The sequence below is a fragment of the Patella vulgata genome, chromosome 2, assembly GCF_932274485.2.
Source record: "Patella vulgata chromosome 2, xgPatVulg1.2, whole genome shotgun sequence".
Taxonomy (NCBI): domain Eukaryota; kingdom Metazoa; phylum Mollusca; class Gastropoda; family Patellidae; genus Patella; species Patella vulgata.
In genome coordinates this window covers 22391427-22672885 of record NC_065880.2, presented here as the reverse complement: position 1 = coordinate 22672885, position 281459 = coordinate 22391427, and the positions used below count along the sequence as shown (strand labels likewise).

Sequence of the window (281459 nt, the reverse complement as noted above, 5' to 3'; positions counted from 1 at the left end):
TTAGGGCGTTATTATTTTCCCTTCTGCTCTCAGTGTGATAGTGACTTCCTATGTAGTAGAAGAGTTTTAAATCATAATTGCACTTATTATTCGTTTCTGAAGGATTAGCTGTTTTAATATTTTTTTATTGAATCTATATGAAATTCACCGCCTTCATTAGCCCAGTCGGAACAGAACAGTAAGACTTTAAACCCCATGTCATATATGACAGAAAACTTAAACAACCATATGAAATAAAAACTTTTAAAATTATCAAGACTAAGGATGCTATTGCTATTATTTACATCATTACCATCTGTATTTGGTAAGTACAATATTTGTTATAATTTAATATAATCAACCACCAATAGTTCGTGTCCTATTTCAATAAAAATCAGATTATAAATTTGCATAGTTTGTTCCTAATTCAGGAAGTTCACCTGATCGGAATCTAATTCAATTAATCTCCTTAAACTTATGCTTAACACCGTAATGTTGTAAATAAGGTATTTATTGCCTGTTCGTATTCGTATTGATACATTTGCAAGATATGTTACATCCAAAGATCTAGTATGATTTGACATATAAATAATATTTTTTCCAACACTGTAGGTAAATCGAAACTTAAATAAAACTATAATCGTAAAAGGTTATTAACTCGAAAACAAAAAAAACCCCAATATACTTGATAAATCTGATTTAATAATTTATTGGAGTCTAAATCTAACAGATTCTGCTATTTTAAATTAAACCGGTGTGATTTTATTTTTTATAAAAGACCAGCGGAATGATGAACATCTGGAGACACCAATATCAGCAATAAATCCTGGCTTCTCTCAGACCGGTACTAACTTCCAGGATAATGACGAGGTTACATTTGATACTCTAGGTGATAATGGGTCTATTGGGGTTGCTTCTGAACATGGTGTTAATCTGATTTATGCAATACCAAACAAAAGTGGTAATATGGAAAATAATAACCGCTTTTTCGATGCTTACCACGTCTCTCCTGTTAAGCCAGAATCACGTGAAGTGCATCCAACAGCAGCTATCGCAACTAATCGGGATGGGGAGTCTGGGGCGGTATTTATAAAAATTCTAAGAGTTGGAACCAACTCTTAACTGTCAAAAATTACTCCTAACTTTGTAGATTTTCCTAAGACCTATTTATAAAACATTTTACTTTAAGAATTACTCCTAACTATGACACTCCTAACTTGTTAAAAGTACTCTTATCTTGGTTAACATGGCCGTCCGTGTACGCCGCCTAAGAGAGTTTAAAACAAGAAGAGATTTCTTAGTGGAGTACAACAATGACGAGTTGATAAGGAGATATCGAATGGACATGGGTGGGATTCTTTTTGTGACAGATTTAGTTCGGCATCTACTTACGAGTCTTACTAAACGAAATTTCTCAATCGACGCTGAGATGAAGATCGCCATTACGCTTCGTTTCCTAGCTACTGGTAAAATGCAACTGTGTAGTGGTGACGATTTCGGCGTCAGTCAACCTACAGTGAGTAGAGTGATTGCATGACATCAACACTGAGCTATAAATAACTTCAGGGAATCCCCGGATTTCCCATGGTTACATCGCTAAGAGTTTGGTTAGGACCCAAGTCTTACATTTAGTTAAAAGTAACTCTAAGACCCTTTATAAATATTTCTAAAGAGTAACTTTTAACTAAATGTTGTTTTAGAAAGTCTTAGAGTAAAAGTTATGAAAACTCTAAGAATTTTTATAAATACGGCCCCAGATCTATTGTACTGATTAATGTTTAAAATATAGTAAACGCAACCGTAAAATCACCGTGGGGTGGGTGGTGGACGACCGAATGGTGAGCACGTCCGCGATGTATCATAAGGTCTGTCATTTAGTCAACTGGCGTGGTTTCGATTCTCCGGTTGTATGTGACAAGTAGTACGGTCACCTGTCCAACCTCGTGGGTTTGCTTCGGGTCCATATGTTAGTCCCGAAATGTCCTGGTTTGTGTCGAGTGGACGTTAAACCCCATTTCTCTCTCTAAACAAACCGTGATTTGTCCCAACCGAATGACCATTGTCCCTAATTAGGTCCTCCGTCACGCAAACCCAGACAAGAGAAAACTACGTGGAAAATCCCGAGGAAATTTAACGGTCAACACCAGGCTAGAACAAAATGGGGTGTTTATAAATATTCAGCTAGTTTTATTTGTTACTATTATTTAAACTATGAATCCATTTACATGTATATATATTTGAAGATCCTTAAAAGATCATAAAAAGGGTACATTTTCTTTTAATACATTTCTTTTTAATTTAAGTTTTTTGGTGATTATATATAATGTGTAACAATGTATTAAAATGATAAAATTTGTTTTCACACCTTTCTTTTTAATTGAAATGTTGTTCTACTCTATAACGTAAATTTTATGAAGCGAAGAAATACGTCCAATGCCTTACAGCCTAAGAGTCTATAAGATTTGTAGCTATAACCAAATAAGGGTGACAACTCTTTTGTTATACAGTCATATAAAGACCTTCTACACGCTGAATGGGCTACATATATTCAATTGACGCATGAACTTGTCTATTTCGATAGAAACGTACCACGTCTTAAAACTGAAAAGGAATGCATGGCACAATGATCGTCAAATACATGAAGTGAAAGGTTTTAAAAACAGATTGACTGTCATAGGAACAACATATTAATAGCGATACCATAAACCCGAATTCCATTAATCTAGGATAATAGGATTAAAATTCCAGTATGGATTCAAATTTCAAATTAAGGATAGATGAGATCCATTACTCATAAAATTAAGGCTTATGTTGAATAATATATGATTATCGGAGTTATCCGTGAAGTTTCTATAGCATCATATAAAACGAGTAAGCAGAAGCACACACCATCAGACACATGGAACTTTATTTCAGAAACAGATATCTATTTGGTGGGGAAGCTTCTGGAAAATCGCTACTCATTCCAATTCATGAAAACGTCATGATTACTAGTTCGGAATATTTAGGAAAAGTTCAAAATTAATTAACATTTTATACAACAGTAGGTTATTTTAATATTGTGAAAGTTACAGCGTAAAAGCCAGCTATAGTTCTAGTCATTCTATTTTCATTCGTATATTAAAATATGTGCTTTTAGGGGCATGTTCGTCTATTTTAAAGTTCTAAAAAATTGAACCATACAACCTTTAAGAGTGTATGGATTCTTGATAATAGTATATGACGGTGATAATAATATGTATTTTATTGGTAAAATATAGAATATTAATTTAATCTTATTACTGCTCGTATACTAGGGGACACAACTCTGGAAAACGTAGTTGATGCTTGAAATAATCACACTACTATCTATAGATTCCATTGAGCAAGCCTTGCAAAAATCGAAACAGCAAAACCCTTTTCAATATTTGTATCAGGTGATTGTGACATATTGGGGTCTTTGTGGATATAGAGATTGTAAAAGATCATCACAGGAATTTTCAAACATGTTACAGACCAAGATTATGTCATGAATGTAACATTGAAGTCAATTGGAGGAAATATTTATGATTTAATAAATTTATTAGTTTGCAACAAAAGTTTTTTATGTTTCCAAAGGGTCGCTATCGCCGAACCATGAACACAAAATTTTGTAACCATTTTCCTAAGCCAGAGCTTTGTTTCTGACTTACACTATTTGTATTGTAAACTATGCGAACTCCTGCCATAGATATGGGTAGGTGACGATGATAGTTAGAGGCATTTTCCTTCCTTGTTTAATTGATAGAAGGTAGGTATGCATACGTCTGCTTACCCGAATGTGTTCTTATTATTTATATCAATATTATTGTCAGGTAAGAGAAACTACATAGATATATTCACACAATTGTATGACTTATTTAACAGGCGATATAATAATAAGATTTAACTGTTTACCAAACTTTATTATTCTTATTGTTTATATCAGCAACATCTCAAGGTTATACATTCTTTCAACCTTGTATGTGGACTATAGAGACACTCTTTTTTCTGTTATACAATGTTAACATGGACAGAATAGACAACTGTAAATGATCACTGATCATAAAAGAGCTAAACATGTAATTCAATTAAAAACAAGAATTAAAATTTAATATTAGTCAATTTAAATCAATATTGGTGTTGTTATCTTGCTTTGAAAATATGGGATCCTAATATCCAATATTTAAGACATAATGAACAATGTAAAATTAGTACATAAGTCGTTTATTCTATTCCGTCAGTCGCCATTTGCAATGAAAAAGAAAAAATTCACTACGCGACGACGCAGATGTAATTAGTAATGGCTTATTCACAAAGGACACAATGATAATATAAAACAACTTGTAGAATAGACCAAGCAGGCATGAACGACTGTCGTTCAATTGCGACTGTTTACGTATTGCACTAAACATAACCGATTAGAAATTACAATGCTTTCTAAAAAAAATGAATATAAATCACTTTATATACATCCATATATTACATTAATATGTGCTTTTACATGTTCGTGTTTTTTAGGGTTCCAAACAACCTTAAAAGCATGTATGAAAGTAATCATGCTAGTTAACATAATATTCATATTTATTTCGTTTGTTAATAGTCGAATGTATTTTTGATAGTAGGTAGACTGTTTGCTAATACTCGAAGTCTGTGATTATAATATGTTTTTTATTGGTAATTATGGACGAAATATAAACATGTACAATAAGATTGAACAAATGGTGAATATTATTTCCTTATCGTTTCTTTTTATAGTTAATACTAGAGTTAGTCACAAAACTGGAATAATCAACAGTATGTCTGTACGAGGAGGTTTTGTTTGGGTAATGCTGTTAATTTTACCAATGATATACGGTAAGTGTGTATATATTGTCCTTGATTAAAATATATTTATAATACGACACGATATTCAAATTGAATAATGTAATTAAAACTAAGGTTCTTAAACTGTAATATAAGAATTGATAAACGTACATAAGTAATCACTATCATAATTATACGTGTATATTTATATGTCATAAAACAGTAAATTTGTAACCGTAAAAAACAATTTAATTTAGGGCAGTTTAATATTTCTATGAAAAATCCTTTTTCAGGCGAAAGATGTGAATCTAAAGATGGTATAGTATTATTTTTTTCTGTCTCAATTCTATTTCGTCTCTCGAATTTGTATTTTGCTGGTTGAATTCATATGTGTATTGTTAAACAGTCCCTGTGTATTCCCTATCTAAACTTAAGAATACTGCAGAATGTTGAGTACAATAGTCTGTCTAAGACAGACGGAGTATGGAGTAAAAGGCAAAGTCGAGTAAATCGAAAGTTTACTTCTAAAATCGAGTATCGAGAAAATCGAAAGTTAACTACAAATATATTTATAAAATTGGAATGCTAAACAGGGATGTAGTATCAGATGTGTTAATTAGTGTGTACGATATTTGAGTTAAACTGTATGCTATGCCCTGCATGCAAATAATAATTCTGTTCTTCTTAATAATTCATTTTATTTTGCCGTAATATAGGTAAAGGCGACAGAAAATTACCCGTGTTTTTTTTTTTTTTTCAGCAATCAAAATTTGTGGTGATGAAGAGAAGACAGGATCCTTATTATATCTAGACATTAATATACAACCTAAAGATAATATTGATAACTGTTCCTGTTTACTACAGTTAATACAAACTGACCAAGACGCAACCACACAAGTTCAATTTGATTCTTTAAGAAGTTCAAATTGGTGTGAATATACCTTAACTATTACTAACCCACAAACAACAGGGAGATTTTACTGCGGAGTCAATACAGCCACACTTCCATATTATCTCAAATATAAAGAAACTCTTGATATACTACTAGAGAAAGAAATTCAGCCAACTTCCAATTTTACACGATGTGTTCGGATTAATTCAGGTAATAGAAAGTTTACTTCATCTGTCTATAATATATTCTCGCCTTTGGAAAGATAATTACTTAGTTTTCGAGATGGCGTCGTCTGAGAATCTGTCGGGAAGTGATTCCTTTCCAATAGCACCAAAGAATCATTATAAATGCTAAAATACTCCAAGACATACATGTGTCAGTCACACATTACAGTCTCGATCGTCTATTTCAAAATTAAATTACTTCTGTGCAAGTTATCCATATATTAACACAATGACAGAAACATGATAAATGCGTGTCTATAAGAGAACGGCAGATCTTTTCGCTTTATAACCCTTTATACAAGATTCTATTCCGTCTTACCAATTCAATAGACCGGTTGATACATAAAATAGGACTTTAAACCCAATTTCATTTCTATCTTATCTACTTAATTAGTGTGTAATTTTTACTTGGTTTTATCATTGAAGCCACTAATGTAAGTGTATCTTGCAACAAAATGATAGAGAGTTCCCCAGCCACTACAACTAGTAATACACCCAATAGCCTCTCAACTCAGCAACCAACAGGTACTACTTCATTCTCTTCCACAAAGGGTGAAGCTACTACGACAACAATCCAATCAACAACAACAACCCCAACTCCCACATCCTCGGCTACAAAATTTACGTCAGCAATATCACCTAGTTTCAAAACAGCTTTAACTACTGACTCCAGTACCACTACAAGTACTTCGGAAACTGCTAGAGAATCAACAACAACGCCAACTCCCATATCCTCGACTACGACTCTTACTTCAGCAATGCCACCTAGTTCCAAAACAAGTACCTCGCTTATGACTACTAACCCAGCTTTAACTACTGACTCCAGTACCACTGCAAGCACTTCGCAGACTGGTGGTGAATCAACAACATCCAGTGTTATGGCATCGGCCAGCGATTCATCAACATCAGTTGAAAAAATGACAAAAAATCCAAGTTCTTCTTATACAGGATCTGAAGAGACATCCACTGAAACAACAACTTTATACGTAGCTCCAGATGGTCTATCAGACACACAAGGTAATCACCCTCTTTCTTTTGACATTTCTTTAGAACTATGAGTTAGTGTGAATCTTAAGAATGGGAATATCACGAAATTCTCTGACAGATGTGCACGATCTGTAATACATGTATATCAAAACTAAACTTTCGGTATAAAATATTGACGAAACATTTTTCCTTAATATTCACCGAAACAAAATTAAGATATTCTACGAACGTATTATAAACAATATTTTTTGACTTGCAGTTCAATATATCATTATTGGGGTAGCGGCTGGAGTTGTTGTCATCATCATTATTGTCATTATAATTATTATATGGTAAGTACATAATTATGTTCATAGCCATTAGTAAACTTTTAACATATTTGTTTAATAATTAACCACTTAAAGGGTGAGGTCTTAAGAGCATTCAATTAAAAATTCAATCTTTATAATTTAAAGGAAATTCAATATACAAATACACACGATAATGACAGTCTATGAACCTTTAGCTCTTGTTGTATAGTGATTTTCAATCTGACTGTGCAAAACGAAGAGCCTAAGAAGGAAAAGGCGTTAGGATAGAAGGAAAAACGAATTTCGTTTGTGTACACATTGGTGTGTAGGTAATATTACCCTTGACAGTTTGAATTCGATTAAGAGCATTGACCAAAACACCGCTGTCTGGGCAAAATTTTCCTCAGAGCACACTGTATGACTGGTGTCCGTCTTCATTGGCCCGGTTGGTACAGAAAAGTAGGACGTTAAACCCTACTTCATTTATTGTTTCAATTTAAATACATGTTACGTATATTTTTATTTTCTAGCATACGAAAGAAGAAAAGAAAAAATAATCCACCTAACGTTCCCTTGGAACATATAAATCCTGGTTTTACAGACGATGAGTCTGATTATGGAAACAATACTATCCATAACAACAAAAATACCATTAATCAAACTTCCAGTGACGACAATGGTCACTATGCTGTTGTTCCTGATGTTTATGACAGTAGAATTGCTAAAGTTCAACCGCTTCCAAGAGATGATTCTGCTGAAGATAATCACGTGACTCATGATGATTCGGTTACCGACCATTATGCTCTGGCTGATATCGACACACCAAAGACGACTAAAGCCCAAAAGCTTCCAAAGGATGCCTCTGCTGGAGATAATCACGTGACGGATGATGATTCGGTTATCGATCATTATACTCTGGCTGATATCGACACACCAAAGACGACTAAACAACAAAACACTACAACTGGGGAGATGGAGCAACACAAATCTATACCAAGTAGCATGAACCCAAAACACAAGTCTAAACGACAACCAATTTTACCAGTTGATGTAAAGGACTTGTATGCTGTCGTTAACAAACCTATAAAGGAAGGGAACCATGAACCAGAACATAGTCAAGACAGTATTGATGTTTTGTACGCTGTACCAAATAAACCAAAGAAGCAACAGGTCGGCGATTCTAGTACAACAGAAACTAAAGATGACATAGAGAACAAAGCCACTACCGAGGATAACGAATCCGCACTAAATGAAAGTACGAATATACTTCAAGAGACATCAACTATGGATACAGACAACCCCTTGAATTCAGCAACAGACACACGTACTGTAGAATCAACGGCGTTATAACCAGAAGGAATGACACGACTATCAGAAACTCAGATTTACTAAATGTATACCTTCTTGACACATACAATTACGCAGTAGTGGTCTACTGCTTTTCGCGCGAAAGACTCGGTACGAGCACCGTAGCCCTGTAACAAAATATCCCTTGATATGAGACAAGTCACATCAGTTTCTGTTTTTAAGTCAAAATCAAGAATATCTATTCACCCGGGCTTTTATCTAAGTTTACCTTATTTTATCATTATTGTTACTTTACATATTGGACATTTTACTCAATACTGCCCAATACTTAATGTTTTGTATTTTATTCTCTCATTTTGTTATATGCACATTCATGTAATGCGCATCTTGACATAAAAGATGTGCTATATAATTATATCCTAATAATAACACCATAAAATTATAAAATATGCCAGTGAAAAAGTGATATAAAGACGAAAGTTTAACGCGTGTGTGTGATGGAGGATTGTGGATGTTAATAATTAGTAGTTGATTTCGCGCCAAACAATGTATTAGAAAGACTATCAATCTCATAGCCACCCTCTCCACACCTTAATATATTTATATATATCATTCATATGTATTTACGCGAATATATTTATTTTTAAGCGTTTCAGCGTATAGCTGAAAATAGTTGCCTGTTCGTCGGTAATGACACATGAATATTAATTAGATGTGGCATGCACGTGTGTGCTTGTCTATAAGTGTCATTCTGGCTTCTGTCGTCGACTTGATAACTTCAAGTATAACAGTATGTTTGTCATGTAATGGGTTGAATAGGTTCATAGGTTTATATTTGTCTTATAAAATTTTTATCTCCGTTTTTTTGTAACTAACAATATTTATATTAACAATTGTATATATGCATTTAGTATAATATCTATTAATAACTGTTATTATTATGTACCAATAATTCAATAAACATCTGATCCAGCGTTGCGACAGGCTTAATGCATATTATTTGTTATTTATTGTTTGGATTGTATATGGGCGAGAACAGACGTCTCCAGTATTTCACGCCAAGCTCGACTTCCAATTGCCAAGGATGGCGCATGTGATGCTGAGATGAAAAATCACGGTACATGGACAAAATATTAATGTTCGCAAAGACCCCTTGTCAAATTACACAACCCTCACATAGCATACGTATCCACATAAATAAAGATTAACGTCTCTTAGTCCCAAACTGATTGATATCCCTCCTGTGGTTTTGAGTTCGTAATTTAGAGGATTGAAATATGGTATTTGTATTATTTCTGAATGAAAAATTATGAGTTCCATATTAGTGACAATAAAATGAGAACTAATGATATTCCAAACATAAATAATTTTACAATACTAGTGCATCATTACCAATCATTTGAATTGATTTGATAATAAATGCCGGAACAGGCCATGAACCAAACTATGCAGTTTCGATTGTCATGTGACGTTGCTACCGTAATAATCTATGCTACATCTAGTCAAAACTTTAAACACAGATAACTTCGCTTAGAATAAAGTAATTTGAATGGAATTTTTCATTAATTATTTTTGAACTCTTATAGCAAGAATGACCAGCTCTTTATCTAAATCTAACATCTGGTACATCTTTAAAAGAAAACTATTTTGTGGGGGACTTAGCATTGCAAAGCCAACAAAATAACACGTGGAAATAAATCGCTATAAAGACCATATTGTCATACGATATGTCTACACTATTACAAGACGTGTGCTATGTGCATTTGCTTAATCATTAAATGGGGTGAAATTGGACACAATCGAAAACTGTGTGCTGAGCTTCAACAAGATTCACACACGTAACAGTCATTTCTATACACCTATCGTGACGGGAAATAGCGTGTGGCTGTATTCTTTTATTAAGAAATTCTATTCATATCATACATAAAACAGGTTTTACATGGTATAATAGAGTCACTATCATTCAACCTTAAATATAAATACATTAACCATTCTCGTCAGTCAGAGAATTGTCCATAACTTATCACCCGTGAATTAATTCATTTTAGAGTTAGAGGTTAAATGCTGATGGATTTCGGTCAGCAAGCTATGGCAATCGATAAAATTCCTGATATTCGATTTAAATCTTTGGTTGACTTTATTTATATTGAACGCTTGCTATAGATACTGGTAAGGGACGATAGCTACAGGTATTTTCCTTCCTGGTTTAATTTACTCTACATTATGTTATGGTGGTTTCAATAAATTAACCAGAGATGAATATGACTGTTTATCAAAATGTGTTCTTCTTATTGTTCATATTACCATTATCTTTAGGTGAGGTAAATTATATACAAATAAGTATTTCTCAGGCAATAATTTGGTTGTCGTTTACAAGGACAACATTGAGAAGAGAGATGACTAATAATTCCATTTATTAAAAGTGGACGTGGACATGTAGGTTTACTACTAGTTACTTGATTTAGTAACAATTTGGGTGAAAATATAACTTTACTGCTTTTGTTTAAAATGATTTGATCAATGGTTATGTATTATTTCAGTTGTTATGTCATTTAATATTTCTATGTTTTTGTTGTTATTTATAGGAAATAGGTGCAAAAATAATACAGGTAATTAAAACATTACAGTAATCATGTTAAAAATATACATGTACACACTAGGCCGATAAGTATGCTTTTCTTTTCAGATAATGATAAAAGTCACAATTTTTTTTATTGATCAATATACAAGCATATAAGGAGGTAAATAAGAGTCAATCAGATGAACAAGAAATTTTTGATTATCTCGTATTTAATGAGCGCATGAAATTAATGAATAATATTAAAGCGAGCATGGAATTAATGAATAATATTAATGAGAGCATGACATTAATGAGAACATAGAATTAATAAATAATATTAATGAGAGCATAAAATTAATAAATAATATTAATGAGTGCATAAACAATTATTGGAAGCATGATAGGTTGAGTGTTTACAAAGGTATGAATTGAAGATTTCACAAACTTTGGCATTCTCTGTCGACGATATACACAAGCCGTCGCCTCCAGTATGTGTTGGGTAAAATCTTTTGGTGCAACCTCCTTTTGGTCTGATTGCATTCCTTACACATACGGCCTTTATTACGAAGAGCCTTTTTGGATTAGCACTGTTTTGTCTATATCCCTGAGCATCTTAGGTGGGTCTCATTCTACGCCAATTGAATCCAAGCCTGCCGATTAAATGTTAAATAATCAGTGGAATAAACCATGAAAAATTTGATAAAAATGGATGTGACGATTAAATTAGTGAATGATATAGCAGAGACAATTATATACAGTTTATCATATAAATAAATTTAGTCCATATTATATCTTCTTATTTTTATTTTAGTACCTGTGATCAATATGTGTAGTAATGAAGTAGAGACAGGATCTGGAGTATATCTAGATATAAATCTAAGACCTAGGGATAATGTCAACAACTGTTCCTGTATACTACAGTTAATACAACCTGGTACAGAACCATCTTACGAAATTGACTTTTATCCTGTCAACCAAGACATCAAATGGTGTTTCTATATTTTAACTATAAGCGGTGGAAGAAAAGAAGGGACATATGATTGTACAAAGGTAGTACCATTACCAGCAGTGCCAATTGGATTACAGCCTGGAGAAACAATAGATATAATATTAGAGAAAGAAAATAGTCAGGGTAATCAAGATTTTACCAGATGTATTAATATTCGATCAGGTACAACATTTCACCTAGATTTCTTCGTAATACATATATTTAAGCTTTCATATTACATATGAAAGCTTATTGTTTCTGTTAAGATTATTATTGTTATTTTTTTTTTGTGTTTTGTCCACAAATCGGATTTCTCAGAAACTAACCATAGGATCGTTCTGAAACTTTTACCTATCCCCCCAAAAATGGGTGGTGGCTGTTGATTAAATATATTTTCAAAACGTTTTACGAATCCGAAATCACCGAATTTTACGAAGGAATGCATTTGACCTACAATGCTGTAACTCTGTGACTATTTGACCTATTTTACTAATTCTTTTTTCTTTGAGTATCTTGAAACATTTACTTCAAATCTGCAATTTCGGATTTTGGCATTTCGAAAATTCGTCGCTGTCATTTCGAACCGGAAGTTATTACCAATTTGACAACTTCTTTAATAGTTGTGCGATTTTCGTGAAATTTAGAATGTTAGTAGATCTTGCCAATGCGACTTCAATGATGTCCTTGGAAATTTTCTAAATTATCTCCCCTTGGTGAAATTAAGGATCAAAGTTTTCAAAAAAATCGACGAAATATAGGTCAGATTGCCTTGAAATTTTTTTTCTGTCGAGCAAACCGGAAGTGCCACCATCTCAAAATGTGAAAAGTCCATACGGCTTTTGCAATATTTTACTTAAAGACATAAGAGTTACATTTTCTGAATGCTCGAAGGAAAGCCTAAAAATCTATCGGTTTAGAATTTTGATTTAGGTCAACTGATGGACGCCATTTTGAAATGAAAATGAAAATTAGTGAAAAATCCACATTTATGGGCTTGAAAACATACACAATTGGTCGTGGCTTAGAGAATCTGTCTCCTATTACCGAAATTAATACATTTGAGGATAGCCTGGATCATGGTCGAATGTTTGGTATTTGAATATTTCAAAAATTCGAATTTCTCCTTTGATGTTTTCCGTGCCGACAAGGTTGTTTTCGAGTTTAGCTGGTTTTGATTTCGCGCATGCGCTACACAGGAACCAACGGTACCATGAGTACTAAATTCCGGCGAGCAACTTTTCACGTTGGTACCTAGGCACCCTGAAAATTTCAAGGTGATACCTGCATTCGTTCAAGTCGTTTGTTCTTGTCACCTGCCTTTCGTCGTTTTTTTTTTCCAAGTCAATTTACGGCTTCCATGAGGGGAAAAAAGTGGAATTTCGCCGTGACACCGGCACCGATTGTCCGAAAACCATGAAATTTGGACACAATACGCCCATTACCACCCCGGACTCTGTGCTTTACCCCCATTTTGATCCCATTAAAAAAAAAGAGTTTTAGCAAAAAAACGATTTTCGGAATTTAATATTGGTTTTAACCCTGTAATACCCAGACATGATATATTATTATAATCCCTATGAAATATTTTAATTATTTACTGCTATAATATGAATTATCACTTATTCCCCGTTAAATAAATATCAGTCACCTGGTGCCGCTGTACAACTTAAAGGACACTGGCCTCAAGTCAATTTACGGAGAGAGAGAGAGAGAGAAATGGGGTTTAACGTCCACTCAACACAAACTAGGTCATTTCGGGACCAACATATGGTTTAATTTTATTTCAATAATTCGCTTGCGCGTAGGGGTCTTTAGCAGTGGGAGGAAACCGGAGGACCCGGAGAAAACCCACAAGGTTGGACAGGCGACCCTACTCCTTGCGTCAATTTACGGCTTCCATGAGGGGAAAAAGTGGAATTTCGCCGTGACACCGGCACCGATTGTCCGAAAACCATGAAATTAGGACACAATACGCCCATTACCACCCCTGACTCTGTGCTTTACCCCCATTTTGATCACATTAAAAAGAAAAGAGTTTTAGCAAAAAAACAATTTTCGGAATTTAATATTGGTTTTAATTAATTTTGAAATTGGAAATGCAAAGAGATTTTATCGCCTCTTCCGTATGTGATAGGTATTGGTACTATACACATTATACTTAAAAGACAATTTTTTAAACTGACCGTAACGATGCATCGACACTAGAAACCGAAATCGCCTATTTTGACCTATTTTGACTGCTGGGGTATCTTTCCGTACGTGACAAGGAGTAGGTCGCCCGTCCAACCTGTGTATTTTTTCAGGATCACCCGGTTTCCCCCCACTGCTAGACCCCTACGCGCAAGCGAATTATTGAAATAAAATTGAACCATACGTTAGTCCCGAAATGACCTAGTTTGTGTCGAGTGGTCGATCAACCCCATTTCGCTCTCTCAATTTTAGCACTCCTAACTCTAAAACTAAATGCAAGGAACGGGCCTATTTACAGAGGTCACAATTTTAACCTACATGCACACCTACATGATATACATATTATTATAATCCCTATGGGATATTTTAATTATTTACTGTTATAATATGAATTATCACTTATTCCCCGTTAAATAAATATCGGTCACCGGGTGCAGCTGTACAACTTCAAGGACCTTGGCCTCAAGTGCATGGGACCAACTCTACATTTTCTGAAATGTCAATAAAAGCCCTGGAATGATTTCATTTAAAAAAAATAATCAGAAAGTAAATCTAGTTTTATTTATATGCTATTTGTTGCCAGAAAATATATTTTGTTACGAGTCTAATTCAAATTTAAAAATAAACAATGGGTCTGAGGCATATTTTATTGATATATAGAAATTAATGCAGTGTTCTCATTATGTGATAAAAGAGTGCCAGAAATGTCTCGAAATTCAGCCATTTGTGTATTTAGTATATCAAGTATATGTGTAGCTCTGATTTGTGTGATTTGTGTACACCCCGCTCCCCCCCCCCCTCCTCGTGTCACTATCATGTACATATCAATTCTGCTGCCAACCCACCCACGCGAACATGACTAAATTATGAAACATTGTCTAGTCGTTTGTATGTTACGACAAAACGAGGCCAGCGTGGCTCATTTGCTGCAGAACGGAAGGCCTTGCAAGGATTAGTGTCTAGTCGTTTGGATGGTACGAAAACCCGAGGTCAAAGTGGTTCCCCGTTGGCAGTGGTGAAGTATGGAAGGCCTAGCAAGGATCTGTGTCTAGTCGTTTCGATGGGACGAAAAACGCCCGTCCCCTCGTCCATGGTACAAGGATTAGTGCCTAGTCGCTTGGATGGTATGCAAAACAGAGGTCCCCGTTCTCTCCCTTTGTCTGTGGTTCTTGACCGAAGGCCCGACAACTAACTTTGCGTGCAGTTTTTTAGGTAGGACGAAAAATCGAAATCCTGTGTGCATATTGGCGTGCACGAAAAATAACCTTTTGCATTTGGAATTTTATGCACCCACCCCACCCTCGAACAACGCTTAACATAACATTTTGTTTTCACTACCTACATTGTAAAATTTGTTTGATTTCAGATGACTTAGCCCCGGTTTTTCACAGTGAAAGATTTTGATGAAACTTGACATGCATGTTTATAACCCAAAGATATGGTTCCTTTCGATATTTGCGCATAACTTCATGAATTATGGTCCCTGATTGTAAGAAAAATCACTTTATATTTCGCGTGTTCTCTATCTATCTCTCGGAAATGGAATATGGAAATACACAAGCTAGCTAGTGTATTACAGGTTGGTGGTGGTGGGGATGAGGTCTTCTATTTGCAATGATTTTTTGACTACAAAATATACGCTCTAACTCATTACTCAAACTACAGCAAAAAAAAAGCGGAACGGAAACCCGATTTTATATATTCTTACAATAGCAACGCACTTCGGGATTAACTTAGAAATGGTTCCACTACTGATGTCTTCCGCCTTACTCCTGCCACAGTAGTGGCTTGTCCTACGGAGTTCCTTTCCGCAAGTTTTTTTTAGTCAAATGACTACAAAAAGGTTACTGGCCTATGTATAGCTCCCTTAATTTACACATAAACTGACCTAAAACTGCACTGCACATATAATAAACCAATTCCCATTGAAATAAAGGTGAAGCCGTACCGCATAATTATATGATTTGATGAAACCCAACTGCTACCTGAAGTTTCTCGCCTATCGAAGTTATAATATCCGCCGGTGTCATGGCGGCTCGCACATCATAAGAATCATTGCTTTGAAAATGTAGAACGCATTAACACAAAGAAAAACTGATGGGTAACTAGTTTAGTGGTCCAGTCTTCACTATAATTTGTGATAGAATTACTTATTTAAAAAAAACTGAATGATGTAAAAATAAAAATGGTTGGAGTGCCCAAGTTTAGATTTGTCGTTGATTTCATAAAGATGTTAGGATATAGAACGTTAAATACTGTGTGATTCAACATGGCGGCCGAGGGGTTTAATATGATATAAGTACGAAATACATGTACATGTAGTACCAAATGGTTTATATGTATGAGAGTCAAGGTTTGGACTAAATGTCTTGGGGAAGTAGGGGGCGACTAGCATGTGCCTCTCTTTAGTGGACCGATGTGAGATTGCCCATTGTATTAACTGGACGGGTAGGCCTATTCACCTTCAGTTATGTGTCAATGTCAAATAAGCGGCTTCGTATCAACACGGTCGGCTCTGGGCCGGTTTAATTCTACGTATCTCTCGTAGCTGAGAGAAAAAAGATTTTTTAGCCCAGAGAATATCTTCCGTCAGAGTGGTTGTTGATTCATAGATTCTAATAACCCCTTTTGAAGTTTATATGAAAGCTTTGATATCTGCTATGCAGATCTAGTTATTATTTTATTATTATTACAGCATATTTATAGTGCACCCTTTCATATAACATGTTCAGAGGCACTTTACAAAGTGACAATGTAAATCATACATAAACAACAAGATTATGGGCATGTTAACGATTGTATACAGAGTCAGTTAAAAGCCTGATTAAATAAATGTGTTTTAAGTTGTTTTTTTAAAAGAATATAGAGATGTACAACATCTTAAACTAAATGGTAGATTATTCCATAAAACAGGTGCTTGATAACTAAAAGAGCGCTGACCATAAGAGACTAGTTGAACAGTTTTGGGCTTTAAAAGTAGTTTAAATAGTTCAAAGACATTTGGAATTCGAAATAAGAGTAGGCCGTAGAGTCGCTGTCTGGATAAAATTTCCCTCATGTCCATTTTCGTTATTAGCTGCAATATAATAGTATAGAGAGTGGTCACTCGTCAAACCATTTACCAATTTTTGTAGAAACGACTTGTTAATTTTAGTAACATGTTATTTGCAGGTACTGGCACTTCTTTTACTATAAATTGTTCATTACCCAACAATCAAACACCACCTATAGTACCCACAGCCTATGTATCACCAGTAACCACTAGAGATACCTATACTGCAATTACTTCCACCTCGAAATTAGGTGGCCGTAAGACCGACAATACACAGGAAACACATAGTAAGCAATTTTATGGCATCTTGTTGACAAACTTTTGATTATCACTGCTGCAATGTCCCGTATATGATACTCATGCACCGCCCCTACCACGTCCCCAAATTATGCTTCCGTTAAAGATTTTCTTTTTAAGATTGTATCTAATTATACAATGTTATAGTATCATTTTCTTTATCTGCCATTGTCTATTAGCTATTTGAACTCCCCAAATGCAATTTTTGTTACTCAACCCGGATATTGGGTAAAACCCCAGCAATGATCTAACATTATTTCTCCAATTCGTTTTCCAGATCCCCAATAAAAATAATTCAATAGATTTCATTTTCAAAACTTTCCGATCAATGTCATAAAAACTGGGTATGCGTAAAAGTGGCGAAATGTTGTGTTGAAAATATTTAGATAAAAAGCAATTTAGACTAAATTTTCTAGAATTATTGAAAAAGAAACTCCTTTATGTCGGCCAATATATGTCCCCCAACGACGCATTATGTAAGATTTAAATAAAGAGCTCACAGTTCTGTCTATAATAGTTTAAAAATAGATAATGAAAAATTGTTTCATTCTGGGCGAAGTTTTGACTGTTTGGAGAACAGCGGATTCTCGCTTGCTGTTATCCATATTAAATTAAAATACGATCTCGTTTCAATCCATTGAAAATCATGAGCATTTGATGACCTTGAGCGTTGATTATGGACTTGTCATGTTAATAAATGTCTAATTAATACGAAAACGTATACATTATGGTATGCTCAAATTGGCTGAAGCATTATTTATTGTGACTTTTCTATCCTAATTTGGGGGGTTGGATGGCTGAATGGTTAGCGTGCGCGCGCTGTATCATAAAGCCTGTCATTGAGTCGACTGGCGTGGTTTCGAATCCCCGGTTGTACGTGACAAGGAGTACGGTCGCCTGTCCAACCTCGTGGGGTTTCTCCGGGTCCTCCGGTTTCCTCCCACTGCTAAAGACCCCTACGCGCAAGTGAATTATTGAAATAAAATTAAAAACCATATGTTAGTCCCGAAATGACCTAGTTTGTGTCGAGTGGACGTTAAACCCCATTTCTCTCTCTCTCTTTCTATCTTAATTTACCCCGTTTCTATATAATTTATGTTTCTATCTGTAAATTGTTCAAATCCTTTGCTTGATAAGGACTAGGGAATAAGAAATAAATCTTTTAAGTAACATGTATTCCATATAAATGTGCCTTGTGTTATTTTCTATTTGTGGTTGGAGCTATAGTTGGTGGAGTAGTTGGTGCCATTGTCTTCATTGGTATAATTATAGTCATCGTTTTAGTTATATGGCAAGTATATTTTATGAAATATACATGTAATTGATCTTGGATTGTTTGCTAACAACCCGATTATGGGTGCTGAATGACGTCGAAACTACATTTACCAGCTTTATTAAGCTTCAAGTAATGAGATATGTCATGCAGAAAGACTGGGTAGATCTGTCTTCTATAACAATTGTTAAACGACTTTTTTGTGAATAAAAGGAAATATAAATCCCAATCCAGACCTAATATCATATATGAAGACATAATAAAATTACGTTTTCGACAAAATGACCCCTTTGACACTCCTTCCCTCATCCCCCACCCCCAAGGCGAGACTTGGATAGAGTGACAAAGTGTTACCGTTTGACGAGCCACTAACTAAGGGTGATTTATTCTCACATTATGCAGGCAATAGAAATTGCTGTATTCATGCTCGATTTCCTTCTGTTTTGTGTTTGTACATTTGTGTTGTGTTAAATTACACTCTGATATTATTTCATATTTCCTCCCTTGCCGCTATTACATTGACCCTCAAGACCCGGGGTATACTAACTTGACTTCAACATTAAAATGCCTTACGTAAGATATGCATAAAAAGCTGAGAGCTAAAATAGTTTTAAAAGATTATATACTGAAAACAGAATGTGTTGAAATTTCAATCAAATTACGTCATTCCGAGCGGAGTTATTGTTGTTAGAAGAAAGTGTACTCTCGATTGACACTACTACCGTTGTTACGATAAAGACAAATCTCGATTATCCATTTTTTTTATTAGATAATTTACTAGCAATCGTGTTTAAATCCGTTGAAAGTTAAAATCATCCGATGGTCTAGAGTGCTGATTATGAGCTTGGGGTGTGAATAAATGTCTAAGTAATGATTTATATAACCTTTGAGGCCAAACGAAAGATCTGTATTATGCGAATTTAGCTCTTACATACTGCATCTTTAACAATATGAGTTAATAATATGGTTACTTATAATTTGCGGTGCAAATAAATCGCCACGGAAACTGACTGTAGACTATGCGTGATCAAGTATGCGTCACACTGATCACACTTTCAGGTACATGAGGGTACTTTGCATTTTATTGCATGTTAATTTGATTATGTCATTATTGCCCGCAGTGTTGTTAAACGTATATTTTGTGGTTTAACATTTATGGGAATTGTGGCGTCTGGAGGTGTGGAAGATGACGATATACTAAATCATGAATGAAGACATTACCCTATAAGGCCAAACACTATTACAGTTTTTTGTTGTTGTTGTTTTGTTGGGTTTTTTTCCTTTTGTCGGGAGGCGGGGGGGGGGGGGCAAATGTAATGCAGTAGCCATTTGATTCCATATTTATATTTTATATAGCCTTCGTAAAGTAAGAAAAGAAAGGGGAGATCCAAGTGGACAAATATCTATGGTTAATTCTGGTTTTGTCCACGATTATGAGAATGTGGTAGGTGAACAGTTGGACAGCTCCCCTGTTAATGATCATCGGCTGTCAAACCACTATCGTGAGATATCTGATACTAGCCGTGTAGCTGTAGTTAAACCACTACCTAGGGTTGTCCAAACTGAGGGTACTTATAATAGTGTTGATGAACTACCTGTTTCAGACCACTACAATGAGGTTACTCTATCTCCAGGTGACATACCACAAAGAACACATAATGAACCGATAGACCATTACACCGTGGTTGATCTGTCAGCTGAAGATGGTGCTTCACGGATTGTAAATATTACCAAACCAAAACCACCTCCACCCGATCTTGCTACAAAACCAAAGACATCCCAAAAACCAAAATTTCCAGTGAACGTTAAGGTACTGTATGGTGTGGTGAACAAACCTAAGAAGACTAAAGAAGATTCATCAACCGATGGCAGTGCACCAAAACAAGTGGGAGATATATATGCGGTGGTCAACAAACCAAATAAAGAGGCGCAAGTCAAGAAACCAGATGTAGAATATGCGGTGGTCAATAAAAATAGATAGATAACTTACGTTGTTAACAGAACACAATTTTTGTGACACAATTACTAGTTTTGTTATAAAAACAGTTTACTAAACGTCATTTTGCTTGATAACGATACTAGGATACTTGTCGAAACGTGGTGCTTTTAGAATAAATCTGGTTCTCATTCGCTTAGTATCGCTTAAACATTATACTTATTTTGTTCGACATTCAAACCAGGTTGACATAACATTAGATATTATGAATATTATACCCTTGTTATCATGTACACTTTATTGCCTTTTAAAGTTTATCAAAACTCTAAAATTATATATTCCTCGGTGGATACTAACACTGTTGATGTCAAAGCTTACATTCACACTTTTATTAAACGCTATAATCTGTTTGGTTTGTATGGCAATCAGTTTTCTTCACTCTAACAAAGTCAGGATGATGTTATCACCAAGTCCAATATCAATACACCAGCTATATAAATAGCTTTAATTATATCTTTAATCTATAGTATTATTTGAAATCCCTTTCCGGGATGTCAGGGAGTCAAATGTATATCATAATATATGAATGAGCATTCAAGGAAATTAATTTGTAATGTGAAACGTCATATGACTTCAGGGCATGGTCAGCTTCCCATGGCACCCCGCGGATGCATTCGGATACAATATATTCAAAATTAATTATTAATCAAAAATATACATTCCAACGTTTATCATATTATTAACGATAAATACATGTAGCTATATTTTTTTTAAATCACATAGTATGTCCCGTAAATATAACATATGATTTGATCTGGGCTGAACAAAAAATTGAAAATTGACCACTTGCCTATAAGGTCATTGGATGGCCGAAGACCAAGTCCTAAACCAGTAATTTCAGTGGTCTGGTCCTGTATAAGCCGTGTAGTATAAGCTTATAACTGTGTTATTTATTTAATATTGATAATGTATTCTGTTATAAGTTGATATTTTCCATATTTTGTTCTATCCCGTTTTATTTATGTGCTCAGTTTATTCACATACATGCAGCTTTATGTACATACAATATATATGGTTAATTTTATGTAATGTTTTATATATCTTGATATTAAACTCCTATCTACGGAAAATAAAATGTTATATATTAGCTGTATTGGCATGCAATACCCACCAGCTACTGTAAAACGGAGGTTCCTATTCACTCTTCCTTTAAAGGTTGATAGTATCTATTTCGACCAACCATCTATCTATACAGGAATAGGAATATAAATCATACATGTTGCCAGAGGGGTCATTGGGGAACTAGATGCTCTTCATTGTTCTGCAACCCCGACAAATCATTATTGAGGCAGTGTGGGTATGTCAAAGTATGTATATGTGTAGGGTTGGAGTGTGGTGCGTGTGTTTGAAAGGGGTGGGGGCACTGCAGCAGTCATTTATATATTCTTCCATCATCTTCAGTCTTTACACTATCAAAAGGCGTAGTCGACAGAGCACCTACCTGCGTGTTGCACCTTAGTCTTTATATTTTGGTAGTACAGAATGAAAACAGTGAGCATACCTACATTCACATCTTGGACTTTTCGTGTGGGCTATACAACCCTGAATCTACAACGAAGTCGGGAGAGGGTAAATTACCGTTTTTAGTCATCATTTTAAAAATTTGTCTAAATAGTTCAGTTTACTAAGAGTGGCAGTTGGCCGAAATGTTTAACGCGTGCGCGTTGGATCATAAAGTCCAGTGGCGTGGTTTCGATTCGCCGCTTGTGCGTGAAAACGGGTAGGGTCGCCTGACCAACCTCGTGGGTTGTCCTCCGGTTTCTGTCTGCCCACAGCTAAAGACCACATGTTTGTCACGAAATGACCTAGTTTCTGGACGTTAAATCTCTCTCTCTCTCTCTCTCTCTCTCTCTCTCTCTCTCTCAATTAATTAAATATGCACAAACCTAATCTGTTCCAAAATATAGAAGTAAAGGGTTAAAACACATCTTTCTTCGATGTTTCAATTCAACAAAGTATTTGAAACCGGACTATGGTGTTCTTGTGATTTGGAACATAATACTTTAGTCAAAAGATGTAATAGGTAACTCCATCCTGCCCTGTGAATAAAAATGTCAATTTATAAATTCAACCTAGTATCTGTTTAATAAAAATGACAGAAAGGACTATAAATGCATTAAAACAATATGACATTGGATGTCACATGAAAAAGAACCATACAAAACAGACCTTTGTCTATAGCAGGTGGGTAGGATTCATTAACTGTCTGGCGTAATCACTTGCATGTCTTTGTGTGATTTATTGGTTTACACGTTTAAAATTCCACCGCTGGTTTTCCATAGAATTTACAGTTTAGTTTTAACGTAACCGCCAGAAGAGTCGCATCAACGGGGACTTAAGTTTTGTGAGCTTCAAGATGGCAGGGTTATATCTAGTTTGTTTTCTCATTACAAATTGTGTGCTGGTTGAAGTAGTGGGTAAGTGAATTAATATAATTAAGAATTTTATTTGAATCTGTATAACTATATTAAAATCGGATTGACAGTTTAACTATAGATCATTTAGGCTCGGACCTACGTGGCAAGGAATGGGCATCTCTAAAATTCGAGGCAAGTGAGGGGACACTTAAAGTAGCTAAGTCTCTAACTCATTATAATCCAAAGTCTTCGACATTGAAAACACGAATTATTTGTTAATTTAAATCAACATTAATGTTCTGATCTTACCAGGAAAAGATGGGCTTCTGGTATCCAATAATTAAGACAAAATAAACATCTTACCGTTGGTACACGAATCGTGAACCATGGGGCATTCAGCGCCATTTTTAACAAGGGACTCGAAGAAAGAGGCTAGATATATTCCACAAGTCATGTCAAACGGTGACGTCATATTTTTATCTGGAGAGCATGCGCAATAAATACTATCGGTATAGAGTGAAATAACCAGACGCTAGAGATTGCCATTGGATTGAGACTTCTGGCGTATTTCGCCGAACATAACTGATAAGATATTGCAGTAAAAACAGAAACGATTGAATGTAAATCAGTTTGTATACATTCACATTACATTATTATATACGTCGCGACCCATTTGTGTCAATTTCTAGATCCAAAATATTAGCGATAAGTCTCGTCGTCTATACAAATAATTTCGAAATTTAAGAAAAGATCAAAAGTGCTACAAATTTAAAGAAAGTATATTAGAATCCATGTTGTAATTTTTGCTGACTAAATCTTTGTAGGTTACGGATTAGGATTTAAATTAAGATAAGGGTCTCGTCAGCACATAGTCATCATCAGACTGATATATGCCTATCTGAATAAATGTCCTTCATATGTTTACGTGTACAATACTAGGAACAAGTTTACTTCGAATTCCAACTATCGTTTACGTGCACGTCATTGCACCGGGGTGGACGTCCCTTCAAACAACTGTGCACACTTCCCTTGGTAGTCCTGGAGGCGCGGTCCCTGTAATGTAAGTAACAGGGTTGAAAAACCTCGGAAGTTGTTTTCGGTTCATGCTGGAATCCGAAACGATGACCTCCTTGTGTCCACTGCCCTCACGGCGTTCAATATGACGGCCTGTTAAAACACGGTTTTACTATATTAAATATGCGCGCAAGGGTCTTTAACAGTGGGGGAGACTGGGGGACCCGGAGAAAACCCACGTAGTTGGACAGGCGGCCCTACTCCTTGTAACGTAAAGCCGGGGAATCGAAACCACGCCAGTTGACTCAATGACAGACATATGATACCGGGCGCATGGTATTTGGAAATGAGGATATGGGAATAAAGTTGAATGCTTAGGTGATTTTAGACATTTCAAATAGAATTATATGTTATAAATGTTACTCTTACTGACATAAAATCGCGATGGAAGCAAATTGGCTAGATTGCAAAGTAATATAAAAAAAAATCGGAAAACAAAAACTAAACGAAATAAGTATCTCATATTAATTAGACTGGGTCGCTGGGAGTCATCAACGAGTATATGCGACAATGTTTAATTACGAATTTTTCGATTCAAGTATGGAGATTAATGGAAGCAACCGTAATAGTAATCCAGAGTTTATGTCAAATACGAAAACATAACAAAAGACGGGCCCTAGCATAAACAATCTCATACCCTATTACTTGCAACTGTGACAGCAGAGATAATGTGGAATATAGATTGGCATAAATGTATACCAGCTAGGCACTAATTTATTTTTCTACCCATTATCATCAATATTTTGATTTAAAATATATGCTTCGTTTGTTGCTGTTGTGCTGTTGACATGATATATATTTCAAGGTAACTCTAAGGGTTCAGTAGAATATCTAAAAGCTCATTTTGCATGGAGGAGTAGTAAAATTATGCTATGTTTACCATCTGAATCTAAAAGCATGTCTGTTCTGTTGCACAGTTTGATAGAATAAAAATCTATTTAGTTTTCACTTAAAAACTGTTAAAATGTACATTGGTCCATTGAACACAGCTTCATTTGAAATACAAATTTATCAGTGCAATAGAAGCAAACGAGAAATAACAAAAGTGGATGTAAATACATGTAGAGGAATAAAATTAAAATATGTACATACCTGTCATACAGAAGCACGTTTTTTTCTGATTGGTGTTTCTGATTGCCTCTGCTGTCACAGTTAAATGTTTTAGAGTGTACTATAAAGATATATAGAGAGGCGTAAACTAAATATTTTGTCATTGTTGATCACCTGTATTATGTCAATCATAAAATCAAGTATTAGCGGGACATATTTGTCAATGGTTACTCCAATAAAATCAGGTCAAATCATAAATGTTAGAAAGGAAGGAGAAATGGTTTACGCATTCGTTTAAAATGTGTTACAGTATTCTCTTCAAGTTTTCTTGCACTCATTCCATGTCGGAAATGGGTTTAATTGAATTAATTAAATAAAGCAATGGATTTTTCATAACCACGGTATGTTAGGGTTTGGATAATCCTAATCAGTGACAGATCATGGCGATAGCAATAGAAGTAAATACTCCAGGCCCGGCCCCGAAAGTGTCCAGTGTCTTGGTGAAAATGACAAAAAAATATATTGTTATAATAATCAACACACATTACCCCCCCAAATCGTGGTATTGTTAGGTAGGGGAACAACAGATCCTATATGCAGAACAAATTCTGTTATCAACTCCCCGATGGGCGGGCGGCCAGAGGCCGGTTGATCTCAATAATTTGTCCTGTAAATAATTTGAGAGACCACTTAACCGCGCCCTGTAAATTCAAATATTCGCTATTTTTTACGAAGATTTTCATTCTTAATGTGACAGTTTACAAACTCCGAACATTAGCGCTTACAGTTCTATAAATACAGGATGCCTACTGTCTCAATGAATGTTAGTTTGAGGACTCCCGGCCCGGCGCTCCCATGATCCGTCACTGATCGTAATAAAGATTAGCTTGTGGTTATGGTAGGGTTATTGTAATCCTATAGCCTATGTGTATTCGTAAACACTGTAATTGCCCCATAATCTGTATTCATAAACACTGTTGGTACACCATACTATTCATTCGTAAACACTGTGGGTACAAACAACACTGTCTTAAATTAAAATCACAATATACCAATCTATTTCAATAAATGTTTCTTATTTAAAAGAGTGATATCTATTATAATGTGTCAGCGGCCATTCATGTATGAAGGGATATTCGTTCCGAAACTAAAATGTTTGGGTTGCTTCTTTACGGGCGTTAAATTTCGATGAGAATAAAGTCAATATAGCCATGATGATAATGTTTACATGCACATGTTGATGATAATGACATAGCAGTGACATAGCATTTTTGCATGTCATTGTCTTTATACCTTTTTAAGTCCTTTTCACAGATTTGAATGATTTATAACCCACGTTTTATTTTTATTCACAGGGCGTGATTGTGAACAGACGAATAATGAAGGTAAAAAGTTTTTTTTGGTAACCTAGCTACCACTGTTTAAACGACATGATATACACACGCTTTTAGATCAGTAACTGGACGCGCTTGACGACTTATTGATCTTGTTCTCTTGTTTCTTGTTTCTTGTTTACTCTTCTGGTGAAGACGTTCTTCAATTCAACTACGATCGTCGTGAACCTTGACATGCTAGAGTTTTAATATGACGTCGCAATTCCAAGATGGATGCGAAGACGTCTTGGCCGATTCCTGTTTCATAGTAAACTCGTCTTGTTATAGTAGTTACGGATGTGTATGTAGAATTTATAACGACAACTGTTATATATTATCTATTATATATGCACGGTCTACTCTTTATTTCAAGGGGTTTTTTTTTACTGCACGCCATACACATGTTTTTCGCCCCATCAGAACGACTGTACGTTGTCCTCTTTCAGGCCTTTTGTCCTGTACCACTTGTAAGGGGGGGGGGGATCACGCCGGAGATCCAGGTTAGCGAACCAAGGTCTTACTCTCTTAGCCACTGTGGCTCCGCCTGTAGATGAGATCTTTGTAAATGATCAAATGTGCTGACTGATCAGAAAATGGGTATGAAGTAGTATCAGAAAGATATTTATAGTTAGAAATCATAGTATTTAAAATGAAGTTTCCATTAACCTTTTTTTCCTAATTTTCGGACATGTAATTCGAAATACAAGTAGGTCGTAGCTCCACAATCCAGTCAAAATTTATATCGTAGTATACTGCATGGTGTATGTCTATATTTATTAGCTCGGTTGGTGCAGAAAAGTAGGACGTTTCACCCCATTTCATTAATTTACAAAACTTTGTAGACAATAGACAAACTCTTCATTTATTTGACTTGTTAAACGCAGTTTCTGAAACCCGTTGTATATCTATTCAGATTAAAACAACATATATATTAAACATACATAGTGCAAGAGCTAAATCTGCTTATTGCATTTTTTCCTTAGGCCTGGAATGTTAATTAGACATTTATTAACATGACAAGACCATAATCAACTCTCGATGTCATCTGATGCTTCCGATTTTCATTAAATTTGAATCCGATCTACCGTTCAACAGCCATTGATGATTAAACACAAAAATGAATAACCGAGACCTCTTTTATTTTCGTCGCAACGGCAACAATGACAATCGAGGCTACAAGTTTGTTTTTTTAATGGGTTTTTCTCGGTTAGAGTGAACCAATTTGACTGAACTTTTCAGAATATTCCCGTTACATTATCTACTATTTAACTTTTGTAGTGCGAACTGTCAGCTCTTTATCTAATCTTCCATAATGTATCTTTAAGGTACTATATATAGATATGGAAATTGTGTGTTAATACCTGGAAGTCGGCAGGTTTTGTTATGGATGTCCATTTTAACTGCGCGTTCACTTTTACATGCAATTATATTTATTTATTTTTGTTTGAAACTAAATGTAGTAAATGCATATTGGTATATACTCTAAAATTTGATTTTAGGTAATAGTACCCTAGATACCAAGTGTGAAAGACCAACGATAACACGGCCAGGACCTTCACAAAATACAACACTAGTATCAATTGCTCAAGGTATTAAACCAAGATCGGATACCACCCAATTACAACAAACAATGGTCCAAATAGAAACCCAACCAAATTCCATTAGTAAAGCAACACATACGAACTTTATTGTGTCGAATACACCCTCCCAGACCAATCCACTTTCTACGACAACTCCCCATATAATTTTACATGGATATCCGGAACCACCAACAACTATGCCGGATATTACCTCAGCTGTAACATTAAAACAGGGACCAACAACAACATCTACAGTACAGTCGGGTACCGTTTCATCCACAGTTCTAAAGCCGACAACAACACCAATTATGCCGAATACTACATTAAATGAAGAACAAAAACTCCAGTCGAGCACCGTTTCATCCACAGCTCTAACAACAACAACTATGCCGTATATTACATCAACCGTAACATTAAAACAGGGACCAAGAACAACATCTACATTACATCAAGAACCAAAGCCCCAGTCGAGCACCGTTTCATCCACAGCTCTAAAGCCGACAACAACAACAACTATGCCGGATACTACATTAAATGAAGAACAAAATCCCCAGTGGAACACCGTTTCGTCCACAGTTATAATGCCAATAACATCAACAACAATGCCGGATACAACATCAGTCGTAACATTAAAACAGGGACCAACAACAGCAACTACATTAAATGAAGGACCCAAAACCCAGTCGAGCACCAACCCATCCATAGTTAGAATCTCGACAACATCATCAACAATGTCGGATACAACATCAACCGTAATATTAACACCAGGACCAACATCTACATTACATCAAGAACCCAAAGCCAAGTCGAACACCTTCCCAACCACAGTTATAATGCCGACAACTAAGTCATTAACAACTGCTTCGGGCCTTGTGATCCCGTCTACACCTGCAGTAGAACTAAATACAGCTATTTCGCAAAATGAAGTGATAAATAAAACGGTACCCAGATCCCCCACGCCTGTAAAACCTGAGAATAAAAGTAATATAGTTCTCTTTAAACCAAATAATCCGTCAATTTTAACAAATACGATTAATAAGGGGGAGATGTCACCATCTCATAAACCGCCGGGAGTCATAACATATGATATGTCGTCCACGGCCATACCAGGTAATTGGTCATTTATATATGATCTTTGACAGTGTACGAAGCGTCTAATACGCCCCTAAGAATTTACGTCCGATCCACCTAGGAAGATATCGCTGACAAATGGTTCCGAGGAAAATGCTCACTGGCGTCACCACGGAGGGAGGGGGAGGGGGGCAATAGGTTATGGCAAGCTGACTCATAGTGTGGACGGGCATTAGGCGTTGACTCGCCAAGCGTTCCCTGTTAATCCCTTAAGCATTTACAATGAGCAGGTATTGGGTGTAAGACATGGCACATTATTTTAGCAGGAAACACAGCTAGTTTATTGTAGTAGTAACTTGGTAAAGGTGGTAATATTCCATATATTTTTTTTTTAATTTTTCAAAATTGCATATTTTTAAATACTATTTCAATTAATTTGATACCTTTTTTTTTAAATATTTTTTTTTTCAAATTTTATATTTTGTAATATTTTTTCAGATGTCATGCTGCTTAATTCTTTTCAAATTTCATATTTTTTAATTTAATGTGAGACCAATCAACTATTGTAAACTGCCAGAAGACATTTATGCTTCTACCTTTTATTGTAAAGACCAATACGTGTTTTATTTCAGTTGCAGCTATTATTGGTGGAGTTTTGGGGGTACTATTGTTGGGTTTAACCGCTGTATTATTGTTTATATTTATCAGGTTTGTAATCCTTTATAATAGTATACACTCTACTATATAAATTACATAGATCATAGAAAGATATGAATAAGATGTCTATTTCTATATATTTGATGAACGCCCAGTTCTTTCATCCGTGCACAAGCGCATAAATCAAGCTATTCGGTGTCATTTTACATGTCTAATAAAAAAAAAAAATACAAATTACCACAAACCGTATAATTCAATGAAAGAAAAACGGCATTGTGAAATGTTGGGTGGGTATTGAATTGCAACATACACCTGCAGGGCAAGTTTCGTCAACAAATTATCAAATTAAAAAAAATATATTATTCATGGCAAGGGGCGTATTGAATCGTCTCTGGTTATATATAATATAAATAAGTGATAAAATAGCTGAATTGCGATCGGTGATCATGCAACAATTACTTTTCATTTTCTTCAACTGCACTCTAAATTTAAAAAAAAAACAAAGCGAAGTAATTTACTTGAATTCATGACCGGGAACCTGTCCTGCATCGCAAAACGACTTCTATGGGTATCCCTATTCATCTTCTTGTTATTGGGTACAACGCTTTTTCGAGAAAGATCTTGAGGCTCTACCAGTTGAAGTACGATCAACATGAAACTTGACAGGCTTGTTCACTGATAATTGACTGGCCTCGATTGTTAACATGGACTCACAATTCCAAGACGGCTGCGATGACGTCATGGTTGGTTCCTGGTCAGTATAGTTCGCCCATAGTTTTTGTTTTCTTTTTATGGGGTTAAACTTTCGAATCCTGACTAGTAAACGGGCAAATACCTTGGATACTCAATAAATTCATTACCGTTTCCATATCATAACGTGGAACCGTTGTTTAGTCTTTATTCTAAAATAAATTCTCATAGACCCGAGTTTTCACTTTCTTTATTCTTTTGTTTTTGACAGAAAATGTCCTCGAAATAAAATTATAGAAGAAGCTGTTACAACCTATTCGTCTATAGATTCAACTACTAAAATAACCATACCCAGACCATCGTATACCAGACATCTCGATAATAATAGTACTTATCATCAGGAAATATCGCCTGTATCCTCATGTGAAAATTTAGTAAGGATGAACTCTTGGCGAAGAAGTGTTTAATGTTTCAATCTAGACTTCATCTGACTGTGTGTATGAAGACATCGTGTACAGTGTTGTCCTCTAGTGTTTTGTGACTGGTTAAAGCTATATTTCTCCTTCAAATCAACGATTAAAGCTATACTAATCATCAAGATCAGCGTTTAAAGTCATACTACTCTAAAAGACCGGCCCTACTAATCGCCGACAAGAGTTTTTCATATGTCAACAGCACCTAGTATTGCAAAACGTGATCGACAAGTAAAGATATGTTATAAATATTCACATTCTATACGTCAATTCCAAAAGGTTTTGGACCTTGCTTAAAACATCTTAACGAGTGTTTGTTGTAATCGCAATCAGTAAAGATAATGAACAGGATAAGTGTTGATTGTGGCACTGACATTGTGTAGTGAAATGTTAATTCCATTGTATATATAGTGCTTTAGAAATTACAATTGTTTTTATACGAAAAACCTAAAACTTATTGTAGATGTGTAAATAAAATACATAGCCTACATGTATTCCGTACATTCCAAGCTTTCATTAATTTAATTTGTAGCGACATAGTGTCATCCATAAAACAGGCTGACCATACACCTTAGTCTGTAAATGTCTGTCTAGTGTTACAATTATGTTTGCATTAAGCTACTGGACCGTCAATATATAAAACCTATAGAGAAACCAGTGCACCAGTCAAATGATTCCCTATTAGTCTGGAGGCTCAGCGCGGGAGGGTGTCCATCAAATGGGCACAAAACCAGACCCAACTTTTCTAGAGTAAAATTTTGCCTAGAATACGATGCCGAGTGGTAATCAGTCCGCCGATGGGGCGTTGTCGAGATATTCGGCGTCGAAGGTCAAATGGGTTCATTTGCACTGACAATTCATGCGCGGTCATTCTTGTATCATGAAAATAAGCTGAAAACGATCGAAAGTAATCATACTTTCAATAAAAATGTAAACTTGCTAAATTCACATTTGTTCTTTGTGACCCCAGAGGTCAAAAGGTCACATGTTCCGTTTTAGCACTAGGAAGATTTAAAGTAATAAATGTCAGCGTAAAATATAAAAACTAAAGCGAAACCTGTTCTAATTAATAATAGGAACATTTAAAATTTATCTTTAGGTGGTCTTAGCACCAAACTTTTACTTTGGAACGTCGAAAATGATCTTGCATAACAGAACCAAAACGCTTCGAAGCCTGTTTAAAAAATACGTAAAAACTGTTAAATCAAAATCTCTCCGAATTAGTTTTTCAATGAATGCTATACATAATGATACCGGTACTAGTTGTCTGAAAAAAACAATTGAATAGTTCCATGGCTGGACACCAGCCTGCAGGCCGCGTCACAAAGCCTGCCAAAATTTACCAATTTACCAATTTACCAATTTACCAATTTACTAACATTTACCAATACGACATATATATCCTGTGAACTACTATGTACAATGCATTCGTCGGTTTTATCTGCGTCCATCATAAATAATTCGCAAACTTTTAATCTCGTCGTCAAATACGTGTTTTCCCGTCACAGATTAACGTCGGTTTTCCTAGACAGGGATTCTCGGAAATCCACGCGGCCCGCAAGCTGGAGTCCAACACTGAAACTATTCAATTGTTTTTCAGATAACTAATATCAATATGTATAACAATCGTTGTGGAAAAAAATCGGAGGGATTTCTATTTGACAGTTTTTACGTATTTTTGAAACAGGTTTCAAAGTGTTTTGGTTCTGTTATGCAAGATCATTTTCGACGTTCCAAAGTAAAAGTTCGGTGCTAAGACCACCTAAAGATAAAATTTAAATGTTCCTATCATTAATTAGAACAGGTTTCGCTTTAGTTTTTATATTTTACGCTGACATTTTATTGCTTTAAATCTTCCTAGTGCAAAAACGGTAAATTTCACCTTTTGAGCTCAAGGGTCACTAAGACTAAAGGTGAATTTAGCAAGTTTACATTTTTATTGAACGTGTGATTACTTTCGATCATTTTCAGCTTCTTTTCATAATACAAGAATGACTGTGCATTCACTTTCAGTGCAAATGAACTCATTTGACCTTTGACCCCGAATATCTCGAAAACGCTCCAACGGCGGAATGATTACCACTCGGCATCGTATTCTACGCAAAATTTTACTCAAGAAAAGTTGGGTCTGGTTTTGTGCCCATTTGATGGACACCCCCCCCCCCAACCCCGCGCTGAGCCTCCGGTCTATATGAATTCGGATTGCAATAAATTACAGGATATTATTTTCAAGGCACCAATATCACGACGTAGCAACATACGTAGCAAGCATGGCTCTTATAGAAACGTTTTATACATATCTACCCTAAAACTGCCACGAGTTTACGGGTAAAGTTGTGTCAACTTGTAAATTTATTTCGTAATTCAAAACTTTATTTTTATCCGCAAACACACACCCTCCTTGTCGCTAGCCTTTCATAATAACATAACTGGCGATTCATGTTGAAAAGGCCTTTGTGTTCGAAAATCTCAGTGGCTTTGTTGTCGCGCGACTAAGAAACATTAAAAAAGAAAAGAACCTAATATAATGATTCTAAAATGTGATATACGTTTGAATAAGGAAATAAAAATACATTTTAAAGAGGCGGTATGAATTAGGGATATTGCAATTTAAAACTGTTTTCCGTCAAAATCTCAAGCCTAAGATGAAATGAATAGTCAACAGATCGACCTCCATTTAATCTGTCAACATTAGTACAGTTTTCACCATTATTAATACCGGGGGGGGGGGGCTAGTGGTCTAAATAGTGGCGTGGTTTCGATCCCACACTGGAACGTGACAATGAGTACGGTAGCTTATTTAGTCTCGTTGGCGTTTTCACATTTAAACACATGGCTAACCATATTGTATTTTAAAGTTTCCATTTAAATAGTTAAATACACTGTTAAAAATAAATGTAAAATTACAGTGAAATATATGTAATTCCTTTAACATAACGCTGTAAAAATACAACTGCATGTTTTTATACTATAAATTTACTGTATTAGTGCGGTAACATGGGGTTACTGTAAATAATTGGTAAATTAACCATAAAAGTGTAGTTTTACAAGTTAGAACTGTATTTTGTTACATGTAATCTGTATTGATACAGCTATGTAGGTTTAAAGTAGATGTATGTTGTACTTTGACTGCTCTTTATGGGTAATCTAACTGTTTAAACATGTTTCAATACAGGATGTGTGCACATTTTACAAGAAACGTGTAATTCTACATCTCTTTTGAATTTTAACATTGATAGACCTTTTAAGGCTTACTTTACACTACTGCTTCGAATTGTCCATTAGAACATTATTCAGACATGTCGAAATGGACAATAAGAAACGTGTTTATCGATATTGTGCATGGCCCCAATATTTTGGGGATTTTCTTTGGAACTATTTAAGAAACATTTTTACACCCATTTTAAAAAGCCCTTATTCTCACTATTCTCAATACATTTATACAGACCGTCCTCTTTTTCTTGCAAATTTTAAAATGCTCCAGTCTCGATTTGTTGGTAAATGAATTATGAAAGATATCGCCAATAAAATATGTGCGAAGATTTAAAAAAAAAATAGGAAATTAGTCTTATTGCGATGCTTTTTGCCGGTAATTTGTAATGTATTATAAGAAAAGATGTTTTCTTTGTACACAGAATACATTGCTCTTTCGCCTCACTAAAATATGTCATCGGCCTATTTCATCTACCTGTTAAAAGACTTGATTGAGCACGTCAATAAGTTATGGTCATATTTATACTAGCTTTATTATTGTTATTCACTTTAAAACAACGGCTAAGACTGTTAGCTCCTGTAATGTTCTCGCTGTTTTATTAACTGCTTATATGTCTCGCCCATACATTTCCCCATTAATTTATATTAGTCACTGAACCATGCAAGCCGCAAGCTATACTCAGCTATTGTTCGACTGCAGTGCACAGTGTAAGAAATGGGTGGATTTCTCTATATTTAATGACTGTGTATTTCTTTCTCGAGTCTTTGTTAATGTCATATTGGACGAGGTTATCAAAACACACAAGAAAAAACCCCACAATAATAGCAAAAACGCAAGATAGTTACAATTTTAAAATCTGAATTTATTAAAATGATTCACGGTTTGTGATTTACTAAAACTGAAACATGAATAGGCATCAAAACCATTAGGGGGCTGTATCATTTAAGCCCCAAAAATATGGGGCCGAAAAATGAACCTACCTAACTTTACTACAAAAAAGTAGTAGTATCTCGAAAATGAACGGCAAGTAGAGTCTGGACTTACAGTTTGAGTTTGAGCACCAGACATCCTGTATCAAAATCAAAATTGTGCGGTTTTCTGAAACTCTGAACTCCGGTTGCAAATTGCATCACCCCATCCCACACAATGGATTTCGGGCACTACATTTTGCGAGATATAATGATTTTCAAGTGTTTCCTTATATATCCATCAAATTTTTTTTTTTTCATCTTTTAGATAGTGCCCTCAAAATTTGATGATCAACCGAAGAAATTGCTTTGCCCAACAAAATGTTTTTTCTCTAATAATTAAATGCTCAGGTATAGCTTCCTCGGGTACAATTGGGAATATATGTCCAGTCCTGGTAATTTTACCTTTTGATTTGCCCATTACATTTAAATACACGTAAAAATTCAATTTTCAATTTACCCCATAGCCCTATTTTGTTATAGACGATAATGTTATTTTTATTATGATATATATATATATCTAAAAATGTCCGCAGTTCAAAAAAGAATATTATAAGGCTATGAATCAAACCTGAAATTTTAAAATCAGGGGCAATAATCCAGAAATTTATGGTCTGAAATGCGCAAATATCAAAAGGGACTGAGATCTTTGGGATATAAAGATATGTTTTAAGTTTTATCAGAATTGGATAAAAATTGTGACCTCTAGAGGGTCGACAACTTTCGTATTGCATAGTTTTACACAATTTGCGTACAAAGAGTGGCCATTTTGTTGGGCAGTTTCATTTCGATTTTCCCGAAATCCGAATTCAACCTTCATTATGGTGGAATGTTAAAATATTTAAACGGTTTTTAAAATCAGGGGCCATAATTCTGGAAGTTACTATCCGATATGCTCGAATATCGAAAGAAAACGAGATCTGTGGGTTATAAACATATATTTCAAGTTTCAACCAAATCGGATAAAAATTGTGACCTCTACAGTGTTCACAAGTAAAAACGTGATTTTTCGTACAATCAAGGGCCATAATCCATGAGGTTACAGTCCGATACATGCCAATATCGAAAGGAACCGAGATCTTAGGGTGATAAATTTCAAGTTTCGTTGAAATCGGATAACAATTATGACCTCTAGTGTGTTCACAAACAATTGTGGACGGACGAACGGACGGACAGGGGCGATGACAATATACGTCCACATGAAAATGTGGGCGTATAAAAAAGTACGATAAGTTCATTCCATATTGACTCGTCATCTGCCTTGTCGAACGATGCAATTGACAGCTTTCGGGGAGGGCGGGCGTGGGGGGGGGATTTAATTTCGGAACGGCAAATGAAATGCCCCTGTTGAGATAGTTTATTTAGTCAGCTCATGGTTTCTCACTCAACGTCGTGGAATTTAACTCCAGAATGTGATTCATTTTATTTGCGCAAACGCCTATCAATATATCCCTACTTTCGCACGAAGAAATTTTTAAAAAAATGAAATAACCAGGATATAACCATACCATTAACCTGTTTGTCAACCCTGTCGAATTTATACCAACACTACCGAATAACTTACTTACTATAGGACTCCTGCCACACATCACAGCACACCTAGATATATGATGTTTTAAGAGAACGAACAGCGTCTCACAGTTGACAATAGAAGACACGGGAGCTCTACAGTTTTAATCAGATATCGATCGCTAGAGTATAATGCTCGTCACATTTTAAATCTACCGTCATTTAAAGGGACAACTGGACTGTGTCGTGCTATGAAACTTGGATTTATTTAAAAGGAAATATTACGAATTTATTTACTTGTAATACAGAGAGAAAATAATATAGATATGTTGAAATTAACATATTTTCTAGCATATGTTATCTTGAGCTGTTTATCAGTCGAAGTTCGAGGTAAGTAATGATTTATACAATTATATGTATATGTAAATGTTCACATGTTTTGAAGACATTTGTTCCGTTTTTCCGTCATTGATGGTGTTATGAAAACTTTTATGATACAATCATTGCAACACGAGCTATACTTCATGTCAAATAGAACTCAAATATTTGCAAAAATGTAATGCTTAGAAACATTTAATTGCCTCTTGTCACTATTCGTGTGAGATTGGTTGTTTTTAATGTTTTTTCGCCTCATGATTATTCTTCCTGTTGAATTAAAGTTTTTGAAAATAACTTCAATTCTAAAAGTTTATTGTAGTATTACACTATTAAGTGTACTGTATAAAGTAAGTCATATTTTTAGGAGTGTGTTACTGTGATTGATGAGATATTTGCTCCACGTTGAAAAGAATATATTTTCAACACGTTCCCCATTTGTTTTGTCAGTTCGGGTCATATTGTTGTATTTTAATACTTATATAAGTTGACTGCGATGGCTCTACTAGTGGCATTAAGAAATGCGTAATTTTACTGTTTTATCAGTCAGTCTTTGGTATAACATTTTAGAAATCGCCATTTTCCCGTAATTACACGCAACCAATTAGTTTCAGCTTCTGAAATTCAATATCAAACTGGATTAGCCGAGAAAGTTCATCCCCAATTTCGGGCATGGTTCCCCCTGCCGGAGGGCTTGACAAGGACAGGTATCTAATCGTTCGCATGGGATGAAAACCGATCACATAAAACCGATCCCTTGACAGTTGGAATTCGATATAAGAGTAGGCCGTAGTGTCGCTGTCCGGTCAAAATATCTCTAATAGCACACTGTATGGCGTATGCCCGTCTTCATTAGCACATTTCGGAGCAGAACAGTAGGACGTTAAACTCCATTTCATTTCATTGGGTAGCATGTTAAAGATCCACTGACAGTTGGAATTCGAATTAAGAGTAGATTGCTATAATGGCAACATTTCCCGATAAACAACTCCATGGCGTATGCATTTCTTCATTAACCCGGTTGATGCAGAGTACTAAAAGGCAGTGATCCAAAAGATATACGACTATATTTAGCAAATGTTGTATTGCGATCGCCGAACGATATAGCTCCCATTTACTAATGAAATCTAAAACATATATAGTTTATATGTTGATTTTAATTATTTATAGATAAATATTCTTAACTCAACGTCAGAATCAGATATAAAGGGCGAGTCCCAGATATATCTTAGTAAATCAGATTAGTTAATTCTGAATAGAAAGATTCTTAGAAACATTCAAAATTTATCCTAGTCCCGTGTATTTATCTGAATATTTGTGGAACTTTTTCGTAAAAATACAAATTTGAATTACCTTATTATGTGGTTTCAAAACTACACTAACTTACCAGAGCCTATGTACCAATTTACCACAGTTCACATTGCACGATACAATTCCTTAATGTAGGCCGGGTTGCAGCAGATAAGTACATAGGAATTTAAACCCCATTCATTCATACAGATAATCCTCTATGTATGATTTAGATACAAATTATTGCATTGGGTTAATCTGGTGAGTTATTTCGATTAGTAACAAATGTAAACTTGACAAATCATATCAAACTTAATTAAGTTGACATTGTTATTTGTTACCCAAATCAAACTTAAGCCCAGGGCAAATCAAGCGATTACTCCCAATCAACGCAATATTGGGCTTTGAGATAAAATCTATTTGGACTATTTCTTCACTATTAACGTGCACCCTACGAATTGTGGGACTGCTCGGGAAAATCATAAAAATAACAGGTAGACTAAACCAAGAATTTATTATGTGCTTACTCGGAGGGTAAGATTACCAATAAAAGAGACAAAGAGAGAGTTATAAGGTTTAACGTCCACTCGACAACAAACTATTTCGGCACTAATATGGTACAATTTTATTTCGATAATTCGCTTGTGGATAGGAGTCTTTATTATCTTGGTTGGGGTACCGGAAAACCCGGAGAAAATCCACAAGTTTGGGCAGGCGACCCTATTGATTGTCACGCACAAGCTTGGTATCGAAACCACGGCACTTACACATAAGGAAAAGGCTTATCGGACAAGATGGTTATGTAGTTACAGCCCCCGTAACTGGAAGTATGTGTACGATTTTGAAGACAGGCTTTTTAACATTTCTTTAATTTCATTAAAATGTACTGTGACGGTATGGTTACATTTATGAAAGATTATTCAGTGTCATGCAACGATTAATAGCGGAGTTAATGCCCTTGTACAACAACACTGAGCACAAAAAAATGTAAGGATGCAATGACTTTCCGGATAAAATCAGTCCAATAAAATGACATCCATTATAATAGCTAAAATAACAATATAATTAATAAATAGCACCGTAAAGCACACATAACTAAAGGCTCCTTTCTCCTTTTATGCTTCATATATGGAGCCTTTCCCCTTTCATGTTAACGTTTAATTCAATTACGTGGAATGACTTTACATATTCTTTAGATGCAAATCATAGGTAAATTATCCTTCATACTACGTATATAGGTGAAATAGGGCGTGTCACAAATTGAAGTAAAAAGAAATATATTCAATTTGTGTAGTTCACGCCTATAGAGTGTGACGGTGATCTCATGTATATTCTAGTTCATCACACGATAAATAAACGGCTTCAAGAATCCATAACAGGGGGTTGGATGGCCGAATGGTTAGCACGGCACGTGCGCGCTGTATCATAAGGTCTGTCATTGAATCAACTGGCGTGGTTTCGATTCCCCGGTTGTACGTGACAAGGAGTAGGGTCGCCTGTCCAACCTCGTGGGTTTCCTCCGGTTTCCTCCCACTGCTAAAATTGAATCATGTGTAATAGTCCCGAAATGACATAGTTTGTGCCGAGTAGACGTTAAACCCCACATCTCTACCTGTCTCTCACTCTCTGTCCCTCTCATCATCCATTACTTTATATACATAGTTTTTGATTTAAATAAAATGTAGTTTATTTTATTTGATAAGTGATATAGTGCAGGTATATTTTTATAGTTTATATAGCTATCGTATAGATATGTTTATCTCTAAATATATGATATCAGTAAATAGCTTGTTTACTATGGTATACTTCCTCATCCCAAATTTAAACTTTGTCAAGGTTTTTTTTTTTACCTGTACACCGATGGACATCAGTTCATGTTACTAATGCCTCCCTCATACACCACTGACAGTCTGGCTGGAAAATCCTGAGGATTAAGAGAGAGAAATGTGTTTAACGTTCACGCGACACAAACTAGGTCGTTTTGGGACTAACACATGGTTCAGCTTTATGTCCATAATTCGATTGCGCGTAGGGATCTTTAGCCGTGGGAAGAAACCGGAGGAGGCAGGCGACTCTACTCGAAACCAAGCCACTTGACTCAATATCAGACCTTGTGATTTCACGGGTACGCCTTAAACCACTAGAACCCCCTCCCCTTCCCGAGGCTCGAACCCGGAACCTTCTGCTTAGTTAGCCAGGAACATATACACTGATCCACTGTGGCCCCAGAAGCTGTGTGGCTCCAGAAGCAAGTAGATAAGACATTATCAATTTCTTGTGGATATTCTGCGCAATATATTTATCATCCGATCCCAGAGTTATTACTATTATCTATAGAATCTTGTGAAGGGTCTAACCACCAATGTTGTCATTCGATAAGTTTGAAATGTATAGGCATCATTCATAGTACATTGTGACCAACTAGGCGAACTTAATATTGTATGCTTGACACTTAAATAATCTTGCGCGTATAATAAGGTATCCACGGGGGAACGTATTTTAGAAAACACTATATCATCTTTCACGTCAAACCTGCTGGCTTTTTTTTGGTGTCGTCATGCTCATGGTAAAGTATAATAAATAGAAATTTAACTCGGCTTATGTATGCCACAATACAGTGCATTCTTCTGATTTGTTCTAGTGATCAAATAACGTAGAATGAACGTCCTACTTTTCAGCACCTACCGGGATAATGAAGACAGGCATACCTATATACAGGGTGCTATGATGGAGTTTTGCATGTTCAGTAATTGAATTTAAACTGTCAAGGGTTGTTTTACGAGCGCGCCTATATGTGCCGCGGTATTTCGTCCCATCTGCAGACAGGCATACCTCTATACAGGATGCTATGATGGAGTTTTGTATGTTCAGTAATTGAATTCAAACTGTTAAGGGTTGTTTTACAAGCGCGCCTATGCGTACCTCGGTTTTTCGTCCCATCCGAACGACTTAACGCTGTCACTTGCCAGACCCCCAACAACACTGACATGGGAAAACCACAGCAGAAAAAAAAACACGGAACCTTCTCGGCTAACACCGGAAGCGAATCCGAGACCTCCTGTTTAGCGAGCCAGTGCCTTTCTAACGGAGCAACCTATTATGTAGACCCGTGCTCATCCCTTTCCTTCCATTCTCACCTGTCAAGGTTGACAAGGGAAGTGTTTCAAAGACGTACTGGTGATACAAAAACACAGAGATTCACCAGTGTACACATTTGCGTGCATGTTAAAGATCCCTTGACAGATGGAGCGTAGAGATATACTCTCCTAATACATTTATGTATCCAAATGTGTTGATCAGACAAACTCCACCCTTTCTCTTTCCTACTCATTAGCCATCAGTACCTTTGGATACTTATAAACTATAAATATTTTATCCTTACTGCACTCACTTATCAATAATAACCTTTTCCAACTAACCACACCAATTAATGTAGGGTAGATGTCATCTTCCCTAGTGGAGGTGAGATGCTTTTATATGAATGAGTTTCTAACGATTATTTCAATCATATGAAGTCCTCGCTATCACGATTTGCCACATGAGATTAAGATATACCTTTGATGTCTTGTAAATATAATTATGAAAGAGTTTTGTTGGTGTTATTTAAAGCTTTATATATATATAAACCATACTTCTATAAATAGGTACATTTTCATTAGGATTAGTAAATGTTTGACCGATGCATTAAAGGACAACGTTGACGTCCATCAATTTTACATATATGATAGAAATGGTTAAACAGATTCAAAAACGAAGTTTAACATAGAATACATCGTTCTTCGTATAATCGTCTTCAGAAGGATTACCAGTGTGCTGAAAAAATGTCTGTCTAGGTGTTACCCCTCTCTATCTCAACCGGCAACATTAACTGAATTCCTTTTTGCGTGACTTCCAGACTCTGCAAATGGTGGGTACAGAGCGCGCGACTAATAAAATAGCTATTATCGCAGATATTTTTCAGCAATGATTGTGGTCTATTTATCAGATTTTATAGATGTTGAGGGTATCGCACATCTGACAGTAATGAATTCTTTGTCTTACTTGCTAGGAATTATACGCCCATCCGAACCTCAAATTTTTAGGCAATCCCGACATTTCCACATTCATCGATTAAGGCCTAAATCGTATTACAAATTATACATTTTAGACTTCTTGGTGTGCGAAAAATGATAGATAATATTGTATTTATCCTATACTTTAAAGCTTACTATTCGAAAATAATCTGGATTACAATCTGGTTAGTGGTTACGGGTATCCTTAGACCCTTTGTAGTTGACCTGTTTGCCAGGCACGCCAAAAAGAAGCCCATATTGACTTATTATAAGTGTTTATTGTATTATTTTCAGGTGGGTCATGTGGAACTTATAATGGTAAGTTAATTACAATATTGAATACATCTTTTATTTATACTCTAATGATGACGAGTTTTCTATAAATATATAAAGTCATTGTAAGGATATTCTTGTTATGTTCAGTTGTAAACTTTGCAAATTGTGTGGCAATTCCACCCCTTGTTATGTTGAAAAAGCGTTTCTTCATCAACTTTTCAGCTAAATATCTTAAATTAATTGTATTGTAACTCTATTTTGAAAATAAAATATTGACTAGAAGAGGGGTAATTATTCCATTGATCTAATGATAGTTCGTCTAGTTATAGTACCACTCGACCACTCCACCCCCTGAGCTAGAAACTGTCACCATACCAGTAATAATGTGAAATATACTTAGATATGTAAAATCCACTTTCGTTAATATTCTGGCCAAACAATAAGTCATTATTTTACTAATGTTTGTTTTTGCAGCTGTACGCATGTGTCATGCAGAGACAAAAATCGGAACTACTATATATCTTGAATCAGATGTCCTCGCCACAGATAGAATAACACAATGTACCTGTACGGCTACTCTCATAAAATCAACCAGCGACGGGAACCAGCCAACTTTGACCATTTTCCCACCGTCTTCTTGGTCAACCTGTGATTATCGTCTGGATATGACTAGGCCTGGAATAAGTGGTGTATTCAATTGTTTAGGATCGACAAATTATGCCACACCATTTCAGTTACAAAATAATGGCGATGCAGTTAATATTGTGCTAGCTAAAGATATTGGCCCTGGAAACGAAATCAGCGAATGTAGTAGAATATTTCTACAAGCAAGTAAGTTAAAAGATTTTTTTAACGTGAATATTCATCTGATATGTTTGAATACCAAATATGGTAATGGTTAAATATACTGGAAACAGCAAGTTTAACGTAAGGTATTTTCAGACTATAATGGACGAAACCTACTTGCGTTGTAAAAATTCTGTCCCCTTGTCAATAAGTTTACCTCTAATTGAGTAGTAATGTTCAAACTTGTTATGGTATGCCCAGTATGTGACAGGGTCGGTTTATGATCCTGTCAGGTCCCCTGTTATGCGTTATGAATCCAAGAAATGTTTAACAATCCATTGTATACTTGTATATTAATTGAATCTATTTTCAAAGATAATTTTAGCACTTACGATTTTAATTCAACATTCACAAATTAAATAATCTTTTACTAAATCCCTGCAGACTCTTCGACTCTCAGAAACCCATGGGCTGCAAATCAAAAAGCGCATGCCTTGTCTGGGCTTCCTTTTCCGGGCTGCCTTTTCCGCTTCGGTTAAACAACTACCTCTCCCACCTTTTGAAACACAATAATTGGGGATCTAATTGGGGTATTATGTGCGTTATGGGAATGTATTGGCTGATGAGCAGTTTCTGCTTAGACCAAGCAGAGATAAGAACATTAATTAGCTGAGACTTACGAATATGGGGAGGGGGTAATAATTTGATTGTTATATGCTTTATAAAAATAATAAATGTACAAATTCAATGAGTGAAGTCTAGTTATTTGTGAGGGTCATCAGCCTCACCGTTGGCTTGTTTATATATACTTTTCAAAGTAGGGGGTATTGAAATGCAAATACCTATGCAGGATGTGATATGATAAATAGTCATGGACACTTGACATGCTTTGAGAGTATGTTCACAGATGAAGAACTTATCGCCCAAACCGAACCACTGATCGAGCTGCATGTCCGACACGCAATAGCGCCGTACACATGGGAGGGGTTCATTGTCAAATTTGACACTTCAAGGAAGGGTTGATGAAAACTGCCGCGTGTTGGGTTATCTATCCATGTTAGCATTCCTATCTGTTCTTGCATAATATTTACTGTTTAGCGTATCTTTGCTTTATGTTCATCGGGAGACGTGTTCGTCGACGTAAACGTCAACCGACAACACTGCAAGAATTGGGCGTGGCACTGCAAGGGGGGTGGGTCAGGTCCATTTTCACTTTTGACGGCGTATCTCTTTGCGAGTGAAATGAGGCCGTCAGATAAGCCGCCCATATGAACTATTTATGTTCATGTTTAGGCAATTGACCTCTAATAAAAACAGCAGTGCATTTCCGCAGTTTTGTATTGTTTCTGAATATCCCCTACTTTTTTTGAAGAGTATACATTATCTCCCCTATTCGCCAGAAAAGCTTTACACAATTATATTTCATGTTGGCTTAATTAGTTTCGACAAGGACATAAAATTGGCACAGTAAATTTAACCAAATCCACACTTCCAACTTTCCTGTAAATCAAAAGTTCATGTCATTTTTAGTGGGAGTTAATATATATAGACTATGATCGTTTTGTTTTTTATGTCTAAAATGGAAAATAGATATAATTATATTCGAGAATTTGCTGATAAGATCAAGAAGCTGTTATGGACAAGAAATACAGATAACAAATCATTAAATTGGAAGGGTATTTCTTCTTTGTTTACAAATATATTATGTAACATAAATATAGAGCAATCTTTTGTTCACGATTGCCAGTACTATAATCATACTATATTCTTTAAATTGTGTTATTTATTAAGATTCAAGTGAGTCGATGACAGTTACATGCCAAACCGGTGTAACCTCAACTGACCCCACAGCCCAACCGACCACAACGCAGACAACCACAACACAGGCAACAACACCCCTGCCGACACAACAACAAACAACGCAACCGACCACAACACAGCCAACTACACAACCTATTACGACGCAACCAACAACACAGCCAACCACAACACAATCAACAACACAACCAACCACAACACAGCCGCCAACTACGACAGCGCAACCAACCACAACGCAGTCTACTACATCAATGGCTCAACCAACAACAATGACCCAAGCAACAACAACAATGGTCCAAGCAACAACAATGACCCAAGCAACAACAACAATTGCCCAACCAACAACAACAATGGCCCAATCAACAACAACAATGGCCCAACCTACTACAACAATGGCCCAACCAACAACAACAATGGCCCAACCAACAACGATAATAGCCCAATCAACAACAACAATGGCCCAGCCAACAACAACAATGGCCCAGCCAACAACAACAGGACCTCAACCAGCAACACAATCAACAACTGGTGCTGGTCCTAATGATACCCGAGATCAGTCCAGAATTAAAGGAAAAGTAACAAAAGATGATTCAAACTCAGGCGAGTGTATTTGAGGCATATTTTGTGTTGGAGTGGGGATTCTATTTCAAATTGATCATTTGATCATGTTTTTAGATTATGTAATATAGACTTTCATAAATTCAGCTAAAATTGTTTGCTCATATTCATCAATATTTTAACATTTCATGTTTTTACAGACCTAATTATACCAGTAGCATGTGGCGTTGGACTTCTGCTGCTAATTATTGCGTTAGTTGCTGTTCTGTTGATGTAAGTATGATTATAAATCTAATCTACGGTTAATCGGCGTTGATTTAAGTCTAAGCTCCTTTCACATTAATGACACCTACATCCATCCGCCTATAGCAAAAGTAAGCATCGTGTAGCTATGGAATAATTTTACTCCACAAATTGAACAGTTTTATAGTTCAACTAGCCCAAATTGCTGAAATATTAGTAGCTATTGAATGATAATGAAGAGAACCACATGCCATACAGTGTACAATGAGTGACATTTTGCACGGACAACAATTGAATTTCATCTGTCAAGGGTTCTTTTACGTGTCCGTCAATGTTTACACGGGACCTGTGTTTTTCGTACAACCCGAACGACCAGACGCTGTTTCTTGGCGAACACCGGGGTTCAACCCGGGTCCGCCTATTCAATGAGCCAGCTGCTTACTCACTGAGCTACCGTGGCTTCTTATAAATTATATTATTAAAGGTCACGCATTTATTATAAGTGAGCATCGAATACAGAGACACATCAACACTCTCACTGGTCCTCTTACTGGTGTAAGTCTCAAAGAACAAGATATTTCTGATCATATTTTCGTAACATTTTTATACTCCGCCATCGAAAAGGACTGGGTCAAAAAATACAGTGCGAATCTAAACTAAGTTCTTTAAACTGTGAGGTGGTCCCAATGTATTCCTAATCATTAAGCTGTGGCCTCTTTGTATTGCTAATCTTTAAACTGTGAAGTAACACTTTATTTTCATTAACAATATCGTATTGTGTATTTTTTTTCATCTAGTCAAAAGAGTAGAAAGAAACGAGATGAAGAATTAGTGGATGGTGGTAACGCCAAAAATAACGACGGTTATGGTGAACCGACAGGAGCAGTGAACTCTGGTTACATGGAAGAAATTAACCCAAATAAAGGGTCGGTCTATGCCAGTGATGAGTTGAATGACGTTGTGGTGGAGTCGGATACTTCTCCTCCGCCTAATAATGTGAATACTGAAATAAGTGATGCACCTCCTAATTTAGAAAATATATCTACTAATGTCGGGAGTTCTGACCTAAGTGATGCTTCTCCTAATTACGACAATACACCTACTAATTTGGAGAGTTCTCAAATAAGCGATATAGCCAATTCACGAATCGCAGCGATTCATGACATTAACTAAAACTAAACACTAGCTTGCCTACTTCTTTTACTGTCCAAATAGGCCTGCAGCCAAACTTTCTAGCTTGTTTAGAAACACAATTCCGCTACAAGATCCTCAATCTAAACAAACTATACATTTGTGGAAGCTTATAACAACAGAAATACCAAGGTATCTTTTACGTGCACTCCAATGTTTAAACGGGACCTCGGTTTTTAGTCCCATCTGAACGACTATATGCTACCCCTTGCTAGACCCTCAGTCAGGCATCACTGACAAGGGGGAACCACGCCGGAAAACCACGATGCACTTTCTCGGCTAACACAGGGATCGAACACTGGACCTCCAGGTTAGCGCGCCAACATCTTACCAACTGAGCCACTGTGATCCCTTATAACAACAGCAACACAAATCCCCCGAGTTCCAAGCAAAATGTTTGCAATAACTCGATAAGGATATGATGAAAATCGTCAGTATTGTCGAGTAAATGCTAGAAAATTTGGCTGCAGGCCTAAAAACTCCTTTCCAAAGTTAGGCATTTAAGAAAATTAACCTTTTACTAAGTAATTGATTTAAAGAAAACTTTTACAGCGATATATTTAGGATTGAGCACACATTGTTCAAATAATATATACTGTGCGGAATATTAAGCCCACTACAGTATATACAATAAATACAAAATCAAACATATATATTTACAATAAAATCATATAAAAGCTGTAAAAGAAAATCCATTAAATAATACCTCATTACTTGTTATTTGTCATATTTTAACTAAATCTACATTGACGGTTATTGCTTTTACTCGTTTTATGAAGTACAGTCGTGAAAGTATGAAAATAATATTAAATGGACCTTAATACATAATTATCCAGGTTGCATTTACATTTACTATGCGCTTTTACTCGATATATCTCAGATTAAATATAAATGGTGTATTAATGTATGCATTATGTTTTTGTCCACGGTAATCCTAATCTAAAAACGTCTCATAATTTAAATCTAATCCTGCCATTCGACGGACAACCATCGTCAAGGTCGGTCGCATATTTGGATCACTGCCTTGTCATACTCTTTCCATTGAAGCATCGAAGAAAGCCAAAATCGTAATGCAGGCAATGGCTTCTCATTATTCAAGAGATTGGGCATCATATTTGTGCCTATCAACAAAATAAAAAAAATAATGATAATATGATTATTCTCATAACGCGTTTCCATTAATTGATAAAACAACCGTGACGTCACTGTTACAAGATACCTCTGTATTATAATGTTATTGGTTTAATAGTTTACTGGTGTCAAGAATGCGTCAGTGAGGTCATCAATACAACTAACAGCTCTTTCAAAATAATGTCTCCAAGCTGAAAATTATGGCCATGTTGTTTAGAAAATGTGTGTGTTTTGAGCATCGAAATTAACTATTAGTCGTGTTTCTACTATCTACCTCTAATAGACTTGGTGGTTCTGGAGAAACCCGTGACGTCACGAGCATATTCTTTAAATTAATGGACCCCACCCTTTAAAGCGTATTATAATAAAGGCAAATTATAGAACTAGACATTTTCCTAAAATTGATGACACTAATATGCTCCATAACTTGGTTGTTTTCTTATAGATGTTCGCTTTAATGTATTATACATGTAGATATATATATCCATTGTCATGGTAATCTATTATTCTAAGAATGTATGGTATTTTCAATATTTTGTATACATTATTAATATCTGAAGACGCCTATAGAAGGCAGATAGCTAGCTTATATGATTTAATGTATGTCAGAATGAAGTAAAGTGGAAATTTTTTTTTTTTACCTTGACGTATTTTTTTTTATATAGCTTCACACTATATTTAACAACGTCCGATTATATGCTTGTCCGATTAAATGATCTTTTTATACGCTACATTTTCATGTGGACCTATATTGTCGTCGTCCCTGACATGCTACAGGTCACAATTTTTATCAGGTTATGACAAAACTTGAAATATAGATTTATATCCCAACGATCTCGATTCCTTTCGATATTGGCATGGATTATGGCGCCTGATTGTACACAATTCATGTTTTAGCTTGTTGACCCTCTAGAGGTCACAATTTTTATCTGATTTTGATGAAACTTCAAATTTATGTTTATTACTCACAGATGTCGGTTCCTTTCGATATTTGCGCATATTGGACGGTCACCTTTTGGCTCCTGATATTACGAACAATCACGTTTTTAGCTTGTGGACCCTCTAGAGGCCACAGTTTTTATCTAATTTTAAAACCCGTTCAATTATTACACCATAATGGTGATTGAGTACGAATTGCGTGAAAATCGGACCAAAACTGTCGGACAAAATGGCTGCCCCTCGTACGCAAATACTGTAAAAATATTATATAACAAGGTCACACTTTTCATCCAATTTTGATGAAACTTAAAATGCATGTTTATAATCCACATATCATGGTTCCTTTCGATATTCCCGCATATCGAATCGTAACTTCCTGAATTATGGCCCTTGAATATACGGAAAATTACGTTTTTAGCTTGTGGGCCCACCAGCGGTCACAATTTTTATCCGATTGAAAAATGGCCTCTCCTTGTACACAAATAGTGTAAGAGTATGTAATACGATGGCTGTGGACCCTCTAGAAGTTATGATTTTTTTATCAGATTTTGATGAAACTTGAAATGTATGTTTATAACCCAAAGACCTTGGTCACTTTCGATATTCGCGTATCAGACCGTAAGGTCTTGGATTACGGTCCCTGATTACACGAAAAATCATGGGTTTTTTTTTTAGCTTACGGGTTCTCTGAGGTCACAATTTTTATCCGGGTTTAAAAAAAAACATTTAAATATATCACCATTCCACCATAATGAAGATTAAATTAGAATTTAGGGAAAATCGAAATGAAACTGACCCACAAAATGGCCACTCTTTGTACGCAAATTGTGTAAAAGTATATAATAAGAAGGTTGTGGACCCGCTAGAGATCACAATTTTTATCCGACTTTGATGAATACTTGAAATATATCTTTATATCCCAAAGATATCAGTCTCTTTCGAATATTTCCCACAATAACTTTCTGTGTTATGGCCCCTGATTATACAAAAACTCGCTTTAGTTTTTAGCTTGTTCTCTATCCATCTCTTGCAAAATGTGGACGTATCTTGCATGGCAACCATTGGTTTTCTGTTTTCATTAAACAAACTAATGCTATATAGTGACAAGTCCAGCACAAATTCCTGACAATACAAATTTATTTAGTATATAAAAACATAACAATATGATATTTGGTTAATGATGGTTTGTATATTTTTTAAACATAAAAATCAATCAAGTAAAGCAGATTTCTAATTAAAGCAATCTAAAAAAAAGTCCATAGCGGAAAGTGATATATTGTTAGAAAGAATTGACATTTTGTTCCCATTTCAATTGTTCTTTTTGTATATTAACCACAGCAGACGAATTCTCTATTGCACTATTAAAGAATTTAACATTGAACATAAAAATAATATCACTCAAAAATAAAGAAATATCAGACAAAACTTTATTATTGACATCAACATTTACAAATTTCATGATCGAATGTATTATATCATGTATAATAACTTGTTATTGTTATTATTGAGAGATTAATTGTTACTGGTTTTAAAAATGTATAATGTTTATCTGTATAACGTTTGTTCACATTTTTGCAATAAATATGTTTAATACTTTTACTTTAGTTTTTCACAAAAAGAATCAGTCTATGAAAATATAATATTTTACCTTAAATATTAAAGAATATCTCCGAATTGTGAACAGAACCCGTGCCAACTGTTGCAGGAAAACATAAATTTTCATCATTATTCTATGACAATTCTGGAAGACCATTACACCCCAAACTCCGAATATCAAAGTGATTTAAAAATAATAAGCTGATGATTTATGATTGATAACTATCACCGGCAGGATGAACAAATGAGAGACAGTTTTATAAAATGGCTAGAGTCGTGATTAGCTATAAGGTCCATCTTGGACTGGCTGTGATAAAGGGAAAGTTATATACATTTGGTAATCCAACATGAGACTGGTTAAACTGTGCTGTCCATTGAAAGGGAGGTAATTTATTTCCTAAAGTTGGTCCATTCACAATGTCAGCTTGCAGGTTCAAGGCCATTGTGAAATCTGTCACCTAGTAAAATAATAATCAAAGAATAATTGTCATGATAATAACCAGGCAAGCATTTTAATTATTGAACTGAAAATTTCCTGTTGGATAGACAATGATGTAGAAAATTTGTCATCATCTTTAATACAAGCATTGCCCTTGATAGTTCATGGTAATGTTACTTATGGCCGATGTTGATGCTGCTGCTTCTCATATTGCTGCTGATGATGATGAAGCAGATGCTAATACTGACGAGTGTAGAAAAAGACTAATAACAAAATAGCAAGCAGACATCCAAGCAATATAAGGTAAGGAATAAGATTAATTTTTCAATAATTATAAAGGAGAAAGAAAATGGCTTTAAAATCCGGAAATAAATCTTATCTATTTACCTTTGTATCATAGCAACCAAACGCCCCAGCGCCTGTAGCTTCTAAATCTCCACGACAACAAATAGTATTGCAGGGATTATTTTCTGAATAGGTATCATCTTTATAATCTAGTATTAAAAGAGGGGGTGATATTATAGTTCATCGCCATTAATGTATTAAACACTAGTACATTTTGTTCATTACTAAACATTTAACATGTGTAAATGTGTGTTGAAAACTAAACATGTATTAAATGTGTACATTTTTGTTCGTTACAACATTAATTTAAATATCAAACATCTAATAGCCCAAACAATACTATAACATGTTATATACATCTAATAGTCCAAGCAATACTATGACATGTTATATACAGATTCGATTAAATGTGAAATGTATTGCAAATCATTCTTAATATATCATTGTCTAAACTTACCATTATATCTCATTATATTTTTAAAGGAATCCAAATCTAATATTTTTCCCTCGTCACGACGGAATATTTTAGCTCGAGGAGCCAGTTGATAAGAAGCATCTACGCCATGTTTGGCTACAAAATCTGGATATCCACTTTTTTCATATACATCATCAAAGAACGGGACGTTATAAGATGGCCAATATCCTACAATAGAATTGTTTTATTCTCAAATTACACAACAAAATACATCCATATTCAGGCAAACCCAAGTTTGAAATATTGCTTATACTTATTGGTTTGCACTTCCTCCAAATAATAATTGTTAACATTTCAAAAAGCATCTAAAATATATTAGCGGACAATGTCTTTCCGAAATCAAAGATAGGTTGTCAGGCAACGAAACATACGCCCACAGCAGCTAAATCGTCCGGGCAGTCAACAAGAGTTGTCGCATATTTTTACTTTTTTCGGTAATGAAACATTTATAATACACTAAAATCTGATTAAGAGCAACAACTCAGAAAACCATTAGAATTTGTTTGGTTTTTATAAAGTTCTGCCCCATGCTAACGTTTTGTATACAAAACTTTTAATACTGTATCATGGATTAAGCTGTTCCAAATTCATTGAAAATCAATATACTTGTTCGTCTCAAGATCATAAACTCTGTGTATCAATCTGAAGTCAATCGGATATTAACTTTAGACTCTAGAGCGTCCACAAGATTTTTCAAAGTGATCAAGGACCATAACTCTGGCAGTAATTATCAGAAATCGCTGAAAATCAATAGGCTTCTTCGTCTCATGACCTTAAACACTGTGTATAAATTTAAGTCAATCGGATATTAACTTTCGCCTCTAGAGCGTCCACAAGATTTTTTGAAGTGATCAAGAGCCATAACTCTGGCAGTAATTATAAGAAATCGCTGAAAATCAATAGGCTTCTTCGTCTCATGACCATAAACACTGTGTATAAATTTAAAGTCAATCGGATATTAACTTTGGCCTCTAGAGCGTCCACAAGATTTTTTGAAGTGATCAAGGGCCATAACTCTGGCAGTAATTATCGGAAATCGCTGAAAATCAATAGGCTTCTTCGTCTCATGGCCTGAGACTGTATATAAATTTAAAGTCAATCGGATATTAACTTTAGCCTCTAGAGCGTCCACAAGCAATTGTGGACGCCGGACGGACGGACGGACGGGGGCGACGACAATATACGACCACATTTCAATGTGGGCGTATAAAAAGGTAAAGTACAGCATTAAAACATCTAATGAGTAAATTACGCTAATGTGTTATTTTGTACTTTTAGATTACCATCAATGGTACTCAACGTTACTACAATTTGTACTTTTGAACTATCATTAATGGTAATTATGGACTACCGCCGGTCGTGCTATAATTTGTACTCTTGGGCTATTATTTTGGTAATTATGGACGATCGTCAATCGTACTACGATTTGTGCTTATGTACAATTGCTAATGGTACTTATGGACTATCGCTAATGGTACTTATGAACTATCATTAATGGTACTTTTGGACTATCCTAATGGTACTTATGAACTATCATTAACAGTACTTATGGATTATAATTAATGCTACTATATTGTTTACTTATGGACTAGCATTAATGGTACTATATTTTGTACTACCATCAATGTACCTATATTTTGGATAATGTATAAATTTGTAGTTTACACCTTACCTGTTCTTAATATCTTGGTTTGATCACCAGATGCTACCAATGAAGGGATTTGTTCTACTACCCATAATGCATTATCTCTTATTTCTTTTCCCAGTGAAATCTGCTTGAGATCTATTACCATATACTGATTGTTGTATGTACCTGAAATAATTTACAGCATAGTATGTCTTAATTCAATTATTGGAAAATAATTTTGGATTCTTTCTGATAGCCAATATTAGGAGTCTACCTATCATCGATCTTAAAGTACTAGATGTAGTAAACGATAAAGTATTAATATGTATCACCGTAAACGTCAAAGTATTAGTAAGCATCACCATAAACCACAAAGTATTAGTAAGCATCACCGTAAACAACAAAGTATTGGTAAGTATCAGTGTAAACAACAAAGTATTAGTTATATTATTATGGTATAATACTACATACATTCATATAGTAGGTATCATTGTAAATTACAAAGTAACATGCATTTAATGCCACATCTGGAAAACAAGGAAAGTTTTGCCATCACAAGGGACACAACTTTCTTGGGCCGACAACTCACCTGAATTATATCGCTCAAGAGCTTTAGCCCATTCCTCACCAGAATTTGCCATCATATTAGCTACCCGAACTCTCTGCCAGGCAAACAGACTTTGGGGAGTACAGTATTTATATAGTGTTTTATCAAATAAATTGTTAGTTGTCTGTAACATAACCATCTGACTACTCATCATATAGAAATCATCTATAGACTCTAAAAATCCTAAAATAAAAATAAATTCAAACATTGGTGTCTTAATGCAAATCACAACAATTATGAATAATATGAAAATATTATGTTACTTCTTGGATAAGTAGATTAAGATTGACTGGGTACAACACGTTGCAAGTAATTTGTGGACGACTGAAAGCAACCGGTGGCAACGCGTTCCTACAACTGACTGAAAATGGCCTTTAGCTGTCGTTCATGTTCTACTTCTTTGGAAATAGTTTTATCCAGTTTCTACAGTCTACACCGTCGTAGTACTTACGCGCACTAAAATCAATAATGATGCCATTTAGTCGCATTCCGCTGATCAAACGTGGAATCACTGCTGGCCAGCTTCAGGTGAGAACAATAATACATCTTGAACAAGACATAAATTGGGTTAGTAGATAGAAATTTTATCGGAATTTCTATGCAAAGAAAATGTTAAATTACCTGGGTAACTAGAGAATGACAGCTTTTTAGCGGCTGTATTTGGATTACTGACATTAAAATTCCAGTGTTTATATATTCTTGAAGTACCACCATAATTAAACCACGTTGAATGAGACATAAACAGATCTTCATAGGCTCCCAACACCTGTGGATATATTACAGAGGAAATATGCGGAATGGAAATAAAAGAGTAGGGGTGTGTCATGTAGCAATTGTTGGATTGATCGCAAGAAACGACCACCGATTGGAAAATATCAATTGCATATCAATCAGATCGATCCCTTTGTCACATTAAGAAATAGTTTACCTAGATTATGTAATAAAAAATAAAAGGAATTTACGGGATTCTCACTTATTTTGTAGGTCATTTTGAAGCTGATTAAAGTATCTAGTTTACATGACACACGAAGCTGCATTATTTGTTTTTCTTGTGGATAAGCAGAGAGACAAACAAGAAGATGAACATTGCATCCGTGAACAACAAATGATTTGTTCTTGTAAGTGGAACACACAATATATCTACTGAATTCCCGACATCTATTATCATCATACGTAATAGAAACACAAAAGGAGAAATTTAACCGACAAGACTCTTTACCTACCTTCACCATAGCCGAACATCGTCCGCCTGTAATAATATATCTAAATGCTTCTTCTCTAGTCATATTTCTCCAATCAGCTATACCCTGAGGATAAACTATGGCGATCAGATCTGATAGATCTCCATTACTGTTCATCATTTGAAAATCATACATCTGTAAATCCTACAATTACAAAGAAAACAGGTTGATGAACGTCTTGTTTTGTCGGCGACATCACCCTCAAGAAAGTATGAACGAACGAACGAATATCGGCTCGATTTAAATATTTCCAAAGGAGACGGATAAACCTTTAAAGCCTCTGAAATCAAGGTCGGAAACGTTGCTCTGAAAATTTGGATTTGGTTTCCTAGAGAGAGCAAACATGCCTGGCCTCATGCACGACACTGAATTAACCGCTTGGAGCAGGATTTTAGAAACCGAAGGTTCCGTGATAAAAGATAACCTCGGGCCTAAAGGAACCAACCTAGTTGTTTAAATGCAACAGCACAACAACACTTTGTTCGCTATGTGAATACCTCACATTAAAATTGACATCAGATGTTATAGAAATAATAAGTACCGGTAAAGATTTTTGTGTAAGTCGGGCAGCTTGGTAACCCTCTAATAATCCATCAAATTGAGATGTTACCAATCCAACATGGGTCCAAAACGGATCTTTCTTGGCATTCTCCTTGATCATTTTCCTCATCCATTGATCTTGTGCCGCGAAATATTTCATTAGTTTAGGTATAATTACTGCACTTTCTGGTTTGTTGAAGAAAATATCCAATACGTTTTTATGATGATCAGCTATTCTCCTGTAATTAAATGGAATTCGACCCATGGACGTGATCAGAGAGTCACTAGATGATGCACCTTTTTCCACCTATTTTGATGCCCTAGTGGTGGGCGTATGTATCCCGGTTTCCCACAAGGTAGACTCCTGTGCGTGCGATAATATAATAAAACAAAATAAGACAACTTGTCTATGATATCACCCTCAGTGGAAGCGGACTTTAAACAAGGAGCAGCTTCTTCGTGTACACGTGAGCAACGAGGTTCATTGAGTATTGTACTGTTTTCCCTTTGTCAGTGGTTCAGGGCGGGGAGGCTAAACCAAGGTCCACCCGCATATCCGTTATAGTTTAAAATTGATGAAGAGTAGGCAAAATTACCCTTATGCTACCCGGTTAATGCTAAATAGTAGCACGTTAAGCCCCATTTGATTTCGTAATGTACACGTATATTTGAATAAAAGTCCGTAAATTAGCTCTGGTATGTGTAAGAAAATCTCAATAAATATAGGAAATATACCCCAATTTACCAAATTATTCACATTCCTATATTGAAAAGATTATTAATATTAGTCAACTTAACGGCCATTAAAAGCATTACAAATGCACATATATTGTCAATTTGCTTAAAAATATTCAATATGTCTAAAGAAAACCCAACAAAATAAAAGTAGAAAAAAACAAAAACTTACGCAGCAGTAAACACACCTTCTAGAAATCCAGCAGCAAACATGATATCATCATCTAGAGCTTGTGTTTGTCCATGTCCTGCTACAATATCTAATATACCCCAGCCAACATCTAATAAACTGTCGTTAAAGGTACCAAAGGCTGTAGCACCAAGCATATCAACTTGATTGGCTGTATATGTACACGCTTTATCTGAACAGTATGCGCTGCCATTCTGAAACGTTCCACCTGGAATACATGTTTATGAACAACCATTTTAAAATTGTACATTAAAATCAAATTACATCGATAGACAGCTAACATAGGCATTATGTTAAACAATATATATATTCTTTCTAAATACTGAACGGAATCGAACCATTATTTGGATTGATAAGAGATAAGCCTTTCACAATAATGCTGTTTGCCAGAGATTCCTATATCGCCAAAACCACGCCCAGAGACTTTAAACATTTGGCAAAATCACTTATTGCAGATTTTGATTGATCAGGTTCCATTAAAGAGAGAAATAAAGGGAGGGTACGTTGGTGGGGTAAATTGGTACCCAGAGCAATCATGCATTCCCAGTCCTCACATTCCCGTCTTGGCTAGAAGCTTCACCATTCGCATATAGATGATAGACACGGTGGTCTAAGGTGCACACATTCGACCACGCTATTAACACATAGAACAACATTTGAATTGTGTGTGTACAATTTCGAATTCACACTAGCCATTTTTTTTATTAATTTGAGATTTACACAGATTACTAATGTATATTGGTAAATGTGGTTATTGAAAATATTCAACGCATGTACTTAATAGAAAATACTTTCGTGATTTATAATAGTTATGCAGCATATGTTTTATATTAGCAAGGATTCTCGGAGAGTCATGCATTCCCGAGAAAAGGACAATTGAGAGTAACACTCACAAAGGTAAAAGCAATTGATGAATAGGTTATTGACCATATTCAACGCATGTACTTTAAAATACAAAATAATTTTGTGTATTATAATAGTCCTGAATATGTAGTATGTCAGCAAGGATTCTCGGAGAGTCAAGCATTCCAGGCAAAAAAATGAATTCCCGGTTGTGTAACTTATTTCCCGCGTCCATTATATATAAAAAAGAGAAAATGAAGCAAAGCATGACATGTTAGAGCTTATAAAATATCATTACTATTCGTAAAAAACAATATTAGCGAATTGCCATCAAAATAGACAACCCTGCTTCAAGAATAGGAAGAATAGGGGGAGAATTTCACGAGGTATTCTATATCGCAAAAGAAAATAAATATATTATCATATTCACAATTACTTTACCTTCATTTAATTATAAGGTATTTTCTTTTAACCTCCCTGAAAACCGCTTACACATTTATACGATATGTCTAGTTCTACCCCCCAGACTTGGTAAATTTGTCTTAAATTTTATCCAAACACACTTTTTATCAATAGACGAAACCCCTAAAAGCATCTCCCTCACCACCCCGTTTTAGAAACAAGAAACGAGGTCGTTACTTCAGACTATAACTTCGGTTCCCTCCCACTGCTAAACACCCCAACGCGAATTATTGAAATAAAATTGAACCATGTGTTAGTCCCGAGTCTGCCCCGAGTCTGAAATTTGGGGTATAGGGGTATCTCGTACAGGGGAGTAACATAGGCCAGGTGGCGTCAGTCTACTACTTCTGGTTTCGGAGTTATGACCCCCGAGCGAAGCCGGGTATCCTGCTAGTAATATATAATAGGCAAGTAGAGAGAGAGAGAGAGAGAAATGGGGTTTAACGTCCACTCGACACAAACTAGGTCATTTCGGGACTAACATATGGTTTAATTTTATTTACATAATTCGCTTGCGCGTAGGGGTCTTTAGCAGTGGGAGGAAATCGGAGGACCCGGAGAAAACCCACGAGGTTGGACAGGCGACCCTACTCCTTGCCACGTACAACCGGGGATTCGAAACCACGCCAGTAGACTCAATGACAGACTGTATGATACAGCGCGCACACGCTAACCATTCAGCCATCCAACCCCCCAATAGGCAAGTAGAGATGGCAATAGGTTAAAAATAACACTGACTTACCGAAGCATAAAGGCAGTGTTAAAACAACTGACAAGAGGCCCACTGCCTTCATGGTTAGGCTATTCAATTCAGTAGATCGACAGCCTTGTATAAATCCCTCGAATCTATCTTGTGATTAATAACGACATGTATACTTTCTGGGATACATATACCAAGCTGACCTCAAAATAATCATGTGACCAATCTATTATTGATTTTATAGTACGTACAGCTACACAAATCACGAGTTGTTGAAGACATTTGTACACCAGGTCACGTGACAATCACGTGATAGCTACTTTTATCAACGAATGCCAGATATCAATAACAAAGCTGTTTTACGTTATAAATATAAAAATTAAACCATCAAATTATATATGGCGGCTCTGTGAACTAATTATATAGCTAACTATACAAAGCAAGTAAAGTTATTTATGCTTGAATTTAAAATGAAATGAAATCAAATCAAATGGGGTTTAACGTCCTAAGGTTCTGCGCCGACTACTGCATGAGGGAAAGTGTGTTCGGACAGCGGCACTACGACTTACTTTTATATCGAATTCCAGTTGTCAATGGTTCATTTAAGTACACGCTAATATGTATACATGAGCTTGATTTTTCGTCTCATATGAACGACAGTGTGCCCCTTATTTTGACAGGCCCTCCGTCCTGCACCACTAACAATACGGGAACCACGCTGGAATATACTGATGAACTTTCTCGGTCAATACAGGGTTTGAACATGGCACAGCTCACCGAGCCATCGAGGCTCCCAAACTTTAAAGGAGTCTGAATTTGGATTGGCTTCACAAAACACTTCGTTGTACGCATCCCCCCCCACACACACACACACATACAAACCATGGGCGTGGATTTAGGGGGAGGGAGGCGGGGGCGGGGGGCAGGACCCCCCATTAGAATCGAAAGGGGGACGAATAGGTCTCTGTCCCCTCCATGATTTTGATCGCCCAGACAGATTTTCAGGTTTATATCCACATGAATGTCCCGTTCTGAAGGCTATCTAACCACTGCCTTGGGTCTCGCCACAGTAATTCATTTTCACGACGTAATTGTAGGTAGTCAATTTTACCATATCGTCATTATATTACCCCTAGTTACAGCTTTCATCAAAATAACACTGGTAAACTGTTCGTAATTATTATTTTTGTTTGGTAATGAAAGGTTCCAGGGTTCATCCGCCCGCCCCCCCCCCCTCAAGTTATGACAAATCCACGCCCTTGATACCAACCACTTGATTACTGAAAATGCTTGATCCATGCCAGCAATGCATTAAAGATCAATATAATAACCAATCCATGAAAACATAGATATGAATAATCATAAAAATAATCTGTTTCAGGTTTGCCATTAATTTATAGTTTTAATATTATATTAATTGCGCGTTCGTGAAATGTTGACAAATCTATTAACGTGGTGAAAAATCATAATTATAATAGTAATATCATTTATGCCATTTAATAATATCTGGGATAAAATAATACTCGAATTTGTACGTCCGTCTGTTTGCCAGTTAACGTTTCACTGACACATCGATGAACTATAAGAGATGCAACCCTCTTACAATTGGAGCCATGGTGACTGTAGCTAGCTAGATTAATCCCAGACAATAAACTGATGCAATAGTCTATTCTGAACCGAGGGTAATAATACTTGTGTAAGAAAATATCATATCTATTACTTTGAAACCATATGTGTTGACACGGGTTTATGTGCGATGGCGATTAGCACGGTTGAATGATTTAAATAAACAATTTACCATCACATGGTCCATATGGTACCATGCTACTTTTCAACTTAAATCTGAACATGCCTTATATAAATAATACGTTCTGGCGACTATATAATAAAATAATATAATAATACGAACAGATTTTAACGAAGTAACGACAACCTAAAAACAAAAAATTTCCATGAGTAATGGCGGTGCCACTTTTCCAATTGTCAACAATTCTTATAACAACCAGATAAATAAAATAAAACCCGATTGGCTTTCGCTACTTTAACTTTCTCACAAAGATGTCACGATCGGTATTTACTGTTCAGTTCACAATAGCCGGACATTTAAATGTGCATTAAATGGAGTTAAACTGTCATTATATAAAAATAATTTCCCAGATCACAAAAACAATGTTTGGTGTAATCTCACTGGGATGCTAAGCACTGGTTGTTGCTTCTGAAATGAACTGCGGTAATTACACACTATAACGCAGTCACCCATTGTCCTGGCGGGCATATTCTTTTACACTATTTAATGTTCAAATACACTGATCATTTTGTTTAAAGGCTTGATGAAATGTAACGATAACACAATAAAGAATACAATAGAAATCCTATCTAATTTCACTGGATATTACTATCCTAGTCGTTTCGTCGTGGCTATCTTTTTCTAAGATATTGAGCTACCCTAATACTTGGAATTCTTGGTTTAGGCTGTCAGCCGTGAGAATTAATCGTTTCTCTTCTGTCGATCAAATGTCAATGGAACAGTTCGTCCGGCCACCGAAATGATTTTTTATTCTTTCTTGACCTGCACGTCTACGTGAGACTTGAGAAGACTAAACGGGGTTTGATGTGACGAACGTTGAAGCACGTTTAGGAATTGGTGACAAGAATAGCAAGGAGAGTAAACCTAGGGATTACGACACTCGTGTTTTAGAAAAATTATATATAGCCACTTACACCTTGTTTTTTGCACAAAGTAACAAATATATTACAAATCGAGTCACCAGGTAACTGTTTCGTTGAAATATATTTTCTTGGGCGTTTCACACACGCTTCATAGACATTGTTTTTAACCAACGTGATTATAATATTAATGTTAAACGACTTGTGTAGTGTGATGACCGTCGAGACGAGGCTGTGATTTAGACAATATTTTTGTCGTGTACATCGTTCGGTGTGGACCAAGATGCCTTATTTAAAGAAAACAGTATTAAAGGATGATATTTTATGGGTTTTAACTGTGATTTGGATATCAGTATCCGTTGTAAGAGGTAGGTATTTTAAATTTTGAAATTTAAACTCTGACCTCTCCCTAATCCCTGTGATTCGCGTTGTTAATACTATTCAATTATAGAATTATCAGGAAGAAAAGAGGTGCAAAAGAATGTTATTTCTCAGGGGAATTAATTACCAACCTTAACTGAAATCATAGTTGTTGAGTATATTCTATAGACCACATGTTAAAACGCAGGTGGAAAGCCATTGTCAGCTATTCTTGTCCTGTTGCTTAGAATGAAAAATATCAATTATGTGTATAAAAGGACTTCTACAAGAGTCAGGCTTTAATTTGTCACTAAACCATCAAATTATACATTTATTCGAAACACGAATCCCGAATAACGTGCTAACTTCACGTTGCCTTGTCGACTTCCATATATTTCTAGGATTTCATAGTGAAGAATCATAGTTATTATCATAGTATGTGTTTTACGTAAAGTACGTCATGTATATGATTTGTCTGCTATATAACGCTAAGTATTTACTGGTAATATTGCTCCTGGCACCAAAGAGTTTTCGTAGTATAAACTGGGTTTTAATTTCCATATCCAGAAACGAAATGCAATTATTTTCGTTTCGTTTAAGTTCGACATTAAATTACGCTGTATAGTTATAGCCAACAATAAAGGAGCTAAACTGCTTTGATTATGTCAAAATAAAGAATGACTTGGGGGTGGGCGGGGTATTTGTTGTGTTTTTCAATTAGTGATGGAACAGTTCCATATAATTTTAATATGTTTCGAAAGATTAACTAGAAACAGGCTTGTTTAATAATTTTAGTTTAATTTTTGGCATACTTTGTCAACAATGGAACACAAAATCAATTACATCTAGCTTTATCAAACGATTTTCAACGAAGACAGATTGTTATCCCATAACGCAGTTTAACATACAAACTCCAAAGACTAAGCTTAGTCATTTTAACTTATTAATAATTCACACATGCTTGCGATTCAAGGTTATAGCAGTACTAAAATATCAAAAACACTCATCGTGGATTAAGCAGTAAATATAGCTGTCGTTTAATATCAGCTTTGTTTCAGTGATTTATTAAGACCCTAGGCTATGCAATCATCCGTATCTTGATTGTTGGTATTTTACTGTATATAAAATATATCTTAATATTAGGTTTCTCCAATAATTACGAATTCCGTTCACTTTTTGTTCACCATTAATGTCTTAGACATGCTGCTAAAATGTATATTTCTTCAAAACATCATAAACCCTTCAACAGTACATAATGATAAATATTATTTGCATATTCAATGTTTAAGTTATTTTCGGATAAGGCTTAACGGTAAAAATATAAGTTGGTGTTATTTTGAGTCTGAATGTTTGTTTTCATATTTGTTTACTACATTTTAAGCTTCATTTTTGTTGTCATACAACACATACGCCATACTTTTTCGATTACTAAGTAGCAATATTGTTAACCAATGAATCATTTTGCCCTCCCCTACTAATTTCACTGCTTCTGTGGTTATATTGTGTCTAAAATCGAGATTTGATTCGCCTTGGATCGGAAGTACAACATTAGAATTAAATAGTTGACACGATGTTTAGTATCGATTTAGTATAGCCACAAGGTAGTCGAATCTTTACCAAGGGTGGCCGAGATATTAGTGTCATTTCGTTCGTTCCTGGAGTTTTACGTCCATTTCCACGAAGGGTGGGATGTTTTGAACGTTCATCTTAAGATTCAAAATAAGTTTAGACTTTCAAGGAAGCTAATCTGTCAGATGTCCTTAAATAATTCCACCCAATCGTAAATCTACGTAAAATTGGCAAGGAAGTCATTAATACAAAAACTTAAGGAATTTACGTCATAATCTTTGATAAATTACCATAATGTTTGATTCTATTGCAGGTGGTGAATGTCCTAGTTCAGTACAAGGTATAGTATAATAACATGAATGTAGAAAATCAGTCAATATTGACTTTACCTGTATATAACAATTACAGGTGCACATGTTCTAGGTGGGTAACAATAGAGGTGTAACAATAGGAAAATCCCCTTCTACCCGGGTCTTGTTACTGAAGTAAAACAAGCCAACGCCCTTCTGGTATATTAAGTTATCCTTATTTATCAATGTGGTCTACATCGATACCAAGTGGAGCTATATGGGTTTTATTGAAAAAAATTACTAGTATTTGCAAGTTAAATGTTCCACAATTTATAACTTTAAATTTGTTAATAAATATGTAATTAATAGGTTATATTTATGCAGATTTAGCTCTTGCATAATGTATGTTTAATAGAAACATTATTTACAGCACATACCCTATACACATCTTTATATTTGGATACTGTAAGAAATCACAAGGTAGAGCAACTAAAGATATATCTCTAATTACACACACGTCTATTGTGATCCTTGCTCAGCGTATGTGACAAAACTTATACAGATATGCATTTTCCTTGGATGTAGCTTCTACCATATAGTTTGCGAAATTCAAGTTCAAACTAGGAGGACATGCACCAGACAGTCTGCACCTATCTCCCCGCACTCATAGATCTACCCCCCCCCCCAAAATTCCCCGATCTGGATTGCGTTCCATTAAGCTATCAGTAGTAAAGGATTTACGTGCCAGAGGCATAGTATGCCGTAAACGTCTTGGAGAATTTGACATGGCTAACATTTTACTACTTTAAAATTAATAGATGAGTCCTGTCCGGAATCTTAATGTAAAATTTTAGGAATGTCATTTTACTATGTCAGATGGCTATATTTCATCCTAATTCTTGTATCTCGTGTAACAATATAAGCCCTGTAATAATAGACGGGGAAATTATAAACTAGACATTTTATAGTCTTGACTCTATTCTTATATTAAACACTTTTTGTGTGCGCTATATCAAATATCTTTTCTCCGTCGAGTAAATCAAACATCTGATAAGGAATAGAGGTCATATCAAGATTATATTAATGTACTACAGAATTTGGGTTAGAACATTTGACTATAACGTACGGAACAAAATGGATGCTAAATCCTATAGTTGAGAATACGATGCCAGTTTATGAACTGCATTTCAATATTTTTGCCCGCATCTGTTAAGCTTATAGAAAGATTCGAACCCGTGGAAATAGATACTTTACTTATAGTTTTCTTTTTCACTTTGTTTATATCAAACAATCCATCACTCCCACTAAATCAACGTATGACCCTCTCATTACTATGTAATTACGTTGGTTAAATGTAACGCCTTCTATTGTCATGATGATTCTTAGACAATCACAAAAAGGACCATTTTTTAGATTAGATCATTTGTTCGGATTTAAGAAAATCACTGTTTGATTTAACGTGTCACGTAAAAGTTGACCTAAAGTTAGGGTTAATCATTGTTGAAGTTACTACGTTCTAGCCCCATTCTTTAAATTTCGCTCCATCTTTCATGGTTATGCTCCCTTGAGCATTTGGTTATAGCCAGTTTCATAATTTATTGTCGGTTCAACCCCACGATTTTACATGTCATGGAAGTGGTGACCGGTGGGGGGGGAGTGATTGCCCTTAGGTTTTACAATTCTCCCTAATAGCTTACCCGAACCCACAGCTATGTTGGTTGTGGCGTGTAACATAGGTAAATTATCAAAGATAAACAGACCTTAGTCATATTTTACAAAATGATTTTTCTTGAGTATACGTTAAACCCTGTTCCCTCTTTTTCTTAGATTTTCTATGGTCGTCAATGAGTCGTAGATCCCTAATATATTACGAGCACTTTACAGTTATGTTGCCAGAAAAGTAAAAATGAATCTACTGCTGAAGTAGTACTGTGGATGAGTTTTATATTAACTTGCCAATAATAACCTTAACTGTCTTGTGTACAGAACGGATTGTTAAGTATTATTGATTTCATATCAGAGATAAGGAGGAGATTTAGGCATGGTCAGAGAGAGAGAGAGAGAGAAAAGAAATTGTGTTTAACGTCAACTCAACAAAACCTAGGTCATTTAGGGACTGACATATGATACCAATTTATTTTAAAGGGACGATAACACTCTTGCTGGCTTGACAGCTCCAGTAAATAAATATTAGCCTTATTATAACTATTAGATGTTTAAGTGCCCTACCTGTTGTGTAAATTATCCATTACATCCTATTTTACTTGTCCAGAGGGTTCGAAAATGTTTTTAAATCCAAGTCACATTTGAAAAGGTTTACGTTAGGCTTTTCAAATCATTTAGTTGATTTTTCCAATTTTTTAAATTAGGCGTGTTAAGATGAAATTTGTATCATCAATTAATTGGAATACTGTAAAATAGTATAATTTGTTGACCAGAATAAAGATTGGGACATAGTATTCTGTTACAACAAGAGTTGTATTGAGCCTTTAATAATTTGCTTGTACGTAGGGGTCTTTGGTAGTGGGAGGATCTGGGATCTCCCAAGGGGTTATGCAAGTACAAGTGTGGGTTCGAAACCACGCCACTCCTTGGACATTATGATCACGCAAGCGTTTGACAACGCTTCTACCTTCATCGTGACTTAATTCGGTTACAGTTGCAATCTATCACAATAATTTCATGCCACAAAGTTCGATTGCATCAGAGCATACCATATAGAATTGTCCTGTCTACTTCGACTCTTATTAAATGGGGGGATCACGTGGCTAAGTGGGTAAGGCGCTGGCTCGCTAGCCTGGAGGTCGGGTGTTCGATCCCTGCATTGGCCGAGAAAGTTCATCCAGATTTTCCGGCGTGGTTTCCCCCTTGTCAGTGATGCAGGACGGAGGGCCTGACAAGGACAGCTGTCTAGTCGTTCGGATGGGACGAAAAACCGAGGTCCCGTGTACAAATTGGCGTGCACGTAAAAGATCCCTTGGCAGTTGGAATTCGATATAAGAGTAGGCCGTAGCGCCGTTGCCCGGGCAAAATTTCCCTCATAGCACACTGTATGGCGTATGTCCGTCTTCATTCGCCCAGTTTAGGAGCAAAATAGTAGAACGTTAAACCCCATTTCATTTCTAATTAAATAATATTAATTGCAAGTTCTCCATCTACTTTAATAGAGAATTAATTCGATATCTTATATATTTTAATGTCACCCTGTTCGATTACATTAAAGCATCCTGTATTTGAACTAAAAATTCTCTCAATATTTAAATGAAATTAATTGTATGCCCGTCTTCATTAGCCCAGTTTAGGAGCAAAATAGTAGAACGTTAAACCCCATTTATTTCTAATTAAATGATATTAATTGCAAGTTCTCCATCTACTTTAATAGAGAATTAATTCGATATCTTATATATTTTAATGTCAACCTGTTCGATTACATTAAAGCATCCTGTATTTGAACTAAAAATTCTCTCAATATTTAAATGAAATTAATTGTAAGTTCTCCATTTTTTGTAGTTGTAAAACCTTGTGTTGATGGCAGCATATCTGGATCAAGAATATTCATGGATACTTCAGAAATGACCCCCGATGATACGTCCTGTGTATGTCGATTATCAACCAATGTGGATTCGTTGGATATTAATATGTATTCTGCACCAGGCTATGCAGGCTGTGGGTCTGAGATTCAATTCTCATCTATTTTCCCAGTAACGTTTCGTTGTGATGTAGCTGGGACGAGACTCGACACTCTAACTAGAAAAACATTGGATGTAATTACTAGGCAAACGACATCTCCCGCCGATGTAAGATATTGTGTAATTATACAGGCATCTACAACAGCAACCGGTAAGTGGCAATAACCTGGAATCAGTAGGAATGATTTGCCTTCTCTAGCCCGCCTTTCCCATCAACTGCTAAATATGGATATTTATTAGAAATCATCTCAAATAATATTTCTCAATAACCTCGTTAATTGTAATCCAACGTTATTTGAACACTAATTTAAAAAGTGGGGTATATTTATGAACATATGGAAGGCTTTAGATCGGTAAACTGTAAATAGCCATAATATTATGTGTTAAATGTACAATAAGCAAAGACTGAACATGATTTGAGTTATTTGGATGGAAAATATTTTGTACTTTAATAGATCAAATAAATACATTTTCCAAAGGTTACGAACCAACTTCCGTAGAGCAAGTAGCTACACTTAAGATTTTATAGAGACTTTTCCTATTGGGCGAGGTTATTTTATACATTAAGGAAATATAAAACGATATTAGTATGGGTCTTTTCTGCGATTATGTTGTAATATGCTCGGAGATCGCAGTGGTTTCCTGATTTCTCTGATACCCAGATTGCTGACTACTAAGCTTCCCGATTAATTGTTCAAACTTAAATGTCTAAAACAAAATACATTATATTGCAGGCTCTGTGGGTAATGTATCCATGACATGTGCATCCCAAACTACCACATCACCCGAATCTTCAACAACAGATAGCACAACAATAGCCACGACAAAATCTACCGAATCTACAACTCCTTCCGCAACGACAATCCCTTCGGCATCAACGGGCGATGCAACTTTTTCGACAATGACTATCCCCTCAGCATCTAGCAAAGCTACTTCTTCCGCGGTTATGTCGACACCATCAGCCACAACAATGCCACCCGCAACAACTCCGCCAACAACAACAACACAGTTGCCATCTTCAACACCATCAGTGATAACATCCACATCGGCAACGACCACTCCGCCATTATCAAAGATAACTACATCGACAAATCCATTAACAGTAACAAGCATCCCCACCACTACTAACTCATTAACATCGATAGTTTCATCCACTGCAGCAGTCCCATCTGTTTCTTCAACAACGCTCTCAGTAGAAACATTATCAACGACAAACCCATCATCTACAGCAACTACCAACATTCTTAATGAATCAACAGCACCACCAAATGTACCAACTTCATCTTCTACAGAGACTGTGACCTCAAACGTTACAGAACAAACAACGACACCACCAAATGTACCAAATAAATCGTCTACGGAGACTATGACCTCAAACGTTACAGAACAAACAACGACACCACCAAATGTACCAACTTCATCGTCTACAGCTATGACCTCAAACGTTACAGAACAAACAACGACAGGTAATGCTGCGACTAGTGCAACTACCGAACTGACCTCTATATCCAGCATGCAGACGGCGAACTCAGACGTTACACCAACCAGCACAGAGAACCCCACCACGTCAGTATCAGTATCCATAGGCACAACTAAAAGTACATCTGGGCGTCCTTTAATTCCTGACTCTACGACTCCCATAGAAAACACTACCAATGTGACCGAAAGTTCGACAAAGTCCGGAATGGACAACAAAGTAATTGCAGGTAATATAAACGTTTGATAAAGTAAACAGACAAGATGATGTATAACCATGGTACCGTTAAAAAGCTGTACTTAAAGACTATGTACTTCATTTGAATTTTGAGAAAAATGTCAAAATTCTCATTGATTAATTTACACTAATAAGATTATTTAACATTTACTTAAGAAAACAAAATCAAAATACCAACGACTTGGATTCAGTCAGATTAAAAACAGGTAGAATAATTAGATGTAGCGAAACAAAGATGGCGGTGGGCTTGTTTAAAGAGGGAGCAACATTGATCGATGGAATTTATGTTCAGCATATCTTTGTAAATGCCGAACGGAATTAAACCATAAATGGGCAGATATTCCTATTAGATATTCAACTTTTACAGTGTTGTAGTTATTATGGGATCCCAATATCGCTGAAATCCCGCTCAAAAACTTTAACGTTCAACTCATTGAAGAATCTTAATATTTCACAATGAAATAGTCAGTGTCACTTATTTTCTATTTTCAGTGATTGTAATAGCAGTAATTATTTTTGTTGCTCTGATAATATTCCTGGTTGGTGCTATTATTTATAAGAACAGACAAAGGCAAGTACAATATGTTTAGCCAAAAATGACGTAGTTGGTGTTAAGAGTACATTAAAGAACAATGATGGCACACGCCAATACTACATAATATTCCAAATATAATTTTAACACAGAGATCTTTGCTACGTTTTATTGAAACAATGATTTGAAGAATTAGAATGGAAATAACGAATTATGCTTAGTATTGAAGTAGAGAGCGATAAGAGATACACATTTTCTTTTCAGCTCACTGATAATACATTTATAGATTTTTGAATTTAGAGGTTTATCCTTCATATAATTAACATATTATTTTTCAATGCAGAAGAAAGGGTTCTTATCCAAGGGAGAAAACGACGTATCTCAACATGGCAATGGAGCCTGACAGTGAAAAGGGCAGTGATAAAACAACTACGGAAGGAACGGATTTATCAGATGATACACCTCAAATAGTTCCATATAACAACGGAAAGGAGCTGTGAATAATTAGATTTCTATGTGTGGTTTTGAATCAAAAGTTTCCGGGAGTAAATTTTAGGGAATTTTCGATAAGGTCATGTGATAAAAATTCAGCATTATCATCTACTGATTTAGTATTTTATGCATTATAGTAGCTGTGATTAGATTATATATTCAATATATATCTGATTCACAACATTTGGTAAGAATGACAAGATGTATTTATTAAACTAAATAATATTATGACAGTGTAAAAGAAAACAACAATATTTCTTAAATGAATTATGAGTGTAAAAGAAAACATCAATATTTCTCAAATGAGTTTTGAAACTTAACATTAATTTATATATACATTTAGAAGACTCTAACTAAAACTCTTTCCATAACTCTTCTCAGTAATGTAACATATTAATCCACAACATGTCATTAATCAACCTCATTTTTTGATAACTATTTTTCTACGGAGTTCTCAGTGAACGACTCTATTAGTATGATCACTATTGTTCTACGAAGCCTATATATCATATCAACTACTTTATAAAAAAAATGTGTTTACCTATTGATCAATATAAATTATTTTGACAAATATCGTCAACAATATTGTTTGCATTTTTATAAATATTGTTCTGCAGAATATCGTCAAATTACTTTATCACTCAATAACACATTCTACACTAGATATCGCTTGTATGATAACATTCAGAATCTACTTTGATATCTCCTTAGGAGATATCGCTTTACATGAATTTGATTGGTCAGTTAAAAGGGAACTACTTTTTTCTATTTTCAAAGAACAGTTCATTTTTTGTTCAAAGTAACTTCTTTTTTTTTTATTAAAAATGAACTTTTTTTTTATTTAATTGGCCTTGATGGAAACACTGGGTCAATATAAAGGACTTTGCAATGGTTGAATTGCTGTCAAAAAATGGTGTATCACTACGCCGTAATGTAATCAGGTTCAGTAAAAGTGAAATCTATAGCAAAGAATTATATTTATTTATTTGTGCATGTAAGAAAGGATTGGGTGATAAATAAAATCTCCTACTCGTCGTTTATGATATCGAAAAAGACTCGTAGGAGATTCTCTGTTTATCAACAATTATTTTTATAAATAAATTTCTACAGAATCTCAACTTCGTCAAAAACTTCCACACGTTATCAACAATTAAATTTACAATCTATTTTATCAACAATTGCCTGCTTTATTTCACAATTTTCTTTTTGATATGTTTAAATTATTCTTCTATAGAGTCTCAAACAGCATTGTCAACAAAGACGTTTATAGACCATTTTTATATTTCATCATGGTATATATTAGGCGCGTATTGCTTTGTTGTTCATATATTATCAACAATGATTAATCTACCACAAATATCATCCATATTAAAAAGAACAACGGCCAGATGGGACTTCAAAATTTAATATAACAATCTGTTGTGTCTTACGCTTTCAATTTTGCAGACTGTTCAAATTTCAGATCTTGAAATGCTTAGATGTCGAGGTATAAAAATATCACTGTTAGAAAAAAAAATAATTGAGGGAAAATGATGTTTCGGTTCAAAACACATTTCATCTGTTCTCGTTGTTCTCTAGATAGAACATCACAATCATTATCTGTCGTCATTTTGTATTATAATGAAATAAAGTATATTACGTATATTTATATTTGATTAAAATTATAAAAGTTTTATGATCCGGTATAGAATGTAAAAAAAATTATACATTATGTACATTATTTTAAAATATATTTTTTAATAAACTATAAAATTGTTTGGGGTTTCTTTTCACTCTGTAACAAATTCTATTCACTTATTTGCTTGTCAATTCAAGGTGTAACTCGCGGTTACAATAAGACTTGAGAACAATTTACAAACAGTATTGGCCTATTCCCTCGTGATAAATTTTGTTCATTTGAATTTAAATTTCCTGTCAATGTTTTTCCTAATGGGATAGAAAGATTTGAATGTGGTGTGTACTGTGGTAGAAAGATATGAATGTGGTGGGATTTTTTTTAATTTAAACATATTAAACATATTAAATATCTCATATATATTCATTTACATAAACAAATAATCATAATGGAACTCATGTGTAGAAACTTCTTGAAATTTAATTTCATAATAATTTCAAAGTGCACCATCAAATTATTTCAATTTAATTGTGTCAGACCCTTCTAGGCCATGTGTTACTTAGTGGATTAACTGTACACTATATATTCTCATATGTGAACTCATATTCTCAGGTATAAATTTCGGAAAGGTGAAGAATAATTATAACATATCATTTAATTTACAGAATTTTTATATTGTGTTTTGTCTCTGAATCGTAACACAAATAATAACAAAGACGTGTGATCGTACAACGAGTCTCGCAACTATCTTTAAACACATAGGTTAATATTTATTGCAAAGAATTCACACAAATGAGCATTATTTGAACTTCCAATGTGTCATTAAGAAAAGCAACCTGCATTTTTATATATCTCTCAACACGTAATAAAATATGCACGTTAGTTTCACAGTTTAGTAATTCATTACCATACAACAAAATATCAGAACTTAATATTATTTCATCAAATTGTAATATCTCCAATTTTGTTATCATGACGTGTGTAATCTATGAATATTATATTTTGAACAAGATAATAAGAAATTGTTTGCGTTTTCAATATCACATCCACATGAACAAACAAAACTATCATCTAAATTTGCTTGAGATAATCTCTATTTAAGACGTTGCATTTATTAGCAGTTTAAAATGTTTAAATATAGATCACCACACGTAAAAATAAAAAAGAGACAATGTTGGTAAGTATCTCAAATGTAAATCCAAAGAGTTCCACAGATGTAACAGTGGGTAGGAAAAAAAGGGAATTTTGATGTGCTGACAGTCTGATTAGACTCTGACTCTGATCTTGGGAGTTGCGCAGATCATAACTGTTATTTTGTCATAATATATCTGATATAAGTTCTGTAAGATATTCAGGCATATACAATTTTATAGAATAATGACAATTACCTGACCAGCCTCCGAATTTTTAGAGTTTCTCACGCCGACTCTTTATAAATGGATTCTAAACTTGTTAAGCCTAGCCCGTTACAATGCAAGCTGCCAATTCAATTTGGAGCTTTGCTACACGCTCAGAATTGATTTTTCTACAATTGACCCACACTTCAGATGAATATTCCAGTATTCGCCTTATAAATGTTAAATACATTTCTCTCTTTAATTTATATTTCAGTTTTCTTAAAACGTTTAACTGTTTCGAGGCATTGCTAATCATTTTATCAATATGATTAGTCCATTTATAGTCGCTACTGAAGATAATTCCTAAATATTTATGTATGTTGACAGGTTTTAGTGTCGTTTCACGAAAATCAAATATCAGATTACTTTCCACGTTTGTTAAACTAAAAACCATTGTGTCAGTTTTATTAGTGAATTTAACCAGCCACTTTTTTGGCGACTCATTTACAGAATTTAAATCTATATTGATTATATTTTGTAAAGTTTTGTAATTCGAAGCCACATGTCCAATAGAAGTATCGTCTGCAAAAGGTCTACCTAGTCCTACTGTACCGTCTGCAATGTCATTGATAAATTATAAGAAAAAGCAAAGTTCTTAAGACTGGCCATTGAGGCACACCCGCTTTGAGCTCGCATTTGTCATATAATACTTCTTTAAGCATGTACTTTCTGAGATCTATTTGTCAAATAACTTTTGAGCCAACTCAGTAAATTTCCTTTAATCCCATATCTTTCCAATTTTAACAGCAGTCCTTTATGCTTTTTTTTTTTTTTTTTGTTTCTTTTCAAGTGTACATAAAATTTGTTTCTTTTCAATATCTGCATAATATCTTCATAAGTTATGCTAGTTATTTTTATTCCTTTTCAAGTGCACATAAAATTTCATGGTATGGCTTAATAAGTTGATGAGTGGTGGAAGCAACAGGTAAAAATCCTGATTGAAATCTATAGAGCAACTTATTAAATATCAAGCTGTTAAAGATATGTTTGAATATTATCTTTCGAATAGCTTACTTGTACCGGATAAAAGAGAAACGGGTCTACAGTTACTTGTCAATAATTTCTCCCCATTTTTGAATAGAGGAATAACATGGGCAAGTTTTCAATCTACAGGAAAACGTTTTTCTCTAAGAGACTTGTTAAAAGCATGCAAAGTAGTTTTGAAACTTCATGTTTTGATGCAATCAACATTAAAATTGTATTGCATATAATGTCCGGTCCCACAAATTTGTTAGCTTCCAACGTAGAAATAGCATCAACTACGTCCAGTTCGGTTACAGTTTTATGGCATAATTCAATCGCACGTCTTTCCTCGAATTGAGGTAAATCTACACAAGAATTGTTTAAATTTGTAATAGAGCTGAAATCAGTATTTCAGATTTCACACTAGATTCATATCCTAATAAGTTTATATTGTTAATGGATCTTTAATAGGGGGTAAATTATTTAAAGGGCATTTATTTTATATTAACAAATTGATTGTTTTAAAATGCCCTTTGGTATTTGTGGGTTTCATTTCTTCCAGATTATCGTTGCTTTTTCATTGAAAACGTTGTTTTCCTTGATTTTTTAAATTATTGACATTATTTTTTAGTTTTTTAAATTCATTTTCTAATAGCTGATTTTTTGTTCTAAAAAAATGTTTCTTAATCTATCTCGAATTCGCACCTCGCTTCTTCACTCAGAATCAAACCAAACTCATCGCTGCGAATATTACCTCCCTTCAGAAAAAAATCCTACACGCCATGTGACTATTGTCCGTGTTTACTATTGATGCGATTATTTTGCAATATCTTGTTTCATAACGTTAAGATCGGTCTGTTTATAATCCCATACATTTCGCTTAAAACATTTACTATTAGTGCCTCACATTTATTTGTTATATAAGTACCATCGTGATTGTTAGTTACTCTACCGATCGGTATAGTATCTGAATCGATAACCTTTATCGAATCGGTAAGGATGTAAAAATATATATATGTGGGATGAGAACGCCCTATGTCATAATAAACATCAAAGGAAATTAGTCTAATGCCACTTTGTGGGTTGGATAGAAAACAACAGTGGTCTGACGAATGCAACTATTACTTGCAATTTGGAGTTACTTCCCCTTACCCATCTAAAGGAAAGTATTGGACGCGGTTGCCAATCTGTTTCATTGAGGTATTGCGAAGGCCTTCTTATAACTGTGTATAAGATGACCGACCTTTATAAGTTCAAATGTCTTCTACATGTGACGTCACATCACAAGGCGTTGATCATTGACCATGGATCTTACATCATGGACCGTATATTATACGTAGCGTAAACATGTTCTAGATTTTAAATTGCAGAAGGAAAAAGTTAATATTGCGAGCTAAATAAACCGCACCGTGGTTGTAGTGGCCTAACGAATAGTTTTGCATGTAGAACCATTCCGTCTTCTTAATTAGTAACTAAACCCGTAAGGGTACTGTTAATACGTCACCAAGCTTCCTGCCCTGTCCACTTATAATTAATGTTGGATAACTCTTCTAATTGTCTATATATGACCTGGACAGGAGTCGGTGAATTTTATCATTTACAGCTGTCGCAAATCCAAACTTCCGCGTTTCTTACTTGAAACCATAAGAAACATACATGTACATGTACATACAAACACAGACAGCATGTACACCTTGCATTACTCGATATGGTTTCTTTTTGTTATAGAACATTAACACACCAAAATATTCACTTTAGCCTACTTACATATTTCATCACAAGCATAATAGTTAATTTGTTTGTTGAAGAATTAGGCCTACACTTAGAGATTGTAGTTACCTTGCATTCCTCAATTTGAATTATGGAGTTATTTCCCCTACTTCACGCTTTCGTAAGACCACCGATCAACATCGAGTTTCCCATTGTTAGTTCTCGTCTCTTTGCTTGGCTCTAACTAACAAACGTTTCGTTGTCTTAAACGCTTTTAGCACAAACGTTGCAACATGTGACAACGTGTTGCCTAAAAGCATATATGAGGTTGAAAATAGAAAGTAACGTACTATTAAACATGTAAAGATCGACTATAGGCTTCAACACCTGACAGAAAATATAAATTCAGACCCATTGCTTGGGTTCTACACCAAAACCAAAAGTTTTGGTGATGGGGAAAGACAGAAAAAGAATATAACCAGAAGGACGTACATGGAATTGTTGGTGGTCTGGATCCATACAGTATTACATACACAGTTTTAATTTTGAGAATTCTAAAGTAATAGAAATATGAGCAATGCAGATACGCCCACTAGGGGATTTCGTAAATATCGACGCCAAGTATAATGAACAAGAACAACACTTGGTTGACAAACTTCTCCCTCAATGCACCCATTGAAAATAACAGTACATCTGAGACCACTTTTCATTTATTTTTAGAAAGTTCACTGCAGCTGTATTTCATTAAAATCAACTGATAATTGGATTAAATGTTTTTTGGCCATAATGTAAATTGATAGGTTTAAGGGAATTACTGATAAAAGTACAGTACCAGAACCTAACAAACATAGAACTCTTCCGCCTGACCATTAAGGGCAGGCTGGTTGTAGAAAATGCGGGGCCCAATTGATATTTAAGGTCAACTATGCTTTACTTTACAATTAATAGTCACACCTGGCAGCCCTGCTGAAAGTGAGCCCTGCTGCCAGATTGCCTGGAAATTTTCTAAGTTGGCGACCTGCGGGGGCCCTTTCTAGTGTGGGGCCCAATTTTGGGAAATTGGTCAAAATGTGCCAAAAACAGGCCCTGTTTAAGGTGGGGGGGGGAGTATCGGCAACGGTGTAGTACCAGAACCTAACAAAAATAGAACCCGTCTTCCGGACCATATGCATTGCCATGTCACAGGAAACGTTTCTGACGTGTGTAATGGGAATGCTCTGTGTATTGAAGCGCTACTGTACACAAAAGCTTACCTGTGGTAACACGGGTCTTATACGAAATCTGAATGGTGGAGCGTCGTAATACTCAAGTATAATTCTGGGGAATACAATTACTGTCTATTACTTATCGATGTTTCGACTCTAGACTTGATCAGTCATTACTCGGATGAATTCTGCTATCAAAAATTCAACAGGTTGAGATAAAACTGGCATTTTCTATTAAACTATAATGCCAACCGATTTAATATCAAGATGGTTCTGAAACCGTCTGGCACGTCTTTTCTGTCCCTTATAACGGCAGTTACACAGATCTGGGGTTATAAACAGCAAACTGGGCCTTTTAGATGGGACTTTCTGAGTTTTCAAAACGACCGGTCCATTTTTAGCTCTTTCCTCACACCCGAAAGACTGGTAGTTTGTAGTCGAATCTATATCGACGATTTGTCGGTTATAAATAACGTTTGATAGTTTGTTATCTATTTATTTACCTTCTAGAAATGTCGCTAGGCATGGGCAACGAAGTCCTATGTCATTATTACGGCTTAATCTTATTTCGAATTCCAACTGTCATTGGTTCTTTAGCGTGCACGCCAATATGTACGCGGGACCTCGGTTTTTCGTTTGTCCCTTGTCACACTCTCCGTCCTGCACCATTGACAAGGGGGGACCGCGCCGGAAAATCCAGATGAACTTACTCGGTCAACACCAGACTCCGGGTTAGCGAGCCCGGTTATTGTCGTTTAAAAGTATATCCGATACAACTTGTAGTTTTACCAACACCTATTATACCAACACGCTATTCCCTCCCAGTCATTTAAATATACTTTTGGTGTTCAGGACACAACATACTGTAACCCCTTATCGGCGTTCCTATCAGTTTTTCTGGGAATATTTTGCACTTTGTAAAATAAAATGTTAAAACAAATTTCTTATCTTAATTGTTATCTTTAAACGACAAATTAAAAGTACTAGATCATTAAGGAAGCGACGGTTTCATTTAGTATATATTGTTTATATCTATGTAGTTTGCTTTGGCCACAGGTTTGTGTTGTCGTTTCGTTTTGGGTGTAGTGCAGTTCTTCTGTACATACTAGTAGGGCTTAGTGTGGTATATCATAGCTGACAGGCTACATAGTATATACATGTACTATATAATCCGTGTCTAATGAGACCCAAATCCCCACTCGACCAACCTCAGATTTTAAGAGAACGTTATTTTGATTGGAATCCAAGCTTTGTAACTGAGTATTTTATTATCATTATAAATTTTAACTATTAGTACATTATAGCTAATTTACTGACAAAATTAAAATTTTAGTTTAGATTTTTATGTACAATCAATGTATTGATAAATTGAATACAATCACTACAAATTTATAATTCAATTCTCGTAAAATTAACGTTCAAAAATAATCTTATAAACGCATTACACCTCATTTGTCCAGCTTTCTATCCGTTCTTTGACATGTAGATTCTGAGATTTATGATATCTAACGTCAGAGTTGTCGTCCTTAATAGCTATATAGAACTTTTTTAGGACAGAGAACGTCACCGTTGTAATCTTACTCACTTTGGAAGGATTGGGGCGGGGTATATTCTACCACGGTCATATTCCATAAAAACAGTGATGAAAGATATGCAGCATGTAATTAAATTGGAATCACGAATGCGCTTCAAAGAGATATCTCTATTGTTGTCAATATGAGTTGAGTAAGGCAATGACTCGCTGACTTGGTGTCGCTCGTTCGAGACGATCCCGGTGTTGGCACATTTTTCCGGTGTGATTTCCGCTTTTCAATGTTGAATGACCTATCAAGGAACAGTGTCTAGTCGTTCGGGTGGGACAAACAACGATGCCCGGTGTACACGTTAACTGCTGGAAATCGAAATAAGAGTAGGTCATGGCATGACACCACTGTTGGATAAAATTTTCCGCATAGCCCGGATGGAGGAGAAACGTAGGACGTTAAACACCATTTCATTTCATTTATTAGTTGCCAGTATTAGCCATACATGAAGAAAAGGAATGTGAGAATTTATAAAAGGTAAAGATCAAAAATAAATCTCGTTTAAAATGTTTTAAATTGCTGAATACAATGCATACTTTCTATCTAATTACAATCGATTTATTATTAAACATCGATAGATTATTGTATCATCGAAAAAGTCTCCTGTGGGGATTTAGTATTCTGTACACGTTTCATCATATCATTCAAACATTGCAACTATAACCAATACTATAGAATACAGCATTTTAAGAATGGCGCCTAAATTGACAAGGCATGTCATCGTTCGTCAAGTCAATAACGTGATTGACGTATAGAGCTATCAATTTCCCGACTGCGGTTTTTGTTTGCGTTTTTCTCCCCATCTCTGAAATGAAAAATAAATGCATACACGTAACCCGCGGCTGCAATCAACCATGCTGATTGCTTCTAACAGCTACAACCATTCATTCCAGCTACAAATACTGCAGCGATCTTGTTTAAATAAGGCATTGTTCCACCTCAAAGTGGGCTGTGTTCTTCGATTTTGAAGAATAACAAAATACACATACACTTGGTCCTTTTCACAGTCGAGTTCCGTAACGACTTGCCACTTAAACATCGTGAAATCAATTTGTCGCTGATTTCTAACAGCTTGACAGTTAATGTATTGACCTATTGTAAGGTAGACCCCGTCACAATTTTAAATGGATCTGGTATCTTTTGTCAATCTCGTTTCGCAGCTAGACTTTGACTTCGTGGCGTGGAAAATTCAATAAGGCTATTAAGGTATAAACGTGTTACATTATCAAAAATAAACTCAACCGGTCTTCGACTGACATTCTACGACACCCAATTCCGTTCTGATTGTTACTGACTTCCCTTTAGTTCTAACAATTAGTCACAGCAACAGATAAATTCACTTACTGCTCGCGGATTTCACTGACAAACAAAGTGACACCAATCAAATGGAACTTAAAGAGCTTTATGTTTTCATTATTTTATAGAATGTCAAACGTTGATGCATTTATTGTATAATAGTTTTGTGATGAGAACCGGTTTTTTATAGTTCAAAGGACGATGCCTGATTCATGTCGGGTTTGAAAAAAATTAGTCCATTAAATATTAAACAATGATGCTAGAGATGCAAAACTGACTTCGTTAAATGATTCATCGATGGCCAGTGAAGTTTTAAGTTGGAACAGAAATATACCTTGCGCATCTTAATTAGTATTTAAGTGTTGGGTACAACTATTTGTGCCAAGAATCTACACAGTTCCGCGATACTGGTAACACAAAATTTTAGACAATTCATTGGGTGGCCCTATTTAAGCCAATATAGTTGTGATGATGCTCGAGTTGAAAATATAGAATACTCTTTACAAACACTGGTCATGGTAGCTCAGGTGATCTTAGCATTGCTTTGTCCATAAAAATGAGACCGAAAGTCATCAGCACGGAAGCATTAAATGGGTATTTCATTTAACACCCAAACGATGTCATTGGTTCAACCATTTATTTTGTAGCTACATCTCGGTCGGTCGGTCCTGCAGTTTAACGTCCACTTCCACCCATGTATTTACATGTCATGCGTACAGCCGGGTGCCCAGAAACAAAACTCAGGGAGGAATGTATTTGGCAAAGTTAAGTAAGACTAAATTGAAAAGTTTTCACTCGGTTTATAAAACGATACAAGAATTTCGTGAGGTTATAACTAAATAAATACCATACGTTTTCCAATAACGGGATTATAAAAAACGGAATTATTAGGATTACCTAACCACTGGATTGAGTTAAACTGCTCTTCTGTCCAAATGGTGATAGGAAACTACAGCATGGTAAATGATTAGATAGGAAACTACAGCATGGTTAATGATTAAAACTATAAGGTGGCGACTGTCTCGGTGTGGGTCAAATTCGAAAAGAAATTTCAAATAGTGACAGTATCAGTTTTGTCTTTATAATTCACAAGAATGACAGCCATGCAAATATAATCAGTACTATAGTGTTGATTAAACTATAGTACTCCTGATTCTATATGACAGTCAAACTCAAACTAATACGTGAACTTTCTCAAGGTAATATGCCACAATGAATCATGTTCCCTTGTCAAGAGAGAGAGAGAGAGAGAGAGAGAGAGGGAGAGAGAGAGAGAGAGAGAGAGAGAGATGGGTTTAAAGTCCACTCGACAAAACTAGGTCAGTTCGGGACTAACACATGGTTCAATTTCATTTCAATAATTGGCTTGCGCGTAGGGGTCTTTAGCAGTGTAGGGAATCCCACGAGGTTGGACAGGCGACCCAACTCCTTGTCACGCACAACCGGTGAATCGAAACCACACCAGATGAATCAATGACAGACCGTGCACGTGCTAACCATTCGGCCATCCACCCCCCTGTTAAAGTAGCATCGGGTATTTCAAAAATAGCAATCATACTATGTCCCACGCACAGTACCATCACTAACAGAAACATTAGTGTGGGTGAAATGGATCTGCCAACGCGCAATTATTTTTATACTTATGAACAATTACCTAATGACGGGCATTGAATGTTTTTGAATGCAGCTTTTAGCTCAGCTGTTACGGGACATTTAGTTTCTGGTTTAGGTCAATATTTCCAACTAAATTCAACTAGGATGCTGAGTTGTCGTTTACGATGATATCTTTAATCTCCACCCCATGTGGATATATAAAATCTATATAATCACTGAACCTAGGGTTATTTAATGATATTACTGTACATCTTTTATATACCTGAGTGACTTGAAGTTGTATGTTTCTCTATACGAGATCGTCAATGAACATGAATGAATAAAGAAATAGATCAGCAAATTCAGTCCCATAAGAATAATACATATAAATAAATATAAATGGAATTGGTGCCTATTATGCTACGCGACGATCAGCATTCTGAAAACACCATCTTCTGTGAATATGTCATCAGTTCAAGAAAGATCTTTGCATTCGTGTACATATGAAATGACAATGAAGACGGGCATACGCCATACAATGAGCTATGGGCGAAATTTTACCCGGACAAAATTGCACAGCTAAAATATCAAAACGTCCTTGTTTGTCTTTTGGGATGGAGGATAAGGGGAAGGTAAAGCGATTACTCCCCTGTAACTTGGATACCCCCTTCTAACACACGCTTGCTTATGTAACATTTAAAAGACCTCATAAATGGCCTGCAATTTGGCAAGAATGTTCCTGGCATGATAAATTATATAAATGGTAGATTCACGAGGCAAGTCTTTGTGATAAATTTCAGTCGTATTTGTTCGTTTTCATCAGGATACGGGAACCTCATGGGGACTTCTTACACAATTTTAGACATTTTAGACATATTCTTGTAAACAGATCGGTGGATTCCAACTAGAATTGGTAGGTGTGCATTCCAATGTGGTAAAAATACAATTGTTTAGTCCTATAGGGCGGAGAATGGATATCTAATATCAACAAATTGATACATCAGATATATTCGAAATATGTTCCTAATATTATAATCGATGGAATTCTTTGGACACGTCAGTTGGTAGGTGTTTCAGTTTGATTACAGCTCTCGTCTTCATTAGCCCAGTCAGTGCTAAATCCCATTTCATTTGATTGCAACAGAGGTAATGTGAACGAACATGAATATTCAATGTTATGATTCTTGTCTTTTTTTCAGTCCAATATTTCTAATTGACATAGCTTAATAAACTGTCTACGTAATACATTTATGGCTTTTACCCGATCGAATTAACCACCGTAAGTTTAACCCATTCATAGACAAATTTGATGACACTTCCAATGTTCGAGTTATGCAGTACAATATTATTAATTAGTACGGCTTAATATTTTGTAAACGCAATACATTGAAGGCTATATTATTCATCAATCAATTAACCACCGTTAATCTTATACAACTCATCGGGAACTTATATACCAGCAACAACACATGCACCAGTATTTAACATTGCTATGCAGGGAAACATTAACAAAATTTCTCCCGTTTAGCTTAAACAGATGTGTTTCAGGTAGTATGTTGAGAAAGCTGGTCCTGGGAAGTACCTGTTAAGAATACTTCACCTGAGACTTAGTGACGGAGCGGATTAGCAACCTGCGTTCCTAGAACACCAGCTGTACAACGTCCGCCTTGTTCTCTACGTGGGAAACATTCGAACCACCGTCTCATGCAAGCACTTATGATTGCATATGGTTTGATGATGTGTGCTTTTCTCAAAAGGCGCATAGTTTTAGCTCGGATTTGTCATATTTGATGACAAAGCCAACTCTGAAAGGACAATTTACGTGATTTGAAAGGATAAGGCTTTATCAAGTTGAAATCAGAATGTTTGAATCCGTTGGCTGGTATTAACTTAACATTCAACACTGATTTAAATGTCAAACACGATATAAGAGATCAGTTCAAAGTTAGGCAACAATCTCTTTAGATTAAAGTAGCGAATTAAACCAGCTTAAAGAACAGAAACAGTTCTCTGTTTGTGACATTTTAATACTTTATAATTGCCCGAGATCAGATTATCCTTATATAATTAGAGTTAATTCTTTAGGGGATTCTTATTATTTTTATTTTTTTTAAAATTCTTTCTTTGTTCTTGAGGGTGGGGTGTTTTTGTTATGTAAAATTATATTATGCAAGCTTATATTACTTTTTCGGTTAATTGCACCTTATTCATGTACAAGATCAATTGGAAACTGGTTATTTCTGTCACAAGAAAAGTTTATTTTTCCTTGGAAGTTTTTTAAGAATATGTTTATCTTTCACTACCACGTAAAAGCATTAAAGGATTCCATTAATACAAATGACGTGCAGAATTTTGCTTTATAGTTACCGCTATAAATAACATGGGCATATTAATAAAACGCTCGTGTAGTTACCGTTTATTCTGCTTTAAAGGTTTTTATGAATTCGTTTAGTGGTCAAAGGAAATTTATATAAATGATATTAATGAAATTAAAACAGGTTTGTTAATAAAGCAAGCAAGACATACCATCCGCGTGTTTACCTAAATAGTGAAAGCTAGGGTTTGCCCATACAACATCAGCTTGTATATTATTTAGCTACCGTGGAATATTTAGTTACAATCTAGAAGCCGAATAGTCAATATGATTTAACTACACATCTGGCTTCTATTGACTTCATACAAAGCCATGGACAGATTGCCTCAATATTTGAACACTGAAATCGCATTCAATTCACTATATGTATTAACTCGAGCAAATAAAAAGATTTTATACCCTCTATCGCCTCAAAGAATTGAATAGACGAGGGCGAAACATGTAATATAACATATTATAAATATACGGTGCTGGTTTCTATTCAGAAGCTACGTGTTGCAATGTTCTGCTTCTTCAGACCCACTCATCTCCTTCACAAATCGCATTGAAAATCAGTCACCCTCATCTCTATGGGGTTGTAATAAAATGATAGAAAACTAGAACCGGGTATTCATATCGCTCCGTGCTTTATGAATTATACCATAGAGACAATTTTTCGCTTGAGGGCATCTATTCGTGAGTGCCCGTCCCATCACATTTTGTGTGTCAAAATCTGATGTTGCTTATGACAAGAACAGATTGGTTTTCTCCAACCGGATATTCATTGGTTGGTATATTGAGATGGGGTGGAGTTACAGTCAATTATTACGGGGTCGAATCAATAGAATGTCTGGAATTCTTTGTGTTTAGTTGATATTGATAACATTATGATTACATACAAAGCTTAACATAATTGTATCGAATGTTTTAGATAGATATTTTGTAGCATCACTAGTTAATTCACGTATAGGTTTCATACAAATAAATCTTATAATTAATATAATTTATCTACATAACGGTATATGATATTTATACTTATGTATGAATTCATTCTAAAAGATAATGACACTGTGGACTTTCGTTAATTGGTCACTCGATGCATTGCGCAATCTATCCATTTTGACGAATGCGCGACTGGAATCTCTAGGAATTCTTATTGGTAGCCATGTTACATACTATGACCAAAAACACCAAATATGCACTCTTTATTTACATGTATAAGCAAAATATGATGGACACATATGTTAGATTATATTGATGCAGATTTCGGTTAGTAAGAACAGTATGTTCAACTTAAGAATTTTAGATCAGTCTTCTACCATAAATTTAAAACTGCATTATGTAAGAATTAGATAATGAGCTGACAATTCTCGCTATAATAGTTTAAAAATAGATAATGAAGAAGGGATATATTTAAAATTGCTACCGTTGTTACGATAATATACAATTAAAGTCTCGATTATCCAATTTTAAATTAAATTATCAAATGGCGATCGTGTTTCAATCCAGTCGAAATCACAACCATCCGTTGGTCTAGAGAGATGATTATGGGCTTTAATTATTTATATAACATTTTAGGTCAAAAGAAAGATCTACAATAGGCATAACAGATCTAACGATTTAACGATTTACTTTTGAAGAACCCATATAGTGTATCAATAACAGACAGATGTTAAACCTTCATGTCTATGACAGACGGTTCTACATTACTTGACAATTGTAACAAGCTTTCTAACTAGTAGTATAATTTATTTTCAAGGCTTTGAAATAGTATTTGGGTTTTTTGTTTTGTTTTCTTGTTTTTTTGTTTTTTTGTTTTTATGTTTTGGGTGGGGGGGGGGGTGCGGGGGATAAACTTTCCTACTAATAATATAGTAATTAATGTAAATTTGTTCAGATACTATTATTTTATTGCATGACTACTGTAACACGTTTTAGAACATGTAACTCAGCGTAAATCGAAGTTTTTCTTTCATTATTATTTTCCTAGTATGGAATAATCATCTTGCCATTGTTGTGATGGCTTCCTGCAATGACGGTTTTTTTTTTTGCATAAATCTTTCTTTCTTTAAAATAAAAAGTACTTTGCAGATAAACTAACACAAAGGGGAAATAACGCAGATTTTGTTTCCTTTCAAAACTCTTCTAAAGATATAATAAAAGTAGAAAAAAAACTATAAATAATATTTTTGACAAAAAAATGAAATCATAAAGAAACACAAATCAGGAGTCAGCTTCCAGTTATTTCTTTTTTTCTTTTTTTTTTTTTTAATTCAAATTATTTGAAATACAACGACCGAAGCACTTCACTTCAAATATACTCTATGAATTCTAACAGTGATAATCGGTCTAGAAAATTGTAGACTTGACTATAAGACCTAATGTTACTATAGAATAATACCCCCCTTTCACTCCAATATATCATTGAAAATAAAAAGCACAGATTTTATCTAATGACTTCTGTGTTCAAATGTTGGACGTCAATGGCTTCAAATCCCCAACTCCAGTTTATTGTATATCATCTTTTTTTTCTCTCTTCCAAGCAATTCTTAGTTTATAATTAAGCTGCAGGCAGCAAGTATAAGAGTTGACAGATGTAATTGCAGAGCGCATAACTTCTTTTGTTATTCGACAGAAGTATCAAGATTAAAAACAAATTTCAACTGAAGCCAACAATCTGCAGCAACAACTAAATTAAATACCACTACCATAAATGTAGTGCATTAAAGTTTTAGCGGTTGTAGCCGAAGGGAAAGTCGATTCATTTTTTTTGCCTGTACAAAAAGTGTTCTATTCTACTGAACATAAGCTAAGGTTGCCCCATGGGACCCTGCTTATATTCTCATCCCAAAATACAATAGCGAAATAATCGACAATTTTAATGGCAGATTTTAGCCCCGGGCTATATATTTCATATTTAACAACTTCAAATATCCATTTTAGCTGTCCCCATTGATACTGAAGCAAGCCCTTGACTACACATTGACTTTGGGCCTATATTTTCAGAAAACGAGCATATATCGCTCGAGACGACTATACAATAACTAGCCAATTTAAAGGTGTGCTTTCTCTAGGTGAAATAATACGAATTAAGGCAGACAGAGTCGTGTTGTTTGCCTTCGTTGTGAGTCACTATATGCCCTGTAATTTAAAACTGAAGTCGAAAGACTTTGAAAAACTTCTACCCGAGGCCATCGGTAACCCATAATATGGCCACTGTTTCGTATTGTGTCTGTCCATACAAGCGAACGATCAGAGATGAAATGTCTGGGAAAGCTAAATTATTGGGATTAAGGTCGAAGATGATCTTTTTCAAGTACCTGTCGGGATGTTTGATTTTTAATCCAACGTGAGTTCTAAAGAGATACTTGAATAAAATCATGCACCGTTTTGTATCAAGCCATCAAAAGTCTTACTTAAAGACATAAACAGTGCGAATTTATTAAATATTTTGTATATTTAACAGTTGAAGGGATTTATAGTTTGTAATATTACACCGGGTGGTTGATATAATACTATCACAGATTAAACAATTTGACATGGTATGATGTCGAGAGCGCTATCTCCTCGTGGATCTCGAAACATTCTCTTCAGGGCTGCCATGACAAAAAGTTGACACGGTGTGACAAACGAGATACACTTTCTCTAAACGTGTTTATCAACCGGTATATTAAACACTTGTTAAGATTAAAGTCGCTTTTAATCTGTTTATATACATAATAAAGGATTAAATCGGTTTCTGACCTACTCAATAACAATTTAGGGTACCCGCCAAAAGCAATATCGCGTAAAATACATATTTTCTAAAATTTGGAATTTATCATATCGTACATGTAATTTAAAAGATAATTCTACAATTTTGTTTGTAGTAAGTTAACTTAAAGATACATTATGGGAGATTAGATAAAGAGCTGGCAGTTCTCACTATAATATTTAAAAACTAGATAATGTAAAGGGAATTTGCTGAAAATTTCAGTCAAATTGGTCATCATTACTAAAGTTTGTAATATAAAAACATAGTCTCGATTATCCAATTTATGATTAAATCAAGAATGAAAGTGGAGCAGCAAATGGTATCCTAATCCAGTAAACATCGCAGGCTAGCGTTGACATCGAGAGTTGATTATGCTCTGGATAAGTTAATTAATGCCTAATTAATAATTTAGATAACATTTCAGGCCTAAAGAAAGACCTGCAATAGGCAGATTTAGCTCTTGCAATATGTATGTTTAAAATACATTAAATAAACAATTTAAATTTACAATTCCACTAACATTATGTCTTCAGTAAAACCTATCTGCATATTATTATCGAGAGGTAAATTATATGATCATATTATCAAGTCATTGCTAAGCCCCTGATTTTACGGCCGCTTCTAGGTATGGGTGATAGAGCAAAAAAGGCCAGATCATTTTAGGGAGGGGCAGGAAATGAAACAAACTCACTTTCCAGATTAAGCTATGGCGCACCATTGCCAAAAGATTACAATTTTATTAATACAACCCTTATACAGAGATTCCAAACTAATGTATAGAGCAGGAATATTCAGCATCTTATTCAGAAGAATCAGACGAATCTTCTTAAAAGCGTATACACGGGCAGTGGTGGCTAACGCAATCTGCAACTCGCCGCTAAATACAGTAAAAAGGTCCGTTCATACTACATCCGTATCCGTATCTGTAAATACGTGCGTGAATACGTACTGGTATACTTTAGTCACTTTTAGAGAAAGGGTTCAAATAGAATCCGGCACGTATTGCGCACAAAAACAACTGCGTCCGTAAAGCCGGATTGATTGCTCCCAGAGCGTATTTTTGTAAAGTGCGTCCGGCATTTCGGCTAGTGAGCCGAGCTTTAGCCAATCAGCGAGTACTTTCCCCATATTACATCATCTCCCCAAATAGAAACTCAATCTCTGACAGACAATTCAGTCTTGAAAGCCGGACGTTTTCGCGTTTTCTATTTGAACGGCAAAACGCGGATACGGATGCGGGTGTGGATACGGATGCGGATACGTTTATGGATACGGATGTAGTATGAACCGAGCTTTAAGGTCCGTTCATACTACATCCGTATCCGTATCTGTAAATACGTGCGTGAATACGTGGAACAGAGTTTGTCATCTATGCGAATTCCTCAAACAATAAATTGCATCAGGTTTTGTTCAGAGTTTGTGTATGTCATGTTCCCCTTCACCTATTGCAGAGGGGGTAAGTTGAGCCACCCCCTCTCCAGCCTGTATGGGTAAAGATGCACGAATGGTGGTGACATCTATTAAATAGTCTAATAAATGATAGATATTGGTGTAGGTCGTCAAGAATAAAGGGGCTACGTACAAAAATCAAGATTTTTTAACCCCAAAGTGGATTTCTTAAAAACAGGTTTCTTGTTTTCTGTTTCTTCACTAACCGTGTAGACTTCCTGAAGAGACAACTTGGCAAATGATGTATATGGTTGTAATTCTAGCATGTTGATTTTGTTTGGATTTGATGTGTGACGATGCTGAGGCGTACTTACTTGTAAAGTTCACCTCGGGTCAAGCTGGGCAATTTTTAAAGGGACAGAACTTATCTCGTTGATTTATCTGATGTTATTATGTTGTACCTTATATTCAGTAGTGATATTTTAATCCATTATAAGGCCTATAACGATACTTTCAATACTCTGATTAATGATAATTCAGCGCTGCTGCATCTATATAGCCTAGTCATCCATTTTTTGTAGGCGCTCATAATACACGATTAAATTGTATGTGAATGGTATAATTGCAATGTCCTATGACCAAATGGAACAAAAATATGAATAAACATTTGCATTGTTGTGAAATATATCAATACTTCTTGTTTAAATTGACGAGGTTGAACTAACCCCATACAGTGGAACAACTTACCCCGAGGGGTAAATTGTGCTATAGTAATTGGGGTGGATAATGTTTGTTGATAATGAACAACTTCCTAAACTGTGTAGTAAAACTACTGTGGGTAGGAAATTTTGGATACTTTGGACTCAACAGCAGTTTTTTGTGGCAAGTGGCACAACTTAACCCCTCTCCCCTCCAGTGTTATTCCTGATCGCTCGTCTAGCGTATATATCTCAGATTATCCGATTTGTTAGAGCGTCTACATTTAATAGATGAATAATGTACCATCGATCCCAGTTGGTTATCAAGAATACAACCAGAACTCGGTTCCTTGCACTCGTGCGAAGTAGCGTCAATTACCTATACTGCTAAGTTCACTATTTTCGTATGGCGCCCATTTATTTGACAGTCGAGAATTGCTTTATCGTGTTGCTTCACATTTCTTTTCACTGTTTTTATAAAACACTAATGAGCTTTCAAGATCCCAAATGTTTTTTAGTTTTGTATTGCTTATCTATTTACTATGTTTTCTGTTTTACTTACTATAAATAGACTTGCTTAGATATATATTAACTACCATTGCGTATTATGTGTACCTGCTATATTACTGACATTTATGTAATTAAAGGAGATAAAGTACGGATCCAAACCGGAAGCTAGAAATGACCCCTTCAAATAAAAAGAAGATCTAAACTTTTAAGGAGATCAACATTTTAACCGCAGCACACATGCACTTCAATATATACGCGTAACGCGGAGATGTTTACCTAATTATACCAAAATTTAAAGTGATCAGGCAACTAGATTCACAGATGTAATAGGTAACTGTTACGAGAATATGTAAACATATTTGCATAGCTTTATCGTAACTTTTGTAAACCTTAATATTATAGCTTAGCTTATAGCATTAAACCTATTTATGTTGGAACTACGGCAAAACAATTGAAAATTAAAGAAAAGATTAGGAGCATATTTGTCGGTAAAACAGCAATGCCAGCAACCATTTCTACACATTATTCTCCAAAAGACTATAATATAATATTCGTGAGCAATAATGAATTTGTTATAACGGGCCATGGCCATTTTACATACACAGTTATAATGCATACGAAGGTCGTGTTACATATACCCGGAGAGAGCCATTTCATCATAAACAACAACCAATCATTTGTTTGTTTTAATATTTTATTCTATGTTTGATGTTTATACATATATTCAATCTTTGAGCTTAAAAAATAAGATTCATCAAATATTGGAGATTCTATATCTCCACAATATTGCACTAATGAACAGTAAAAAATACAGAGATAGATTAACAATTATATACTAATTATAATATAATGGAATAGTGGAATGAAATGCAATATCAAAATATGAAAAGGAATGATACATTTTCAAACTACAACGGTAAAGCATGGTTTCAAATGAACAATGGTTTCTTCATTCATCAGTCAATCTCAAACTAATTTTAAAAAACAATATCGTGATCGGAGTTATTAACACGAGTTAGAATTCGATTTTCAAGTTAGTAATAGTTAATCAAACAAAAGATGATCAGTTTGTAGACAGTTGAATATTAGGTATACTGCTTTGTTTGATGAGTGATCTTGCTAAGGGCATAAGAACAATATGAACACAAGGAAGAAGTTTTTAAAAAGGGATTAAGGTAGAAATGAACACACGAAGGAATCAGAGCAGTCTATAACTAACACAACGGGAATATCAGTAGCACTATAATAGAATAACGAAAGAACATTTTATAAAGTGAACACAGAAAGGTTAATGCTTGGTACAGAAGTAAAACAGTCCATTAATAATGTTTTAAAAAGATTAAGATCTTTAATATTTTTTTAGAAGTTAAATGACCTATTATAAAATGGAATTTTACATACATGTAAGTAAGTTGAGATAGATCACTCAAAAATATTTTTTTTATGATTTGTCTTTGATATTGTCTCTCGAAAAATAAAAAATAAAGCCATTGCGGGGAAATCAAGTACGTGAAGAGTCATATTATAAATGTTAGACTGCGAACACATAAAACCATGTTTGTGTATATTATTTGATCAAGATTTTAATCTTTAGTTAGTAAAATGAAATCTATCATTCAATGTCGGTGATTTTTTACCCACAACAATATTGATATCAAACAGATTGTTATGGTATATCCTCTTATAGAGGAAAAGCCAACAATACCGCCATCGTTTGATAAAGAATATGGCTGATTAAAACACACAAGAGTCAGTATTGATGAGCATTTCAAAAGTCCTTCAAGTCAGAGCTATATATTACTATCGCGAACGACTCGGCCTTGTACAACGTTATCAAGTTGACGATACACGATCTTCTTAATATGGTCGATTGTGCATGCCATCACACTACGCTCATATTCCCTCTTGACCAACAACAAATAATTTTTGACTTTTTTCTCAAAAGTCAGGAAAGAATCAGGTTTCCAGATAATCATCGATGACTTCTCCATGTTACTGTTGGCATTCGACGCGCTATTTCTGTCACGAACCATAGCTTTCGATTCTAGGTCTTTCAGTGATGTTTTTATTCAACCAACCATGTGTTCAGGTAATAGTAGCTTATGTCAACTGCGACGAACATAGTGTACTTATCGCCTATGCTTGTTTATTTATCGTTTATAAGTGTTCGAGTGGGCAAATCTATCTCGTTATGTAGGAAAAACTACAAGTGAATTTAAGTCACGGATCAAATTTTCCTTTTTACGAGCATCAAAAAATCCTTATTTTCTAAAGAAAGCGATTTTAATGATAAAGAAATGGATCCGCGTCTATATGTATTTAAGCAGGTTTGGTTTGTAAACAATTACTGTAGAAACCCTATTATATTAAATAGCACTTTTACGAAAGTAACATAATTTGAATAATAACACGAAACCTACATTCATTAAAAATTGAATATCCCCTCCCATACCCATAATTACTGTATAACAACATATAGGTTTCAGATTTTTTTAAAAAATGAATTAATATGATAACAATAACGGCTAAAATGTAATAAATATATAATAAAACATAATATAATACATTGATATATATCTTATATCAAACTGTGACAGCTTCATTACAGTCGCCATATTTTAATGCAAGATGGCGCATCCATAATATGTCAACAACTTTAGTGCCAATTGACTGTATCGTTGTTCTTATTTCCTCGATTCGGTTGACAATCCAATGCCGCTTAGTAATTGCATTATAATCCTTGCCCAGTTCTAGTCACCATTTGCACTTCGCACAAAAAAACAAAGCACATTCTCGATTCACACGTTTACCCTTAAATTGTTTTACTTGAACAGGATTACACATTAGGAAATGTCCGGGATTAATGTTTTTTAGAATCTAAAAATCACTAGATTTGAACATGTCCACTAATAACCGTTCTATCGGTATTGATCCTATTGTCTTTCTAAAGAATATTTCTTCTATTGTTTGTCCAGACACAGCACGTAACGATGGTAACAAGAGTAACAATTTACCGAAACGAAAGGGTTGAGATGGATAAGCAGTTCTTATATAATGATTTAGGGTTAACTGGGCCTGATCTTGTAATGTTGCTACCGTATGGAATTCACGTAAAGTTTTCATTTCGGTTGTACTACTTGGAAATACTGAAATTAGAAAAACAAAATTCAATTTTAATAGGTAGGGAAAATAATGTTAATCTTTTAAAATATATTTACATGTTAAAATAAAATTATAGTTAGCTTTCAGAATTCTTCATTTAAAATTCGAGCTTTCTAGGATACCTGATGCAACCAACATTTTTGTTGTTTTTAGTCCAGAAGAGTCTATGATATTTGACTGTTCATCAATATATAACATAACAGAAATCACAATCCTGATATTGCTGATGGTAGAGGTCTGTAAGTAATAGCCCCATTGATCATGCATCTAAAGGTGTAAGTGCTTTTATACGGAGTCTACAGATCCCTTTTGAATTGGAAATAAGAGTCGTAGCACCGCTGTCCGGACAAAACGTCCCTCACACTACATAGCGTATGCCCGAATTCTTTAGCCCGGATGGAGTAGACAAAAATAAGACGTTAAACCCCATTTCATTCATTTTATTTGATAAAAGTTGATGGTTGAATGAACTTGACTGAGTGAATTAATTAATCTTTAATTACCTGTTTTAAATAAGACAATGCCCTTTAAACAGGCATATTCTGTTGGGTCAACTTGTATTGCTTTAAATTTAGTTATAACATCTTGTAATGCCCGGATTTCTGTCATAACACTAACTACTTTTTCTGGTGGAGATTGCTCTGTGCTTATACCTGAAAGACATAAAATTAGAAATATGTATAAAATAATCATGTAGAAATGATGCTCCATGAGTTATTGAACAGATATAGAAAACTTTACGCGAGAGTTGTCGTTATTGGTGGGGAGGGGACTGTGTATATATTTTGCTAATCTCTTAAATATCTAATGTGAAATGAAAGGAAAGGCTCGAATGTAGTAATGTTTTAGTTTGATCTAGGTCAAGTGTTGAATTGGGTTGATCTTATATTATTTTTTGAATTAGTGATCGGGGAATCTCTATGATTAACCTTTTATTTCGAAAGATTTTAGTCTCATTCTTGACCTATATCTGAACAGTGGCTACATCGATGGACAAAGACGGGTTGCGGTCCCACGAAATTAATCAACACTGAAAATCCACTGAAATCTACAATTTCATTCTGACGAAATTAAAAGAGTTTTTTCATTTTACGGGGGCGGGGAGGGGGGTTATGTCATATACGTGTAGTTGAAAGATAAATTCATAATATAGTTCTAAAAGGTACTGCGTAATAAAATTACTAACTAAAGTCAGTGACTAATAATTACTCTGTAACTGTCAAGTAACCTTTACCATGGTTACCTGATATCTAAATAGATCAAACATTGGCGACCCACCTGCAGCAGTTAAGAGAGGGCCAGCCTCTAAAGGTATCTGAAATTGGGCGGCTCCCAAAACAAATAGTTCTCGCCAAGCTTCTTCCACGAGTATGACTTGGTCGCGGAAAGGAAGACTAAGGAATGCTGGCACTGTCTTTGCCCATTTGACGCTCATAAAAAGTAACCTGGCCGCCGCTTCACAAATAGCCTCGGGATTATTGAGATAGGCTTGCATCATTTCGTGAGGATACTGAAACAAAACAAAAAATAAACTTAGAACGGTATTATACACACCCTGCCAAAAAAAGAGTATTATATAAATGATGTTCAAAAACAAAATGCTGATTTAGAGATTTAATACCACATAGAATTGAAATATTACTGCATGTTAATAATACATGTATATTGTAATATGAGATTCACCATTATGAAATATGGAAAAGTTACTGGTAGATTTATGTTGTTTTTTATTGTTTTTATATAACAAAGAGATGCGTTACCTTGGGAACGGGTTGCATAATCATTCCAGGTGAGACAGGAGCTGGGTCTACGGCTGAAACCGTTATACCATCATTGATAGTTTGTTCATATCCAACATAAGCTGCTGGTAGAAATGGTGAACGGAATGGATGAGGTGCTATAATTCCACCCATTTCACTCGTTTCTTTTAAATACATAGCCACTTGCCGTCTTATTGTGGAATTGCGTGGCCCTCTTTCGTGTTGAACAGCTGAAAATATAAAAAAAAAGTTTTTGAAAAGGGTTATAAATCCTGTTATCTATTTGAAATAATCCCTCTCACAGATTGGGTCTAGAACGCGCAGTCATAGCCTATTTCGGACCTGCCATTTATGAGATAATTATCCCAGTGCGTAATTTTCTCGCAGGTAAAAGATAAATAATGTGCAGAATATAGCTGTCGGGAGATACGTGGTTTTAAATAAAACAGCCCAGTTTAAGAAAGATTAGAAGCCAGATATTTGGATTTAACAATGTTCATCACGTAAAAGCGGGTATGAGGGCATCTTTCAACAAAGTCCCCGCTGATCTGAAGTGTTGAGCATGCAATACATATTATCCTTGAATGTTTTTACGCCGTCGCAAAATCAACGAACGACGTTGGCCTTTTGACGCAAAGACTACGACAACGTCAATAGTTTCAACATGATTTCAATACTGAATAACTGATGAAGTGGATTGAAAACATTATCGAGTAGCCTTTATCATAGAGAATAATTAATGTTTTTAATATCATAACCGCACCTTGTGAACTTCTTATTCCTTGTGATTGTCTCACGTGTGGGCCGATCCCAATCCGGATTTCTTATATCAAGTCAAATTAGTCACATCTAAAGCCAGAAATTTAAAAGATTTGTTATGAGAAAAAGGCATCTACGTCGAGTATGTTTATCTTTACAATAGTTAGACTGATACCACCCTTTCTCCATTCACGTGTCAAAACCCCTCAGTAAGGTGCCAACTTACAGCGGTTTTAAACAAATCACACACCAGCTCATGTTTGGGCAAAATCAAAAGTTTTCTCTTGTTGTACTGTGTTTTGAGAAGAGGTCCCTTTCTCTTCTACAGTAACCCTGATTAAACATTATACCTAGAAGGTCGGGAATATTGACTCAACTACAGAAAAGAAACTATAACTTTTGAATAGAGCACATAACAAAAGTCCTGTGCGTCCGATCTCAACGCGACACCACGTATTTTCACCGAGCACGAACAGAATTGAGAAAGCGTTGCAAATCTTGTGTACTTTTCTTCACAATTTTCAAATTGAGTGAGACTTGGTTAGCGCTTCTTTTGTGTAAAATATTTACGCAGGTGAAGCGAGGAATGAAAGGTTTAACAAAGAGTCATTTCGGATCACATACTTCACACAAAAATCAGCCTCATTTCGTCAATAGCAGTAGCTTCCTGGTCCCGCCCCAGGGTAGGCCCTAAAATGTGCCTCATCATTTTTATCCCTATTTCTATTCATCTATCTTTCATGGTGAATATAATATTTCATAGGCTTTCAGTGACATGCTCAGGGACACTTAATAAAGTTTCCATGATGGTATTATTTACTTAAAGTCTATCTTTTTTAACTCGTAAAATTATGCAATTAAACAAAAACTAAAGCCATTACGTTTTATCTAATGCCATGGCAGGGCCGTGTTTCCGTATTTAACTATAAGATAAACGATTTTTATTAGATTGCGTGCCATCATGAACATCACGACCAAGTAAAATATTAATAGATTTCTGTATGAAGTTAACAATAAATATTAATACAGACTATAATTCATTTACCATCAAGACTGACTCATTAATTTCCCATTATCGCTAACCGTCGAACAATGAAAATATTCGTTTACAGACGCTCTCACAAAAACCTGTCAATTTTCAAAGCTTAACTGTATTTTAAACAGTCAAACAACGTGATGGCTGGCTAGTATGGCCGCTGTTCCGCTCCCAGCATACAATGGCAGCGGTAATTGACTAATCAGAGAGCAGGACGTAATTCATCTCGCGTTACATCTTCACTGTTCTCCTTGCCCGAGTCTTGTTTGGTCTTTTGCTCGTTATTTGTATTTTCTCCCTTAACGATTAGTACAAGTCAATTAGCTGTACACGTACAGGCGTGTTAAAGTGCGATTCCTGCTTAAATTTCATTGATATCAATGACAAAGCCACCTTCTTTTCAGTCTCATCAAATTTAAGGAGCCCATTAAGATTTGTTACAGTAGCCAAACTATTCTAGGCAAACGTCACGCGTCGTATTTTCACTGTTGTGGTCGAATTTCAAGCTTTTGTTAAACTTTAAACGCATTTCTTTTATTTACAAAGTTCAGATTATTTTGTTACTAAACTAATTATTTCACACATTAAATAATTACGTAACACACGTTCATTACTGAACATATTGAGTTCATTTATTATGTAAAGCTTATCACTGGATTGACAATGAAAAATGGGTGGATTTTATTTAGGAAAAAAAGATGTCTAGTTTTTTAACATTTTAATTTTTGTCAAATTATGTAAAAGTGATGATGCCATGGCATGTATCATGGTAGACGTTCTATTCTTATTCATGTTTACATAACAAATTTCTCCCTCAATAGTTTTTCTTCTGAATAAATAGTTTAGCAAAAAATTAAATCTGCCTAATGCGGGTCTTTCTTTGGGCCTGAAATGTTTTCTAAATTATTAATTAGAGATTAATTAACTTATCCATGCCATAATCAACTCTCGATGGCATCGGATTTCTCCGATATTAAATAGATTAGAACAGTTCAGCCATATTTTGATTTAAGCTAAAAATGGAGGAGCGAGACTTAGCTTCGAACAACCAGTACGGTGGTTGAAATTATTGCACACGTCTTGTCAAACCTCCAAAGGCTAATATCTTCGCTCGCAATAGAGTAATATGAATGAAATATTCAAATTATTCATTTTACATTATCTATTTTCGAACTATTATAGTAAGAATGGCTAGTTCTTTATCTAAATCTTACATAATGTATCTTTAAATAGCAAACAAACCATTGCCAAGTTTTCATTAATCATATTCAATCCAAAAACATAGCTAGACATGACACGGGGTAAATAATCAGCATAGAAGAAAATAAGAAAAGGTCAATAAAGAAAAGGTTGATAAAAAGTACTTACCATCTTTGTTCATTCCCGCCTCTTCACATTTTTTCAAACGGCAAGCACGACACTGATTTCTGTGAGTCTTATCTACAGGACAGCTTCCTTGACCACGCGATTTACAAATGTATTGTCTGTTTCGACGAATTGAACGCTGAAAAAGTAAAATAACAAATTTCTTTCAAGTTAGCAAATTGACATTCTCAATAAAATGGTTAACGTATTTTAAAAAAAACAAATGAGTCATTTTCTTTTTTACCAGTTTTTCTTTTTTAAATTGGCATTGTAAGATAAACACTTTCATAAGAACAATGACATTGAATTTTAAATTAATAAAATTATTTTTGACATAAGACAATTACTTATTTCATAAAGAATAAAATAATATATTGAATAAAAGACGATGTTTTTTTTAATGTCAGAAGTGCTGAATATAAATATTGTGAGAAAAGCGCTCTTTAAGATGTTCAACAAATGTATAAAGTGAAGGACTGGTGTTCTTTGTTTCTGTTTTGCCAGCAACTGACAAAGCTAAATGCAAACCTGACTTCTGCGTGTAACACTTCATTCTCGTATAGAAAATCTATGAAATGTGTTCTTTTTGTGAACACTTGCAAGACGACGTGCCCTAAGGGTATTTATATGTTGACATAAGTCTTCCCGCTTTCTCTCTTGTATGGTTCACCAGTAACAAAGTTTGTGTTAAGTTTTTAGCTTTCAGTTTAATTCTACGCGTTTAGGATGGCTGGGAATCTCTTGCCAGCCCCTATGTCGGCTCACACATAAACTAAATATTGTCCGCTGATCTTACAGCTACGTGGGCAATGAACGTTACCTTTGATGTCGCATATTTTGACGATTGCGGGTGGGTTTGTGTAGGAAAATGTTAAACTTTCTAATCGCGAGACTTTTGTTCTAGTAAACATGGGTTTAATGGATGAGGCTAGGCGGAAAAGTTGCCAAATGCAAAGCCGATTTAAAGAATGGGGTAATACAAGGGGATGTGTTTGCTTCAACATTCTTCTACACTTGTTCACAAAAACTCTACAACATTGCGCGGAATAGAGTTAAATAGTAATTAAAGGCAACATTCAGTGTCCACAAGAGGGGTCTATAGACTGACCACTGGGCCTTTTCTAACACTCTATAATCGAAGTTCTACTACACTTAATTTGCTATTCAAACATAACGGGTGGGAAGTCAATAACGTATAGACTTAATGATAGACTTAACTTACCTTGAAAAAACCGGCACATCTGAAAAAGAGATAAATGAAAGAATGAGGACGGGTTTTAGAGTCATTAAATTATTCAACAACATGAAACAACTTGATGTAATAATTAGAAACTGTTTGACTAAGTGTCAAGATTGAGGAGTAGTCATACTCTTGTGTCATTATAATGGTGATAACATTGGGTGGATACCTCGTGTTAATTGTTCTATTATAAACACAAGAGCCGGATAACAAGATGTCGTTAATTCGGTGGAAAATCTTCAAATCCACTTCTGTCAGTTTATGAAACACTGACAATTTCTAGACTTCAGCTTTACTCGTTTTAACGAAGTTGAATTGAAAAACATACAACAGAACTTTTGGTCGGAGTATTTTATAAATAAAAGGCAAGGACAAAACATTTTTACAGTTGACATATACAAAAGGGGAAAAATTTCAACATGTTATTTCTGTTTTGTGAAGTGGTCTACCATTCAGACGATCCTTGCCTCGTTATAAGATATTTAAACAGAGTTAGTAACTGCGTGAAAAAAAGGCTCTTTCAAAATCAACAACGTGGGTGACTCTAAGCTTTTTCTCTATTTGTACCTCTGAAGTTTAGTATTGAGACTTCGTACAATAAAATACACTTGTACAAGTGCTGTATTATAGAATCATTGAAAATAACGTATAATTCTTAATATTAATCCTTAATATGAACATTTACCCAGGTGTAGTTGGTAAACAGAGAGTCAATTAAAGAATACATGGGACTAGTATAGAAACTAGCTGATAATATAGATGTTTGCTCTGTATGAATACATGCGCTTATAGAAGTTAATTATACAGCCAAGTGTTAACTGATTATTTCTTACTGTATGTCTTTGGCGGGACTTGTATGTCAAAACAGATTTACTGTGTGAAAAAAGTACATAGATTTTCATATATTTATTAAGTTTGAACACATAAATAACTTGTGAGTATACACAATAGAGACTTACCCATCGCAAGCGTAGATACCATAATGTTTGCCTGAAGAATGATCTTGACAAACTTTACATGGTATATCAACCAATATGCGACCTGAAAAATAAACATGATAAATAAATGTAAACGAACACTACTATAGCGACAGGAATCAGACGAAAAATGAATAATGTTTTGGTTTTTTTTTAGATTTTCCCTTTATATAAATATATTTATTACATTTTTCTTTCCTGGATTTTAATTTTAAAAAATATTCACACCGTGCTCAATCTCGTGAACGTTTTAATATAGGCCTAACTCCATCTATTCTTAAAGTATTGTTGTTGGGTTTTTTTTAAAAATTAATTGTTAATATTATTATTTATCATCTTTAATTCCATTAAGCTTAACACAATATGTTTAGGTGTGCTATTAAAATCATGGCTTATTTCAGGTGAAATATCTAAATTGACATAAAATTAAAAATAATAATTACTTAATTTTGCTTATTTTCGGTATTTCAAACTTTTAAAAAGTTGAACTTTAAATATCGGTATGACTGACATATGTATGTCGACATTATATTATATTTTTACATACGTATAATTGAACACCTGCTTATCTATATCCACTATAAGATTTTCTTTGATCTACTTATTAGCATCAATTATTTACAGATTTCTTTGAAAGTTATGCTTAAATTATAGGTGACATATTTTCAATGATATGATAAGCTGCATTTTAACTTTATTTACATAAGCTGATCTTCTATCCCTTAGCTGCTGCTGAACGACTATCACATTGAACCGATTACGATCACTGAATAAACCCCTGAACGACTATTACAGAGAAGAACTTAAGACCATTGAAGAACGAAATAAAGCAGTAAGATGCTTATTAGTCACTAACTAGCCTCTATATAATTACTAATTGACCATATGTAATCCCTGATGGATACTGGCCTTATAAACAGTGGGTGTTCAAAAGGGAACAATAGATTTTATTTGAGCATTTTAGAATAGACGCTGCCCTGTAATTCGTAGCAACATTTCCTATAAGCCCCCTACTATGATCTTTATTCAAAGATTTAACAAGGACGATAGGATTATCGTGTTACGCTTCAGGTATACATCAACATAATGGCTGAAGACTGAGATAACTGTACATTCGGTAAACAACAGGAAGAATTTAAACCCATGTACTGTACTCATTAATCGGTCTCAATGATGCAATGAAGGATATAATAGTCGCCATCACCTTTACTTCGTCATAGCTTGAGATCCCTTTTTACAGTTTCATCTATGGAGTCAATAGTTTATGCAAACTAACAAACTAAACTTAAAGGAATCTAACTTTTGTAAAACTTTTATATGTGTAATTTATTTTCTGGTATAAAAATAGTTTCTACAACTCATCTCGCATTTAAATAAATTCAAACACAAGCTTTATCATCGACCGGGTTGCTGTCATAAACAATAACAAGCACTCGTGCCATAATAAATACTCTTCCTACTCTATTAATATATACACATAGATGAAAGTTATGGAACCGAAAAGTAGTATAGCTTGCTTTGGTTGTTTCGAGTGGATGACAGTTACCATCATAACGTCACAGCTGTCAATGCGGCTAAAAACAGATACAGTCTCGATGCCCTTTAATTTTAATTCATTCCTTTGTATTTCTGATAAAAGTGTATAGACGTTATGCTATATGAATTTTTTCAAACGAAATGTCATGAAAATAATGGAATACTTTAACAGACCATGACTGCGGTAAAACAATAACTTCTGTTAAAAATGGTAAGTATTGTTGAGTATTTATGAAAGGGGAGTATTCCACTATAATATCAATTCAAACATACATGATTTGGTGGAAGCCCATTGTAGTAGAATATCGAATCTGCTAAAAATAATGTTAGTAGTGAATAGGTAGATATCCTCAACAAAAAATTAAAAGTAGTTATCAAAACTTTAAGGCTTATGAAGTGAGATCCGGATATATGAAAATGAAAGTTAAACAGTTAATAATAATTATAGCAAGACTCGACATGTCAGACAGCGACAACATCCCAAAGTAAAGGGTATTTCTGATTAAAACGATTGAAAAATTCAAACCAAGTTAAGAATTCTGTTGCTTTTGATTGTTATGATAAATCCCATTTTCCACGTAAGATTATAACGTATGTCAGTGGTGGCGTGTATCGTTATGTATTAACCCCGTAAGCTTTCTCCGCCCCCCCCCCACCCCGCGGTTTCCTCCTACTACTAATGACATCTCAGTATTGAAATTAAATTGAACCCTCCCTCTCTCTCTCTCTCTCTCTCTCTCGGCCTATTTGTTATACAGGAGTTATATATACTGATAAACTATAGCTTCAGATTTATCATACTCTGTGTTTACAAAGCATTGGATTAGAATTTTCTTCGAAATATTAAACTTTCAGCAGTCTATTGGTTGCGAAAAAGATTTGTAAACGTTATAAAACACCGTGTTTTCTCATACCTTGATTATTTTCGAATATGCCTATCTATTATACTAGAATTATTAATACTGGTAAACTAAAACTTCAGATTTATCCTATTCTGTGTTAATAAAGCATTGGTTTTTAGACTTTGCTTCGAAATATTCAACCATCAGCAGTCTATTGATTATGAACGTAAATTTGTAAAAGTTATGATATGGCGCTTGTTTTCTCATCCTTTGATTATTTTCCTATGATTATCCCAGTGTGTTTACTGTGTTAGTAATAAATATTATTTAAACCTTTAAACTCGATTAACTTCTAGCGAGTTGCCCCACCCACCCTTTACCACTCAATGCGTTCAATCGATGAACAAAGAACAACAAGAGCTGATTTGAAACTCTGGGAACGAATATAGTCTGTTATATTGACAGAGATCTATCGCTCCGGTAAAATGTATCATGAAACCATGACTGGTAATAAAGACACGTATTGTCATGGAAGCGAGGTGTTTTAATGCGTCAATAGGAAAATCAAAGATTTACTCATCTCAGTAAACTATCGGACATATTCAAATGTTAACTTGTCGCATCCAAGTCAACAGTCGTCCTATTAAAAATCGATACATTCACCGTGCTGGCAATTATTGGAAGTACGGGAGTTGGTTTGGATGACAATCGTGGGTTAATATTGGTTAAAATGAGATTCTCAATTCATAGATTATCCTCCCGCATACAAATAGCGTATTATTATACTAATAATATTTATAAAACACTACCTAATATGTATCCATCGATTCATTAAGTAATTTTGATTATATTGTGTTTGAATAATCTGTTAATTGTGCCATTAAAGTAACCAGAAATATTATACATGGACAAATGACATATTACGCTATGATGCGTTCTTGTATTCTAATGTCAACATAATAATAAACTTACGCGGTCCTATAATTAATGTAGTCAAAGACCATTCATGTATTCATACACTAAGTTTTCCTAAAGCTTAGTTTTTCATAATGAAATAATAGATTTCTTAATAATCTTAAAATCCAAACATTAGGAAATTTCATTGTAATTGTATGTATAAATAAAACAATACAATTAGTTAGTAATGATAATGTGGCGATGTATTGCTTAAGTAATTCTTGAATAAAACGTAAAATATTAACAGTGTTGTGTTATTTAAATATGTTATAAGTTTCGCTAAGACTGGAAAATCCACACGAAACTTTGTGATATGTCGGAAAATGTATAGGTTATCAACACGAAGTTTTGTGATATGTCGGAAAGTGCTGTATAGGTCTATCCATACCTAATTTTTAGATAATTATATCGGGAAATGTATAGGTTTATCCAAACAAAATTTTGTGATATATTTGAAAATGTATAGGTTTATCCATACGTAATTTTATTCTGCGGAAAAGTATCGGTTATCCATATGCAATTTTGGGAGAATGTACTTTTGTCCATACGTAATTTTGTCATATTTTGAGGAAATGTCTATTTTATCCATACTTCATTTTGTGAGATATTGGGAAAAATGTATATTTTATCCATACGTCATTTTGTGATATTTTGGGAAAATGTATACAGTAGGTTATCCAAAGGTAATTTTATGATATATGAGAAAATGTATAGGTTTGTACATACGTAATTTTGTTACCTTTTGGAAAATGTATAGGTTATCCATACGTAATTTTGTTACCTATCTGAAAATGTTATCCATACGTAACTGTGTGATATTTTGAGAAAATGTATGGATTATCTATACGTAATTTTGTGATATTTTGGGAAAATGCATATTTTATTGATACGTCATTTTGTGATATTTTAGGAGAATGTATAGCTTATACATACGTAATTTTGTGATATTTTTGGAAAATGTATAGGTTTATCCATACCTGATATTTTGGAAAAATGCATAGGTTGATCCGTACGTATTTCTGTGATATATTCGAAAATGCAAATGCACATCTACACATACTTTTGTGATATTTTGGGAAAATGTAAAATTTATACCACAGAAAGCTACTAAATTACTAATAACAGAATAATATGTGCTTGTTTCTCGTTTACACTTGATTTGTTTGTAAAATTTATATCATAATGTTATCTTGTAACTTTCTACCTTGTTCTGTATTTTATCTGTGGATAGTTCATTGATGTTTTTCGGATATGAATTATTTTTATTAATATTAGATAAACAATATATTAATATGTTATATATATAAACATATGTATCTATTTGACAATCTTTAACAAGAATAGTAATTTGTTATTTTAGGGAACATGTATGAAGTATGAAAAATGATTAAATTTGGTAAATATATAACATGTACACCTGTATTCTGATTTGTTATCGATTCGTTTATGTTTATATAAAGGGACATCGTTCCAATAAACAGTAACTATAGAGTGTAATACCATGTTACATTAATAATATCAATTTAAATAACTGTTCTAAAATCATTGAGTACAATCAATCCAAAATAAAAACATCTTTTAACAGTTTACGTTAGTTTCTATTGATTTCATGACGCCATTTTGGTGTTTTCAGTTTGACTGAAAGCATTTGAATAATATTTGATTTGAGCCGATGACATTATGTAATCTGCAATTTTTGTTTTAATCTTCTAAATCTAAATAACACTTTTTATCTAAATTGTCGTTTAATGTAAATAATGAAAATATATATTAATATTTTTCTATATACATGTAGCTAGTTCGTTTGGCCTCCAATCATTTTTTATTAGGCTTGATTAATTTGTAAATATTGAATTAAAGAATGCAAAAAAATACATCATATATCATACAGGTGTTTCCTTATTGAACTAAGTAATCTTTGTTTTTTATATCTGTTTTCCTGGATTTTATTATATAGTTTTGTTCAGTTAAGATAACCCACATTACAGCATAAATCTAGATATCTGTAATAAGTAAAACGTTTATCTACCCCCTTCTGGTAAAGAAACTAGCTTTCAATAGTCAAAACGTAGTCTGAATTTTTTTTTCAGAAATCACAAAATATTTACTTTATATTCTTTGATTCTTTGTATTATTATTTATTTATCTTTAGTGACTTCTGTATCAGATGCGGGTAGTAACTTCCTACTCAAACAAGAAACTCGCTTTTATACCTAATGCCATCTATATGCATACCCAAAGAATCATGACTTAGTGTATATTACCCTAACATCGGATACCACTTTTTACTATTACCAAAATTTGGACTTTCTCAAGCGACCAAACTAGAATGAATACGTAAAATCCATACCATTTGCTATGTGTCCAATGTAAATATGATAAAAATAAACCCTAATAAGGGAACTTGATTTACAAGCTGGTACGAATGCACTATGATTGTATGTAAATATCAAGTTAGATTTTTACAAAAGTCAAGTACTACAAAAGAAAAATAAATTACTGAAGGTGTGTTGCCATCTATCTTACAACAGAGAAACTCGATATTCACCATGTGCAAGAGGTAAATGTATATATTTTTATTATCATAAACTGTCAACGGGGGTTTAAATCTGAGATAATAATATCGTTTCGTTTTAATATTACACTGCATTATTAAAAATTAAGAGAAACGAAATAAGATTTTGTTTATGATATAAAAATGAATTTTCGAATATAATTTTATATGTGTTCCCTTTAAAAAAAACCACAAGATACCGCCTTTTATCTGAATGCTCTATGTGTAAATACATGTATTGATGTTTCGTTGTGCTAATCCACTAGGTTATATGAGCAGATTATGATTTATTAAACACATTTACTAAATGAGCTTCCCAGTATACATTATCAATAATATCACACTTTACTTTATCATTATATGGATGTGGTTACAAAAATACAAACTCCATTTAGCTATCAGTATTGACTAATGATATGTACACAATGTTCGCACTCTTTCTAAAACACCTGATACCACTTGTCTTATCTTTGAAAGGTCCACATAACTAGCGCTTCTTGAGTACTCAAATACAAGCGAATTCGTTATACAAAAAATACGCTTTTTGAAAGCGTCACTTAAACGTTGGAATGGTGTGTTTTAGGGGATTTACGGATTTTAGGACATCGAATCGATATCTTTAATCACCCAACCGACCCGACTTCCTAAGTTCTAACTCTTATCCTTAAGCTCACAACTAGAATAACCTGACTTGCTTTGTCGTATGTATTTAAGAATTTAAAAGTTTGTTTGGCACTTTTGCCAGTATTTGCTCACGACATAACCTAAGTCAGTTTCGGGCCCTGGCTGTTTCGGGCCGACAGTTGTTGTCGACAATCTACTCGGCTGAGCTGACAACAGCTTCCAACTTTTGTTTCAGTGATGTCACTCTAGTAAAGACGCATTAAATGCCAACCGGATAGCTTAACCAAGATAATCTGTAGAAAAGTTAGGGTTTGTTTGTTTGAGCGATCAACCTGTTGAATGGTACAGGCCTTCTGACCACAGTGAGAATAAGCTAGTAAGGCACAATTGGCACCCAGTTCAAAGACAAGGAACGTACGAAGATCGCGAGTTTTACCTTTGGTATCTGACGAGATTAAACTCAATGCCAGAATTAAACCGTGTGACGTCTAAAGTGATTTACCGTAATCTAGGTATCTATAATAGGACAAGGTATATCCGCTGTAAAAATGCATTATGGATTATTATTGCAAATGGTTTGAGTCTAAAACGTTCTTAATAGGTGCAAGTTGATTTTGGCCACTAGCACGTAGGATTTTATTTGGATATTCCATGAGTTGATACATTAAGTCTTGTTATTGATTCTATCAGAAATACCAGCCATTGTTTGATTTAATTCGGAAGGTTCCAAATATTTTCTTTTTGGCGACGATTTGAACTAAACACTTGAATTTAAACTCTAAACAGAGGTGAACAAAGTTTTCTTTTATGCTTTTGGAGATTTAAGCTCTCATTTTGTCTCAACAAAAACTGCACAATCTTGTGTATCAGCATTTCAATTTCCGTTCGAACATTTTTATCTAGGCTTATCGTTAACTGCATGCGATATTATTTCCCTGAAGTTAAAATTTATTGAATAGTTTTATCAAATAATGTGAACAGCAACTTTCACTGATAATCTTGATGATTAAATTTTCAAATGATCGATTATCACTGACATTTATCTCAGTAGCTCAAACGATAACACTGAAAGCATAATCGTCGACATGCAATGTGTAGTCTAGCACTGAGCGCCTCGCGTTGTAAATTTCTAACCATTCGAAAACTGAAAAAAGTTTTTATAAAAGTCAATAAGCCCCAGGTATTTTAATACGAACAGGTGACGATTTGAAAATATCTCAAGTTCTCCGAGTGAGGAAAAACAAACGACTCCATTATGGTCGTCAACGACGCACTTTAAGCCTCGACACGTCTTAAATAAATAAAAGGAAATTTATGTATCGCGTTTTTCCGAGAGCATAGACAGAAACAAACCGCTTGTAATGTTCTGTAATTTATTTATAACATTTTTCTCTCGCACGATATAACTTAACTTCCTGCAAGTTAATAATTGAACATAACATGCTTTTGGCTCACTAATTACCACATTGCATGTTTATGGTTTTGGTAAACGACTTCAACTTGATTATATCTTAGTATCTTGACTTTGATATTAAATTTTGTGTTATTAATTGTCACATAAAGTGTGGACTTGTCTGTGTTTTGTATTCTGTACAATCAACCAAGGTATTATCTGTAGTAGTGTTTATGACCTAACGTCTATTTGATACATGCTATAGCTCAAGAAAAAAAATATAAGTTATAACCTGGCCGGCCACCGTGAAGTTCTGATTAAGTTTAATACTAATATCGTAAATCATTGTATAAAGCCATATTATTGAGATCTTAGATTTCATTAAGTTTGCTGTAGTATTGATTAGCGATTAATGTGATCTATTGGAAATCGTTTTAAATTTATCTCCTCTTAAAGTTTCATTTATTTTCAAACACGATCTCAACGCCGTATACTCTAAGAAGAGGTATCTAATGAAATAGACAATAGTTAATGGTTTCAGTGTATATATATATACCGACTGGAAGGTAACTTGATAAAATAACCAGCATAAATGTAAAGACGAGAATACATGCTTATGGAAAACAGCTACTACATGTAGTATAATATATAGGGATACGTATCGTAGAGTATTCCCTCATCGTCATCGAGCTAATAAAGATCTTGTTGTTTTCATTATAAGATTTCCGTTATGTAGTTATAATTCGTCTATATATTTGAATCATATCTGTATTGCTGAATTAGCTTGATAATGTTGAGAGAATACCCTTCGAAACGATGCCTTACATACACTATGTATGTTCCTGTTTTTACTCCATATACCCAGTTACTAGATGCCACTTTAAGATTATTCTTAAAATGAGTTATCGTTGTTATTTTATTTTTGGAGATTATTTCGAAAATATTAGTTTACAGGTATTTTGAAATACAAGACTGAGCCATTGTTCGAATATTACACCATGTTTCTTTAGTAGTAATTAATACCGGTTTAGTCAAAAATCTGGTTTGTATGTTATATACAGAAATAGAATTTAAGAAATAAAACATAATAACCAAAACAGTATTTTGTAAATAGTCCAATGTATTTGTAAATATACAATAAATTCATGCTACTGTATTAAATTTTGAACCACATCTGGATGTTGAAATTTGATCAAAAGTATCTTGTACTGTACTAATTTGAAAGGGTAAAATATCAAGCTTCTTCTAATTAAAGACCTTACTATTGTAAAACGTATTTTATTGTATCTGTATTGTATCGTATCGTTATTATTAAATATTGTTAAATTTTTGATTTACAAATACAAATAAATTCATCCATGCAGGTGTATAATAGTACTTGTCTAATTCCCGATTAAACAACATCTTCCCAAACCTAAAGTTATATTAAAATGACGAGACTTGTTATAAACTTTTATTATTAAATATTTAATATGGTATCTTCATTATTATTGTATCACAGTTCGGTTTGGTGTAAGTATTTTAGAAAAATTCAGTATTACTTAAAATATTCCCAAAATAGACATTGTTGATATTAATTTTAAATACAAACATTCATTTATTAGGAACAAATAAAACATAATGTGAAGGGAAAATTCAAATATATAAATAACCATGATATCAAGATTATTCATATTCTATAAATAAATAACCATGATATCAAGATTATTCATATAATAATATTATAAATAAATAACCCTGATATCAAGATTATTCATATATTATATACTATAAATAAATACCCATGATATCAAGATTATTCATATATTATATACTATGCTAGGTTTGATGATGATTATGATTCTAGACATATCAATTATTGTCATATCAAACTATACAGTAATAAACATGGCGAAAAACTCAATTAATTAACCGAACACCTATAGCTACCATTCAGTAACAACCGGGTTATGCTGAATTTGCATATTTATGTTATTGCATATAATAAATCTGTTTGGAATGTTTTGGTAATCAAGCCCCATTGCTAACAGAATTATAAACCGTTTATAAAATGCAACATTTGAAAGTACATGTAATTGTTCTGAATGAAGATCTTGTCATGTTTACCGTAAAGTGTGTGTCAAACGGCAAACTTTGTTTACAAAACCTCTTATATATCGCTTACAGTAAACTATCGCTGACAATAACGTATACCTATATATTATCATGCGGTGCTATGTATATGACATTGACTTCGAATTTAAAACAAAATAGTAGAAAAAAAGATATTGGATAATTTGTTACTTACTGGAAGTACCCGATGGCCGATTCATGATAATCCAAGAGGATACGGCTTATCTAGTCGACTTCTAACTTATACTACACATCAAAAACTTCTGGCAATACGGATAATACCAGGGTTGACCTTTTAGAGAGGATTAACCAATGGGAAGATAGGTAAAACGAGGGATGAACGCGCAGCATTTGGCGCTACAGTGACTTGTGTACGACCGCGGTTGAGAAGTCACGCCGTCCCCATACACACATCACCACACGACGTTTAATAACTCGCTCTCTGATTGGTTCTCGACGTCAAGCTCTTATACCATAGAGAACAGAAAAACTAACGGCAGCTAGTCGGCTAAAGGGGAAGGACACACACTTGTTGGCGTTTTATTGGCAATTATTTAGTCTCATTTGTCAGCTGTAGTCAAGATTACTCCGCCCCTTTACCTCGCCACCATATTGACAGACAGGTAGAACAGAAACATTAACATAGCTAGCCGCGTGGAAAGTGTGCTTGTTCGTCACTTCGGTAATTTGAGCAAATTGTTCTCTAATTTATAACAGCCGGCAGCGGGACTTCGTATTAAATCTGTGATCACCATAATCCGCATCATATTAGTGGTGTTAAAACAATGAAAAGAACAATTTGTTAATTAATATCCCGGGGGAAATCATAATACATAAATTAACAAGTTGATCTTACCCGTATCTATACTGTTGTCAATCGAGATGACAGTGGCGTTTTTCACAAGAATCTTCACTAAATTTAAAGTCATACATCCTATTCTAAAATATTTGAAGCGGTTTCGGATTAATTCTGCGATCACCATAACCCGTATCCTGTCGACGATGTTAAAACAATGACTAGAAAACAATCCGTTAATTAATATCCTGCGGCGAAATCATAAATTACAACAAGTTTATCGTACTACCGTCTTCATTAGCCCTGTGGGAGAAGAAAAGTAAGACGTTAAACCCCATTTCAGATCATTTATCTGATGACAAACGTCAATTATGTTTTCCATAAGTTTCACTATAGTTAACGTTATACATCCTATGGAAAACTATGAGAGAAAATTTAAGAAAAGCTAAATCTAACACTGACCCTATCACTTGGTCGCCGCTATAAGGAATGGGGTAGGTACCGTTCTTGAAATTTGATTCTATACCAGAAATGATGGTTGTATATGGGATCCTAATATCTAATATTTGAGACACAATGAACATTTTATAATCAGTACTGTAGCCTACATGATAGGCCGCCATTTGTAATAAACAAAGAAACACGGAAGTAATTAGTAATGGCTGATTCACAAACGAAAGAATAATAATTAAAGCAAAACGTGTAAAATGCACTAAAAGACTGTCGTTTAATGTGAACTGTTCACGTATTTCACCGAAAATAATTGATTAGAATCACTTTATATACATTCATATTATAATAAAATTTGCTTATAGAACCATTTTCGTCTAATTTAAGATTTCAAAGAATAGATCCAGACAGCCTTTAAGTTGAATCTCAGTGACGTATCATTTGCTGGGATTGTTCAGCTGATTCTCAGACTAAAACGATTTCCTATGAAAACCACGCAAGCATTCTACAAGTCATTGTTTATATTAAATATATGTTTTGAGGAACTATTCAGATAAAGAATTAATGATCAACCAAAATAAATAAGATCCTTGTGGACGTAAGCTTCATTTTCTGACATTGAAATACCTTATTATACAGTAATGCATGTGTTGATTTTTATATTAAACAAAAACAGCTAAACATTCAACAGTTGATGTATCTTTTGGTCACATCTCAAATAAGACAATACGTAGGAACGTCAAACGAATATAGTACTGATTTATCAGCACTGGATATGCTAGCATATACACACGACATTACAATGTCCCTTATCTTAAAAGTTGCATATTTGTGTTAAATGAGAAATGAAATGAAATGGGGTTTAACTTCCTACTGTTCTACCCCGAACTGGGCTAATGAACACGGGCATACGCCAAACAGTGTGCAACGAGGGAAATTTTGCACGGACAGCGGCACTACGGCCTACTCTTATATCGAATTCCATCTGTCAAGGGACTTTTTACGTGTACGCCAATGTGTACACGGGAACTCGGTTTTTCGTCCCATTCGAACGACTAGACAGCTTTCCTGGTCAGGCCCCTTGTCCTGCATCACTGACAAGGGGGAACCACGTCGGAAAATCTGGATGAGCTTTCTCGGCCAATGCAGGGATCGAACACCCGACCTCCAGGCTAGCGAGCTAGCATCTTACCTACTTGGCCACAAATTAAATGAGACTATGCGGGCATTTATTAAATAACCAATATGATCATATTCTAGGATATTAATAATCATTAGTACTTATATTTGTAACAATACGATGTGAAAATGCGTCTGCTCTAAAGTACGAAAACATTTGAAAAGAATCGCTGAAAATCTGTTCTTCTGAATTTTCACACGCAATTCTGGTATTCTAACAGCATGTGATGTTTATTTTGTTATGACTCGATTTTGATCTTTTTATGTAGCTCGTCGTCAATATTATTTTCTTTTCTTTCTGTGAAGTTTGTTTAAGAGACGAAAGTCTTTGTCCTTAATCCAGAGTCAAACGTCAAAATTTGCCGAGTTTGGGAGCCACCTAAAATTCATAAGTTACATAAAATACGGTCTAAAACTATTTGACCTTTGCGAGATTTAGAACTTTTAAGTGCGATCTAAGATCAAAAAGACAGGTGATTTGTTGTTAATCATTTAACATTGACTCTAATCTGTAAATAAATGCAACAGGTTTTAGTGGCTGGTGATTAAATAGAGAACAGTAACGACTGGTAATCAACTAGTCAGAAAACACGACTTAAAACAAGATGGCAATCATTATAAGTGAATCCTACAAAAGAAGCATGTTAACATTTTAAAGAAAATGAAATGAAATGGGGGTTAACTTCCTACTGTTCTACTCCGACTGGGCTAATGCGCCATACCGTGTGCTATGAGGGAAATTTTGCCTGGACAACGGCGCCACGGCCTACCCTTATATCGAATTCCAACTTACGTGCACGCCAATGTGTACGCGGGACTTCGGTTTTTCGTCCCATCCGAATGAATCTACGTTGTCCCTTGTCAGGCCCTCAGTCCTGTACTACTTACAAGGGGAAACCAAGTCGGAAAATCCCAATGAACTTTCTCGATCAACACAGGGATCGAACACGGAACCTCCAGGTTAGCGAGTCAACGTCTTGCCCACCGAGCCACCGTGGCACATTTACAGAATAGAATAGAAACAACATTATGCAAACATCAAAGAATGAAAATAACATGATGTAAAAGATCACACGGCAACCATTATAGGACAACCATAACAAGGGACATCTCAACATTTTAAAGGCAGAGAGAGAGGGAGGGGGAAGAGAGGGGGGAGAGGGGGTGTTAACGTCCACTCGACACAAACTAGATCATTTCGGGACTAACACATGGTTCAATTTTATTTCAATAATTCGCTTGCGCGGAGGGGTCTTTAGCAGTGTGGACCCGGAGAAAACCCAGGAGGTTGGACATGCGACCCTACTCCTTGTCACGTACAACCGGGGAATTGAAAACACGCCAGCTGACTCAATGACAGACCTTAAACATTTTAACGGAAGAAAGTCTTTAACCCAATATTGCATACAAGACTTATTGTTCAATTTAAATCAACACTGAGGCTACACATATCCCACAAGAGAAAAGTTTCGGCGTAGACTGGAATAACCAGAAGCCAAAGACTGCCATTCAATTTGGACACTTTGCGTATTTCGCCGAACATAACTGATTAGCAAATTACAGTAAAAACAGAAACAAATAGTGATTTAGCCCCTTTAAAGCAACGAAATGCAAGGTCGAAAAATGAAAACAACGTGATGCAAAGGACCACACCTACATGGCAACCATTATACGAAGCTCATAAAAAGCATCTTGCCATTTAGATGCGAGGTGGGAGGATAAAAATAGTATGATACAAATGCCAAAGTCTATACAGGCTCTGACCAATGATTCTCCAAGGACAAACTCTCCTACTTAGGCTGCCTTATACAAAATTTATAGATCAACAAGGACAATTACTCTTAAGGTGCGTTCACACTGGGGGTTTAATCTGAACTGAATTTAGAATGAAGTCTTATTCTGGATTTAGGCGTGACACAAAAGCTGCGTTCACACTGCATGCGCATTCAATGCGAATTCCGGAGACCGGTCTCCGGAATTCGGATTGGTTTTTCCCGGTTTAAAAGCAGTGCGTCACATTACAGTTTATTCTGATTGAATTCAGAATGAAAAGCGCCACACTGAATGCGCAGTGAAGGTCATTCATATCCAAGATGGATGCGCCAGACATTCGTATTGGTGATCTTGTGTTGCTTATGTTTAATTTCCTGAGGCAAGCAAGGCTACATCAGCGACGCCGGGTCTTACATCTTCGACACCTTACCATGCAGCCCCGGGCACGATTTCGTTGGCACCAAAATCAAATGCGAATGAGGATGATTACCCTTTTGGTAACACGCATGTACATGTACTTCACTCTTGAAGATACATTTCATAATTGAAATGTTATGAAATGGGGTCAAACGTCCTACTGCTCTGGTCCGACTGGGCTTATAAAGACGGGCTTAGACCATTTTCCCAGGACAGTGGCGCTACGGCCTACGCTTTTATCGAATTCCAACTATCAAGGGATGTTTTACTTCCACGTCAATGTGTACACGGGAACTCTGTCTTTCGTCCAATCAGAACGACTAAACAGTTGTCCTTGTCAGGTCTTTCGCCCTGCAACACTGACATGGGGAAACCACGCCGGAAAATCACGATGAACGTTTTCGGTCAACACCGGGAGCGAACCCTCGACCACCAGACTAGGGAGCCAGCTTCTTACTCACCGGGGGGGGGGGGGTGGATGGCTGAATGGTTAGCGTGCGCGCGCTGTATCATAAAGTCTGTCATTGAGTCAACTGGCGTGGTTTCGAATCCCCGGTTGTACGTGACAAGGAGTAGGGTCGCCTGTCCAACCTCGTGGGTTTTCTTCGGGTCCTCCGGTTTCCTCCCACTGCTAAAGACCCCTACGCGCAAGCGAATTATTGAAATAAAATTAAACCATATGTTAGTCCCGAAATGACCTAGTTTGTGTCGAGTGGACGTTAAACCCCATTTCTCTCTCTCTCTTACTCACTGAATAATCGTGGCTCCCATTTTATAAATCAAATCCTTTCAGCACTAAACATACATAATGTAAAGCAATACATTTTGTTGTCATATGCAATACATGCTAGAAACTAGGCTCCACTAGACTCGAGACGATTAAAGCTTACCTGCCCTGCCCCCAAGGTCTAGACCGTGAATGGTCAGCTGTGATCTGAACAAACCCATCTTTGTTTTTGAAATTTGGTCGTATATTTTCGTCGCCCCCGCCCGACGCGCTAGAGGCTAATGTTAATATCTAATTGACTTTAAATTTATGCACAGTGTTTAAGATCATGGATGAGAGAGAGAGAGAGAAGTGGGGTTTAACGTCCACTCGACACAAACTAGGTCATTTCGGGACTAACACATGGTTCAATTTTATTTTAATAATTCGCTTGCGCGTAGGGGTCTTTAGCCGTGGGAGGAAACCGGGGGACCCAGAGAAATCCCACGAGGTTGGACAGGCGACCCTACTCCTTGTCACGTACATCCAGGGAATCGAAACCCCACCAGTTGACTCAATGACAGACCATATGATACAGCGCAGCGCGCACGTGCTAACCATTCGGCCATCCAACCCCCCCCCCCCCCCCAGATCATGAATGAAGAATCAAATTGAATTTGAACGATTTACGATAATTACTGCCAGAGTTATGGCCCATGATATTAAATGTTAGTATAGGGCAGAACTCGTAATCAGAATTTAGTGTGTTGTAAATATTTGCATTAATAACAAAAGGAAAAGTATGCCACAACCCTTGTTGACTTCTCGGAGGGCGTATGTTTCGTTGCCTGACAACCTATTGTTAGCTGGTTATGTTAACGCAGCATTTGTTTCAGTGACGAGGAGCTGCAGCTACACCCCATCATGCGCGCAAAGTTATCGTTTCCGGTAGAATCAAGCGTGTCACACTCAAAATTTGACTGCGAATAACCCGATTCGGAATAATTGTTCCGAGTTGAATTCGGAAAAATATACGGATTCGTTAATTCAGATTCAATTCGGTTTTTATCGAATTGAGTGTGACGCCAAAGTCCGGAATAAGGCTTTATTCTGAATACAATTCAGATTAAACCCCTAGTGTGAACGCAGCTTCAGATCGCTAAAATCCGAACTGAATCTGAAATCACGGGTCCGTATATTTTTTCGAAGTTAATCTGGAACAATTATTCCGAATCAGGTTATTCGCAGTCAACATTTGAGCGTGGCGCGCTCGATTCAGATCAACAAGCTTACCGAAACCGAATAACTTTGCGCGCATGTTCACTTCTACTTCCGTTTTATCGCTTGGAGGGAAACGTGTGTATTTTCCGGGCCAATATTCTGAAATTAAATAAAAATTAATATTGCTAAAAGAAATCAGTTGGGGTATAGGCTACATAGCCGTAGCCCTACCTCACTGAAACATATACTGCGGTAACATAACCAGTTAAAAATCCAAATACAAAGATATCTGTTCAGATCAAGGCTGATCATTTAAGGCCCAGACATTAGGAGCAGGGAAAGCCAGCTCCAGATGTCTTTGAGTCTCTAACATGTATTATATGTAGTTAGATGAACATGAAAACAAAATTTATTGATTTGCATTATGCATGATTAGTGCTTAAAGGATTTTAATTCTGAAATGTGTCTTCGATAGTACAGAGTCGAGAGTGAAGTGCATGTACATACTTGTTGATGCATAGCAAACGCGACCAAAAGAGTAATCATCCTCATTCGCCTTTGAGTCTGGTGCAGGCGAAATCGTGACCGACGCACAATGACAAGATGCTTAAGATGCAAGACCAGGCGTCGCTGATGTAGAATTGCTCTATTTAAGAAAATAAACATTAGCAACAGAAGATCACGAATACGAATGATGGGCGCATACATCTTGAATAAATGACCTTCACTTCTGCTAGTTATGCGCATTCAGTGTGGCGCGTTTCAATTTGAATTCAATCCGAATAAGCTGCAATGTGACGCACCGCTTTTAATACGAGACAAACCAATTTGAATTCCGGAGACTGGTCTCCTGAATTATCATTGAATGCGCATGTAGTGTGAACGCAGCTTTACTTGTTTAAAACACTCCCCAACCAGAATAACTAATTTCAATCATTGGGTCAGATATATGTTGATTATCCATGCCGCAAGAATTATAAATATTAAAAAACAAACATCTGATTGATGACGAACAAAATTTTAATTTTCAAAATTATGATTTATAAGGCTATAAAAAATAAAACATAGTACAACCAATCCTAAAGGGCAGTCAAAATTCAAAAGTCATGTAGGCAAGATGACAAATCAGCGTAATAGTATATAGACTTTACCATTCCAACATGTCATGTTGATGATATCCCAAGAGGTAATTTTATTTTCATTTAATGATTGAAGTCTGCATTATGAGGCCCCCACCAGCCACCCACCCACCCACCCACTACCCTGAGTAAAGAATACCTTTCAATTAATAAAGTAACGGGGATTGTAGACTAGAATAAAAATGTAACCTTGCTGATGTACTTATTAAAAAAGATTCTGGAGGTGAAGCGGGGCTCCATAAATTTTATCAATATTTTAACGTTTCTATAAAAGAGCAATTACGTCTTAAAGTATATGTTTATAATAGAGTTGGGGATCACAGTGGCTAAGTTGGTAAGACGCCGGCCCGCTAGCCCGGAGGTCGGGTGTTCGATCCGTGCATTGTCCGAGAAAGTTCATCCAGATTTTCCGACGTGGTTCTCCGTTGTCAGTGATGCAGGACGGAGGGCCTGACAAGAACAGCTGTCTAGTCGGTCGGATGGAACGAAAATCCGAGGTCCCGTGTACACTTTGGGGTGCACGAAAAAGATCCCTTGGCAGTTGGAATTCGATATAAGAGTAGGCCGTAGTGCCGCTGTTCGGGCAAAATTTCCCTCATAACACACTGTATGGCGTATGCCTGTCTTCATTAGCCCAGTTCGGAGCAGAACAGTATGACGTTAAACCCCATTTCATTTATAATAGAGTATTATATGCTCACCCATTTGTTTCAATCTACATTTTAACAGTGATTGCGACATACTAAAGTCTAACGCACACGGGGCGATTGTAATCTTCCAATCTTCAAAAACATAACTTTGTAACAAAACCAAAAAATCAGCGTGTCGCCGATATTTAGAGCCATTCATGATATTAACGATATAACATTGTATAGCAAACCGTTGCCTCCGATATTAACTTTTCAGATAGAATTTATTCCTCCACGAACGGATACCAACGGCAACAAATATATTATGAGGGGTCTGTAATTTTGTATATGAAAGCGCGCGATCGCCCCGTGTGCAGAGGGCTTTACGTCGAAACACTTAAACACAAAGGTACTCAAGTTGCAAGGATCACTTTTTGGGGTCTTTTAGTTTTATTCATGAAATAAATAGATGATATTTTTAGTTGCATAATAGTACAAGAACCTGACACATCAAAATTTTTAATGCACTATAGAAGTGTTATCTTTAAGAGTATATCATACTAACCCTTAATAAACATTGTGACTGAACAAAAATCACACTAAGTAAGTCAACTTTACACAAACAAGAATTAGATATTCTTTATGATGAAAGGAGAGAACTTATCAGATTGTTGAAATCGTGGAGTTTTGTGGAGGTACGGAGGGGTACAATCTTCGCCGCGTGTTTGTTCCATTTCGAACCCGTTATAAAATCCCCGCTTAACAACACGACCATGGTCTATTGATACCTCCAAAATAAACAGACAAATAGCTCAACTACTGCAAGATTGTAATATATGCTTATTGACTCTTCTAATCAGATTTGATAACTTGATATTGATAGGCCGATTTTTAGCACCTTTAACTAACAAGAGTTCACCCGAGGACAAGGGAAATTAATTCTTTTATTTGCATCAGAGATTTTGAAACTGAGCCAAAATTCAAACAATGCTGTACAAGCGATGGACTTTACTTTTCGGCTTAGCTTCACGCCTTAAATTATACATTAATACTATTACATCTCGTCCCCTGCGTATGTGTAAGAAAACGATTAACTCGGGATCATATAGAGGTTATCAGAGCCATACAGAAGCTCGGAGAAGAAATTGTCAGAAAGTCAAGACGAAAATGCGCTACAAGTCAAACAAAGTCTTCATTATTTTTCCCTACAAGTCTATATATTTACTTAAGTGATTTGTAAATTATCATGGTCTAGAGGATTATACTGGAAATGACGGATAGCGTTTCACCGGGATTACCTCTCCCACGACCAGCTATCTGTATTATCCTTTCTTTTCTATATAAAAACATTCAATAAATGAATAACGGCACCTATAAAGGTCAAATATGTATTGGTAACAGATCTCCAAAATAACCCATCACAATTTTAGTCTGAATAAGTTTTGATTTCTTATCAATTAATAAGAATATATATTTTCAAAAAATAATTTACCCATCGAAGTTTTGATTGGGTGTCCATTGATATGATTAATACTTTTGAAATGTCAAAAATAAAATTTCGATGGCCTCTGTTGGCCCTTGAGGTCAATTTTTGGATACGAAGAACTGAAACTGGTTTACGTTTACTCATATCACAATTTACTCATTAAATTTTCATCACGGGGTGGGGTTGGGAGGCCAAATGGTTTAACGTCTGTGCGTTAGATCATAAGGTCTGGCATTGAGTCACGTGGCCTGTTTCGATTCGCGACAAGGAGTAGGATGGTGGGTCCGGGTCCTTGCTCCGGGTCCTCCGTTTTCCTCCCACAGCTAAAGACCCTACCGCAAGCGAATTATTGAAATAAGATTGAACCATATGTTAGTCTCGAAATTACCTAGTTTTTGTTGAGAGGACGTTAAACCACATTTCACTCTCTCATTTTGTCACTTCGCTAGCTTAATCACTTAACAGAAAAACTGATTTGAATGAATTATAGTAACAATAAACTTTAATTGTTGTCAGGTTTTAATTGTGTTACAAGTGTATTGTGTTGTTACATCAACATGTAATTGTAGCCTTGTATAATTATATAATTACCGTACTTGTGGTAACAGATGAGCACCTTACAACAAAACAACGATAAAACAAATTAACCCTTTCACTCAATAATAAACTTCAATGATTCTTAGACAACTTTCAGTCATCAATAAAACCATAAAAGGTGATAACAACACACCTTTAAGAAAAAGTTGATTAGTCATTGGAGATCGTGTTCGTCTATTTATGTCAGACCACGTGGTACATGCACCAGCTTAATTTGGGTCAGGGGTACAGAAAACTGTTACGCAATTGGACATCCATTACTGTCAAAGTTATTTTTTTCAAAATTTCACTTGCAGAAAGCTACTATTTAAAGAACGACACTCTCTCCTCTGAAATTCAAACAAACAATTGTTTTTATTTTTTGGTTTTTTTTAATAAAAAAAACCCCTTTTCCTGGTGTAAAAGTGGTAGAATTTTTAATATTCTTGAAGTAGGTAACGTTCATCAATTAGCAGCTAGATATTCTAAGACCCGACTGTTGACATTAAACAAGGATATACCCCAATCAAACCAAACAGGACGTTTACATAAATTATCATCAAACGTTGCTGGATTATTTTCACTATTTCTTCGAAAACACCTAGATGGGAATTCCCCGTATAAATAAGTTATATGCAATTAGGAAATAGGAATAACAATACACCTGAAATCAGGAAGAGTGAGATGAAATAATCTTCTTCTTGGTTAGTTGTATTTTACGTCCGCTTCCACCGAGGTGATATCGCAGACAAAAGATGAAATAAACGGTCATAACACCTTTATAAACAAGATGGCGAAATTCAAGATGCGTCTTTGAAACATGTACCTCATTAAAACTATTCAAACAAGGCGTTCGAAAGTAAAGCCACGGATACATCGTAATTTCTATATATTAAACCAGGACGGAATAATCACTGATAATTAATCTTTTATAATTTAACTGGATACGTTAACTAATATCAGCTGACTTGCAGTTCTCTCGTGCATTGTTATAGACACAGAAGCAGAATGTCGCTGTAGAAGACAGCCCAGTGATTTTAATAAGTAGTATTACCAAAGTTGGTTAGTTATGTAAATAGCTCAAATGAAAAATGGTATCCGATATTCTGCAAAGAATAAATATACACTTTATCATGTACGACTCCTGTGACGTATAGCTAACTGTAGATATGATTGGGACCTGGAATTTAGACGCCGGGGTCTACTGATTATAATAACGGGATCCGTTACTACAAATTAAAAGTGAAATGTCCGTGGTATATAATTTTATGATATTTTAATCAGTATGTTCTAAGTATAAATCTTTTATTTTATTTTTAAAGAGTTCAAAATGAAAACCGGAAGTGATGTAAGCAATTCATGTACGGACATGTTTTGTAATGTCTACAGTTTCTACCAACGTCAGTTTACCTTTCATTCAAGTAAATATCTGAATTTAAATAAACTGTGTTAAATTCATTTGACACTTGTATATATATAAAAGAAATAGTTTATGGTTACTTTCTCAACAGTAGAAAATTTCACACCTAAAAGATTTTAAAATTCACTCTATAGAAAGTTTCCACTTAACGTTTTATGTACGTCAAATCGTCTCAAATTGACAACATACAACAAAGCGGTCTATGTCAAATTCTTCCCTCACATAACGGTACGACTTATTTACTTTCCCTGCGCTTCTTGCATCATGAATTATATTCAATAACAATTATTTTCAATAAGAGATGAATTTAACTTTCTTTCTTTTATGGTTTGTTATAAATTTCAATATAACGGAGATAGATATGTGACGAGTACGGCAATAATTGGCTTAGTAAGACCATATGTACAAAACCCCCTATTGACTCGTTAATCACGTTTCAAAGCCGTTAACTTAACGTATATCAAGTAGATCAAAGGTTTAAAAGTATATAAAAAGGTAACTTGATATTGACTGTCCCCATATTACTAGTTAGTTTCGCTTGTCGTAAAGGCTACAAAAGACTTCTACGTTTTGCAGAGCGATTTTTGGCCTGAACGTTCAGACAGTGCCAAGATACGCATTGTTGAATAACAAGTTCAAACGCCCAGTAAAAGCTGAAGATGTTGACGATTCAACGAACTTTTCCATCGACAGCTGTAGTTAACTGTTGGCTTTATTTGATTTTCGTGACTTTGAAGCGAAACTTACAAATAAGTCGAAACAAATGATGATCGTATGACAATAGTTTGGTATGTGATCTTATTTCTCTAAAGCCAGTGCTTGCCTTCTAAGACTCTAGGCTTTATATAGATTTTACTTTTTTATAGTCTAACGAATTAAAGGATCTACTTCAAGATTTTTTATCATAAAGACAATTTTTATTGCACGCCATCATCCCTAAAAGAGCTATTTCATGTTTGGTTGTATACGTGAGCATGTTTGTCTGTACATAATCACATGCATTGAAAACATGCATTTTTAATCCTTTCTTTGGATTTTGTGGGGATGTTGTATGTTTAAGAAGGATTAATAAATTGCTTAACTAACAAATAATAGTTTATTGAAAGACCACCTTTCGTTTTTGTTTCTCGGAACAAATATTTGTATTTTCCAGGTGCTTTTTGAGAGTTGGATGAGATAATCCTTGAGTGCTGCTTAATGTCTACCATTCTTAGTGCAAAACGCGCAGAAAACGAATTTTGTTTGGGTCTTACAGACTTCACCTCAAAAGCAGCGTTGTGGTTTAGTTAAAAATCCCCCAATTTGTATTTTGTGAATTGTGTCATGCGAGGGACCGGTTAAACAACAACTTTGTGATGATAACCCATACTCATATACGAGCACAAAACTGTACTTAAGTCGGTCTAGTTATTTCTAAAAAGCAGCTAATGATAAAGTTGGGAGAATACTCTCCGAAATGTCAATCGATAAATTAGTAGTTGTTTTTTATAAGTATGTGTTACAGTTTGGTAAATTAAAGTTATTTATTTGTCTGGTTAAAATGAAAGGAGTCAAAATCCGAAATGGTGTTTTGGTGAACACGTCCTCAACTGAAATTATTGGATATCATGATGGAGAGTTTCGCTTTAAAAGCGAATGACGACTAATTTCATGTTCCTGTACTTATGAACTAATTTGATATTTGTTAAGAAATAAGAGCGGCAATCCAAAACAACTACTTATCAGATTATCTGACTATCGGTTCATTATCACATAACAATACCAATCCCGATGGTTCATGAGTTCTACCAAAGCCATGTTTTACTTAATGTACACGTTTACATAATCACCATCCCAATTCATAGTGTCCTTGATACAGATACAGAATAAGATGACACGAAATCATAAATTTCAGTTGTTTTAAATATTTATCTAAATATTTATCTAAATATTAACAAATATACTGTTGAATACTTTTATCATATCTTTAAAACAAATACCATATTTCTATTAAATGTGAAGGGTAACTCAGTCGATGGTTCCCTTCTTTAATTAATCCGCTTAAACTGTATTACAGTGTCTAACTCCAGATAAATGATCAGCTTAGGTTATCGCCCATGTAGATTAAGTTCATTAGCATACCTATACCAAACAACAAAAAGTCCAAACCACTTGTAACAGCTTCTACTTACTTACTTACACAATAAGTATTTACTATCTATATATAACTACTTTAAGTTTTATTATGGTAATTAGTACGGCATATGTACGCACGTCTTTGTTCTGTGTGTAGCATCTCTCCTGGGACAACAACTGATGGAGTACACATTGACAAGTACAGAGATGATACCATAAAAACATTTCGCATGGAAGTGCTTGGGCTTGATCTTGCCCTGTGGCCGAACTAAATGTAATCAAAAGAAGTGTTTTGTTGTGGGGAGAATAAGGTGATAGAAGTATATAAGCTCCCGTGTTGACCTTGTGGGTCATGAGTAAAAGACGGTGACCAAAAGAGAGATAATCTGTTTTTAACGAGGACACTTGCGCTTGACCGGTTTTGATCCTTCGGAACTTAATACCAGTAATTGAGACTGAACTCCAACGTATATACCAGGTTTATTTACCATCCAGGCTTTTTTGGTCGTCTATGTAGAAATATTGTCTAGTCTTATTATATTATAAACTTGTTTTCAGCACGTATATAAAACCCATAGGTGTCCATACCATGGTGGCTGGTATATACGGTGTAGCCATACCTCATTGATAAACACCACACCGATGACTCCGTGAATGACACCACTAACGATCTCATAATACACCCACACAAGTTGGACAAAATGCTCTAAAAGGGACGTTTTTATAAATACAAATTCTATTCAACAATCTTCCATTTATCAAATAACCGAATAAATATTACTTTCGTTTGACTTAATTATACTCATATGCACATGTCTTCTGAATTGGATTAGAAACACAGTTAAAACATATTTTACAGACAATTGTCAACCATTTACAAATAGCTCTTATTAGATTTGCTTCACTGCTTGAAAAACAAGTTGCGTCAGTGGTGGGATTGAGGTGATGAGTCGTTCTGAATAGTTTGACCAGGTTACTCTTTGGTCACTTTTATTCAAGTTAAGGTGAAAACCCCAGGATCTAATCACTGTTTTACTAGCTGTTTATTTTGGGCTTTGCTTTAGGCTGGTCTCTTTGCCTACTTGACTAAAGCAACTTGGTCTAAGACTTGTTAGAGATGTGTGCAGGGCGTCATCTTAACGTTGTGTTCTCACGACGTGTCACTGACAACTGAGATCAGTATTAAAATAAACACCGTTTCTTCCATCAGTCTTCTAGGGGTGACCTAACACAGGTGCCTGGCTCAACTCTTGATACTGTTTCCTAACTTCAGTGGGTGTCACAATATTTATTTTCATCGCTAGAGCTAAAAATACATTGGCTATTTCAAAGAAGCTCCCGTAGACTCCCAATTAGCGATCCTTACAAATCTAAAACGTTTCTTTTGAATGTATCTTAGGTTGAGAAGTTTTATTCGTCTTTATGAGAACCAAGTTTGCTTTTTTGAAAGTCACGTTGCTGGTATCAGCTTTAGAATTGATCTTGTTTTATTTGCCAGGGCGTGTTGTTCGTCACTATCGGTGTAACATTCAACCATTTATACAAATAATTAATACAATATATTTTTGGCATGCTTCGTTTTCTTTGAGTTTTATTCTTTAATAGAGAATTACTAGACTTTAAAAGAGGGTGTTCATTGGAGATCTCGTTAAATTTCCTGTCTACAATATGATTTTGATAACTGATGATATTCATCACGTTCTGGATGTCTAATATTTCATAGTTTTATTCCAAAAGTGTGATAGCGAATAACTTCCATAGACTATGGATGTCTGGGTGACGATTTGTGTAATAAAATGGATATTGAATCATAATACGATCAACAAGACTTTTTCCTTTAAGAACCCTTATTATTAAACAAAGTTATGCTGTTTCTCCTTTTAAATTGCTTATAAAACTCATACATTTTGATCTGTTTTAATAAATGAATTCACTACTAAATGTTTTAATTTTTAATCTTATAATATTTATTATTGTTTATAATATCTTTTTTTCATCTTTTATAAGTTCATCTTATAAATGTGTATATTTGTATTGTCAAGCGATATCTGAGAATTTATTTTGAATGGTGCGATAAGTGTTTAATATAATAATCAATAATATTTTATATACAAATTATCTGGTCTGATCTAAATCTTATCGCCACATTAATCAAGGATTTCTGATTACAACACTTACTTACCTTAAACGTTTTTAGGGTTTTGTTTTTTCAAATTATAAAAATGTACGTAAATAATAAAATCGAGCTAAGATTAGATTATATTTTCGGTTCTTTTATTTTTTATGATTTGTATAGGAGTACACATTTTATTTTTAAATTAAAAAGCGAAACGTTATTGATTCGTAGAAAAAAGGTGAGCGGGCGACAGCAGTATGATTTTCTAGGTGATCACACATTTAGAATTACAACGAGTTCTCATTGAACAGAATGCACTATGAATCAAAAGCAATCTTGGTTTTTCAAAGTGGCAAATTGATCTTTTGATCTATATGTTGTTTTATTCCTGCTGTTTGGTGTAACATATGGATTAAGTACCTGTCTTTTTATATGGTCTATTTAATTTCCTCAACGACATAATTACCTGATTAGACTTTATATAAAACAGCTAACAACTCCTAGGGCTTAGGTGTAATATTATGTAAATCTTGACACCTATATAAATGGAGCTTGTTTTACAAGCTAACACATAAGACGAAGTAAAATGATTTGAGGGGTTTAGTATGTCGCAGCTTTCAAAGACTTTAAGTTTCATACAAACGATCACTTCAACGACTCGAGCTTTTTGTAATTGTAAGTCTATTTTGAGAGATAAGAGCATTTGGGAACTATTGGCGTACTTAGACAACACTGAAGTCATCATTATTTTACCATTAGCAGGGGTATATTTTTACTGATGAATCACAGAGCGATGATTTTATGAAGGAAAACAGTAAATTCAACGTCATATAAAAACATCTGACACCGCCTTAATTGCCCCACCCAATCTTGGTCTTGTTTGATCTAGTGCTGACTTAAAGAAACGTTACACACCTCGAACACAGGTGTCAAATTCCTCTGGCTACCATCGGTCAGTCCGATACAGAACTGCCCCTCCCACCACCCTTCTCCCATAGCAAAGGTCAGACCATAAACCCTTCGTCAACACGACAATTTACGTGTAAATTATGTCTTAACTCCTAGAATTTAACCTTTTGCTAACAAACTCGCCACGAATCGTCAATCTACGTGACATCTATAAAAACTAAAAGTACAGATAAAGTTAGGAAATACTGTACACCTGTAATCAGTTGACTGAGAATTAAAGTTACATTTGTACGGTATGCAGTTGTTGACAAAATGATAGTGAACACCAAATCGTGTCTTGCAATACTTCGAAATAGAAATTATACTACTGGATTTGAATAGTTTTTAGATGAGATTCAAAACATCGTTACTTCATATTCAGACTATAAGTACTAATATATCTACACGACGTACGTTATGTTTAAACCTTCAGGGACACCTTGTGGCGAATTCATTTGGTGCTTCTCATCTATATGGAGTTCGCCCCTGTGCTTTATATTCATAAAGCAACGAAGAAAAGAATATACATAATTTAGCATGGAAACAATAAAGAGCAACGTTCCTTATATAAAATATTAACATAATGTTTAGAGTACCTTCGTTGATTAGAGTAATTTTGCAATGATATGATTTCTGTATTTTTTATACTTTGTTATTTTTGAAAACAGTGATACAAGACAATGAATATATTCCAACCAGCATATTTTGAAAAAAAATTTATGAGCGATTTTCAACATCGTTACAGTTCCTATTTATGACAAGCGGGGTTAATTTCCTTCGCTTTAGTCGAAAACTCCCAGCAAGTTCAAAGAAGAATCACAAAGACTCTGGCCTGTTAGGCGTTTAAAATATTGTTGGTGACCGGGTGGAAACGTCGTGCGTTTCTGAATCCGGGGTTCTTCTTATAACTAGTCGGAAAATTCTGACAAAACGAAATCTTGAACCGACGTTCGAGTCGACCGACTGGGGTAACGACAATATACTCTAACATAAAGCGTTATACTTTTAAGAAACAAATCTCCGTCTTCATTAGCCCAGGTTAGGAGCAGAACAGTAGGACGTTAAACTCCATTTCATTTCATTTTATTTCAAGAAACAAATTAAAAAAGACATTGGAATGCTTAGGAACGAAAGGTAGTTAGGACTTTCAGAAGCCGACGTTTGCTGGGTAGAAGATAACCTCGACGCCAAATTGTTTTTGGTTTACAAAAATCACTCTAGTTAGTATTTAACATACTTAAACTGGTGTCTTTAAAAACCAATTGGACGCTGATCATAAGGCGGCCATTGATTGTAAAAGTTACGAGAGATTTGTGTTGTTACAAAATAATGACAGCCTATTCATAACCTGTCATTTCTGTCTCTGTTTCTTAACTTCTATTCAAATTGAACCTTCGACACCCAGCATCGTCCGTATTTTCTTGCATAACCATTATCTTTGACTTCTCTGATTAGTATCCTCGCCGTGTCTTGAATAAGATTTTTGACCCCAGAGAACCACGGAAGGGTGCTAAGGTCATGGACGGGGTCTGTGGAAAGTAAAAAGTTGCTCGCACCCTCGGCGAATATTGTATGTTATCACTTTCAACTAATAATCTGGACTAATTTTCTTCTGTAGCACGCCGCCATCTTGATATCACGTCCATAGAGAATCATCGAGGCGTTTGACAGCTTTTAAAAGAAAACTCCGCCTGGGTGGTAACAATTTCTTTGGATTTTGCGACTTAAGACGAAAATTGGGGGGTAGTGTAGCGACTCGTTGACTGGACAATTTGTCAGGGGGCTTTATATAAAGTGATAATTGCTTTCTGAGAATGACACGCTAAACAGATAATATAAAAAGGACATTTAGGGGTCACTTAATGGTCATTTCTTTCTGTAATCGTAAATAAGAGAGTGTAAATCGTGCATTATTACGTATCAATAGACTAGAAAGGCTTCTCTTATTTCATAGACTCGGGTACAGCGGAGTTAGATTAAAGGGGAAGCAAGCAACTAGGGCGTAGGTAAGAAAACCCACAAAACCAGAACTGATTTATTCACCCAACTAACTCAATTTATATCATAAATAATAACACAATTCCAACTCTTGTCGTATTTTTACAATACTATACATACAAATTAATGTAAGAAAGACATTGTTTGATAACGGTGTAATATTCCGAGATAAATAACAAGTGGTATATGGTGTTCTAGAAAGAAGAAGTAAAATATATCTCGTACAAACATTCGTAACTAATTATCCAGTTCTGAAATATAACAAAGACAGCGATTTGGGTATCTTTCTGCTTCAAAATATCTGAATACGCTCAACATACCGAATAAGCATTGATTTATACAAAGAAAAAAGTGATTCTGCCCCCCCCCCCAGCCACACCTCCCGTCCCGTAACATCCACCCACAACACCATTTCTATCTTATTTGACAGGTTTTGGTTCCTATTCTTTTTCATTGGAACTTAAAAACAAAACTTGCTGTATTAAACGACATTCACGGTTAAAAGATTAACATGAGATTAACCAGGGCCATAAATATCTGTATATTAATAACAGGTATGATTGACAACTGAGACCAAATACTTCATTGCGTTTATTTAAAGGATAAGGAACGAAACGCCCGAAGCAAGCCATTGGATTGGTCCATACACTACAGGTGTATTAGAACGACACATAACGTATGCATTGATGCCGCAGTGTTAGATGTAAATGTATCATACAACCCTCTGTGAAAAGAATGCCACATTCATGAAAAATTTGTTTCAGGTCAACTGCGCCTATATTTCACAAAATTTGGGAAACGATGCTCTTGTTAACCCGATTAGAAAAATAATATATTTTTTTTTCTTTTTCGTTTGTTTTATATTCCGCTTTTTATTTTATGGTGCCCAATTTTATTTAATATCTAACAAGTTTTATCGTTGCTTCATGGTCTTCACCGTGAGTAGGATGGCCGAATGGTTAACGCGTGCGCCTTTGATCATAAGGTCCATCATTCAGACAAGCCGCATGGTTTCGATTCCCCGCTTGTACATGACAAGGAGTATGGCCGCCTGTTGAACCTCGTGGGTCTTCTCCGAGTGCTCTGGTTTCCTCCCACTGCTAAAGACCACTACGTGCTGGCGAATTATTGAAATAAAATTGAACATGTTAGTTCCGAAATGACCTAGTTTGTGTCGAGTGGACGTTACCCCCTCTCTCTCTCTCTGTCTCTCTCTCTATCTATCTATCTCTTTCTCTCTCTCATGGTCTTCGCAATGGAATACGAGTTCCGAAAACATTGAATTGCGATGCCGTAGAACGTAAATACCTCAAACTACATCCACAAAAAATAGCCATGTACAAAAACGTCAAAAGTACAATAATCGATGTAAATAGTTCTGCCATGTGTTCTAAAGGCGTAGAAAGATGGTACTCGGGCCATGTACTTGTCATGAAGCTGAATGTTCTGGATGGTTTTCGTGGGAACTGCGCAGTGCCGATGGTAGTACACTGAATGGGATTCCGTTTATTTTATTTTCGATTGATATTTTGACACTATTTTGACACTTTCTTTAAAATAACACTGAATTCACATACTATATATTTCTCTGCTTCGGTGTCTAACTCGGTAAAAGGGGTTCATTTCCCATCTAGTGTCTGATATTATTGTGTATGTAGGTAGGGATAAGTTTGTCAGCAGGAATAATTTCCTTCACATTGTAAGTTGAAATACAATATAAATATATATAGAGAGTCAACAAAAATACAAAATACTCCCTAGAAAACTTTTAATAAGCTCATCAGTGTCAAGGGTTTTCAGTTGGGCAGGTGTGAAAGGGGCGCCATTACCTGACGTTGTGAGTATATGAAGAGCCCACTAGGGAGATATATAATAAAACTTTTATCCCAACAATACATCTAGTAATATCATATTATCACATGTGATGGCTTTATAGCGACTAGCACCGCCTTCTGACAAACACACTGGCTTCGGGACTTTGATAGAAAAATTCAGACAATGTATGAAAAATAGCCCATTTAGAAAATAATAATTATTTTAGGGATATATGGTAGCTATTTTGCCTTGGGGATGTGAACTTGGTTGAAGTATCATTGACTGAATTGGGCATCGCGTTAAGACCACCCAGTTACAGTGAGCGCTAGATGTAGTGAGGATAGCCTTTCCCGTCCGCAACAATATGTTGTTGAAACTGACAACGCTGGCATTTCATGACGGCCATTGAAATGGTTAATTGCTTCTTCAATTATCGCGAATCATGTCTTTTTCCTCTTTTCACACATCACTAATTTCATCAAAAAGCCTGCTATTCAAGTGTCTCTTAGTCCGCCTTCTGGATTTACGCGATGTCATAACCGACTTAAATATCGTTAAGATACATGTTCAAAATGGGATATACTTCATACAGAAGAATACAAAGTTATAAAGACGGTTGGTGATGGGTCACGAACCTACAATAATTGGAATATCTAGTGTCGAGTAACTTGACGGCTTAAAATGTTTGAAAAGAGTAGCAAGCTATTATTACATTCTTTAAATATATATTATACTTATCTTCATCTTTTAACAAGAGATGTGATTATATAACATATAGATATATCTACATCATTATCTTTACTTATATTCAACAAATAATATCTTCATCTTATTTAAGTATCTTTCTGAATTCTGACGGAATCCGATTACGCTTGTTTGCAAACTCTTTGAAAAGGATTGTGCTTTCATATATTTATTATTGTACACTCTGCTTGGGAATTCTTTCAAAAGTCTTATTAAATGGTACAAGGTTTTTTTTTATTGGTCAGTGTGCCATGTGGAATGTGTTGAGATGCTGGCACTAGGTAGGCTCAACGTGTGTTTTACGAATGGTGTGTAAGCCGCCCTTCTTTAGTAGATTGTGTGTGATAGCTTTGTCGATCGGTTTGATGTCGATTGTATTCCTTTTTCGAAAATTGTCTGCGACGAGGTTTCGGGAAGCTGGAGGGCAATGAGTTTCCTCTTGAATTGTTATGTTCTTTTATTAGACTTTTATCCATATCGAAGAAACCTATTTCACTAGGAAGAAATACAACAAATGCTTAGTTATTTGTGTCTTTATAATGTACATCTCGTCTCTCATAATTCTTAATGAATGGCAGTTTTTTTTTAATTCTTAGTATATTAAAATTTATGAATGTGATGTATTTATAACTGGTGAGACGTTAATAAATAACTACTATACTACTACAACAGACAAGGTCGTTTACATATTTACGTAAAGACTACTGTTATTATGTAATTCAAGACGTTTGAGTATAAATTATTAATGCATTGTTTAGCTAAAACAAATAAAGATGGCGGTGGGTGTGAAATCAGTAGAAATCAGTTAATTTACTATAAATTGTATTAGAACTGACCGATTTGAATAATTTTGAAAAAAAATGTATTTTTTAATAACATCACTCCTCGTTTTATCTTTAACCTGGCACATTGGGACATTAAGCATGTTGTCCAGTCCTTACAGAGAGAATGTCAGTGGGTTGCATTTCTGTGCCTAATTAAAACACACTCTTTCCTATTTTTCCTACGGCTTTTCTAAAAGAAAATTCTAAATGTTTAAGATTCTTAAATTAGTATATGTATGCTGAGAATATTATATATATTATAAATTTACTGTTCAATATTTTGTTAAAAGATTGGTAGATTATTTACCTAGATCATGATATACAGATTATTTTGTAAGCCCCAGTATACAGAAAAGAAATTATAAAAACAATTCTATAAATTATCATTTTTAAATGTTAGAATTCTCGACATTGAGGATGATTATAAGGTCTTTCTTGCTTAAATAATTTTTACATTTCATTTCACAGGGTTATTTGAAACTTTCTTCGGGCAAATTTACCCTTTTGTTTATTTGGGTTTTTTTCTTGCATGAATTCGATAATTGAACATGTTCAAAATCCAGTATATTAGTATTTTAAATATTACTTGATTTGGATTAAATGAACACTTATTGAAATACAAAATGTATTCGCATTTAGATTTATAGTCCATTCATATATATACTCTTAATTGCAAATACTTCGTTATTCATAAAGTGGCTAAGTAAGTAAGAAGCTGGTTCGATCCCTGTGTTGGCCAAGAAAGTTCCTTGTGATTTTCCGACGTGGTTTCCCCTTGTCAGTGGTGCAGCTGCCTAGTCGTTCGGACTGAACGAAAAACCGAAGTCCCATGTACACATTGGCGTGCACGTAAAAGATCCCTTGGCAGTTGGAATTCGATATAAGAGTGGGTCGTAACGCCGCTGTCAGGGCAATATTCCTCTCACAGCACATTGCCAGCTGGAATTCGATATAAGACTAGACCGAAGCGCCGTTGTCCGGGCAAAATTTCCCTCGCGGCAAACTGTTTGGCGTATGCCCGTCTTTGTTTGCCCATTTGGAGCAGAACTGTAACCCCATTTTATTTCATTTCTTTTTTTTATTATTCATAAATTATTTTGAGGCACCATCTTAGCCCGTAAATATGGGTAAATCAAAAGCATAAAATTAAATTAAATTGTTTATTTATTTTCTCATATTTACATATATTTATTTATTGTCCTTGGTCCAAATGTTGTTTTTTTTTAAATTTATGGAAATAAAATTTCTCTTTACTTTTTAAATCCAATTAAATTAACATAATCCTGAAGTGAATAATAAATTGAAGATTATTTTTATGATTTAAACGGATGCAACTGTAAACCTTTAAGGAAAAGTTACAAGTCACATGATCCTTGAAGCACAATAATTAACCTATCGTAGTCGACTTCACATTCAACCTATTGTATATTTACTGTCAATGTTACAGGAACGTGTATTGGTCTGTTAACACCATCTTAGAGTTGCAGATATCATGCAAACGTTATAGATGTTACAGCCCTGACAACAGATGGTAACAGTGACAAATATAATTCCTTCTTCTTTATGGGGTGTTAATCTCTTAAATTTATAACTGTCTCTATCTAAATTCGATAATTGTTCTGTTTATATGGGTGTTTTTGTTTGTTTGTTTTTTAAAAATTTAGAAATTATAATGTTTTAAACTTTAAATATAACTGTTTAGTAAACCATCTAGAATTAAGGCAATTTGCATTTCATATTAGTTCCAACTGTTTTATATTTATTGTAAGATTGATATGCCATTTATTGTTTGCTTTCTTCAAGAAATATTTTAAAATAATAAATCGGTCCGTTATGCATGCCATACGACAGGTAGAACAATGGCGTCCAGCCTACTGTATGGCGGTAAATATTAGGATAGTGATTTAATATGCGTGGAACTTTCATGATGCCAATATTCCATGTAATTATTACTTGACGTTCTGAAATGTTTTGTGTTATCGTGATGTCCATAACAAAATAAACCATCATAAATGGGGTTATTCGTTCGTTAAAATACATCCAGAATGGTTTTAGTCTGTAAGTTTTAGTTTAAACAATATCTTATTCATTTGAAAAGGATTGAACAAAAGAAAAGCCAAGATATTGAATAGGGTTTTTAGAAGTATTGGTTAAATAAATTATTAAATGATAATTGATAATTTTCTGTAAATAAGCAACTGGTTCTCTTGAATAAGTGTACATCTAGTCTGTGTAATATATATATATTACATGTTTGTTATTTAAAGGTCCGATGCACCATTAAAATTTCTCACGGTTTTATACGAACCAAATATGCACTCAAATATTATTTAACTTCTAAATAACTTTTAAATAAAGAACCAAAATCACAATACCAATGCTAGATAAGATCCCGGCTTGGATTCAATCGAATTCAAACTAGGCCTACCAGGTTTCTCCACTACCAATAAAAGATGGCGGCGTCTTGATAGGTTCGAGTAGCAACTAAGATCGATGAAAATAGAATTATCATAACTTTGTACATACAAAACGGAATTGAACCAATTTTGGACTGATATTTCTATTAAAGATTAAACGTTTCAATGTTGTGTTTTGTAAGGGAAAACGACACATCGAGCTTTTATAGATTCTGACAGCAGCATTTAGTGATGTTTAATTATTTTATAACTTCAACTTTTACATAATATATTTACATGTAGTATAAATAGTTTATAAGTTGGAAATTCTACTTTTATAGATATAGTAGGCACAATATTTGAATATTTTATACCTTTATATTATTCCATTATATCAATAAAATTATGCTAAATATCTTCTAAGTTGGAACTACTGCTACTTTTATAAATATAGTTATTATGTTGAAATAGTTTATAAGTTGGAACTACTGTTACTTTTATAAATATAGTAATTTTAAATATTTTATAAGTTGGAACTAATTACTTTTATAAATATAGTAATCTTTAAATATGTTATGAGCTGTAACTAATTGCTTTTATAATATAGTTATGATTAAATATTTTATAAGTTGGAATTACTATTAGTAATGTTTACATGTTTTGTAAATGTAGTAATGTTTAAATATCTTATAAATGTATTTAATGTTTAAATAACTTAGAACTTCTACTTTTTTTATAAATATAGTAATGTTTAGATAACTTATAAGTTGGAACTTCTACTTTTATAAATGCAGTAATGTTTAATTATCTTTTAAGTTGGAACTACTTTTACTTTTAGAACTTTTACCTTTACATTTATAAATATACAGCATCGGAATTGATAAATCAACAACACAAGCCAGGCATAATTAACTTTAGAAAAAATTCTTTGAATGAATATTATTTTTTCTGTTTTTTTTAAACAAAACAAAATTTGTCGTTAAGCTGCGGTCTCATTTTATAGCCTTCAGGCTGACACAAAGTAAATGTTTGTTGTGCACGCTAAAGTTAAAATTAACCTACAAGACAATTGATGTGTACGATGATAAAATGATAGACAAACATTGTTATAAACGGTAAAACGTTAATGACGTTTACTAACTCGTCCTTATCCTTTATAACCTATGAATAATAAATGATTAAAATAGATAATACAAGACAGAACCTTGTCTGTATATTTCATCAACTTCTGTAGAAACTACTTGGCCAATTTACGCATTGACATTCGTATCTATAATTAATTTGTGCTGTTTTCAATTAATTTGTTTTTCTTTATTGTTGTGCTTCTTTCCACGCGATATAATTTTTTTTATACCTTGCAACAGACATAAAATATGTATAAGACATTATTGTTATGACTTTTTTACTTTAAAAATAATGTTTCCATTTTGTAAGATAATGCCAACTACTTTAGAGACTGTTTTGTTGACTTATTTCATCATAAAACGTATTGTATGTTTACAATACAATGGCATTGGCGTATACGTCCTAATAGAAGAACTATTTCAGAAAAAAAACTCACTTTGTTTTGATTTTTATTTTAAAAAAAAGTAATGTTTTTATGATTTCGTAGCCAAATCAAAAATTCTAGGTTTACAGACTGGGGAAATGTCTCTGGATTCTCCTTGTGTTTGAGGACGGATGGGACAAAAAGGACGAGGTTCCGTGTACAAATTGACGTGCACGTATAGAAAGAAACCTTAGCAGATGGAATTAGAGTAGGCCGTAGCAACGCTGTCCGAACCAAACTGCCCACATAGCACGCAGTATGGCGTTTACCGTCTTCGTCCAGAAGGAGCAGATAAGTAGGATTTGTTTGGATTGTTCCTTGGGGTCTAGGGGCACTGTATGTTCAGTCCTTATAAATATTGGCAAGGTACACAACATAACTTTCCTAAACTCGGGGTTTGCGGACATGAACAGTTTATTTTTTTTTTTATTTTTTTTTTATTACCTGTGGAGACAAAACGAAACCCACGTTTAAGTTATTAATGAAAGTTTTTAAAAAAAAGCATGACATAATTTATTTTGTTCGTGTTATCATGTACTAAAACAGTTATTTCATGTTGTTTTAAAGAAAAACCTCAGATTTAACAACTCATTGTCCTTGTGGGTTCGGGATTGGGAGAGAATTATGACGGCCATACCTCACGATATGCTCAAATCATTATTTAATCATGTTCTTCCTTGACGATGAGGACATTTATTTACTCTCGTCATACACGACTTGTTGTTCACCATTGAATGAATGATAATTGGAGTTTGATCGGATATTGAAGGTAGTCCATCATAGAGGTTCGTCAGTAAATCATTTAATAATTCATCTCTATTAACCTGACAAAACGTCACGTGTGGTAAAACGGTAAGCTAAAAAAGGAAGGGCTGAAGTTAAAGACTTTGTTAATCGGGCGTTAAGTTCAAGATTTGATGAGATTTAACAAATGGCAACCAGACACGGAAATGAAGCTATCTTAATTGATTTCTCTTTTTTTTTTACAATTTTTTTTTTCCTAGTCAGACAAAGGTGTTCGAAACACACCTTTATCGTGGTTATCATTTTTAAATGAAACTAAATAAGATGGCTACTCGACATGAAACAATATTAGTAGTGTTAAGCGAAATAAAATAACCTGTTTAAGGAATGTAATAGGGTTTAACGTCGGCACGTCGCTGAGTATATTTTACCAGAAGAGTGCCGTCTCATTCGTTTAGAATATTTTACCAAAGGGTTTTGTCAAATTAAAACTAGAATTCAATTTTGTTTCGTTTTTTCGGATTTTGTACTCTAACCAAATTTTAATAATTAGTCCTGTTATAACGAAATCCAATTTTTTCTTAAGGAGATGGACTAGGGTTCCTAGTTTAATTGCATTGCATACATTGCTAATCTAATTTTATATTTGAAACGAGTGGGCTTCTGCGATAGTTGACAATCCAAATTTGATACGAATATCGGACAAGTTACAACCATAGCTGTAAGTATTTGATTTCAATTCAGTGATGTATCTCAAAAACCATTACTTGAATCGATATCGAAGGGGTATGAGGGATATACTCCCACCCTTCCCCCCACCCTATTATGGGTTTCACTAATGATCATCAGTGATGTATCTCAAAAACCATTACTTAAATATGTTAAATATGCCTAAAGAGAGAACCCAAAGGGGCCGTACAATGCCCCCACCCAACATCACAATACACCACTGACGTTTTCTTGAAGGAATTATCACTATTGCCCCCCCCCCCTTCATTTTATAACATACCCTTCTTCATTAGCCCAGTCGGAACAAACAGTAGGACGTTAAACCCCATTTAATTTAATTTCATTTATAAGATGCAAACTAAAAAAAGTATATTTGTCGCATGAAAGTATCTAAGTTTTTATCTGTACGTGTCCAGATTCCCTTCATCTCATTTATTCATATATCATGGTTCATTAATTCAAAACAGAGAGGAATTGGGATGTCCAGGTGCTCAAGTGTTCTTCGTTTTTTCTCTAAAGTGGTCGTTCATCTACATGTATTAAACTAGATGATATATTGTTTATTGGACGACTAATGGCTTGAATAGTTGTTGAGCATATCATTAATATCTAGTCGGTGTTTCAGAACAAACGTTCAAGGGTAGATAATTGTATGTTAAAAATCTGCACGTGTTTTAGAAGAAGGGCTTAAACAATTATTGTCCTCTCCCTTCAAAACTGATGATTACTCCAATTAGAGAGTGGACACATCTATAATCAGTTTTGGTGGCCAAAGGTCCTACGGGTTAATTTCAACTGACCACTGTCCATGCAGGTGATAGAGGAATAGGAAAGTCCAAGATGACCATCGAAAGGTGTTACAGTTTTATTAAGGACCACATGTCAAAAGGTCATGTCTTAACTAACAGTGACCAGACTCTTCACCATGTTAAGAACCAGAACTGCTAAGTTAAACAAAGGCAGCACGCTTTGCTGTAAAGGGTTCTCTTCTGTGCACTTTGTGTATCCTCTCATTAAATATTGTCACATTGTTTCTCGTTGACACGCCATCCAAGCCGTTTTCAGCTTGTGCCAATTAACAAGAAACTGCCCCCGCGGCCCTTAAGAATAAGCGCAAACACTATTTTCCTTAACTTTACAGAACGTATTGTCGGCAATGAGCAACGAACTGGCAGAGAGCAACCCATAAGGATTGTCTTTTCGTTTAGCCATATGGCTAAGAGACGTGAACTATCAAAACGATCTGTAACTTTAATTTGTTGACATGTAGATTCCCTACGGGGAATTGTCTTTAAGTGGCTGAAGACAACTGGAATATTAACCGGTACCTTCGTTTACGCGTCAAAGGTCACATAGATCATGTTAATTAAAAAACTACCGATTATTCTGGCCAATAGATTTAAAGTTTAAAATTCATTCTAACGACTTTTTGGTTTCAAATTTAGAATATCTAGTCTTTGACTGTCACCTGCCTTGCGTATATTAATAATATGTTAATTCATGTGATAGTGCGTCTAACATCCAACGACATATACAATATATACATACATTAAACATTTACAAGTGAAAGTTAGGTAACAAGCAACAACAACTTTTGACTTATTAAAGGGCTTGATTCTATTCTGTATAAAAGGGATTTAAAGTTGCGCTAGTTTCAGTCAATATGATTATATGGTTTAATTTGGTGCTGCGGATACAAAATACATTTCTGTATTTAATAATTACATTGTGGAATTGGGGGTGGGGTGGGGGTGGGGGGGTAAGCTTGTGTTTGGACAGAGATCTATGATTATAAGTTAGAGTGTATATACTGTTTGAGATCGAACCAGCAGCTTGAACAACCAGGATCACACGTATAGAAGCGAAGGTCACGACAGCTTGTTCAATTCTGGTTTGCGAAAACAAACGTTGCTAAGTAAAACCACTGCTGAAAACGAGGCGAATGCTGAAGCTCCACCTAGTTCCTTATTGTTAAACACTTAAATCTTTGATTTAGGTCAAAAATAAAACAATGAATTGAATCTATCTGATGTGATATTTTTATTAATGATGAAACCACCAAAGCTTTGTTTGGAATGATTAAATCGAATTATCACCACAGTAAGCAGTAAGCAATAAGCAATCTATAAAGTTTCCATGAAGTCTGTAATTTTGTTTTTGACCTAAATCAAAGATGGAGTGGCATTTTAAATCTATTAAATCTTTTTCAGATAACCATACGATTTTTTATTTCTATGGTTGCGTATGTACTGCGGAAAGTCTACTCGTCTTCGAAGTTTAACTACGAGGGGATCTTTTACGTGCACCACATATTTTGTACACGAAACTTCGCTGCTTCGTCCCACCCTTCCCACAATGCAACCTTTCATTGCCAGCCTTACAGTTGTCACCCCTGACAAAGTATGTGAGGTTTTTCTCGGTACAGGCAATATGGCATTAAAAATTAGCTGTTCATCAGTTTGTGCTATACAAGATTTTATTGAAACTATACACTACTTTAGTTCGCTTGATTTCTATAACGTTTCACTAAATACTATAATAAATTTATTCGAATGAAAAAAATCTTGCTGAACTCCATCTGTGTGGGGAATATGTACTTTGAACAATCCTAGCTAATGTTTTATTTAAATCTGTAGTTTACGTCGACCATGACATGTTTTGTGTCTTAGGATGCTGTTGATGTGCAATTAACTGGTAAATTTCTAACTTTGTGGTTGTCTCTAATTTTATTGACTCAAGTCCCGAGTGAGATATTTAACAAAAATCAAATGTCTTATTCATGTTGTATGTCATTAAAATTCTCGACTAGTTTTCGGCACACCGTGTAACGCAGCCATGTTAGTTTTAATGGCGTTTACACGGTAGTGTGTTGTGAAGACAAGTTCCCTAACTCTGTGTCTACCCTTTACATAAGGTCGACTGACGAACACCTGCTTCAGAATTTACAGGCTTGTGTTAGATTCCTTAACAGACCTACTGTATAGGTAGAAACGTTTCCCCTTCTCTATTTATTTATTATGCTACAAGTGAAGGTGTATCGTAAATTGGAAGTAAGCCTTGCGGAGGCTCTCTTAATCAACAAGCAAATACTGGCATGCCGTACCCAAGTGTCATTAAATTTACAAAATCTCTTCATGTGAAACTCTTAATCCTCTATATTCACTTTTTACAGCTCAAGTATTTCCTTAGAATAAAGAGGCAGTCGAACTAGATTGACTATAGTAGTGCTCTCTATCCGCACTGCGTGAATAAATATGTTAATTAGTGACATCCTCTAAACGTTATATTATCCTCTTCACTTGTCCTCTCCCTCTAGAATAGAATGGTGTACATTTATATGTAATTGTCTGTCGGGTTTAAATCAAGCTCATTATGAATGTAGTCGAAGGAACAAGCTAGGAACTTTCCTTGTTAAGATAAATATTTGCTCGACTGTTAGACTAATTGAAATGTGTGTGTAGATATAATTGAGGTTGTTTTGTGAATGTGTATAGGCAGAAGGTCAATATGTGGTTTTGACGTACATATATATAGATGTAAGTATATTCTAAGTAAGTGTGATGTCGATTGTTCTCGATGTTTAAATCATAAAACCTTACAAAACGTTCAAAAAAAGGCACAAAAAATTCCCCCGCAAGATAGTTTTATTTTGAAAGTACTTTCCACACAGTAAACATTTATTAGTTGAATTGCGTTTCAGAAAAGATTTGATAACTGGTATAAATGTATAATATACATAGAGCGATCTACGTTAAATAAATTATTTTCAGTTCAAAATTAGTGATTCCCCTCTCATCCAACCACCAAGACCTGTGATACTGAAATTAGTTTCTAAACAATCAACATTTACCAAACATTTATTAAATTCCCTCTTATTAAATGAAACTGTGAAATATATTAAGAATATTATAAATAAAATATATACTATTTTTGAGCTAAAAATTAGTAGACTCCAGATATCTCTAAATAGTAGTATTGTGATCTGTAAACCGCACTATTTTCTAGTGTTTCGGGCGTTTGATCTGTGGCTACCACAAGCGTCTACCTGAAGATCATCTTTCCGAAATATCAACTTTGACCCCAATGCATTCCTAATAGTACGAATTAATTAATTTGTTTTAAAAAAACTGGACATTTCAGGCATCTGATAAATTTCTCTGAAAACTAGCATTATAATTGTTCAGTTATCAAACTTCCTAATAAAATACTTTTTCTTACATTGTCTATAAAATGTGTACCAAGTTAAGCTATGTTACAAAACATATCTATTATACAGATCATAAGCTAAAAACATATAAACATACTTTTCAGGTCAAAAGTTTATTTGAGGTGAGTACCAAGAAAGTTTGTTACACTTATTTTGTACCATGATTTGTTTTTCAGACAAAAGGTTGGCCAACATTTGACCCCTTTAAGCCAGTTACGTAGCCGGTGGATCAAAACATTACAGTGAAGTAAGTCAAATAATTTTCGTTTTTCGGTAAATTTGTATCAAAAGCCAATCCAATAATTCCTAGTCATAATCTAAACAATGCCAATTTCTTTTCGAAGTGTTTGATTTGTTAATAAGTCAATGGTATGTGAAATGCTAAGGCGATTAAATGATATAATCAAACACCAATTATTGGTATATATCGATATAATCGATTTATCTTTTACATGCGTAGGTTCAAAACAAGTGGCCATTCCTTATCTACTTGGGGTTATGTCCTTATAAGTGGACACAAGAATTGTTGATTATGAAATCATATACTATACTGTTATTTAAAGATTACTTTTATATATACGTTATTTGTAGGATTATTTTACACAAATAAACGTTTAGAGAATAACGATCTACAATTACTGTTTCGTTATATCTGAAAACCAAGAACCTAAAAAAGAATATCGGACGATAAAAATCTAATATGATTTAACATGGCGGTGATAACTGTAAATTAGTCGTTTTTTTTCTTTTAGAATTAATTTTAGATATATCGGTTCATTTTAATACCAATATCATTATTAAAAAAAACATTTCATCTGTATGAACTAAATGATCTTCATGTTTAATAAAATAGGCATTGCGATATTCATATCCGGTAAAGTTTTATCAGATGTTATGAAAAAGACTTGTTTTAAGTCGTCTTTTTATAAATGTAGTATACTTTTCAACACAAAAGTTGAGCTGCCCCTAACAAAGAAAATAAGATCAACGGAAATGAAATAGTTTAATCAATTTGACAAATTGGGTGTTCGTTTATCTAATTTGATCTTTAATTATTTATCTTATACCGAATCTGTTATGTTAAATTATGTGACTAGAAACACATTACAAAGAACATACCAATATACAAAAGCGGCAACCCACTGAGTTTCATTTAGATGCGTCTTTACCTCTGTGCAATATTTACTTCAACTCTTACGACCACCCAAAATGATAATTTGATCGCATGAAATATCTGAATTTTGTAGATAGGTATAATACCAGGCTTATTAATATAATCAAGTTACGAGATTTCTTGTGACAAGTGGAATCAAGCAAGGGGCGCTTCTGAGACTTTCTCTCTTCAGGCCACCCGTACATGGTTTCACAGTCGAATGGTGGAGAAAGAAACTGTCATTTATCTCAGACGACAAGACAAAGTCATCGTGTCCCCTGGGAGAGGTCAAGTGACACATATTGTTTAGGATGTGATTGAAGGTAAATATACATCTATAATTTACCATATTATATTACCTATGTTGAAGTACTGTTTTAGTATCAACGTGCCTTTAAATTAATGGTTTTATTATTGACTAGGGATGATGTGTTGTCTTGTTCTTATAATCCCAACCAAGCGCTTAATCTCGAGTATATCCTTGGTATTAGAAAATAATTTGATATCAACAGTGTTTAACAAGACTTATTGAATGCTGCAAATTAAACTTGGACATTTGTCTACTTATGTGCTTATTTTTTTTTTAATGTTTCACGCTGCGATAAGCACATAATTCACATAATTGAAAATCCTAGATTTCGGGTTTAAGATATATAAAGTGCAGTATACACTCCTTTAAATGAAAGGTGGCGGTTGCGGGTTGTATTTTATATTTCGTTTAATATATAACCAAAATCAAACTCTTTTGGAAGCGTTGATACAATCATTTCTGATTTTCGTCACAGTTTAATTAGCATTACTATATAAATATGAAGAATTTGCGAAACGTGACATTTGCTGTTTTGCTCTCAGACAGTTCAGAAACTTTAGTGAAATTTTTTGTATGAGGATTCGTTATTTGAGTAATTTTAGACATGTTATCATGGGATAAGAGCCACCTAGACTTAAATCCATTTCCTATTAATTAAGAATCTAGTATGTTGTTTTGGCTGATTGAATCTTCGTCTTTATCTTTTCTATTCACAGGGACGTCATCACATCGAAATGCGACACCCTTTTCGTGAACATGGACACAAAAGTAACAATTTTCAACCTACGATTCGTGGATCAACCAGATATCAGTTTTGTATGGTAAAAAGCTGGGTAGTTAAACCCTCTTGTCATAGAACAATACACCCCAATCTGAAAACAAGCAGTAGGCTTGACCAACAAAATGCTCGCCATGCGTTCTGGATTTAATTTCAATCATGGATCTTGACAACTGATCCGGTTGACTCTGGCATATGTCATTTGAAAATCCCCAAATCGGAAAAATGATATATATGTATTTTAGTTTCCATTAATATATCTATGACATATTTTCATTAAGTGGCTTAAGTTGACTAGACAAGGGGCGTAAAAACTCATTACATCTTTTGCACACTGTCTCAATAAAAATGTGTTTATGTATCAGCTTTAATAAGGACGTTTACTGCATACAGTGTTTACGCAGGGCTAGAACAATAAATTTACTAATAATTTGCATGAAGTTAAATACACTTGGATACACTCCAAATATTTTAAACATTAAACATGGTCCCTGCCAATGATACTATTAATTCTTTTTTCGGAACTCCAGACGGCATTAGATTGCAATAAGATAATAGCAATCTGAGACACGCTGTATTTTATATTGATTTATTTTTTTATATATACATGTATTTATTTCTGTTATATCCATTTTGTTATCTACTTGTTATTTCTTATTCTAAATTTATGTATGTTTATTCCATGTTCATTTATTTTTCTTTAATATTTATTTATTTTTGTTCTATATTTAATTTTGTTCTATATTTATTTTTATATTTATTTAATTTTGTTCTATATTTATTTAATTATTTAATTTTGTTCTATATTTATTTAATTTTGTTCTATATTTATTTAATTTTGTTCTATATTAGTAATTCTATATTTATTTTTAATTCGGTATTGTTTATATCTATTTATTTATTTTAATTATTTCGAGTTGACATTAATTTTGTGACTAAGGCGATAGCTTCCGATGATTGATTGCATTATGTTTACTAAGCTCGTAATAGATGAATGCAGCTATCCGCTATTTGCATACAAAGGGGAACAACTCTACGGTTTCATATATTAAGATTGTTCACACATTCGGCTAAAAAATATCTACCACACACCAACAAACGGCTTGTCCTTATTAAGCTCGTAACAGTACCATATTCAATGCAGCTTTTATTTGAAAGCTTTACGTGAAACTCGCGATTGACTCAATTTACCGTCTACTCTATTCATACCCCACACTACTACAGAGGAAGACCACGCGGCTTGAATTCCTCTCTCTACATTTCAATAAAAACCTGTTTTCTTAGAAAGCAAAACAACATGGCTAGAACGTGGTTTGTTGACAACATTTATGAACAGCAAGCTACCTTGTTACTAAATCACAGGCAGGGTGTCAAAAGATTTGAAAAGCGGCGTTCAGCTTCGTGCTACTGGCGGGTCAAGTGATCTCTGCCTTGAATTTCAATGAGGGATACGGCGCAATTAGCACAACACTGGTACCTGCAAGAAACGATACTTCACCACAAGCTTTTGTGTACGTAAAGAGCGCGTCTTTTCATTCAGATGTATCCGACTTGTCAGCGGAGAATTTGGTTTTTGCTTTTGTTGACACAGGTGTCGTAGACGTTGGTGGGGGGTTGGAGGGATGGCCATATCCGACCCCACGTGCCCTTAGGTGATTAGAGATACAGTCCACATACTGTCAGTGTGTCTATGTCGACTGATTAGTGTTTAGTGGGTAGCATAGACCCCGGATGTCAAGAGTGATCTAAAATAATGTGTGGTAGATATCGTAGATGTTAAAATAAAGGACAGGTGTGCCGTCAACTTCAATTCAATCAACCAAGTTAAGGTTAATCCACGGAAATGACGTATTAACAAAAAGCTCGTATCTCGCTTAAATCAATATTCTCGTAGGTCTGTAGCTTTCAAATAAAAATAATTACATCTATTATGTTACAGTATAACTTGACGTTTTTTGTTTTGAATCTAATATGACAGGTAGGAAAGAGCTTGTAGCTGTCGCTCTCTTTTTCGAATAAAATCACTCATATATTTAAAATTTTGGCATTCATCTATATGGTCTCCTAACGAGTTTACCTTATTTTTAAACACCTGAGAAATGAAATGAAACAAGGTTTAACGTCCTATCATGTACACCCAATGCAGGGAAGTGTTCTTGGTGAAAAAAAACACCCTATCGAAATGCAGGATTATCGGATTGTAAATTTTTAACGCGTTTTGCGCATTTATCTTGTCCATACAGAACTAGACACAATGAAGATCTTTATCGAAATTCAGAATTTGTGGGCCGCTAATTATCCGCATTTTCGGATCGCATATTTCCACCTCGAGTTATATTCCCATGTAACTTTTAACCGCGATACAGGACAGATTTCTAGGTGGAGCTATGTTGAGGGTCAAATGGGGGAAAGACTACATCACCACTAAATCCCTGTTTACGACTTTCGGCTAGTGAACGTGTAAGGAGCTCTAAAGCCTCCACCAATATTGGTCATTTACTGTCAAAGATGTTTACTTTAAATCCCAAGATTTTGTTTAATTTCATTTTTTTCAATCAATAAATATTATATACGGGAAAAAGGTACTTGACATTTTTATCTTTTTCAGGGGAATATCTATATAAGCAGTCCGTAATATAAGACACTACCGATCAAATTAATACAAATTAATTAAATCGGGTTTTAAAAAAATAATATAGCAAATATTGTAAGAGCTTTTTGCATAATTGTGGACTATAACATAAAACAATATGAATTTTTTGTAAGTTCTGTGCGTAAATGAGCAACCCCATGAAGAACATTTTCAGAAGCGGAAACCACAAGGTATAAAATTAATTTTTTTTACTATTGATCAATAGATTTTCTTGAAAGGCATATATGTCGCTGTCAGAACGAAATTCACTATTTGTCATCATATTGATAACAATAAATATTTACAGATGTGTTATTTTTATAAAAAAAAAAGGCTGAAAATCTTATACAATTCGATTCAAGACAGTTGTTTTGGGGTTTTTTTGTTGTTTTTTTTTTTTCAATTAGGTTTTCGTTTTAAATTGCAAATTTTGTATTTTACAGGGCTAGGTTTTACTTACATTTTATGCAGTAGAAATTCGGAACCATAAAATAAAACGAAATAAAAATTTAATTTAAATTGGATTGAATATCATATTGTTTAAAAAATGGTAGGTTTATTTAAGTAATCCTAAGGCAGGTGTAACCACGGTTTATAAACAATATCCTCCAATTTTAAGACCAATTTTACCATGTTACTGTTTTATCAATTAAATATTACACAAATAGTTATATTTTATAATTATTATTAATTTATGTGTCGCCAAAAAATTTAAAACCAAATTTGATATACACCCAGGTTCAATGTATGCATTACGAATCCGATCCTTTACAGCAACGGGGTTCCTAATAAGTCAAATTGTTTTAGTTTTGTCTGATTGTTTAGTAATCTTACTAAAATTTAATGCATTAGTTGACGTTTGCTGTTAGCATTTTTCTTTTTAAATTTAATTTATATTATTCTTTCTGTTTTTTTAAATATAAATACTCGTGTGTTTATGTTTGTTTCGTTTTTCAATTAAAGCTTGAATTCAAAATCTTGTTCTAATAAAATGAACCTGTAAACGATGAATCTTGTCTAAACTTTGTGTGGATCAGGTAAAAACCTGTTTGTAGGGTAAGTTATTTCTTTGGAGTTCTTTGCTACTGTATCGATCTTTAAAACAATGGGCGCTTAGAGAACTCGGAAGTTAGAAAACAATTAAAATAACACGTCTAAAAGTTAGCAAGTTGGGGTCATTACATACTTTATAGTTTTCGTTTGAGGTCACCCGCATTCAAACAAATTTGCGCATTTGACAAATGGTATTTACAAATTGAATCAGGACTATGATGACAGTATTAACGGATACAATTGTTATTTGTTCCCAGTAATATAACAATGGCTTTATTATTACCTCGTTTCTCTCGTGTGTATCTTCAGCTCGTGAGAGCCAAAGTGTCATGTCAGGAAGTCTCGTCACGGAATCTCGTTCATCTTCTCGTCAAGTTCTCGTGGAATCTCGCCCTAAGCCAGAATTTGAAAATTTTAGCCTCTCATCGGCGCTACTGTGTTAGAACTGAAATAACGTAACATAACAACTTAAAGTTAAATGTGGCGTTCACATTACAAATATTCGTTTTACACTGATAACAGATCAGAGTATAGTTTCAACTTCAGACCGAATAGGGCCAAAACAACCATTTTCAAAATATTCGTTAAGACCAAACGACAAGAGATTGCCTTTCATCAAATACTTTCATTATTTGAACTTTCTTGTTCTATCTTATCTGAACGAAAGGTAGAAAGATACCAAACATAACCGTAATGTTTAGTCATATTTTATATAAAAAAAATCGTTCCATTAGGCCTATATATTAGCCCATATAATATCAATATCTACATCTCGAAATTTATTTATAGAAACGTAAGTGTCCAAAGAATTTAAAGGTGTTATCAAATATCTTTGAAAGAATAAGAATGGCTGCCTCCCAAACCACACCTATCACTACTAAATCCAGTTACAATTTTGAGGCTGATACCACTTAAAAGATATACAAAAGATAAGTTGTTTATATACAAAGGTAGAATTTTAAAAAAAATTGCTAGTCATTATTAATACTAAAGTACAAAATGTATTTGTTAGCTTTGTGAACTCTTATGTTAAACTACTTATGTTAAAGGGCGTATGGCTCTATTTGTTGGAACCTTGAAATAGACAAAAACGGTTCGAAAAGCACATTTTAATGTAATATATGAATGTATGTAAAGTGATTTATATTCAATTTTTGAAAACAATATTGCAATTTCTAATCAATTATGTTCGGTGAAATACATGAACAGTTCAAATTGAACAGCAGTCGTGTACGCCTGCTTAGTGCATTCTACACGTTTTTTAAATTATTATTTTATCGTTTGTGAACCAGCCTTTACTAATTACTTCCACAATGTGCTGTAGGATATGCTTTAATTTGTTTATTACAAAATGGCACCCGAAACCATAGGGTACACGACTCATGTACTGATTATAAAATGTTAATCGTGTCTTAAATATTGGATATTATCACGGCAAGATAACAAAATCAATATTGATTTAAATTGATCAATATTGAATTCTAATTCGTGTTTTTAATTTCGAATATTATGGAAAATATTTATTTAGAGACTTAGCTCCTGTAAAACTGGGATTATTACGTACTTCTTAAAGGCTCAATACCACTCTTGTTGTAACTGAATAAAATGTCCCAATCTTTATTCTGGTCAACAAATTGTACTATTTTACAATATTCCAATTAATTGCTGATACAAATTTGATCTTAACACACCTAATTTAAAAAATTAGAAAAATTTAACTAAATGATTTGAAAAGCCTGACGTAAAGCTTTTCAAATGTGACTTGGATTTAAAACTATTTTTGAACCCTTTGGACAAGTAAAATAGGATTTAATGGATCATTTACTCAACAGGTAGGACACTAACACAAGGCTATTTTTTTTATTTTCTGGAGCTGCCAAGCCAGCAAGAGTGTTATTGTCCCTTTAAGCTAAACAAAACAGCGGCCGAATGGATAAAATGAACAGCTCTGTTTAATAAAATTACTCCTTAATTGTAATTGAATGTTTTGTAAGGAATTATTTTTTTTTTTCAGACGTTCACATTGATTCAAGCAGTATCTATAAAACTTAGTCGCAATGAACAACATTAGAAACATGTAAAACATTCCATATAGAATAAAAGCCATTTTATCGCGTTCACGAGTTTTAAAAGTCAAAAACCTAAATATGGAGCAACACCGCAATTGTGATTGAAAACTGAATTGAAAAAAAAGAAAAAAAAATCCAATGATAAGCATTACTTATGTAGAGGGTAGTTATGAATTTGTTAATACAAACTCAGCAGGGTTTACACTATGTTTCCTTGGAACATTCTCTGAATAAATGAAATGGGGTTTAAAGTCCTACTATTCTGCACCAAGAGAGCTAATGGAGACGGAGTAACATTCTTTATTATGAACTGAGGAAAAATCCGACAAATCCGGAATATTCGACCCCTCAAAAAATTGTTTGTATTAATTTGTTCATACATTTATGACAAATATTCATGACGATCTTTACCGTAGCGATATGGAATGTCCGCTGTTTATCGTGTGGTATTTATCAAACATGCTGAAAACAATGTTCAGTTGCATTTGAAGCATACGCCATCATTTACTATTAAGCTATACAGCCACATTTTCGAATCTATACTAGGGGATACAAACGATATACATTTCTAAAAAATATAAGAAACATAAATCTTTCAGACATTTTAAAATGTTCAGGAATTCCTAAAATATTCTATCTATCTCCATGTCGATTTATAAGTATTTGACTACAAAGGTCGTCGTCTGCGGCTAAACATCCAATCGTCTGCTTTATGTTCGCTGATTTCCTGCTGCCCGTCGCTAAAGGCCTTTAACATATTGACATACGGGCCATAATTGAGAGGGGAAATATTTTCGTGTGTGCTTAAAACACCTCCGACTGACAAATCCGCTTTGTTAGAGATCATTGCCTAGTCGTGGAAAACATTTAACTCTGTCAATACACCTTCACCAATTGTCATCATTCAAGCTGATCGAATTCTTTAAGTGTGGGACAGTTAGTCGAAACAATTGGCCCATTAAGAAGAATTAAGCGTTGGGAACATTCAAACAGACTAGGAATGTTGTAGCTAGGTGAATTCCACAATCAGACCAGACTGCGATGTATCATGGTTGACGTTTTAAATTCTGGACTCTATAATAACATCTGAGTAAATTTTGTAGTTAGTAACGTTTCTTGTTGGTTTCTGGTCACATTAAGCCCCTTCAATGTTTTGAGATATAGATAAAAAAACCCGCACCCACTTCTACCAAGCTACCGGCGCTTCATATTACATCTCATTGTAAAAGCAATGTAAACCTGTATGGAATAGAAACTTTTGGCAAGCGGAATTTTTCCCATTCGTATCATGTATCCGTATCGTATGCAAGATACGTTGCGTCAATGTAGTTTAAGAGTTTGGCAGATTTTCGTGTCGCGTACGTATGCGTCGCTGAGCTGAGCTTAGTTCTATTACAGCATGATGGTAGATATCTACCAAGATCACCATCAGTACTATAGTCAAGTGCCTAGCCTACAATTTCCCGGAGGGAGTGAAGTAGCTCGACAGTCGCTGAGCTATTAAAGAAAATTAATGTCGAATCTTATTTAAACTCTTCGACTTCGACCTGACAGCAATTTTTGGTTTTACTAATGTATCATTTCAGAAAGTTTATACCCCGTTACCATAGAATAAAATCATTTACAGATTTGCAAGGTCCCACCGCCCTAAATATAGCACATAGATCAACCAGCAGGAAAAGTATGAAAATTCTAAGAAAAAACCATCAAAAATAATGATTAAATGTTCAGTTTTTATCATGGTTAAAATCACATCAAAATATACACCTTCTTGTTCTGGGATACACATAGATTCATAAAAACGCTACATTTCAGCGTGTACAAGTAACCAAGAAGACGACGATGCTATACGGACTTTTTCCGTATGAAAGCTGTTCGATACGTGCTGCCGTATCCGTGTGCCGTATCGCGTATGAGAAATAGTCACACACATCGATGACGTCACACGCAAAATCCATAAGGATACGCGATATGGACCAGGAATTTACGCTTGCCAAAAGTCTCTATTATGGTCACCTCCACCCGTCCGTCGTGCACAATTTGTCGTGAGCACTCAACAGGTCAGAATTCTTGATGAGTGTTTTTCTTGTTGGAAGGAAGGCCACATAACAAATTTCAATAATACATCACGAAGTTATCACCCGGTTTACTTTCTAACCCAACATAAGACAGAGGTCTTGAAAATATTAAATTTATATCAAAAATTTGGTGGGAATTTTCATCAGGCTAAAAGGAATCATCAGCCTATCAAATTTCGAATGCTTTTCGTAGAGTTTCGGAATTTTAAGCTTATGAACACGGCTCGGGACGGAGTTCTCCACATGCGCGGAATTATCACCTTATTGGAACCCAATAAAACTTGTTGAGCTTGTTCATGTGAGCAAATATAAGAACCCAATCGAATATAAAAAGTTTTGAACGTGTTTTGTGGACTTTTCTTTCTGAATTGCAATTAATTGGGAAAGAAGAATCCTATTATACTTAGAAGGGTTATCTATCCGTTAACATTTGTATTTTTATAGTTCATATATTTTGGATTTATAAAACTTGTGTCACATGATTCTTCCAAAGTTGATGGTGGACGCATTAGGGAGTCCGTCAAGTCCCTGCTTATCCAATAATGGATTGTTATCGACAAAGGTTTTGAACAGTTATGATTTATCTTTTTGAATCAAGAATATAATATTAGATTTAGAATAAGCTAAATATCCGCGACTTGTAAATCGTATTAGTTCATTTGTTTTACGAAGATTGGGTATAATTTATAAACCAACAAAATATCTCACGTCTCTTGAATTCACAACTTTTCTTCGGCGAAGTTTTCATAATATTTAAAGACATTAAAAGCGGCAATAAGACTATGTAAGCCAGAATAAATTGTAGACATAAGTCAGCTGTAAGCCATTACTACTAAATATGCAGATTAATTTAGAGAGAGAGAGAGAGAGAGAGAGAAAAAAAAATGGGGTTTAACGTCCACTCGACACAAACTAGGTCATTTCGGGACGGACTAACATATGGTTCAATTTCATTTCTATAATTCGCTTGCGCGTAGGGGTCTTTAGCAGTGGGAGGAAACCGTAGGACCCGGAGAAAACCCAGGAGGTTGGACAGGCGACCCTACTCATTGTCAAGTACAACTGGGGAATCGAAACCACGCCAGTTGACTCAATGACAGACTTTATGATAGAGCGCGCACGTGCTAACCATTCAGCCATCCACCCCCCCCCCCTAGATTAATTTAGAAATTCTAAAAGTTTAAACCCCAATACTTGCTATATTCTTAAACAATGTTTCTTGTTCATCTTTCTATAAAGAAATGAAATGAAATGAAATGGGGTTCAACGTCCTACTGTTCTGCTCCGATTGGGCTAATGAAGACGGACATACGCCATACAGTGTGCTATGAGGGAAATTTTGCCCGTTCATCGGCACTATGGCCTACTCTTATATCGAATTCCAACTGCCAATGGATATTTTACGTGCACGCCAATATATACACGGGACCTTGGTTTTCCGTACCATCCGAACGACTAGACAGCTGTCCTTGTTAAGCCCTCCTTCCAGCACCTATGAACTTTCTCGGCCAATGCAGGGATTGAACACGCGACCTTCAGGCTCCATCTCTCTATTACATCATTTACTGTAAACATACGTTACTTTGGTAGCAAACTAATTTAAGAATTCGAGTTTCCAAACGTTGTATTTTAGCAATGTGTAGGATTATAAGATTCAATAAATTTGTAGATGACTATAATATAATATGTTTTCACCCGTTAAATCCTGACCGCGGTTGGTTTTTAAAGTTAATAACAATAGCTATACTTTAAATATTAGATTTTTAACATATGAGTTATTGCATTGATACATAAGTTCTATAACAAATTGGTTAAAATAATAATTCTAAAAGTAACTGGGGTTAAAGATAACCACTTTGGACTGTGTCAAGATGACGACGAAAGTTCAATCACGATACTGGCAAAGTAAATACCCAGTGGACAATATATGTTATGTGTCAGTTGTTTTGACTTTAAACATAGTTGAGTTTCGAAGAAGACACAGGAGAAGGATTTGATACCTAAATAAAAAGTAAATCTAAACTCAACACGTAGCATAACATTGATCAAGATTCGTGTGTATTTTCACTGTAACTGTATCGTGTACGAGTATCAGTCGCGACCTTACATTCAGATTGTCCGCTATTCAATACAATCGCGTGAGATGACACTAACCCACTCTTCAGCTCGTTCTATTATTTTATGTTTATCTTGAATCGTTTATTCAGTAAGAAAGGTAATTCTGACTTCTATCTGAGTTTGCCTGAAGGGAACAATACACCACAAGTAATTCAGTATATCACGCACCTTCCAGTCGAATCAAACTCTCCAAATCCTTGTGATGACCTCAATTAACTTTCAGTAACAATTGGAGACAAACGCCGATTCGAAACATTTCTTGACACTTCGTAACGAATCTGAAATATCCGGGGGCTGCCTTCATAATTTTAAACTGATTTTGTTTACTTTAAATACAAGTAGGCTTCTAAAAGAAAAATGAAAACGGATCTTTTTTAACACGTTCTTTATTCTATCAAAGATCGTACATGAGAATTTCACTGACTTCAATAGAATAAACACTATCTGACAATTGAGTTGAAAAAAAAACCCAACGAGACTTTCTAAAAAAAAAAATTGTATCCATATAACAAGTGAAACGGTAAAATACGTTAACTATAACAATATTGCTTGTAATTATTTAAAGTGAGATTGTGATTTAATTATATTCTAGACATATTCTAGCTGTATAAAGAATGATCAGCATTCCGAGAAATAGTATTTGTTTTTCTTTACTGCCTTAGGTTTTTTTTAAAAAGCACACGTTCGGTAGCCCGGTGTCCTAATTTTGACTCCTGTATATTTCTTCATGATCACTGTATTTATTATTTTTAAAATTGAAATTATAAATTATAAGTTACACGCTTATATTTATATGCTGCAGCATCGGTGATTGACCGAAGAGAAAATAAGCAGAAGATTCTGAGTTGTTTCTATAAAAGCACAGCCTGACAAATGACAGCCAAATCTTTTGTGCTGAGAATTCATTTTAAAAACAGAGGGGGTTGGTCAATCATTAATTGAATGTTTTTATTAATTGTGATCTCCATTAGAATATATTTAACATTCGTTTGAACCGCATATAAACAAACCTCCGCATCGCCACCCACACACACACCCCCACACACACACCCACACACACACGCACCTCCTCAGTCAAAATCCTACATACGCCATTATAATGCAAATGACTTCATTTCCTGTTCCATTTGAAAGATGTAATTCTGACATTATAGACATTATCTCATATACAATTCATCATAATATGATATAATTTTTGATTTGGAATTGGCAAAACACGGGTCGAGTAGCGGTTCAAGATAAAAAAAAAGTTCACCCAAACCAAATACCCCGCGTTTTCCAGCGCATATGTCTATATGTATCTGTTTTCATTTTGACATCCCTGGGTATAGTGGGGCTGTAACAGTCCGACTTGTCTATTTCTCTTTGACTGTGAAACTTCGGTGATTTGAAAAGGTGAAATATTTGTTACATTTACTAAATCATTCCCATTTACCAGCTACACGTATATTACACGGGAAATTCTATAGTAGTCTTAATGAAAACACAATATCTTCTGGCGCAATGATACGTATCTGGCAGACGTCAAGCTGTAATGTGGTCAATGGTCGCTAGTACCTCGTAAGAAAAGAGAATCGGATCAAGCATACAAATTACTAAGCCAGCGAATAAAACCCAATTGAAACCCCATATTGGTTTACTATTTAACTTTCCGTTCCACTTCATATTAGAGTCAATTGATAAATGATTTTACGCCATTCAATTTGCTATGGTAACACGAACGGTGGCTACTCGGGGCGTATTACATATCTTGATAAAGATTTAACCCATATCGTCCGACTTTTGTTTGAATCTCGAATAATAATTCTCAGATTTATGTCTCGTTAACTTTGTGAATAGTATTTTAATTGCTTCTATTTTTCTGTAAGACAAGCTCGTGTCAGTTCAGAGCGCCGGGGGACAGGTAGCCCCCATATTGTGGGTTTTGTTCTGCTTGAATACAAGTAAATTGAAGCATAATGTTCTATTTGGTCAGGTAAACGGTAAGTCTAAACGACTTCGTGACATCTCATTGAACCCAATCGTCTCTCGCTTAAGTACGAAAACCAATATCTAAGTTATTCCCACTGAGTAGACATGTGGATATACCCGATTTGTGGAACACCAATAGTGTACCAACAAATCTCTATCAGGGTAAAATACAAAAAAATAAAAAAGATGTCAAATTATGGCCATATACACTATTTTTTTATTTTACTTTTGTAGTCGTATACTACTCTAATTAACTCCATATTTTATGAAAATTGACCGATTCGTATATATAATTGATAGACCTGGGCCCTGTTTCTCGAAATCTTAGATAAAATCCAAATTTTAGTAGATACTTCAATTTTGATTGGCTAAGCACTAAAATCAGTCTAATATTATCCAATCAAATTACTAAAATTTGGATTTTATCTTAGTTAAAATTTCGTGAAACAGGCCCCTGTTTGTTAGTATCGATATTATTGACATCACAGGAATCGGTATTATACCAGATAACACCATTTCACCTTTAAATAATATATTTAATAAATACGGGTTTGAGTGGTTAGGACATGGGGCAATCGGGAATATCTCGGTATCGAGGGGGGGGGGGGCTATCTTATTTATCACTAACAGAAATCAGTATGCATACATGATGTAGATGTCCAGGTGTAAAGTTAGGAATATTCAAGCTGTTACTATACCTTGTAGGAGATAAAAGATAGACCAGACATGCAAAGTATAGAAATATACGCCCATAGAGCTGGTTTGTCTCGAAAAAATAATAGCATATCTGAAATGACAACGAGGCTGTTCACCAAATTTGATAATGATACTTTATGTTTTCGTGAAATTTTATCTCTATCGTATTCACAAGACCCGGGAAAAAGCTGTTATAAACTGTAGCCTATACCGCATTCACAAGCATTTCGGAAATGGGGATAGCTCGGGAATGCAGGGCTACGATGCATTGAATAAATATTTATTTTGTTTTCCCATGGCCCTAATACTTAAAAAAACTATAGGCTCTATCGCGTTCACAATGTTTTTACTAAAACCGACAAAATTCCGGAAAAGAAGGGAGGAGTAAGGGGGTAACACCGGTACGGAAGATGACGGAACGTTAAATATCGATAATTGAAAAATAATTCAAACAAAGTGAAAGTGAAATGGGGTTTAACGTCCTACTGTTCTGCTCCTATACTGGGCTAATGAAGACGGGCATACGCCATACAGTGTGCTATGAGGGAAATTTTGCCCGGGCAGCGGCACCATCGCCTACTCTTATTAAACAAACAAAGTGCAAACGTTGTAGATTCTTTAGATTTAGTTCATTATCTACTATTAAAATAGTTTCCACAATACTTAATGTGGCATTATTAAGGTAACTCTTAATATGATCACGTCGTACTCTGTAAACGTGGCTTGAATGTTTTCTAAAATCGTATCGGAACTCGACAGTTAAATGTATATCGCCAATTTGTTAATTAATAAAGGCTACAAGTTAATTAAGACAAACAAAAGACAATGAATAAATGTATAGAAAAACTGCAACGATTAGAATTAGTCTGTACAATGTATAGAAAAAAACATATTATTTTATAAGCTTTTTTTTATTTATAACCACTACATTATATTTCAATCTGAAAAGCATATAGGTTGTAAAGAATGCAATAAATTTAAATACTTACACATTCACGTACTGAGATAGTTTTCTATTATAAACTTCATAAATCTTCTAAGCATTTTTAATATCCTGATGATGTACAAATTAAGATCTATCTGTTAGAAAAGAATTTGTCATCTGCGTTACTTTAATAACATGTTTTAAAGGGCAATAAGCTTAAGTCAGTCAACTAATCGTCCTTCAATTAAAGTAATTGCTAAAAAGCCACATTGAACATAGAACACTCTCAAATAGACATACAGTGGTTGTCGACTAATTTAAGAATTGGGTTTTCTAAATGTTCATTCGAGAAAATGTGGGAGCAGTAAATAGCGATAACATTATGTTTTTACACTATGGGCATAGTTTGATTCATATAGATCGACAACAGCACTGCTACTTTAAGTAACTATAATTTCCTTTTTATTTTTTATTTCTCTTTGTATTTGGGTGATAATTTGAATCTCATACACGTCTTTTTGATATCAAATAGTCTTCAAGAGCCGTCAAATAGATCGTCTTTTAACTTAAAGGGCGGCAACTCCATTTTAAGCGATCTAACTATCATGTTGAGTGTTCATGGTGATATTCATAAGGACATCCATCAATAGATCAACTGAAAAATATATAACACAAATAAATTATATTTCATATAGATAACATAACATAAGAACTAAACTTATGAGTTAGAGTTGAATCAATCCAATTCAGTATTTACAAAGATATGTTGAATCCAAGATTTGTTGAATCCAAGATTTGTTGAATCCAAGATTTGTCATCATTCAGGATACTCTGCTGACGATTTACATCCGACTGAATCGAAACAAGAAGTGATAAGAAATATCTAATCTGACTGTACAAAACAAATAGTCCATATAAATATAGTTATTGATTTATTTATTTCTTGAATTTTTTTAAAGAACCCTTTGATCCCTTAATATGTCGGACTCAATAGAGATAGGAGATTATTCTTCTTTCAGATCATAGACCAGAAGCACTTTTTCATAGCATGCCAAATATACTAGGCGGTTGAACGTGGAAAAGGTCAGTTTTAAAGGCTAGAAAGAGGCCACGTGATATGTTTGATCCTTAATGATCCCTACAATTTTATGTATTTCAAAATGAGCTAGCCCATTTCGTAGTCAAATTAATTAATACGCCAAGAATCATGTATGATTAGTTAATACGTAATCACTAATAAAAAGATATATGCCCCTTCTATATATATACACCTCATCATTAATATTTCACCTTTCTAGAATTGTACCATCTTTATTTGAGTAAAGGGTTAATTTTGTACTTGTTATAATCATGCTTAGCATCCACCTTAGCCAATTTCGACAAAACATGTCTCTTAACATGAAATGATTTTTTAAAATCATATCCAGGCTTCGAATTTCTGCAACATAATCATATATACATGCATCTTCGATATATGAAGATTTATTGAGCCGGTCAGTTCTAATGATATTCATTTCTATCTTCGCAGATTCTTCATGCGAAAATGTAAACCGCTTCATCTATTTGACCGTTGGTAAAACCAGCATTCATTGCCACTTCTACTGATTCTGTTACATCTAAAAATATCAAACAAATAAATCATTCAACATTTACAGCTCAAATAGGAATCAAATTAGATAGTTGTTTTGGTGTATAGTAGAAATAAATGGACGGCTATGTAACAAGGGTAGAGAAGTTAAACAAGCTTATATCCGAAATTATAAGAACTTATCCCTTTATCCTCCTCGTGGCTTATGCATCGATGCCAACCATGTAGGTCGAGTTTCTGGAATTAATCTGCAACTTGTCTCTGATAGTGTAGGATGCCGTACAGGATGCTAGGTATGCTTACACTGACGCCACTTCACATTCTTTGGGAAGTTGACACGGCCGATTATTTTCTGTCGGAATATTGTAATGAAAGACTGGAAGATATATACATGTGTTATTTCTTTGACTTGACATTGTTGTCTAAAATAAAAGGAATTTTATTACATTTAAAGCAAAGAATAAGTTGACTATTGCTCACTCAACTCCTTACCTCCAAAGCCATTAAAGGAACTTTCCCAGAAACATTTAAGCGAATAAACGGTATAATTCAATGTGATATTATTTCAACTCATAACAACAGAAACCTTGTGAAATTTGCGAGTGTTGCTTGAGAGGTGGAGTCGACACTCCTGTACGTCTATCGCTCTGGCAAGTGGCAATTGACCGAAATTAATTAAACAATATAGAGAACCACTGTCATGTTCAATGTTTAAGATTTACGGTGTTTATTGAGAAATTACTGAACTTAACCTAACAGACCACATGGTCATGCTAGAGCACGAAAATCTATTAAGGATGGATTACCTGTTGTCCCATATTATTGAGTAACTCAATAACAAAATCCGCTCCTTTCTGTTACTTAATAAAACCACAGTTGTTTGACCAACGAATGTGTTCCATCCAGGGATCATCAGTGGGCTCCCACGTCTTTAGTGCAATACCACAAAACCAACACTTCACTGCGTCTACATTGCCTAATAAAAATAAATGTGGGTTTTCTTCTACAAAACAATGAATCTTTATTTTTTTGAAATAGCAGAGATAACACATGTATTCATTTTCCCTCATGACATGACATTTTTAAAAAAAAATAAAAGTTTGTATCGTTTTTAAAGTAATAAGCCAAGTGACAATGTTCCAGTCAGAATTGACGAACAAGAAGGATAGATAAAGGGAAATAACTCATATACCTCTACGGTCTGCATTAATTGCAACGATACGTTAACTTACCCGTGTAAAAGAATCCAGCTTCAGCCATCTTTATTGGTGATTGGAATCCAGTGTTTTTCCATGCACTGGTGAAGATTGATATACAACTAATCAGTGATTCATATTGGGGACATTTAGATTCCCCTTTGTTTAATATACCGTTAACATATTCTATTTCTGCTGGCATGGAATGATCAATAAAATTGTTAGGTAGATTTGAACGTTCCCAATTCATGTTTGCAGCTGCTTCTTTACTAGATTCATGTTTTAATATCGTATGCTCCTGCATGTTTTCATCAGTTATGTAAGTTGAAGCTAATTTTGTAGTCTTTTCATTCAAATGTGGATCTTCGTGAGTTTTGTTCCTGGAATCATCTGGCATTGTAGCCTGCGCAAACTTTGTCGGTTTCTCTAGATTACGAATTTTGACATTTCTAGAAAACGTGGTATAAAAAAGACAGGATGGAGATTCATTTTGGTGAATCTGTTTTGGACGAACGTCTTTAACCCATGAAGACATCGTCATACCGCATTCAAAACAAATGGCTTCGTCGTTTCTTCCTGAGCTGTAGAAACCTTCTTTAGCTAACTCCAGACAGGATATTTTAAAACAGAAAGCTGTATGATTATATGATGCTAATCGTATGCCTTCGTATCTCATACAATTTGAGTCGAAATCCTCTTGGTATCGGGGAAGGAAGGGATAAGCGGTTATAGTTTGATGAAATGAAACATCCCATAGGGTAGCTTCGTAATAGTGATCGATTGTAAAAGAAACACATTTCGACTTAAGTGGGTTGTTTTCATGGTCATCCCTTTCCTTCAGTGTGTAGTCTGGTTTATTTCGTAAAGATTATTGCCTATACTTGAAACACCTTTGTACATAAGTTCTTTATTTTGAAGATTACAAGTATTAATTGTAAAAATCTTAACCAGCCGTGCTCTATTCTAGAACTGAACCCCACGTCTGCCTTCTTTAAGGAACACCAATTATAGTTGTGTGTTGCTGCCAACTGCATGTTTACTAAGGGCACAAACAGGAAAAGAATTGTAACCAAAAGTACATTCCACAGAAGATACGAAGAGTGGAACATCATTACAAAACATTCTGTAATCCTGGAAAGTAATAAGTCATTATAGATAACGAATATAGCATATGCTATAAACGGGTCTAAATAATAATAAGCCGTAAAGAATTAGATATAGCTCGAAAAACTTAAATGACTAATAGCGGCTTTGGAAAAAATATTAAAGCCCACAAATACTTTATGTGCTTTGTATGCCAGTCTTCATTAGCCCGGATGGGGAAAATATGGACTTGAGACTCCATTGCATTTTATTCATACGACATCATGCACCCATTGTTATTACCTTTACACCATCTGGCGTATAGAGCTGACCCAACTACTTACATGTATTTATATTTTGTTGTAATTGTACATTGGACTTTGCAGTTGTGGAATTTGACCATTCCCTGGTATCTTATAAGTTATTATTAATAAGGAAAGGTTTATTTCATTTTCCAGGAAGTATTTCAAAGTATTTGTATCTTACACTACTACTATTGTGTTATTGTTAATATTAAAGCAGGTTGTAATCTGTCTAAGTGGTGGAAGACGCGACGAAAATCTAACTCGCATAGATTTTCCCCCTTTAGGAACGACATATTAAACCTGTGATACTATCGTGATTTTTATCGAACTCTGCTTGTTTGTTGGGAGGGGCGCTCTTCTGGTATGGAGTGCTGAGAACGATTTGCCGATAAACAGTTTAACTAACGGTGAAATCTACCTGCTGAGCCTGTTCATCAATAACCGGTAGATTTAAAGCTACGGGACTTCGATGTGTTGGAATTAAATTTTTACCAGCATCCTCGTGACGTTTACGGTAAGTAAAATATATACTATAATTAATAAATTATATTTTTTGAAAGATACATGGTCATTTTGGCGTATATCTGGTTAACTGGAGGTCAGAAACTGAGATATACCAAATATATGTACTACGTTTTAGCTTTACTGATATAATAATAATCAGGTGTACACGATTTTGACAAAAAAAAATTACGCAAGCAAACAAATGGAAAAATAAAAACCATCAGAAGCCACATTATCAAAAAGAAAGTTTTTTCATCACATAAGATGTTTGTTCTCAATACCCAAAATCATGTTCAACTGGATTCAAACGGAACTGCATGTATTCCTGCACACATGGAAGCGAACTAGTTTGTGTAGCGTTCTACAGGTGCGACTAGATCCCGATTACCTGCAGGCGCCCGAATACCCTGGCGAGAGCGCCCGGGTATATGGTTTATAGTTTTTAATTCACCAACTTTTCCAAAAACAAGTGGACTGACAGAATCTGATTGTAATCCTACCAACGCCACTAGGTACCCACATTCAGAAAAGTCACCGGTTTTCTTCTACTTTACGTTCAAGTAACAGCGGTTTTTCTTTTATTAATTTATACCAACAATTTATTTTTAAAACATTAGCTTGGGCCCCTCTAGGCCCATGGTCAAGTGTCCCACTGCCCCCCCCCCCTCATGGGCCATGAATGATATATGAATAAAGCTGGATGGGAATTTTACTCCGCCAAAGCATTAAAATTTCACTAGCATTTTCGTTACTTTTATCGTGAGGAATTGCTATAATAATTAGACTGCACGCATCGGGTGTTTTTAAATGCAATATTTAAGACAGATCTGGCAATTATTTTTTCTTAAAAGTTGTCATACCTATTTCAATAGGCACTTTGATCTTTCATAACCATAGAAGATCTATTACTGGGTTCGAGAACGTATTATGTGGTACTGGAGGAGCGTTTAGATGGAACGTCCGCCGTGAGGCGACTCGTTCCAAAGGGCCCAGTGACGGGGGTTAGGGGGTACCCCCCCCCCCACCCCCAGAAAATTATATCGGATACATTTAGATTCCCTGAAATGCCATTTCCTGGACTTGGCGTTGGGGGAGGTGGGAGATTTTGAAAAACTCTGATGGTCAGAAAGCACTTATAACATAAGTAAAATTGAATACTACGCATGGGAATTCATGTTATTTATTAAGAATTTTGCATGAGTGCAACCCAAGCAAGCGAAGTTTATGGTGCATATTTTTGACAATGTGATTGAAGTGGTCATATACTACTCTTTGGTAACAGAGGTATATCGTGTTACACGTGAACATACTCAAATCCAAATAATAAAATTTGCGGTATTTTAGTTTCGTTTGGTTTTGAGCCTAAGCAATATAAAATCTAACCGTATAACTTTCGGGCAATCTGACTTTTCGGGCAGACGGGACAGGTCCCAAATCTAATAAAACACCAATTTTACTTTTCTTTTATTTGAATACCACAAATTTGTACTAAATTGACTATGGATTAAAACGTTTTGTCTGGAGTCACTCTACTTTGTGCGACATTTCGGGTATCGATTATTTGTGAACAGTCTGATTGTATGGTTGGAATTCAGGTCGACAGTGAGTGGGATTTCGATTACAAAACCATTGGACAACTTTGGAGTTACTTTACTCACGGGCTAAAATAGCAGAAAAACGCATTTGCGGCGGTTACATTTTAAAAATTTTCTCCAGGAGGGCGAGGCCTCCATACCCCGCCACGATTTGTTGTTTGTTTGGGATTCGGGTCAGCCACCTAAGGTAGGCCATATGGAAGTTGCTGTCTCCGGGAACTGTAAACGGTTGATTGGAATTCGAGTCAGCTACCTAAATTAGACTTATTAGACCACTTTGAAGTTGCTGTATGCACGGGTTCCAATAGCAGGAAAACGCGTTAGCGGTCGTCAAATTTTCCATTTTGTCTTTTTTTTGTGTGTGTGGGCGGTGGGGGCGGGGCAAAGCCGAATTTTTTCGGGCATTTCTAGTTCTGCCCCCATAACAGCCATCGAGCCCGTAGGCCTATGTTTGATGCCATCTTCGACGTTACGGTTGTCGGCGTATGCCCGTCTTCATTAGCCCATTGGGAGCAAAACAATAGAACGTTAAACCCCCATTTCATGTAAATTATGAAATGTATCTTCGCTGGTACAGAGTCGAGAGTGGAGTGCATGTACATTGCATACTTGTTGATGTATAGTTCGTCATTCGCCTTGGATTCTGGTGCCGACGAAATCATGCCCGATGCTAAATTGCAAGATGCCGAAGATGCAAGGCTGGCTTGCCTCAAGAAATTAAACATTATCAATACAAATAACAGGGTTATCATTCTTAGATATGAATGACCTTCACTTCTACTAGTTATGCGCATTCGGTGTGACGCGTTTCATTTTGAATTCTATCCGAATAAGCTGTAACCCGCTTTTAAGCCGAGACAAACCAATCTGAATTCCGGAGGCCGGAATTCGCATTGAATGAGCATGCAGTGTGCACGCACCTTATAGATTAGCGAATCGCATTATAGCGAAGAAAGAAACACCCGTAACACAAACCTGAATTAAGTGTCGATAGATGTATACATTGGGGGATCGGGTGGGGAGCTTGGGGGAGGGGGGTTATTAGCTTACATCATATGCAACGCTAACGAATATCCAGTCAATAGGTTTTCAGCAAATATACATAACTCTCGTACAGCAGGTCGCTAACAAGTCTGAAATTTTCCGGAGGAGGGGCGAGGGGATACTCCAAAAAGAAAGGCCACAGAAGGCTGAATATCAATCTTCACTGTTAACTTTTACCGCTTGATGTATGCTGCATTCATATTTGAACGCTGTTTAATAGCTGCTTTCACACTAGGGGTTTAATCTGAATTGAATTCATAATAAAGTCTTATTCCAGACTTTGGCGTCACACTCAATTCGATAAAAACCGAACTGAATCTGAATTAACGAATCCGTATATTTTTCCGAATTCAACCCGGAACAATTATTCCGAATCGGGTTATTCGCAGTCATGATTTGAGTGTGACACGCTTGACTCATATCAACAGTTTTACCGGAAACTGAAACAAATGCTGCGGTAACATAACTAGCTAATAATAGGTTGTCGGGCAACGAAACATACGCCCTTAGCAGCTAAGTCCTCCGAGCAGTCAACAAGGGTTGTGGCATACTTTTCCTTTTGTCAGTAATGCAAACATTTACAACACACTAAATTCTGATTACGAGTTCTGCCCTATACTAACATTTAATATCATGGCCCATAACTCTGGCAGTAATTATCGTAAATCGTTCAAAATCAATTGGCTTCTTCATCCATGACCTTAAACACTGTGCATAAATATCATGGGCCGTAACTCTGGCAGTAACTATCGTAAATCGTTCTAATTCAATTTGCTTCTCCATCCATGACCTTAAACACTGTGCATAAATTCAAAGTCAATCAGATATTAACATTAGCCTCTAGCGCGTCGGACGGGGGCGACCACAATATACGACCACATTTCAATGTGGGCATATAAAAATTCAAATACAAAGATAGGTGTATTCAGGTCACAGCTGGCAATTCACGGTCTAGACCTTGGGGGCAAGGCAGGTAAGCTTTAGTCGTCTCAAGTCTAGTGGGTCTAGTCTCTAGCATGTATTACATATAGCTGGATAAAAATGACAACAAAATGTATTGCTTTACATTATTTATGTTTAGTGCTGAAAGGATCTGAATTATGAAATGGGAGCCACAATAGTTCAGTGAGTAAGAAGCTGGGTCCGTAGTCTGGTGGTCGAGGGTTCGCTCCCGGTGTTGGCCGAAAACGTTCTTCGAGATTTTCCGGCGTGGTTTCCCCAGTTGCAGGACGGAGGGCCTGACAAGGACAGCTGTGTAGTCATTCGGATGGGACGGAAAAAATCCCTTAATAGTTGGAATTCGATAAAAGCGTAGGCCGTAGCGCCGCTGTCCTGGGAAAATGGTCTATGCCCGACTTTATAAGCCCAGTCGGACCAGAACAGTAGGAGTGTTCAACCCCATTTCGTAACATTTCAATTATGAAATGTATTTTCGCTAGTGCAGAGTCAAGAGGGAAGTACATGTACATACGTGTTGATGTATAGCAAACACTACCAAAAGAGTAGATGTAAAAGTAAAATGTTCATGGTTTATGTCTTCAATATTCTTTAAAAATAACAAACTGAAGATTAGTCTTCATATAAATTCATTACCAACCGGTTTCACAACAAAGTGATCATCAGGGTAACTTATACATTGTGATGCTAATGGTATAGCGTTAACAATGGCAAGGGACGTGATTCATGGCGTCACAAAATGCGCACAGAGAATGAAGAGCTGAGGAAAATCAAATAACGATTCTTTATTGAAGGATAAACCCCTAAATTAAACTGTAACTAACATGAAATCATGTCATGTTGACGTCACATTTACTGCGTATATGACGCCATGAATCACTTCCCTTGCCATTGTTAACTCTTAAAGTAGCTAAGTCCGTAACTCAATATCATCCAAAATCTTCGACATTGAAAACACGAATTTTTTGGCAATTTAAATCAGCATAGGTGTTGTGATCTTACATGGAAAAGATGGACTTCTGATATCCAATATTTAAGACAGAATAAACATTTTACCATTGGTACACAAATCGTATACCATAATGCGTTTCAGCGCCATTTGTAACAAGGTGCTCAAAGAATGAGGCTAGACATACTCCACCAGTCATGTCGAACGGTGATATCATATTCTTATTTGGAGAGCATGCACAATAAATAATATCGGTGTTGACTGGAATAACAAGACGCTAGAAACTGACTAGAGGTTGAGACTTCTGGCGTATTTCGCCGAACATAACTGATGACAATTCACAGTAAAACGGACACGATTAAATGTAAAACAGTTTATATAAATTCATATTACATTATTATATGTGTTGCGACTCATTTGTGCTAATTTCTAGGTCCAAAATATTAGCGATTTAGCTCCTTTAATATGATCACGCCGTACTCTGTAAACGTGGCTTGAATGTTTTCTAAAATCGTATCGGAACTCGACAGTTAAATGTATATCGCCAATTTGTTAATTAATAAAGGCGACAAGTTAATTAAGACAAACAAAAGACAATGAATAAATGTATAGAAAAACTGTCACGACTAGAATTAGTCTGTACAATGTATAGAAAAAAACATATTATTTTATAAGCTTTTTTTTATTTATAACCACTACATAATCTTTCAATCTGAAAAGCATATAGGTTGTAAAGAATGCAATAAATTTAAATAATAACACATTCACGTACTGAGATAGTTTTCTAATAAAAACTTCATAAATCTTCTAAACATTTTTAATATCCTGATGATGTACAAAGTAAAATCTATCTGTTAGAAAAGAATTTGTCCACTGCGTTACTAAAACCAAACATGTTTTAAAATGACAATCAGCCCCGTTTCATAGAACACTCTCAAATATCCATACAGTGGTTAGCGACTAATTTAAGAATTGGGTTTTCTAAATGCTCATTTGAGAAAATGTGGGAGTTGTTTTATAAGCAGTAAATAGCGATAACATTATGTTTTTACACTATGCAAAAATTGGACATAGTTTGATTCATATAGATCAACAACAACATTGCTACTTTAAGTAACTATAATTTCCTTTTTATTTTTTACTTCTCTTTGTATTTGGGTGATAATTTGAATCTCATACACGTCTTTTTTTATATCAAATAGTCTTCAAGAGCCGGCAAACAGATCGTCTTTTAACTTAAAGGGCGGCAACTCCATTTTAAGCGATCTAACTATCCTGTTGAGTGTTCATGTTGATATTCATAAGAACATCCATCAATAGATCAACTGAAATATATATAACACAAATAAATTATATTTCATATAGATAACATAACATAAGAACTAAACTTATGAGTTAGAGTTGAATCTCTAAACGGAAAAGCAGTAGGTCTATATGGTTCAATTCAATTCAGTATTTACAAAGATATGTTGAATCCAAGATTTGTTGAATCCAAGATTTGTCATCATTCAGGATCCTCTGCTGACGATTTACATCCGACTGAATCGAAACAAGAAGTGATAAGAAATATCTAATCTGACTGTACAAAACAAATAGTCCATATAAATATAGTTATTGATATTTATTTATTCTTCTATCAGATCATCAACCAGAAGCACTTTTCCATAGCATGCAAAAATAATTAGGCGATTGAACGTGGAAAAAGTCAGTTTTAAAGGCCAGCAAGAGGCCACGTGACCTGTTTGATCCTTAATGATCCCTACAATTTTATGTACAGTTTTATGTATTTCAAAATGAGCTAGACACCTCGTAGTCAAATTAATACGCCACGAATCATGTATGCTTAGTTAATACGTGATCACTAATAAAAATATATATACGTCACTTTATATATACACCTCATCATTAATATTTCACCTTTCTAGAATCGTGCCATCTTTATTTGAGTAAAGGGTTAATTTTGTACCTGTTTTTTTTTTTAAAAAAAATCACACTTTTATAGTACCCACCCTAGTCAGATGCGGCACATCATAATCTAACTTGCTGTGGTGGATGCATGTCTCTTAAAGCTACAATTTCATATTTCTAAGTTATATTTTTAAAATGTATTAAAATAAAGCCTTGAAATAGATGGTATCTATTAAAGAATAATCCTATTAATCCTATAATTCACTATTGCCAGTTGAGAAATTGGCAAAAAATTCAAACGTTTGGAGATAGCTATTCCATGGGGGCAATTGTGTTATTATTTCTGGTGTGAATGATTTTATAAGTGTGATAATGATACCTATGATCGTATAATAGTGAGTTGACAACCTATTGAGCAAAAGACATAGAAATAATTCTGTTTAGACTTACTTAGAAAATATGAAATTCTCGCTTTAACATGATTTTTTTAAAAAATCATATCCAGGCTTGTTTTTTGAGTTTCGCCTTTCTTCGATATATGAAGATTTATTGAGCCGGTCAGTTCTAATGATATTATTTTCAATCTCCCCAGATTCATTATGCGAAAATGTAAAGAAAACCGGATAGTAATTATTGTAAATCAAATTGGTTTTAGTTATGTTGCTTGTAAATATATTTACTTGGTGCATCTGGTCCTACTATAGTCACCGCTTCATCTATTTGACCGTTAGTAAAACCAGCATTCATTGCCACTGCTACTGATTCTGTTAAATCTAAAAATATCAAACAAATAAATCATTCAACATTTACAGCTCAAATAGGAATCAAATTAGATAGTTGTTTTGGTGTCTAGTAGAAATAAATGGACGGCTATGTAACAAGGGTAGAGAAGTTAAACAAGCTTATATCCGAAATTATAAGAACTTATCCCTTTATCCTGCTCGTGGCTTGTGCAGCGATGCCAACCATGTAAGTCGAGATTCTGCAACCAATCTGCAACTTGTCTCGGATAGTGTAGGATGCCGTTCAGGATGCTAGGTATGCTTACACTGCCAGAAATACACAACGAATCCTCAAATTCTTTGCGAAGTTGACTCGGCCGATTATTTTGTGTCGGACTTTTCTAATGAAAGACTAGAAGATATATACCTGTGTTATTTCTTTGACTTGACATTGTTGTCTAAAATAAAAGGAATTTTATTACATTTAAAGCGAAGAATAAGTTGACTATTGCTCACTTAACTCCTTACCTCCAAAGCCATTAGAGGAACTTTCCCAGAAACATTTAAGCAAGTAAACGGTATAATTCAATGTGATATTATTTCAACTCATAACAACAGAAACCTTGTGAAATTTGCGAGTGTTGCTTGAGAGGTGGAGTCGACACTCCTGTACGTCTATAGCTCTGGCAAGTGGCAATTGACCGAAATTAATTGAACAATATGAGAACCACTGTCATGTTCATTGTTTAAGATTTACGGTGTTTATTGAGAAATTACTGAACTTAACCTAACAGACCACATGGTCATGCTAGAGCACGAAAATCTATTAAGGATGGATTACCTGTTGTCCCATATTATTATGTAACTCAATAACAAAATCCGCTCCTTTCTGGGACTTAATAAAACCACAGTTGTTTGACCAACGAATGTGTTCCATCCAGGGATCATCAGTGGGCTCCCACGTCTTTAGTGCAATACCACAAAACCAACACTTCACTGCATCTACATTGCCTAATAAAAATAAATGTGGGTTTTCTTCTACAAAACAACGAATCTTTATTATTTCCAAATAGCGGAGATAACACATGGATTTCCCCCCCCCCTCCCCACCAATGATATTTTTTTTTTAAATAAAAATTTGTATCGTTTTTAAAGTAGTATACCATGTGACATTGTTCCAGTGAGAAATGACGAACAAAAAGGACAGATAAAGGGAAATAACTCATACACCTCTACGTTTTGCATTAATTGCAACGATACGTCAACTTACCCGTGTAAAAGAATCCAGCTTCAGCCATCTTTATTGGTGATTGGAATCCAGTGTTTTTCCATGCTTTGGTGAAGGTTGATATACGACTAATCAGTGATTCATATTGGGGACTTTTAGATCCCTCTTTGTTTAATATACCGTTAACATATTCTATTTCTGCTGGCATGGAATGATCAATAAAATTGTTAGGTTGATTTGAACGTTCCCAATTCATGTTTCCAGCTGCTTCTTTACTAGATTCCTCTTTTAATATCGTATCCTCCTGCATGTTTTCATTAGTTATGTAAGTTGAAGCTAATTTTGTAGTCGTTTCATTCAAGTGTGGATCTTCGTGAGTTTTGTTCCTGGAACCATCTGGCATTTTAGGCTGCGCAAACTTTGTCGGTTTCTCTTGATTACGAATTTTCACATTTCTAGAAAACGGGGTATAAAAAAGACAGGATGGAGATTCATTTTGGTGAATCTGTTTTGGACGAACGCCTTTAAACCATGAAGACTTCGTCATACCGCATTCAAAACAAATGGCTTCGTCGTTTCTTCCTGAGCTGTAGAAACCTTCTTTAGCTAACTCCAGACAGGATATTTTAAAATAGAAAGCTGTATGATTATATGATGCTAATCGTATGCCTTCATATCTCATACAATTTGAGTCGAAATCCTTTTGGTATTGGGGAAGGAAGGGATAAGCAGTTATAGTTTGATGAAATGAAACATCCCATGGGACTCTTTGAAAGAGGGTAGCTTCGTAATAGTTATCGATTGTTAAAGAAACACATTTCGACATAAGTGGGTTGTTTTCATGGTCATCCCTTTCCTTCAGCCGTGTAGTCTGGTTTATTTCGTAAAAATTATTACCTATACTTGAAACACCCTTGTACATAAGTTCTTGATTTTCTTCAGGAACACCCTTTTTGTTCTCTGTGTGTCTATTGTTTGTTTCATTTGAATAAGTTTGAAGGACATTTACAAGTATTAATTGTATTACAAGTATTAATTGTAAAAATCTTAACCAACCGTGCTCTGTTCTAGAAATGAACTCCACGTCTGCCTTCTTTAAGGAACACCAACTATAGTTGTGTGTTGCTGCCAACTGCATGTTTACTAAGGGCACAAACAGGAAAAGAACTGTAACCAAAAGTACATTCCACAGAAGATACGAAGAGTGGGACATCATCACAAAACATTCTGTGATCCTGGAAAATAACAAGTCATTATAGACAACAAATAATAACACTTGACGTCCTAGGTCTACTTGACGTATAGTTCTAGGTCTACTTGACGTGAGTAGAGTCGGATGCCAGCTTATAGTGCTAGGTTTTAAACGGGTCTAAATAATAATATTAAAACCCACAGATACTTTATGTGCTTTGTATGCCCGTCTTCACTAGCCCGGATGGGGAATAAAGGTGGTCTTGAGACTTCATTGCATTTTATTCATACGACATCATGCACCCATTGTTATTGCCTTTATCCCATCTGGCGCATAAAGCTGAACCCACTACTTACATATATTTATATTCTGTTGTAATTGTACATTGGAGTTAGCATTTGTGGAATGTGGCCATTCCCTGGTATTTGGTATTATATAGGTTATTATTGATAAAGAAAGGTTTATTTCGTTTACCAGGAAGTATTTCAAATCCTTATTCGAAAGCTGTCTAGATTCAAACGTTTAAGATAGATGTATATATGTGTATAGATGTCAATAGTATACTGGTGACTTGTACAGAATATCACCCAGCTTTCTTCAATTTTAAATAAAACACCCCGCAAAATTACCTGTACACCTTCTGTTGCTTATATCGACACACAGTTGAAGTACAATACTTGACATCAAAACTGGTTTACAGTGAATCGTGAAGCAAGGTCAAATCGTCAATACAGAAAACGGGAAAACCCAAAATCTCTACATGGCTATGAAGCGATTTTCACGACATTGTACTGGTGTGCTCGCTTCAATGCACGAACTTCTTGCTTAAGCCAGGCTGACACTTGCACGACTTTTGGCCACGAGTTTACGTACACTTCACGCCAGTTTACGACTAGTTTGCGCACTGGCACTCGAGTCGTGCCAATGCGTGCCACGGAATCATGCAAGTGTCAGCCTTGCTTAACTTGTACATTTCTAATCTGTATGACTTGTTGGTTATATAGCGTAGTTTGAATTTGTAATTTACACTCTACTTTTAATTTATTGTGTTATTGTTAGTATTAAACCAGGTTGTAATCTGTTTAGTTTCGTTAATATGTTGACATTTAACAAGTGGTAAAAGACGCGACGAAACTTTCTCATAGATTTGCCCCCTTTAAGAACGAAAAAGTAAAAACTGTGATACTGTCGTGATTTTTATCGAACTTTCTGCTTTTTGGGAGGGGCGCTCTTCCGGTATTGGGTGCTGAGAACGATTTGCCGCTCGTATTGACCTTATCGCAAACTTCCCCTCTGACTTTTAATTTTTTTTAGACCTATAACCCCAAAATCAAAAACCATGCAGTATTTACAATAACGTACAGTTATTTCATACGCAAATTGTTCTTCTGTTTTGTTTTTTCACGCCAAGAAAAGGTAGAGAATATCAGGCTTTCATTTTAGGGCACCTGATTCAACTTTTCACAGCAGTTCATTTAGAAGAAATTATTATTCTTTTGTGTTGGCGGTCTTTAATCAAACGTTATCTTCTATCAAGACACTGAATCCGGTTTTTAAAAAAAAGTATGATTGAGAAATGCGGTATTATAATGGTGTGACAATCTTCCAATCACTACACTGAAAAAACACTTGTGTTGGATCTCAACACAAGTACTTGTGTTAAAACTAATCTACACAAGTTATGTGTTGTTTTGCATTGCATTAACACAAACTTGTGTCGATTTATAAAATCTTGTGTGTTTTTTCATATCATTAACACAAGTAATGTGTACCTTCCACGATTTGTTTTCTTTCTTAAAAAAAAATCCATACAAAGTCTGAATTCGGGAGTCGTCAAGTTTTAAGAAAAGTAATAAAGGGCTTAATTCACATCTCGAAAATCACATGCTGTTCTTCACTGGAAGGGAGTGAGTACCAATTAATCAGACAATTGCCAGACAGACTTGAATGTTAATTGGTGTTAAGTTGTCTGTATAGTTAAAATGTCTGGGGTTTTTTATTGACCCAATAAACTGATAGATCGAATGAATATATAGTGTACATGTTATTTTCAGCACCCTGGTGTTTTCGAAAATTGATTCAATGTGCAATGAACCAAAAAAATGAGTAAAACTCTTAATAATGTAATTGGTTGATGTAATCGAAATTGGACAGTATTGGTTAACTGAAAAGTAACCAATCAAATTTAATTAATCATCCACGTGTATCTCATAATCGACTTATTGATATAATGGTTCTCCAAGTTATCTATACTTTTTGTCTGCGATATCACTTCGGTGGAAGCGGACGTAAAATACAACTAACTAAGAAGAAGTATCTATACTTTAGTCATTGCGACAAATTCTTTCTTTGATATTATATCAGCGACATTCAGTTAGATGAAGTGAAGTTAGCATCAACAGAGTGCTTTAGCCGTGATATTTTAAAAAAAATTATAATGGTCACATAGAATACCAGACCGCAGGTTTGTAAATTTTTACAAAAAATAAAACCGTGTATTTAATTTAGCATGTATATATTGCTTCTATGTATATAATAATTCGTTTCGTTTAAAACAGTCAGATTTAGAACCACTGCCACTGACTGCACCGGAAGTCTATTTATATAATGGCGCCACAAAGAAATTTTTTTTTTATGTGTTCTAAAAGTGTTCCGCTAATTCAGCAATCTAATGAATCTGTCTAAATTTTTCTGAAATCGTGCTTAATTATTATTAGCTAATCGGCGCTACACCGTTGTTCAAATACTTATAATTGCAAGAAACCCCCGACTAGGACCAGCAGGTAAGAATCTGTCTTGATTTTATAGTAATACCCGGTTACAATTATTGGCCGCCATCTTTGATTTTTATAGACGTTCGGGCAAAAGGAGAAGTGTATATCCAGACAAGGACTATAGCTAGATACTAACTTCTGTGTTAGCTGTTTAGTTGAAATGTAATCTTATTTCTGTAAAAGAAAAAAACAACAAACAAATCAGCCTTTTTTATATATCAATGTCATCAATGTGTAGGCCTAATAGTAATATTAGACTTTCAATGATAAATGATTCAGAAGTTTCTCTACAGTATTGTTATTTTTTTTCCAGTCATTGATGTTAGCATGTACTACACAAAGAAAAACAGGTAACAGAATTTCATTTCCTTTTAATATATTTTTTTAATAATGGCCAATAATTGTTATTGTATGTAATACGAAAAGTATTTATCTCTGTAGAGAGAGGGCGAGTAAATGGGGTTTAAAGTTCACTAAATTCACTTGACACAAACTATGCCATTCATTTCCTTGTATTAAATTGGTCGAATCAAGTAGGTCCATGCTATATGTCCTAGAATCAAGTAGGACAGGTAGTCTTCTTCCGTTTCCGCCCTTTTCCTGAACACTGTCTCATTCTATTGCCATCTGTGTATGTTGTGTTATATTAATTCTGCATAAACCTAGAGTTGTTGTTAGTGTTTGTCGGATAGATCCTTTATACTTACTGGCGCTAGGTAATTTCGAGGCTAATATTGTTCAATTTTATTTGAATGATTTGTTTGCGCGTATTAGAAACAGTGTTCGCGCAGGTTCGAGAACAGCTGAAGAACATGAAAACACTTTCATGAGTCTCGAACATGAGAGAACGGTATCCATGGTAACAAGATGAATTAAATTTATACAATCTGTTACGATAACTTGTTTGGTATTGACTTCGCTATTAAGCATAATTTTGATAAATTATGACTCTGTTTTACTCCTTTTCAATTCTTTGGATGACGATTACATCACCATTTGATACGCCCACATGGAAATGTGGTCGCATATTGTCATCGCCCTCGTCCGTCGTCTACAGACCGGATTATTTTGAAATTGATATGTTGTTTATTTTAATGAGATGAATCCTATTTATTTTCAATAATCTGCGATTTCCGCGAATTATGTCTAGAGTTGTGGCCCTTGTTTCACTTTTTCGAACCTTGTGAACGCGCGAACAACAAAATTATCATCCGATTTGTATGAAATGTGTATGCATTATTTAAATTAGTAAAACACAAAACAAAAAAATCTGTCAAATTTCATACAAATTTCTCAGCAGTTATCGATGCGTCGACCTTTGTAAACCCACAAACGACGAAAATTATAATCTTGTATGAAATTTTCTTGTAAATGCCCAAATTACCTACAAAAGAATGAATATGCAACAATCCCTGTTGACTGTGCAAACGATTAAACTGCTGTGGGCATATGTTTCATTGCCTGGCAACCTAACTTACTTGATGTTATACTGGCCACATACTACATCCAATTTTCGAACGGTATTAAACTTTTAAATTAATAAATGCACCCATGATGCTGTTTTCTCAGCAGTTATCGATGCGCCGACCATGTTTGTTCTCCCTCACACCAGCTATGAGGTATTGTGGGATTTGAGAACGGGAACGTGTTCGTGAACGCATTCCAGACTGCTCAAGTCCGACAAGAACCCATTCTCCGTCCGTTCTCTGCACCGGAACACTGTTTCGAATACACCCTAGGGTATTTAGCAAAGGGAGGAAACCGGAGGACCCGGAGAAAACCCACAAGGCTGGACAGGCGACCCTATTCCTAGTCACATTCAAGTGGGGAATCACATACTAATGGCCTATTTCAAATAAGATATTTGCATATAAAGAAAGTAGGCCTACAGCCGCTTTCAAATGTGATATTTGCATATAAAGAAAGTACAAACTTAAATCGTCTGTGCTGGATAAACTAGCCAAAGGATTCGGCTGAATCAATTGGCGCTAAACTTCACCTAATTTATCCACTGACATACGCCTGAATCAAACATGTTTGATATATTTGGCTGAATTGTATTTGAGTGGTGTGTCCGCTTCGCCGAAGCATTCGTCTGATTTTAGAATTCATTAGCCAATCACCACTCATTCATATCGAGTGGGTATCACAAACTAGCAGTCGAACTGTGACACGGGTGCTACAGCCAACAAATTCCAACAACCATACTATCGGCTTAAATGCACGCCAATGGGACCTCAGGTTTTGTGTTCCATTGAAACGACTAGAAATGAAATGAAATGGGGTTTAACGTCCTACTGTTTTGCTCCGAACTGGGCTAATGAAGACAGGCATACACCACACAGTGTGCTATGAGGGAAATTTTGCCCGGACAGCGACACTGCGGTGTATCAAATTCCAACTGTCAAGGGATCTTTTACGTGCACGCCAACGTGTACACGGGACCTCGTTTTTCCGTATCATCCGAATGACTAGACAGCTGTCCTTGTCAGGCCCTCCGTCCTGCATCACTGACAAGGGGGAACCACGCCGGAAAATCTGGGTGAACTTTCTCGGCCAATGCAGGGATCGAACACCCGACCTCCAGGCTAGCGAGCCAGCGTCTTACCCACTTAGCCACCATGACGACTAGTCAGGGAATCCATGCTGAAAAATCCAAATGAGCTTTCTCGGTCAACACTGGGAGCGAACCTGCAACCTCCCGGGTACCAAGCCAGTGCCTTACACACTAAGCTACATGGCTCTCTTCTAATTACTGTGAGAGTCCAGTCACATGACAAACAAGGGTTATTAAAACAGATTTTCACGGCTTGGGTAAGATCTTCGGGTTTCAAATGGTTTTAGATATCACACAGTTTGTATATGGTAAGGTATCGTTTATTACATGTCACATATTCATATTTTTGTTTCCATATTAGATGCCATAGCAAATCAAAGATCATATAATAAAATAAGTCAAAAAACCCAAATATGGAAAAAGAAAGAGCTGAAGAAATGGTGATTTGAGCACCTATGCTTTCTCATAGGTGTTTTTGGAGGGTGAGTGTTCAATTCTAAGAGAAAAGATGGTTGTTATGGTAGTTTAGAATCTCACCATAATGTCAAAACTATACAGTTATATGGGACAACAATCACTGGTTTATTATACACAAGCACGACGTTTCGATAAGTATTGTCTTATCGTTATCAACTGTATAGTTTTGTTATGTTTCCAATTGCTAAATGCCACTAAAGGATTATACTCACCATAATGTGTTTGGCACAATATAGCCCGGTTGGAGCTGATGTGACATAAACCTCCATTTCATTTTATTGTTTTGAAATTTAAAATTCAGTTTAGTATAGTAAATTTGTACACGTACATGTATGTGCACAAACAGAATCTTACTTATGTCCAGATACATGTAGATATGACTCTGGCTCGCATATTTTAAGGTCGCGGGTTTGCAGTAAGACAATGCAGTACGGAGGGCCTTACAAGGACAGCTGTCTCGTCGTTCAGATTGAACAAAAAAACGTGGTCCCGTGTACACATTGGCGTGCATGTAAAAGATTCCCTGGCAGTTAGAATTTGATACAAGAGTAGGCCTTAGGGTCACGGTACCCGGCAAAATTTCTCTCATAGCCCACTGTATGGCATATGCCCAACCTCATTAGCCCAGTCGGAGCTGAACAGTAGGACGCCGAACCCCATTTCATTTCATTTTTTTCATTTTGTCTCATCTGTGACAAAGCAAACCAACACATTACAATACAATGTAATTAAATTAAAACTTTCATCTTTTAACTGTCGAGTAGATTTAAGTCAACTAATACATAGTATGTTTTTTTTCTCAGTTAACTACATCAGACAGATCAAGACAGTTGGAAATGGCTATTCATATTATGGAAACTTTTTCTCACAGAGCTTGATAATCAGGTAAAATGTAAGTAACATACATATTTGTATTTTTAATCATCAACTAGTTCTATACACTTGATTGGTAATCTAGTTATTTTTCTTGAGGCAATGCCTAGGACTCTCCTATTTCAAGTCTTGGCATTCTTGATTTTTGACAATCACATCCATTGATTTTCTTCAAGTTGTGATAGACCCTATGTGTATTTTTACAGTAAATAGCAGTATAAAAATGATGGACAATATTTTACTTTTCAAATAGATTTTAATAGGTAATATCCAATTTGTTATCGATGGAAATAAAATATAATAATCTGCCTGGGTCTGTTACTGGACAAGACACAATAAGTGTTACCCAAAGATGAAACAAAATAGAGACTCAGTCTCGATGTGGCAAATTAAATTGGTTATTTAAACATTGTGAACCATAAATAGTAAGAAAGTATTCTTATTGCCTACTTTTTATTTTTTAGGCTGGAAGATTATTTGATGTATGATAACAACAAGAGATCCCATAAAGTTATCAAATCTCAAACAGAACTTGATAATTTCACGGAAACAACACGACTTAAAGTGGTGATACGACCTCAAGCCCAAAATTTTGAACGTGATACAGCAATGAACACCGATACCGATAATGCTAGTGACGACTAATGAATTATAATCTTTAAATAGTTAATAAATGGAATTAGTGTATCCATTTACACCCCCCCCCCCCCAAAAAAAACACAAATTAATTTCGACGAATGCAGTCCCTTTAAATCAAACAACCTTTTTCCTGGCACACATATTGCTCACAACTTTATCTTATTGGTTTGTCCATTGATTTGGCTTGGGTCTCTTTTATTGGAATACCGCATAGAAATTGCGATCTAGACCAAATCTTAAATATACTTCGTACAAATTTAGTCCAGCTTAAAAAAATGGATCTATCGCAATTTAAAAAGAAACTATTATTACCACTACCCGCAGGTCATTGTCCTACATGAAATTGTAATATCCCCATAGCTAAAGGAAAAATGCCCCAACGCTATGTCAAAATGATAAAGCCAATGGAAACCGACATGTTATTCATTTTACTTACCCTTGTCTATAGATGTGTATGTATGCAATTAATGTCATGGATTAAATGTCATTTTATACTTTTACTCGTAATTCTTTGTCTAGTATCGTCACTTAAACTGTTGGATTAGCCATGCACAAATAATCGTTATAGGTCAGCAAATGTTATCTTAACACATGTTGTTATAATGAACTATGCCAGCATTTAAAAAAGACCCTTGTATATAAATATATACATGTATAAAATAAATGTCATAGGTTAAAATTCATTTCATATTCTCTGTGAAGTATTGTCACTTCAAACTATCGCACATAAAATCGTTATAGGCCAGTGAAGGTAATCTATCACAGTCATGTTGTTGTTATAATTAACTAGGCCAATATTAAAGAGACACTCTTCCAAAACCAAATTTCACCAGTCTTATATATTGAAGCTTGTAGAACAAAGATTGTCTACAAATTATTTATTTGAAGTGTTAATATAACATTGTCGATTTGCATGCTGCTGTTAATCATCAAATGTACGAGCGTCTAGATGAAATAATCTATTAAAAAACAATTTTAGCAGCAACTATATATAAGGTATACCTAAACAGCACAACACCTCACGTACAATGTGGTCTTTAGATATGAGTCCCTGCATAGTAGGATACACCATATTCTTTCTGAGCCTTAAACTTCACATGTTACCCTACCGCAAGATTGATAAGCATTCCAAGAGAATACTTGGAAATATGTACATATGTTACTCTGTTAGTGTTCCTCTTATATTTAGTATTTATTGTTTTATTCAAAAGACGCTACAATTCCATTTCGTTATTTTGTTAATTACTTTTAAAATATATGTAATATGCCTTATTATGTACTCTTCACAGCACAAAACATCAACTCCTTGCTTTAAAATTTACCAACTATTTTGCATGTTTCCATCTATAATCGTGTGCTACTTAAATATTTGTTGTCACATATAACCTTGCTTCTTCTTCTGCGCCCATTCGTTTAAAACAAAGTGTCATTCCAAAACATTCCAAACGAAATAGCCTTATTGAAGAAATGGGTAGAAGAAGTATTACATGCCTTTCATATTACAGCTATATCTGCTCATCAAAATGTCATATGTGGCAGACTTACTTCCATTAGTATTAAAAATACCATAATTTTGTCACTAATAATTTATATCTTACTCTTACTTAGTGGTAACGTACAGCCCAATCCGGGACCAGGTAAACATCTGAGTCTCTTATACTTAAATGTACGTAGTATCTCACAGAAACTTGATCTTATAGAAGCTGAATTCTCAGATAATGATATCCTAGCATTTTCCGAAACATGGTTAGGTAAAGACACAATAGTAGAAAACTTAAACATAGATGTTTTTCATTTACCTGTACTTTTCATTTATGTGATGATGGATTTGGTGGGGTGGGAATTTATGTTAAAAACTCTCTATTTTATAAACCTAGACCTGATCTTCCTATACCAAATCTTGAAGCGGTATGGGTTGAGATCAAAACTAAAAGTAAAACCGTTCTCGTTGGCTGTTTTTACAGGAAACCTAATTCAACTATTGATTATTGGGACCGGATAGCAAATAGTATCTCACTAGTTAAAGCTGAAAACAAACCTTGTCTTATTGTAGGCGATTTTAATGTTAACCTTACGTTAAATACATCATCCAGATTGTTTGATATTATAAAACGCTTTAACTTAACCCAACTGGTTAGAGACCCAACACGAATCACACCCCACTCTTCCACTTTACTAGATCTCGTTTTAGTTAGCTGTCCCGATTATGTTCACTGAACAAATGTTCTTGAAGCAAGTTTGAGCGACCATTGCCCGTTTCGAGTGCTTTTTACATTTGATAACCCCAACTGAAAAGCTACGCTAGAACTATATGGTCATATTCCAAAATCGATTTTGAAGAACTGAATAGGCACTTTGAAGCATTAAATTGGCAAAGTATTTTTGGGATAGACGAATCCTCTAATAATTTGGCCAATGCCTTTTCTGATGTGTTGATTAAAGCCACTGGGGATTACACCCCACACAAAATGTGATTATACGCCCCCGAGACGCGCCATGGATGAACGGTCATTTGAGGAAAATCATACGTAAAAGAAACCGTATACACTGCCACTCGAAACGTCACAACACTTACGAATCTTGGGAAAATTTCAGATCGTATCTGAACTTTGTTATTTCTGAAATTCGCAAATCGAAACAATTCCACTACGATAAACTTGACCAAAAAATTTCCGAGAACAGTTTCAATGAAAATAATTGGTGGCGACTTGTCAAATCAATTTCCACTAAACAAGGTAACTCAATTAAAGAAATACCCCCTCTCCATTTTAATAACACGATATTTTACGACACCAACAAAAACGCGAATATTTTAAATAATGTCTTTGTTAGTAACAATCAATTAAGCGACATAGACGACGAGCCGCCGACATTACCATTTAATGATTTCTCAATCGAATACATAGTGATCACATCTTCCGAAGTACATGATATTCTAACTTCTGCCTGCGTCAAAAAATCCCCCGGGCCTGACAACATCAATAATTTAATATTAAAATCGTGTGCAAAACCCCTATGCAGGCCCCTAACAAAACTTTTCAATTTCTTAATCGACAACGTCACTTTTCCCAACTGTTGGAAACAAGCTAGCGTAGTACCGATCCACAAGCAAGGGGACAGGCATGACCCTCAAAATTATAGACCAATATCAAGATTGCTTGATAAAGATACCTGTAAGAGTATTGAAACGTTGCATGTAATAAACCAAGAAGTAGTAAATCCATAAAGTTGTGTTATTATGAATTTTCTTGTTAGTTATGATATCTTTAGTCCGTTTCAATCTGGTTTCAGAAGTAACGACTCTACAATATTCCAATTAGTTGACTTATATGACCAAATTTGTCGGTCGCTCGATCACGGTAAGGAAGTAAAGTCCATATTCTGTGATGTTAGTAAGGCATTCGACCGTGTTTGGCATAAGGGTCTCATCTATAAATTAAACTCTATTGGAATCCGGGGAAAACTGCTAAGATTAATTGAAAATTACTTACAAAACAAAAACCGTCAACAGTCGGTTATAATCCGTAGTCAAAGCTCTGATGTCCTCAAGATAAATTTTGGAGTACCACAAGGCTCGGCTCTCGGGCCTCTTCTATTTCTGATTTATGTAAACGATATTACGCGTGGAATAAATGCAAATATCCGTCTTTTTGCCGATGATACTTCCCTATACATGGTAATCGATGATCAAATAGGATGTCAATCCCTTCTAAATGAAGACTTAAAGAAACTTAGTAACTGGTCAAAACGTTGGAAAATGAACTTTAATCCGCACAAATCAAAGACTATTACATTCTCGAGAAAACAAAACCCTACTCTTATTAATCTTTACTTTGAAGGAACAGCATTAACTGATAGCAAAGAACACAAGCATCTAGGAGTTTATTTAAGTAGTAATTGTAATTGGACTGCTCATATTAATTATACGATAATCAAAGTTAGTAAATTTATAGATTGTTTCAGAAGTTTAAAATATCGTTTAAGCAGAATGTCCCTTGAAACAATATACAAAGCATTTATACTACCGTTATTCGACTACGGTGACGTAATCTGGAATAATTGTACTAAACACGAAAGTACTCTACTTGAAAATTTAAATCTTGATGCCCTTAGAACAATCACCGGATTAGTGAGAGGAACATCTCACAATCTATTGTATAAAGAATCCGGGTTCACTTGGCTTGAAAAAAGACGATATCGCCACAAACTAATTCTGTTTTACAAAATGGTGAATAAAATAACTCCAGGTTACTTGTCTATCCTAGTTCCTCCCAAATCCTCGGACGCAAACCCTTACGAAACGCGGAATTCACAACTATATAGAAATATTCCTGCTAATACTACATTTTATAAAAACTCCTTTCTACCGTCCGTAATAAAATGAAATGTTGTTTAATGGCACGCCAGCTCCAACCGGGCTATATTGCGCCAAACCGTAATAAAAGACTGGAATAAATTACCTGAGCACACAAAAGCATGCCCTACTGTAAAAATCTTTAAAGCACACTTCACCAATAATGATATATAACTACCTAAATATTTTTACGCAGGAAAGCGTTCTTCTCAAATAATCCATACAAAACTGCGTCACAATAAAAGCAACTTAAACTACCATAAATTCACTATGCACTTAACGGACAACCCAGCTTGTTCCTGTGGCCATTATATAGAGGATACCGAACACTACTTGTTACACTGTCCAAATTTTACCAATGTTAGATTCCAAACTATAAATACATTACCAAATATTTTTCTTAATTTAAAAACTCTAACAAACGGTGATAATAATAATACCTTGCAAATGAATACGCACAGTTTTAATACAGTCCATAAATTTATACATTTATCCAAAAGATTCCAATAACCATCGTAAAATATTAGCTGAATTAATTACTTTCTCGGTGAATATACATCTGACACCCTCAAAACATCATACGAGCAAGCGTATTATGAAATGGTAAGGTACTGTAAGTGACACAAATTATTAAATTACTTGCATGCACGATTAATAGTAAATAGAAAATACCATACTATTAAATGTATTTTATATGTGAAGTGTACATATTACAATTGTATTTGTAGTATATTTATTAAATAAGGAGACGAATTAATATAAGCCTTTGGCTTATTTTAAAATCCTTACTTTTTGACAGTGTATGTATACAATATCCATCTTATTTGAATAAAATATTGTTTAAATCAATATTCACTGCTGATCAGTGTGGCGTAGAGTTATAAATAGAACAGTACACTATACTTCATATTCAGTTACATATTTATGAATAACGTAAATAGATTGTTCATCGCTGAGGCAAAGAAAAAAATGTAACTTTACAAATATTATCAACGAATTTTCTCCTTACTAAATTTGACCGAATAATTAAAGAAGTGCGTGATTATTACGGATGAAAACAGACATGCGGGCGGGTCATGAGAAGCAGACAATTAATTAACCGCTGCCTTATTAAAAAGTAAATGTGAAGCCACGGAAATTTCCAAATATTAATTAGGTTACAGTGTGAGAAATGTTTTTGTTATGTACAAAACAGCCCAACATATCAACATTGATTTGAAAATCGCACATAATAATTTTTGGGACCAAGGAGAAACTAGCTAAAATTTGTCAAACTTGATAGTTTATATCCTGTTTGTATAAGAAGAGACGGAAGATGTTATTCATTTTTGGGACCAAGGAGAAACTAGCTAAAATTTATCAAACTTGATAGTTTATATCCTGTTAGTAAAATGACGGAAGATGTTATACATATAATTTATATCCTGTTTGTAAAGAAGAAACTGAAGATGTTATTCATATAATTTACTCATGTCTAGACATATCAATATTAATTACGCCCATTAAAGATAAGCTGACAGAAATATTACCAATCACTTTATCTGAAGATAATTTAATTTTTTTTTTCTATATGGTATGCAAATTCGAAATTAGACCACCCCATATAAACTATTTAACACAATTCTAAGTTGTTATAGATATTTAATTTGAAAGCATGGACATATTATGATAAATAAACACGTTTGTTACATAGAAATTGTAAAGTTACTTCAGACAGACCTAGAATATTCATTATTTCACATTAAGCATTATTATAAAACTATAAATCAAAATCTGTATTACCTGCCCTGTTTATAAAAAAAGAATCAAAGGGAACAAATACACTTGATTAAGAATGTTTGAGTTAAACATATTGTTTATGAAAAGGCAACTAGTTTAATATTGTACTTGAATTACTTTAATGTTTTTACCTTAAATCTATGAAAATAAACAAAAATATGTAAATTCCAAAATCCATTTTAAAAAAAAAATGTTTTTAAAATCGTCCTTTTTATTGTGCCTTTTTATAAATATAACTTACTAGCAGGATACCCGGCTTCGCTCGGGGGTCATAACTCCGAAACCGGAAGTGGTAGACTAACGCCACCTGGCCTATGTTACTCCCCGGTCCGAGCTACCCCTAAACCCCAAATTTCAGACTTGGGACAGACCTAGTGTAGCCGCCAACCCCGAACAGACCGGCTTCGCTCGGGGTCATAACTCCGAAACCGGAAGTGCTTGACTAACGCCACCTGGTCTATGTTACTCCCCGGTCCGAGCTAGCCCTATACCCAAAATTTCAGACTCGGGGCAGACCTAGTGTAGCCGCCAACCCCGAACAGACAGACTTCGCTCGGGGGTCATAACTCCGAAACCGGAAGTGGTAGACTAACGCCACCTGGCCTATGTTACTCCCCGGTCCGAGCTACCCCTATACCCCAAATTTCAGACTCGGGGCAGACCTAGTGTAGCCGCCAACCCCGAACAGACCGGCTTCGCTCGGGGGTCATAACTCCGAAACCGGAAGTGGTAGACTAACGCCACCTGGCCTATGTTACTCCCCGGTCCGAGCTACCCCTATACCCCAAATTCCAGACTCGGGGCAGAGGTAGCCGCCAACCCCGAACAGACAGACTTCGTTCGGGGGTCATAACTCCGAAACCGGAAGTGGTAGACTAACGCCACCTGGCCTATGTTACTCCCCGGTCCGAGCTACCCTTATACCACAAATTTCAGACTCGGGGCAGACCTAGTGTAGCCACCAACCCCGAACAGACCGGCTTCGCTCGGTGGTCATAACTCCGAAACCGGAGGTGGTAGACAAACGCCACCTGGCCTATGTTACTCCCCGGTCCGAGCTACCTCTATACCCCAAATTTCAGACTCGGGGCAGACCTAGTGTAGCCACCAATCCCGAACAGACCGGCTTCGCTCGGTGGTCATAACTCCGAAACCGGAAGTGGTAGACTAACGCCACCTGGCCTATGTTACTCCCCGGTCCGAGCTACCCCTATACCCCAAATTTCAGACTCGGGGCAGACCTAGTGTAGCCGCCAACCCCGAACAGACAGACAGACAGACAGACAGACAGACAAACGACAGTCACAAATATATATATATAGATAGATATATATTTATCAACATTGATTTTGACTGCAGGGGATCACGTGGCTAAGTGGGAAAGACGCTGGATCACTAGCCTGGAGGTCGGGTGTTCGATCCCTGCATTGGCCGAGAAAGTTCATCCAGATTTTCCGGCGTGTTTTCCCCTTGTCAGTGATGCAGGACGGAGGGCCTGACAAGCACAGCTGTCTAGTCGTTCGGATGGGACGAAAAAACCGAGGTCCCGTGTACACATTGGCGTGCACGTAAAAGATCCCTTGGCAGTCGGAATTCGATATAAGAGTAGGCCGTAGCGCCGCTGCCCGGGCAAAAATTCCCTCATAGCATACTGTATATATGGCGTATGCCCGTCTTCATTAGCCCAGGTTAGGAGCAGAACAGTGGGGCGTTAAACCCCATTTCATTTCATTTCATTTTGATTTTGACCGTGCTGTATATATATAATATGTATTATGTGAATAAAGACCTTTACAAGAGAAACAAAAATAATAGTCTTAACTATTAAACAGAACAATATCAGGTGATCAAATAAATTGAAAATCTTTTGTTGGGTTAGCTTAATATCAAACCAAAATTGATTTAAGATAAAGAATACTCTACATGTACGACAGAGAAAAGGTTCATTCCCATATCGCCGACTCGCCGAGTTTTAGGGGAAAAATTTTGGTCGGTGTTAAGTGGTTGAGTGGCCAAGAACAATAGACCGAAGCTGAAGGATAAAACTAAATAAGCAGATGATTTTGGGAGCATTTATATTTTTTTTTAAATTTTTTAACAACCTTTAACACATAACATAACATAGTCCAACAATTCTAACAAATTCACTTTTCCTTGTTCATATCTATGTTTCGAATATTCCTGTTGATATCGGTGTATTTAGGTGGTTGTTGCTGGTCACTTGAATACTGCAATAACCGAATTTCAATCGTCTTTTGCTCTTCTTGCAAAAATGCCATTACTTCAAAAATATTAGAATAAGCTTTTGCCATCCCTCTAAAGAGTTGTTGGTTCTTCGCGTGGTTTGGTTGTGGTTCCTTTGTATCTGTGTATATTGGTCGTCTAACCATTGCAAAACCATATAGTCGGCTAGTTGTCTATATTTCTCATTAATTTGGGAAATTTCTTATTCCTGGATCTATATACAGTACTCTTCTTGGAGTAAAAGGTTGACATGATGGCGATGGTGGCTATATTATCTTCTGTCCATTCACCATTCCGTTTACCGTTTATTTCTTCTTGATAAAGTTGCGTAATCTGAGTTGTCGTAGACTGGACCTTTTCCTTTAAGGTATCATTACTGTAATCTATAAAATAAGATTTATTTTTTCATAATAATGTATAAATAGTAGAATATAAAATTAGAAGCTTACAACAGAAATTACAAGAAATTGAGAATTGAAGTGCAATTTTAAAGATGTCTTTTATAACACAGTAACTTACTTGTATATCGGAATGGGTTGGTGGGTGGTTGTGGTCGACGTCTATTCTGCTAAGCTAACTATATCGAAAATGGTAGATGCTGTAAACCTACATCCCTTGCTTTTTTCACAGCACTGCCATATCACTATGTCGTTATTCTTTCTCTTATTCAGTCTATACTTAAAGGACAATATTGGTGTCAGTCATTATTACATTTGAATTGTCAGATATCCTCCCACCGTCTCATATAATAACTTTTCATCTTCAACTGAATTATCAGTCAAATAAAATTCGATCGCGTGTCTGTTATCGCTCGTTACTTCAGTCAGTTATATAGAAGGATAACTCGTGTTTGTCATGTTTGTCGTCACTTCCCGTTTCTTCACGTGCTTGTTACACATCTCCCGTAGCAATGATCTATGTGTTAAAATTATATTTGGGATGTATTTAACAAGTTCTATCACATATTTTATAATGACTGACACCAATATTGTCCTTTAAAACCAGCAACACACAGGTATCTGCCACCTTTTGCTGTAGGAATAAACTTACTGTGTGAACCATCGTAAATTTTAAACGGATTTCTTCGATTATGAACAAACTACTTAACTTTGGTTATTATAAACTTACCTGTGTGTTTGTAATGAACTCCCGTTCGATAAAATCCATTGCACAACTAATTATCACAACGATGAGAACAAGTTCTCTCTTGAAAAATTTGAAAATTTACTTGTAATTTCGACAGAGTCGATGTCAACAATGTCTTCGTGACGTATTGGTCGAATCCAATATACCTGTTGCGGGGGTTAACATTGAAAGATAGTTTGACAGCGCGATCATTTTGATCGTATATGGGTTTGGGCGACGAAAAATATCAATTGAAGGCAATTACATAGGAGATTTATATGGAAACCATTGATCGCCAGTCTATCAAATTTTCTTCACAATTAAAATATCACTGATTGCACGGATACTCGTAAAAATAAAGTCATGTATAAACTATAAATATCCTATCTTCTTTATGTTATAAATAATTTAACAAGGATCATGAAGCTTACCTCCGAATTCTCTGAGTGTATTTTTAATTTTATACGCATTCTTTCGATCGAATAATAACCGCTTCAGTAACATCTTTAAGCGTGTTGCGGCAGCCCTCAGCGTGTCTATTGGGTGCCCGGGTGGGTATATAATGCTACTAAGCCCGTATGACCCCATAAGAAGCGGAACATTAATTCTCGATTCGACAGTTTTGACCGAAGTGTGATAAAGCCCGTAAAACGAATGTATAGTTGTGTTTGTGCGGCATGCGTGTTCAAAAGTAAATAATCCCATCCGAGTCGCTAATCAAATAATTAGAACAAAATATTTCAAAAAGTAAAGCTATAAAATTTGCAGAGATTTTACTAGAATGTAAAAGACGGTAACTAAATACAGGAATGCCGGTAGTTATGTGTGTGAACGCTCAAACTCAATGCCAATTGTCGTAGGTATCCAGACCACTCGGACCAAAGACTACTCGGACTAAGACCAGTCGGACCAAAACAAGACCAGTCGGACCAATTAAATTATATTATAAGGCTAGACAATATGCTATTTATTTATTATTAAATCACAATACAAAGAAGCAAATAATTCTTATACGGAATTATTATATTTAGAGTTGTTTGGTTCAATTTTGTGTACGGAAAATAAATCAACGATTAGTTTTAAAATTAATTAATAATGGTGCCAAAAAAAAATATCAATCTAATTTTTCTTTACTCTTGCAATGAGACTCGGTATGTCCAGACTTTTGACAGTTTCTACATATACGGGTATACTGTTCCTGTCTGATAGCCTAATTTTACTTTTTCCACATTCGCGGTATCCCCAGTGGTTTCATTCCGTTCTACCCCACTAACCCCTGGGTTACTATATATGGGGGGGGGGGAGACACGTTTTCAAGTTATCCGCCCTTGATGCGTTAATATAAACAGCACATAATAATACGAAGACCGGACGTTTATATGCCCCTTTTTAAACGTGACTACAAGTGTGGTTCTCGATATTTTGCGATTTGGAATACAATTATCAATTTATTCAAACAACACGTTATTATTAGTTCGAGTAGTCATATTAAAACACACACAATTGGCAATTTATTCAAATAACACTTTATTATTGGTTCGAGTAGTCATATTAAAATAAACACAATTATCAATTTATTAAAATAACACTTTATTATTGGTTCGAGTAATCATATTAAAACAACACTTTATTATTGGTCCGAGTCGTCTTTCTGTTGGGTCCGAATAGTCTTTTTGTATGGTCCGAGTAGTCTATTTGTTTGGGCTGAGTGGTCTATCAGTTGGTCCGACTGGTCTTGAACCGAGTGGTCTTTGGTCCGAGTGGTCATGGATTCTTGTCGTAATTGTACTTGAATTTCTGTCACCCCTAATACGAAATGATATCTTCCGCAGAGTGACGTAACCATCTTCCATATTGGTATTTTTCTCTGGGAAAAGTTTGTGATATTTCAATTTTTCAAGAGAGAACTTGTTTTCATCGTTGTGATAATTAGTTGTGCAATGGATTTTATCGAACGGGAGTTCATTACAAACACACAGGTAAGTTTATAATAACCAAAGTTTAGTAGTTTGTTCATAATCGAAGAAATCCGTTTAAAATTTACCAAGACTCAGACAGTAGATTGTAACTGTGCATTAGCTATCAGCTTTATGTTGAACTGTAGCCTATTATTTTGTTAATTAATGAGTGAGTTGAACTGTAGCCTATTATTCTGTTAAGTGGTTGAGTGGCCAAGAACAATAGACCGAAGCTGAAGGATAAAACTAAATAAGCAGATGATTTTGGGAGCATTTATATTTTTTTTTAAATTTTTTAACAACCTTTAACACATAACATAACATAGTCCAACAATTCTAACAAATTCACTTTTCCTTGTTCATATCTATGTTTCGAATATTCCTGTTGATATCGGTGTATTTAGGTGGTTGTTGCTGGTCACTTGAATACTGCAATAACCGAATTTCAATCGTCTTTTGCTCTTCTTGCAAAAATGCCATTACTTCAAAAATATTAGAATAAGCTTTTGCCATCCCTCTAAAGAGTTGTTGGTTCTTCGCGTGGTTTGGTTGTGGTTCCTTTGTATCTGTGTATATTGGTCGTCTAACCATTGCAAAACCATATAGTCGGCTAGTTGTCTATATTTCTCATTAATTTGGGAAATTTCTTATTCCTGGATCTATATACAGTACTCTTCTTGGAGTAAAAGGTTGACATGATGGCGATGGTGGCTATATTATCTTCTGTCCATTCACCATTCCGTTTACCGTTTATTTCTTCTTGATAAAGTTGCGTAATCTGAGTTGTCGTAGACTGGACCTTTTCCTTTAAGGTATCATTACTGTAATCTATAAAATAAGATTTATTTTTTCATAATAATGTATAAATAGTAGAATATAAAATTAGAAGCTTACAACAGAAATTACAAGAAATTGAGAATTGAAGTGCAATTTTAAAGATGTCTTTTATAACACAGTAACTTACTTGTATATCGGAATGGGTTGGTGGGTGGTTGTGGTCGACGTCTATTCTGCTAAGCTAACTATATCGAAAATGGTAGATGCTGTAAACCTACATCCCTTGCTTTTTTCACAGCACTGCCATATCACTATGTCGTTATTCTTTCTCTTATTCAGTCTATACTTAAAGGACAATATTGGTGTCAGTCATTATTACATTTGAATTGTCAGATATCCTCCCACCGTCTCATATAATAACTTTTCATCTTCAACTGAATTATCAGTCAAATAAAATTCGATCGCGTGTCTGTTATCGCTCGTTACTTCAGTCAGTTATATAGAAGGATAACTCGTGTTTGTCATGTTTGTCGTCACTTCCCGTTTCTTCACGTGCTTGTTACACATCTCCCGTAGCAATGATCTATGTGTTAAAATTATATTTGGGATGTATTTAACAAGTTCTATCACATATTTTATAATGACTGACACCAATATTGTCCTTTAAAACCAGCAACACACAGGTATCTGCCACCTTTTGCTGTAGGAATAAACTTACTGTGTGAACCATCGTAAATTTTAAACGGATTTCTTCGATTATGAACAAACTACTTAACTTTGGTTATTATAAACTTACCTGTGTGTTTGTAATGAACTCCCGTTCGATAAAATCCATTGCACAACTAATTATCACAACGATGAGAACAAGTTCTCTCTTGAAAAATTTGAAAATTTACTTGTAATTTCGACAGAGTCGATGTCAACAATGTCTTCGTGACGTATTGGTCGAATCCAATATACCTGTTGCGGGGGTTAACATTGAAAGATAGTTTGACAGCGCGATCATTTTGATCGTATATGGGTTTGGGCGACGAAAAATATCAATTGAAGGCAATTACATAGGAGATTTATATGGAAACCATTGATCGCCAGTCTATCAAATTTTCTTCACAATTAAAATATCACTGATTGCACGGATACTCGTAAAAATAAAGTCATGTATAAACTATAAATATCCTATCTTCTTTATGTTATAAATAATTTAACAAGGATCATGAAGCTTACCTCCGAATTCTCTGAGTGTATTTTTAATTTTATACGCATTCTTTCGATCGAATAATAACCGCTTCAGTAACATCTTTAAGCGTGTTGCGGCAGCCCTCAGCGTGTCTATTGGGTGCCCGGGTGGGTATATAATGCTACTAAGCCCGTATGACCCCATAAGAAGCGGAACATTAATTCTCGATTCGACAGTTTTGACCGAAGTGTGATAAAGCCCGTAAAACGAATGTATAGTTGTGTTTGTGCGGCATGCGTGTTCAAAAGTAAATAATCCCATCCGAGTCGCTAATCAAATAATTAGAACAAAATATTTCAAAAAGTAAAGCTATAAAATTTGCAGAGATTTTACTAGAATGTAAAAGACGGTAACTAAATACAGGAATGCCGGTAGTTATGTGTGTGAACGCTCAAACTCAATGCCAATTGTCGTAGGTATCCAGACCACTCGGACCAAAGACTACTCGGACTAAGACCAGTCGGACCAAAACAAGACCAGTCGGACCAATTAAATTATATTATAAGGCTAGACAATATGCTATTTATTTATTATTAAATCACAATACAAAGAAGCAAATAATTCTTATACGGAATTATTATATTTAGAGTTGTTTGGTTCAATTTTGTGTACGGAAAATAAATCAACGATTAGTTTTAAAATTAATTAATAATGGTGCCAAAAAAAAATATCAATCTAATTTTTCTTTACTCTTGCAATGAGACTCGGTATGTCCAGACTTTTGACAGTTTCTACATATACGGGTATACTGTTCCTGTCTGATAGCCTAATTTTACTTTTTCCACATTCGCGGTATCCCCAGTGGTTTCATTCCGTTCTACCCCACTAACCCCTGGGTTACTATATATGGGGGGGGGGGGAGACACGTTTTCAAGTTATCCGCCCTTGATGCGTTAATATAAACAGCACATAATAATACGAAGACCGGACGTTTATATGCCCCTTTTTAAACGTGACTACAAGTGTGGTTCTCGATATTTTGCGATTTGGAATACAATTATCAATTTATTCAAACAACACGTTATTATTAGTTCGAGTAGTCATATTAAAACACACACAATTGGCAATTTATTCAAATAACACTTTATTATTGGTTCGAGTAGTCATATTAAAATAAACACAATTATCAATTTATTAAAATAACACTTTATTATTGGTTCGAGTAATCATATTAAAACAACACTTTATTATTGGTCCGAGTCGTCTTTCTGTTGGGTCCGAATAGTCTTTTTGTATGGTCCGAGTAGTCTATTTGTTTGGGCTGAGTGGTCTATCAGTTGGTCCGACTGGTCTTGAACCGAGTGGTCTTTGGTCCGAGTGGTCATGGATTCTTGTCGTAATTGTACTTGAATTTCTGTCACCCCTAATACGAAATGATATCTTCCGCAGAGTGACGTAACCATCTTCCATATTGGTATTTTTCTCTGGGAAAAGTTTGTGATATTTCAATTTTTCAAGAGAGAACTTGTTTTCATCGTTGTGATAATTAGTTGTGCAATGGATTTTATCGAACGGGAGTTCATTACAAACACACAGGTAAGTTTATAATAACCAAAGTTTAGTAGTTTGTTCATAATCGAAGAAATCCGTTTAAAATTTACCAAGACTCAGACAGTAGATTGTAACTGTGCATTAGCTATCAGCTTTATGTTGAACTGTAGCCTATTATTTTGTTAATTAATGAGTGAGTTGAATTCTGACAAAATTCATGTTCATGTAATTTAAGTGAACTTATTAAATAGTGAGTGAGTTGAATTCTGATAAAAACCAAATTTAAGTGAACTATATTAATAATGACTAGTCCCTGCCTCATTAACGCCTTTAATCCGTTTTTAACCCATCAAAGAGTGCCGCGGTCGACTTTCCAAATTCTGGTGAGTCGGCGATATGGGAAGAACCCAGAGAAAACTTAGCAGGATTTTTTTGTTGTTAAATTGAATCACGCAATTCTCACTGAAATAATTCAACATAGAACCATAAATTGAAAAGGCCTAATTTTAAATTATCAAATTAATCAAGATTTGTGCTCGAGGATGGAAAATCTGTTGAATCTTAACTCTGAAACTACCTCATGTTTTTATATACAGCATTTTAATTAGTTGCTTTCTAAAATAGGGGGAGCCACGGTGGCTAAGTGGGTAAGACGCTGGCTCGCTATATTTGGAACACCAAACCTCCACAAATACAGTATAAAACTATTATTAGAAATAATAGGAGGATTGGGTCTTCGGCATAACTTTGACCCAATAAATTTAGGTCGCATTGACCCAATAAATTTGGATCGTAATGACCTAAATTATTGGTTATTGGTTCAAGGCGACCCAAATTTATTGGGTCGGTCATGTCTGTACCCAATATTTCTGGGTCAAATTTGACCCATAATTGTTGGGTCGAAATTGAGATGGCTCGCTCTTTGTAGGTGATATATTTGCGTTTCAAGAAATGCAAAATGTGATGCGCCGACTTGGGTTGAAGTTAAATCACAAGACTGAAACGGAAAAAAGACAGAGTAAGACTTTCAATTTCAATATGTGAAAATATTATATAACATGGTTATAGCTTCCTCTTGATGGGCTTAAAGGTGGTCTGACTATGGTAGGCTCGGTGATAATCATATGGAACACTGGTGCTCGTGCTGGTAGTAGGTCACCGTCAGATGCAAATGCAAGTAACAGAGAGAGAGAGAGAGAGAGAGATGGGGTTTAACGTCAACTCGACACAAACTAGGTCACTTCGGGACTAACATATGGTTTGATTTTCTTTCAATAATTCGCTTGCGAGTAGGGGTCTTTAGCAGTGGGAGGAAACTGGAGGACCGGAGAAAACCCACGAGGTTGGACAGGCGACCCTACTCCTTGTCACGTACAACTGGGGATTCGAAACCACGCCAGTTGACTCAATAACAGGCCTTATGATACAGCGCGCACATGCTAACCATTCGGCCATCCAACCCCCCAAATGCAAGTAAGGGCGTGGGTGGCGATGATAGCGACCGGGTTCATCCTCGTGTTAAGGAGCAGACTACTTCACCATCCACCTCTTCAGGCTATTAGTCTTGGTCTGAAAATGTATACAAGAAGTAATATCACTTATCAGATAGCCTACTTGCTAAGATTTCTATTTATTTGCTAGGCCCAGTGAGTGAGGCTATTCACTTCAAGATACCGTACTTGTTGAAGATGGCGTTAACTAATTGAATAACGTGAATAGGTCTTACTCTTACTCTTCTTAGGTCTTACTCTTAGGTCGATTGAACAGGCCTATCTGTCAGCTTGTTGAGATAGCGTTTAAAACTATTTGAATTGAACAACCGTGAAAGGGCCTTACTCTGGTCCAGGTCGATTGAACAGGCCTATGTAAAGAGTAAAATGTGATCACGGCTTTCATTAAATAAATCTTAACAGACACAAAAATTAAATGTGAAAGTGAAAGTGTACAGGTGAGGTAAGCCTATGCATCGCATGGTGCTAACTTTAACCCAGAACGATTGGGTCGGTTAGCGACCCAAAAGAGTGGCGACATGATATTTTGGGGTCAAAATGGTTGACTCAAAATTCTGACCACTAATTCTAATCTACAAAATTTTAACACAACGAGATTGGGTCGGATAGCCACCCAAAAAAGTGCCAACATGATATTTTTGGGTCAAAATGGTTGACCCAAAATTTCTGACAAGTATATTTTAGGTCGGATGCCATTGACCCAATATTCTGGGTCAAAAATGGTTGACCCAAAATTTCTGACTAGTATATTTTAGGTCGGATGCCATTGACCCAATATTTTGGGTCAAAAACGGTTGACCTAAAATTTCTGACTAGTATTATTTTAGGTCGGATGCCTTTAACCCAATATCATTGGGTCGGTCCGACCCAAAAATTCTAACAGTGCACCTCATACTATTTTAGATATCATTCATACAGATTTCCCTAAGTATTGTAGGAAAAAAATATTAAAACAATATATTATAAAGTCTTAAATTCATGATACTTGAATTCCCTTGACAGTACTACCACTATAGAAATTCACGTTGTAACAATATTTAAATATATTAATGATGTAAGGCAGTACAATAAGAAAAATAATTTTAATTTTATTAAAAAGCTTATTTTGCTATTATTATTTATTTATGAAAGTAATGGATCTATATGTATCGATTCATTATTATTATTTTAAAATATTGAAACTAGCTTTTAGACTCTAAACGGTTTCGCCAAGTTTCGAGATTGACAGCTATAGACGAGTGTAGTCCACTGTGTTTATATTGTAAATATCTTTATGTTGTTAATGGTACTATATTTTATATACATGTATATTAATTTTGTGTGTCTGGAAAGTGATTGCTAATGTAATATAGCGTACATCTGTATATCTGATATACTGTACTATAATGACTGAATGGTCTTTTAAAACATGTAATCGGATGTACTGTATATTTATGTTGTGTTAGTACCTGAATAAAATTTTCTCAAGAAAAAAAAGAGGTCGGGTGTTCATCGGGACTAACCGATGTGGTTTCCCCTTATCAGTGGTGCAGAACGGAGGGCCTGATGATTAGAGCTGTCAAGTTGTTCGGATGGGACGACAAACCGAGGTCCCGTGTATACATTGGCATGCACGTAAAAGATCCTTATAGGCAGTTGGAATTCTATATAAGAGTACAGGCCATAATGCCACTGCCCGGGTAACATTCCCTCATAGCACACTATATGGTGTATGCCGTCTTCATTCGCCCAGATCGGTTGAAATCTGGGCCACAGCAATCAATTCAGTCTTATATTATATATATATATATACTAGCAGGATACCCGGTTTCGCTCGGGGGTCATAACTCCGAAACCGGAAGTGGTAGACTAACGCCACCTGCCTATGTTACTCCCCGGTCCGAGCTACCTCTATACCCCAAATTTCAGACTCGGGGCAGACCTAGTGTAGCCGCCAACCCCGAACAGACAGACAGACAGACAGACAAACGACAGTCACAAATATTAGTATATAGAAGATAGATCATGATGACATTAGGGTGACCCACCATAAATAAATATCTCCATATATCTCGACAATTTCGCCACAATATTTATATATATGCCAAGCCTCAAATCAGTTTCACACAATTATAGTCACTAAATAAACGATCATGTTGTACTTAATAAGCTATGACCATTAATCATCTATAAATAATAGACTGAAAACTGGTTCCATGTGTCGTCCATAACATCCAGACACTTTTGAGTAAAAGATAGGTTACGTGCCCTTGTTTTGAAATTAGTCTCGCTTAACCAGTCTATCGACCATTCTAGGGCTGATTGACAGGTCGGGATAATCAAGACTACTTTTTTACGAAACATAACAGAAAGCTAGAACAAGAAATTGAATTTAGAAATGAGCACGTTAGCTAGCTCAACAATTGTTTTAAGAAGCTTGTAAAAGTAAAATGAAACTACTGCTAGTATCATGTTCCTGTCTAACCCGAGTGTTTCTGAGATATTATTTGTACTAAACCAAAAGATGCCGCTCTTAACGGTACAGTTAATGATAAAGCGATTTAAAAAATGAAACGAACGTAATTTCTAAATCTGCTGTAATAACCAAGAAGCTTAATTTCACTGCTATTCAAAATCGTCAACAATAATTTTTTTACGGCTGTAATAGTTGATAGATTTGTAGAGAATTGCACGTGCCATGGCTATTTATAGTATCATACTGTCAGAAAGTTGGCTTCGACACGGCGAATGTGCACGCTTCAGTGGTAGTCTCGAACTATCAGCGGTGGACTGTATTTCTGTAGGTGCGTGGGCCACCCTACATTATGACATAAGACTGAATTGAAATCTAGGCCACAGCAATTTCTTTTACACAAGGTTATATATATGACGATCATACATCAACATTAACAATATACAAAAGGCTATATAGATACGCAAATAAATTGACTGGGTGATAAGCTTCGTAAGGATCGTCAATTTCTAGGAAATCAAGGGTAGTGGGAAAATATATAGTTCTCGGAAATCTATTGCCAGTTTGTTCATGTTGTGCATGGTTGGATTTGACAAAGAATGTGTATTTGCTATAAATCTGTATTATTAACCGGCTTTAATAAAAACAGTTTAGGTACAAAATTTACCGTGAACGAGGTAAAATGGAAGACAGAATGCTACCTTATAAAATGGTGGATTTTGTTCATTCAGAGGCTTCATCGTACTGGACGATGTTGTGGATTTACTTGGAAGCTATAACGGCAGCCCCCGGGCATGTTAGTAAGTACCAAATTTACATACAAGTCCATCAGCTTTAGGTGCACTTTTGTCTGAGATAAGGGCGGGCAGGTCCGCCCAATTTCTTGATCCACGGGGCACCAGATTCTTGTCTCGGATCACTGGAAACGGCATTTCCGGGCTTCTGGTTTTCGAAATTTTATGGGGAAGGCCACTCGGACGCCCCGCTTTGCGCTTCACTCTTTCGGCGCCCCCCCCCCCCCCTTCCATAATCTCTAGATTCGCCCATGGAGATAAAATAACAATAACAATAGCATTGCACTGCAATTGTTCAAATAGATCAGCACAGTTTTATTTAATTTATACGAGATCAGGTTTAAAAACAAACTCGGATTCTACTTCTTATAAACTTTAATTTATTTAATTTATACGAGATCAGGTTTAAAAACAAACTCGGATTCTACTTCTTATAAACTTACTTTTTAATATTGTTTATTACTAATGTGCATTCTAACCTTACTTTTCCATGTTCCCATTATACCCACACTGTCGTTTATAGGAAATATTTTATTCCACAATATCTATTAATTATTTATACCACCGATCGATGTTTATCACAATACATTATGTGGTTTATAAGTAGCTATGCCAACGGTAATTTTTAAAAAGACAACAATCCACATAAAAAAAATACTGCTCAAGTGCAAGTTTGGAAAATGTCTTGTGTCTTGGGGACGTGCGGTTTTTTGGCCTATCTGTAACTTAGCGTGAGACAAAATAACAATGAGAGCTCGAAATAACTTCATTATCACGTGATAATTATGTACTATCTCTTAGTTAGAAAACCGCGCAAGAATACAAATGGACACAGATCACTAAAGATTTCCCCATTGACTCCAATGTTAATTCTCGTATCTTAGACCGGCTCTAACGTTTTCCCATGGAAAATGGAAAAGGGAGAGGAAGACTAAAAATAGCTTTGGCCCTTGTTTCGTAGGACGGCGTAGGAATATTTGGTGATCTGTCCATATATATTGCAACTGCAGCTCGCCGATTTTTCATTGATGTTAATAGTATAAATGTGAGAAAGTAAGGCTTGTTATATTATGAATATTGTGGTATAGTTGTGTATATATTTGGATATATTTATTTATGGTTTGGCACCTTAACTTTTGTGCTTTGGCATAGCTAGAAGAAGGCATTATTTATAATTCTATTCAGCAATGTGTTTTTGAAGATTTTCCGGTGTCAGTCTTTGAATAAATGCAAACGAGGTCAGTTTCGGAAAATTGCAACGCTTGGACAAGGTGTCGAGATTGGGGTACAATCACAAATTGGCGAGTATTGTTACTTTACCGTATATGTACAAATTTGTTTCAAAATATATAATTTTTTGTCTATATTTTTAATTTAAAAGTTTATAATTATGATGACATTTTTTTTTTTTTTTTTTTGGGGGGGGGGGGGGCTATCTGAAAAGTGTAATATTTTCACCTATATAATGCATGCATAGCTGGCGTGCATATTCTGGTCATGAATTCTTGAGCTAAGTTAGCTCGGAAATGTAACACATGAAAATGGTACAGCAGTGTACCTTACATCTCCAAGTATTACCAAAACACTCTGACAGACATTTCTGGTGACAATGAGTAATGTAATTGCCAGACCACAGCAAGGCTGGATTAGCTGAAGTCTGTACCACCTAAAACTGCTTGGAAGTTGTTCAGCACCACAGGAATCATAAATGATCACTACAAGACAGTTTGTGCGGTGGGTGCCCTGCCAGACACCCAGAAAATAATGACACACTCCCACACTGGACTAGATTAGCTGAAGTCCGTACCACATAAACCGCTTTTGTGTTTTGTTCAGCACCCCAGAGATTATAATGCCCATTGAGTAAATAATTTATGCACAAATATTTGTAAACTAATTTTCCAGGTCCCATAATCATAGACGATACCATTCATCGGCAATAAAAGTAGTGGTTCAACTCAGTGACCACTGACATACCACTCATGGGTGTTTAAAATGTTATACAATCAACATTGATTAGGAAGAACCCATATGGGGTCTGGAAAATTAGTTAACAAACATTTGTACATAATTATTTACTCATACAAAAATACACAATGATTTGTAAATATACGAAACCTGCACAGAGGAACCCAAGACAATACCCCAAATTCTCAATATGGCTGACCCCAGCTGATAAAGCCTAATATTTTGGAGGTGGAGGAAAGGCCTGGCCGTCGAGTCTGGGAGATTCCCACCACACACACTGCCTAACAATGGGCATTATGATCCCTAGGGTGCAGAACAATTTCCAAGCAGTCTTGGGTGGTACGGACTTCAGATAATCTAGTCTAGTTGCGGGCCGTGACATTTGAGCGTGTCTGTCAGAGGTACCCCATCGCAGAAACTGTCTGGCAGTGGTCATTCATGATTTCTGTGGTGGTGCTGAACAACTTCCAACCAGTTTTAGGTGGTACAGACTTCAGCTAATCTAGCCTAGTTGTGGGGCGTGGCATTTTGGTCGTGTCTGTCAGGGGTAATTCATGATCCCTGTAGTGGTGCTGAACAACTTCAGATGGTACGGTGCAATTTTAGGTGGTACGGACTTAGGCTAATCTAGTCTAGTTGCGGGGCGTGGCAAATCTAGCCTAGTTGGGACTTGGTATACTTGGCGTGTCTGCCAGGGGTAACCCACTACACAAACTGTCTTGCATTGGTCATTCTTGATTCATGTGGTGGTGCTGAACAACTTCCAAGCATTTTCATGTGGTACACTTTTGTGCTAAACTAGCTCAAGAATTGATGTTCAGAATCACAGCCCTCACAGCCACACCCACCACCAGATACCGGACAGACATATATTCAGATGATACCAGTTTTGCATGCATTGATACCATATTAGTTAAAATTGGTACACGTTTCAGCTAGGTTGCTGCCCCCGCCCCCCATCGCAATGTATGAAACTAATTTGTGTCTTTATTTCCAGCAAATGTCAAGAGAAAGGAGCACACACATTTTTGAAGGTTGCATGGTTTATGAATGGCAAAGATTAGCAACCTTTGCCAATTGGTCCTTTTACAACCATGGTAGACCTATAACATTAGCTGAGTTTGGCTTCTACTACACGGGAAATCGGGATATAGTGAGATGCTATAGTTGTGGTGTTGAAAAGGGGCAGTGGTCAGTTAAATCCAACCCAATGCTAGAGCACAGGCAGCTGAATCCTTGGTGCCTACATCTTAATGGTGAAGATATGAGAAATGTGCCTGTGTATAGTGCTACGCAGAACCAAAGTGCATTTCCAATATACAGACAGCGAAATCCATCACCACTCCTTCATGACCAATGTACATCAGACGTATTTTATCCAGGAGGGATGCAGTTGCACCCCACAGCAGAAAACTTACACGTAACAGAAAACAGACAACCTACACCGGACAACCACGTCTTCCGCCCAGAATTCATGGATGCAAGACAATGTACCTCATCAATGTATCCCATAGCAGAAAACTTACACGTAACAGAAAACAGACAAGCTACACTGGACAGCCACGTCTTCCGCCCGGAATTCATGGATGCAAGACAATGTACCTTATCAATATATCCCACAGCAGAAAACTTACACGTAACAGAAAACAGACAACCTACACCGGCCAACCACGTCTACCACCCGGAATTCATGGATGCAAGACAATGTACCTCATCAAGAAGAGTCTGGAATTGCAGGGATGAATATAATATACGTAGCGGAGGTACTAATTTATAATAGACTATTTTGTAGCAGACCTTACTCAGCACCCCCAGATAAACATTATTGGAATTGTTGTTTTTATTAAGTCCCTTAAATTTCATTACCTTTATTAAGAGAGGCAGTACAGTTTTAATCAAAACTTTACCTCCATGCTGGATTGACCATTTGAAAACCAAGCTAAATACGTTTGCTTCAGGTGGAATTTATTTTAAACTTTTGATTTTAATTATAAATTTTTTTTCTGTGTGATGTTTAAATAGACATATACACATATAGTTAATTCTATTCATTTCGATCGTATTAGCGGGTACAAATTATTTTTGGGACCCTAATTCCTATAATCCCCCTTGGTGGAAGCGAACGGTAATCCCTGCAAACGAATGAACAAACCCCTCTACCGGAATAAACAATATTACTGTTGTTATAAAATATATTCTTCTTTTTTATAATTACAGATGATAGACGAAATACACACCGTGATCAGAATTCAGTCGTTGAAGAATGTAAGCTAGTCAACATTTGTCTCTTTTTGTTTATATCATAACTGCTTCGCATAATCAACAATTTAAAAAGATTTGAATATAAAATGAAAGACTTTTTCCAAATTTTTACTCGATAATTTAAACAAAATAACTTTTAGACACAGGATCTTTACAAAGTTGAAAAAAAATCTGGTGGAAATCAAATACTAGCCAGAATTCATATTATTCTTCAAACTCAACAGCTCTTGGGGCTTTCAGATGGAAAGAGACAATTTGTAAATGTTCACCATGTATAATATTGTTGTTCTCTTTTTCTCTCTAAATTCTAGATGATGAAGGCAGAGTTGTATCAAACAGGAGGAATTATGTAATGTGTTGTATCTGCAAAGATAGGCCACCAGAGGTTCAATTTTTACCATGTAGTCATCTCATATGTTGTGGCGTATGCGCGGAAACTGTACGATTATGTCCGAATTGTAGAAGTGTTATCCGAGAAACTATCCCTGTTGTTGACGTCTAAAAAAGGTTCACTCCCATTTCGACTACAAATTTTATTACCCTCAAAATCCTGACCCCCAACTAATCAGCAATGAACTGCTCCGCCGATTAAAAGATGTAATTAAGGTAATGATGATTGCTAAAAAAAAGCTTATTCATGATATATTATAGCTTGTTTTCTTTAACATCAAAGAAAAAATATCAACTTGGAGTACATTTTTGTTTTGAATATTTGTAATATCTGGAGATTACATTGAGTTTAATACTTGCTTATCTATATAAGATGAATTGTTTCAAATTTTGTACATTTATTCTTCAAGTTCACTATCATTCAGTGATTTCAACTGGACAAATTATATAAGTAAATATTGTTGATAATAATATATATGACCTTTATGTAAAACAGATATAGAAGATATTTTGTATATTTGAATAAATATATTTACAAGAAAAAAAACGCGTGCGTGTTAAATCATAAGGTCTGTCATTAAGTAAAGTAGCGTGGTTTCGATTTCTCGCTTGAACGTGACAAGGAGTAGGGTCGCCTGTCAAACTTTCTTGGTTTTCTCCGGGTCCTTCGGTTTCCTACCATTGTTAAAGACCCCTACGTGCAAGCGAATTATTGAAATAAAATTTACACATGTTAGTCCCGAAATGACGTAGTTTGTGTGGGAGCCACCGTGGCTAAGTCACCGGTTTGCAAGGCCGGAGGTCGCGGGTTCGATCCCGGTGTTTGCCGAGGAAGTTCGTCGGGATTTTCCGGCCTGGTTTCCGCTTGTCAGTGGTGCAGATCTTATCTTTCGGATGGGATGAAAAACCGAGTCCCGTGTACACATTGGCGTGCACGTAAAAGATCCTTTGGCAGTTGGATTTCGATATAAGAGTAGCCCGTAGCGCCGCTGTCTTGGCACAATTTCCCTCATAGCACACTATGGCGTATGCTCAGTCAGAGCTGAACAGTAGGACGTTAAATCCCGTGTCATTTCATTCAGTTTCTTGGTTTGTATCAAGTGGACGTTAAACCCCATCCCATTTTAGAAATAATCATATGAAAAGTGTAACAGTTTCTGAAAGTACAATTTCTGGAGATCTTAAAACTGTCATCGGTTAAGCCATTATACATGAATAATAGTTCACTACATGTAAGCAACTACAGGCCTGGGCGTCCTTAACATTGACTCCAAATTGTAGAGAAATCAATGCAGATCGAAACATATGTTAAGAAGAGTAATTTGGTCTATACCATCGATCAGAATGGTGATATGATACCCGACCGGCACATATTTAATTATTTATTAGACTGCGCCAGCGCCAAGGAACACAATTTAAAATAAATTTTACAGGTATGATGCTTTTAGAATTACTAAGCGTTTTTACTCAGGCGTCAGCTCAATGATTTGGTTCCAATCATAGCTATCCGACAAGAAACACATTTAAAATGTGAGTAACACACTTTTCGATCCGTTAGTGTAACCAGCCGTGTCCCCCAGGGTAGTATTCTATGACCTTTGGTGTTCCTTTGTTCTGTTAATGACATGATTATAAACATTCCTGCTAAATTTTTGCGTTTGTATTTGAGTAAATCACCAGTTTAGTTCTTGGTTGTTGTATGAAGACAGTTACGAAAATAATCACGCCCACCCCCAGTCCGTTATTATGCATAGACTCGGAAAAAAGCGTTAAAAATTACTGACTAGAAAAAGACACCACTTCAGTAATATGTGATAAGTATTGTGAAAAAATGCTATATGATTTTTGAGATTTGCTCATGAATTGACACAACCCCAAAAAAGTCTAAATAGTAAAAGGCACAACTTCGACATGCAACTGAAAGAACAGACGGAATAAAGGGGCAATCAGACAAAGTGGGCGTGGTGGCTATATTTTCCCATATATTTTTAATTGCAGCTAATAAAATTCTAACAATATTTCGTAATGAAGGGGGATAACTCTTCAGGCGTCCCTGTTTCAAATGTCGGAATATAAAAATATTTATACTCACATTTATTTTGCTCGGGTTAAATGATCCCATTATCAAATTTACAAATCTAAATCTAGCCAATAATATTATACTCAAAACTTTAGACGCAAGGTATTTTTAAAAGTCAAAGTGCTGGCCTATTCGGGGGCAAGGTACTTGGATTGTCCATTTAAATTCGTGAAAGCCACAACATAATTTAAACGACTATAGTAATTTAAAACTTTATGCTTTTAACGATTGTACATCTCAGCAATGAAGTGTCAAGTTTGTTTTACAAATCTGACATACCAGAGTGCGTCTGAAATATGGCGGACTATTGTCTGTGGCGTTCATTCATCACCATACAAACCCAAATCTAAAATAAAATGTTTAGTTTCTTGAATCTACTGGTTTCAGCATAGACGATAAAAGGGAATCAAAGTTGATACCGTAAATACACCGGACCAGCTTAATGAGTAGGTTCAGTACTTTTTATACTTACATTCTGTTAATATTTTTTGGTCTTTTTATTATTGAATTAACTAAGACATGGCATTAAGTGTGGGGTTCTGGAACATCAATGGCTTCTTGTCGAAGATCAAAAATGACAAAACCCACATTGATCTATTTCAAATGATAAACAACTTAGACATAGTGTGTTTTGTAGAAACTTGGACCAACTTTAAACAAACTGGGGCCTGTTTCACGAAATTTTAACTAGGATAAAATCCAAATTTTAGTAAATTGATTGGATAATATTAGATTGATTTTAGTGCTGAGCCAATCAAAATTGAAGTATGTACTAAAATTTGGATTTTATCTTAAATTAAGATTTCGAGAAACAGGGCCCCGATGTTGGAGTTTTCGATGGTGTTTTCAAAGGATATTCAGGACTAACATTTAGGTAAACGGTATGGGCAGCGGCAACATTTTCAGTAGAGAGTGTGCTATTTTGTTAACACTTATTTTAAGAACACAATTCAAATACTAGACCAAAAAGATGGGGACATTATTTGGATTGAAGTATCAAAAGATATTTTAAATTTACAAAAGGGTCTTTTCATATACCAACGGTGTACATTCCTCCCTATAATTGCAAAATATGGCTGAGCAAAAGGTACAACCTATTTCATATTCTTGAGCAAGATATCTCAAAATACCAAGCTCTTGGTGATAACCTTCTTGGTGGGATGGGGTGGGGGATATCAGTGTGTTTTCTGACAATACTTCATCCAACATCAATTTACCATACCCAAACATAATTAACGAAATCTCCAACGTCAACTTTCTCAAAATTAGAAATAAAAATGGCAAAAAGATAATAATCTGTGGGAGAAATCTGATCAATTTATGCAATGGCACTAACACATGTATTTTAAATGGTAGGTGCGTAGGGGATTTTCTCAGAGCATATACTTGCATAAACTACAAGGGATGTAGTGCGGTCGAATATATTTTAAAAGCTCAATACCACTCTTGTTGTAACTGAATAATATGTCCCAATCTTTATTCTGGTCAACAAATTGTACTATTTTACAATATTCCAAGACATAAATTTCATCTTAACACACCTAATTTAAAAAATTGGTAAAATTCAACTAAATGATTTGAAAAGCCTGACGTAAAGCTTTTCAAATGTGACTTGACTGGATTTAAAAATATTTTTGAACCCTTTGGACAAGTAAAATAGGATTTAATGGATAATTTACACAACAGGTAGGACACCAACACATCTAGTACTTAGAATAAGGCTATTTTTTTATTTTCTGGAGCTGTCAAGCCAGCAAGAGTGTTATTGTCCCTTTAACTGGCGTATCAAAAACCTCGACCAAATTTCACGTATGCGAATATCGACATTGACATCATGTAAAATTAAAACTAATAGTATCCGTCCAACCGAGGTTAACCCTTAAGTGAATAAACATATTTCTCCTAAAAACCACGATGATGTAATAGGGGCAAAAGCTTGTTGGGAAGTTTCTTTGGCAGGGAAACTCGGATGAAGCCTTCTTGACTGGACTACATAAACCAAACTCTTTTACATATAGACCATTAACCAATTCATGATGGTCGATCTAAAACCAAATCAAAATAGTGTACAGCTATGCTATAAGGTCTGTGTTGAATTGGTTTAGCCATAAAGAAACGACGAAAGAAAAATAAATGGTTTGACCATGATTGCAAACGATTAAAACATGATATGCTGACTGCACAAATTAAACTAAACGATAACCCAACTGAAAATCTATACTGAACAAGAGAATTACCAATTGAAAGCCGTCAACAATTTCCAGACAGAATATTAGATGTTCAATAGAAGTAAGCTTAATGATCTCCTTATGGACGAACCATAAACTTCGAACCTTCGGGTAAGAGGTTGTTAATAATAAAAAGTTCAAAATGGCGATGTCTACCCTACGATTTAGTATTCACCAGGTGGCCATTGGAAGGCGTAGATAGATATCTTAAGATACCGCCCAAGGATCGCCCCTGCAATCAATGCAATACAAACAAAACGGAATCCGAACATTTTTTACTGGAATGCCAAAAAATATGAAGTTAAGAAAACAATATATATATCCGACCCTTGACGATACTGGTCTAAACTTTTCATTTGAAAATTTATTCGACTCACTGAGTATTATAGCCACAAGTGTCGCAACCTTTGTTTATTTCTCTTTCTGCGGAGAGATGACAGATATGTAATTTGCTTGATATTTTATTATTATTTTATGAATGCAAGTATGTTATTTTGTATTTTCAAACAATATATACCCTGTATAAGGGTTCCACTTTTCTGGTTATGTGATTGCTCTGAATTTGTGAGCACCCATAACTTTTGTAATTGTATACTTTGTATATTGTATGCACGTTTTGTTTTGCATTTTCAAATAATATGTACCCTGTACGTGGGTTCTATGCTGTCTGGTTATGTGAGTACTCTGAATTTGTTTTATTTAGAATTTAAACGTCAAATACATACATAATATCCATACTTTGTCACATTTTTTTAAGTATGTGAGAAAGCGAGAATACATGTATTGATTGAATTAAAATCCCTATGTCGGATAGCTGTGTGGGTTCATTAAGAGATGGTATAACTCTATTACTGACAAATGTAGTAAATATTACATATAGACTGTCTAATATAACAACATGCAATACCAGACATAAATCTCGTAAAATTTCAATAATACTTACTTGGTTTCTTATAAAGAGTTTATGTCACATGCTTGTGAGGAAATTTATATAGCAGTGTGACACATAAGATGTGTCTCATTTACATTATTGTTGTGTTGTTTGTGTTGGTAGAAACAAAGAGTTTTTGTGTCTAGATAGTTTCTCGGGATGGTACATAGTTGTTCTGCAATAAACAATCGAATATCACGTGACCAGTGCAATAAAGCGTCTGCTATACAAGATATTACTACAGAATACTGGCTCACACAACAATTATATCATTTTATACAAATCGTTTGGCGACTGTTGTAGTCGTGTGACCAGGAACCAAAACCCACAACCGACATGTTCCAGGATGCGCTAATAAGGATGAGCTAAGCTCAGTTATTGTATTTCAGGGGTAACGTCTGTGTTTTGAACAGTAATTAGTAGTATGGAACAAAATATATGTCCATTACTTTGTAATGCACACAAATGATTCCTTGAATTTGAAACTTTGTAATGCACACAAATGATTCCTTGAATTTGAAAATTTAAATAAAATATACACACGACTGTCTAATAATCAATTCATGTCGAACCACCAAAGTTTAGACGCAGTAACTTTTATTTATTGTTTCCGTGGCAACTTGGTCAATCACAAAAATGTTTCAAAACTGAATTGTGGGGATAACTTCGGGCTCATGATTGTCAGGATTAGGGGTGTTAACTCAGCTAGTAATTTTATAAGCTTGATTGTTGTAGCTAACTGAATATTCACTTAAGGATTTCAATAAATGTGCATACCGTGTACAAATAATTTGTTGTCTGGAGCAATAGTCCACATCCCTTAATTGTATTTCAAATTATTTCAATAAATGTGCATACCGTGTACAAATATTTTGTTGTCTGGAGCAATAACCCACATCCCTTAATTGTATTTCAAATTACAACCTGCAATGGCAATCAGTCAGTCAGTGCGTTCAATACAGGGCTGCCAACAACCAGTATCGTAGCGCAATTTGTGATACACATGTTGTCCGTTGCTAATCAAAAATTAAAATCTAACGTTTTTGATTCGCAGTAACTTCGAATCATTAACATGCCTGTCATTTTGGATTTTGACACGAAGATTTATCCATATTTCTCAACAATGTCAACGTATATAAAATATCAAATAAATTTTATAAACAAAACTGAATTCTCCGTGTGACATTTTCTTCTTGAATTACCCAGACTCTATGAATTGGGACTATTAAACCTGAAATAGGGAATCAAGTAGTACCGCTCACGTTGCGAGACATGTCAATTTCGAGTAATTATATCAGTATTCAATTTGAAAAAAAAATTCAGTGTATCCCCCACGTATTGTAAATAAAATATAAAAAAATAAATACGTGTAAACGTATTATAAAAATGAGAAATCAAAGTAAGAATTCCCGTAAAATATTATTGTTTATATCGCGTGCGTCTAGTTAATCGAGATTATTCGTAAAATACCGTGTGCGTCCGATTGAACAAAAATAGTAACACACGATAAAAAGCAGACGAAATTGTTTTCTAACGAAGAAATAAGAATTAAAATGAGTGGGACTTCGGAAGCCACTGCCAAGAATTGGCTTCAGACATAAGGCCTAACCAAAAGTCTACATTCAGAAATGTTCACAGCTACCCGTAGCAGTGCTAAAATTCGAAAAAATCTTAAGAATAAAATCTAATCATTTGTTATAAATTAAAATTGAATTAATCTTGTTATTTAGGTGTTTTATGTTGAAACTGAAAAACTGCTAATCAATTTTTAAATTTGCTAATCAAATTTGCCAAAATTGAACTTTTTGATTAGCAGTGCTGCTAATCATCTGTGAATAATTACCGACAGCCCTGGTTCAATACGGCTAGCTAATCAAATACTCAGAGCAATCTGTTTAAAATGAAAATTAAGGCCAAGAGCAATAACTCTGTCATACAAACGACCAGGATTTCGATAGACTTGTCGTAATAGCTAAAGCTAAATTTACAACGAATTCTTGTTTAAATAGCTAAAGCTAAATTCACAACAAATCCTTGTTGCATTGACACAAATATATAATGTACGTTAATGTACCAACTGTTTATATGGACATTTATTACTGCTAAATTGTCATTTCAATTCGGTTTAAATGAGGTTCATTTTATTTGCACTGAACTGATTTTGGAGGATTTTTAAATTCAAAATGTAAGAATTTCAAAATTATATTTAGAAGCTATAACAGCATTAAAGCATATAAATCGACAATGTTATAGAGGTTACTCCATGGTATACGAGGTCGCTGTACTATGAACGATATGCAAATGTTGATTAACAAACAGTTCATTTAGTTTCGAACGTAATCTAACCGAAAATTATAATAGAAAATTTGCCAACTTTGGACATTTACATGATCAAACATAGTCTCTTTCAGAGAGTATATCAAAGAAAGCATGAGAAATAATTATTTGAATTCGGTTTGTATTGGCAATACCGATTTTTGTTAGAATATGTCTCCATTTAAATGTAGCTTTACTGAACGGTGACACAATAATACTCATTGAAATAGTCTATAATATCATAGCTTAACACTGTGCAACCTGCTTAGAATGAATTGCCCAATGATAATAAACTGTACTAAGAATAGTCCGTTATAACACAAGAAGGAAGTATAAATTTACTCGAATCACATATACCCGTTCTAGTTATTGTATGTCATTTGAGTAAGATATTATTAAAAGTAGGATGCACAAAGTTAAATTGTTACGGTGTTGTGATTCAGTTGAAAAACATATATCAATTTAAACCGAGGTGCTGCTAAATTCATATTAAAAGTAGTTAAACTGATTACAGATTAAGGATTAATCAGTATGATTTTAAAATTTATGTACTTCGGTTTTGTGGCTTGTACATTGGTAGTTTTACTTCCTGGGGTAAGTATGTCTCAAACATATATTTGGAGGGCTCCAAATAACACCTGGTGAAAATAAATCGTCATAGGAGGAGATAATGGGGACAGGGTGTGAACGGGGCGTGGTTCACACTGACCACCTGGTTAGGTACACTAAGGAATAAGGTACTTTCCGACCCCGATGTTGCGTTTTACTACATTTTATTTTTATTAACCCTTTTCCTAGATTTTTACCTAAATGTTCGACCTACATTTACATCACAATTTGATATGAAACGTGCAACAAAATTTTATGATCGCAGTACAACAATTGTTCAAGGTTAGTCAAGTAAAGAGTTATGCAGTTTTTTTAGGGGGAGACTACCCGATACCTATAATAATGTGAGCAAATAAATAGGTATGTAAGAAGTATGTTATTACATTTATATTTCTGTGCTTATAAATTTAACATGTTTACTTGGAGTTTAATCATTGGTGGAATAATTTCTAGACTATTACTGACTGGAAATATAAAATACGCTCGTATGTCGTGTATGAGTGACAAGGTAGTAATATGCTTTGTCAACTTCTCGCGTCGTGCTGGTCTGAACACAACTAGTTTATAAAATATAGGTTATCATTCGAAACTTACACCGTGTGTCTACAATTAGGCCCACTTACAAACAAAACTTGAAAACGTACGCGAATCTAGCCGAGAACACAAAGTATACTACATGTATTTACTCCGGTTCCATTTTAATATCTAATTAATTAAATTGAAATTGTTAATTTTCTCTTTGTGTGTCTTAAAGATATAACACGGACTATAAAACAACACGACAAAATTGTATAATTTTATTATGGCAGTCATTTGGGACAGAGATCTATTCTCAAAGTAGGTAGTTCTCTGTGTGCAGAATGAGTTATTGTATACTTTAGCTTCACATTCAAACGAACCGTTCCAGGTATGTGAGTGACTATAACTGGTGAATTAGCGATACAAGTTTCTCGTAAACTTTTACCGTAGTCTTGTGCAATTATTCGAATACATTTTCGAAGAAATATAAATGTCATTTTTCTTGTGGAGTTGGCTATACGTCCCTCCATTTCACGCTGTGTAAATGTTTCGGTAGTTGACAAATGGGTTGCGTGTCTTAAGTGGTCTAAATTAAGTCTGTACTTTAGATCTTAAGGTCTGTCATTAATATAAGTTCCATGGTTTCGGTCCGACGGGTGTACATGGCATACTATACGGTAGAGTGGTTAAGTTCGTGGGTTTCTCGGTATTCTCCGACTCCTCCCTACTGTTAAAGGGACAATAACACTCTTGCTGGTTTGAAATGAAATGAAATGAAATGGGGTTTAACGTCCTACTGTTCTGCTCCTAACCTGGGCTAATGAAGACGGGCATACGCCATACAGTGTGCTATGAGGGAAATTTTGCCCGGACAGCGGCACTACGGCCTACTCTTATATCGAATTCCAACTGCCAAGGGATCTTTTACGTGCACGCCAATGTGTACACGGGACCTCGGTTTTTCGTCCCATACGAACGACTAGACAGCTTTCCTTGTCAGCCCCTCCGTCCTGCATCACTGACAAGGGAGAACCACGCCGGAAAATCTGGATGAACTTTCTCGGCCAATGCAGGGATCGAACACCCGACCTCCAGGCTAGCGAGCTACTGTCTGAGTCTTGGTAAATTTTAAACGGATTTCTTCGATTATGAACAAACTACTTAACTTTGGTTATAATAAACTTACCTGTGTGTTTGTAATCAACTCCCATTCGATAAAATCCATTGCACAACTAATTATCACAACGATGAAAACAAGTTCTCTCTTGAAAAATTGAAATATCACAAACTTTTCCCAGAGAAAAATACCAATATGGAAGATGGTTACGTCACTCTGCGGAAGATATCATTTCGTATTAGGGGTGACAGCATAGGTCGAAATTCAAGTACAATTACGACAAGAATCCATGACCACTCGGACCAAAGACCACTCGGTTAAAGACCAGTCGGACCAACTGATAGACCACTCAGCCCAAACAAATAGACTACTCGGACCATACAAAAAGACTATTCGGACCCAACAGAAAGTCGACTCGGACCAATAATAAAGTGTTGTTTTAATAAATTGATAATTGCGTTTGTTTTAATATGATTACTCGAACCAATAATAAAGTGTTATTTTAATAAATTGATAATTGTGTTTATTTTAATATGACTACTCGAACCAATAATAAAGTGTTATTTGAATAAATTGCTAATTGTGTGTGTTTTAATATGACTACTCGAACTAATAATAACGTGTTGTTTGAATAAATTGATAATTGTATTCCAAATCGCAAAATATCGAGAACCACACTTGTAGTCACGTTTAAAAAGGGGCATATAAACGTCCGGTCTTCGTATTATTATGTGCTGTTTATATTAACGCATCAAGGGCGGATAACTTGAAAACGTGTCTCCCCCCCACCCCCCACCCCCCCCACCCCCATATATAGTAACCCAGGGGTTAGTGGGGTAGAACGGAATGAAACCACTGGGGATACCGCGAATGTGGAAAAAGTAAAATTAGGCTATCAGACAAGAACAGTATACCCGTATATGTAGAAACTGTCAAAAGTCTGGACATACCGAGTCTCATTGCAAGAGTAAAGAAAAATTAGATTGATATTTTTTTTTGGCACCATTATTAATTAATTTTAAAACTAATCGTTGATTTATTTTCCGTACACAAAATTGAACCAAACAACTTTAAATATACGAATTCCGTATAAGAATTATTTGCTTCTTTGTATTGTGATTTAATAATAAATAAATAGCATATTACCTAGCCTTATAATATAATTTAATTGGTCCGACTGGTCTTGTTTTGGTCCGACTGGTCTTAGTCCGAGTAGTCTTTGGTCCGAGTGGTCTGGATACCTACGACAATTGGCATTGAGTTTGAGCGTTCGCACACATAACTACCCGCATTCCTGTATTTAGTTACCGTCTTTTACATTCTAGTAAAATCTCTGCAAATTTTATAGCTTTACTTTTTGAAATATTTTGTTCTAATTATTTGATTAGCCACTCGGATGGGATTATTTACTTTTGAACACGCATGCCGCACAAACACAACTATACATTCGATTTACGGGCTTTATCACACTTCGGTCAAAACTGTCGAATCGAGAATTAATGTTCCGCTTTTTACGGGGTCATACGGGCTTAGTAGCATTATATACCCACCCGGGCACCCAATAGACACGCTGAGGGCTGCCGCAACACGCTTAAAGGTGTTACTGAAGCGGTTATTATTCGATCGAAAGAATGCGTATAAAATTAAAAATACACTCAGAGAGGTAAGCTTCATGATCCTGTTGTGTAAATTATCCATTACATCTTATTTTACTTGTCCAGAGGGTTCGAAAATATTTTTAAATCGAAGTTTCATTTGAAAAGGTTTACGTTAGACGTTTCAAACCATTATGTTGAATTTTTCAAAATTTTTAAATAAGGTGTGTTAAGATGAAATTTGTATCATCAATTAATTGAAATATTCTAAAATAGTACAATTTGTTGACCAGAATAAAGATTGTGACATTGGATTCAGTTACAAAAAGAGTGGTATTGAGCCTTTAAAGACCACAACTCTCAAGCCAATTATACCATATGAACATTTTTAAAACATTATAATATTTTGTTTCAGTAGCTTTAGTAATTAAACTGGATTACACAGATCACAATTCCATGTAATACAATGACAGTTTATTACCGACAAGGTTTCTCTCTTGTCTTTATCAATCGATGAAAAAATATAACACGACAATGTATACATGTAAAGGTTAAAGCTGCCCAACCAGAGACATTTTGAGAGTGATCAAGGTTGATTATGGCAATACTAATACAGAGCGTGTGAAGAAAAATGATCGAAGGGGGCGGGGCGGGGGTGTTCCGGCGTGACTGACCGCAGAGCCATGAGGCGGGTACGGGGGGGGGGGATCTCCCGAGAAAATTGTGAAAGTTTGAAGTCGATTTTCTGACATCTAAGGCCATTTCTGAAGGACATTTACTCTTTCAAATGAATAGGCCCTCTCCTAGGCCCCCTCTCCATGAGCAGGGGAGGGGGTTTTATACCTCTGCCCCCCCCCCCGCCAACTGAACACGCGCCTGTAATAACAGCAGCCGATATCACACTTGACTATCACTATTGTATTCCACAAAACTGTGACTTGTGTATTATACTATTTTGATTGGACAAGAAAACTAGCATGCCACGTCATGCTTATGTGAGTAATTTATACTTCCGTTTTGGGTTTAACTATTGCTGTGTATCGTACTTTACACATACTGTACAAGTATAATAACAGTTTATTCGTCCACATTATAAAGAGTACACGTCTTTTAGAAAGAAACATAAAATGAATGAACAGAATTTAGTTTAACGCCCTACTCTTCTGTTCCAACAGGGATGAGAGAGAGAGAGAGAGAGAGAGAGAGAAATGGGGTTTAACGTCCACTCGACACAAACTAGGTCATTTCGGGACTGACATATGGTTTAATTTTATTTCAATAATTCGCTTGCGCGTAGGGGTCTTTAGCAGTGGGAGGAAACCGGAGGAAACCACGAGGCTGGACAGGCGGCCCTACTCCTTGTCACGTACAACCGGGGATTCGAAACCGCGCCAGTTGACTCAATGACAGGTCTTATGATACAGCACGCACGTGCTAACCATTCGGCCATCCACCCCCCCCCCCCCCCAACAGGGATGAAGAAGAAGAAGAGAATACGCCATGAATTTTGCCCGGGAAGCAATGGAAAATCAACTTTCATAGATTATGTTACGTGCATGCCAATGAGTAAACGGCACCTATGTTTTGTTGTCCAATCGGAAGGACTAGAAATTCGTCTTGCAGTTACAAGGTCTTCCGGCTTACACTTACTCTATTGACAAGGGGAAACCACACCGGAACGGAAAGAAACACAAACATGGATTTTAATGAACCTTTAATACAGGATATGTATTTCATTTGATCCTGTATATGTTTGTTGTATTATGAAAGTCGAATCTCTAATAGGAAAACCAGCCTCAATTTGTTCAGTTCAGTTTAGTATTTAAAAAAGAATGATGAATTCAAAATTTGTCAACATTAAATATCCACATCACGCGATGCAAAAACCGAATAATAATAATAATCTATTCATAAAACGCTAAATATCCAACAAACGAATTGCTCAAAAAAGTCAGCGCCAACTGAAATATTCGTTAAATCTTCTGATGGCCCCCTTTTAAATCCGATTGAATTCGGTCCTGTAGATCACCTACTGTTGATTTTTCGATTTTGTTTTCTTAATTAAATATTAGATAAACAGCTGGGGTACGTTTTGGTGTAAATTACATGTTCGAAAAAATACAGGTGACGATCAGCTACTTTGACGTTACAATAATATAAAACAATTGAAGTTACGTGTGATCATGTCGTGTGTGCGATATCACAGTCGGTGGATGCTGACGTTAAACTTTACAAACGAACGAAAACAATGTGACCATGTTACGGGAAGCAGAATATATTATAGTATTAATCCTTGAATTGTAAACACAACAACTTTACCTAGGAATATGATCCTTCCTCTGCTTTAACCCTATATTATCGGATTCGCCTTGTTTTAAAACGTAATTTGTAATAAATGTTGATTCGAATACTTGGCCTTTCGTCGAGGTAAAATACGTAAATTTTTAACTGTAGAGGCCACTAAGTCACTTGTTAATTCTCTGGTCACTTCTCGATAAGATAACTTTAATTCACTTTTAGTTGGTTTACAAAAAGTACAGAATACTGCAGCTAAGAAATGCGACCACATAACGCCTATTTTATATAATTTACACTGGTTACCTATTAAATATCGAATTGATTTTAAGATTTTATTACTTACTTTTAAATGTTTAAATAATTTAGCTCCTGTTTACCTCTCAGATCTTATAGAACTTTATACACCTGGCCAAACATTACGTACATCAGATACCTTTAAAGTCCAACAGCTCGACTCGTCTCTTATGGTCAAGCGCTCGTTTAGTTATCAAGTACCTGTTTAATGGAATAATCTACCATTTAGTTTAGATGTTGTACATCTCTATATTCTTTTAAAAAAACAACTTAAAACACATTTATTTAATCAGGCTTTTAACTGACTCTGTACACAATCGTTATCATATCCATAATCTTGTTGTTTATTTATGATTACATTGTCACTTTGCAAAGTGCCCTTGAACATGTTATATGAAAGGGCGCACTATAAATATTTTGTAATAATATTAATAATAATAATATTATGGGGCCCGTCTAAACTAACCGTGTCCGGGTCGGACTCAAACTCTCTGGTCATGGAAATGAAAATATAAGACCGTTTACCAGGATGTTGGTATATATTAATATGTTGCATAAAGGTCTTGGATAGTATTACGTGGTAGGGCTTAGTTATATACTACAAAACATTAAAACTATAGTCCGTATCACAGGTTGAAATAGGCCTAGATAACAGTAAAATGTTTGAACAGTAATATTTTGTTTGAAATCGAGAAGTAGATACTTCCTGGTTTGTATCAGTCTTAAGATATTCTATTCATGTTTAACAGGGTAGACGATATGTTGATTGTGTTATATATATAGCCCAGGACATATTAAAATAAAAACCTCTTCATACGTACACTATCATACAGAAGTTTGAATTCTTTCGGGTATTATTGTTGCTATCAAAGTGTACATACAGTTACGTACAATAGACCTGTATAGTTAATTGTCGAATTTACGTGTAGGCGGAACAAGCCCCGCCAGGTTCGGTGTGGGTCATACCTATATAGTAACTTATGGAGCACTTTATTTAGTGTTCTTAATTCTTAGTTCTCAATTCATAGTCCTTAATTCTTATTTCTTCATCTGTTCTCGTATTTCGACATTTGTATTTGAAAATTAACATTAGTCGTATCAGATTTACAAATTGTATTTTTGTTTAAATTAGATTTGTAAAACAAATTTTGATTTTAAGATACAAATGTTAATTTAATTATACCAATGTCAAAATATGACAACAAATGAAGAAATACGAATTAAGGACTATGAATATTAGAACTAAGAATTAATAACTATGAATATTAAGAATTAAGAACTATGACTATTAAAAAAAAACTAAGAATTATGAACACTGCACGAATAAAGAACTGTTTAGTCTTCGATAATGACACGCTCTCGTCCAGTACTTTGAAGATCTAATGGCTTACTCTCTCGTATCTTATCCATTACCATATGAATCTATATAGCCATATTTCTTGCTTTGCCTTTATTTAATTTACAACAACTAAGAGATTTCAATCACTTTACAAAAAGAAACTTATTCATAAGTAATGTCTTCTGTTGTCTTTCATTCTATTTCATTTCGCTTTGTTTCGTTCTAGTTTAATTCAGTTTGTTTCTTTTATTATATTGTGGACTAACAGATCGTGGCCTATCTTTATTTAAATGATTGGGTTTAGCAGTGGGAGGAAACCGTAAGACACTTGCATATTTAATTAGTCTGCCAGAGGGGATGGTGATAGAAAATTGAAAGTCAAAAGCTGATGCCGATGAAAGTAGAATCTGGGCGATTTAAAGTTGGAAAAGTTGAAGTTTTTAAACGTTAAATGCATAAAGTTAAATGTTTCCACCACGATAATATCGCTTTTATAAGGATTTCCTCCTTTACCTTGGATTTTCTACTTTTAATTATACCTCACAATTTGAACCTGATACCTATCAATACTATGATGATATAATTTTAACATATTGTTAGGTATGGTGTGATGATATACTATGATGATATTTTTTTTAACATATTGTTAGGTATGGTGTGATGAAGGTGATCAATGTATGGAAAACGAGTTGGCAAATTGTACAAGTTCTGCTGAAAACCAGACAGAATATGCATGTATTAACAACACCTGTATCCTCAGTAAGTATACAGAAAAACACGATCTAAGGTTTAAATAAAAGAGCTGACCGTCCTTCTATAAATGTGAATAAATGTTAAAGAGCCAATCTTTATTATATTTCGGAGAATAAAACTGCTTAATTTTGTTTTAAAAACCCTTAAAATCCCCTACCTTAAGCGGTGGACACACTAGCCGAATGATTCTGCCGAATCAATCGACGCCGATATTCGCCTAGTGTGTCCACAGTCATTTGGCATGTTTAATATCGGCCGAATTATACTCGCCTATTGTGTCCGCTTCGCCCAAGCATTCGCCCAATTGTAGAATTCATTAGCCAATCACCACTTATGTCGAGAAGTCACGTGATTACTTGAACACATGGTCGCTGCCATGTTTAATCTTGTGACGTAAAAGGTGATGTAATCGACTGGTGAATCAGACGAAGGATTCCCCTGGTGTGTCTACTCATTCGGCTGCAATTCGGCGCCGATCGATTCGGCTAATGTGGCCACCGCTTAAGGGCCGGGTAACTAACTTAATATACGTGATACTTTTTTAAACAACTTAAACCCGTCAGTCTTCATCTGGAAATGGGGACCGGTGTCCGAAACTGCATTATACCTTGTCTCGATAAAACCAGTCTTTTACTTTATAAACATAACGTGTAGGTTTAACTTACCTTTCGCTATCAAGTACAGCACGTGGGTCATACACCGTTTAGTCCTCTAAAGGAACTGCAATAGATTATCAGGCCACCCAACGAAAAAAATTGACTCGAATTCTTAAAAAGGTCCGAATAAGCGGTTTTGACGTTCACCTCCTAACCACTCAATATTTTGAGCTGAAATTTTGTGACAAAGTGTTAAAATCGGGATGGTCCCTTTAAAATAATAATGTTCAAGCCAGAAAAAAAGACCTACAGAAGTAGATTTAGCTCTTTCATAATGCATTTTTAAACAAGCTAAACTTCTAATTCATTATTATCAATTTCAATAACGCAGAGGCGGATTAAGCGGCCGATGCACGTTCAATTTTTTCGTCAATTAATTGATATTGACGAAGAAATTGAAAGCGTATGGCGGCAAATTAATTGAAACAATTTAATTAAATCAATGATTTGACGGATCAAAGTTCCTTTGATATTTATTGACGGCTCGAAGTTTTCGATCAGAATGAAAATTGACGCTAAAACATTGATCGTCTGTGGGCAAGGTCAATTTCGCCCAATTAATTGATATCATATCTATATAAATTAATTGCCATCAATTAATTGACGAAAAAAATGAACGTGTATGGGCCGCTTTACCCTATTGACAGTGCAGACAGTTGCCTACGACTCAATCAACAAATCGTCCCAAAACAGACTTTTCTTCTGTTCGTAATCGACAGTGCATTACGAGGGAAGGTACATGCGATCGTGCTCCCAGTGAGCTTTTCATTGATCGATCGATCAGCATGACAGACTGATAACTGGATAATATGGGCAAGCGACTTTCGCTTTCGTTTTCAAAACATTTTGTCGATTTTCTCCTCGAAAATTGTCTTTCTTTCATTACGTACAAGGGTTGCATGATGTGCTCACATTATAGCAGTAGCCTGTCAATGACAGGGAGGCTGGATGACCGAATGGTTGTATCATAAGGTCTGTCACTGAGTCAACTGGCATAGTTTCGATTTTCCGGTTGTACGTGACAAGGAGTAGGGTCGCCAGTCCATCCTCGTGGGTTTTCTCCGGGTCCTCCGGTTTCCTCCTATTGCTAAAGATCACTATGCGCAAGCGAATTGTTGAAATAAAATTGAACCATATGTTAGTCCCGAAATGACCTAGTTTGTGTCGAGTGGACGTACCCCCCTCTCCCCCTCTCTCTCTCTCTCTCTCATTGACGGTTTATAAATAACTTCCGTAGCATTATCAATAATGTAACAAGGGCGATAATTCAGATAAGAAAACGGTAATAATGTTAAAATTATCAATTTAGGAACAAATAGATATTATTCAATTATATCATTGCGTTTTGTCGAAAATACCGACATTATATTTATTGTTATTTATATATATATATATCCAAGTCCATAATATAATAAGTGCAGCTGCTATGCTGGAATTTTTGTTTATTTAATACTACATGTAAGTCAGAAGTATATATTTCATTTTAATACTTTTTAAATACTTATCATTGATAGGTGTTATGTTATCAATGTATCGGAAGGTATAGTCAGTTTAGATTTTGAAAGAGGAATTCATATGTTAAGGTTGTTGTTAATAATTTGGAATGTAGATTTAAGAAAAATGGGGGTAGTTTTGTTTCAAATAAATTGTGTAAATTATCTGATGTACATCTGTATTATATTAGGTCGTTAGGTAATTTTTTTCAAACAATTGATTTAGATGTTAATGACTGTCTATCAGAGATTGTGTCTTTCAGAAGTTATTTAAAACATGTTGATTAACCGATAGACAGCATTGATGATGTGTTGAATCTTGCCCTAAAAGAAAAATCAAATTTTGTTAATGTACATAAAGAAACTAGCAGATTATTGTGTATACCGGTTGCAATCGTTTTGTTAAAACATATAGGAGAAACTATTTAAAACCTACTACATGTACATTGTCAATGTAATGTCCATCACATTAACGAAAAATCAACAAGATCTTCATAAGTTATTTCTGAATTGGGCTAATGTGAAGCTAAAGTGGATTTTGTAAATTGTATATGATTGTTTAAGAATATATGAAAAATAAAATGTTTTACATAATTTATTATTATTATTATTACAATGTTTTGTTTTTTTATCATTAAAAATATCATCAATTATTTATATAAAAATTATGATCCATTTTGGCGAAAAAAAATTGAAAGCCAATGTGATCCCTGTTCATGTTTATATAAATCTGCATTTGCCATGAATGGGACGGGATCGGTTCCCATTAGTAGCTAATAGTTTGCTGTATTACTTGATCCTCAACAAATATGGAGTTGAAATGAAATGAAATGGAGTTTAACGTCCTACTATTCTGCTCCTACTATGTTGAAACGTACATAATAACTTTTGTGTCGGCCTTTTCAAGTTTGACCATGTTTTTTTTCCCAATGTGTTCTTATTTATTTTAGAAAATGGGTACAACGAAACTTGTAATTTGCCCACTCAACCTTGTTTGGCACCACTGGTATGTTCAGAGGGGCGATGTGGTTGTAACACCACCGAATACTACTCTAATTCCAGTAAAGGGTGCGAAAAAAGTGAGTTTTAATCTGGGACGGGATCGGTTCCCATTAGTAGCTAATAGTTTGCTGTATTACTTGATCCTCAACAAATATGGAGTTGAAATGAAATGAAATGGAGTTTAACGTCCTACTATTCTGCTCCGACTGGCCATACGCCATGCAGTGTGCTATGAGAAAAAATTTGGCCGGACAGCGGCGCTAAGGCCTACTCTTATATCGAATTCCAACTGCCGAGGGATCTTTTACGCACACGCCAATGTGTACAAGGGACCAGGGGTTATCGACTAGACAGCTGTCCTTGTCGGGCACTCCACCCTGCACCACTGACAAGGGGAAACCACGCCGGAGAAAAAAAATATGGCATTGCCAATAAGAAAATGTATCATGCTTTGAAATGTAATTTTGTCGAAAGCAACGGTGTCACTATTCCGACGTTTTATAATCCACTTAGCCTCTTGTGAGTAAATGGCCATCAAGTTTCTTTGCCAAATGCACCATTGAAGGCTTTATCAACATCTTTGAGATCGGAATGTTGAAGCATAGTTATCTGACCGTGAAAATATGGGATACTAATATTTAGTATTTAAGAAACAATCAACATTTTAGAACCCATGCACGACGTCGTGTATTATATGATTTCGAGCACCGTTTGAAATGAACAAAGAAAAATATATCCGACGAGAAAATGCTGAAGTAATTAAACAATGACTGATTCAAAGTAACACTAAAAACGAGTAGAATTATTGACAAAGCAGGTGCAAGCGAATGTCGTTCAATTTGGACTGTTCGGATATTTCCCCCGAAAATGATTGATTACAAATTACAATAGAATAAAAAGACATGAATAAAACACTTTATATACACTCATATTATTAATATGTGCTTCTAGATTAATGTTCGTGTATTTTAAGGTCCCAAAGAATAAAGCTATATGATCGGATCTCAAATTTAAGCAAACATTTTATGAGTTAGTATATCATTGTCGTAATCCATTATTTTTTTCGATGTCCTTTTGATCGTCTTATATAGACCGGGAGCCCAGGGGGTCAACCTAGCTGAAAAGTGTCGATGTCGATGTCTGATGATGTTTGAAAACTTTTGATTGTGATGATTATGTTGAAACGTACATAATAACTTTTGTGTCGGCCTTTTCAAGTTTGACCATGTTTTTTTTCCCAATGTGTTCTTATTTATTTTAGAAAATGGGTACAACGAAACTTGTAATTTGCCCACTCAACCTTGTTTGGCACCACTGGTATGTTCAGAGGGGCGATGTGGTTGTAACACCACCGAATACTACTCTAATTCCAGTAAAGGGTGCGAAAAAAGTGAGTTTTAATCTGGGACGGGATCGGTTCCCATTAGTAGCTAATAGTTTGCTGTATTACTTGATCCTCAACAAATATGGAGTTGAAATGAAATGAAATGGAGTTTAACGTCCTACTATTCTGCTCCGACTGGCCATACGCCATGCAGTGTGCTATGAGAAAAAATTTGGCCGGACAGCGGCGCTAAGGCCTACTCATATATCGAATTCCAACTGCCGAGGGATCTTTTACGCACACGCCAATGTGTACAAGGGACCAGGGGTTATCGACTAGACAGCTGTCCTTGTCGGGCACTCCACCCTGCACCACTGACAAGGGGAAACCACGCCGGAGAAAAAAAATATGGCATTGCCAATAAGAAAATGTATCATGCTTTGAAATGTAATTTTGTCGAAAGCAACGGTGTCACTATTCCGACGTTTTATAATCCACTTAGCCTCTTGTGAGTAAATGGCCATCAAGTTTCTTTGCCAAATGCACCATTGAAGGCTTTATCAACATCTTTGAGATCGGAATGTTGAAGCATAGTTATCTGACCGTGAAAATATGGGATACTAATATTTAGTATTTAAGAAACAATCAACATTTTAGAACCCATGCACGACGTCGTGTATTATATGATTTCGAGCACCGTTTGAAATGAACAAAGAAAAATATATCCGACGAGAAAATGCTGAAGTAATTAAACAATGACTGATTCAAAGTAACACTAAAAACGAGTAGAATTATTGACAAAGCAGGTGCAAGCGAATGTCGTTCAATTTGGACTGTTCGGATATTTCCCCCGAAAATGATTGATTACAAATTACAATAGAATAAATAGAAATTAATAAATCACTTTATATACACTCATATTATTAATATGTGTTTCTAGATCAATGTTCGTCTATTTTAAGGTCCCAAAGAATAAAGCTATATGACTTTTAATGATCGGGTCTCAAATTTAAGCATATCATTGTCGTAATCCATTATTTTTTTCGATGTCCTTTTGATCGTCTTATAAGGACAATTATTACAATAATTACTTACGGAGTTATTAACCGTATCACTAAAACTATATAAACACGTAAAAAAGAAAAGATAATGGTAAATATTGTCGAAATTCATATTGAAAGGTAATCGGTTGGTATTCGACGAGAAGGCAGACAAGCCACTGTCCGTGAATACCTTTTTTCGTGACACACCGTGGCGTATGTCCGTTTTGATTATCCCGGTTGGTGCAGCAAAGTAGGGCGTTTTTTTCATTTCTTCTGTTTTTAATTCTGTACGTAATTTTGAAGAAAGGAATATTATTTCTGAATAATCCCTTACCCCATATATCTAAATGTTTCCGGGGCGTACTTTCTTTAATTCTTTATGTACAGTTATTCGATTTTGTAGCTCGTTTGTGCATCTAATAACTCGTTACAAGTACATATTAGAGACTTTTGGCAAGTGGAATTTTTCCCATCCGTATAACGTATCCGTATCGTCACGTGATACGTTGCGTTAATTTAGTTTTAGAGTTTTGGCAGATTTTTGCGCCGTCTACGTATGGGTAGCTGAGCTGAGCGTAGTTCTATTACAGCATGATGGCAGTTATCTACCAAGATCAATATCAGTACTAGTCAAGTACCTAGCCTACAAATTCCTAAAGGGAGTAAAGTCGTTCGACTTTCGCGGAGTTATTTTAAAAAAAAAAAAAAAAAAAAAAAAATAGTGTCGAATCTTATTAAAAATAAAGGTCCCACCTCCCTAAATTTAGCACGTAGATCAACAAGCGTGCATACAGATAGGAAAATATGAAAATTCCGCGAAAATCTCATCCAAATTAATAATTAAATTCCAGTCTTTGCCATGGTTAAAATCACATCAAATATACACCTTCGTTCTAGGATAGACATATATAGATTCATAAAAACGCTACGGCACAACATTTCAGCGTCTAAAAGTAGCAAAAAAGACGACGATTTTTTCCGTATTAAAGCTGTTCGATACGTGCTGCCGTATCCGTGTGCCGTATCACGTATGAGAAATACACACGAACTGATGACGTCACACGCAAAATCATTACGGATACGCGATACGGACCAGGAATTTACGCTTGCCAAAAGTCTCTATTATTACATAGTGTAAACACGTAACCGTACAGCTCATACTTTTATTGACGAAAAATTAAGTTAATAATACATCTTCAATTATGAATATTTTATACTTTCTATAATTCTTGTCACTTCCCCATTTAGACACGGTCGTGAACTAATTTAATTTTGCATGAAAGTAAAACTGTCGATGTCTGATGATGTTTGAAAACTTTTGATTGTGATGATTATGTTGAAACGTACATAATAACTTTTGTGTCGGCCTTTTCAAGTTTGACCATGTTTTTTTTCCCAATGTGTTCTTATTTATTTTAGAAAATGGGTACAACGAAACTTGTAATTTGCCCACTCAACCTTGTTTGGCACCACTGGTATGTTCAGAGGGGCGATGTGGTTGTAACACCACCGAATACTACTCTAATTCCAGTAAAGGGTGCGAAAAAAGTGAGTTTTAATCTGTAAATTACAAATGAATTTCTTCACAAATTAAACTTTGCTCGTTGGCATACTAGTAAAAGAACCCTTGAAATATGAGTAGGTCGTAGCGCCACAATCCGGATAAAATCTCCCTCATAGGACACCGTAAATTACAAATGAATTTCTTCACAAATTAAACTTTGCTCGTTGGCGTACTAGTAAAAGAACCCTTGAAATATGAGTAGGTCGTAGCGCCGCAATCCGGGTAAAATCTCCCTCACAGGACACCATATCGCGTATATCCTTCTTCATTAGCTCATTCGGTGCAGAAAAGTAGAACTCTAAATCCCATGTCCTTCCCGTGAGTATGCGGGACTGGTTCACCGACCTGGAGGTTATTAGTATGATGCTCGGTGTTGGTGCAGAAGGTTTGTCGGAATTTCCCAGTCTGATTTCGCCTTGACAGTGGGCCGGGCAATTCATTTCATGTCATTTTTCCATCGCCTTTAAATGAAACAAGGTCCGCATGGATCATTGTAATTCATTTTTATTATCAGTTGCGTCTATTTGTTGTTCCAACAGAAAACTATTAAAGAAAGTGACTCGTAAAGGCATGCTAACACTGTAATTTTATTAACTGACAACGTTTGTTGGATTAATTTGATGCAATATAATATAGTAAATATATGATTGTACATCATCACCAGGTAATGTTGTTTATAATAACTTGATTTCATATAATATTTTGTATAGAACCAGGTTATGGTGAAAACTGTATAGCAACACCAGATAACTGTAATGTAGGTAATGGCAGTTGTTTTACTAACGATACAAGCTCAACATGTAGATGTAATGAAATCTTTTATAGACATGATAATCAATGTGAACCAGGCGAGTCAAATATTTATTCTCTTATTTTGTAATTAAATAAGAATAATAAGTCATACTATAAACAATCATCGGTATCAAACTTGTTAAATTATAACAATCAACCAGTCTGACAAATGTTTTATAAACGAGACAGTTATTTCATTGTATGCATGGCATTTCCTTATAATAGTTTTGGTTGTCGTTAGTGTATCAGGTCTTAAACTCAACAAACAAAACAACTGAAGATGACCTTCAATACAAATTTAGAACTCAAAAAGTTAGTATCAACTTCAATGCAAAATATCACCTTAAATCATGTTTACATTTTTCTGATCAGATTAAAAATCCAGAAATTTGAAAGTCACTAAAAAATTGTTTAATGGTATAACATTATCCTGAAAGGTACATCTACAACAATAACCCTTTTCTTCTAGTGTCGTATTTACAGCCAAGACATTTGACTGTCACTAACGCAACAGTTAATTCTATAATAAATTCCTGTATTAATTTGATGCAATATAATATAGTAAATATATGATTGTACATCATCACCAGGTAATGTTGTTTATAATAACTTGATTTCATATAATATTTTGTATAGAACCAGGTTATGGTGAAAACTGTATAGCAACACCAGATAACTGTAATGTAGGTAATGGCAGTTGTTTTACTAACGATACAAGCTCAACATGTAGATGTAATGAAATCTTTTATAGACATGATAATCAATGTGAACCAGGCGAGTCAAATATTTATTCTCTTATTTTGTAATTAAATAAGAATAATAAGTCATACTATAAACAATCATCGGTATCAAACTTGTTAAATTATAACAATCAACCAGTCTGACAAATGTTTTATAAACGAGACAGTTATTTCATTGTATGCATGGCATTTCCTTATAATAGTTTTGGTTGTCGTTAGTGTATCAGGTCTTAAACTCAACAAACAAAACAACTGAAGATGACCTTCAATACAAATTTAGAACTCAAAAAGTTAGTATCAACTTCAATGCAAAATATCACCTTAAATCATGTTTACATTTTTCTGATCAGATTAAAAATCCAGAAATTTGAAAGTCACTAAAAAATTGTTTAATGGTATAACATTATCCTGAAAGGTACATCTACAACAATAACCCTTTTCTTCTAGTGTCGTATTTACAGCCAAGAAATTTGACTGTCACTAACGCAACAGTTAATTCTATAATAAATTCCTGGAATGTGCCCAAGGATGTCGCTATTAGGGAATTTATCATCAGTGGAAATGAAAGAAATAAATCAAAAACCAATATAATAAAACTGTTACCACTGAAACATTACAAACGGGAACTAGATATTTTATAAATTTAGTTTTATACGGATGTAAGAAAAATATTATTTCAACTTTATTTCCAGTGTTGGCTTTGCAACCAAGCGGTTTTGCTGTCAATGCTACAACAGCTGAATCAATAAGATTATCCTGGAGTGTATCCAGTAATAACGTAATAAAGGAATTTATCATTAGTGAAAATGGAATTTATTTCAAAAATACAACAATCAACGGAACTACAACAGCAATCACGATTCCAGGATTACGTCCGGGAACTAGATATGATAACTTAACAGTTATAGCAATTGTTAATACAGATAGAGGAAACGTACCCGTTATGTCTGAAACTATCAGCGATACAACCAGTAAGTTTATACCTGACTTGTAATTTAATTACAATATTACCCCTGATACTGCTAGTTAGTTCATTACAATATTAGAGGTTGCAGCTACTGATACCACTGATTAGTAGATTATATAATTAGTACTGGTTACCAGCATGTTGATTATAATATTATTACTGATACCACTAATAAGTTTATTATAATATTATCACTGATACATCTTGATTATAATATTATCACTGATAACTACTAATTTGATTATAATATTATCACTGACACCACTAGTAGATTGATTATAATACTATCACTGATAAAACTAGTAAGTTGATTATAATATTATAACTGATACCATTAGTGATTATAATACTATCACTGATACAACTAGTAACTCAATTAAAATATTACCACTGCTACCACTTGATTATAATACTATCACTGATTGATAATAGTTATAATATTATCACTTATTATAATTACTAATACTACTAGTTAGCTGATAATAATATTATCATTGTTACCACTAGTTAGTTGATAATAATATTATCACTGATGCAACTAGTAATTTGATTACTAGTTAGTTGATAATAATGAAATCACTCAAACTACAAAAATAAATTATAATGTTATATTATTACCAATTTTAATTATTTATATGATATTTGCAGATCCTGGCAAAGCTGGAAAGATAAAGACAAATAAGACAGAGACGACAATAAATATATCTTTCTTGTCACCCAGTGAAGGGGAAGTAGATTATTACCTAGTTTCTGTGTCATCTAACAGCATGGTTTTCAATGTTTCAATTCCTAATCTCTCTCTAAATGCCTCTACACTTGAATCAGGTCAAAGCTATAACATCAATATTACAACATATTATTACAATAAACCTGGAGAAGTCTCTATGCAAACGTTTACAATTCCATCAGGTATTGTCATTCATAAAATAGTTAATTTGTATTTAATTATGGGTGAGATTTATACCCCGTATACCCCACTCTTTACCTCACCATTGGAGGGTTGGATGATGGATTGGTATAACGCCTGCGCTTTAGATCTTAATATCTGTGACAAGGAGTAGGGTTATTTTCTACGGGTCCTCCTACTGCTAAATACACTTAGGCACAAGCAAATTATTTAAATGAATTTGTACTATATGTTACTTCGTGGGTTTCCTACGGGTCCTCCGGGATCCCCCAAATGTTAAATATCCTTACCCCCAGGTGTATTATTGAACTAAAATTGCTCTCTCTCTCTCTCTCTCTCTCTCTCTCTCTCTCTCTCTCTCTCGAATATATTATTGATTTTAATTAAACCTATTATTTTACCAGGTTATGGAGAAAATTGCATATTATCATCAGATAGTTGTACCGTTATTAATAGCAGCTGTTATGATGACGGTAACAGTACACGCTGTAGATGTAATACCAGTTTTTATACAGATAATAAGCAATGCAAATCAGGTGATTATTTCGTCAATATTATTGTTAAAGATATGTTCCCGTGGCAGTCCCAACCAATGATTGTAATACATATATATCCAAACTACCCAGAAAAATGTTTATTGCTAAATATAATATACATTGTGAGATATTAAAACCCAAGCACGTTGTAATTGCGTTCATACAATCTTGACACAGTGACTCTCATGAATGACACATCACCCGAATTTTGCGATAATACATGATGAAATTTCAGTTTAAAATTCTATTTTTTTCTTTTTATTTTATTAGAATTGTCGTAAAGTCTTTAAATACACTACAGGAAGGCATGTGCAGCATTGATATGTAATTCAATGGATGCATACATTCTGCTCTCATAACAAAAATCAATAATTTAACAAATATGATTAAGTCAGTAACCCGCCTTAAAAACTGAGAAATCTGAAATTCATATATACACCGGTCCATTATTTGAACTGTGTCAGAAATACAGATCATAAATTTCAATAACCTTATTTCACATGAATTTGAAATACATAACGGTGTTGTCTAATACCAGGGCGAATTCCATTTGTTAAACATACATTATGCAAGAGCCAAATCTGCCTATTGCAGGTCTTTCTTTAGGCTTGAAATGTTATCTAAATTATTAATTAGACATTAATTAACTTATCCAGACCATAATCAACTCTCGATGTTAATGCTAGCCTGCGATGTTTACTGGATTAGAATCCCATTTGCTGATCCACTTTCATTCTTGATTTAATCATGAAATGGATAATCGAGACTATGTTTTTGATCGTACCAACTTTAATAATGATGATCGGGGCTAGACCGAAAATTCAATCGCTAAAATCTCGGTTCACAGGTGATCAATTTGACTGAAATTTTCAGCAAATTTCCTTTACATTATCTAGTTTTTAACTAGTATAGTGAGAACTGCCAATTCTTTATCTAATCTCCCATAATGTATCTTTAATATAATGCCCTTTATTCTCCCCTCTTTACTGACAATAACTCCCAATAACTCATGTTGTTCAGAATGTTTCGTAACTTATTATTACCAATATTCTTTGTAAGGTCATTATTTTTTTTCGTTTTATCTATTTTCAAGGTTTGTTTTGTGTTTTATATACATGTATTAATATATAAATTGTGTGTTGTCTAAAATTGGACTAATTTATGTAGTAAAACCCATCTATTTATCGACTCAGTCCTTTGACTCTTTGTCAAGGTAGCAAATACAATGTTGTACTGTTCGCAGTAATGTTCACATTACGGTAGCTATGTATTTTAAGCCACTCATTGGATTAAAATAACCTTGATTAACCAGTATCTGACAATATGTCATTCTCTGGATTCGGCAGATTTTCAAAAATAGACTCGTATTTGACATGGACTGAAATTAGGCATTGTCAACAATAGGCATCGTGTATGACTTGAAGAATCATGGAAAATCCAGTAATGCCAACTGCGACATTAGAATTTATAAATTTAGTTTTAATTTAGTTTTATACGGATGTAAGAAAAACATTATTTCAACCTTACTTTCAGTGGTGTCTTTGAAACCAAAACATCTTGCTGTCACTGCTACAACAGCTGAATCAATAACATTATCCTGGAATGTATCCCGTAGTGACGTAACAAAGGAATTTATCACCAGTGCAGTTGGTATGAATATCAAAACTACACCAATGGACGAAACTATGTTTAAAACCACCATTCCAGGATTACGTCCGGGAACTAGATATGATAACTTAACAGTTACAGCAATTGTTAATACAGATAGAGGTGAAGTATCCGTTATGTCTGAAACTATCAGCGATACCACCAGTAAGTTTATACCTGACTTGTAATTTAATTACAATATTACCCCTGACACTACTAGTTAGTTCATTACAATATTAGAGGTTTCAGCTACTGATACCACTGATTAGTCGATTATATAATTATAACTGGTTACTAGCATGTTGATTATAATATTATTACTGATACCAATAATACAAGTAAGGTGGTTATACCACTATCCTTTCTTTAAATCTGTAGGTCCTATTAAAGCTTGTGAATTTTCTGCCAGTAATATATAATTACGCCAACCAGGCAATGAATATATGCCCCATTTATATTTCTAGATCCTAGTAAAGCTGGTTCTTTATCTCCTTATAATATCTATGATACGACTAAGACAATGAATATAAGCTTTGAACAACCACGGTATGGTGTTGTTGATGAATATCGGGTGAACATAGGACGACGAGGATTAGAGGTTGATATCAATCAAACTGCTAAAATCGCCAGTATTACAATATCTCCTAAAACTCTGTTACCTGAAACACAGTATACTATCACTATTATAACTTATTATAATAAAAGAGCTGGGGAAGTTTCTAAACAAACGTTTAAAACAATGGCAGGTAAGGTTAAACAATACATATAGTGATTACTTTATTATATTGAATATCACCATTTTTCATGTGGATATTACTAGTTTGTTTCGTGTAGATACACTGTCTACACTGTAGACAGTATTTGTAAGTTTTATGCAGATATTAGTTGACATGCCTATTTGTCGATATTATTTGTATGTTTCATGTTTCGTGGAGATATTAGTTGTATGTTTCATGTAGATATTATTTGTATGTTTCATGTTTCATGTTTCATTAGTTGTATGTTTTCGTGTAGATATTATAAATGGTATCGGTTCTATTGGTTAAATTATTTTAACGGTTTACTTTTAAAGTTAAACATACATTATGCAAGAGCTAAATCTGTCTATTGCAGGTCTTTCTTTAGACATGGCAAGGTTTGGGGGCGTTTGGAAAAGTGGACAATGAAATATTTATGAAACATTTTCTTTTTATTTCGCTGGAACAATAATAGTTTATCCTATCATCTTGTAAGATGTGGGGAAAATATATTCTACAAAATATATTAATCTGTGGTGTTTTTCACCACAAGAGTTCCACAAGATATTGAACTTAGAAAAAAAATCATTTTTTTTTCCAAAATTTTTTTCTCAGACCTCCCTATATGCCTGTGTGGTACCACATACCACACGATTTTCGACTTAGAATAATTTTGATAGAGTGTTTTGGGTCTGTGGTGTTTTTCACCACAAGAGTTCCACAAGATATTGGACTTAGAAAAAAAATCAGTTTTTCAAAAATTTCTTCTCATACCTCCTTATGTGCCTGTGTGTTACCACATTCCACAAAATTTTCGACTTGGAATAATTTTGATAAAGTGTTTTGGGTCTGTGGTGTTTTTCACCACAAGAGTTCCATAAGATATTGGACTTAGAAAAAAAATCAATTTTTTCAAAATGGATAATCGAGACTATGATGTTTATCATACTGACTTTAGTAATGATGATCGAGGCTAGGCGAAAATTTCAATCGTTTAATTCTCGGTTCATAGTGGATCAATTTGAATGAAATTTTCAGCAAATCCCCTTACATTATCTAGTTTTTAACTATTATAGTGAAAACTGTCCACTCGTTATCTAATCTCCCATAATGTATCTTAATCAATATATTGTATCTTTACAAATATTTCAGTACCTCCAGAAACACCAGTTGTGGCGATAGTTGTCAGCATCATTGTTATATTGCTGGTAATTCTGATCATCATCGGGGCTATAATCTGGTATAGACGTCGACGGTTCGTATAAATAAATTAGCTTGATGTTACACATAAAACAAAATTATAAATTTAACAACCCAACAGATTAATTTTTTATCTATAGCTTATGATTCACTCACCGTCCTTAACTGCTTGCTTAAATTGATTAAAACAAAGTTACTCTGTCTCATCGGGTGAAGGCATGGTCTCATCGATATTTAAACAGAGTTATATTGTGGTGTTTGATTTTGTACAAATAATGTATAAAACAAAACCCAGATGGATGACCTGAGTCCACCAGGGTTCTTCTTTTTATAATACACATTATATATTCCGGTAAATAAATATTTATGACCACGTTTTGCCTTTTTTTAGATACATGCGTTTACTAACGCAAACCGGCTAACTGCAATAAACTAACCAGTGGAAAAGTATTGACAATAACTGACTGGACTACAAACCTGAAAATTCCCAAAAGAAAGTGGCGCCAGGTGTTCATGAAAACCTTAGAATGACAAACTCCAACACTAGGAAAATGGGTAACTCTCTAGAGTCAATAGCCACATCACCGAATTCCAGGACTTGCACCCAATTAGCTGAATCGTTTTAGATTTTACTTTCAGTTTAAAGCGATTTAGTGTATCACAGAAATTATTATTTTTCTTTCACAGCACTTCGCATAATACAGAGAATAGTATAAGAATGAGAGAAGTAACAATGGCGACAAAGTGAGTATTGTGGGCAAATATGACTAATTGAACATATTGGCAGGAATTATTTTCTTTCAAAAGTATCATATTGGTATATATATATATATATATATATATATATATATATATATATATATATATATATATATATATAAATTTACTTTATATTTCTTATGTCAATAATTTATATTATATTAAAGGAAGTGATACTTTCGATATCGTTATGATTTTTATTCAATTTGTTTATATCCAAGTTCTAAGCAATTTAATATTGAACTACATCTGTGCATGCAGTTACCAAGGAAAGTACACGATTATACAATGATACTCTATCATTATCATACTGTACATTATAGAAAGTATGTATGCATTTTGTGGCATTAGCCTCAGGCGTTAATAGCTCAGTCGTGGCGTCAAATTTATATTTAAAAAAATATATTAAAATCTGCTCTTCTTCATTTCTAGATTTCTACGTTTTTCTAAAATAATATTTTTAGATCATTACGGTTTTTGTGCTTTCTAGCATTATTATTATTGCACCTTTTGGGTGGTAAAATAGTAGTTTTTAATTATATTGTTCAAATTAAACTATGTATAGATCTGCCCAACGGTGCTAAGGTAAATAGTTGGTAACGAAAGGCTCGTGCAAAACGCTTTACTCTAAGTTAAGTTTGAACATGTAATATTCAATATATAATGGGTTTTAATTTATTTTTATTTTGTTATCTATAGTCCCATTAAATTGAAGGATTTCTCGTTTCACCTAAAAACAATGGCAAAAGATGAAGGGCTTCAATTTTTAAGTGAGTTTGAGGTAAGTTTGCTACACGGGAGACATTTCGTAGCGTGGTACAAATGAACATAATTTTCAAAACACACGTCTGAAATCAGACGCAGAGAGAACAACATAACCAGACTGGTCCGTGCTGAATAATACAAGACGACATTTTCGACATTTATTACATTATCGGTATTAATATCGATAAAACCACCATTTTCCAGCGGGAACAATGACCCCTATCTATTTTTTGTGGTTAGGTCTAATCAAAGGAAACACTGCGGGGTGTATGTATTGCCATAAAATTATATTATCAGTATAACCATAGCATTACACGGCTGGGCATACAAAATTGACATTTTATTACATCAGCGATACAGATATTATCGACATTATTATTTCACCATTGCACCCCCATCCCAATGCCATTGATAACTATTGCTCCGACAATTGATACAGGTCAGTGAAACAAGCAATATATCGGTTCGACGAGAGTGCGCGAAACCCAATTTCATTCCATCAAGCCATCATCAGCTAAATTCCTTTCCGATATTGAGATATATATTATGTCTGTTTTGTGTAACTTGCAGGATATCGCAGAATGTAGTCCTGATTATCCAAAGGAAGTTGCTAAGCTGGAAATAATTGGACCGAAAAACCGTTATATGGATATCTTACCATGTAAGTTTTAAGAAAAATAAAAAGGCATAGAATATACCATTAGCATTTAAAAGACCTAGAAATTGACACAAATAGATCGCAACATATATAATGGTTTCCGTTTTTACTCTAATTTCAAATCAGTTATGTTCGGTCAAATCAGTTATGGCGCTGAAACGCATTATGGTACACGAATCGTGTACCAATGGTAAAGTGTTTACTTTGTCTTAAATATTTGATATCAGAAGCCCATCTTTTCCCGGTAAGATCACAACATCAATGCTGATTTAAATTGACAAATAATTTGTTTTTTCAATGTCGAAGACTTTGGATGACATTGAGTTAGAGACTTAGATACTTTAAATAATTATGTATAATATGGCACTTTACTGATTTATATCGATCACTTTTTTAAAGGACAGTGTTGATATCTAACAATATTAAATATTTGATAGAATTGCTGGAACACATTCCAAATATAATTTTAAAATGGATTTCGTAACAATGATTTGAAGAATTGAGACGCGACGCAAATAAAGAAAAATAGTTATTGTTACGATTTTCAGCTCATTAATAATCCTTGTTAGAAGATGAAGAGTTGATCAATTTTAGAATTATATTTTGAATGGGTAAGCTTATACATATGTGAAATCGGTGGACACTAACGTTGTCCTTTAATTCTATCCGTAAAACTAGTTCTATATTGCAAACCTTTGTTTTTTCAGTTGATAAAACTCGGGTTAAACTCACCACCATAGACGAAGATAAAACGACAGACTATATTAATGCTAACTTTATACGAGTAAGTAACCATATTTGGACCAAGAACCATGCGTTACTCATATTGATGTTCTTCGTGGGGGCGTCTCGTTCAAAAACCAACGTCAATTCAATGAGGGTGGCATAAAACTCCAAGATGATGGCGATGGCGTCGTGCTTGGTTGCCTTATCCATATAGTACTATCGTACTTTCAACGTTTACTGTCGATCGTAGTTCGAATCGAAGCCCCCCCCCCCCCCAATGAAGACGAACAAGATGAGTAGCCCCGCACCCCCCCCCCCCCCCAGAAAGCATAAAAAAGGGTAGACCCACTAGACTTACTAGTTAGATATTTACCAGGAGGAATTGAGTTGACTTGGTGTTTCTTTACAAATGGGTAGACCTACGAGGCTTACTAGTTAGATATTTACCAGGAGGAAGTGACTTGGACAAAGAGTGAACTTGGTTGGTGTATCAAGGGTGGTAGGTTTACGTGTATCTATTTCTATTACTTTATATTATACTATGTATACTATATAACCCATTAAAGATACATTATGGGAGATTAGATAGAGCTGGCAGTTCTCACTATGATAGTTAAAAGCTAGATAATATAAAAGGAATTTGCTGAAAATTTCAGTCAAATTCATCCATTCTGAATCGAAATTTTAGCGATTGAATTTTCGGCCTAGCCTCGATCATCATTAACATAGTCTCGATTACCATTTAATGATTAAATCACGAATGAAAGTTGAGCAGCAAGTCGGATCCTAATCGAGTAAAGATCGCAGGCTAGGCATACTAGCGTTGACATCGAGAGTTGATTATGGTCTGGATAAGTTAATTAATGTCTAATTAATAATTTAAATAACACTTCAGGCCTAAAGAAAGACCTGCATTAGGCAGATTTAGCTCTTGCATAATGTATGTTTAAATAGAACATATTTATAGTTCCATGATACATGTTGGCAAAGGAGGGAATCAAATCTGGGGACTATACATGCTTATCCAGACACTACTCTATCAATTATGATACTTTCAGAAATCAAACTAAGAATTTACGAGTTTTATTCGTCTAAATATATTTATATGTCATTGTTTATCCCCAGGGTTATACTTCAGATATCGAATATATCGCAGCTCAAGGGCCTTTAGCCGAAACAGTAGATACTTTTTGGCGGATGATTTGGGAACATAATGTATATATCATTGTCATGTTGTCAAATTTTGAAGAAGATGGCAGGGTAATGTAAAATTTCATGTTTTTGGGTTGAAATTGACATATAACAACTGGTTTTGTTTCCGGGGGATACCCCAGGGATCACTCAGGATGTATTTACGAAACTATGTAGCATACCACTCTATTATAGTAATTGTGCCTTGTGCTAATTTCAAATTCTTGTATTTTTAATTGTTTTTCTTGGTGACCGAATGTTCTTGGTTGTTTTAGTTGAATGATAAAGTATGATTAAATTATGCTAGCTACCATTTTGTTTCAGCCCAAGGTGTACAGATACTATAGCGATAACGGTAATCCAACGCAGTATGGGAGTATCAGCGTCAAACTTCAGCAGAAATCAAACTTTTATGCCACTGGCAACCCAGAAAACACTTTTCAAGTTCAAACATTTGAAATAAGAAAGGTAAAAAGATTTTTTACTGCAATTTACTGAAAGCAATGAAATTTTCCCAGGGTCTTCATTTTCACAATTTTAACTAAACACAAGTCAGGGTTGAAAATGGTGTTCAACTAATCATTTAGGAGATTAAAACGATAAATGTAGGTTAGATAATAGGCTACCTTGATCCCGATGTTAGTAGATATAATGTTAGTGGATATAATGTTAGTGGACATAATTTATTAATCAATGAATTTTGGACTATTATGTTTTCGATTTGATTGTGTTTTGTCTCAAACTCTATTTTAGACCAGGAACTGGTCGCTTACGACTACTTATCTTGTTCTTGTTCTAGCTGGTGGCTATCTTCGAAAAAGCCTAAGATTCCGTTAATGCAAGTCCGATCGACATGAAAATTGGCATGCTTCTTCTTGAACAATTCTGCATCGATTTGGTGAATTAGATTTGTTTTTGTATTTCGTCGAATAGCATGGCCAGTCCCTGGTCCATAGTACGATCGTACGGCATGCAGTGTGCTATGTTGCTATGTGGGGGAAAGTTTCGCCTAATACTTGGAGGAAACCAGAGTCCTCCTGGATATCGAGCCAGTACCTTACCCACTGCCCCCCCCCCCCTCCCCACCTTTTAATTGAAAACTGATCTAAGGTTTCTGGGATGCTTGCGTTTTAAAAGATAATACCATTTGTTTATTAAGGATAACGAAGAAAGAACAGTTCGACATTTTTTTCTGCCGGGGTGGGTAGATTTTGGGGCTAATCTGGATCCAGCAGATGTCTTAGAATTTATTCAACGTGTTCGTCAAGAAATCAATCCTGTTTCCCAAAGACCTTTACTGGTGCATTGTAGGTAGGTCGGCTAATATGTAAAAAGGTAATAAATACTTAATAAAAATATTTCGAAGTATCGCTAATGGGTAGTCTAAGGTTGTTGTGCTGACTTTTTCTAGAAAATATGTAACCAGTTTTTTCAAAGGTACTTTAATAAATTATCATTGTGTATTTGAAAGGACTGCAGGTGGCCATTCCACCTGGGATTGCGTTCTAAAAGGTGCACGTAGCTTTTACATGGAATCATTGATTCTACACAAGAGAAGATAAATGAAATGAAATGGTGTTTAGCGTGCTATTTCTCTGGGAGCCGCGGTGGCTCATTGAGTAAGAGAGGGAAATTTTGCCCGGACAGCAGCGCTACGGCCTACTCTTATTTCGTATTCCAACTGTTATGGCTTCTTTTACGCGACACTGTCTGTAGGACTTTCTTTACACTGTGTATAAAACTTCAATGATGAATAAACTCTGGGTAACGGTGTGGTTATAACTATGTTTATATATGAAATACAAGAAACTACAACATCTATGATATTACGTTATGGGTTATTATAATATCTACAGGCTGAGATTAACAGGCCTAGAACTTAGACCAAACAACAGAAACACTACATATTGTCTCTATCGCGGCCTCGAATTTTAGGTTTAGGCTGAGAGTACGTTCTTCTAAGAACCACGATTTCTTCGCCCTAGCCTCGAGCCAGAAGCTGTGAGTAGTCCTTCTAAGAACCATGCATGTCTCAGTCTGAATCCCGGCCTCTAAGCCGTGGTGGTTATGGGAACGTCCTTCTGAGAATCCCAAATGATATCCGATTCCTGGCCTCTAAGCCGAGGCGGCTAAACGTCCCCATAGGACCGCTCTATGATGCCTGATTGATGTTTAAAGGGAAATTTAACCCCGCTCTTTCTTATACAAGAAGTATAGATACGTCAGCTATCGCGGTGAGGCAATTAACATGTTTGGGTAAGTGTTTCATTTGAGCACCCGTTTTCATTCACATTGTTTATTGCATTGGAATAATCTGCGCACGAAATGACTGGACCCCAGTAACCTACTTCTAGAAATTGATGGTGTCAAAAACTGTCAGTGAATTAGTCTAAGAAAGTTGAAACCTGCAAAATACCTACTTAGTCCATTTCTCATTGTCACCCATTTGTTTAACCACTTCAGTAAACCCTGTAGTGTTACATTTGTTCCATAATAGTAGTAGATAGGAGTCCTTCCTGCACCACTGACAAGGGGATACCACGGTGGAAAATGACAGAGAACTTTCTCGGTCAACACCGTGATCGACTCCTCCTAATTATTGAGTCGATGTCTTCCTTTCTCACTGAGCCACCGAGAAGAGAATGGCACGAAAAACTTCCGGTAACGGGGTATGCATACTCTGCTTAGTGTGCCTATATAATGGTATGTTCACACTTGTGTTTTATTAAGGGACATTTACATGATTACATGATTTAATTGCAGTGCTGGCGTAGGTCGTACTGGAACATATATTGCATTAGATATTCTTCAGCAGCATATCAATCGGTTAGACATGTCAGAAGAAATAGATATACCGGATTTGGTGGTGAGATTAAGATGTTGCCGTTGCCGAATGGTTCAGTCACTTGTAAGTACGCCAATTTTGTAAGTTTCGGAGTTTCACCAGTGTAGTAGACCCAACAAATTTGTATGGGTGGTACAACAAAGTTTTAAGACTTTTGATTTGGAAAAGGTGATAGTACAAAGAAACTTTTATATTATATTAGTGATTCAACATTATATCTGTCTTTATCAAAGTGTTGTTATACTAGATATTAATTTATATGTCACTTTCATTTTAAATTCAGAAACAATATATGTTCATCCATTATGCAGTCAATGAAATTATCGAAAACAAATTGGGAAATCGGACCAACCATGCTGCCGGTACTCCTTGGTTAAATGGTCAAACAACTCAATATTATTGTGTTGACAATGGGCTACCAACACCTGACCAAAACACTGACGGTCATAGTTTGATGGTTACAGGCTCGGGTCCTGACAACGTAAAGACGGAAGATGTGAAAACAGAGAAGCCCAGTGACCAAGGGGTAAACACAGAGAAGCCAAGTGACCAAGAGTTAACGACAGACAAGCCCAGTGAACCAGAGGTAACGACAGAGAAGGCTGATAAACAAGTGGAGGAATCGAGTACTTTGCAGGATCGACCTAAAGTAACATACATCAATATAGGAGATCGAGTTTCACTTATTACCAAAAGCACAGAAACTGACCGAAACAATGATAGCTCTGTCCCAGATAATCATTTTCATGACAATCCAACTTTTGGTAAGATACAAAATAGATAATGTAAAAATAGTGCAATTAGTATTCATTTGTTTGAAAATACATTAGAGTCCAGGTTAAATTTTGTTTCTGAATATTTTATACTACCAGTACATGGAATTTGGCATGAAATAAAGTACAGCCCGTAATTAAAACACATCATTTGACCCGATTTTTTTCCATGGATTAAAGATGGGGATAAAATATTCCTGCTCACTTTTTAATCCATTCCTGTGATACAGAGGTGTGATGGTGATAGAGCGCAAACAACATTGATAAAGTTCGACATCTATTAATCGGAGACTCATATCGGATATTTATTTTATGTCAAAAATCAAATTTTCTCTATATTTATTACTTAATGAAACATTTTACTATAGGAAAGATTATCTTAATAAAATGCTATCATGTATAGAGTAATAAGAGCTATTTGAATATAAATCTCAGTGGTTCAACATTATTTAAATGGACGACAAAATTTTCAAGCCCAATTTTCTTAGACGTATTAAAAATTTAAAACCATCTTTACATTACAGTGGCAGAGGATGATATTAAACTTAATATGGAAACAGAGACATCTGTGCCTGGTGTTTAAAGAACCAAAGACTTCGCTGATGCTGTATACATTTAATTACCGAATATATTAACATAGTTTATATTTATTGTTAATCTGTGATATTCACAATTTTATATTAAAAGTTTGTTATTGTTATTAGTTGTTCTATTATTCTTAATACATGAGATACTATTATTATGCTTATTATTGTTGATAATGTTATTGTACTGGTAGTTTCCTTGTCTGTCTGTCCGTCCGTTCATACGTTATGTATTTCACGATTATCACGGAGGTTTTTTATAAGTTGACTACTTTACAGAATAGAAGACGACTGGTTATTTTGAATTCCAGCAATTACTCCCCTTTATTTTTTAAATCTTATGTTATGTTATGTGCCCACTGTTTTTATTAGTTAGGCGTATATTTTCGTCTGTCAGTTCACCCGTCTGTCTATTTAAACGTTATATATGCGATGATTATGATGGAGTCTTTTTAAAGTTTTAATAGACTGTTCAGCTTATTGAATTGATTTATTGATTTCCGAAAAATTACTCCCTGAGTTACCCCCCTTGATTTTTTTAAATAATATAAAATTTGAATAATTGTTTGCTCAGCTTATTGAACAAAAGAACTTGAGTCTACAGAAATGTATCACTGTCACTAAACAAATATAATATAATTACATTTCAATAATAGGCCTACGATATTCAAAATAAACTTAGATTCCTCTAAAAATTATGGCAAAAACTTTCTTAAAGATGCATTATGTAAGACATAAATCTACCTAATTATAGACCTTTCATAGAAACCATGAATTAGACATATATTCACATGCCAAGCCCATAATCAACTCTCTAGTCTCTAGAGCATCGGATGGTTTTGATTTTCAACGGAACCCAATTTAATAATTTCATTAAATCATGGATAATCGAGACTTTGTTTATTACCGTAACAACGGTAGCAATGGCAATCGAGACTACACTGTTTTTCAAACTCCGCTCAAAATGAAGTTATTATGTCCATTCTTGTGTTCTATAGCACACATCTTTAAATATAAAGAGAAGGGAAGTATTTGTGTCAACCCTGTCTTGTGTTCATATGTTGAATTCCCAATTATTCTGTGTATATAACTATGCAATTACTCTTTTTGTTTTCAAGCACCTGTTTTATGGAATAATCTACCGTTTAATTTAAGATGCTGTACATCTCTAAAACTTAAAACACATTTATTTAATCCGGCTTTTAACTGACTGTATACAATTGTTAACATGTCCATAATCTTGTTGTTTCTTTATGGTTACATTTTCACATTGTAAAGTGCCCCTGAACATGTTATATGAAAGGACGCACTATAAATATGCTGTAATAATAATAATAATAGTAGTGTTGTATAGCCTATTTGTGTATATATATTAAGTTTATCATTTTGAGTAATTCTTAACACATTGCTATTTTAAATATCGTTGGTCTATTTGAGCGATAAGATTGGTTAGGCTCTTAAAATGACAGTCAATATAATAGTCCTCTAGATCTGATTACCGCCTGTACATAACCAAGATAGATCCTCCTGCCAGAAGACGTAGTCTTGTTTCTTATAATTAAACACCTTTGGGAAATAATTGAACTTCAGTGATCAGTGCTACAATACTTTTTAAATAATTTATGTGAATTAGTTTTTAGTCATGTATCCATTAAAGAACAAGCCGTCCCCGATGATCATCTAGCGCCATATATTAATAAGTGTAATCAAACTATTTAATTAACGATAATTCTGTAGAATAAATATTCCAACCCAACATCATTGTTTTTACTTGAATATATTAATGACGGGTGTAAATATATGGTCTGGCATGGAAATTTATTATTCAGTTAGGTGGCGTATGCAAAGTTTTCAAAAAAAGGGGGGGGGGGCGCAAAATTTTTGCTACTTTCTAGTCGATGATTGGTGATACCATAGAAAAATATGTGTGTAAAATGCGATGCCCGATAATTCATTACTTAATTGATCCACATCCTTGACAAGAATTAGATAGAGCTGGTCGTTCTTGATACAATATTTCAAAAACAGAAAATAATAAATTTTGAATATATTTAAAATAGCATTCAAACTACTTCATTCTGAGCCAAGTTATGAGTGTTTGAAATTTTTACCAAATCTATCTTAGATTATGTATTAAATGGCCGCGGTGTTCTGGTTTTGTTATTTTTCTGCAATACATTTTCTTGGTGGTTCTCAACGACGACGGGAGACAATTGCCCGTTGAACGCTCCAGCTCCCCTGTCTAGTAATTAAAGCAACTATTGTGATATTTTCAGAAAGCTTCCATGAAAAGTTTAGACCTCTATCATGGCCAAGATGTCGTTTTCTTCTCAAAAAGGGGGCATAACCCAAACAATATCAATTTGTCATGGTTTAACCCAGCTAGTACTCGGATTGATTATTTAACAATTAATTTGCGAAAAGCAACAAAAAATACCAAATCTCCTGGCTTGGTTTTAGTCGTATTTAAAAACAGCCACATCAATTTGGTCAAGGGCAAATCAAGATAATGACAGTCTTGTTACTGCAGGGAGCAGCATAGATCCATGGAATTTCCAGTTCATCATATCTTTGTAAATACTGAATGGCAATTAAGGGTTTTCAGACTGATATTCCAAGTCCAGACTCAATTTTCACAATCAATTTGTTTGTGGCAAGGGAGCTGCGGTGGCTCGTTGCGTAAGATGTGTACTTACAAACCAGGGGTTATTGGGTTCACTCCTCTGTATTCTTATTCATAGTTTTCTATTGTCAGTGGTGCAGGGCACATGGCATGAAAAACCAAGGTTCTATGTACCCATTGGTATGCACTGAAAAGTCGAATCCTTGATAGTTGATCTTTCTTGTACTTGGATCTCAGATTTACTACCTGTGAACTGGCATACTATCTCGTAATTTTAGCAAACTCCCTATATACAACTGGTTGCTGGTTGCATAATATAAGTAAAAGACTGAATGCATAGATAAAATAAATTTTATTACATTATACAATTAATTTTTATACAGTACAACAGATGTACATGTAAGAAAAAGAAATCAATAAATAAAAGAACTTAAAGAAGGCCATTTACCGCAAGGGGGATAATGGGCCTATGTGCGTTTCCTTTAAGAATCTTTAGTTTCGGAATCAGTAATATAGACTTTTGTAAACAAACAAGGCAGATGATCTTGACAATACAACACAATAGGTGTAGCGGGTACATTATATTACTCTCTATTTTTGAAAGCATGATAAACAAATGAGCAGACAAATTTGCAACTGGTGAGGGTGGGTCAAATATAACAACAAAGGAAATGGTAGATTGTTGGTCGATAAGGCACAAGTCATATCACTCAGCCCACGCTGTTTGACGAATTCCCCCTTTGTAACTATTTTCATGCTCCTGGATGTCTGAAGCAGTTTTTCTTTCAAGTTTATTCGATTTTCTTTAACTAAAGGACAACTTTGCAATGAAAACTCTACACACTCTTCGAAAGCCGCCATTTTAAGAACTTCTTTCTAAAAGCGGCAACTTTTCCTTATAAGTAAACTGGTAGCCAGATGACAATTGTATGGGTGTAGCTACATATCACTAAACCTCATACAGCTGAGGTTAGATGTAGGGTAAATTAAAGTGATTAAGACACTGGCTCGCTAGCCTGGAGGTCGGGTGTTCTATCCCTACATTGGCCGAGAAAGTTCTTCTGGTTTTTCCGACGTGGTTTCCCCTTGTCAGTGGTGCAGAACGGAGGGCCTGACAAGGACAGCTGTCTAGTCATTCGGATGAGACGAAAAACCGAGGTCCCTCGTGTATACATTGGAATGCACGTAAAAGATCCCTTGGCAGTTGGAATTCGATATAAGAGTAGGCAAAATTTCCCTCATAGCACACTGTATGGCGTATGCCCGTCTTCATTAGCCCAGTATAGGAGCAGAACAGTAGGACGTTAAACCCCATTTCATTTCATTTCCAAAAGACTTTTCAACCATATTAAGGCTCATTACATATGAAGTCTTCCCCTAACAATCATTCTGCAAGAAGGGCATTGTCGAAGATTTTCTGAACATATACAACAGATCCTATGTCCACATGGTAATAACTGCACTTGAGGTGGACTTTTTTTGCAGTTAACACACAATCTTTCCTGAGTTTCACTGTCCCTTACTTCCATCCCTTCATCATCTGCAATTTAAACATTTGGAATTTATTATCACAGTAGACAGAGGCTTGATAGTCCCACAAGTAGCAACGTCATCCGTGCTCGAGGTCATAAAACGAAGTTAAAAAACAATCACTCCATGCAAACCAGGTCATTGTGGGACTAACATATGGTGCAATTTTATTTCAGCAATTTTCTTATACATAGTATACATAGGGGTCTTTAACAGTGGGAGGAAACCGAAGAACCCTGAGAAAACCCACCAGGTTGTGCAGCGAATCTACTCCATGTCACATATAAGCTTGAGATCGAAACCACACCACTTGCGTCAATGACAAATCCTATGATCTAAAGCAGACTAGTTTAATTAGAGCACTCAACCCCATACATTGTTTAAACCAGAGCCATTGTGGCTGAATGGCTAGTCATGTGGAAACCCAATTGGATTTCTGTTCTGTGCATTTAATTTGAAAAGATTTATGACCCCGGTCATCAAAACCAGGTTTTGCCTAGAGATAAAACTACTCCTTTCACAGACCTGCAACTGTAGAGTGACTAAAGTGTTTCGGTTACATGGGCAATATGGAGACATGCATCCATTAAATCCACCATCTCTCTCTCTATCTCTCCTCTCTCTTTGGGAAAAAGTTGGAATCAACAGGTCAATGGGGAAATTAATGGGATTAAAACTATTACCTCCCTTTATGAAAATAAAAGTAGCATATTGAGATTGAAAAAGGGTCATAAATCATAAACTTGAGTCTCCCAGAAAACATGTTAGTTGACACCTCTGGCACTTTCACATGTAAATTTTAACTTACATTCTTCACTTATCAAAGGGGTCTCATCTCTTTCACTTGATCTGTTGACTTCTATATAAATAAAATAAAGTAGAATTTAGTAGTGGTTGACCAGTCTCACTGGATTTCGTAAGATGCTTATCTAATGCTGTTCATATATGAGTTTGGCATAAAATTTTAATACAGTTTTCTTTATTCTAGTTCCTGTTTCTAAGTGTTTATTTCCAACTTCTTCATTTATACACCCAAAAGCAAAATTTGTGTCTATCTTACAATTCAAAAATTCAAACTGCCAAGGGTTTTTTTACGTACACTTCAATGACAGGGACGGATCCAGAGGGGGGGTTTGGGGGGTCCAAAAAAAAAAAAAATTAAAAAAAATTAACTACTATATATCACAAAGTAAATAAATATATTTACCTATGTTTCCATCACATAATGATGCAGCTACCGAACTCTGCAATAAAAACAAACCAATTCAGTAAGTTTCAACAAATGTGATATTGTGATACAACCCATTTTCAAATGCCGCCCTAAAAAAGCATGTGATAAATCATTTAAAGGCAATACAGTCCAGATACCTCTATATATTTCAAAGGTCATCATAAACAAGACCTTCGTGAAGAATGGGCTGGCTTAAACAAAACAGCATAATTATATTATTATTATATTTGACTCATCAGCAAGGGCGTGGATTTGTCATAACTTTTTTTTTGGGGGGGGGGGGGGGGGGGAAAGGACGAACCCTGGAATCTAGAACATTTCAATACCAAACAAAATAAATAATTACGTACCGTTTACTGTACCAGTGTTATTTCGATGAAGGCTGTAACTAGGGGTAATATGATGACAATATGGAAAAATTGACTAACTACATCAAAGCTGCATAAATATTAATTGTTCATGAAGTTCGTCCTACGATCAGGACTGTTCTCTTTGAATATCTTGGCGACATGAAGGGGGTCATTATGCACCACACACGCCATCAAGTGGCTCAGTCGGTTTTGCGTCATGGAGTTGCGCCACCAAGTTTTGATACGGCGCAGAGTGCTGAAGGATCGCTCGGCTGAGCAGGAACTAGCAGGGTTCAGCAGTGTGAGATGAGAAGAGCTTCGACAGAAGGGAACGTCTGCCTCACTTCAGGTGACATAATGAGGAACACCTCGTGCACAAGTGAAATAGATTTGGATGAAAAATGGTGCTTGAAGAATGGCAATTCTTGTTCCAAGTCCCGATTCAGTTCCAGATCCGTAGAAACAAGCTCACCATCATGTGGATATAAACCTGAAAATCTGTCCTGGCGACAAAAATCATGGGGGGACAGAGACCTATTTGTCCCCCCGTCCGATTCTAAGGGGGGGGGACGGGGCCCCAAAATCCACGCCCATGGAAATTGTTTGATAGGGCTGATAACAGATACCCCACACAGCAGCTTATCGGCAAGAAAAAAAAACTTGGGTGTTGAACAAACTAATAAGGATCCTTTATGTCTTCAAGAAATCTATTGTGTGCTCACAAGTTTTTCTGGACACATAATTTCCATGACAATATGATGACAGCAACCTATCTATAAGTAGGTCTCAAATAGAGCGTCATGTATGGAAGAATAATATTGCCAATATTATTTCAATATTCACAGTGCAAACTGCATATGTCAGAAGTTTAAAATACGTATTTTAGTTTTACAATTTGCAATTTCCATTGGTCACCAATACCAATATAATAGTGTCAAATACAGACTACAGATTTCAATAATACAAAATACAGAATAATACTTATTTTGCACATTACACATCCTCATTCTGCATTATAGACAAATGCATAATTTAAGGTATGTTCTAATATTGTAAGTTCTATTATGCATCTGTCTACAAGGCAAAATACAGAAATGAAATGAAATGGAGTTAATGTCCTACTGTTCTGCTCCTAACCTGGGCATACGCCATACAGTGTGCTATGAGGGAAATTTTGCCCCGGCAGCGGCGCTACAGCCTATTCTTATATCGAATTCCAACTGCCAAGGGATCTTTTACGTGCACGCCAATGTGTACACGGGACCTTGGTTTTTCGTCCCATCCGAACAACTAGACAGCTGTCCTCCAGGCAAAATACAGAATCTAGAAATGTAATGTGCAAAATAACTATTATACTGTATTTGAATTATTGAAAAGTGTATTCTGTATTTTAACACTGTGACACTGGTATTGTGCAGCAATGGAAATTGAAAATTTAAAAAATAAATTAGGTATTTTCAACCACTGACATGCATTTTGCACCGTAAACATTGCACTAATATTGGCAACGTTATTCTTCCATAGTCATAGTGATTCAGTGAATCAGATATTTGCTCACTGACCAAAAGGTCCTGCTTTTGATTTTAGTGTACGCCGATAAAGTTCCTCTGTCCATTCTGCCTGGTTTGTTTTTTTTGTTGTTTGTTAGAATTGTTAGAATATATTTTGCATCTACTTACCCCTTCAGCAATGTGATCTCCCTCCGATAACTAGAACAACAAAATAAATAAAATTCTTTTATTAAACGATCAACACGTGTCCAATAACTGGCTTACTCAATACTGGTAGTAGTATATAGTTTTTGGGGCACATAACTTCATAAAATGTGTTTACAGACGCCATTTACTAAAACTTCTCTTTAACATCAAATTAAAATATGGTGTGCCCTCCTTATGAAATCCTGCATACACCAATGTGACTAATCCAACAAGATGGACAGAATAAAATGAATGACTAATTTTGAATAGAGAGATAAAAACAAAGAGAACAAGTGAGCTAGTTTTCATCAACCAGCACTGAAATCAATTACAGCATGGTAATGATTTGTTAAATTTATGACATTTAAAAACAGTTTTAGTTTTAAAAAGCACTTACAATATTTTCATTTTGAAATCGTGGAACAAAGGCTTCAACTATTACCTGTAGTAAATAATATGGACGTCTGGGGAACATCTGTTGAGGTGTTTGTGATGGACCACTTGTAGCATAATTAGGATGACGTGGTCTTTCTGTATGAATACCAGATACTGGAGTAAATTGATTAGTGGCACCTGTTCCATGAGATTGGGTTGCATCAAGTCTTTCATCATAACTTGTACTAACAGGACTTCTGACATCTATTGGTATATTACCTACTTGGTGACCACAAATAAATGGACAGTTAGGAAAATGTTTTCTATGTTCTATCATAGGTATATCTACATCCTGCCAGCTTTTTAAAATACCATTACAAAACACACATTGAACTCTATCTGGTGCACCAGTAAAGGAGAAACCAGCTTTAGCAAAGTCATTTGGTGAAGGACTGTCTTTAAATGTCTGTAAACGAGCCATTTCTGACAACAAAATATTTCTATCCTCCCTTAAAGATGTGCTAAGGTGTGTTACAGTAGGCCTATCATTATTACTGAGACAGGGTTTGTTCTCTCATTACTACAATGCTTCACACTAATTTGGAAATGAACCCGTCAAAAACTGTTGCCTCTATCCGATCACCAGCCAATTACATTGTTGACAGACCGAGGACAGGGTGACAACATAATAAGCCCACACTGAAGTGTGGGCATCTAAAAAATTATTTCTAACTACTAAAAAAAAAATGTTGATTTTATATCACAAAATAAATAAATATATTTACCTATGTTTCTGTCACATAATGATACATCTGCCAAACTCTGCAATAAAAATAGACAAATTCCGTAAGTTTCAACAAATGTGATATTGTGATACAACCCATTTTCAAATGCCACCCAAAAGAAGCATGTGATAAATCATTTAAAGGCAATACAATCCAGATATCTCTATATATTTCAAAGGTCATCATAAACAAGACCTTCGTGAAGAATGGGCTAGTTTAAACGAACAAAACAGCAGAATTATATTATTATTAATAACTATGTTTGACTCATCGGTGGCAAACAATCTCTGCATAGTTTCTTCCACCTGGATTTTGGAAATTGTTTGATGGGGTTGATAACAGATATGCACATTGTGGTTCAGTGAGTCAGATGTTTGCTCACTGACCAGAAGGTCTTGCTTTCCATTCCAGTGTAGGCCGAGAAAGTTCATCTGGGTTTTCCCTTGTCAATGTTACAGGGCGCAGACGCAGAGCCTGGCAAAGAAAAGGTACTTAGTCGAACCAATGGAACGAAAACCTGAGGTCAAAATGTGAACATGTTAGCATGGCAGTTGGAATGTGGAAAAGATGCTGTCGGACAAAATTTGCCTCATGGAACACTGCATGGGTGGACGCGCGTCTTCATAAGCTCAGATGGTGCAGAAAGGTTTTAGTCTACACGCCGTTTCATTTCATTCCACAGGACTGTTTACGAAATGGTCACTATTTTCAATATTTTACAAATAGTGTTGTTACTCAGTTTGCAAAACCATTGGACCTCCTTTGATTTGTTCTATTTAGGAAGAAATGTCATGCAGTAATTCAGACTTTTTCTTTTGTTAAATAAATGATATTTGGCAGTTTAAGATACCCCTCTCCCCCACCCCCATGTCCATTCTGCCTGCGGGTTTTTTGCCATTTGTTAGAATATATTTTGCATATACTTACCCCTCCAGCAATGTGATCACCTTCCGATAACTAGAACAATAAAATAAATAAAATGTTTCTATTTAATTCTTTTATATATAGAGGATCAACACGTGTCCAATAACTTACAGTTCCTCCCAAATTTTTGGGACCGAAACCTCTCCGAATTCTCTTAGATTTTGCGGTGAAATTTAGCTTGATTCCGCGACGATTTTTCTCTAAGATTCGCTTGGAATCCACCGTGTTTCACTAGGAATTCACCATGTTTCTCTAGGAATTCACTGTGTTTCGCTAAGAATACACCTTGTTTCGCTAAGAATACACCTTGTTTCGCTAAGAATACACCGTGTTTCACTAAGAATACATCGTGTTTTGCAATGCTTCCCGCCAGGAATTCGCGAGCCTACCTTAAGCTAGGATCGAACTAATATTGTCTATAATAAATTGAAGGAGTTGTAATATAGTAATGCTGCCGTGAAAACGTGTACATGTATAATGTACAGGCCGGTTTGAATAACAACAAAATGAGTTAGGTAATCCCGGGAAAACGTTTACCGGCATTCTGTATCGTTTAGAATTTTTTTTTTAACGCACTGTCCATGCATTACTTTGGGGCAAAATGTATGCAAACTATGAACAACTTACAATTTTTTAAACGTATCATTACATCTTTGTCTATAACTTAGATGTAATCCATCAATTACTGGCTGCTATTAAATCCAAACTTTAAATTGTATACAATGAGCTTTTTCACATTACTTCATTACTCGCAGCTTCAGCTAATCTAAATCAACCATCCATACGGCACAGTGCCATAAATCACTCCACAGTGTGCTTAACGGTAAGTCACGTGGTCAGAAACGCGCCAAAAGATTGGGACTATATTCTTACGCTGTGTTACTCAGCGAAAAGTATTTAGCAAATCCTGGCTGTCACCGGTATATGATAATAATGTATTATGACGCATTAAAACGATATGGGTGGGAGGGGGTACACTGTGAAGGTCACAAAAGTGACAGCGCCATGTATTTGTTATTTTACAAATTATGTATACATATAATACTGTACATTTACATGCATTCAACCAAGGAATATTCTTACAGGATTTTGCGCAGCTGTAGAAAAATCTCCGCTGTGACAATATTCATTTACTTTATGTCGCCCAATTCATTTCGGTGGAAGCCGATATTGAATAAAGCCATTTCACACACACAGACGTGTACATTACATGCGCATGTCATATATTTATACAATGGCCACGAGTGTGTTAATTCTCTCCTTCACTCCATTATAATTTACTTATTTTATCGAAATGTCTAAAATCGTTTTGTGAAATGCATCTATCTTAAGTTACATGTAGGATGAAATTTTAGTTTAAGATGGTTTTAAGGAGAATTAAGTTTTTGTGAAACAGGGCCCTGGTATTATATAGTTTTTGGGGCATATAACTTCACAAAAAGTGTTCACTGGCACCATTTACTAGAACCTCTCTTTAACATCAAATTAAAATATGTTGTGCCTTCCTTATGAAATCCTGCATACACCAATGTGATTAATGGTATAGAGATGGTTAGAATAAAATGAATGACTAATTTTGAATAGAGATAGATAAAAACAAAGAGAACATCTGAGCTAGTTTTCATCAACCAGCACTGAAATCAATTACAGCATGGTAATAATTTGTTAAATTTATGACATTTAAAACAGTTTTAGTTTTAAAAGCACTTACATTATTTGGATTGCGTAATCGTTGAACAAAGGCTTCACCTTTGACTTGTAGTAAGTATAGACATTTGGGGAACCATTTGGCATGTTCTTGCCATGGATCTTCACCTCTTTCCCAGGTCACTAATCTACCACCACAATGAAAACACTTCACACCATCACCAGAACCTAAAAAAATTTGTTTCATCAAATTCTATTAATGTGTCAACATTTTCATTTCATCAATGGAGAAATAAAATTATGATTGTAATAAATGATTAAAAGTGTAAATGGAAGGAATCTGAAGAGAATTTGAAGAAGGAAAATTGAAAAGATTTAAAATTAATAAATAAAATGTACCTGCATAGAAGAATCCAGCTTTGGCTAACTGTTGAGGTGTTTGTGAAAGACCACTCGGCCACATAGTGTAAGAAGCAATTCTGGATGCTTTAGTAGCATAATTAGGATGACGTGGTCTTTCTGTATGAATACCAGATACTGGAGTAAATTGATTAGTGGCACCTGTTCCATGAGATTGAGTTGCATCAAGTCTTTCATTATAACTTGTACTAACAGAACTTCTGACATTTATTGGTATATTACCTACTTGGTGACCACACACAAATGGACAGTAAGGAAAATGTTTTCTATGTTCTATCATAGGTATATCTACATCCTGCCAGTTTTTTAAAATACCATTACAAAACACACATTGAACTCTATCTGGTGCACCAGTAAAGGAGAAACCAGCTTTGGCCAAGTCATTTGGAGAAGGACTGCCATGAGGCCAACTGTCTTTAAAAGTCTGTAAACGAGCCATTTCTGACAACAAAATATCATGCAGATATGCCAAACATCTCTGATAAGCTTTACAGTTGGGTAAGTAAACTGAAACATTTCTGGCATTTTGTCCAAGTATGTGCAGACATTCTGGATTTAATCTTTGATGTTCAACATTTGGTTTGGATCTAAAAATCCACTGTCCTTTTTGTACACCACAACTAAAACATTTTACAATATCTTCAGTACCAGTATAATAGAAACCATCTTTAGCCAATGCCATAGGTCGTGCCTTGTCATATGCTTCAGGTGGCCATTCATCAAATGATTTCAGTCTCCAAGTTTCATACCTCATCATTTCTTCAGGAGATTGTTCTGGAAACACTGTTGCCGATGTAAAAGGTGCAACATAACTTGAATCTACGGTCATCATTTTCTCAAAAGTTCAGTCAAATATCCCACTGATACCTGCTGGAAATAAGATTATATAAAAATAAGAAATTATTGCTACATAAAACGCACAATACAGTACTACACACAAGCCAAAATTCTGGCTCCAATGGAGCTACAGTAAGATCTCTAATGCTGTCAACACCTATAGCTACTGTCTCATTATTATAAAACACATGGCCATAGACCCACTGAATCTTATCTTTATAAATGTATTGTATTTCAATATTTTTTGGTTGTGGGAGGAATGTGCTATCTATGTTGGCACACAATATCAAATTTCACACCGATGTTAATATTGTATAATATAAAGATATCCAATGCTCATTGTATCATTTGATATACTAGCAGACGGCTTATATTATATTGTACTGTTCCTTTCTAACTGGAATTTCATTATGTTGAAATTAAGAGAATTGCCAATGAGAAGAGATGATAATGATTCCAGATTGTGGATTATTTTGGATGACTTTATAATATATCTTAAGAACAATCAATCAGAAAAGGATAGGATTAAATTATTGAAGAAATATAACATTAAACGAGAAGTAGAAAGATACCAGGGAGGACATATCAAAGTTGTTGGTGGCACAGAATGTATAAGTACTTTGGCTATTCTAAAATATATTTTTAATCATTCCGAGGACTTTGAAAATTGTTTTTCCATTGGAAACCAAATAAGTAAAGATTTTTTCTCAAAAATTCAATCACAAGGTACACTATTAGATCTTTACAAAGAAATATCAAATTTACTTGTTGGGAAGGACGATCATAAATATCTGAAGCTTGATGAATTGAAAATTCCATTCCTTGAACATTCATATAAAGTTATTTTTACAAATGAAGAATGGTCAAGAACATGTTTTTTCGAGCACCATTTTGCGCAAAGCTTGTGCAGTGAGTCTGTAGGTGATAGTATTAAAAGGCGTTGGGACTATCTCAAATCACTAAAAGAAGCTAAAAACCTAAGCAAATCTGTTGTAAAAAGTGCCCAACAAACTATTAAATTGAGACGTCAAAGGATAACATCAAATGCTGTTAGTGAAGAAATACAATTATCCACAATTAACAAACATAGGCCTTCTATTGTAGAATCACAAATTTTCAACGCAGTCACAACAATATTTCCTGTTGAAATACAATCAGTTACATGCGTAAAATGTATGTGTCCTGGTATCCAGGAATTTTTAGATACAGTTGACATTATTGTCGGCTGTACTAGTAACTGTGAAGCACCAACCAACAAATTAACAATACAGATGATATTGAACATATGCAACAAATATCATTCGTTGAATTGTCATCATATTATGTTCATTGATTCCAATTCTTTAACACCATACCTGCAAAAAAATGGTCATATTGCAAGATTTAGTCTTTATGACGACCTCCGGCTAAATAAATTAAGTACACATATATTGTTTTTATGCAACGTTTTACAAGAAAATGTAGTTCCAGAAGAAATTAGTGTCAACGGAATAATGGAAAGATGCCAGTCATGTTTTGATATATCACTGCCCAAGCCTTTGTCTGTCACCAATTTCGACATCCTCCAGGAATTTCATTTGGATGTACCATTGGAAATGCAACTTATTCTTGAAATGTTCATTAACAAAGATAGTCTTTACCACAAGCACTTGTCTGAAAATTTCTTCAATAAAAAATACGAACGATTGTACTCTGTATATGAAGTTCTATTGAATACATTTAACAAAAATTTCATTGGAATTTTCCAACAAAAAATAACAGACAAACTTTTAATGAACTATCACAGCATAAGTACAAGTAAATATGGATTTACAACATCACTGACATTTGCTGAAAACAACCTTATTTCAAAGTCAATGGATGATCAGCTCTACTACCAGACCTATATCAAGGAGTACCCTATTACATATGATACTCTTGCTGGTAATGTGACTCAAATGGTTAGCCTTAGGCAGTGTCACTTGATTTTGATGTTGGATAATCTTGTACGTCTGAAGTATCACAGTGATCCCGATCCTGGAGAACATCGCTCAAAACAACTGTGCATGCTACCAATAACACTCCAGGGGTTGCCAAAAGACTCTAAAGCAACAGAAAACTGGCATGATGTGAATATCTGTGATGGATCACAACACTGCTCATGTAAAAAGCGGCTATTTTTGAGCAAAGAAGAGGCTTTTGATACCATTTTGAATCTTTCACATTCAGAGGAAAGCAGTTTAGAAATATTTAACAACATATGTAGATGGGGAAATAATAGCCTTTGGAGAATGTTACAAGGTAAGATTATTACTGTGCATTAACATCAACAATCTGGCAAATTTGAAAAGAAAAGAATTGTTCCTTGAGCTATAAATAATGGATATTTAGCCTTTCTTTAGAAAAGTATACCATTGTATACAACGGTTTAGGGCCCAGGTACATGAAACAATTTTCCTTAACTTAAGGTCTACATTCAAGAATGTTTTTTTTTTGTATTTGAAGAATAGGCCGAGTTACAAATTTGGGTAACAAGAGAAATATGAATATGATCCTGTAAACTTGCAGTTAATGAGGGTTTTACTTTCAAAATTTATTTTTTCTTGACAGATGACAATGACAATCCTATTAGTTCTTCCTACAGCTAGTATAAATATCTTACACATTTTCAGATACCACTTGTACATTTCCAAAGACATCATGGCTAAACAAGTTCATTCAAGTAGCCATTGTATTCAACCAAGAGATGGTGCCAAAATGTACATCATTGAAACCTGTTGAACCAGTTGAAGAACTGAAGTCACCAGACGATTCATCCCCTATTCCTATAATCCAGGTAACATTTCACCATACATATCTTATTTCAAAATGATGAATGTGTGGAAGCAATGTTTAAGTCAGTTCTATTCCACACATAGTCCCACTCAAAATATTTCACACTGCAAAGATTTAAAATCTAGTTTGTATTAATATACTTTCTAAAAATCATTATTTTTGTGTTTCAGATATCTCCAGTTGGTTTGTTCTCGAATTATCCATTGTACACAAATGACGATAATTTGCACGAAATTGTTCATGATACCTGTAACATTTTAGATGACTCTATGGACCTTGGGATTACCCTCGATGATTCCCTTTTAGAAACATCCATGGAACAACTGACGATTCAAGAAACTGATCATGAGCAGCAATCTATAATTTCAATGTTTGGTTTTGAAAAATTTTACCACACCTCCATTACTTACAAGGCATCCACCCCCAGCAAGTGGAAGAGATGATGATATCAATAAGCTAAGAGAAATCTTAGATGATATTCTTGTAAAAGCTGGAATGGATAAAAACACTGAAAGCGAGTCGGTTTCTTTCGATAGAATTCTCTTTGGCCCAGACAATAAAATTGGTATTAATTTGCTGTCCCTTATTAAGGAAAATAAAAAATATGAGAAATTTTTGCCCGAGTTTCCACTCCTTCATCTCAGAAAATCCAAGGTCAATACTTTGTTTAGTGCATATCGCTATGCAGGATATTGGTGGAATTATTGATGGTCATGCGTGACGAAACAACTACAGAATGGTCAAAATTGATAACTACTGAACACATTGATACTGCTACACGGCATATTAGAAAGCTCTCTCAATCTCTTCAGTTTGCTTTTACACTTAAATTTATTCAATACCTACCAAGCACGGATGCACAGTTATTTGTTGAGAATGAACTAAATCAAACTCCTATTGACGAATTTATGGTTACAATGAGAAAAATAAATGCTACTTTTGCTCTCCATTATGATATGATGATACATTGTAATGAAGTTGTAGCTGTGAAACTAGCAGAACGTCTTGGCGGTGAGAATGGCTACAGTCTGTTATTGGGAGCGGTAAAGTCATCTTTGTGGTTTTCATTCTTAAATGGAGCTAGTTCTTATGCACCCTATTGTACTCGCTTATTGACAGAGCATTATACAGCAGGGATCTTTCACCAGAATTTGAAAAAATGTCTGTTCTCTACTCCTATCGGAAATAGCCAGGTAAACTTTGCATGTGACACCAAACGCGAAATGGACCATAAAGACGCATTAAAGGGATTCCGCTCTGGATCTTCCCAAGAATCAGCTGTACGAAGAATGTCACTCATTGATTCATTCAACGCTGTTCATGCTGTTCAACAGAGCGACAGTGATTCTTATGGTGTATCTTGGAACTTCACTGAGACAGACATGAAACATATTTTTCGAGTCACAGAGGTTATTCTAAGACAAGATGCACTCTCAACACACCCCTGCAACATTCCACGCAATGTGTATGCCATTGACAAGGATGTGCTGTCTCGTGAGATCCTAGATGATGATACAAAGGAAATTGGAAAATATCTTATTCAACGATTCATATGCAAAGACAATCTATTTCAACTCTCTGCTACAGATTCCCCCAAATTGGAAGATGTTTCAGGACCAATAAATTTGAAATCGCGCTTAAATAAAAATGTAAGTATTACCATCAAACGAGTAGTAAAGCAAACGAAAATCGCACTCAAATCAGAACGACAATTGAAAGAAGACAAAAGATCCAAGTTACTATCGAATGCTCTAAACCAAACAGATCGGTTGAGCTCTGATATGAACATGTGTCAATCTCTTGTTAAACCAGACTGTAGCAAACCAAAAGTACAGAAATCCTCTTCCATGAAACTGGCATTGGCAAATCTATTAGAGTTTTGTAACCCACAGGAATTAAACAACTGTATTACAACAGCATCAAAATCACTACCTGGTTGGCTGACAAAAAGGGTAAAGATTGTTACAATTGAATTTGCTGGAGTCAAATTTAAGACCAAAGTTGTTACCGGATCCCAATATCTATACTATGTCCAGAATGCAGTCCTGTGTCCAAAGATGTACATGGAAAGAAATATATCTATTTTTAGAATACAATAAATCCTGTATTACAAAAATCAAAATTCATTATCATTTAATCTTATTCCAAATAAAAATAATGAATATTTAGTTAATGCATATAACCTGCAACGTTTTTGGATCCTTTTTACGTGCATATCAATTGTAAGTTTATTATGTTAAATGCATGTTCTAGTACTGTGGTAATATTTCAATAATTACAGTGTTTATCAATCTACTGGATCTTCATGTTAATATACTTAATATACAATTAATCTTGCTTAGTTTTTGAAGATCAATTCATAATTGAATTTATACATATTTTTAGCTTTTTTAATCATAAAATTGTATTTTTACTTTACAATTATTAAACTCATCTGAACATTTTGGTGAAATTTGCTCTCTATAAATGTATTAAATAAAAATAATAAGATACTTTAACTGTATATGTAGTATTTTTCTCTATGTGTTGTTAATGCTGTTAAATAAAATTCTGATCTAGATATAAATAGCTTATTTTACTTCATAAGAACCCAGTCAGCCTTTATGGGGTCACACAGTTGAAATTCCTGTAAACACCAGAATGGATATGGTATCAAATATCCACCTTATATGACTGCTTCCAGTAATTATTAACGACAGTTGATGACAGTTAACAATATACACCAACTTCGGTTTCTCCTCTGCACCAAACCATGTTTCCAAACAGAGTTATCTTTCCGTGACCCGCAAATTATATTTTTAACAATGAGTTGAATTCTATTTTTCACTCGGCAAACTTCGACAGATTCCGGAAAACCTCGGCAGAGCTATATATATATAGAAACTATAATATAGCCAAAGAAATATATACTGACAGTATATATTTCAATGATATAACTCTACGACTTGTCACTTGATCCTTGATACATTTTCCAAACTGAGTTATCTTCTCGAGACAATAGGCCTATCGTATGATTTCCCTACCGATCGCCGCCATTTGGAACAACGACACTGCCGTCACTTGACGTAAGCACAGCTGGTAATATCACAAACATGTCAACCGCGCTAGTATATTTTGCTTTGATGTTTGTTATTCAAATTCAGGGCTTGCCACGAACTGTTGTTACTAAAAATACTTTGAGACGCGTACTGCCAGGCGGTTTTTAAGCGGATGTCCTCAATTACCCCTAAGTACCACTAGAATTTCCAGTCAACAAACTCGGTCGATGGTTGGGCTAAAATTTGGGAATAGTTTGTTTGACTGAAATAAAAAACGCACTAACTCAAATATGATTACATCGTTTTTTGTCTATTTTGATTATTTTCCCCCAAGTTCAAATCTGACAGTTGAAGTCACAACTTTATTGAGATTTTCCTTCCAATAGCAATCCCCTAAACAACGTGTTGACCTCTCTTTGCGAGTAAGGTCGTCATCTAGGGTTAAGGGTCAACGACTGACGTCATCAACTGAAAACAATGGCCGTACTAATGTAAACAACTTGAATTAAGTCTGTGTCCGATGCATAAAACTGATGACAGCATAGTATCTAGTCGCTTCGGAATAAAAACAACCGTGTGGAGGGATTTATAGAGGAGTAGGCTACATGTTGTTATCATAGTTACTGCCACCACTGCTTAATAAAGTCTAGCTTTACGTTTTTCCTCGTCATATTGAGCGACTGGATTATTCGACTGGATTATTCGACTGAATTATCTGCTTGATTTTTTTTTCGACCGGATTATTTGACTGTTTTTTCGGCTATCCCCGGCCCTAAATACCTAATTATCAGACTACTTTTGCCCTATAAATTGAACTTGAAACTATTTGGCAGGGGAGGGAGGTGCAAGCCCCCGGCTCTTTTACAGCTATGGCTATGGGTATGACCATAGATAATACGGTATTATCTATGGTATGACTGAACTACTCGGCATTATCTTAGTTCACTGCAATTCCTGCTTATTATTGAACGGCTGTTTTTAACTTCTCATCATATAACTGTCAAAAGCACATTTTGTCAACTTGATCTGGTATGAAGACCCAACTTGATCTGGGATGTGGATTTATCGACAGTGATATTCGTCTAGTTTTATTGACTGAGATATTCGACTTGTTTGATTGACTGTGATATTCGACTGGTTTTATCATGGTATTATAAGGTCCATGGTTTTATCGACTGAGGTATTTGACTTGTTTTATCGACTGAGATATTCGACTTATTTTATCGGACTGATTTTATCGACTGAATTATTTGACTCGTTTTATTGACTGAGATATTTGACTGGCTTTATCGTCTGGATGAGGCCACAAGAAAATAGTTTTATTGACTGGGATATTTGACTTTTTTCGACAATAAAATCAGTCAAATAATTCAGTTGACAGAACCAGTCGAATAATTCAGTCAACAAAACCAGTCAAATAATCCAGTTGAAAAAAAACAGTCAAATAATCTAGTCAATAAAACCAGTTGAATAATCCTGGCGAAAAAACAGTCAAATATCCCAGTCGATAAAACCAGTCGCTCAATATTAAGTACCGGTGGCAGTGAGCTAAGGTAATATAGAATAGCCCAATCATGGTCGTATCCAGGGGCTTCACCCCCCGCCCCTCCCAACTACTTTAAAGTCAGATTTTTCGGGCAAAAGTCTTACGATCTAGGTATTTAGTTGATACATGTACTAAACGGAGAGTAATGTTTTTGGCCCGTCATCTAAGTGAATAGAATCCTACATAGGCCTGTAGTCAGGGGCTGGGGGTATTGGACGAGTCAGGGTTTTTTTTGTGACCTCGTCAAGTCGAATATTTCAGTGTATATTTCAGTCGAAAAAAAGCAGTCGCTTGACTTGATGGTGGAGGACCATACTTTATGAATCACTAATTGGAGTGAACTAAGATAACAATAAGTAGCCTGGAGCCACGGTGGCTAAGTGAGTAAGACACTGGCTCGCTAGCCTGGAGGTTTGTTCCTGGTATTGGCCGAAAAAGTTCCTCAGGATTTTCCGGGTGGTTTCCCCCTGTCAGTGGGGCAGTCGTTTGGATGGGATGAAAAACCAAGGTCCCATGTACACATTGGCATGCATGTAAAAGATCCCCTGTATGGCATATGCCTGACTTTATTAGCTCAGTTGGTGCACAACAGTAGGACGTTAAAGCCCATTTTATTTCATTGAGTAGCCCTTTCATGCTCATAACACGGTTCCACATTCAGGGAATGTATCTGGTCGAGAGAGTTCTCTAAGTATCGGAAATGAATACAGATTTTTCGAATAGATCTTCAACAAATTATTTCAAGAGCAAATAAATAACAGCAACAAGTAAACAACTTATAACTTCCTATAAATTGGTCCTCCAACTGGTATATAGGTTCCCTCAGCTGGTCTCTCCAACTATAATTCATCTTACATACATTTTTCTTTTTATATAAATTAGTTACTATGAAAGTATTGACATAAACATATAATTATTGAAGGATTAAGTCATTTAAACAATAGTAAAAGAAACTTAACAGACCACCCACTTTAGTTATTTAAATCGACTGACAAATTAATTGCTGTCTGCTTCTAATGACTAACCAAGTGAACCAAGATCAATAAGTAGCCTGGAACAACAGTGGCTAAGTGAGTAAGGCGCTGGTTTGCTAGCCTGGAGGTCGCGGGTTCGTTCTCGGTATTGGCGGAGACAGTTCCTCAGGATTTTATCCAGGTGGTTTCCCCTTGTCCGTAGGGCAGGACGGAGGGTGTGACAAAAACTACAGCTGTCTAGTCTTTCGGGTGGCATGAAAAACCAAGGTCCCATGTACACATTGGCGTGCATGTAAAAGATCCCTTGGCAGTTGGAATTCAATATATAAGAGTAGGCTGTAGCGCTACTGTCGGGGCAAAATTTCCCTTGTAGCACACTGTATGGCATATGCCCATCTTCATTAGCCTTGTCGGTGCACAACAGAAGGATGTTAAACCCCATTTCACTTCATTATGTAGAGGGAGTGATTAAGTGGGTAAGACGCTGGCTCGCTAGTCTGGAGGTTACATGTAGGTGTTCTATCCCTGCATTGCCCGAAAGAGTTCATCCAGATTGTCCGGTGTGATTCCCCTTTGTCAGTGATGCAGGACAGAGGGCCTGACAAGGTTAGCTGTGTAGTCATTCGGATGGGATGACAAAACGAGGTCCTGTGTACACATTGGAATAAACGTAAAAGATTCCTTGACAGGTGGAATTCGATATAAGAGTAGGCTGTAGTGCACACTGTATGGCGTATGCCCGTCTTCATTAGCCCTGCAGTAGGACGTTAAACTCCATTTCATTTCATATTATTAAGTAGCCCTTTCATGCTCATAACATGGTTCGACTTTCAGGGAATGTATCGCGTGGAGTGTGTTCTCTAAGTATTGGAAATGACTACAGATTCTTTGAATAGATCTTCAACACTTTATTTCAGGAGCAAATAAATAACAGCAACAAGTAAACAACTTTAACTTATAACTTCCTATAAATCAGTCCTGCAACTAAGTTGGTCTCTCCAACTACTGTATAATTTGACAGATGGAATTCGATATAAGAGTATGCCGTAGTGCCGCTGTCCGGGGAAAATTTCCATCATAGCACAGTGTACGGCGTATGCCCGTCTTCATTAGCCCAGTTCCAAGCAGAACAGTAGGACGTTAAAACCCCATTTCATTTCTTTTCATTTCTTGAAACTAGTTGGGAAGCCCCCCCGGCCCCTACCCCATGCCCCGACTCCTTCAGCTATGTCTACGAGCATGATTTGCTACTATATTATCTTAGCCCGCTGCCACCGCTGCTTAATATTGAGCGACTTGTTTATTCGACTGGATTATTCGACTGAACTATTCGACTGAACTTTTCGACTGAAGTATTCGACTGGATTATTCGACTGAACTAACTGGCTGATTTTATCGACTGGATGAGGCCACATGAAAGTGTCAAATACCTCACCCCCCCCCCCCCCCCCGCTCCACCCCATCCCCTTTCTTCGTTCATATCATATATAGGGACTCTATTCTTTTCGAGGCGGACAAGGACAGCTGTCTAGTCTTTCGGATGGGACGAAAAACCGAGGTCCCGTGTATACATTGGCGTGGACGTAAAAGATCCCTTGACAGATGGAATTCGATATAAGAGTATGCCGTAGTGCCGCTGTCCGGGCAAAATTTCCCTCATCGCACAGTGTATGGCGTATGCCCGTCTTCATTAGCACAGTTCTAAGCAGAACAGTAGGACGTTAAAACCCCATTTCATTTCTTTTCATTTCTTGAAACTAGTTGGGAAGCCCCCAGGTCCCTACCCCCGGCTCCTTCAGCTATGGCTACGAGCATGATTTGCTACTATATTATGTTAGCCCGCTGCCACCGCTGCTTAATATTGAGCGACTTGTTTATTCGACTGAATTATTCGACTGAAATATTCGACTGAACTTTTCGACTGAATTATTCGACTGGTTTATTCGACTGGATTATTCGACTGAACTAACTGACTGATTTTATCGACTGGACGAGGCCACATGAAAATGTCAAATACCTCACACACACACACACCCGCCCCACCCCATCCCCTTTCTTCGTTCATATCATATATGCCCCGGCTCCTTCAGCTATGGCTACGAGCATGATTTGCTACAATATTATCTTAGCCCACTGCCACCGCTGCTTAATATTGAGCGACTTGTTTATTCGACTGAATTATTCGACTGGTTTATTCGACTGGATTATTCGACTGAACTAACTGACTGATTTTATCGACTGGACGAGGCCACATGAAAATGTCAAATACCTCATCCCGACACGCCCCCCCCCCCCCCCGCCCCATCGCATCCCCTTTCCATGTTTATATCATATATATTGACTCCATTCTTTTCGAGGCGGACAAGGACAGCTGTCTAGTCGTTCGGATGGGACGAGCATGAACTAACTGACTGATGTTATCGACTGAACTAACTGACTGATTTTATCGACTGGACGAGGCCACATGATAATGTCAAATACCTCATCCCCATATGCCCCCCTAACCCAACATATCATATATAGGGACTCTATATTCTTTTGGAGGTGGACAAGGACAGATGTCTAGTCGTTCGGATGGGACGAAAAACCGAGGTCCCGTGTACACATTGGCGTGCACTTAAAAGATGGGGGCATATGGGGATGAGGGAAAAAGTAAAGCATGACTTTATTAAGCCGCCGTGGCAATAACACCTTAAAGTTTTAATTTGAACAATCAAATTTGAACATGAGGGGACGTAAAAAATAAACAAAAACAATGATAAAAGATATTGGAATTAGTGCGTTTTTTCTTTAACTTATACTGATTACAAACGATTCCAAAATTTTAATAAGCCATCGACCGGTTTATTCGACTGACTATTTGATTTGGACTTAGGGTCGACTCGATGTCCTTTGCCGTGTCTGGATAATCAAACATTGAGCAGTTGTTGTCGTTTCTATTAATAGCAATTCTTTCGATCCCGCATCTTTTCTGCAAATTGATGGGATTGAAATTGTTTTGCCTGTTCTTTTACCTTTCTAAGCTTTACCCGAATCCCCTCAGCACGCCAACGATGGCAAAGGGAAGCCCAGTTTCTCTTGCAACGTTCTTGTCATGGGAAGACGATTTACAGATAATATTACTGCCAAGGAAATAAAAGAGTATGCATTGTCATTGTGTGTGAAATAGCTTTATTCAACGTCCGCTTCCACCGAAGTGACAAGAGCATTGCCATTAGGCACATGAAATTTAAATGGCTACTCACGCACATCATTCTGCGTGAGTAAATACATGTACTCGCCTCACTCGCGCAAGTCTATATTTGCGTGAGTGGTCATCTACTCGCCTCCAATTTGCTCGTGGCAAGCCCTGAAATTTGATGAAACTTAAAAATGTTTATATTCCAAAGATCTTCAATAGTTTCGATTTTGGCATGTTTTTAGCTAGTGATAAACAATTTTCATCCATAACACATATTTTCACAAAATTCGAAAATATCGGTGGCTGTTGTTTAATGGACATAATTATATTTGAAAGGTATTAATAATTGGGTCATTCCATATCTCATCAAAATTGGATAAAAAATGTGACCTCAAGAGGGTCGACAATACATGTATGATTCAAAATTCTAAATTTGTTATGTCGTGCTTCATCTAATTTCTAACTTCTATTCATGTAATTTCTAAATTAAAGACAATGTATAATCCAAATTCTTTATTTGTTCAGCGTAAATTTTAATTCTATTTCATCTTATTTCTATTATTAAGACGAAAAATGTCTTCTTTATTAATGTTTACATGTTTAGCATGAACATCAAACAAATTTAGAATTTTACCCTTCTACCTAGCAACCATCATTATGAAGTCATTTTGTGTTGCCACTGCATGCTCAATTTGGTGATTAAGCACCTACCTAGTCAGAATCATTTATGTTGATATAGTTTTCAAATACTATGTCAAAGTTGTCAAGCCTATTAATAGGGTGGATGGCTAAATGGTTAGTGTGTGCCCGCTGTATCATAAAGTCTGTCATTGAGTCAACTGGCGTGGTTTCGATTTTCTGGTTGTACGTGACAAGGAGTAGGGTTTCCTCCCACTGCTAAAGTAAAGACCCCTACGAGCAAGCGAATTATTGAAATAAAATTAAACCATATGTTAGTCCCAAAATAACCTAGTTTGTGTCGAGTGGACGTTAAACCCCATTTCTCTCTCTCTCTCTCTGTTGGTTTGTATTCTATTCCAGCACTAACAAGAATGTACTTTAAAATGAACATTTTCATGAAATGAATTAAAGATATATATTTAGAAACCCCATATTGTGGGGATGAAACAGTCTTTAAAGGAGACTGGGATAATCTGTGGATCGCGATGAAAGTTTCTATTTCTGATGCCTTCATTATACCTACCTGACAAACTTCATGGTAGTTTTTTTCCAACCATATATTATTTAAGTTGCATTAAGCAATATGGAATTTCACAGATAGCGATATTCTTGACGATATTAAACCAAAATGTAATGGTGTTCAACGTCCTACTTTTCTGGACCGACTGGGCTAATCAAGACGGACTTCTGCCATACAGTGTGCTATAGCAGCGGCGACACAATCAACTCTTATTATGAGTTCCAGCTGCCAAGGATTTTTGTCAGATCCGAACGACTAGACTCTGTCCTCGCCATGCTATAACAGCAGTCTTCGCAAATCACTGTGATGGAACTAATAATGTCAGAAATATTACAAAGTTTAGTCTTGTCAGTGGGTATACTAGCTGATGATGTTATTATAACCCATAGTCTGGCATAGAAATATATTTCTATGATATAACTGTCATTCATACAGGACTAGTCGTTTGGATGGTCTAGTCTGTAAAGTGACAATAATTGTGGTTCAGTACTTGTATTCAAAAAAAAAAAAAATGAACAAATGTTGTATAGCATTTGACATAGTATTTCGAAACCTGTATCACGTTCAACGGTGGGTTTTTTTTTCCAATTTTAACATTCCTTCCAACCATTCAAACTGACGAAGAGGAGTTGTTTATTATGTTTATATCAACATAATCATATAATAATGCCCTGCTAGTTAGAAATTAAATCAATTCCAACAGAATTCTCAGAATTTAGTGTCATACCAAATGACAAACTGTAATAGAATATAAAATAAAGTCTTGAAATCATCTTACAAAATTTGTTAAACTGTAAAAGAAATCAAAGCAAATACTTACTATTTTAACCAGCGGCTGCAAGGCAGGATACGCCCACATTTTCGAGAGATGGATAGAGAAGAAAGTGATTTTTCCTACAATCAAGGGCCATAATTCAGGAAATTACAATTCGATATGCGCAAATATCGAAAGGAACCGAGATCTTTGTGTTATAAACTTACATTTCAATTTTCAACAAAATCGGATAAAAATTGTGACCTCTATAGGGTCCACAACCTTGATATACCATATTTTTACGCTAATTGAGAACGAACGGCGGCCATTTTGTCTGTCAATTTTGGGGCGATTTTCACAAAATTCAAACTCAACTGTCCTTAGCGTGGAAAGGTAATATAATAATACGTTTTTTTAAATCGGATAAAAATTATGACCTCTTATGGGTCCACAAGCTAAAAACATGATTTTTCGTACAATCAGGGGCCATAATTCAGAAAGTTACGGTCCGATATGGGCAAATATTGAAAGGAACCAAGATCTTTGGGTTATAAACTTATATTTCAAGTTTCAACAAAATCGGATAAAAATTGTGACCTCTATAGGGTCCACAACCTTGATATACCATATTTTTACGCTATTTGAGAATGAACGGCGTCCATTTTGTCTGTCAATTTTGGGACGATTTTCATGAAATTCAAACTCAGTCGTCCTTAGGGTGTAACGGTGATATAATAATACGTTTTTTTAAATCGGATAAAAATTATGACCTCTAATGGGTCCACAAGCTAAAAACATGATTTTTCGTACAATCAGGGGCCATAATTCAGTAAGTTACGGTCCGATATGGGCAAATATTGAAAGGAACCGAGATCTTTGGGTTATAAACTTATATTTCAAGTTTCAACAAAATCGGATAAAAATTGTGACCTCTATAGGGTCCACAACCTTGATATACCATATTTTTACGCTATTTGGGAATGAACGGCGGTCATTTTGTCTGTCAATTTTGGGCCGATTTTCACGAAATTCGAACTCAGTCGTCCTCAGGGTGTAACGGTGATATAATAATACGTTTTTTTAAATCGGATAAAAATTATGACCTCTATAGGATCCACAAGCTAAAAACACGATTTTTCGTACAATCAGGGGCCATAATTCAGGAAGTTACAGTCTGATATGGGCAAATATTAAAAGGAACCGAGATCTTTGGGTTATAAACTTATATTTCAAGTTTTAACAAAATCAGATAAAAATTGTGACCTCTATAGGGTCCACAACCTTGATATACCATATTTTTACGCTATTTGAGAATGAACGGCGGCCATTTTGTCTGTCAAATTTGGGCCGATTTTCACAAAATTCAAACTCAGTCGTCCTTAGGGTGTAACGGTGATATAATAATACGTTTTTTTAAATTGGATAAAAATTATGACTTCTATAGGGTCCACAAGCTAAAAACGTGATTTTTCGTACAATCAGGGGCCATAATTCAGGAAGTTACAGTCTGATATGGGCAAATATTAAAAGGAACCGAGATCTTTGGGTTATAGACTTATATTTCAAGTTTCAACAAAATCGGATAAAAATTGTGACCTCTATAGGGTCCACAACCTTGATATACCATTTTCTTACGCTATTTGAGAACGAACGGCGGCCATTTTGTCTGTCAATTTTGGGCAGATTTTCACGAAATTCGAATTCAGTCGTCCCTAGGGTGTAACGGTGATATAATAATACGTTTTTTTAAATCGGGTAAGAATTATGACTTCTATAGAGTCCACAAGCTAAAAACATGATTTTTCGTACAATCAGGGGTCATAATTCAGGAAGTTACGGTCCGATATGCACGAATATCGAAAGGAACCGAGATCTTTGGGTTATAAACTTACATTTCAAGTTTCAACAAAATCGGATAAAAATTGTGACCCCTATAGGGTCCACAACCTTGATATACCATATTCTTACGCTATTTGGGAACGAATGGCGGCCATTTTGTCTGTCAATTTTGGGCCGATTTTCACGAAATTCGAACTCAGTCATCCTAAGGGTGTAACGGTGATATAATAATACGTTTTTTTAAATCGGATAAAAATTATACTATAGGGTCCCACAAGCTAAAAACATGATTTTTCGTACAATCAGGGGCCATAATTCAGGAAGTTACGGTCCGATATGCACGAATATCGAAAGGAACCAAGATCTTTGGGTTATAAACTTACATTTCAAGTTTCAACAAAATCGGATAAAAATTGTGACCTCTATAGGGTCCACAACCTTGATATACCATATTTTTATGCTATTTGAGAACAAAGGGCGGCCATTTTGTCTGTCAGTTTTTTGCCGATTTACACGAAATTCGAACTCAGTCGTCCTTAGGGTCTAACGGTGATATTATAATATGTTTTTTTAAATCGGATAAAAATTATGACCTCTATGGGCTCCACAAGCAAAAATCGTGATTTTTCGTACAATCAGGGGCCATAATTCAGGAAGTTACAGTCCGAAATGCGCGACTATCAAAAGGAACCGAGATCTTTGGGTTATAAACTTACATTTCAAGTTTTAACAAAATCGGATAAAAATTGTGACCTCTATAGGGTCCACAACCTTGATATACCATATTTTTACTCTAGTTGAGAACGAACGGTGGCCATTTTGTCTGTCAATTTTGGGCCGATTTTCACGAAATTCGGACTCAGTCGTCCTTTGGGTGTAACCGTGATATAATAATATGTTTTTTTAAATCGGATAAAAATTATGACCTCTATAGGGTCCACAAGCTAAAAACGCAATTTTTCGTACAATCAGGGGCCATAATTCAGGAAGTTACGGTCCGACATGCGCGAATATCGAGAGGAACCGAGATCTTTGGGTTATAATCATACATTTCAAGTTTAAACTAAATCGGATAAAAATTGTGACCTCTACAGTGTTCACAAGCTAAAAACGTGATTTTTCGTACAATCAGGGGCCATAATCCATGAAGTTACAGTCTGATACAACCGAGATCTTAGGGTGATAAACCTATATTTCAAGTTTCATTGAAATCGGATAAAAATTGTGACCTGTAGACTGTTCACAAACAATTGTGGACGGACAGGGGCGACGACAATATACGTCCACATGAAAATGTGGGCGTATAAAAAAGCGAGTCCGAGATTTTGTGCGCCTTTTGTAGGGGCATTTATCTTGATTTGTCAGATTTGCAAAAATTAACATTTACTAGTGAAAAGACGTTCCTACTCGACAAAATCGGAGTTTTTGGCAAAATTGCGTCACATCCTGTGCCGATAGAAAACTTTACCGGTAATAAAAAAATTGAGAATTTTCACCATGGAGCATATGAACTTTGTTTTATAAAAATCAGGCAATAAATAATTAACCTAGAACCGATAAACTGAATTAGCCAATAGCGGCCAAGAAAAATTATCGAGACAAAAAATGTTCACATTTTTTATCAAATCAGACGACCCCTTAACCCTGGGTAAAATGCCATAAAAAATTATAAATTATTCATTAATAAAAAAGTTTTTTTTCAAAATTTGGCACCTAATATCTCCAAAGATTCGTCGAAAATCAAAAATCCGTAGCTATGTGCCCTGTCTCAGGCTATGTCAAAATGTATCCAATGTTAAAATCCTACGATTAGTGTTAAAGGAGCTAAATCGCTAACATTTGGGACCTAGAAATCGACACAAGTGGGTCACAACTCATATAATACTGTAATATGAATGTATATAAACTGATATACATTCAATGGTTTCCGTTTTTAATCTAATTTCAAATCAGTTATGTTTCGCGAAATAAGCCAGCAGTCTCAATCGAATGCAAATTTCTAGCGCCTGGTTATTTCAGTCTAAATACACCGTTTGGTTTGGTGCAATATGTCTAGCCTTGTTCCTCAAGTCTCTTCCTAGAACTGGGGCTGAAACGCATTATGGTACACCATTCGTGTACATATGGTAAAAGGTTTATTTTGTTAATTAAAGATTGGATATCAGAAGCCCATCTTTTTCAGGTAAGATCACAGCATCAAAATTCAATGTTGATTTACATTGACAAATAATTTGTGTTTTCAATGTTGAAGATTTTGGATGATATTGAGTTAGAGACTTAGCTACTTTAATATTACTGCAATATTTCAAAAAACGACAACTTTGTCGTTTCGGACATTTCACATAGTCGCAGAACGTTCGAAATAGCTTTAATCTCTAAGTCACACCATAGATAATACCGTATATATTATCTATGGTCACACCCACTTTCTCAGTAAAGCCGAAGACATCGAAATGATCTGACAAGTAGTTTCTGAGATATGCTCAAGTGGAAAAAAAATAATAATAACTAGATCTGCATAGCAGATATCAAAGCTTTCATATAAACTTCAAAAGGGGTTATTAGAATCTATGAATCATCAACCACTCTGACGGATGTAGAAAGGAATATATTGTTACTAAATCTGTTGTACTGTTTCTTGTTATGGTAAAGAAAACATGAATACAACTATGAGATTTGTATAGAATTGGCATTAATCAATATATTTATTGTTTAATACTACATGTATATTATAGATACAAAGTGAATTAAATGAACCCAATTACATGTACTTTATATAAGCAATGTTTTTTTATTCATCGTTACTTTGAAATCACATTATTTTCATTGATGATAAAAAGGTTGTATTTGTACCGAATCCAAAAAGTATGTTGTATGACATTGCATTATCTGTACCAATTATTTATTTACAAACCAATATACAATGTTTATTTCTACTCCAATATATTTGTTTCAACCCATGATAGTTTATTCACTCTTCTCACTTAAATACAAGAATAACACACGATTAAATTACTGAAACAAGTAATGCTGGTAGATTATAATTTGATATTGTATACCATTTACTCTCTGTTAGATAAGGCGACGTGGTAATCTGTTAGATAAACATACATGGAAGTATATGTTAGATAACTACAATTTATGATATATTTTAAACCAAGGAAGTGGCCTTTCTAAAAATAAAAAAAAATAAAGGAAAATATATTTCATACAATTGTTATACTGTTACTGTTATCGTGAAGAAACATGATTGTTTATTTAATGTTGTTTATGACAAACATGTAATCATGTACATTTTTTAAATAAGAACAATTATGCTACATGTATGAATAACTCTCAAAAATTATGTTTTCATCAATCCAAGTATTTTTTTATTTGTATTACTTGATTTATACTGAATAAAGATTACACAAACATACAAAATGGTGTTGGCTGTGTGACTGAATTCCTGTTGAGAAGTGGTATCGGGTGTCCCATAGAGAAGAAGCAAACCCTCCTTGTGATACACTTGTGAACATTTTAAAAGACCCATTTCGCTGTGTTCCAGAAAAATCCCCATTATAGCTAGTGCATTACATGGTTGTTGTTGGGGGAAAGGTGGGTCTTTTCTATTGGCAATGATTTACTTTTTATAGGCCCACATTGAAATGTGGTCGTATATTGTCGTCGCCCCCCTTTTGCTGTTAATATCCGATTGACTTTAAATTTATACGCAGTGTTTAAGGTCATAAGACGAAGAAGCCTTTGATTTGCTCTGCCCAGGCAACGTTCCTGTGCTCCGATTGCCTTCAAATATGCACAGAATGTACCTTGGGATTCTAGCTATCACATATTAAAAATAGAAGAGTGTTGGATTCCGAGAACGTTCAAAATAAATTCAAAACCCGCCCCCAACAATCAAAGGTTTTTTGCTTAAAAAATTGCCGTATTTTATCGAATTTTTATTGTTCTTGATATCTGAGGATTTGTCTCAATTTAGTATGTGATAAATATCATCGCGGCGCAGCCAACCGATAGAAATTCCAGAGATTTGGACCACCGGAATGATGCCTCAGCAGTCAAAAAAGGTCAAAATAGGCGATTTCGGTTTCTAGTGTCGATACATCGTTACGGTCATTTTAAAAAATTGTCTTTTAAGGATAATGTGTATAGTACCAGTACCTATCACATACGGAAGAGGCGATAAAATCTCTTTGCATTTGCAATTTCAAAATTAATTAAAACCAATATTAAATTCCGAAAATCGTTTTTTTGCTAAAACTTTTTTTTTTTTAATCGGATCAAAATGGGAGTAAGGCACAGAGTCCGGGGTGGTAATGGGCGTATTGTGTCCAAATTTCATGGTTTTCGGACAATCGGTGCCGGTGTCACGGCGAAATTCCACTTTTTTCCCCTCATGGAAGCCGTAAATTGACTTGAAGCCAGGGTCCTTGAAGTTGTACAGCTGCACCCGGTGACCGATATTTATTTAACGGGGAATAAGTGATAATTCATATTATAGCAGTAAATAATTAAAATATTTCATAGGGATTATAATAATATCTATATCTTGTCTGGGTACAGGGTTAAAACCAATATTAAATTCCGAAAATCGTTTTTTTGCTAAAACTCTTTTTTTTTAATGGGATCAAAATGGGGGTAAGGCACAGAGTCCGGGGTGGTAATGGACGTATTGTGTCCAAATTTCATGGTTTTCGGACAATCGGTGCCGGTGTCAGGCGAAATTCCACTTTTTTCCCCTCATGGAAGCCGTAAATTGACTTAAAAAAAACGACGAAAGGCAGGTGACAAGAACAAACGACTTGAACGAATGCAGGTATCACCTTGAAATTTTCAGGGTACCTAGGTACCAACGTGAAAAGTTGCTCGCCGGAATTTAGTACTCATGGTACCTTTGGTTCCAGCGTAGCGCATGCACGAAGTCAAATCCAGCTAAACTCGAAAACAACCTTGTCGGCACGGAAAACATCAAAGGAGAAATTCGAATAAAAAATGATACAATGATTTCACACAACAGGCCAGCTATTAGCCTCTCGATTGACAAGAGTTTCATCGCCCTCCATTCATTATAACCAATGTCATCGTGCCCTAAAGAATCAACAAATCAGCTTGCTTATCTCTGCTTACCCTAGGCAAAAAATGCTCATCTTTGAACTCAATCATGACATTGACCTAGTGAACGCCTACACCAAGTTTGAACATTCTAGCTTAATTAGAAGGAGAGTTCTTGTGTTCCAAAGTCCCGGCCCTTCAAATTGCTTCTATTTTTCATTTTCAATTCAAAATGGTGACCATCACGTGACCGAAATCAAAATTCTGATCCGATAGATTTTTAGGTATTCCTTCCAGGATTCCGAAAATATGACGCCCGAGTCTGTAAGTAAAATAGCAAAAAAGCCTTTTTGATTTTTCACGTTTAAAGATGGTGGCACTTCCGGTTCGATCGACAAACTCCATATTTTGTGTACGAATCAGTAATTACTTGTCTAGTATCGAATTTTTTTTTTAGGTCATTCTGACCTATATTTCGACGATTTTTTTGAAAACTTTGATCCTTAATTTCACCAAGGGGAGATAATTTAGAAAATTTCCAAGGACATCATTGAAGTCGCATTGGCAAGATCTACTAACATTCTAAATTTCACGAAAATCGCACAACTATTAAAGAAGTTGTCAAATTGGTAATAACTTCCGGTTCGAAATGACAGCGACGAATTTTCGAAATGCCAAAATCCGAAATTGCAGATTTGAAGTAAATGTTTCAAGATACTCAAAGAAAAAAGAATTAGTAAAATAGGTCAAATAGTCACAAAGTTACAGCATTGTAGGTCAAATGCATTCCTTCGTAAAATTCGGTGATTTCGCATTCGTAAAACGTTTTGAAAATATATTTAATCAACAGCCACCACCCATTTTTGGGGGGATAGGTAAAAGTTTCAGAACGATCCTATGGTTAGATTCTGAGAAATCCGATTTGTGGACAAAACACAAAAAAAAAATAACAATAATAATCTTAACAGAAACAATAAGCTTTCATATGTAATATGAAAGCTTAATAAGAATAATCTTAACAAAAACAATAGTGTGAAACCCTAAAATAACCATTTCTAATAATGTCCTGGCAGGTTGAAAACATGTGGGACGAACACTGTATGGTCACTCGTTGAAACTGACACATAATTCTAAGAGTAAGAACACTGAATAACACGCAATACAACTGATCTAGAATAGTACCTGGAGAGTGGATCTATATCGCCCTTGCAATGTCTAAAGCTAGTGAATTAATTTAAGACAACATTTAGACAATTAAAGACGGACTGAAAAGATTGTTGACAAGGGCGACATGACACTGACAGCCACTGTCTGTTCCAGGCGACACTACGACTCGAAAATTGCTTGCTATTTCTTCAATTTTTAATTAAAATGGTTAAAATTTAACGACCTACCTGAAATTGTCACCCCTTTACTTTCTACCGCACGTTAACTAATTTCAGACCAAGCTATATAACCTTTCTGTCTTGTAAAATCGTTGTTTATTTATTTCGCGGTAATGAAGACAGCCATGCTTGTGTGGATTTGACTTGGGGTTGTTTCGTCCTACTTGCATGTTTAAATAGTTGTTTCGGCTCAGTAGAATATAATTTGCTTTATGAGCTATTTACGGGAGGTAATATAAATTTGCTATTTGATTTCAGACCACCGTTGTTTACTCCACTGCCATAGATATTTAATTAGCGGCCCCAGTCCCGTGACTTTTGGAAATTGATATAAACTACATACAAAGTTTGACTCCATATTGTAGTGACACGTCATGGAAATTTGGAAGTAGGCTAAAAAATGACAATTCAAACGAATTGTCTATCTGGCTTTAGAATAATAGATATATAACTGTCGATTTTATTTGGCTTTGTACGACTTTTAATACTATTTTCAGACCGCCAGATCGTGATCTTGTAGCACTTTTAAGAAAGATATATACCTTGGTGGACCACCATAGTTGGCAATATATTGATAGAGTTTTCTTTTCTATTTTAAAAGTTTTAATCCAATTGAAAGGGGGCGCTCCTATAGTATTTTTATACCATGGAAAACGCATCACTTAGTTTTTCGTATAACAAAATGATCCTGTAAACTTTATTTATTTTGCTTCTTATTGTGAACAATATTCAAATGGGAACACATCAATAACAACACATTTGTACACTTATGGATGTTTAATCTGTAATCAACGATACAAAGTACGACACAGATGTGTGTCCTCCACGTGCTCTTACGCACTCTGTGCAGCAACGTCCCATGGAATTTACCAATGTTTGAAAGAAGGCCTGGGGCAAATTGCTCCATGCTTGGACAAGAGCAGCTTCTAAAGCAGCAATGGTGAGCATCTGTGGTCTCCGATACAGACGGCGTCCAATCTCATCCCAGACATGTTCTATCGGTGCCATGTCCGGAGACATGGCTGGCCAGTCCAAGACATTGATGTTGTTAGCAGCCAGGTAGTCCATACTAAAACGGGCGGTATGCGGACGTGCATTATCCTGTTGGAAGTGCTGAAAGTGTTGGTGCGCTCGAAACATCGGAACAACAATTGGTTGCAAGACATCATCACGGTAGGCTACAGCCTCCCCACACCATTACACTTCCCCATCCCATCGATTCGTTTAGAAGACGCAGCAGTCTGCAAGACGTTCCTCAAGACGTCTCCACACACGTTGACGGCCATCAGCGTGATAAAGATGAAAGCGACTCTCATCACTGAAGAGCACACTTTGCCAGTCTACTCTTCTCCATGTCTGGTGTCCTTGAGCCCATATCAAACGCCGCTGACGGTGATGATCCCTGAGGATAGCTCCATCATAAGGTCGTCGTTCACGGAGTCCTACTTCTCTTAGACGACGTCTTGCCGTGTCGGCACTAACTGGTCCTTGTCTTCCGACGACTGCTGCACCTGTTCGAGTCGCTGGGCGGAATCTGTCACGCAGATGAGTGACCCGGATGTAGCGGTCTTGAGCCTGGGTTGTAACGCTTGTGGACCAGGACGTTGACGGTCACGTGTTGATCCAGAAACTCCAGCACGTTCCACCAACCTTACAATAGTGGACTGATGACAATTGAAGTGTCTGGCAATAGCACGTGTAGACATGCCAGTCCTGGACATTCCCATGGCTTCATTCCGTTGATTTTCAGTAAGTCTCGGCATCTCTAGCTAGTTTTGACACGTCTGGAAGATGCTATTAATGGCTTTTAAGAAACTATATCTAAGTCTGTAGCACTCTAAACACAAGCTACAATGTAGGAATTGGCACACAGAGAACTACATGTAGTCTAACTCACACTTTTTGGTAGGAACGCATAGTACTTTAAACACATCCTATGAATTTAGCACAGAATAGCTCCTACACGTGTATAAAATAATCTGGAGCACTATATATATACTGCGATATAAACAACTTAGAAACATAACATGAAACTAAAGAAACTATTTCTGTAGTTAGTATCAATGGTACTGATCAGCACCTATATATTGTACCCAGTATATTGCAGAGTATTTTGATTTGCATAAATACTCTGCAAAAAACAAAAAGATATCAAAGACACCACTGTAATTTATATTCGTACGCTGAGCTCTCAATCCGTTTCAGCGGTACCGTATGTATTGCATGCTGGTCGGGTATATCGTCTACTAGTCAAGATTTCGACCAACCAAAAGATGAATAACTTCAACACGTGACGTGTCATTAAATAACGTAATCATTGAGGCGTATTCTATTTATACTCTTCTAGCCCGTTCAGACGCCTAGGTAAGGTTTTCGTCGTTTACTCGCGTCACTCGAATCGACTCCATTGCCGAGTTTACCCGGGTGAAACATCCCGAACGGTCCGAGTAGTCACATGACATCAAAACAGTTACGACGTCAATATGTGATCGAGAGACAGGCTTTTTTTGCGACGCCATTTTGTCACGTGACAAACCCTTTTTCTCTCCACTCAACGGGGAGTGAACGGGTTAGTCACGTGATGCGACTCGAGTCAGTCATGTGACCAACTCGATTCAAAACGAGAACGGTCTGGTGTCGACTCGAGTGACTCGGGTGAACAACGAAAACCTTACCTTAAGTTGAACTGGTTTAAAATGCTGTATTCGTTACCGCTTGGAAATATCATGTTTCCCACTAGGAAATAGTTAATGTTCGGGTGCACAAGTGGGAAAATCAACATGGCTGTCATTATCCCTTCAAGGTTAATTAAAATCCCTAATCATCATTTGTGAATTTTAAATCGGTAAATATTGGTCAATCTAGAAAATATCTACAAATTCAGTTGATGGTCAATTTTGGTTTAGATTCTAGTTTTCCTAATTAAATGTTAAATAATCAATCTAGGAACAATTTATCGTACATTAAGCCGTGAAAAATTAGATAAAGTCTATTGTCGATTAGAGGCACGATCAATTAGCTAAGCATATGTCTACTAAATTGTTACGGTATGTAGACATTTTAAATTCAAAGAAACGTAGGACGTTCATCCCGAAAAGATCTAGTTTGTGCCGATTGGGCGTTAAACCACAGTTACTGAAACATTTTTGCTGATTAGACCGTACGGTCCTAAAACCTGAACTGCCGTAGATCTACGGTACAATAACAAGTTAGTACAAAATGGAAAGTCGGGTATTTTTTCGTTTTCTGTTTAATGTGTTTCTTGTCATTGTTCAGAAAATCTTTCCCAATATGTAAAATTCTATAAATCACGCATTCAGATCGATATGCATATCCACAACAAACATATAACTACAAAAATAGTAATTTACCGTTCAAAACGTTCAACTTTGTAACTTTAACTGCCATCTTGTTAGTCATATGTCGTGAACTCGATATAATTTTAGCTACCCCAGTTCTCCAGTAGAAACCACGTCTTCCGAGCCAGTTTTTGTAGTTACGAACGCTATTTATAATTACCAATTCGTTAGTCGTATTTTCCATAAAACCGAGGAGTAACGAATAC

The 281459-nt window shown here is 35.3% G+C and overlaps 9 protein-coding genes and 1 long non-coding RNA gene across 24 annotated transcripts; 6 read left to right on the top strand and 4 right to left on the bottom strand.

Annotated features, from left to right (window-relative positions):
- Positions 1-6327: 6327 nt before the first annotated feature.
- LOC126810900 (uncharacterized) lies at positions 6328-9424 on the top strand. The gene is made up of 3 exons (XM_050536259.2): positions 6328-6915; positions 7145-7217; positions 7706-9424. Exons 1-3 carry the CDS (start codon positions 6354-6356, stop codon positions 8523-8525), a joined length of 1455 nt encoding a protein of 484 aa, XP_050392216.1. The 5' UTR covers positions 6328-6353; the 3' UTR covers positions 8526-9424.
- Positions 9425-28673: 19249 nt separating this feature from the next.
- On the top strand, positions 28674-31539 carry LOC126810909 (uncharacterized). Its single transcript, XR_007675326.2, has 3 exons — positions 28674-29383; positions 29977-30052; positions 30963-31539. It is a non-coding gene; the product is annotated as an uncharacterized LOC126810909 (long non-coding RNA).
- A 5198-nt stretch (positions 31540-36737) lies between these two features.
- Positions 36738-51113, top strand: LOC126810899 (uncharacterized). 2 transcript variants are annotated; one of them, XM_056098580.1, is made up of 7 exons: positions 36738-37245; positions 42867-42890; positions 43323-43679; positions 45426-46006; positions 46040-46052; positions 46211-46283; positions 47051-51113. In XM_056098580.1, exons 1-7 carry the CDS (start codon positions 37182-37184, stop codon positions 47424-47426), a joined length of 1488 nt encoding a protein of 495 aa, XP_055954555.1. In that variant the 5' UTR covers positions 36738-37181; the 3' UTR covers positions 47427-51113. The 2 variants fall into 2 exon arrangements, with proteins under 2 accessions (XP_055954555.1, XP_050392212.1); XM_050536255.2 differs by having other exon boundaries at positions 36740-37245; positions 45426-46052.
- On the bottom strand, positions 50634-61847 carry LOC126810896 (phospholipase B-like 1). 2 transcript variants are annotated; one of them, XM_050536249.2, is made up of 10 exons: positions 61248-61847; positions 57292-57517; positions 56386-56623; positions 55827-55988; positions 55225-55369; positions 54586-54786; positions 54042-54182; positions 52352-52537; positions 51937-52043; positions 50634-51568 (listed from the first exon to the last, which is right to left on the bottom strand). In XM_050536249.2, exons 2-10 carry the CDS (start codon positions 57444-57446, stop codon positions 51395-51397), a joined length of 1509 nt encoding a protein of 502 aa, XP_050392206.1. In that variant the 5' UTR covers positions 57447-57517; positions 61248-61847; the 3' UTR covers positions 50634-51394. The 2 variants fall into 2 exon arrangements, with proteins under 2 accessions (XP_050392206.1, XP_050392205.1); XM_050536248.2 differs by lacking the exon at positions 61248-61847 and adding an exon at positions 59357-59609.
- Positions 61848-62096: 249 nt separating this feature from the next.
- On the top strand, positions 62097-72384 carry LOC126810893 (mucin-2). The gene is made up of 6 exons (XM_050536236.2): positions 62097-62349; positions 64224-64250; positions 67711-68040; positions 68624-69595; positions 70096-70174; positions 70479-72384. Exons 1-6 carry the CDS (start codon positions 62265-62267, stop codon positions 70633-70635), a joined length of 1650 nt encoding a protein of 549 aa, XP_050392193.1. The 5' UTR covers positions 62097-62264; the 3' UTR covers positions 70636-72384.
- Positions 72385-91569: 19185 nt separating this feature from the next.
- LOC126809646 (nuclear receptor subfamily 2 group E member 1) lies at positions 91570-102354 on the bottom strand. The gene is made up of 8 exons (XM_050534315.1): positions 102348-102354; positions 100975-101056; positions 99998-100016; positions 98779-98914; positions 95616-95845; positions 95134-95365; positions 94359-94508; positions 91570-93839 (listed from the first exon to the last, which is right to left on the bottom strand). Exons 1-8 carry the CDS (start codon positions 102352-102354, stop codon positions 93571-93573), a joined length of 1125 nt encoding a protein of 374 aa, XP_050390272.1. The 3' UTR covers positions 91570-93570.
- Positions 102355-163408: 61054 nt separating this feature from the next.
- On the top strand, positions 163409-205199 carry LOC126810903 (baculoviral IAP repeat-containing protein 2). 5 transcript variants are annotated; one of them, XM_050536265.2, is made up of 4 exons: positions 163409-163456; positions 203049-203814; positions 204269-204316; positions 204625-205199. In XM_050536265.2, exons 2-4 carry the CDS (start codon positions 203052-203054, stop codon positions 204813-204815), a joined length of 1002 nt encoding a protein of 333 aa, XP_050392222.1. In that variant the 5' UTR covers positions 163409-163456; positions 203049-203051; the 3' UTR covers positions 204816-205199. The 5 variants fall into 5 exon arrangements, with proteins under 5 accessions (XP_050392222.1, XP_050392219.1, XP_050392221.1 ...); XM_050536262.2 differs by lacking the exon at positions 163409-163456 and adding an exon at positions 199668-200085; XM_050536264.2 differs by lacking the exon at positions 163409-163456 and adding an exon at positions 199668-200089.
- Positions 168655-278033, bottom strand: LOC126810897 (baculoviral IAP repeat-containing protein 2). 3 transcript variants are annotated; one of them, XM_050536251.2, is made up of 6 exons: positions 277904-278033; positions 171892-173084; positions 171463-171632; positions 171049-171079; positions 170580-170672; positions 168655-169316 (listed from the first exon to the last, which is right to left on the bottom strand). In XM_050536251.2, the coding sequence occupies exons 2-6, from the start codon at positions 173063-173065 to the stop codon at positions 169258-169260; spliced, it is 1527 nt and encodes a 508-aa protein (XP_050392208.1). In that variant the 5' UTR covers positions 173066-173084; positions 277904-278033; the 3' UTR covers positions 168655-169257. The 3 variants fall into 3 exon arrangements, with proteins under 3 accessions (XP_050392208.1, XP_050392209.1, XP_050392207.1); XM_050536252.1 differs by lacking the exon at positions 277904-278033 and adding an exon at positions 184387-184405; XM_050536250.2 differs by lacking the exon at positions 277904-278033 and adding an exon at positions 173671-173834.
- On the top strand, positions 212620-245447 carry LOC126810891 (receptor-type tyrosine-protein phosphatase H). Its single transcript, XM_050536220.2, has 23 exons — positions 212620-212852; positions 220680-220788; positions 223882-224010; positions 225195-225323; positions 227720-227848; positions 228575-228712; positions 229293-229430; positions 230089-230367; positions 231012-231272; positions 231675-231806; positions 233340-233618; positions 233918-234199; positions 235343-235445; positions 236078-236134; positions 236849-236930; positions 237485-237575; positions 238280-238356; positions 239424-239558; positions 239814-239957; positions 240649-240800; positions 242253-242397; positions 242618-243098; positions 243632-245447. The coding sequence occupies exons 1-23, from the start codon at positions 212790-212792 to the stop codon at positions 243688-243690; spliced, it is 3594 nt and encodes a 1197-aa protein (XP_050392177.1). The 5' UTR covers positions 212620-212789; the 3' UTR covers positions 243691-245447.
- Positions 246648-261784, bottom strand: LOC126810894 (baculoviral IAP repeat-containing protein 7). 7 transcript variants are annotated; one of them, XM_050536239.2, is made up of 10 exons: positions 261504-261784; positions 255253-256143; positions 254918-255081; positions 253210-253239; positions 252283-252319; positions 251520-251779; positions 251105-251134; positions 249052-249088; positions 248653-248703; positions 246648-247854 (listed from the first exon to the last, which is right to left on the bottom strand). In XM_050536239.2, the coding sequence occupies exons 2-10, from the start codon at positions 256103-256105 to the stop codon at positions 247673-247675; spliced, it is 1644 nt and encodes a 547-aa protein (XP_050392196.1). In that variant the 5' UTR covers positions 256106-256143; positions 261504-261784; the 3' UTR covers positions 246648-247672. The 7 variants fall into 7 exon arrangements, with proteins under 7 accessions (XP_050392196.1, XP_050392195.1, XP_050392198.1 ...); XM_050536238.2 differs by having other exon boundaries at positions 261589-261784; XM_050536241.2 differs by having other exon boundaries at positions 255253-256140; positions 261589-261784.
- Positions 278034-281459: the final 3426 nt, after the last annotated feature.

Bases quoted from the DNA above. Each gene is read 5' to 3' on its own strand.
- LOC126810899 (XM_050536255.2), top strand. From the start codon at position 37,182: ATGTTGAAATTAACATATTTTCTAGCATATGTTATCTTGAGCTGTTTA. The intron at 37,246-42,866 runs GTAAGTAATGAT...TATTATTTTCAG, and splicing joins TTTATCAGTCGAAGTTCGAG to GTGGGTCATGTGGAACTTAT. The intron at 46,284-47,050 runs GTAAGTATGATT...TTTTTCATCTAG, and splicing joins TTAGTTGCTGTTCTGTTGAT to TCAAAAGAGTAGAAAGAAAC.
- LOC126809646 (XM_050534315.1), bottom strand. The intron at 95,366-95,615 runs GTAACGCATCTC...GTTTTGTTTCAG, and splicing joins TTATGCAACCCGTTCCCAAG to TATCCTCACGAAATGATGCA. The intron at 93,840-94,358 runs GTAATTAAAGAT...TTCTAATTTCAG, and splicing joins CATTGTCTTATTTAAAACAG to TATTTCCAAGTAGTACAACC.
- LOC126810891 (XM_050536220.2), top strand. From the start codon at position 212,790: ATGATTTTAAAATTTATGTACTTCGGTTTTGTGGCTTGTACATTGGTA. The intron at 228,713-229,292 runs GCGAGTCAAATA...TATTTTGTATAG, and splicing joins TGATAATCAATGTGAACCAG to AACCAGGTTATGGTGAAAAC. The intron at 239,958-240,648 runs GTAAAAAGATTT...TTGTTTATTAAG, and splicing joins AAACATTTGAAATAAGAAAG to GATAACGAAGAAAGAACAGT.
- LOC126810897 (XM_050536251.2), bottom strand. From the start codon at position 173,065: ATGATGTCCCACTCTTCGTATCTTCTGTGGAATGTACTTTTGGTTACA. The intron at 171,633-171,891 runs GTAAGTTGACGT...TATTTTTATTAG, and splicing joins AGCTGGATTCTTTTACACGG to GCAATGTAGATGCAGTGAAG. The intron at 170,673-171,048 runs GTATATATCTTC...TGATATTTTTAG, and splicing joins AAGTCAAAGAAATAACACAG to ATTTAACAGAATCAGTAGCA.
- LOC126810896 (XM_050536248.2), bottom strand. From the start codon at position 59,408: ATGAAGGCAGTGGGCCTCTTGTCAGTTGTTTTAACACTGCCTTTATGC. The intron at 56,624-57,291 runs GTAAGTTTTTGT...ATTTAATTACAG, and splicing joins GAAGGTGTGTTTACTGCTGC to GAGAATAGCTGATCATCATA. The intron at 52,538-54,041 runs GTAAGGTGTAAA...ATTCTATTGTAG, and splicing joins AACCAAGATATTAAGAACAG to GATATTGGCCATCTTATAAC.
- LOC126810893 (XM_050536236.2), top strand. From the start codon at position 62,265: ATGCCTTATTTAAAGAAAACAGTATTAAAGGATGATATTTTATGGGTT. The intron at 68,041-68,623 runs GTAAGTGGCAAT...ATTATATTGCAG, and splicing joins GGCATCTACAACAGCAACCG to GCTCTGTGGGTAATGTATCC. The intron at 69,596-70,095 runs GTAATATAAACG...TTCTATTTTCAG, and splicing joins GGACAACAAAGTAATTGCAG to TGATTGTAATAGCAGTAATT.
- LOC126810894 (XM_050536239.2), bottom strand. From the start codon at position 256,105: ATGATGACCGTAGATTCAAGTTATGTTGCACCTTTTACATCGGCAACA. The intron at 253,240-254,917 runs GTAAGTGCTTTT...TTATTGTTCTAG, and splicing joins GATTACGCAATCCAAATAAT to TTATCGGAAGGTGATCACAT. The intron at 251,780-252,282 runs GTAAATATATTT...GTGGTCACCAAG, and splicing joins ATTATGTGACAGAAACATAG to TAGGTAATATACCAATAGAT.
- LOC126810903 (XM_050536262.2), top strand. From the start codon at position 199,972: ATGGAAGACAGAATGCTACCTTATAAAATGGTGGATTTTGTTCATTCA. The intron at 203,815-204,268 runs GTACTAATTTAT...TTATAATTACAG, and splicing joins ATATAATATACGTAGCGGAG to ATGATAGACGAAATACACAC. The intron at 204,317-204,624 runs GTAAGCTAGTCA...TCTAAATTCTAG, and splicing joins GAATTCAGTCGTTGAAGAAT to ATGATGAAGGCAGAGTTGTA.
- LOC126810900 (XM_050536259.2), top strand. From the start codon at position 6,354: ATGATAGAGAGTTCCCCAGCCACTACAACTAGTAATACACCCAATAGC. The intron at 6,916-7,144 runs GTAATCACCCTC...TTTGACTTGCAG, and splicing joins TGGTCTATCAGACACACAAG to TTCAATATATCATTATTGGG. The intron at 7,218-7,705 runs GTAAGTACATAA...TTTATTTTCTAG, and splicing joins GTCATTATAATTATTATATG to CATACGAAAGAAGAAAAGAA.